Source organism: Camelus dromedarius, chromosome 29, assembly GCF_036321535.1.
Source record: "Camelus dromedarius isolate mCamDro1 chromosome 29, mCamDro1.pat, whole genome shotgun sequence".
NCBI lineage: Eukaryota > Metazoa > Chordata > Mammalia > Artiodactyla > Camelidae > Camelus > Camelus dromedarius.
The window spans coordinates 3,877,744-4,164,671 of NC_087464.1; the positions used below are offsets into that span (position 1 = coordinate 3,877,744).

At 45.9% G+C, this 286,928-nt stretch overlaps 1 protein-coding gene, 1 non-coding gene and 1 pseudogene across 8 annotated transcripts; 1 reads left to right on the forward strand and 2 right to left on the reverse strand.

The window, feature by feature from the left end:
- Window positions 1–22,028: 22,028 nt before the first annotated feature.
- Window positions 22,029–232,470, forward strand: OTUD7A (OTU deubiquitinase 7A). 7 transcript variants are annotated; one of them, XM_064480501.1, is made up of 15 exons: window positions 42,346–44,526; window positions 70,327–71,255; window positions 135,721–135,845; window positions 136,232–137,283; window positions 137,878–138,032; window positions 174,809–174,991; window positions 182,638–182,856; window positions 194,823–194,924; window positions 198,556–198,683; window positions 199,389–199,501; window positions 213,413–213,540; window positions 214,524–214,673; window positions 227,957–228,071; window positions 228,243–228,327; window positions 229,462–232,470. In XM_064480501.1, the coding sequence occupies exons 4-15, from the start codon at window positions 137,252–137,254 to the stop codon at window positions 230,905–230,907; spliced, it is 2,856 nt and encodes a 951-aa protein (XP_064336571.1). In that variant the 5' UTR covers window positions 42,346–44,526; window positions 70,327–71,255; window positions 135,721–135,845; window positions 136,232–137,251; the 3' UTR covers window positions 230,908–232,470. The 7 variants fall into 7 exon arrangements, with proteins under 7 accessions (XP_064336570.1, XP_064336572.1, XP_064336575.1 ...); XM_064480500.1 differs by lacking the exons at window positions 42,346–44,526; window positions 70,327–71,255 and adding an exon at window positions 22,029–22,216; XM_064480502.1 differs by lacking the exons at window positions 42,346–44,526; window positions 70,327–71,255 and adding an exon at window positions 22,444–23,028.
- On the reverse strand, window positions 137,647–137,719 carry TRNAV-CAC (transfer RNA valine (anticodon CAC)). Its single transcript has one exon. It is a non-coding gene; the product is annotated as a tRNA-Val (tRNA).
- Window positions 232,471–265,412: 32,942 nt separating the features above from the next.
- LOC105093483 (phosphatidylinositol-glycan biosynthesis class F protein-like) lies at window positions 265,413–266,076 on the reverse strand (annotated as a pseudogene).
- Window positions 266,077–286,928: the final 20,852 nt, after the last annotated feature.

Consider the following 286,928-nt stretch of genomic DNA (forward strand, 5'->3'; position numbering starts at 1 on the left):
AAAAATTTAGGTTTAGATTTATTATCCTTCCAAATAAAAACTACAATTCTGAGTGGCTTTACCCACAAGTGTTAACAAACATTTATGGGGAAAAAAAATAACACTAATCTTACACTTCTTCAGAGCATATAGGAAGTTATTCGGGGGAGGGTACAGCTCAGTGGTAGAGTGTGGGCTTAGCAGGTACAAGGTCCTGGGTTCAACCCAGATCCTTCCATTAAACAAACAAACAAACAAACCTAATTAACTCCCCCACCACAACCAACAAAACCACAAACCATAATGTAATAAAATAAAATAAAAATTTAAAAAATAAATCGTATAGGTGTACCTTGTTTTATTTGGCTTCACTTTGTTGTGCTTTGCAAATATTGCATGTTTTCCAAGTTAAGGTCTGTGGCAACCCTCCTCCGAGCAAGTCTATGAGTGCCATTTTTCCAACACTATTTGCTCACTGGGTGTCTCTGTGTCACATTTCAGTAATTCTAGCAATATTTCAAACCTTTGCATGATTATTACATGTGTTATGGTGATATGCGATCAGTGATCTTTACTGTCACAATTGTTTGGGGGAAACACAAGTCGCATAAAACTGTGAACTGAATGTTGTGTGTATTCTGACTGCTCTACCAACTGGCCATTCCCCATCTCTTTCCTTGTGCCTCCCTGTTCCCTGAGACACAACAATACTGAAATTAGGCCAATTAATAACCCTACAGTGGTCTCAAAGTGTTCAAGTGAAAGGAAGAGTTGCATATCTCTCATTTTAAACCAAAAGCTAGAAATTATTAAGCCGAGTGATGAAGGCATGTCGAAAGCCAACAGGCCAAGAGCTAGACCTCTTATGCCAAACAGGGAGCCAAGCTATGAATGCAAAGGAAAAGTTCTTGTAAGAAGTTGAAAGTGCCACTCCAGTGAACTCATAAATGATAAGAAAGCAAAAAAGCCTTATTACTGGTATGGAGAAAGTTTTAGTGGTCTAGAGAGATTAAACCAGCCACAGCATTCCCTTAAGCAAACACCTAGTCCAGAGCAAGGTCCTAGCTCTCTTCGATTCTATGAAGGCTGAGAGAGGTGAGGAAGCTGCAGAAGAAAATTTGAAGCTAGAAGAGGTTGGTTCATGAGGTTTAATGAAAGAAGCCATCTCTAGAACATCAAAGTGCAATGTGAAGCAGCAAGTGCTGATGTAGAAGCTACAGCAAGTTCCCCGGAAGATGCAGCTGAGATAATGAAGGTGGCTACACTGAACAACAGATGTTCAGTGCAGATGAAACAGCCTTCTATTGGAAGAAGATGCCATCTAGGGCTTTCATAGCCAGAGAGGAGAAGTCAATGCCTGGCTTCCAAGCTTCAAAGCACAGGCTGACTCTCTTGTTAGCAAATAATGCAGCTGGTGACTTCAAGGTGAAGCCAATGCTCACTTACCATTCTGCAAATCCCAGGGCCCTTAAGAATTATGCTAAACCTACTCTGCCTGTGCTCTCTAAATGGAGCAACAAAGCCTGGATGATAGCACATCTGTTGACAACATGATTGACTGGATATTTTAAGCTAACTGTTGAGACCTACTGCTCAGGAAAAAAAAAAAAAGTCTCCTTACAAAATATTACTTCTCATTGACAATGTACCTGGTCATCCAAGAGCTCGGATGGATATGTACAACGAGATAAATGTTTTTCTCAAGCCTGCTAACACAGCATCCATCCTACAGCCTGTGGGTCAAGGAGTCATTCTGATTTCAAGTCTTATTATTTAAGGAATACATTTCATAAGTCTATAGTTGCCAGAGACAGTGATTCCTCTGGTGGATCTGGACAAGGTAAATTGAAAACCTTCTGGAAAGGATTCACTGTTCTAGCTGTCATTAAGAACATTCATAATTCATGCGAAGAGGTCAAAATAAAAACATTAAGAGGAGTTTGGAAGAAGTGGATTCTAACCCTCAGAGATAACGTTGGGTGATTCAAGACTTCAATAGAGAAAGTCATTGCAAATGTGGTGGGAACAGCAAGAGAACTAGAATTAGGGGTGGAGCCTGAAGATGTGACTGAATTGCTGCAGCCTCATGGTAACCTTTCCTCACTGTCTTCTGAGCCCTCAGAAGCATCGTTCTCTGAGTCCAGCCTGAGAGCTTAACCAGCAGTGACCGTCAAGTCCAAATTCTTACCAACAGTCTGTGTCTGGAGACTTAGGTGTTCCCTTAAGGAATTTAGGATTTTTCTGCGATGCTCTTCACTCCAAGTCCTCACTCCCAGAATCCTTCACACCTGTATCTCTAATAACAGTCTGTTCAAGGCAGTCTAGGCTTTTACCATCATACTCTTCAAGGTTCTTCCAGCTTTTGGCCATTGCCTAATTCCAAAGCCTTAGTCACAATTTTGTTGTTGTTGTTGTTGTTATTTGTTACAGCAAGTACTGAAATCTGTTCCAGATGCTAAAATCTGTATTTGTATTTTTTGTCACAGGTGGCACCATCAGATGTATGTTGGGGACTGGGGGAGATGATGGGAACCAAGACCCTACTTCCCACAACATCTCTCCTACTGGGACCCAAGTCAGAATTCTGAACACCCAATTATAATTAATAAAAGCCTAATCTGAGACCATAGGGGAAGGAGAAAGCAATGTAGAACTTCCTATCTGCTGTTCCTGGAGGAGCCCACAGAGCCTGGACTAGACTTACTCAGCAGATCTCAAACTGGAACATTAGAGGAGAGGTGGAGAAACCCTTTCAACAATCATCCCAGAGAGAGGGTGAATGACACTGGGTGTGTGTGTCTTCATTCCACAGGGGGACTGAAGGTGGTGAAAGAATGAATTACAACCTGCTTTCTCCCCCACCCCAACTGCTCCCTCCAAATCACATGTTCACACACACACACACACACACACACACACACACACCCCTCTGTGAACCACTGCATTTACAGGAATTTAACACTTCAGGTGGGTCTATTAGTCTCCAATAAACATACTTGGCATCTATTTTTGCATCTCATCACCCTAATGAAAGGATTGGAGAATGCTTCGCAGCCAATTACTGCATACGAAATAAATGCATGTATTTATTCCTTCTCGATAGTGATGATTAAAAGGGAGTTCATTTCACCATCGTCTAGCAGATGTTTAAAATCTAAATGAATGGACTGCAGCAAGGAGCACCCTCTTTCCAGCCTGACCTGAGGATGATGCAGCTTTAGACAGTGCTGTCCTGTCCAGTCCTCCAAGCATGAAATTGTTCTTCTGTCCTCCCACATCTCACTGTGAGGATGAGATAAAGCAGGCGGCAGGCAGATACCGCTCAGGGCAGGCGGAGCTGAGAAATCCTCCCTTCTCATCTGAGAAACCCAGACCCTGAATCTGTTCTCCATTTTGGGTTCCCTTTTCCCTGATGATTTGTTTTCCTACTGCAGTTCCATTAAGTGGCATTTGGTAATTATCCCTCCCCAGCAGAAGAAATATATTCATACAGAAAAGCTATCTCTAAATAAACCTACAGTTGAAGTTCTCTCCAGGGAGATAGTTTAAGCAGGGATGGGTAGCTATGGAAATACACTTCGGTAAACTTATCTTTGTTGAAGACCATTGACAATTCCCAGTGCACTTACCATCAAAAATTCCTCCTTTTGTAAAGGAGTCATTATACTGGAAATGAGCATCCTTGCCTGCTGTGTGGCATCCAGGTGATCGGTTTACTGGACCAGGTCAGCACAGGTGCCTCACATGGCAGAATCAGTGTATGCAGGTGTCAGAATTTAAATTCCATTTTACATGGAAATATAAACCATGCTCCCACTCTGCCGTGGTTGTCAGTGTTTTGAGGAGAGAGGATTTCAGCAGTTCTCAAAGGCTCAAGGACCAGTGAGGTCATCACAGATCCCAGAGGATCCAGTTCATATTATAGATATAGATACTATATAGTTGAAATACGGCCCAATATTTTGGCCATGGGAGGTGGCCTTCTCACCTCTCTGCAAAACATAGTGAATGATGGTCTTCACCATCACCTCCACCAATGAGGAGAACATAGCAGGGGAGTATGGTCACAAGGCAACTGATGAATGCTATTTTTTTTCTTCTTTTGCTTTATGACTGTATGATAGAGTATTTTATGACCCAAATATAAAATATCTATCTTGAATGCCTACAAATGATATGTACATATTACATAGCATTTATTTAAATTACATGCCATTCCTTTTAGATTTCAACACAAAATAGTTAAGAAACCAGTTACACTCAACTAATGAATTCTAAGACCAACATTCTGGTTTCTTCCTGGGTAAATTCAAGGAATTATCTGGCCCTTTCTGCAAGCTAGCACTTGAAGTGGCTGCCAGGGAAACAGAGGCATCCTGGAAGACGGGTAAACCTACAGGACCTCAAATGTCTCATTTCAACACAGGGACTGCAGGATCCGTGCTAAAAGCAACACCTGAAACAGCCCCGTCAGTGCCTTCTCCACACAGCCCTCAACCGGAGCTCGGGGGCTATTGATTATCTTACCAATAGAATCCCTGAATATACTAGTGGGAACCTCTTGCATGGTTTTACTTTTTCAGAGATCTCCATTCTGACAGCCTTCCAGGGTAAGCCCTATTTTCTCCATTTCTATTCTGCATTATAAATTAACTGCTCTCACAGGTGGCGAGTGGACACATTACATCTTCTGTTGAAACTTGCTCAGGGAGGAGGAGGGTCAGGCTTGTAAGCACTTGCCGTGGGAGCAGCTGAAGAATTACCAACTCTCGCTAAGAGTGTCTGCTAACCCATTCCCTCCCGCTCTGTTTTTTTCTTTTTTCTTTTTTCTTTTTTCTTTTTTTTTTTTTTTTTTTTTGTCTTTACAAAGCTCAAGCTTCTAATTTCGTAAACAAAACTACCTGGGGTCATTGGCTTCACTGTGGCATGAGTGTTGACTGGACCTCTACCGATGAACAGTCAAACCAAATGTAAGATAATTGACATGATTTAAGAGTCATGGGGCAAGATGAGGTCTTCGTAAACCCAATCTAAATTGAACTATCACTTTTTTAATTTTTTTTCAGTTTCTGTGCTATCTGCGAGTCTCACCTACTGTGATTCATCATAACAAATGGAGCCGTGATTCTGCAGCGAGAGAGCCCTGGTGTGGGTAGGAAACTATCTGTATCATGTGACTTGCACTTTATAGATGACAACCCTGTGTCCCACCCAGTGCCTTGGTGCTCCTCTTAACAGGCAGACAACATTGTCCCATCTTGAAAACATGCAAGCTGAGGCTAAGTGCCTTGCCCAGGGCCAAATCTATGTCCATAGTTAACACAGTGACACTCAAGGACACGGAGTCAGTGTTTAAAGGCCCAAATATACAATTAATAAATAGCATTATGTAGAATATATAATGTATGTATTATATATGAATATATAGTAATTATATATTGTACACTAATATATGCAAATGTGTTAATATATTAAGTATATTATAGTAATTTTCAACATATATAATATGTAAATATATAATGATCTATTCATATATTAATATTAAATATATGTTAAAATACAATATAGATTAACAAATACATTTAATATGTGAAATATGAAATATCTTAATATAATATATTAAAATATTAAATATGAAAAACTTAAATATTAAAATATTAAAAACTTAAAAGACACATTACTAAATGAAAAAGCCAGTCTGAAAAGGCTACAAACTGTACGATTCCAACCAAATGACATTCTGGAAAAGGCACAGCCACAGAAACAATAAAAAGATTGCAGTTTCCAGGGGTTTGGGGAGGAGGAGGGAAGGAGGAATGAATAGATGGAGCACAAGGGATTTTTAGGGCAATGAAATTATTCTGTATTGTGTTATAGTGGTGGTTACATGTCATTATGCATTTGTCAAAACCCATCAAGAGTGAAACCCAATGTAAGCTATGGACTTTGGTTCATAATAATGTGTCCATGTTGGTTCATTGATTGTACCAAATATGCCACACTGATGAGGGATGTTGAGGGTAGGGGAGTATACATGTGTGGGTGGGGAGGGCTATGTGGGAACTCTGTATTTTCTGCACAATTCTGCTGTAAACCTGAAACTGCTCTAAAAAAACAGTCTATTAAAAAATACATATATATTAATTATTTTATATATAATATGATTACTACATATTAAATAATATTATTAATTATATATTACTATAATAGCAGAACATAACATGTTAATACAATATAATATGTAATTATTATAACTGTTAATTAATAATTATGGCAATGGATTATATACTATTAATGCATTAAATATAAATTATAATTCATGTAATTTTAGCATACTATATTATGTGTTAATTATTGATTGTGTTAATACAGAGTCTATTGGTATAATACATACACTCATTAATATATACATTACCATTCCCTCGACAATAAAACCACGTGTCAGGAGATGAGGGGCCTTGCCTGCCCCATGGGCTGTCTGGTTTCAGCAACGTGATGCTGGCGGTTTTCCTGTGCTCCTGGGTGCCTGTGAGTGGTGGTGCTGAGCTCCGTGCTGACGGCAGGCAGGATCTGAGCATCTGTAAGATGAAAGGTTTAGGTTGGGTGGGGGAGGGTGATTTCTGTGTGCAGAGGTCAAATCCGGCCCCACATGGTCCCAACGTGAGGTCTCCTCTACTTCTCCCCTTTAATTTGGAGTCTTTTCTTCTCATGATGCTTAATATTCTTTTGTTTCTTTTTTATGTCATTTTGAGATTTTAAAATGAGTATTATGAACTGAACTATGACCCCCAAAATCTGTATGTTGAAGTCCTAACCCCCAGTACCTCAAAATGTGGCTGTATTTTAGAGATAGAGTCTTTAAATGAGGCATTTAAGTTAAAATCAGGTCATTAGATGAGCCGTGAGCCATTATGACTGGGGTTCTTATAGGAAGAGACTGGGACACAGGCTCACACAGAGAGAAGAACACATGAGGACACAGGGAGAAGGAGGCCGTCTTCAAGCCAAGGAGAGAGGCTTCAGAAAAAGTGAATCCTGCCAGCACCCTGATCTCAGGTTTCCAGTCCCCAGAACTGTGAAAAAATTAACTTCTGCTATCTAAGCCCCCCTAGTGTGTGGTTCTTTGTTATGGTAACCCCAGCAGACTAATACAATGACTATAATCAAATGAATGTACTGCAAATTCGTAATGTAGAGACTGGAATTGATTTGCATAATTTAGCACTGAATAACTATTTGAGGAGGAGGAGGATGTTAATCACAAATATAAAAGTTCAGCAATGTTTTGATCACTTGTATAGCTAGATACCTATGCTGGGGGACTTGGATTATATATCCGAACAACTAAAATATAAGCCTAAAGCAAACCAAGGCGGCACCTCACTCTACTGGACATAGACAGCAAGGGCTGAGTCCTAGATCTGCTAACAATTCACAGTGGACCTCCCCCGGGTCATTTTAGCCCCTGAACCTCAGTTTCCCCTGCAGAAAACTGAGGGTGTTTAAGTTTCTCCTACCTCTGGATATTTTATGGTTCTCAACAAGAACTCTAAGGGAAAAACGACCTTCAACTCTATTTTCTGGAACTTGCCATTTTTATTCTCCTAAAACCCAACAAGTAAGGGGATGGGAAGAGATAAATTTGGGAGTTTGAGATTTGCAAATATTAACCACTATATGTAAAAATAGATAAAAAACAAATTTCTTTTGTATAGCACAGGGAATTTTATTCAATATCTTGTAATAACCTTTAATGAAAAAGAATATGAAAATTAACATATGTATATACATGCATGACTGGGACATTGTGCTATACACCAGGAATTGACACATTGTAACGGACTGTACTTCAATTAAAAAAAATCCCAACAAGAAAAGACCACCTCTTGAAGATTTGTGCTCTGGCACTGGCCACCTCTTCTGGATGATCTCTTATTTGAACCTCCTATTGTCTTGCCTCACCAACAAGAACATAAACTTATTTGAGAGGAATGGAGGGAACTTATATTAGGTTGCGTCTCCTCCTGCACCTGGTATTGTTCTGTAATCACACTAGAAGTCTGACTAATGTGGGCATGATTAATTAGCAGGATAATCCATGTGTGTGTCGTAGTCTGATTCTTTCCTGAAATGAAACGTTCTGGAGTCAGGAAGGGAATAACAAACAGGCTAGTAGATCTGAGCGGTCTGGGGCCAGAGAGTCTCCAGGGAGGCTGTTGGGCTCCATCCCACCTTCACAGTGTTGTCTCCCCTCTTTTGGCTTTATCTTTCGAAGGTCACCCACAAGCATGTGAACATGTGCCCCACAGACTGGAAATAATGCAAAGAGAATTCCAGCAGAAGAAAGAAACAGAAGAAAACATTGCAAGATAGAAAGAACAAGGAAAGAGAAACAAATGGATGTGGTCCAGCAGGTGAGCTTACAGTCTTGGGGAGCCTCCCAGGCTGCTTACCCAGGCCCTGCTGGTCCCCCAGCCTGGTCTTGGACCCCAGGACACAGGTCAGAGAAAGGAGCAGGAGAACCTGGCAGAGCCAGGCCTCTGTGGAGTCTCCTCACTGACACAGGGAAGGGTACAATCAGCAAAACCCCACTTCTCAGAAACACCGAATGAAAAGCAACTGGCCCACGATTTCGCGGAGGGCAGGCAACACCCACAACTGCTGAGGTTTGGCCTTAAACAGACACAAAACCCACTGGAGCCTCTTGAGTTGGAAGCCTGGGGACAAGTTTGCCTCTTTGCCCCTGGAGAGGTTCGAAGAGTGGTGAAGGCATGGGAGCGGCCCAACTAGCGTGACAGCACATCTAAGACCCACACGCCGGCGGGAATTAAAGCAGCCTCTGGTGTTTCCTGGGCTTCAGCCAAAGAACGTGGGTTTGCAAGTCAATGCCTCCCAAAGGTGACAGCAATGGCCCAGAAATGGCACAGGGCGGAGGCCAGCATCTTTGGAGAGAGTCCACAGGGACAGCCAGAGCTTGGCCTGCATCTCCCCATCTCCCGGGGCTGAGGGCCACCCTGCTCCCAGGAAGACGGAGAGGCAGAACTCAGGGCAGCGGGCAGAGCAGCAGCCTCCAGGACCACCGGGAGCAAGAACTTTGTGCTGCAGAAGGGCTGGGGTGGGCGGAGTTTGGCTCAGAAGAGAGTGCACTGTGTCCCGGTCCTCGGGATGGGGTGCTGCTCCCGACTCTCCCCCTGCGTCACCCTCTTGGCCACAGTCCTGTCCTAGCCCTCGGTGTCTTCCCCACATGGTAACATTGGAGCAATGGCCCCAAAGTCCCCTCTAATCATATCAAAGCCACCCCAACTCCTAAAGCCCCAGTGATCTCAAGTACCAACCTCACTTGTTCCAATCCATCTCTCCAGCTGCACCTGGCACTCTCCTGGTCCCACTGGTCCTCCATAGCCCACCACCCCAGACACCAGCAGGCCAAGACAAGAGGTCTGTTCCCAGAGTCCCTCAGCGGGGTCCTCGGGCTTTTCCTCTTGGACAAAGAAGAGCTCCCACTTTCCTTCTCACTGCCTGCCCACCCCCAGCCTTCCAGATGCCTGACTTCCTCATTGCTGCCAGTGCTCAGCCCAGATCAGCCTTGCTGTTCTTGTACCCTTAGTCCCGACTCAAGGTGGTGGGGGTGCCGGTCATCTGCTCCAGGAGCCCCTTTGATTGTGGCATCTCCCCAGCCTCAAGGAGATAGCTGTGAGGACCAGAACCCCTTTAAGCACTGGAGGAGCCTCTCAAGGGTGGTTACCCCAGCTTCTCTCCCTGAGAAGGGGGATACAGACAGCCCTGGCTAACTCTGCTCCCTCTGCAACTCTGCCCATGCTGTTCCTGTGCCCCAAACACCATTGGCCGGTCCCTCTGCCCCTTCATCCCTGTGGCAACACTTCAGAAGTGCCTTGTCCTGTAGGGAGGATCTAGCTCAGTGGAAGACTGTGTGCTTAGCATGCACAAGGTCCTGAGTTCAATCCCCAGTATCTCCATTAAAAAATAAATAAGCCTAATAACTTCCACTGCCAAGAAAATTAAATTTTTTTAAAATTAAAAAAAATTAAGTGCCTTATCCAAGGACCCAGCCTCTGATCCCAAGGAATGTTCCTCTCTCCCTCTCTGGACCACATCTACTGCACGTCAGAGCCTGCTACACTGCTGCGTGTGTGTATGTGTGCACACTCGTGTGTGTGTCCCGCTCCCTTTACCTGAAAGCACAGCCATTGTGGTCCACACCATCGCCACCTCTACGTGTCCTTCCACATGGAGTAAAATACCTCAGCAGGAACCTCAGAGCTGAGTAAATGCTGACTGAGCTGAGTGATGAGCCTGTTCGATGTATGTCCCAGGAGAAACATGGGACAGCACTGCAGGATGTCCTGGGATGTCCCTTCCTCTGGGAAATGCAGCCTTTCCCTCTGGGGCTGTGTTTAAACTCAAGGGAAAAAAGGGTTCCCAGCCTAAATCACAGGTCAGTCTCCACCCCTCACCAAGTGACAAGGCACCTGTGGTCCAAACCAGGCCAGGTTGCACTTAGAGCTGCTCACATAGCCCTTGGACTCCTCTGATTTATGCAAATGAATTTTTCTTCCCGATTACAAGTGCAGGAAGGACCAAAACTTAGATGACTATATTCATATTTTATCAATATCTGGTGATTCAATTCTTGATTTTTTTTTCATGGGATGTCTCTCTGAATGACCTGTCACAAGAGCAAGCAGCAAAATTCTCTTTTTAAGGATAGAAGGGAGAGAGTAGAGCTCAGTGGTAGAGTGCATGCCTAGCATGCATGAGGTCCTGGGTTCAATTTCCAAATACCTCCATTAAAAATAAATAATTAAACCTAATCACCTCCCCCCCAAAACAAAAATAAAAACAAAACAAAACAAAACAAAAGAACTGAAAACTAAGGGGCGCACAGGGAAACAGCAAAGGCCGGTCCCCTGTGCCTACGGTTTTCTGTTTCATGTGCTCTGCGCCATGGGAATTAACCATTTCATCACCAGCCAACTTCATGGACAAGCTACCATCACCAGCCCCAGCTGGCATAGGAGTCAACTGAGGCATGGAGAGGCTAAATCACTTCTCCAAAGTCAAGCCAGCACCACGTTCTCAGGCACTTGGCATTGTGGACTGCTCAGTGATCGGCTGTGTTCCAGGCTCAGCCAGGACAGGGTGCCAGGAGGGCTCCTCCCTGGCTCTCGAACTTCCCCAGGAAGTGAGGGGTCCATGCCTCTCACTTTCTGTTCCGTGTGTGCAGGGAATTTTTAACCTCCCAGGTAGTGGTCAGCCCAGGAAAGATGTGGAATGCTGCTTGCTGAACTCAAAGTGCCAAAAGGGTGACCCAGCAAAGCTGAGAGCCAAGAGAACCATTGTCTTTCCTTGAAACTAAGGGACAGAGCCTCCTTTGAACAGCCAGCACCAACTTGCCAGCTGTGTGAGTGGCCGCCATGGAAGTGGCTGCCCCGGCCCCACTCAAGCCTTCGGATGATGCATTCCCAGCTGCAACCCTACAGGGTCCCTGAACTAGGGCACCCCCTCAAACCTACCTAGGTCCTGATCCAGAGAAACTGTGTAAGGTGATAAATGTTTGTTGTTTTAAGCTGCTGAATGGGGGAAGGGGAGGTTTGTTGCACTGAAATAGGTACTTATTAAGATTATATATTTGCATGCATATATTATCTCCTGTATTAGACTATAGTTTCCTTACAATGATTATTCAGATGTATCATGTTGTATCTAGCACAGTGCCCAAAGCCTAACAGGTCCTCCTGAAATGTTTATTGCATACGTGAATGAATCAATGAATGTCTGATCAACTTCAAGGACTGATTTTATTTGTCACACGTTTATTAAGAACCTAACTGGGAGTTTGGGATTTGCAGATAACACTACTATATACAAAATAGATAAACAACAAGATCCTATTGTACAGTACAGGGAACTACATTCAATTTCTTGTGATAGCATATAGTGGAAAAGAATCTGAAAAAAAAGTATGTATATCTATAACTGAATCACTAAGCTGTGCACCAGAAATGAACACAACCCGGCACACTGACTCCATTTCAATAAAATAATAATAATAATAATAATAATAATAATAATAATAATAATAATAATAATAATAATAAATAAAAAGGAAAAAAAAGAACTTAATAAGTCAGGCGTTGAGCAGGGCTCAGGTACACGTCTGAGCTGGGGCCCCAGAGGGCAAGTCTGAGATGAGCTACGCACATGCTCAAAGTCAGCCAGCCAAGGCTGGGGGCTGGGTGTTCATGCCTCTCTCCCCACTGACCACTCTGGTTGAGGCTGCCTCAGGGTATTCACGTTCTGCCGTTTCTGGCTTGTCCCGTGAGTGGGTCCAAGCACACTCCCAACGTGGAAACCCAAGTGCTCAGGAGGAGAACCTCAGGCATGTGCAGCAAGCAGGTTCTGGCACAAGGCAGGGCACCAGCAGCGTCTGCCATGGGATGAAGTGTAAAGGGAATGCCCAGCTCTAAGGGGCTCAGATTAGTGTTTAAACCAAAGAACCATGATTATAATAAAATATCAGGGGGAAATAATAAAAGTAAGTTGCTAGAGCTATGAATCCTCTCACTGCCTAGGGGGTTATGGAAGACTTCACAGGGAGGTGACGGATGAACTGAACCAGTGCTGCAGAGTGATTGAGAATTTGCCAGGAGGACAAAGCAGGGTGGGTGAGCTGGGAGGAGGGGGCAGCGTGCACAAGGGTGTGGAAGCGTGAAACACACTGTGTCAAGGATGGAAATGCCCATTTGTACCCTGGGTCTCAGCTGTGAGGGAGCCAGCAAGACAGGGGAAAGCCTGCAACCAAGGCACTTCAGCTCTGGAGGTATTTCCTGGAGGCACAAGTGCCACCACTACCTGGCCACCTGAACCTTGTGGGTCAGGACTCTAGGACTGGAGTCTATATTCCTGACCTTCCCAATATTCTCAACATTACTAGACTACCCAACACTCCCAACAGTACCCAAATTTCCAACATTATCAACATGCCAAACATTCCAACACTCTCAATAGTCCCTAAATTTCAAACATTCCTATCACCACCAACATTCCCAACACCCAAACATTCCCAACACCCCAACATTCCCAACACCCAAACATTCCCAACACCCCCAACACTCCCAACACTCCCAACACTCCCAACATTCCCAACACTCCCAACATCCAAACATTCCCAACACCCCAACATTCCCAACACTCCCAAATTTCCTAACACCCCAACATTCCCAACACTCCCAACATTCCCAACACCTCCAACATTTCCAACACTCCCAACACTCCCAACACCCTCAACATTCCCAACACCCAAACATTCCCAACACCCCAACATTCCCAACACTCTCAACATTCCCAACACCCTCAACATTCCCAACACCCAAACATTCCCAACACCCCCAACATTCCCAACACTCCCAACATTCCCAACACTACCAACATTTCCAACACCCCAACATTCCCAACACTCCCAACATTCCCAACACCCCAACATTCCCAACACCCCAACATTCCCAACACCCAACATTCCCAACACCCAAACGTTCCCAACACCCCAACGTTCCCAACACCCCCAACATTCCCAACACCCCCAACATTCCCAACACTCCCAACATTCCCAATACCTCAACATTCCCAACACTCCAAACATTCCCAGCATTCCCAATATAACTCGAATTCCCAACAAGCTCAACACCAACTTTCACAACATTCACAGCATCCCTAACACCTCCAACATTCCCCAAATCCCCAGTAAACATCCCCAACATTCCTAACCATCTCAACCCTCCCAGGAAGCATCATGTACCAGATGAGATCCTGGCCTCTGAAGCTGAGCAAACCAAAGGCCTGTCCTTGCTGTGATGAGTGAGGACTGGGGTCTTTCCTGTGTGTTTTTGTGATTGTAGGGCAACTAAAACTCTTGCCTATATTTGGAGGTTGTTATAGACTGAATATTTGCATCCCAGAAAAATTTATATATTGAAGCCCTAACCCTCAATGTGATGGTGCTAGGAGATGTGGTCTTTGGGAGGTGATTGGGTTTAGAGGAGGTCATGAGGGGGGAGCCCCCTGATGTATTAGTGCCCCAATAAGAAGAGACTTCTTGTTCTCTCTCTGCCACGTGAGGACACAGTGAGAAGGGGGCTTTGTACAAGCCAGGAAGCAGGTCCTCACCAGAACCTGACCCCACTGGCACCCTGGCCCTGGTCTTCTAGCCTCCAGAGTGTGAGAAATAAATGTCTGTTACTTAAGCCACTCAGCATATCACATTTTGTTATGTAAGCCGAGCTGACTGAGACAGAGACTGCTTGGAGAGGCTGGGACTTGCCTTCAATTGCAGAAGCCAGGACGTTTCCAATACTCTGGTTCTATAACCCCCAGAAGCTGGAGCATAGGCTGGGGCCTGCACCAGGCCCTGGGATGTGGGTCTGCAGAGAACATAAGGGTGTTGACACTGACACCTGGGGACTTGAAGCATCCTCATGGCCCTCCTGCTAGGGCGGGGACCCTGGAGGTCAGATAATAAATGGGGGTCTACATAAAATATAATAAAATAATACCATTTGCAGCAACGTGGATGGACCTGGAGACTGCCATTCTATGTGAAGCAGCCAGAAAGAGAAAGAAAAATACCGTATGATATCAGTTACATGTGGAATCTAAAAAAAAAAAAAAAAAAAGATGAACTTATTTACAAAACAGAAATAGACTCACAGACATAGAAAACAAACTATGGTTACCGGTGGGGTGAAGGATGTGGGAAGGGATAAACTGGGAGTTCAAGATTTGTAGATACTAATATATATAGAATAGATAAACAAGTGTATGTTGTATAGCACAGGGAACTACATTCAGTATCTTACAGTAATGTATGGTGAAAAAGAGTATGAAAACGAATATATGTATGTGTATGTATGGCTGAAGTATTGTGCTGTACACCAGAAACTGACGTAACATTGTAAACTGACTACACTTCAATAAAAAATATATATATACACAAAAAAATGGGGGCCTAGTCCAGGCCCCTCAGGGTTGGGGGGTTGTGTGGGAGTTATGGGAGGAAGATATGCAAGGAACACAGTCATCTCTCAATCCATGCCCAGTATTGGTTTTTGGTTTTTTGGTTTTTTTTTTTTGTTTTGTTTTGGTTTTTTTTTTCAGAATTTGTTAGTGTTTTGTGGGCTCCTTCAAAAGGATCCTTTCTCATACAGGGTGAGTGGTTTTGCTCTAACCCAGCTCTCCTATTAACTAAAGATGGACTTTCACAGAACTTTCTTTCTATGCCTCCACATCCTCCATCCTGGGGGACCCATCCTCCTGTTTCCCTGAGTCCTGCAAAGTGCACACCAAAGGGAGGTGAACTGCCGCCATCAGTTCCTCTAGATGAGATCATCCCTTCTCTGGAGTTTTACTGCTGCAGAGGAAGAAAATTGTTCTCAACATTATTATTGTGATTTGAGAGTCTCCGGTTTTATGATTTTCGTTTGTGTTTTTGTCCTAGGAATAAAGAAATTTGGCAATTTTATGTGCCTTTGGTTTCTTTTGGGGGGGTGAGGAAGGTGGGGCGGTTTCCATAGCAGTAAAAGATTCACTCCATAGTGACATTTACAATGTCTCAACTACAGGTAGGAGTCTATTTGTACTTTTAAGCTTTGGCAAAGATTTCACCCAACTATATCTCTCTATTCTACCTGCTTAAAATTTGCTCTAAAAAATTAAAAAAAAAAAAAAAAAGAGTAGCAGGGCATGAATCTCTAAGTTTTCAAGAAACGTAACTTTTTTGTTTATGCCACATAATTTATTTTGTAAGCCTCCTTCCGCTGGTGGGAGAAATGAAATTTCAGGCAACTCAGGCCTCCCCCCGCAACACACACACACACACACACACACACACACACCCCTCCTTCCTTCTTCCTGCCAGTGGCAACTGTTGTTTTGGATAGTTTCTTGGTGTCGTGGCCTCAGGGGTGACGGCGATGGGTGTCTATTCTTGTTGAGTCATCCTCTGCCTGCTGTCCCCTGAAGGGTGCATCTGCACAGGGATCACTGTCACCACCATGCACAAGTTTCTGCTCCATCACCCTCACTTCTGGTTGCAGGGTCCCTTCAACCTAGCTACTTGGGTCTCCTCTTAAAGACCTCAAAGTAGCCCACTTCAGTCTATGCCACTGAAGGGCCGCGGTGGGACAGAGGTGGCCTTCTCCTGACACTTGGGGAATTGTTTCACTGCTTTCTAGGCTACCTGGGAGTGCAAGGGAGCTCTGTGATCAGGATGAATCTTTTTGCTTCCAAGACCCACATGCCTAGGGCCACATCTGCGCTCAGGTGGGGTGGGGCACTCAGGGGACTTCACGAGCCAGTGGGGGCCCCATCCTCCTGCTTCCCTGAGTCCCCTGGATTCTGCCCCACCCTCTGGCCATCTCCACCTCCACCTCCCTTCCAGGGCTTTCCAGGCGGCTTGCCCTGGGCCTCCAGCTCTGAGTCCCACAACTCCACAGTTGCCCTTTTCTTCTCTGATATCCTCCCATTCCACCCCCTGCCCAGGAAAACTTCACCTACTATTAAGGTTGGGAGAAGCTGACTCAAAATGAGCACGAATTTTTCTTTTACCCTTTTCAGATAACTTTTATTACAGCATATTGTTATGATTGTTCTAATTTATTAATCATTTTTTTAATTTTTTAAATCGAAGTATAGCTGATTTACAGTGTTGTGCTAGTTTCAGGTGCACAGCATTGTGAGTCAGATATATGGCTATATCTATATATATCTATATATCTATATATCAATACATATATTCTTTTGCAGACTCTTTCAGATCCATTAAGGGTTATTACAAGCTATAAATATAGTTTCCTGTGCTACACAGTAGGAATAAATGAAAGTAAAATACAATCTTTAACTTTTCTTATTCTTGATTGATCTAAAAGAGAACTGCGTGTTTAAAGCAGTACTAGTGATGAGGTATTAGGAAATTATGCATGTGGATGAGTAAGTGAATGACAGCAGCATCACAAAGAATGAGAGAAAGGATTGGGAACATGTGGTTATAAGATGTCTGTACTGCATGTGAAGCTGAATAGTGTTATTTGGAGGTGTACACAAATCAGTGAAAAATGTATATTGTAAATGTATACTGAACCACTAAAAGTTCTTAAAAGAAGTACAGCTGAGGGTTAAGAGAGCAGATAAAATGTAATCATATAAAATGCTCAGTTAAAACCAGAGAGGGCAGAAAAATGAGTCACAGGCAACCAGTAGAAAATAGTTATAAACATGGTTGATATTAATCCAAATATATCAATGATTAGTGGGGAGGGTATAGCTCAGTGGTAGATCACATACTTAGCGTGCACAAGGTCCTGGGTTCAATCCCCAGTACCTCCATTAAAAATAAATAAATAAAAACCTAATTAGTCCCCCACAAAAATTAAAAACAAACACAAATATATCAATCATCATGTTCAACATGAATGGTTTAAACACATCAATTAAAAGACAGATGTTGCCAGAGTGGATAACAACACAAGACCCAACCATATGGTGTCTACAAGGAGCCTACCTTAAACCAAAGTCTGTTTGGTTAAAAGTAAAGGTGTGAAGAAAGATTTACCATGCTAGCCCTAATCAAAAGAAAACTGGAATAGCTAAAACGGTTTCAGACAAACAGACTTGAGAACAAGGGACCTTATTAGGAATAAAAGTGGGGGAAACTACACAATCATAAAGAGGCCAATTCTCCAAGAAGACAAAATAATTCTAAATTGTTTGCACCTAACAAAAGAGCATCAAAATAGGTGAGGCAAAAATTGATAACCATAAAAAAGGAAATTGAACAATCTACTGTTAGAGTTAGACACTTCGGGAATCCTCTTTGGATAGTTCAAACAGGCAGAAAATCAGTAAGGACACAGGTGACCTGAACAGCACAATCAGTCACCTTTATCTAACTGACATTTATAACTACTCTACCTAAGGACAGCAAAATATGCATTATCCCCAAGCTCACATGGAATATTCATCAACAAAGACCACATTCTAGGCCACAAAACAAACCTTACACATTATAGAAAAGTATAAATTACACAGTGTGTTCTTAGATTGCAATTGAATTAATCTAGAAATCAAGAACAGAAAAGTAGCTGAAAATCCCCAGTTAGTTGGAAACTAAACAAATGCATTTCTAAAAATACTTGGGTCAAAGAAGAACTCTCAAGTGTAATCAAAATATATTTAATTAAACCGAAGTAGACATATAACCTATCAAGCGAGGATGTGCTGTTTGCAGCAAAAGCAGTGCTTAGAGCAAAAATTATGGCATTAAAGGGAAAAGAAGAAAGCAAAAAATCAACAATTTAAGCTCCAGTAAAACTTATATTGAGCAATTTAAGCCTAAGCAAACAGGGAAAAAAGAGAAATAATAAAAACTAGAGAAGAAATAAATGAAATTGAGAAACAGAAAAACAATAGAGAAAGTTTACAAAACACAAAACTGATTCTTTGACAAGATCACTAAAATTTATAAAACTGAAAAAAAAAACTGTATACCAAAAATTGACACAACATTGTAAACTGCCTATACTTCAATAAAAAAAGAAATTTATAAAACTGTCCCAGGCTAACTAAGAAAAAAAGATATTGGACACAGTTTACCAATATCAGAAATGGAAAAGGATTCATCCCTTCTGACTTCATGAATTTGAGAAAAAATTACCCACCAATTTGAATATTTAGAATAAATGGACCAATTCTTTGAAAGACACAGCTATCAAAATGTATGCAAGAACAAACAAAATGTATGCAAGAACAAACAAACAGGTAAAATGCCCATATCAATAAAAATAAACTCATTCTATGAAGCCAGCATTGCCCCAGTATCAGAACAAGATAAAGGTTTACCAGGAAAGGAAAACTACAAACCAATATCTCTCATAAACATAAATGTAAAACTCTTCAACACTATATTAGCAAACTGAATCCAGCAACATATAAAAGCAAATATAAACCACGACCAAGCGTAATTTATCCTGGGTATGCAAGAATGCTCAACGTTCTAAAATCAAACAAGTAATCCGTCATACCAACAGGCCAAAGAAGAATCACACAGTCATATCAATAGATGCAGAGAAAGCATCTGACAAAATTCACATCCATTCATTTAAAAAAGAAAACTCTCAGTAAACTAGGAATAGAGAGGGACTTGCTCAATTTAATGAAGAATAGGCACCAAATCCTAGAGCTGACATCATACCTGATGGTGACAAGCTTCCTCCTATAATGAGGAACGAGGCAAGGACATCCTCTCTTATGACTCCTAGTCCACGCAATACTGGAATTCCTAGCTAGTTCAATAAGATAAAATAAGAAAACATATACAGATTGCAAAGAAAGAAATAAAACTGTCTCTATTAGTAGATGGCAATATTCTAGTAGGAAATTCCGAAGAATCCTCAAAAACATTCCTGAAGCAAGTACAGCAAGGTTGCAAGATACGTGGTTAATATAAATAAAATAAAATAAAATAAAAGCCAACTGCTTTCCTATATTCCAGCAGTGAACCACTGAAATTAGAAATTAAAAACAGTATCATTTATAGTAGCTCCATAAAATAAAATACTTACATGTAATTCTAATAAAATATATATGGGACTTCTATAGAAAATTACAAAATATTGCTGAAAAATTCAAAGCAGATTTAATTAAATGGAGAGTTATTTCATATTCACAGATTGGATGACTCAATATTGTTAATATGTAAATTCTTCCAAATTTGATCTACAGATTCAGTGGAATCCCAATCAAAATCCATACAAGCTATTTTGTAGCTATCTATAAATTGATTCTGAAGTTTATATGAAAAGACAGAAAAATTCAAATAGCAAACACGGTACTACAATGAACAGACGGAAGAATGACATTACCCAACATGAAGACTCACTCAAAGCTATAGCACTCAACACAGTGTGATATTATTGGTCAAAGAATGGACATGGGGATCAGTGCAACAGAACAGACCAACACAAATACGGTCAATTGGTCTTTGACAAAGGACCAAAGGCAATTCAATGGGGAAAGGATTTTTTTTTCCCAAAAAGTAATGATGGAACACTGAACATTTACATGTCAAAAAAAAAAAAAAAAAAAGAATCTTGACATACACCAAAATTTAAAAATGAATCATAGACCTAAATGTAAAATATAAAACTATAAAACTTCAAGAAGAAAAGGTAGATTTAAATCTATATAATATTGGGTTTGGTGATGTTTTCAATATAATATCAAAATCATGATCCCTAAAAGAAAAAATATGCCAAGGTAGACTTAACTCAGGTTAAATACTTCTGCTCTGCAAAAGACTGTCAAGAGAATGAAAAGACAAGCCTCATACCGACAGTAAATAGTTGCAAAACACATATCATATAAAGTACTTCTATCTAAAATATACAAAGAACTCTTAATACTCAACAAGACCCAATTTAAAAATGGGCAAAAAAATGTGTACAAACATCTCGCCAGAAAAGATACACAGATAGCTAATAAGCAAATGAAGTGATGCCAGACATTATTTTTCATTAGGGAACTGAAAATTAGAGCAACAATTAAATCTCTCCACACCAATGAGAATGTCTAATATATAGCAAATATCAAGTTCTGGCAAGGATTCAGGAGAGTGGGACTCTCATACACTGCTGGTGGTTATGAAAATGGTGTCGACACCTGGAAAACTGTTTTTAGGGTTCCTATAACGTGAAACAAATTTACCAAAAGATCTACCACTGGCATTCCAACGTATTGACCCAACTAATTTGAAAACTTGTTCATCCAAAGTTCTGCATGCAACTGTTTGTAGAACACCTATTCACAATCGCCTCTAAATGGAAATCTTCAATGGATGAATAAACTAAATACAGTACAAATAATGGGATAGTATCCAATAATAAAAACAACCATTAATACCAACAACATTGGTGAATCTCAAAGGCATAATGGTGAATGAACAAAGTCAGTTTCATCATGCTGCATAGTGCCTAATTCTAGGTAGACAACATTACGAAAAAGACAACTACAGCGATGGAGAATCTATCGGTGGTTGCCATATGTCAGAACATACTAGGATTTGGGGAAGGTGTGGCTATGAAAGGGCAACAAGAGGGAGTTCTTTGGGTGATGCATCCTAGCTGTGCTGATGGTTACATAGATACAAACAAATGTTTGAAAATTCACAGGACTGTATATCCAAGAAAATAAAAACTCAGTTTTACCGGATATTAATTTAAGAAGTCAAATAAATTACTAACCATAGTGTATATACACATACAATGTTTAAAACCAATCAGAAGTCCTAAACTAAGAGTGTAACAACGATTGCCAAGAAACGCATGAGAAGAGTATTAGTAATCTGCAATATAACCTGTTATTTGGGAAAGTGGGGCGCTGTTACACCAAGAGGGTAATGTGAGAGGAGGCAGAAAGCAGTGAGCAGGCCTGGGTATCAGCGAGAAGTGGTGGCACGCAAAAGTTTTCAGAGGAAGGCAAGAAATGGGGAAAGGTCAGAGAACCCGTTTAAGAGGTAAAAGGACCTACTTCGGATTAGGTGTGATGCCCTGGCCCGGAAGCAGGGCTTGGAAATGGAGCCGAGACAGAATGGGTCGGAAAAGTTTGGGGTGCTTAGGAAGAAAGAGTGAGCAGGAAGGAAGAAATGGTAAAGGTGTGAGGCAGGCAGACGAGCAAAGGCAGGTTATTTAAGCAGCACTTCCTGCGGTCCGGGAGGCAGGTGCCAACAGGCACCTGAAAGGGCGAGCGCGGGAGCCTGGGAGCGCGGGTGCGGAGACGCGCGCGAGGGCTGCCCCGCGCTCTCTACCGGGATCGGGTCGGCGGGGCGGGGGCGGGGCGCGCGCACGTCCCCGCGAGGCGGGTGCGGGGCGCAGCTGCTGCCGGTGACGTCAGGGGCCGCGCGCGCTGGGCGGCTGCGGGCGGAGCCGGGAGGCGGGCGCTGCGCGCGGCCGCGGGCGGAGCGGAGGGTCGCGAGGGGCGGAGCGGAGCGCGGGAGGAGGCGGGGGAGGAGAGGCCCCCGGACCGCGAGCGGCAGCTGGGGAGGGGGCCGCGGAGCCGGAGCGACAGCAACAGCTGATCTGGTTTTCCTGTAAAGCGAGAGAAAATGGAAGTCGGGTAGCGGCGACTGCGGCGCTGCGGGCTGGCCGAGCGGAGCGGCGCGGCGGCGCGGCAGGTGAGACGGCGCTGGCCGCGGTGCTGCCGGCGGCGGTGGGGCCGGGGCCGGGGCCGGGGACCCGGCAGGTGCGCCGTCCGAGCGCGGCGCCAGATCCCTCCGCGGCTTCGCGGCGAAGCAGGTGGGCGCAGAGGCCGGGCAGCCCCGGGCCCGGGGCCCGGGGGCGCAGGGGTCGCGGGCCCGGCGCGGGGCTCGCCGGCGCTTCTGCATTGCGGGCTCCTCTCTGGACCCCGCGGGCGCCGCGGCCACCGGCTCCGGCTTGGCGCCCGGCGCGTCTCCGGGGCAGGGCGCGGCGCTCCCGCTGGGTCGCGGACGCTGTCTTCGCCGGGCCCCTGAGCTGTCTGCACTGGAGCGTGATGACAGGCGTGGGGGCACCGGCCCCTCGGTCCGTGTGGGCGCGCAGGGGGTCCCGGGCCGCCGACAGACTCCCAGGCACGGCCCAGAAGCAGCGCGTGAGGCCGCCGGCCGGGTGCCTGGGCTGTGGCTGCGTGGGCCAGAGCGGCCCGGTGCACCGCTCGCTCGTTCCACTGGGTCTGGCTGGACAGCAGGAGAACCGTTAATGCAATTTGGCTGTGAACCCGGAGGCCTTCCCTAGTATCTTCTCACAGAGGGAGGAAAAAAATTGCATCTGCTGTGCTTTCGGTGCTCCTTTAAATTCGGGAGATGTCAGTGATGTCATCATTAACAAAAACTTTCCTTCATTGGACACGACCGCTCAAGTGCACCCTCCTCCCCGTGCAGCTTTCGCAGCCCTTGGAGAATCTTTGCAACAGAACGGATTTGCCTTTGCTCTCTGAACTCGACAGCCTTACGTAGGTGAAAACGTTTTTTATGTTGATTTCTTGGCTTAGGAGTTAATAGATTTGAGAGTGGCGGTCGGGAAACTTGTTAGATCCCCACGGATCTGGGAATCACTTCATGCACATCACAAGGATCCAGGGGAGAGTCATACCTGACACTTACAGGGTGGTTTCCTGGTTTTATCTTTACAAAGGAGCATGAGCTGGGAGACGAAAAATGTAAAAAGATACTATATTTGAGGTGGCAGATGCTGTGTTCAGGGAAAGGTAGATGGTGTGGCCTAAATCTTTACAAGCCTTGATTGCTTCCGGAAAATCTATAGGTCTCTTTCCTCTCCATTACCACCACCACTAGGATGGGTCTGAGAGCAGCCTGTCCCGGAGGTGACAGCTTCTCTGGGGACCCCCTGTCTTTCCTTTCTATAGCAGCTGTGCTGCCCACCAGCCTCCACGGCCAAGTCCAACACCTGAAAAGGGTTGGAAACGTGCAGAGGCCAAGACCTACCTGGACAGCCCACAAAGTTCTGGGGGATTTTCCCCCCTTAGTATGAGCACTTTGCCATCACTATTGCATGTGTGAGTTCCATATGACCGACTGTTACGGGAACAAAAGTAAGCAAGTTCCCAAGACAGTGTGCACATCTATTTAAGCCTATCATATCGAAAGGATATTCAATAAGGGACCAAAATATTGACATCTTTGTATTTAACAATGAATGACTACTCTGGATTGGTTCAGATAAGCATGTCTTAAATTATTAGTGTGGTCCTATTGGGTCTGTAAGGAATTTAATAGCATATGCCATGCAGAAGTTTGAGTCTGATCAGGAAGGGGATGCTCTGGAACCCTGAATTTGTATAGAGAAAATGGAGATACAGTGCTTCACCTTAAGCCATAGTAACATCCTGGGTGGCAGGGGATGGAAACCATTGCATTGTGGAGGCTTGCCACATGTAGGTCTCAGCGTGGATCCTGGGTGGCAGGTGTCCCCTTCAGAAGTAGTTGCAGAGGCCCTCAGCCTGGGTGGAGGCCAGCAGTAGCGTCGCGGAAAAGCCGAACTGTCTGTTCTCACCTTGTGGAGAGGGGGAGGGGCACGTCCCTCTGAAGCCAGCGTTATGTTCATGGCTGAAGGTGCCGTATTTATTCATCGTGGCAAAGCTGGATGATACAGGAAGCCTTGTAGCAGAATTGCCTCCAAATGTGTGTCTTTTTGGTGACTCTGCCCTGGCTGCTTTAGAACTTGACCTTTTAAGTCATGGCTGTGATTTTCTATAATTGAAGTGGTCTCAATAGAATGAAAATTGGTTTTTAAGGCTCTGGGCTATGAACTCTTTAGAAATTGGGTCTGTGAAACCACTCTGGCCACATATCCATTTTTTTTTCACCTGTAGACCTGTGAAAGTATTCACTATCAGGTTTTTGATTTAACTCACGGTAGGACTTGCGAAAATACAAATGCAAGTGTTTCCACCAAAGCCGTAGGTATTAGCCACTTGTTTCCTAAAACATTTCTAAAACAGTCACTTTAAAGCCCCTTCATCCCCCTTTTTATCTCCCATTCTAAGATGCCAAAATTGCCTTGGCTTCTCTTTTTGTTCGCTTTGGATCTTGAGGTCATTTAGTTCGCGTCTTCGGCCCAGAGAATAAAGGCTGAGTCAGCTCCCGCGGGGCCAGCAGGGGGCGTGCTAATCGCATCTTGGTGGGGCCTCTACCTGAGCCACCTTGGGAAAGGATGGAGGACCGCCAGATTGAGGGTGTGTGCTTGTAGTGTGTGCGCAGTGCCTCGGTGTGCTCAATCGCCCAGGGATGGAAACTGAAGGAAGGGCTTACTTTGAATAGCCAGAGGTTGTGGCTTCCAGAATGTGGGCCTCCCTCCAGGGGCAGGGAGATTGCTCTCATGGCTCCAAGTCTTTGGAGAGTGATGCTTGGTCCTGGTCTGAAGATTCAGTGCCCCCTCGGACTGCAGAAGGGAGAGTGCTTGTTTGGGGAGGAGCAACTTGGCATCCTGGAACTCCCTACCTGCATCTTGGTCCTGGGAAGGGCAGGACGGTGCCAGCCAGGGCAGCCAGTGGAAATGCCACCCACCCCCATCAATGTTTTCTCTTGGGTTTGACAACTATTGACTTAAACCCCGGGACTCTGTGTCCATGGCATATCCCAGGGGGTTGATTTGCCTGCCTTGCCAGGTTTATTGGCCTCAGGGATTCTCTGATGGAGAAAAGCAAATGTTTAATCACTGTACGTTTCTTGGCCCGAAGAAAATGAAAGCAGGAGAACAGAGCTTTTCACTTCAAGGTGCTGAATCTGACTTTACGTGTGGGCCATGTTATTCATCAGCAAGTTCCCAGTGAGTCTAGAGAGGCATGGAAGGTCATCTTGCCAAGCTGGCAGGGGGATGTCCCAGGGCTTGGATGACCGTTGAAGCATCTGGTTGGGGTACTGAAAGCCAGAGACTCTTCTGTCCTCCCCAGGCCCCTCGTGGCGCCCACATGCTGTTCAGTACAGCACACCTTGAAGCAAATAGGTTCTAACAGACTGCTGTCAAATGCTGTGATTGGATGTTTCTTTATACTTCCTTCTTAGTCTGTCAACAGTGCGTGTAAAATCCAACTATTGATGTCAAAGGGGCAAACGGAAATGATATTTCAGCTTCATGCCTCACTCGGGGCATGGACGATGGGGGATGGGCCCTTCGATTGAAAAGCAGGTGACACCTGATCCTTTTGGAAGCTGTCCATCCCTGAGGACGATCACGGGATCTCCTCCTCAGAGGGAACCCTGAGAACCACAGGCATTTATTTAAAAGGAAGCAGAACAGGCTGGTTCCTTGTTACAGGATAGCTTATTTGGAAATATTTTACCCTTGAAACTTGGAAGAAGCGTTTCATTTGCCCTTGGTAGACTGCTGCTCCCCCTAAGCAGCCTGCATGTCAGACCAAGAATAAGATGATTTAATACAGATGTGACAGCGCAGGGGAGGGGCTGTTTTCTCCATTCTTGGGGGATGGACTTCTTTATCATTCATAGTAACAGACAGAATAAATAGGTTGAAGGAAAATTCTGAAAATGAGAGAGTGCCTGACACTGCCGTATTACCTGTGGAGGTGTGTTTATCTGACTGGTTTGCGCACAGTATCTCTTTGGCATGGGGAGCAGTGGTAAAAACTGGATTTCGGATGGAGTAGACCCTAAATATCCCCCTGCATCCATGACAGCCAGCTGCCCTGGACAAGGCGTGGCTCCATCAAACCCTAGTGCTTGGTGTTACAGAGTTCTGCTGCCCACCACCTCACGTTCTGAGAAGTCACACGTACAGTGATGCTAACCCAAGTTCTAAATACATCTCTCTTGGTTTAAGCAGATAAGTCTAAAGTAAATGCATTTTCTGAGCTTGAGTTTCTCCTCCCAAAGAAGTATTTCCCGTTTGAGCTCCTGTTTATTCTTACAGTTTTCTTTCTCAGCAGTAATAATTTTATGAACTATAAAAGAAGGCCTCTGAAATCCATTTTTCATTCTGTTGTTTGATTAGATCACCACAGGGTTTCACATGGGGCTGGGTCTAGGGCTGGGGATGGGTGTGAACAGACCACCCACCCATCCTGCAGTGAGATCAAGTCTCTCAGTTACTGAGGTGAGTTTAGGAGCTCACCCCAGAGAAGGCGGCTGCGTGGAGCCGGAGCAGATATCCCAGTGCTGTCCCTGTCTGCTTGGGCCTTGTCACTCCTGTGGAGACCCCAGCTCCACTGCCCCTGGGGCTGATACACCCATGATTCACCCAGATCACCTCTGTGGTTCAATTTTAGAAACTATTTATGACATGGGCTCTGGCACATGAAGGCTATGGAGGAGACCACACAATGGACTACATTCCTGGGACACGATGTGTCTCTTGTCCCACAGGCAACCCTACCCCAGAGGTTGAGTTGATACCCTTTTGTCTTCGAGATCCAAAAACTATGGTTCCAATCCATTTCTCCCATAGTTCCTCTAATGATGATTTGAGGCTTGGAGAATACATGTATTATTGAAGTAGGGGGCAACACATTTGCATGTGTAACTTTTTGTGTGTTGAAAAAAAATTGTTCAGCATCAAGATATACATTGTTAACTTTTTCTTTTTGGGGGGCAGGGGAGAGGAGGTAATTAGATTGATTTATTTATTTAATGGAGGTGCTGGGGATTGAACCCAGGACCTTGGGCATGCTAAGCACTTGTTCTACCAACTAGCTATATCCTCCTCCTTAACTTCTTCTTTTTAAAATACATTGGTTGTAATATTTGTTGTGCCAGTCTGTCTCTTGAAAGCCTCATCCCTGAACAGGGAAAAAAAAATGGATGAATAGCCAGCCAACTTGAACAGGGTGACCAGCTGTGTGACCTCGGGTGCAGTCCAAGAAGAGGTATCTTCTGTGGTCTTCCTGTAGGTTTTGGGGGAGGAGCAGGTGAGAGAGGGTGAAGTGAATTCTTAAATTCTAAAGAGATTCATCGTGCCAGCCACAGGAACTGGAGGCAGGGTGTGCCCATCTCACTCACCACCAGCCCAATTTCTCTCCCTTGTCAATTGTTGCATTTACAGTTTTCACCTGCAACTCAAGGCGTAGCTTAGATGGATTTGCTGTAACTTTTTTTTGTAGAGGAAGCAGGAGGCCTGGGTCAGCAGGATGAAGGGCCTTCTCTGGCTTGGTGATTCTTGTAGTTTATCCAGAATGGTCAGGCAGCTCTGTTAAAACACGCTAAAGGAAGTTCCTCCAAATCAGGGTAGACATTAGACCCCTGAGAATCAGGCTGTGTCTCCCACGTCTTGGGTGCTGCTGGGCATGTGACTAGCAGGCCCCCAAGGGCTCATGGGATGGGATCGTTACAGAATACATTTTCTTACTCTTGGAGTTGATGAAAAACTAGTCTCTTTCATGGACAACAGGGAAGGGGAAGTGGGGGATGAAGGAGAGGAAAGGAAAAAACATTCCGAAGGTGGGGTCCCACCAGTCCCATGTCAGTGAGGGTCCTACCAGCATAGGTGGTCCAGGCATTGACCCCAGGGGGAGGTGTGTGTTTGGCCCAGGGAGTCTACACTGCTCTCCCCACCCTGAAAGGGCCGCCTTGCAGAGCCAGCTGCTGTTCCCAGAGCGAGTCTTTGGGCCCTGAGACCCTGGGGCATACCTTTGTCATCGGCATCGGCGTTGACTGTGGTGAAGGGCACAGGCGTCTCTGTGCCTCCTCGAGTACGCTGCAGGCCCTTGTGAGAGGAAGTGGCTCTTTTGCAAGCCCTGTTGCTTAAGAGGTTGTGTGAAAGCTCCGTGGCTGCCTGTTTCACTTGGCACCATGTGTGCACGGTTATCAGTAGACAAATCGAAAAGCGGAACCGGATCTCTTGGGAGCCTGTGGCCAGGAATTGCGAGAATGGGTTGTACTTCATGTCAACATGTCTCTCTTTGTTTTTATTGAAGTATAATTGGTTTACAATGTTGTGTTAATTTCTGGTGTATGGCATAGTGATTCAGTTATATATATATTCTTTTTCAGATTTTTTTTCATTATAGGTTACTACAAGATAATGACTGTAGTTCCCTATGCTGTAGAGTAGGACCTTGTTGTTTATCTATTTTATATATAGTAGTTAGTATCTGCTAATCCCAAACATTTAATTCATCCCTACCCCATCCCCTTCCCCCGCTGGTAACCACAGGTTTGTTTTCTATGTCTATGAGTCTGTTTCTGTTTTGTAAATAAGTTAATTCGTCTCATTTTTTAAGACTCCACATGTAAGTGATATCCTATGGTATTTGTCTTTCTCTTTCTGGCTTACTTCACTTAGAATGACAATCTCTGGGTCCATCCATGTTTGAGCTAATGGCATTATTTCACACTTTTTTATGGCTAAGTAGTATTCCATTATATATATACACCACACCTTCTTTATCCAAACATCTAATCATCTGTGGCATGTCCACATCTCTTGATTATTCCATTGGTGAAGTGTTTCTTGTCTGAGGTGCTGACAGTGAACTGGCTCTTCAGAGCCATCTGGTGTGAAGTGGCTGACAGACTCTGGGTTGTCAGGCCTGCCGTGTACAGTCCGCGAGCCGCCGCCCCAAGGTTGTCTGCCTGCGCTGGCCAAGGTCAGCAGCATTTCTTCAGGTTTCTTCCACCAAAGTTGACTCACCCCGCAGTCTGGAGGGCCCTGTGTACAGCAACGCATTATCACATAGGGTGCTGAAGGCCTTGGGGACTCGAGAGGAGGGGGTGATACAAGCAAGAAATTCCACTGCTTCTCATTTGGGGTTTGTTAGAAGAAGACAGTGTGTTGTTACATTTAAATTAGGAGCTATTGTGGAGGTTCCAGACCATCACAATACAGTGAGTCATGTGAATTTTGGGGTTTCCCAGTGCACATAAAAGTTATGTTGACACTATACTGTAGCCTATTAAGTGTGCAATAGCATTACGTCTAAAAATACATATGCTTTAGTTTAAATGTACTTTATTGCAGGGGGGAGGGTATAGCTCTGTGGTAGAGCATGTGTCTAGCCAAGCACAAGGTCCTGGGTTCAATCCCCAGTACCCTCATTTTTAAATAAATAAATAAAACCTAATTACCCTTCCCCAAAGAAATATACAATGCTGTATGTTAATTACACCTAAATAAAACTAGAAGGAAAAATTAATTAATTTAATTAAATTAAAATAAATGATGTTATTTTTAAAAGGAAGAAAAAAACTAGACATAAACAAAGTAAAATTTTAAAAAAAGAAAAATATATACTTTATTCCTACAAAGTGCTAATTTTCATCTGACAGTGCAGGGCTGTCTCAAACCTTCAGTTTATAAAACACGCAGAATCTAGGAAGCACAATAATAAAGCAAAGGTCACTAAAACAAGGTCTGCCTGCACCAGGCTGTGGAGTGACTGGAGGGCCAGGCTGCAAATGTGGCCACAGAGGACATGTGTGTGTGGCTCCTGCCATCCGTGGGGTAAAGCCTACTTGAGGGGAGGGCTCCCAGCCTTTGACCCAGGCCCCCACCTCAGGTACAATCCTCTAGTTCTTTGTTTCACAGGTGAAATGCAGAAATGTGGCTGCCTGTTCCCTGATATCCCATCCAACTCCATGATTCTGTCCGCAGTAATCCCCTCCTCTCTCCCAGTGCTGACTAATCAGGGGAAGGAGAGCCCCATTCGTTGCTGTGAGACAACAGCCAGGACGAAGCAGGTGTCTCCCAGAAAGGACTGTACCCTCTCAGGCCGAGGAGGAGATGGAGCACTGTGAGAAGTATTTCTAACCAGAAGTGGGTCTCGTGGCCAGCATCCCTCCTGCTGTTGCAAAGCCCTGCCGAGTGGGCTGTGCTGAGGTCCTTCTGACATGGGAGTCACCTTGTTCAGAACAGGCTCTCCTTGCGTGTCTGTGAAATGCATTTACTAGTCCTGTGGGAGTTAAAAGTGGAAACTGAATTATTCTTTCTAGAATCGTTTGGCCCTTGCAGGTTCAAATGCGTTACTATGGAAAACGTGGTTTGCATAAAATTGGACAAATTTTCAAACCTTCATCCCCCCTCCCCAGTTTGGTAGTGTGCCAAATAAGCAAAACCTGGATTATTTACTGATGCACCCTGATGTGACACACAGCAAAGTGTCCATTCTGTGGGGAGGTCAAGCTTCGTGTTGTCCGTTATACATACATCAGAGGGACTGTGTGCTGTCTCGGAGTGTCAGCTACATCTGTTTGTTAAGGCAAATTCGTGCACTCCAGCTCTTTAAAAACCCTCCTCCCCACCTCCCTTTCCCCATCTGGGGATGCAGAGGGGCCTTGAGGAATGAAGCGTTGGACATTATCCACGCGGCACAGCCCGGGGCATGGCACCTCTGGGCCAGCGCTTCCTTTGCCCCTCCCCCCACATCCTGAAGACTGTGCTGCCCACTCTGGTCCCCTGAACAGCATTGCCCTCTGGCTCCCTGTCACGCCTCTCATGGGCTCATCTCCCTGGTCCTGGGTCCCTCAGACCTCAGCACTGAGCAAGACTCCTTATCACCTGCTTCACTGTTTGGCAGGAGAATAAGCTCCCCCAACTCCCCATACAGAACAGAACGATGACACGGTGATTGACGTGCAGGTCTGTCCCCACGGTACTGAGTGGGAAGAGATGCCTTCTTGATAAAGTACTGCTAGGTAGTTTTTTCTTTTAAGTAATTAGCCTCCCCCATCAATGCCCCCTTTCAGTGTTCTCTCTCCTGTGAAAGTTGCCCAAGACCAAACCACTGTCCCTGTGATGAGAAAGTGGGGGTTCAAAGTTGCTAACTCAGTGTGACAGCTCTTTATGAGACTGGAGGGTCTGTGGACCTCCCCCTCCCCCTCCCATGCTCTGGGTGCACCGGGGGTGCACTCTGGAGGCCAGGGATGGGACCCTGGAGGGAGAAGAGGGTGGGCATTCCTAAGAAAAGACTTGAGATCAAGTATTAACCCTTGTGGTAAGGCAATACCCAGGGCACCAGAGAGAGGGAAAGTCGAATGTTTGAGGATGTGGTGGGGCAGTCTGGAGTCAGACCCAGACCCCCTCCCCCCGAAGTGTGTCTCCTTCACGTCACATTCTTCCTAACAGAGGGAGAGAGGCAGAGACATTTTCTGAGCAGGGAGGTGCGCGGACCATCTACTCCCCAGTATGACGGGATGACTGGTCCACATTCACATTGCTGCGCAGCCCACAGCAGGGAGGGCCAGACTCCCAACATCCTTTCCCATCATTTCCTCACGCTGCCCAAGAGACAGGCTGTGACGTTTTGCCCCAGATTCCTGGTGGCGTTCCATGGGCCAGTGGAGAGAGGCATGAGAAAGCATCTTTAGAAGGCACCGAGGGTCTGGGGTGGGGGCCCAGGCTGAGCATGCGTATTGTAAGGAAAACAGGGGTGCTGTGTGATCTTGGGAGGCCATCCAGGAAGTCATCATATTGGCGGAGCATGGCCAGGCGGAGCTGTGGCTTCCTCCCTGTGGCCTGGCCGGGTAGGGGGCTCTGTGGCCAGGCACATTCTTGGGGTGGAGGCTGGGGCAGAGCCCTTCATACACTCAGTTTTTGTTTCTTCATCTAGACATGAGGCCGTACTTTGTAAATTGTTTAAGACTATACAGATGTAAGAAATTTGCTGGGGTTTTTTTTTTTTTTCAAACACTGTTATTTTAGTTCCTTTTCAGAAGCAAGAATGAAAACCTGGAGGAAATGTGGAAAGAACATCAGTCACTTGGAGACATGTAGGCTTTTGCATGAAGCTATTTGATGGCTCTGAACAGCTCATGGAGGAAAATGTCCCAGGGATATTTGCTGTGGGCCTGGGAGGCTCATGCCAGACTGATAGGCAGAAAGCAGGCAGGGGTCACCCATCACCAGGCTGTGGGAATTTTCTGTAGGACCCAGTAGGCATGAGGCCATGGCTCCACATCCTCCCCATGGGCTTCTGTTGTCCCCAAATCCCTGAGTGTTTCTGGGCACGTGGCCCAGGTCAGCCCCGTGAGTTTCTGCTGGATGGACCCCCACTCACAGGGCACTGAGTGCAACAGGCGCAGGTCAGGCTTCTGCTCTCACCACCCGGTGGCCTTGCACTCACTCTGTTCAGTCACTCCCAGGGGGTCCTGTGTCCCCACATGCTCTGCTTTCCAGAGAGTCCAAACGGGAGGTTGAGGGCACCCAAGTGCCCGCAGAGGCGCCCCTGAGTACCCAGGCCAGCCGGAATGAGACACCGCCATCCCCGGGCCCCCTGGGGCAGAGGTGTGGGAGAAGCTGTGCTTTGGGGCAGACATGGCTGGGTCTTGTTTCCATGATGCTGCCCCCTGCCACGTGTCCCTGCTGAGTCAGGCCATCTCGCAGCTTCCGTGTCCCTGTAGGGGACAGCAGGTCCAGGGGCATCAGTCAGGACCAAGCCTAACCAACTGGGCATTGATTCCTTTCCAACAGGGTTGGGAAAAGATCTGCCCCATGGCTGGGGGTCTGGGGGACCTGGGTGAGGGGTCCCACTGCTCTAAGCCTCTGTTTCCACATCTGGAACGAGGGTGAGCCCAGGCACCTCGAGGGGTTGTTGCGAGGACCACAGAGGCTGGTCGCCAGGTTGAAATCAGAGAGAGGTAGCCCCGGAAACAGAAGGGACCCTCCAGGGTCTTTCTGGACTCACGCGATGCTTTAGGACAGAGAGTAGCCTGGAGTGGGAGGGGGCTGATGGGGCACTCAGCAAAATTCACTGTGTGCTTTCCACTTTTAGAGGATCCTTCAAACCTTTGTCCTGTGTACGACATCAACATTCACTTTTTAATAAACTATTGATGAGTTTAATTAACACGGGGGAGGGGGAGTTAAGAAGGAGGAGGCCCTGTTTGACTCCACTTTGCTCTTGGTGTTTTGAGGATCAGTCATTTGTTTTGGGGAAACTTTTTATAAAACATGTGCCTTAAGGCATACTGAAGTCTAGAAAGACAAAACTAATACAGAGCTGGCCAAATCCCGTCCGCAGCCCCCACTGTCTTTCCTGTGCCTGCAGGAAGGTGGGAGGGCAGGGATGTCTCCATGGAAATCCATGGAAACAGGACCTTATTATGTTTTTTACTCTTTTTCCTTTGCTTATTCAGTTTTTAAGTGAAATCCAGTGTTTGCACAGGTTAAAAGAACTCAAACAAAATGCGAGTATGTAGTAAAATATGAGTCATTTTCTTACCCCAGCCCCTGTCCCTCTCAAGAGGCACCGCTGCTGATCGCTCCTGTGTATCTTTCTAGAAATATTCTCTGGATGCTGTGTTTGCTCACTGCCTTGAGTGGTGTCAGCTCAGTTCTGCCTTGAAAGATGATGAAATTCATGCACACCCTTCTCTCCAGCCCCCTCCCACTTCTCCTGTCTTGTTTATGTTACCCTCCCTTACACTGGACACATGTCTCTCTCATGGGTAACCTCAGTTTCCACAGTTACATGGTCTCAGTGCTGCCAAATGCAAACTAACGTGTGAGGCCAAAGAAACTGAACGAAGCATCGGAGTCTGAAGCAGAGAAAGGTTTACTGCAGGGCTGAGCAAGAAGGACCGGGTGGCTTTTGCCCAAGAAAACCCCAAACTCCCCGAAAGGTTTCACCATTGGGTGATGGTTTTTAGCATCTGAAAAAGTTGGGAAATGTGCATGAGATTCTATGATCTGGTACTTCAGGGAGGAGCTGCAGCAGAGGATGCAGGGAGGGGTCTGACCCTGGAAGGCCCCACGGGGTCCTGCCTGGTTGTACCAGGACTACACTGAGGTGGATTCCAGCATCACACAGTACTAATCCTTTATCTGTAATTCTAGAAGAATTAATTCCCAAGGCCTTTCTTTCCCTTCCTCTCCCAGTCGTTGGAGCTCACTGTAGAAACCCCGCTTCCTTCCTGGATGGCTTACAACACCCAGCTGGAGAGTTTCTGCAAGCTTCAAAATCTCTCTGGCATGAAGAGAAAACTCTTGAGTCACGTTGTTTCCTTTAAAACTTGACAGAAATAGTTCTGCCGCGTAGCACTGAGCATCACGGTGGAGAAATTTGAACTCAAGCCTGCTTTCTGCCTGGCTGTTCATAGGATTCTTTGAGTTCAGAGACATCACGGGGCTGTTTCTGGAGGCTGAGCTGACTGGATCACTTGCTTTTACGCTGAGCGCGGTATTCCCTAGCAACTGACAGAGACACGTAGCTCTGTGTGTGCAGTGCTTCTTCTGTGTCTTCTCTCTGTCGTCTCTTGGATAAACTTCCTGTTTTCGCATCCTTTGCCACTTCATTTTCTTGTCTCTTTGTTCAGTTGACTGTGTCTGTTCTATTTCTTCATGGCTTCTCATGTGGTCATTACCCTACCCCATTTATTTGCTTTTTCTCCATTTCTTTCCCAAGCTCTCTCTGTTGCTTTGTAATCTCTTCTTTGATTTTTAAAAATCTTACTCAGAGACTATGGTCAGTAGGATAATGGCCCCTCAAGGATATCAATATTGTAACAGAGCAGGACCCCGTGGGGCCTTCCCTGGACAGACCTCTCCCCCATGTCCTCTGCTGTAGCTCCTCTCTGAAGTACCCAGATAATAGTATCACATGCAGATTTCCTGAGTTTTTCAGATGCTAAAAGCTATCACCCAATGGAAGAAATTAACTACTTGATGATCATGAGCACATGGCCCCCAGACCTTCCGGTATCTAAGGATGGATCACCATCAACCCATCAGAGAGCTGTGCACAGCTGATCACAGACCCTGGGACTCACCCCCCTCCCCAACCTGGCCTTTAAAAATGCTTTGCTGAAACCCTTTGGAGAGTTTGAGGGTTTTTTTTTTTTTTAGCATGAGCCACTCAATCTCCTTGCTTGGCCCTGCAATAAACCTTTCTCTGCTCCAAACTCTGACGTTTCAGTTTGTTTGGCCTCACGTGCGTCAGGCACAGGAACTTGCATTCGGTAACAATTTCCTGATCTCCAGAACCCGTGAGTATGTTCCCTGACATGGAAGAGGAGAATTGGAAGTGGAAAAAAATAAAATTGAGTATGGAGGTAAGGTTGCTACCCAGAAGGATCTTTAAAAGTAGAAGAAGGAAAACCAGGAGGGAGGGTATAGCTCAGTGGTAGAGCGTGTGCTTAGCATGCATGAGGTCCTGGGTTCAGTCTCCAGTAACTCCACTAAGAAATCAATAAATCTAATTACCTCCCCCGAAAACGATTTTTTCTTAATTAAAAAAATAGAAAAACATCACTTATTTGGAACAAAATTAAAAAAAAAAAAAAAAGAAAAAAGAAAACCAGAGCAGTGTCAGAATGAGAAAAACTGGTCCTGATGTTGTTGGAGGTGAAAGACCATGAAATGCACGTGTGTGGCCTCCAGCCTGGATACGGCAAGGAAAAAGGTGGATGGAAAGCTAACCCCCAAACTTGTTCCTGCCCCAACCCTTAGAACCTTAGAATAGTTACTTTATATGGTAAAGGGGACTTGGCAGATGTGATTAAATTAATAATCTTAAAATGGAGAGATTAGCCTGAATTATCCAAGTGGGTCTTCTGTGACCCCAAGGGAGGCCAGAGGGGCACAGACAAACTGGATGTGACCATGGAAACGGCAGTCAGGTCATATGGCTCCCAGAAGGGGACCAGCAGCCCTGAGAAACTGTAAAAGATGGGGAGCAGAATCTTCCCTGGAGCCTCCAGAAGGAACACCATCCTGCACTAGCTTGATTTTAGCCCAAGGAGACCCATGTCAGATGTCTGACCTCCAGAACTATAGGGCAAATACATTTCTGTGGTTTTGTAACCGAACAGGACCCTGGGGGGCCTTCCAGGGTCAGACCCCTCTTCCTGTATCCTCTGCTGCAGCTCCTCTCTGAAGCACCCAGATAATAGTATCTCATGTGTATTTCCTGAGTTTTTCATATGCTTAAAGCCACCACCAAAGGGAAGAAATTAACTACTTGATCGAGGGCGCATTGCCCCAAGACCTTCTGGAGCCTGGGGGGTTGATGGTGTTGACCGCCATGTTCCCTCCACCCGAACTTGCCTTTGGTAACAGTTTTAAGCCAACACGGTTGTGGTGATTTGTTTCAGCAGTAATAGGAAACTTCCTGAGGCTATGCGGAATATGTTACTAAAAAGGCTCTTCCTCTGTTTTCCTTATGAGGCTTTCCTGGTGGGTCTGCATTGGCTGACCCTCACACCCGCCCCCATCATTTCTCTGCCTGATTTCCCAGCTGGTTACTACGCAATTTTAGTCAGTTCTTTTGTTGAAGGATGGGGGTCGGGGTGCAGGGCATTTCAAATTCATGGTCTGAAATACAATTTCTCCAGATGTATTCCCTTTGCCCAGCAAGGGCTGTGTTCCCCAGATTTCCATGTTTAAACTGAGTGTTGCTGCCACGTTTAACGGATGTTTCTGTCTCGTACTTCTTGCGCGCCTTTCTGTGTGAGGCCAAGCCCACAGGCCATGGCCTGCTCAGTGGCTGCACTTGCACGCCCACGTGATCCTTTATGACCAGCCACAACGGGGTCTGCGTCTCCCCCAGGGGGCCGAGGCAGGTGCTGGCTTGCTGTGTCCATTCCTGACTCGACTGGGCTGGTTTACCCAGGACTGTGTGCTCTCCACTAGTGTTACCGAAGGCAAGTTCATTTGCCTGCCACACCACGAGGCCAAACAAACTGAAACATTGAAGTTTGGAGCAGAGAAAGTTTTATTTCAGGGCTGAGCAAGGAGGATGGGGCTGCTCATGCCTAAGAAAGCCCCAAGCTCTCTGAAGGATTTCAGCAAAGCATATTTAAAGGCCAGGTAAGGGAGAGGGAGTCGCAGGGTATGTGATCAGCTCATGCACAGTCCTCTGGTTGGTTGATGTGGAGGGAACCAGGGCATCAACACCATCAACCCCCAGGCGCCAGAAGGTCTGAGGGCAATGTGCCCTCAATCATCAAGTAGTTAATTTCTTCCCTTTGGTGGTGGTTGTAAGCCTTTGAAAAACTCAGGAAATACACCTGAGATACTGTTATCTGGGCACTTCAGAGAGGAGCTGCAGCAGAGAACAGGGAAAGGGGTCTGACCCTGGAAGGCCCCCCCAGGATCCTACTCGGTTACACTAGTGTCTGTTCTCTTTCCTTTTTTTTTTTTTAATTTCATTTTTTATTGAAGTGTAGTTGATTACAATGTTAGTTTCAGGCATACAGCAAAGTGATGCAGTTATACACACAAACATATACATGTATTTTCAGATTTTTTTCCATTATAGTTTATTACAAGAAATCAAATATAGTTCCCGGTGCTGTGCAGTTGGTCCTTGTTGATTATCCATTTTACATACGGTAGTTTGTATCTGCTAATCCCAGACTCCTAATTTATCCCTCTCCCCGACTTTCCTCTTTGGTAACCATAGTTTGTTTTCTGTGTCCATGAGTCTTTTCTGGTTTGTAAATAAAATTTGTATCTCTTTTTAGATTCCACATACAAGTGATGTCATATGGTATTTACCTTTTTCTAGTGTCTGTCTCCTTGATTTGTTGAAAATGGACTGTATTTCTCTTTCTAGTTCTCTCTCTCCCTTCTCCCTTCTGAGTGCTTTTAAAGAAAGTGTGGAGGAGTGAACTAGTCACTGGAAGCTGCTGTCTGGTGGACAGTTGTGTAGATGCTGAGGGGTTTTGCTTATAATCTTTGGGGAACCCCTTGTGGTTTGAGGAAGAGAATGGGTCACCGTTCCTCATGGGGGCTGGGCGTTGTTTAGCATTTTTTACTCTGGGGGTCTTTTTCCAAGAAGAGTTTTTGTTTTACTCCAGAACACTTTTTGATAAAAGTCCTTCTGTTAGATTCAACAAGCTATTGTATTAATGATTTGGCGTCCCCAAGGGCCCCCAGGCTTCACCTGCACAGCAGGTGGGGGACGGAGGCAGACAGGTTTCTCCCTGGACATCTGGCCCAAGCCTGCCCCACCTCCAAGGCCTGAGCCTGCACCTGCCACATCCCAGCAACTCGGGACACAACTTCCTGTATCTCTGAAATCTGCGCGGCTCTTTGGACATTAATCCGTAAGGCCTTGAATGAGCACTTGCTGCTTGAATCACTAATGAATATTAAATTAATGGTGTAATCCCTAAGCAGTGAGAATAGCCATTGATGATTGCCACGTGCTTTTCCGACATGATCAAGGTTAAATTTCACAGCCATCCTGGAAGGTGGGTGTCACTGCTCATCCCCACTCGACCAAGGAGCCGAGCACAGGATGCCTGTTGTCTCTCTTATGAAGCACAAGCTGCCTTCACAAACATCAGACCTACTGCTTTGCACCCAGGAGGTGTGCACTTAACTTTGTTGGATCAGGTTGGCGCTTACGAACTTCTTGCCTTCTTTTACGAGCTCTTAGTGCATGCAAATCTGTTGTCCCCAAAAATGTTTTGAAACAGCTTGCTTGAAGTAATCTAAGATACGTGTGTTTTAAATGTTCAGTTTTAGATGGACTATGTTAGCAACCGTCCATTTTGCACCCTCTGTCTTCCAAAGGCAGCTTGAAAGTGGGAAGTCCTAAATCTTGAGGAATGAGAATCCATGCAGACTTCACCCCAGCCAGGCCCACTCTGGGCTGCCCTGCGCACGCCCGGCCGCCGCGTTTCGTTGCCCCTGTGATGCCTGCCAAAAAGGGGTGTCGAAGGAAGAGGGCGCCCGCACTCTCTGTCTTCAGTTGCTGGGAGAGTAACCCACCACGCACTAAAAAGATAGTAAACTGAAGTCTCTAAGTACTTTTCTTCTTCTCTGCCTGCCTTCCGGTTTGTAGGGTACACGGGATGTCATCTTGGGGATGAGTAACTGGCAGACGGTGGCTTCAGAGAGGCCAGCGGGGCCAAGCCCTGCATCCCTGCTGATGAGAGGCCAGCAGTGCCTGAGAATCAGGTGAAATGCCTGTTGTGCTGTTGCCAGTGTGGAGGAAGGACAGGCTGTCCCTGGCGTCTGAGAAGGACCAGGTCCTGGGGTCACCTGTACAACCAGAATGTGTGAGCCCTGCAGAAAGTAGCCTTCCTGAAGCTTTTTTGGACACTGGGAAGATGAGAACCATCCACCTGTCAGCTCCTCTTGGCCTCCCCAAGCCTGACTCATGTCTGGGATCAGCTCTGTGACATTAGCTCTTCAAAGATCGCCGGCTTCCACTTCCCTCTCTTCTTTCCTCTTCCAGTTTGTCATGTCTTGGTCTCTTTTGTTCCATCATCCAGATTTTTCAGCGATTGTCTCGCATTATGCCTGCATCCAGCCCCCTCTGTGCACTCAGGGTACTTTCCTCAGTGCTGACTTCCACTTTCCTAATCTGTCCTCTACCCAGCCCACATCACATCCACTGTAAAGACCAGCCATTGCTTTTTGATTTCTGTGATTGGTACTCATTTCCATAAATTCTCTTAATTTGGTCTTTTGAAAAGGTATCTGGTTGTTTACTTAGGGTTTTCGTCATTTTAAAAAAATGCTTTGAATCCATCATTGAAAATAGTATGTTATGGTCTGTGAGTAATAATTTGTTACCTGAACTTCTTGGTGGTGTGAGTTGGGGGTTTTTGTCTGGTCTCATTGTTTGCTGGATCTGCTGGCCTGTTCCTGAGTTGCTTCGTCTTGTGTTTTCTCACTGGATTGCAGCCTCATCTTCACTTGGCTTCAGGGTACGCACATCTGAGCAATGAGATTGTGTTTGCTTCTGTCAGATCCCCAGGGGGACTATGAGTGCAGGGTCACCTTGCATGTAACTCCTGGTGGTTTTGGAGATGGTGACTGTGCCAGCCGAAGGCCCTCTGAGCCTTTGTCCTTTATGCCATGCAGCTTGCAGCGAGGACTGTGGAAGTGCTTTTTGTATGATGGGGATGCAGTCAGGACAGGGATAGCCACACCACACAGGTCCCGGCTCCCCCTGATGTCGGAAATAGCTTGGAGCATGGAGCCACTAAAGGACAGGGCGGTGACCAGTACACCTCTGTGACAAGGCCTCAGGATGCCTGGAGAATGGTTTTCTGACAGCATTCAGTCTTGGCTAGAACAGCATTGACCCCACTAGAGGGCTCTCGGCTATGCAGAGGCACAGGCCTGGCAGCCCCTTCCCAGCTGGGTGTGCAGCATTTTCTGGAAGCTTGCTTGTTTGCTTCTGTTTATCATATCAACAAAACGCAAAGCAGTGGGTGTCGGGGAGCCCAGGACATCTCAGGTGTGAGTGCTGAGTCAGTGCAGAGGAGGAAGGCAGTCTGTACCCTGATAGCCGGAATGTTCTGGGGCCTGTTGTGCGGATGGTATCTGTGGTTTCAACTATAGAAAACTTTTTAAAAAGCACAACACATTTTAGAGTGTTGTCTACGACTGGGAACCATTACTTGAAGCTCAGGGTTAGATGCTGCCCCCAGGCAGACTGTTCCTTCCCCACCCCTGGTCCAGGTACGCTGCAGTACCCAGCTGTGTGGCCACATCTCAGCTGCTGGCTTCCCCACCCTCCCCGAAATGCTGAACAGAGCCGTCCCTTTAAGCACCAACCCCTGCCTGCCCCATGACACCTTTCACGGTTTCCCCGCTCGGGGCACCTGTAAGCCGTGCCCTACGTCACTGAGTCTGTGCTCTCCCCGGAGCTCTGCAGTTAGAGTCCTGGCCCCTGAGGGCAGGTTGCAGGTCTTCACGTGCTGGTGAATCTCACCCACAAGACGCCTGCTTGTGGTGGCTGTGCTTCTCACAGTCATGACATTGGAGGAGCTCCTTAGATTTTCCAGAGAAGGTGCTTACCTGTGTTGTAAGCCCTTGCACCATTCGTGCCCCCATAAAGCCTTGCAGAACCACCCCCACCACACACACGCATAGTAGATTTGGGAGTCTGAGGACATTTGGTTGCTTCCCTCGAGTGTAGTTCTCATCACCGAGTCACTGTGACCTGGGGTCCTGACCTGGGGTCTTCACAGATGACCCTCTCCTCCTGGTGTGAAGTGTGGGGACGTGGCTAGTTGGTGGAGGGTGGCGCCGTAGTCCCGTCCTCTTTGTTCATTTCCATCATCCACTCAGCGGTGGGCAAGTGCAGGCATGTCTTCCGCATGTTGGGAATGAGGGGGCACTGTCTTAGGAGCACACAGCACCGATCGCCTGTACAGCTGACCCTCTGTATCGTGGGTTCTGCATCCCTGCAGTCAACCAACCACAATCTAAAATATTCTTTTAAATATTGCCGAAAGTAAAACTTGAACTTACGGTAGGTACTCCAGCAACTATTTGCATAACATGTACATTGGTATTTACCACTATTTACAAAGCATTTACATTGTATTAGGTATTATAAGTAATCTAAGGATGGTTTAAAGAAGACAGGAGGAAGTGCAGTAGATTGTATGCAAATACTACACCATTTTACATAAGGGACTAGGGAGCATCCATGGGTTTTGGTATCCTCAGGAGTCCTAGAAGCAATCCCCCACAGATACTGAGGGGCGACTGTATTTACTCTTGGAAGATTTGAAAGGGTCATGCATCAGTGTAAAATGTCCCCAGGTGTCCCCATTACAACTTGAACTTTCTCTGAGTCTGATCACCTCTGCAGACCCAACACATGTGCAGCCCAGTCCACCCAGAAGGGATGTCAGACCTGCTAGGCCTCCTGCTTCCTCATCGTAGCCTGAGGGGAGGGCAGGGGCAGGCTCTGCGGTGTCCCCTCCCAGCTAGGAACAGTGGGGCGACCTCAGCATTTTATTGACGCTGTCTCTGCATTTAATTTTTTGCAAAGTTGTGCTGCCCGTGGCTTTGTGTCATCTCATTCATTCAGCAGACGTTTTGTCTCGATATTCTCTTTCTCATGAAAGTAGCAAATACCCTTTGGAAGAATACCCATTGGAGAAGTCACCGTGTGCAAAGAACGGTTCTTCAGGTTTGCTTTCCTCTCTGCCTGATGGCATTATTTCTTGAACCTTTTCCATGTACATTACTAGACATCATTAAACTGAGGTTTCTGTGGCCACATGGCGCTGCGTTGGCTGAACGTGCTGTAGTCGGGGAACCGATCATCGATCGAGGGCTCCCTGTGGGCTGGGCGCCGGCTCTGCAGTGGACAGGCTCCAGGTGGAGCGATGGGTTGTGGCAGGTCACCGCACACAAGAGAGCCCGTTCTTGGTCCTGACAGAGTTCTCCTTTTAGTCCCGTTTTTCTGGGGTTCGAGGGCCTCTTGCTGATTTTACTCAGATCTCTGTCATCCACGATCATTCCAGCTTTCTGAACTTAGTCGCTAGCAGTAAACCCAAGGAACTGGTGATTCCACATCCTTCCCCCACGAGCCTCCACCAAAATAAAAGACCTTTTGGGCCACAGACAGAACAGCGGCCACCCGGTGGGGCCAACTCAGCCCACCCAGAGAGGTGGAGTGGCTCAGATTCCTAAGATGAGGATTCCTGGGGATTTGAATTGTGAAATATGGAAGAAGTCAGACACCTGGGGCTGAGAGGAGAGGCTGAGAAGATGGGAGCTAGAGAGAGTCTGGAGGGACTGCGACCAATCCCTGGAGGGCTGCAGGGAAGAATGGACCAGAGCAGCAGCGCTGCAGGGGCAAGAGGCAGGAGAGTCAGTCCCGCAGAGGCAGAGCCGGGGCTGGGAATGAGGAGCAGGAGGGAGCACTCTCCCCTCCCTCCCCCAGCTCCTCCCTCTCTCCTCCTCCCTCCGCTCAGGAGCCTCTTCTGTTCCACCCCACCCTCGAGTGGAGAGGTCCAGGGCAGGTGGGGCAGGTTATGTGCAGACCTCAGGGCAGCAGATGTATGCTTGCTGTCCAGGGTGGTGGAGAAGGATGACCTATCCAAAAGCCCTGCTTTGTGAAATTATTATTGTTTGAAAGCAGGCAGGAAGATGGAAATGGGAGGGATATTGTGGGCTGTCTCAGGAGCCCAGCACTGAGCCCTCCTGCAGGCCGTGAAGGGAGAGAGTGTGTGCAGGAGACTGGACGCCTGGCTTGCAGTGGGAAAGCGGGGTCTCTGGGCTTCACATGTGCTGCTCTGTAAGTGGTGGCCCCGTCCAGTGAGGCAACAGTGAGACCACGGATGGCACCCTAGTCGGTGAGCAAGGGCCCCTAGTGCACCTGCAGGACATGTGGGGGATGAGCAGGTGGTCCCTGCCCCTGGCCTCCTTCCACGGGGCTCGCCTGTCTACCTGTTACTAGCTCTATCCTTCGTGCAAGGCTGGGAGGGTTTAATTTGGAATTTAATATTTCTTACTTAGCAAAGCAAACTCTGTATGAATCTTTAACCCTTGGGGGGGACCCTCTGTGGTCCCATAAGTTCTGGGAGTCCCCAGGCTGTGTGTCAGGACCCCAGGAAACAGGCAGATGCGGCTGTATCAGGTTGGAGAGGCCCCAGAAAGTCACTGGGAAGGGGGGCTGTGGAACTGTTTGTGGCTCCTGGTTTCCTTTTCTGTTGCATTTTGTGCTGTGGGATGGGGGCCTGGACCACCAAAGGTCAGAGGGTTCAGACAGAGGGGTCTCTACCTCAGGGGTCCAGACAGGGAGAGGCCTCGCAGGAGGCAGGGGTGGGCCCTTCTCCCTGTCCACGTGGCCCCGGCTCAGGGCCTGAGGGTAAAGGAGAACTCGGGTCCTTGTGAAAGATGTTTCCAGGGGACGAGCTGGTGACGGAGGGTCAGCACCGAGGGGATTAACTGGCTCTGATTTGGAAGCTCCGGGGTGTGTCCCGCTCACCGCTGGGCTGGGCTGTCATCAGGCCATGTGTCAGCTGGAGCTCTGTGACCCCAGGACCTCCCAGCCCGTAGAGCAGCCTTGGTGTGAGCTCGGACCACCCACCCCCTCTGCCCTGGGGTGGAGGATGCTCCCGGGCCTCACACTGCATGGGACGGGCTGGCCCTGCCCATCCTTAAACTGTTTTGTTTGAGTCACAGGACAGAAATAAATAAACAGGCCAAAAAGGATGACTGTGACACAGCCAGGGTTTGTGCACTGTCGCGAAGCCCAGCAAGGGCCCATCTGCAACGCTGGGCAGATGTTTGCAGAAAACGCGGTCTTTGCCTGCCCGAAGCCTGTCAAGTGGACACGGTACCGACTTTCGTTTTCAGTTGTAAATTTTTTTTCACATTCTTTTTTTTTCTCTTTATTTCTTTTTGAAGTATAGTTGATTTACAATGTGTTAGTTTCTGGTGTACAGCAAAGTGATTTAGTTATATGTGTGTGTGTGTGTGTGTGTGTGTGTGTAAATATATATATATATATATTCCTTTTCACATTCTTTTTCATTATAGGCTATTACAAGGTATTGAATATAGTTCCCTGTGCTGTACAGTAGGACCTTGCTGTTTATCTATTTTATATATACTTGTCAGTATTTGCAAACCCCAAACTCCCAATTTATTCCTGCACCCCTGTTCTGGTTTGGTAACCATAAGTTTGTTTTCTATGCCTGTGAGTCTGTTTCTTTTTTGTAAATAAGTTCATTTGTATCATAGTTCAGATTCCACACATAAGTGATATCATATGGTATTTCTCTTTCTCTAACCTTGAAGTTGTACATTTTTAAAGGAAGAGCTGGACACCTAGCACAGGCAGAAAGAAATCCCCATCAGAACATGTTTTGAAGAGAGCAGATTGATGAAGGCCCCATTGTAGTTTTTATTTTCAAGGAAAATGTTTTGAAAATTCCCACGGAGGCTGGAAACTTCCAAGAGAAATCGCCCCAGGAGATGGTGAGATTTGATTCCATGGCCCTTGGGCATTTTTCTAGGATATTATCCCCCTCAGCCGTCTGGTGGGTGGTCCTGGGGGACGGGGGGCAGGGCGGCCAGGCATGGATGGCCTCTCTTTCCTTATTTCCCTGGTTGCACGAGGCCTGAGGTCTGCACAGCCATGGTGTGAGGTTGGACATGTACCCAGGGCTCCAGGTTAGACATCCTTAGCGCCCTCCTTCAGGTACCAGAAGCATTAATTGCAATGCATGTCACGTTAGCGTTTGGGATCTTTGGGTGCAGGTAGCAAAGGTAAACCCCTCTTTGGGAACGCAGTGAGTTTGGGGTTCTCTTCTGTTCCACTGTTGCTTAAGTCATGAGAGACCTGTTTTAAGTAGGGAAGCAACGATGTCATCTACAGGCATGCTCCCGGCACTAAGTAGGTCAGGGTTTTGTCACAGTTTTGACGAGATCACAGGTGAGTCATTGCAAATTTGGAGAGTCATGAATCTTGTCAGAATCTGAAGTGCATTTGCAAACAGCCTGCCTGAGTTCCTGGCCTGTGGAGTGTCCTCTCATTCCCCGCTACCTCCACCCAGTGAGGCACAGTCTCGGCTGAAACCAGCCTCAGAGGGCAGGGTGCCTGGTGCACCCCCCGGGACTTGCCCTCACTGCTGGTGGAGAACAGTCCATCCTCTTCCCTGCTGGGCTGGCAGGAAAAACCAAGTCCTGGGAGCAGACGAGAGCATCACCCCCGCTCCCTGACTTACAGGTTTTCCTACAAGCACAGCCTCACTCAGGCAGGTGCACAGCACGAGCACACAGTCTGACCAATGTTCACAAACTGAGCGCACCCCTGTAACCACGCCCAGATCCAGACACAGATCACACCGCCACCTGGGAACTGCTGTCCTCAGGCCACAGACTCACAGGATGGCTGCCCTGGAATGTGGCTTCTGCTGGACCCTCGGTTGCATTTCTCTGGGGGCCTACCTGGGAGGGAAGGTGCTGGGTCCCAGGGATGCTGAGCTTCTGTTGAGGAGACACTCTGGCTTTCTGAGAAGGCACTCTCCCCAGCAGGCAGAAGCCAGGATGTGGTTTTCCAGGTAGAGCGAGTCACGTGACGATGGCAGTAGAGTTCATTTGGGTTGATATGGGTTCAGGTGAGGATCTAAAGGCACTTCAGGAATCAGTTATTCTTCCTCATCTGGGAGGAGAGGGTTGGTCTTTGTAGAGGTGACTTCTGCATTGAAAGGAGAAATTTGCATTCCAGCGTCTGCATGTGCGGGTTTTTCTCCCTACACTCAGATTACGTCGTCCACCTGCCCTGACAAGCCCACTCCGTGCGGGGGATGGAGCACGACTGAAGCCCGGCTTTGGTCAGCTTTGCCTCTCACAGCCCCTGAGGTGAGGCGAGCAGGGAGCGTTACCTCTTGCCACAGATGATGCAACTGAAGGTCAAGTACTTGGTCCCAGGTCTCAACATAAGAAAAGGGGGCCTGGCCTCTAACTTCTGGCTACAAACCCCATGATACTCTGCCTCACGCCAGCCCCTTCCTCTGGTAGCAGAGAATTTAAAGGTGTGCTTTATTTTACAGCAATTATTAGTTGATTTAGTAAGCATCTGGCTCCTTTGGGCTGGGCCAGGTTGTGCCTACGACCTTGATCCTGCACACGTGATGGTAAACCTCGTGGTGGTGGCGGCAGGACAGACTCGTCCATCAGGTGGTCCCATCAGTGTGAAGCCGTCGCAAGCCTGTCATTTTGGGTGTCCCTTGATGTGCTAGTTCGTACAGATGCTAAAAAGTTATTTTAGGAAATTCAGGTAATGGGCTGTAGTCAGTCAAGTAATGTGGAAGCTAAATGTTCGAGGACATTTTGGCAGTGGTACAGATTCTTTTAAAATTGAAGTATAGCTGATTTACGGTGTTGTGTTAGTTTCTGGTGTACAGCATAGCGATTCAATCATATAAATATATATATATATATATTTCTTCTTCTTATTCTTTTTCATTATAGGTTATTACCAGCTATTGAATATAGTTCCCTGTGCTATACAGTAGGACCTTGTTGTTTATCTATTTTATATATATGGTAGTTTGTATCTGTTAATCCTCAGTTCCCAATTTATCCCTTCCCCCCTTTCCCCATTGATAACCATGTTTATTTTCTATGTCTGTGAGTCTGCTTCTGTTTTATAAATAAGTTCATATGTGTCATATTTTTAGATTCCACATATAAGCAATATCATGTGATATTTGTCTGTCTCTGTCTGACTTACTTCACTTAGTATGATAATCTCTGGGTCCATCCATGTTGTTACAAATGGCATTATTTCATCATTTTTTGTGGCTGAGTAGTATTGCATTGTATAAATGTACCACAGCTTCTTTACCCAGTCATCTGTTGATGGACATTTAGGTTGTTTCCATATCTTGGCTATTGTAAATAGTGCTACTGTGAATATTGGGGTGGATGTATCTTTTCGAATTAGAGTTTATCCTCTGGGTATATGCCCAGGAGTGGGATTGCTGGATCATATGGTAACTCTATTTTTAGTGTTTTAAGAAACCTCCATCTCCATACTGTTTTCCTTAGTGGCTGCATGGCAGCGGTGTAGATTTTAGTATCTCCTTTTCATGTATAATATTCTCTTAAACCTAAGAGTTAACCTTGAAAGTGTATTTTCCAAAGCTACTGATGTCTATTAAAGGAAGGAATAAATAGACTGAGGAATAGTCTAGTTAACCTCTCAGTATGTCTACCAATCAAGAAGCTTGATCACCTCCAAAATATTAACTACCTTTGATAGTTCTGCTGGAAAACAGACTTCTGTTGTTTACAGGGTGAGCTTTGAGCTATAATTGCTTAATATTCTGTAAAATTATTTCAGAAACTGCTACGTGTATCTTGAAATCTTTAACGGGGAAATACCGGTTAAACTTAGTTAGGTTTATTATCAAAAGAGATTTTCTTTCCTGAAAACAGTTGAGTTCAGATCTGACCAGGTTAAAGAGCTAAAAACATAAAACAACAACAATAAAATAACCTCCAAATTTGTTTTTTTTAACTCAGTAAAACAACTTCCTGTGTCATTTATCATTTTGTATCTGTGTTTAACTGATACAAATCATATCACTCCCAGGTAAGCAAATTAAGACTCTGTTTAAGGATCCCAGCCTTGATGTGAGAGTTGATTTCCTGTGTCAGCCCCAAGCTGTTTGTCTCTTTTTTTCAAAAAATGTGGATGCTTTATTTAGTACCTAAGAATCCTACAGGAGACACACTAGTTCCTCACCCTGGTGGCAAGAAACCAGGTGTCAGTGACCAGGGCTCCAGAGACATTGGGCTTGGTTTCTTCCTTGGCCTTTACGTCCAACCACGTGCACTGAATTTCAAATTTCTCTGCTGTCACAGTTTTAAAACACCATCCTGTTGACTGGTTATGGTAAGTTCCTCTGGCACGTGGCGTCTGTGAAGGGGTGTCAGCCCCGTGTGTATGCCTGCAACCCACCTCCCCAGGCCTCCTGTCACCCTCCTTGGTTCTGTGCCGAGCAGATGCCAGTGCAGCTTCAGGAAGGGCTGTGTCTCTAGGAGGGTGTTTGGCTCCACTGTCTTAAAGCCTCAGATCAGGGTGTATCCCCTTCAGAGTTCAAATTAAAATCCCTTTGAGCCCTCATCCCGTTGGTCACCCTGTTTCATCTGGTCCAAGGACCCTCAGTGTACTGACAGTCCTTCCTCCCTTGAGCTGTTTTTTCACTTTCAGCAGAATCAGTTGCCTGTACTTATATGGGTCTATTTCTGTTTGTTTTGTTCTGATTTCTGTCCCACTTATCTCGGTGTCTGTCCTTCTGCTAATGATTCACTGCAGCATCGTAGTAAGCCTTAGTCTCAAGTACAGCGATGCCTCTCATTGCATTCTTCTTTTTCAAAATTGTTTTAGCTATTCCAGTCCCTTTGCCTTTCCATAAACATTTTAGAATAAGCCTGTCTATATCTATTAAAAACAGGTTGCAGGGATTTCAGTGGGAATTTGGACATAATTGACATCTTTACCACACTGAGTCTTCTAACCCATGAACACGGTCTGTCTGTCCATTTATTTAGATCTTCTTTGATTTGTTTCATCATCACTTCACAGTCTTCAGTGTATGCCTCGTACATGTTTTCTTCAATGTAGACCCAAGCGTTTTATTTTATCTGGTTGTAAATCATCTTGTGTTTTTCAGTTTCCCCAAGTGCCTCGCTAGGATATAGGAATGCTGTTGATTTTTGTATATTGAGCTCATGTCCTGTGACCTTGCTGAATTTATTTAGTTCTAGGAGGTTTTCTGTAGATTCCTTAGGATGTTCCATGTAGACCACTTCATTATCTGCAAATAGCTTTATTTCTTCTTTTTCAACCTATATGCCTTTTATTTTACTTTCATGCCTTATTGCTTGTGCTGGAACCATGACTGTGTTGAATAGCAATGGTCAGAGGAGACATCCTTTCTTGTTCCTGATCTTAAGGAGAAAGCATTTAGTTTTTGGCCATTAATTATAACAGAAGCTGGGGGTTTTTCTTAGATGCCTCTTCCTCAGTCTGAGACAGTCCCTTTGTATTCCTAGTTTGCTGAGTATTTTATTGTGATTGTACATTGGATTTTGTCAAATGTTTTTTCAGAGGCAATTGATGTGACCCTGTGGTTTTACATTTAGCCTGTTAAAGTGGGGAGGGGGGGTATGTTGCTTGGTTTTTGAATATTGAACTAGGCTTGCATCCCTGGAATAAAGTTCGCTTGTCATGGTGTGTGATGTTTTTAGACATTGCTAGATTTTGTTTGCTAATATCTTGTGGAGGTTTGTTCTATCTCTGTTCCTGAGGGATGTTGGTACTTTTTTGTATAGACTTTGGCTGATTTGGGTCTCGTGGTAGTACTGGCCTCAGAAAATCAGTTGAGATAATATTATTCTTAGTAAGCCTTTTTATGAAAGGAATCGTGAGTTAAATGTTGCACTGCAGTTTTTTAGATATGCTCAATCTAAAATGGTATACGTTCATGAGAAGTACAAAAAAGAAAAACAAAGTACTTCAGAAGACCTGAAAAGTGATTAAGTTATACAAGTAACCTCTTCTAGGTTCTGAAATATCCTGTTCCAGAGAGAATTGGGAAAGACAACATCTGTACTGTAATTCTGCACTAGGGAAAGTATTTAAACATTTCAGCGCCAGATACCTCCTTTGGAGTTTGCCTGAAATATGTGTCTTGAATAAGAGGAAAATTATAAAACAATGCTGAGTTTCGGGGAAAAAAAGGAGGATTTTGGTTTTGGTTTTGCAGTACAGTAATGCCATCATGAGGAGAATGTCTACTTGGCCACCTGAACTCATATATGTAATATTTAAATCTAGGTCCAAAAATAATAGGTCAGTTTGGAAAACAAAGAGGAAAATATAATTTAAAAAAATAATGAAACAGTAACCACATTTCTTGTCAATCACAACCAGCCCTGGGGGCACTGGACTAACCATTTACAGTGAAAACCGGGTGACTTTTTCCCTTGTTCTGTGTTGCTTTTATTACCATTGTAGCTAGTGGCCAGCGGGAAGGGTTTTAGGAAGGTCAGACAAGTTTGTGCTTCCTCTGCAGTTGCCAGATGTAGCAAATAGAAATGCAGGCTGCCTGTTAAATTTGAATTTCAGATAAATAATGGATGTTTTTGTAGAAGTTTGTCCCAGCTAGTGCATGGGACGTACTTATGGAAAACATTCATTGCTTATCTGAAATGCCTGTCTAACCAGACACCCTGTTTTTCATCTGGCAGCCCAAGTTTTTTCCACATTTTTTCTGTACTTTGAACCTCACTTATTTTCAGTCAAGGCAGGAGCGCAAGAAGTTATGGACAATGTCACGATTCTGTAGTGGTGGTTTTATTTAGTGTCAGACAGGTGTCTTTTCCTGACAGGTGAACCTGATGGCGGACCTCGTGTGAGATTTAGTGTTTTTTTCTGTTCTGGGTGCTCATGTCAGGGTGGTCAGCCCTGGGCAAGGGTCCAGCCCTCTGAGTACCAGTTTGTGCCCTGCGCCCCCTAGGCCCCCGCACCCTCTCCCCGATCTGCATGATCTCACTTTGTTCTCTTGGCAGCATCTAATGTTTCAAAAAGATTCTTACTCATCCACATGTTCCCAGTTCAGTCCTGTTTGCAGTTACACTCAGGATGCTGCCTAAATCAGTGTCTGTGCATTGCAGATTCACACTGTGTTTTACATGCTCCTGGGTCAGACAAGCAGAAATAGAGCTGAGCTGTTGCGTGCTTTGCTTGAATGGGCCACCGTGGTAAGCTTTGTCCTGACATACCTGTAGTCCCTTTGTGGTAAATGGTTGGTCTGCAAAGCTCTAAAGAACTTCTGTCGACACCCTGAGGTTTCAGATACCAACAGGAGGAGGCCTCCTAGGGAGAGAGCTCTTAGCAGCCGTCCTGCTGTCTCTCTTTACAGCAGCACTGGTCCCTGGAGTCCCCTGTCCGGCCTTCTCCTGCTTTCACTCTGTTATAGGCAGCTGGCAGAACCATGCTGCAAACTTGAACCTCTTTGCTGTGGACAGAGTTCTTGTATCTGTTAGAATTCGTTTCAACCCGGAGGAAGGAAATGCCCTGACTCTTGTTTGTATTTTTGGCTGGTTTTAGGACATGTGAAGTTGTTAGAACCTCAACTCTGCTAGAGACAAAGCTAAAGAGAATTACTCTTGTAAGGGCCAAATAATGTCAAATCAGGAAAAAAAAAAAAAAAAAAGCATTATAGGCATTATAGCCCCCATGCCCTGCCATGGTCTTCCTGTTTCATTTATAAGATATCAAAGAACATGGGATCTGGAGGGGAATGAGTTGGGGTGTTACCGAGTCCAAGCTCACATTGCTCACAGCACAACAGGCCAATAAATTGGGAGATGAGGTGTTGGGGCCAGGAATAGCAACTTTATTCAGAAAGCCGGTAGACCAAGAAGGTGGGGGACTAATGTCCTGGAGAACCATCTTCTCCAAGTCAGAATTTAGGCTCCTTTATACTAAAAAGGGGAGGGGGTGTATTGGTTGTTGCAAACTTTTTGGTGTCAGAATCCTTTGTTTTTGCAGCTGTCCACATGGGTCAGGTCATGGTGTCCCTGTAAACCTCCAACAAGACAAATGTCGTTCTCTCTTCTGCAAGTTTTTATCTTTATGTGAATGGGAAGGTGTTATGCCCTTAAAGGTCACAGCCTTGAGAATGGGCTTTCCTGTATATTTCAGGCTCTAGGCAACATTGTTTTACAAAAGGTCCAGAACCAGCAAGACTAACCCCAGGAAGCAGAGCACAGAGTTAGAGCTAAAGGAACAGCTCTAATGTGGAGTCAGATTTGTTCTCCCCTATTACAGGGGTAGCCCCAATAGCAAGGCAACATAGGGTCATTTTCTTCGTGCCTTGTGAAAACTGAGCTTGCTGCTCAAGTTTGTAATTGATTCTCAGATTTCTGCAGTTTCCAACTAAATTCACTTAGAATACAGGTTAAAATATTCTCTGTGATGGGCTATTTTATTCACTCAAAATACAGCAGTGAGAAATTCAATCATTGCTAATATCTCTGGAATTCTCAGGATATTTAAATCTGGCCAAGTTCTAAAAATGTCAAGAAATTGTAAGTATAACAATTTTGTATTGACTTAAATATGTTTTATAGGTAATTTGCATAAACATGTATTTCCTAAGAATTGATCTTTCAATGCTCAGAACGTATATTTTCCTACAATTCTGGAGTTATAATAGGAAGGAAGAAATTTGCCGCAATTCTCTTCCCATTTAGGGGAATGTTTCTGCAGCCGTTAAACCTGAATAAAGATTCTTCCAAATGGAAATTGCTTCTTCTGTAAATACTTTCTGTTTATCAACTTCAACACTTAAACCTAAAGAAACCACTCTGGTTTCTAATAACTAGGAGTTATACACACACTTGCATTAAATACATGTTGGCCAAACTTCGTGTGCACATGTGCAGGGGCCTCCTAGGGTCAGGCGTTCTGTTGGCACGGCCCCCTTGGTTCCCCAGGTCTTCTACTCTGCCTCAGACCCCAACTGTGAGGCAGGGAAATCATGCTGTAAATAAGCCCTCTTTGTCTTCCCATGGGAAATAAGCTCAGAACTGCTTCCTTTCTAGGCAACATTAGGATATAATCTCACCTCTAGTAGGGTGGCTACCAACCCCCACCCAAAAAAGAACACCCCAGAAAGTAACGCCTGTTGAGGCCAAGGTAGGGACAAATTGTAACCCTTGTGCACTGCTGGTGGGAGTATAAAATGGTACAGCTGCTGTGGAGGAATGGTGGTTCCTCAAAAAAATTAAAGTAGATTTACTGTATGATCCAGTAATCCTCCTTCCAGGTATGTACCCAAAGGAAGTAAAGGCAAGGACTCTAAAAGATATTTGTCCACCCATAATCATAGCAGCAGCTTTCACGGTAGCCAAAAGGTGGACACATCCCAAGTGCCATTGACAGACGAACAGATTTTTAAACTATGGTATTTGCATCAAACGGAGTATCAACCTTAAAAAGGAAGGAAATTTGGACACGTGTTACAGCACAGACGAACTCAGTGAAGTAAGGCAGTCACAACGGGACAAATGCTGTCTGATCGCACTTATAGGAGGTCCCTAGAGGGGTCACATTCATAGGGACAGAAAGTAGGATGGTGGCGGCCAGGGGCTGGGGAGGGGAGGGGGGGCAGTCAGTGTTTTTTAGTAGGTATCGAGTTTCAGTTTGGGAAGATGAAAAAGTCCTGGAGATGAAAGGTGATGGTGGTCACACAACAGTATTAACATACTTAATACCACAAGACTGTACACTTAGAAGTGGTTAAAATGGGAAAGTGTTATATGTGTTCTACCAAAAATTTTAAAAAGCATTATGGATGTGTGCCCGTCTGGCGATCAAGGAACCGCTTACTCCTTCCTGTGGGTCACTTACGACGCCCTCGGGCACTTCAGGCTCTGTCTCAGGTTACTGTGCCCTGAGCCCCCAGACGTTTGTGGGGCTCCCCACCACTCAACAGTGGTGTGGCTGAGGGGCCCCCGGCGCAGGGGGCAGGACGCCTGGAGTACCTCTGGTTCACGCTGGAGGGAGGGGGCAGTGTAGAGTCTGAGCCTATTGGCGCAACTTTTTCTTTTCCTTTTTTTTGGAAGTGAAATGCACAGATTGTGAGTGTGCTTTTAGATGAGTCTTGACAAAGGCATGCGTCGGTGTAATTCACACCCTTATCAAGATACGGAAGATGAACATTAACATCACATTAACATCAGAAAGTGCTCTCCTGCCCTGAGAGCCCCCTGGCCCCAGGCAGCTGCTTGTCTGGTTTCTCCTTCATTGATTGATCTTGCCTGCTCTGGAAGGTTCTGTGAAAGGAATCAGCGGTAGGTGCTCACCTCCACTGGGTGTCCTGTTTGTGCGGCCCGTCCGTGTGGCTGCTTTGTCGTGGTGTCTTCCTTCCCCTGCTGCCCCTGCCCTGTGGCCTCACTCTGCCAGGGGTAGTTTGGCTGCTTTCTGGTTGCTGAGCTGCTGGGCTGTTCCCAGTTCGGGGCTCTTATGAGTAAGGCTGCTGTGAAGGTTTTACACAAGGCGTTTTGTGGACAGATGCTTTGTTTCTCTTAGGTTAATACCTAGGAATGGAACTCTTGGCAGGGTCATCGGGCAGCTCGTCAAAGCCCACCAGACCGTTTTGTACCTGCAGCCACAAGGCACCAGGGTCCTGGGGGCTGCGCATCCTTGCCAGCATTTGGGACTGTCAGCTTTATTTCCTTTAAGGTGTCGGGGGGGGGGGGGTTGTCATCGGAGTGTTAATTTGCATTTCCCTGGTGACTAATGATACCCATGTTCCAACTCTTTTCGTTCACTTTTTACTAGGTGGCTTGTCTTTATATTATTGAATTGTAGCCATGACTTTGGTAAGCAGAATTTTTAAATGTTTATGTTCTGAATTTATGAAGTGTTATGTTCATTTATGGTTATTGCTTTCTGTGTCCTAAAAAAGCTTTTCGGTGGGAAGTGTATACCTCAGCGGTAGAGCACGTGCTTAGCACGCACAAGGTCCTGGGTTCAATCCCCAGTACTTCCATAAAAAATTTCAAAAAATAAAAAAAAATTAAAACCTAATTACCTCCCCCCTCCAAAAATAAGTAAATAAACTTTTGCCTACTGCAAATCATGAAGGTAGTCTCCTGTATTTCTTCTTGAAGTTCTGTCCCTCAGCTTTTACGTTTGATGCAGGAAAACGGGTGTGGGGCGTGAGGAGGGCCGCGTCCCAGGCTTCGGTTGAGCCCCTGAGACGTGCCCGCCAAAGTGTGGGTCCTTGGCTTTGCATAGGAAAGACTTCAAGAGCTAGTGACAGTTGAGTAAAGGTAGACTTATTTAGAGAGATACAAGAGAAAGGCAAGGAAAGAGGTGTGGGAACTGGGTGCTCGGGTTAAAGTAAAAGCAGGTATGTACTCCATAGATAGAGGGCTGTCTCCAAAGAGGAGGGAGCGAAAAGGACCACTAGGCATGGTGTTGTCAGTTTTCATGGGCTCAGTAGCTTCACACACCTTCCAACTGCCCTGGGGAAGGGGCGGGGATTCCCAGGAACTGGGCCCCCACCCATTCTCTGGCAGTTTGCAGTTAGCCTTGGGGCTGTCATGGCACCTGCGGGCATATTATTGATCACACTGTTACAATGAGCGTATAATGAAGCTCAAGGTCCACTAGAAGTCAAACCTCTTAATTCTCAAGGCCACCTAGGAGGTGAATCTTCCACCATTTTGGTGAATCTTCCACCATTTTGGTGTTAAATTGCTGTCATTCCTTGAGTGGCTGTGCCCTGCCCCCTTCCCTCCTGTCTCACATTGAGGTTTGTGATTCACTGTCAGTGAACCTTTTTGGATGGGGTGAGGTAGGGATTGAGGTTCATTTTTTTTTTCTACTTGGATATCCAGTTTTTCCAGCTCCATTTGTGGAAAAGACCATGCTGAATTACAGTGGTGCCTTTGTCAAAACTCCAGTGGCCGTGTAAGTGAGGGCTGTTTCTGGGCTTTTTGTTCTGTCCCGTTGTCCCCCGGCCCGTCATCAGGCCAGCACCGCACCGCCTTGACTCCTGCACGCCCATCACACTCTCCTGGCTCTGCTCCGGTGTGACCAGTAGATGGTACTCACATTGTTTGCTCACACTCACGTCCCTCACAGATAAAATGGTGATGCCACTGCTAAGTGACGGTGATGACTGTGAATGGCCTGTGGTGATGTCTGGCGTGGTACTGCACGTAGGGCACGTCCAGTCTTTGTCTTCCTCTTTGATTCTGTAAGTGGCTCACATCTTTGTGTGCCTTCACCGTACCTCTGGCGTGGCTGGCAAGTCAGGAGAGGAACAACAGGATGGAATAATTTTAACTACGATCCTCGGTTTCGCGTCAGAGGACGAAAACCAAGACACTGTCTGCTGAGTTCCTGTGTTGACCTTGGCTGTTTTATTGGGCAGCCTCCTCTAATCTTTTGAAGTTTACTTCTCTGGGCCTCAGTTTTCTCACATGTAAAATGAAGATAATCCCCTTAAGGCCATTGTCAGACACATTTGCATTAAGGCATGGGAAGGTGCTTTCTTGCCTCTGAATATTGTAATAGCACAAACCACCATCTTCTGCATCTCTCCCCATTGAGACTGCAGACACTCAGAGGGCAGGGGATATATTTTTTCCCCATTTTTTTTTGTGTTGACTCAGATATGAAGGTTCACATCATTGATTTAGCACCTACTTCATTTTTTTCATTGTCATTAAAGTGATTGCTTCTCTCAGGGTTTTCTCAAGGACCAGAGATAACAGAGCATCTTTGAGTCCCTGCAAGTATTTGTTATCACACTTTATGAACAGCACTTTTAGAATCATTTACTAGAAGTGTTTACAGACTCAAAGAGCCAGCTCCTGCCTTCTTGAAGTTCTGGATTTAAGACACAGAGCAAGGCAGGTGTGAACACCAGGCAGCTGCTGTGGAAGGCGGGCACCCAGACAATGGTGATGGCACTGACCATCCACTCTTGAGCCCTCCGTGCCTCACGGGGTGTGTCTGGAACATCCTTAGTCCCTTAACCCAGAAGAAAGGTGAGAGCCTGAGGCAAGGGGCGAGGTGGGCTGTGAGGTCGCAGGAAGGGCAGGAAGTGGTCCCTGGAGGCAGCGATGGCCGGGGTCACACTGAGCCCCGAGCAATGGCTTTGAGGACTGTTGACGACTGTTTCAGGTTAAATGTGACTGAATCTCAGGCAGCAAACTTAGGTATTGCGGAAGAGCCCTTTCCCTTTCCTGACTGCTTACATTCTGATTCTGAGCCTCCACTTCCGGTGCCACCGTCATTTGGGGTGACTCCTGCCGCCCCGCATTGTGCTGGAGGTAGGATCCCAGAACCGAAAGGAGGTGATCCGTGAAGGGAATGGCCACCCTCCAGCCGGGGGGCCAGGCAGATGGACCCCTGGTGTCTGTGCTCCCACTTGCCTGATGGAGACAGGTGTGTGGACCCGGGGAAGGTCAGGCACAGCTGGCCCCATTATGGTGACATCCTGACTGCTAGTGTCCTGACATCACTCCACAGTGGCCTCTGCTCCCTGGCACTGGCCCCCTACAGAGCCATGAGCAAAGACTGCTGTCGCTTCCAGGACAAAACTGGCATGAACAAGGCATCAAGTGTGGGAAGTCTTCCCTTCCTGTACTGATATGTCTGAGCCAGAGGTTTGCTGGAGCAGCAGGAAGTGCTGACTCAGATCCCAGACCACGCGTGCTGGGGGAGAGGGCGTGGGCTTCATGCCTCTAGCCCCGACTTGCAAGCCCTCCTGCTCCTCCTCCGGTGTGCTGTGCTTGCTGACCGTGCCCTGCTCTCCACTGTCTGTCTCTTTGGTTTCCTTCAGCTTCTTCATTGGTTGACTCAGCCTTTGTTTATTGAGCATGTATGGTGGATCGAGGCACCAAATGCAGAAATAAACAAGCATTTCCCTGCTCAGATAAAGCCAGGTTAGTGCCACTGGACGTGCAGAGGTGTGGCCATGGAGAAGGGATCCCGCCCTCCTCCGTGTGACTTGGCTTCTTGCTTAGGGACCCCGTCCAAGGTGAGTAGGGAGAGAGAGGTGTGGGAGGCAGCAGTGACAGATCTCCACCCAGAGGGTGTGTGGCAGTGAATGCTTTGTTGACAGCCAGCCCTACACTTGAAGTCAAAGGGCAGAAGACAGTACTGATGGGTGAGAAAATGCTCCAGACAATTTGGAATTAAGGCCTTACGCTGTCTCAGCTTAATCCCACTGTCTGCTCCACACTCTTCCTCGATAAATAGCTGGTCTCAGTCAAAGATGCCCAGGGACTGCAAAAGAATTACAAGAGAAACCTTCAAATATAGAAAGAGAAAGAAAAACACACGCCAGAGACCGAGGGAAGATGTGGATCATTCAGAGACCAGCTTAAGAGTTCAGGAAAGTAAGTTTCCAGGCCCTCAAAGAAAATGCTGGCAACGTGATTTCTAAGCAGAATTTGAGCACAGAAGAAAGATTCAGAGGGGTGAGTGAGACAGAACAGAACAAAGCCCACGCTGGCAGAATTCAGAGGGAAGAAGTCAGAAGGGACAAAAGTAAAAATGATACCGACACAAAGGCTAATTGAGAAGCCGCAAAATAGGAGGCCTCATTGAAAGAGCAGTCACCGTGGACAGGGCAGCGGGAGCTACACAAAAGGAACCGAGTGTCACCAGGGTCTGATTTCCGAACAAAGAGTTTCAGAATAGCAGAGAAAAAATTAAGTATATGATCAAGGGAAACCGTGTAAATATCCAGGCTGAACTTGACTCTGTCCTTCATAAGGATTTGTTGCATTTTGTTAAGCTTTAAAGGGAATAGCCAAAGCTGGACCCCTCTCTTACACCATACCAAAAGCTCAACTCAAAATGGATTAAAGACTTGAAAGTAAGACCTAAAACCATAAAACTCCTACACACACACACACACACAAAAATCAAGGTGCAAACTCCTTGACATTGGTCTTGGCAATGAATTTCGGAGATGACACCTAAAGAAAAGACAACAAAAGTCGGAATAGACAAGTGAGACTACATCAAACTAAAAACTTCTGCCTCATAAAGGAAACCATCAACAAAATGGAAAGGCACCCAGTGGGATGGGAGAAAATATTTGCAAATCACGTATCTGCTAAGGGGTTAATATCCAAAATATCTAATACATACAAATCAACAGCAAAAACAAACCCAAAAAACACAAACAATCCGATTAAAAAATGGGCTGAGACCCTGAATAGACATTTTTCCAAAGAAGACATACAGACGGGCCAACAGGTACATGAAAAGATGCTCAACATCACTAATCATCTGGGAAATGCAAATCAAAACCTCAGTGAGATATCACTTCACACCTGTTAGAATGACCATCATCAAAAAGACAAGAGATAATAAGGGTTGGGGATGATGTGAAGAAACTGGAATCTTTGTGCACTGCTGGTGGGAATGTAAATTGGTGCGACCACTCTGGAAAATAGTATGGAAGTTTCTCAAAACATTTAAAAATAGAACTGCCATATGATCCAGCAATCCCACTCCTGGGTATTTATCTAAAGGAAATAAAAACAGGAACTCGAAGAGATAGCTGCACCCCCATGGTCATTGCAGCATTATTTACTATATGTATATAATACTATTTGTATATGAACACAGAGACACAATGGAATATTATTCAGCCCTGAAAAAGAAGCAGATCTTGCCATTTGTGACCACATGGATGAACCCAGAGCACATTATTATGCTAAGTGAAATAAGCCAGGCACAGAAAGATAAATACAGCATGGTACCACTTACATATGGAATCTTAAAAAAAAGAAAAGTGAAACTCAAAAACAGAGTAGAAAAGTGCTTGCCAGGGTCTGCAAGTGGAGGCAATGGGGGAGCAGTTGGTGAAAGGGAAAACTAACCAAGAAATAAAAAAGAATGACTGAGTCATGGCGACTTTCTTGATTTCCTTGGTGCCCCTCACCTGGCATCAAGGCAGAAAAGGCAGGAACATGGGGTAGGGGGAGGATATGCCTGGCCAGCCACTGCCCAGCTCCGCTCTCTGAAAGGATGCTGATAGATTCTGAGTGGAACAATGGATGTCCCAGTAGTTTCTTAATTTAGCCAAACTGACCTAAGTGTTTAGACCAAGACAATGGACAGATATTCTCAGGCGTGCCAGAAATCAGAGCACTGAGCTGCTGTGAGCCTTTTTGAATAAGGGTTTTGAATAAAACCATTGAACACTGAGATCCGGCCCAAATTGAAGTGCATAAAAGTTCAGAGCTAAGATGGGTGGCAAAGCTCAAATATGTTTAAACATAAAAATAAGAAAGGTTGGCCCTCTGTGTGAATGACAGTGGTGGCACACAGAAACAGGTGAGGTAAACCTTACAAATAGTCATATAACGTAGGAAAACCCCTGGGAGGGGAAAAAGGAGGGTCGTGCAAGTATATATGTCTTCATCCTTCTTAGCAGAGCAGTCAGTAGTCTCTAAGTTGGAAATGCTTTTTTTGAAAACTGGGGGCTATACCTTCCAGATTTCTCATATTTTTGGTACCTGGAGAGCAATCTTTTAGGGAACTCTCTCCTATTGCAAAGAAACACTTCTCTGAAATGTAGCAATCCTTTCTGTGTTACTGTCACATCCTTGCTCCCCTTTCTTTTTCCTTAATGAAAAATGCTCCTGGCCAGTGCTCGGCATGCTCTTAGGGACTAGGAATAGCTGGTGAGCTGGCATAAGGGTTGCTGTGGAAATGGAGCAGGTGAAGTGATGGAGAGCAGAGGTGAGATGCGGCTAAGGAAGGCCTCTGGAAGGAGATGCTTAGATAAGGCCTGGATGCCTGATGATCTGGAGCCCGGCAGGTTGGGGGCACGCAGCAGAGCAGCAGAGCCCTGAGCAGGAAAGGGGCAGAAACAGAACAAGAGCCTTGTGTTCGGGGCCCTGCTTTGTTGGAAATTCAGCAGGTGCTCTGCCTATTGGGCAATCCCATCCCTACTATACTCTTCATACCTTGGACCTTGTCTTCATTTTTTTCACCTCCTTAACCATCTTTTAGGTCTGCTGGATGCCCAGGGGAAGTAGAAATGTCAATGAATGAATGAACAAATGAATGAGTGAATGGATGGATTTTTGAGGGTTTGAGATTAATGACAGATTCCAGTTAATGCCATTAGCTGCTTTTGATGCTTCAGTGTAGTATTTTTAAACGAGACTCCTTTAACAGAGGGACTAGGGATTGAACCCAGGACCTCGTGCATGCTAAGCACGCACTCTACCACTGAGCTACACCCTCCCACTAAGTCCATGTTTTACAGCATGTGACTGAGGTGGCTGACGAGACCCCCCTGACCAGCTGGTTTGAGATTCTAGCCTCCCATGAACCACATGAATTTGTCTTCTAAGAATTTTAGTTCTAAGGTGCATGTGCAGTCAGAGACATGGAATGCATGGCCAAGACCCTCATCTGTGTTTATCTGAGAAGAAGGGGAGTTGAGATATTTCCTATCAGGTTCGGGAGGCCTCTGCGCCCTTCTGGAGGCACGCTTTGGCATACTTCACCCGTATTCTTTGCTAGATGTTGAAATCCAGATGTGGGGACTCCTGGAAGCAGGGGAGTAAGCCATGTTAGTTACTTTAGGATAAATGTGTCCTCTCTGTTGGCGAGACTGCTTGGTAGGAATCTGCATTTTGATGATCACATACGAAGATTCACTGTTTTGTCTGGGGTGGCTGTGATTTACTGCTGTGTATGTGGGAAACGTTGAGTCTAAAGCCCGCGGGGTGAGACAAAGGTGGTCTCCACCCTCGAAGCCCAGGTTAGTGCGGTTGGAGGGAGACTGCTGTTGTCCAGAGGGATAAGGAGAGGTCCCAGGAGCCACGCTTTACATTTTGTCTTTGAAACAGAGCTAGAGCATCCTTCAAACCCACGTTTCTCAGCACTGAAGTCCTAGCGCCATCCATCCAGCTTTTTGTCCCATTTCCCTCTGCAGGGAACAGTAACTGTTTTAGAGTTTTCCACCCAGAAAATGTACCAAGTTGAGTTTTGTTGTTTCGTTTTGACCAGTCACGGTCTGTGGAGGCGTTGGCAGCTTCCTGTAGAGTTCCAGCCCTTGGCCTGCCTCGAGGTTCTGGCTGCACCCAGGTATTTCCCGGACACTGGTGTTACTGCGTGCCCTTCAGGGTTTGCCCCCTTGGTCCCGCAGGCCTGCTCTTCCTTGCTGAGCGATTGCACGGGACCAGCCGGCACAGCCGTGGGCGCTGCCCCTTGCAGGGCCACTGGCTGCCTGGATGGACGATGCCGTCTCCTCTCATTCCTGGTCTCTCTTAGGCTCGAAAGTCCGGGCACCTGGCGCTGTGCTGTTCAAAGGGAGTTCTCTGTGGGCCTCTGTGTGAGGAAAGAGGCCTGTTGGCTTACTTGTGAGGTTCTCACCCTGCCCAGAGGGAGGCTGGGGGGCCAGGCTGGGGCGTGGGCCAGCAGTGGAATCCCAGCCCCTCGGTGGGACTGCTCTGTGACCTGCTCCCCTCGGAGCCTCTGTTTTCTCGTCTCTCAGCTGGGTGCCCTGGTCAGATTTCTTGTTTCCTTTGCTGCTGTTTCTCCTCCTTGTCCTTTTGCTGGCAAACAGCTGAAAGTGGACAGAGCTGGGAAGCAAATCCCCGGGGCCCCGCGGAGTCCCCATCAGATGCAGTGGAGGCTCAGGTGCACCGGCCCTTTCTTGTCTTTCTGGGACCTCTGTAATGCAAATGTCAGTACGCCTGATGTCGCAGGAGAGGCTTCTTAAACTGTGTTCATTTTTAAATTTGCTATTCTTTTTGTTGTTCTGATTGGATGACTTCCATCATTCCATCTTCCAGACAATTTCTGCATTCTTCTGTGTTACCTAGCCTCCTGTTAATTTCTTCTAATGTGTTTACATTTCTGTTACTGTGTTCTTTAGCTCTGACTGGTTCTTTTTTATATTTTGTAGTTCCTTGTCAAAATTCTCACTGTGCTCATCTGTCCTCTTCCCAAGTTAGAAGTCTGTTAATAGTTCTTTGAACTCCTTATCTGGTAAATTATTTATCTCTATCTTACTAGTTGTTTCTTCAGGGTTTTTTCTTGTTCTTTCATTTGTAACAAATTCCTCTGTCTTCTCATTTTGCTTAACTTTCTCTGTCTCTGTGAAGTTAGTTGAAACAGTCACCTGTCGTGACCTTGAAGGGATATCCTTGTGTGGGAGCGTCCCTGTGCAGCCTGCCTGTGCCCAGTGGCTATGGTGGGAGAGCTGGATCTGACATGAGCACGGGTCATGTCTCCCCCCAGCATGTGCTGGTAGCTATCACCTTGATGGGAGGTGGGGCTGGAGATGGAGGGGCTAGGGCCAGAACCAGGTGCGAACCAAACTTCTCCTATGTTCAGTGACCATCATCATCCTATCCCGGCAGGTTGTCAGGTACCAAAGTGCTGGAGCAGAAACCCTGAGTGTCTGGTCTGAGCTGGTTCCTTACCCTCTAAGTATGTGCTCTCCCACCTCCCAGTAACAGCACCTTCATCCCAGAGGCGAGCAGTGCTGAAGCAGGAGGGGCAGGAGCAGACACCCAGTGTGGGCCAGGGCGCACATGGAGCAGTCTCAGGAAGCTGGCCAGAGTCTTGTTCCTGGAGTGAGTTAGCATCTGGGTGCCCTTCACTGGCACCCTGTAAGTCCCACTGGTTTTCAAACCAGCTGAGCCGACTCACCTTCCTGGTGTCAGACCCCATGGCTGTGGTGCCTGGTATGTGTTCGAACCCCTCACTCCCCAGGGAGGGTTCCTGAGCCCATGTAACCCCCCTTCTCCTCTGTGTCCCCTCCCAGGGGTGCTGGTCCCCGACTGATCACCTCTCTTCCCTTCCTGCCCAACTTCATGTGGCTCTTTTAGAGTCTGGATTCCAGAAGCATCTTTCTGCCAGTCTCCAGGCTGTTTTCAGTGAGCATTGCTCCACAGGTAGATTTATTTTTGAGGTGTTTTTTTGGGGAGGTGAACTCACTGTCCTCCTCTCCACCATCTTGCTCTCCAACCCAATCAGTGATCTTTGATATTACTATTGCAAAAGAATTACAGCTTGCTGAAGGCTCACAGGATGGTTAGCATTTTAAGTTAGTAAATCATTCTTAGACACAATGCTGTTGCACATTTAATAGACTGCAGTATAGTGTGTACCTAACTTTTATGCGTCCTGGAAAACCAAAACTTTGTGCAACTCACCACTTTATTATGATATTGGCTTTCTAACAGTAGTCTGGGACCAAACCTCTCCAGGGTCTGCCTGTATACTGTATAAATAATATGAATTAATATGGAAATTAAAGTTTTTTGAATTATGCACATACTATATGATCACCTTTTTAAAAAGACTATGCAAATAAACAGAAGAAAAATAAATTGAAATCTCCAAATTGCACATTTCCAAACAGCCACTATTAATATCTATCTGGAAAGATTTGATTTATTTATTTCTATATGAATATGTGGATTACACTAGCTGTATTTTTCTCTTCCCTGAACATTTACTAAATATCCTTGTGCTAACAAATGCAGATTTATAACATCATTTTGAGGGTTTTTTTTTTTTTACTTTTTATTTTCAAGTGATTTTAGATTTATGGGAAGGTTGCAGATACAGCACTGAGTTACCTTTGTCTCAGACTCAGCTTAGTGGCAGCTTCCTTGGCTCTATCAGGCATCCGCAGAAGTGCCTTACCCTTCGTTTTTAGGTTTTATTATTTTCCCTAAGCCATTTTGCTCACCTAAAAACAATTCCTGGACTTTTAATCGATCCACGATTTAACAGTAGAGCAAGGGCTCTGTCCTTCATGAGATCCTTGCCTTTAAACTTTAGTTTTGAAGCTCAGATCCCACTCTTGGCTTAATCTTCTCGTGTTTGGAGATCAGAAGTTGTTTCATCTTACACTTGGTAAATCCCTAAATTGATGGGCTCTCTCCATCTCCTTTCATTACCACTCCCAAACCAGCCGGTTCTTTTCTGAGCTCAGCCTTCTTGGTTTACCTTCCCAAATGCAGCCAATAGTGGACCCCGCGCGCACCTGACACTGCGTCCTCCACCCTGTATTAAGTGTGGGATCTGCCCTCCAGGTGCTCACCAGAAATAGTTTTAGTGAACCTTTCATCATCCTCCCAGCCTCAGAGAAGAGGGTGCTTCCTGCTCTCTGCCCAACTCCTGAGGCCAAGTCTGCATAAATTAATATTTTTACAACAGCAGCTCGCTCTCTGTATCAGTCACCGTCAGCTCTGCTGTGCTTGGGTAACAAACAGCTTCAGAATCGCAGCAGCTTACACAAGTGAAGTGCCCACTCCCATTTCGTGTCCATCCTCAGTCAGCAGGGACCTTTGGGACACAGCTCGAGGCATAGGCCCTGCAGGGAAACTCGCGGGGGCGGGGAAGGGGAGGGGGAGACTCGGTGGTGGCTGGGCGGTGGCCATCAGGCTCCACCAGGAAGTGGCAGGACACCTGTGCCTGCTCTTTATCAGCCAAAGCAAGGCCAGGGAAGCCACTGTCACCCTCCACCTGGGAAGAGGGGGGGCAGATTGCTCCACCAGCGATACCAGTGCCCCCCATAACACCCTTGTGCTCAGATATTCAACTGCCACCTTTCTCCTTCTAAATCGAAAAGCCAGGAACATCTTATCTTCTCCATACTTCTGTGTGCTTCTGCCAAGCACTGAAGAACTTGGAGTTTTAGTTCGGAAGTTTATAGACACAGAATTACTGTGCCAAGGCTGATGCTCGCCTACCTGGTGCGTCTCTGTGTAGGGAATGGATGCAGGCAGGCCAGCTTAGGGTAAACGAGAAGGTAGTACCCTCTGCTGCCCAGGCCAGGGGTGTGGCTTGGCTGGTGGCCTGAGGCTTGATTTTGGACACCACTTTGCCCCCTTCCCATCATGGGGGAAGGATTTACCAAAAACCCAGAAAGTACTGGTTGCCATCCAGAACCAGTTCATGCTTTCAGAAACTGCTAACATGTCCTGACTTGTGAGGCCCCCAGGAGAACCAAAACCCCAAGTTCTTCCATGCTCAGTCAAAGAAAGGCCCGGAGTAGAGACATTCACGGTGCAGAATTCCTTCTAATCTGTACATGATATTAAGTTTCTGGACAGAGCACGAACAGCAGGAAAGCAGGACTGAAATGCAGCAAACCTCCCGGTGTCTGGTGTCTGCTTTGTGAAAGGGAGCTGCCTTGCTTCAAATTCCGTTGTTCCAGCAATCCCGACAGCGGGGAACTTCTCCAGACTTGTGGCATGACTTAGGCCTTGGAGGATAAGGCCCTCAGCAACCTGAGTGACCTCGAAAGAGGTGGGGCTTGGAAACTGCCTCCCTTAGGCCGGAGACCCAGGGAGACCCGGGTCACAGACAGAAGCCGCAGTGTGCGCAGCCTCAGCCTGAAACACACCCAAGAGCGGCGTCGCTTTGTTACTTATTTCTCGTTTGGGTTCCCGAGAATGCAGGTCTGCAGTTTTACTGTGAGCTCGACTATAGAAGGCAGTGATGATGATGATGATGATTTGTTTATTAAATTGCCTTTTTAAATGCGTTGTCACATGGCAGGTTCAGGTCCCTCTATGGCACCCTTTTCAGAGCGGGTGGTGGGCGGGCCCGGCTGGCTGTCACCCACCTGCCTCCATGCGGGTGGGGCCTCGTCTCGCCGCTGTGCACCCTCCCCCGGGCCTCTCAGCACCTGTCTCAGATCTTATTTGTTGTTTTGAACTTTTACATTTCACTTATATGCTGCCTTGTCTTTTTCTAATGCACCTAAGGAAGTTATAAATCTACTATATATAAATTAAATTCTGGCAGGCCTACTGTTTGCCAAAGGGTTGGGATTTACTCTAGGATTCTTTCAAGTAACAAGCATCTCCATGTACATGTAATGTGTGGTTCTAATTTTAAAAATAAGTTTTCATAATATAATAGGATCAATTGTAAAGAGAAAAAAAACCGGTGTTTCAGGCAGCTTTTTTCCTTCTTCTCTTTTCTGGCCTTATGAGGAAAGAATAAAGTATCTTTGTGCATTCCAGGAAAGGCCGCTTGGGACTGGGTGTCTGTGCCTGGCCCGTCACCCACCCTGCGATGCTGCCTTGGGTTAGTTTGGCTGCACATTTACACAGCAAGCTGCTTGTGATCTTCCACTTCTGACCCAAGCTAGGAAGGCAGCTGGCGTACTCAGAGCAACATCGTTGCCTCAGCCAGGAGCGGCTTCTGTGCTAGAGCTCCAGTGGGGCAGCCACCCCTGGTCTATCACTGTCACCAGGGGCGGGGGCAGGATTAAGGGCATAAGATACCTGCCCTGCAGTCTGGGGATGTGGGAAGTGTCATTCTCCCTCAAGGGGCCCTGGTTCGGTGGGCAGAGAGCGAGGCTGCAGCTGGATGTGCATGTAAGAGGGGCTGCCCAGTCCCTGGGGAAGCTTCCTGCCCGTTATCCTCATGGGGTGCTGTGAGCGCCCACCCGCGGGAGTGTGCGGAGGGAATGCTGTCAGCCTGTTTGCCTGCCTTTTCACATCCTGGTGCTGTTTCCAGAATGAACCGCCCAGGTTCTTTCCAAGATTGGCAGATCTAGTCTGAGGCTCTTCTCAAAATGAACTCCCACGGAACAGAAAGTTCCAGCCCCTCACAGGCCTCGGTGGAGGGTCCGTGGCAGAGGGGCCAGACGCCCCCGGACGCCTGATAAACCAGGATGTCGATTATCCAGCTGATCCCGAGCTGGTCCCTTGCTGAGTAGTTCTGTTCACCTGTAAGAGAAGATGCTGGTACATCACCCCAGCTGCCCTGGGGGGAGGCTGTGCTGACGAGACAGAGGACAGAGGTGAAAGATCACCCACATTTTGGGCCAAAGCACTAATGGGGGCTCCTGGATGCCCCAGCTGGGTGGTTGCCCTGGGAGCTGTCTGGTTCATAGCTCTTTGCTTTTCCTGTGAAAACTGGGTGCCTGTAAAGAACTGCTTCCAAAAGTGCTGCCACAGCAGCACAGACGTCCTGGCAGAGGGGTTCGCAGGGACGTTTGGGCGATTGCAAACATAGGTATGGCTTCCCGAGGCCCTGGGAGGCCACAGAAGGGCTGCTGGGGACTCCAGAGTCGGGGCACGTGGCTCCAAGGTTATAGGAGTTCGTTCCCGTCTTGGCAACCTGCGTTGGTCACCCGGAGCGGTTGTGTGACAAATCCTTGGCCAATATGTGCACAATTCCTACCTGTGCAAATATTAACCATGCAGTAAACTTATGCATGATTTTCTTTTAATTGAAGTATAGTCAGTTTACAGTGTGTCAATTTCTGGTGTACAGCATCATGTTTCAGTCATACATGTACATAACATATATTCATTCTCTTTTGGAGGGCGAGGTAATTAGGCTTATTTATTTTTAGGGGAGGTACTAAGGATTGAACGCAGGACCTCATGCACGCTAAGCACTCGCTCTACCACTTGAGCTATACCCTCCCCCCCATATTCTTTTTCATTATAGGTTACTACAAGATATTGAGTAGAGTTCCCTGTGCTGTACAGTAGAAACTTGCTGTTTATCTATTTTATATATAGTAGTTAGTATCTGCAAATTTTGAACCTCCAATTTATCCCTTCCCACCCCCATTCCCTCCTGATAACCATGTTTGTTTTCTGTGTCTGAGCTTACTTCACTAGTATGATGATCTCTTGGTCCATCCATGTTGCTGTAAATGACATTATTTCATTCTTTTTATGGCTGAGTAGTATTCCATTGTATAAATATACCACATCTTCTTTATCCAGTCATCTGTCAATGGACATTTAGGTTATTTCCAATCATGATTTTTTAAATTCCACTTTCTTAAGTGTTAGGGGTCCATCTTTACATCTTTATGTCTTCATGGTGCTGAAGTTAGAATGAGCCAGTTGGTTGGGGGTCCCAGGTAAGCTCACCCCCCACATCCAGGGTTGATGGTGTTTCCAGCTTTCTGTGTCTGGGGCACCTGGCAGGGTGGCCTCTCCAGCATTGGAGGTGGAGCAGGCCCAGGGACTAGGGGACTGTTCCGTCTCACAATTTGTGAGCAGGAGTGATGTGCATCCCTCCCAGGGTGGAGCATTGGAGCAAAGGCGTGTGGCCCTCAGAGCTGTGGGAGGTATGAGCTTCCAGGGTATCAGCTGGAATAGATGCTCTGGTTGCCTTTTTTTTTTTTTTTTTTTTTTTTCGTTTTTCCCTACAAGCTGTTATCAGACTGATCCTGTGTCTTAGAAGCAAGACCATATGATAATTCATCTGGTCGCTTTCCAGATTTCCTGGTTAAGGAAACTTCGGACATTCTCAGCACAACAGGAATGAATCCGCTTGCTGCGGAGGCAGGAATTGGGCCCACATGGATTTTCCAGGAGATTCATACTTACAGAAGCATTTTGAAAACTAGGAAACTCTGCGGAAGGGTGAAATTGGAGATTTCCCCACTTGGGGTTCCTGATGCTAAAAGAGATTCCCCTAAAATACAAGGTTCTTCATGGATGGACCTAGAGATCATCATTCTACGTGAAGTTAGCCAGAAAGAGGAAGAGAAATACCATATGACATCACTCATATGTGGAACCTAAAAAGAACAAAAACAAAAACAAAAACAAAAAACACTATGAACTCATCTACAAAACAGAAACAGACTTGCAGACTTAGTAAACAGTCTTATGATTACCAGGGAAAGGGGTGGGAAGGGACAAATCTGGGAGCTTGAGGTTTACAAATGTTAACCACTAGTTACAAAAGTAAACTTTAAAAAATTTTCTTCTGTATAGCACAGGGAACTATGTTCAATATCTTGTAATACTCTTTAACAAAAAAAATATGAAAACAAATATATGTATGTTTATACATGACTGGGACATTGGTACTATGCACCAGAAATTGACACATTGTAATAGACTGTACTTCAATTTAAAAAAAACAAGTTTCTTTGATTCAGTTTGGGGAATGTTATATACACTTGCAATTTGTCCTTGAAAGGGTGCAGCTCCCATTAGCATAGCAAACTCTCTGAGAAGGCCCGCTGTAAATAGACTGTTAAGTCAAATGGAATCCAGTGTTTCTCAAACTTGTTTTACTGAAAAATGTCTTCCCTTACCCCAGCCCCACACATCTTTCCCTCCCAGTGTGGAATTTGCCAAACCTTGGTGCAGGAGAAGAGTCCTTCCCGTCTGAAGCTGCACAACGCGTCACGCAGGAAGTCATTGTGATATACAGCATGTTAATTACAGAGTCGCTTCCTTTTCTGTTCTTTTTGAAGCAGCAATTCTTTTTTGTTTTATTTTGTTTTTAATCTCTGGGGTTTTTTTAATTTCTTTAAAAAAAATTTTTTTATCTTTTATTTTGAGGGGAGGTAATTGGGTTTATTTATTTATTTATTTACTTACTTACTTACTTACTAACTTAATGGAGGTGCTGGCGATTGAACCCAGGACTTCATGCAGGCTAAGCACGCACTTTACTGCTGAGCTATACCCTCCCCTGAAGCAGCAATTTCTTGAGCTCCACTCGTGTACAAGGCTGGCTGTGCTGGATGGTGTCCAGCCCACGACCCCACGCATCAGCACGGGGAGGGCACTCAGAAACCCACACATCTGCCCGGAGGACTGTCTCCGCACGGGGCCTGGGACTCTGCATTGAGAACACTCTCCATGTGATTCTCATGTTCCCTGACATTTGAAAGGCCCCGCCCCAGATGCCTTGCTTCTGCCTTCTCTCTGGGGTTGGGTTCTAGAAGTGGCCAAGGAGGTCCTGGCCTCGAAGACCTCGGCTCAGGATCCCAAGGGAGCCCACGTGATGAGTCAGGACCTCACAGCTGTATGTGCGCCCTTCAAAAGTGACAGCTAGACTTTTGCATCTTAGAAGAGGCTGTCACTCATTCGGGTTAAGGACACCGAGGACCAAGCGGACAGTGTGCCATGGTGGCCACCAGGGGGCTAGGGGCTGTGCCCCTGGACAGGGCTATGCGCACCACCCACGGTCTGTGTCAGACCTGCGAGGCTCAGCTTGTGGCTGAGGCACCTGCACCCCAGGTGGGGACGCAGTGAAGGGAGGAGGCACGTGGGGACAGCGGGTGTGGGGGCAGGGCGGGGGCTGGGCAGCCTTCTTCCCTGTGGACTGCTTTCCTTTCGGCTGTCATGGGAGGGATCCTTGATGAGGCAGTTCTTCCAAAATCTGTGCAGGCTCAAAAGACAGAAATCCAGCTCTTTAATCGGGGCCTTGACATGGCTTCGGGGCCCACGTTTTACCCATCACGTGAAGTCTCTCCCAAGGCTGCTGCTTCTCTCCTGCAGCAGGGGCAGCTGGAAATGAGGCAGAACAATTTAAATCCTGTCCCTTTTCCGTGCACATGACCTCACAATGTGGCTGGTGTGGCCCTTTGGAAGGTGCTGCCTTCAGCTTGTGTATGCTGTAACTTCCCGATTCTGCAGGTCAATGTCCTAGGCTCTGGGCCCCCAGGGAGAGTGCTCAGCCACAGCTGGGCCTCCCTGGGGACAGTGGGAACATTCTGGTTCAATAAGGTGTTGGGTCTGGTAGTTCAGGGATGCTTAAAATAATATGGAAACCAAGGTCCCACCCCTGGGCATCTTCTTTAACGCTCCCTGAGTCAGCCGGCCATGCAGCCTGGGTTGTGAGCCACCCCGGCTGACGACTACTGCACGATGTATGTCATTACAGGTGATACAGACAAGCCTGGTGTCCAGCTCTGTAGAGGAGGCACCTGGGCTCAGGGCAGGGAGGTGGTCTGCCCAGGAGACATGGCTAAGGAGGGAGAAAGAAGCCAGTCACATCTGTAGGCAGCTGGACTCTAGCTCCGTGGACACAACCCTGCCCTCAGGGCTGCAGGAGGAGGGCCCAGGTGAACGGCCTCCCCATCCATAGACTTGCTGATGCAGGGGACACACACAGACAGGACCCTAGGAGAGCGTGCTAGGCAGGGACAGAGGCAGGTGTTGGGAAGGACCTCCTGGGATGTCCACAATGGCCAAGACCCTATGGACGGCTCTGTGCTGCCTGGGAGAGGGGGTCCTGCCCAGGGAGCAGCCCTGTTCATAAGCTGCCCCTGTGTCCTGGTTTTCACCCATCCCTGGGGCCCTCCCCCTCCCACAGCACTTGGAGACGGCAGCTGTCACATACTCTGAGGACGCTGGTCACCCGCCACGTCTCTCTCTGGCTCGGGAAGACAGGAACACCCTTCTCCTGTCTTCCCAGTGCCGGGACCCAGTGGGGACAGCCTGCTGTCACTGATCAGAGGAATATAGGATCTGCTCTCTGTTTTCCCAGCATCCAGCCTCCCAGGCAGGACACACTCCTGGTTTCTCACCATCCAAGTCTCAGAGGCCTGTGGGGCAGCCCTGCTCTCCCCCCGGGCCTGCCCTGGGTTCCACCTGGGACCTGCCACAGCCCCTGCTCACCCTCTGCCCACAGTGTGTGCATTTGCTGCCACTGAGGTCAGAGTGTCTTCCTTGTTTGTTTTTTGGCCAGTCCCCTCCCCACAACACTGGAACCCTGGCTCCGTGGAGGTGCTGTTGCCCAGCACCTGCTGAGATCTGAGCGGCTGGTGTGGATAGAATGAGTGAATGAGTAAGGGAGTAAATGAATGAATGAATGGGAACTCTACAGCCCCAGAAGGACAGCTGGAGGAAAGAAGCTCGTGGCCTGAGTCCAGGGAACATCATGTTGTGGATGGAGCAGGCTGCCTGCGGGTGGCACCAGGACAGTGGAGGGAGGGCGGTGAGGCCATTGTGGAGAGGGTAGATGGGCCACTGTGTGCAGCCCTGCAGGTCTGCAATGTGGATGGTGTAGAGATTCTTGCTGTTTCCACTGTCCCCTCCCCAAGACACACACAACCATGTGTGCATGCACCACAGACACCCCATGTACCACACATCACACACATACACCCCTCTTCCACCACATAACACACGTACAGGTCAGATCAATTAGACAGTCCCCACCATTCATTCACTCACTCCTCCTGCCTCTTTCCATTCCTGCAGTCCTGGATGCAGACATCACCGTCTCTCCCTGACCTGAAAAACCATTATCTTTTCCACCAAATGTAATTTAAATTTCTCTTAATGGCACGGACTGAGACAGGAGGTTAAATCCATGCACGCCACCCTAAAGTGCCTGATCTGTGTTCAGTGTGTTTTCGACTGGCCCTGGCCCTCCCTCCTCAGCAGGAAACACTCAGACCCTGCTCCAAAGGCCTGCAGATGCCAGGCACACTCCATCCACAGGCACCCAGTGGGGGCTGGAGCAGCATGGTATGAACCTGATTGGATCGGGGGCTTCCTCATCTGAAGGAGCCCTGCTTTGCCCTGCCCAGCGTCCTTTAGGGTCCAGAACCTCCTGAGTACAAATATCTGAGCTGGCCAACACTGCAGAGCGGAGAGGCTGGAGTCCATGAGCAATTCTAGGAGGGACCGAGTTGGTCCTTGGAGTGCCCATCCTCCAAAGGCTAGTGCAGAACCGTTGGAAATGTGGCTTATTTCAACAGAACTCAGAGGCTGCTATTCCCAGTTGAGGCAGTAGTTGTGTTAATCAGCTCAGGTTGTCATCAGGGAATTCCACTGATTAGGGAGCTTGAACAACAGACGTTTATTTTCTCACAGTTCTGGAGACTGGAAGTCCGAGATCTAGGTACCGGCACACTGGTTTGCAGGGAGGCCTCTCTCCTTGGCTGAAGTTGGCCACCTTCTTGCTGTGTCTGCACACGGCCTCTTCTCTGTTCACGCACAAAGACAGAGAGAGCTCTGGCGTCTCTTCCTTTTCTTATAAGGACACTAATTTTATTAGATCAGGGTTCCACCCTTTAGACCTCATTTAAGCCTAATTACCTCCCAAGGTTTCCTGTCTCCAAATATACACACATGGTGGGGGGGGGGGGGGCAGTGGTTGGGGCTTCAGCAAATGAATTTTGGGGGCACAGTGGTAAGTCCATAACAGTGGTGGAGTTTTCAGCCAGGCTCTGCCACCTGCTCCTGCCTACCTCAGCTGCCCTCCGTTGTCTCACGTGCACCCTTCGTGTAAGAAGCTCCCAGAAGCTCTGTGTGAGCTCATAGCCAGCCCGGCGTGCTCATTTAAACCAGGTATGTGTTAGAAATGTTACCAGAGAGTAAGTTCTTGTCTCTTCAGAGAAAGAATTCAGAGATGAAGCACCGAGGTTAAGAAAGTAAAGTGAGGGTTTATTAAGGGATAGGATGCTTTCAAAGGGAGAGCGGGCAGACTCAGGTGAGCAGCTGTGCTGAGTTTCTTTGGCAAATTGATTACACAGAGTGTAAAAATGAGTAGGTGGAATATTCATTGGGGAAGGAGGTGTTTGGGGTCATATTCCCTGATTTCCATCCCAGCTCCACCTTCCTGAGGGGAGGAGGGATTTTTGTCCTTATTTAGTCTGGATCGGAAGTGTCATGGTGTTGGTGCAGGATGGGTACTTCTAATCTGCAAGGCTAATTGTATTGTAATGAGGGCGTAATGAGAAGAAGGTTACATTAGGACTCCACCAGTGATTCCTGCCTTTTCCCACCTCTCTTTGTCGGCCTCCAGGACACTTGTCACCCCAAAATGTGTGTGATCTCCTGTCAGTCCAGAGGTTCCTTCTTTTCTCTGTCTGACCAGGGACCCCTGTTGTTTACATGATGTACGGTTTCCTGCATTTGACCCGTGCCTCCCTTCCTCTGCTCATATCCAGCTCCTTGCCTGCTCTAACGGGGGAAGGTGGCCTGTGGATGCTTGACTGTGTTTCAAGGAATGTGTGCTTCACCTTGGGGCTCTGGTAGCCAGGAGGCAGAGATTTGTACAGTTAGAAGCTTGCTTTGCTTTGAAAGTTTATCTCAGCACCTAGCTGATGGGTTGGCCATTGTTGAGTCATGTTCTAATTGAAATGTTGTCAAGGATATGTGAGATTTTTTTTTCTCTTTTGGTATCAAACTTTTATCTGATCATACAGAGGCATTTATCAGCTCAGTTGTGGAACAAAACAGTATGCGTTTGGATTTTCTCTCTTCTGACTCTGTCTTAGCCCATTCAGGCTGCTGTAACCAAAAAAACCACAGACTGGGCAGCTTGTAAATGACAGAAATGTTATTCTCATGGGTCTGGGGGCTGTAAGCCCAAGTACCTGGCATGGCTGTGGTCTGGTGGGGCCTGTCCCTGGCTGCAGATGGCCTGCTTCTCCCTGTGTCCTCACATAATGGGGGGCGAGGGAGCTCTCTGGGGTCCCTTTTATAAGGGCTCCACCCGTGTGACCTAAGTACTTCCTAGAGTCCCCGCCTCCTTAATGCTATCATTTTGGGGGTTTAGGATTTCAACGTGTGAATTTAGGGGGAGCATAAACATTCAGACCAGAGAAGACCCCTTCTCAACTGCTTCAATGGACAGATTAAAAGGACACCTATTACTAGTTAAAAAAAAACAAACTGATTCAAAAATTGGTAACTCTAGGCAGGGAAGCTTCCTTTAGATCATTAAATATAAAAACAACATCACTGGGAGAGGGTAGAGCTCAGTGGTAGAGCACGTGCTTAGCATGCATGAGGTCCTGAGTTCAATCCCCAGTCCCTCCATTAAAACAAATCAATAAACCTAATTATCCCCCCAATAAATAAATAAAATGAAAATTCATGAAAAAAGAAATTTTTAAAAAAGTGAAACCTTTAAAAAAGAAAAAAACTATCTTGGTAGCAGAGCCTCTCGGAGCTGGATGGTTTCGCCTCAGTTCTTGGGAGGGTTCAGAGAACGTGAAGTGGGTGGGATCCCAGGAGGTTCCTCTCACTTTCTCTGGGGTGCTGTTTGCTCGTTTAGTTTTTGCTCTGTGACTTCAGATCCAATTCACTTCTGTGAGAGTACAAGAATCTCATCAAATCCGGCACGTCCATTACTTGGAGGCTGGCTCCAGTGGGCTCTGCTGGCCGGGCCCACGTTACTCAGCACAGCTGTCCTGTGGGGGTGCCTCCCAGCGTCACTGAGCCACTGCGGCGTGTCCAGACTCTTCCTCCAGAATCTGTCAAAACTCGAGCTATTGCTCGTTCTGGTCCACCCTCCAGTCATTTTAAGCCCAGATTAAGAGATTGGATATATGTTTGCTTTTTTTTTTTTTTTTTTTGCTGCATCTCTGGGGCCTAATTCCAGTGCAATTTGGAGACAGTCAGCAGAAATAATATGTAAGAGCTTAGAATAGGAACATAGAATTCAAAACAGAAATTAAGCACGTTCATAAACCACAAGGACTTGTCGTAAATCGTAGTATCTCACACAGACTGAGTCACACACCTTTCTGTGGACTTGTGTGTGTGCGTGTGTGAGTGTGTGAGTGAGTGCATGTGTGTGTGTATGTATGATAGTGTGCAGACTCTCATTTCCCTGCTGGACCATGTGTCTGGGGTGACAGCCGTGAAGAGCCCAGGATTCAGCTGTGGGGAGGCCCTGTCTGGACCGTAGCTACTGTGGGCAAGTTACTTGGTCTCTCTAGGACCCCCCTGCACCTGTGGTGTGGGGTGATGTCACTGACCCTCCCCCCCGCTACACCTGTGTGGGGATTAAATGAGGCAATGCTATTAAAAGACTAGCACACTGCCTGGCACGCGGAAACTGGTCAGTAAAGATCAATTGAATTGAACTGTCCCAGAGTCTTACTAGTATCTACAAGAAACAGAGTGGGGTGAGGGGTTGGGTATCACATAAGGCCAAAGGCCCACCTCACTTCTGGAAAAGTGGGAGAGCCCGCATCCCGTGATGCTGGGCAGCAGTGTCCACATGCGCCATGGACCCCGACGTCCTGACCTCTGTGGGTTGTGGACAGTGTGCATGCTGGCTTCCCAGGCAGGGCTAGGATGACAGCAACACCTTTCCAGTGAGACACTCACTCGCCCTGGTTTACCATTCATGCTGGACGGTAAAGTTCTCCGTGGTCACTTTTATTGTTTACATATTTTGACACACTGTCTCTCTTTTTAATAAAAGGAATTGATTTCTCTACATGATCCTAGGACGCAAGACATAGGTACTGGTACTGATGGAGAGACAGGTGGGTTACTGGCCTTTGGACCCAGGGCTGGCAGTGGTCACTGTGGGTGTCCTGTGGGTACACAGCTCCTCACTGGGCTGCGAGGAGGTCTGAATGGAGGCTGGAGCACCAGTAAGCATTTGAACAGGATTTTTTCATCACAGAAGCCTTGAACACTTGCTGCAGTGTATTGAACAGACTAAAGCGACCTTTGACTCATTTGCCAGCAGGTTTAAGAGGTTGGCTTCGATGGTCTCTTCTTAAATGCATCGCTGAAAGAAATGATTTACTGACTCACGAGAAAATCTCCCCTGGGTGCACGTGTGTCTCTTTGAACTCCCGAAGGCTCATCAGTGAGAGTCCAGGGGAAGTTCCTGTCCAGAGATGCCCCGATTATTGCCAGAGGAGTTACATGCTACTGGGATTGAATGAGACTCAGAAAACGGCGCTGACATAAGCAAAAGTCTTGTACGAACTCTTAGCAGAAAATGATCGTAGTTCTCTGGACAGGATAAACCTCAATGGATGTAGGGATTGGAAGCCAACAACAGTTTTGAATCAAACAATTTATGTTTTTATGGCCATGATCCCAATAAATTGGGTGGAATGCAATTCCTGAACTTGTAGAAAATGTCCAAATCTCTAAACTGCAGTTTGGTGCACTGCCACATAGAAACCTTCGTAAAATGTATTCTAAATCATATTATGGAAGTTTGGGAGAAATCCTTGAAAATGCTCATCTCCAGCCTCCCGCCTTTTCTCTTGCTTGTTAGCGGAGGGTCTATTTTAATTGGTGTGAATTCATTGATTACATAGAGCTATTTGTTGTTCACTTTGTCAGGTTTTGGAGGAGGGAGATCTTGAGAGGCTGCACTCGTCTCTTAGCCGTCAGCTGTCCGGGGGACACCTGTGGGGATCGGGCCGTCCCTCACACGGGGGGCGTTGAGCTGAGATCCGGCCCCCTCTTCCCGCTCCGGAGAGGAGCACAGCTGTTCTCAAGTAAAAGCGCTGAGTGTGATGCAATCGGGTCTTGGATTTTTGCCAAATACAAATCTGTTCGTTCTGGCCTGTGCCTCTGTTCAGTGGCCTTTGGGTAAGTCACAGGCCACCCTTTGGAGGCCATGCTGCCCTGTTCCCTGCCCGTGTGCCTGCACGAACTGAAGCAGTTCTCACCTCCCATCCTGGAGGGAAAGGAGACGGTGGGGGGACATGCACACATGCTGAGCGCCAGTCGGCCTGATACCCACATCAGGCTCTTCCTCCACACAGGGCCCTGTGGGTGGGCCAGCATCTCTGGCCTTCTGTGGGGATGCTGGGCCCTTGGGCAAGGCAGGAGGAACCCGTGGTGGCCCGGCCTGCCAGCGCAGGCCCACTGCTAAGCTGTCTGGTCCCTCCAGGTTTTGGGATGGCCTGCACTCGTGTGGCCTTCTCCAGATTGTTAAAAACCAGGCTTCCTTCTGCCCCTAGCACCCTCAGGGCTGGCGGGGCCTCGGAGGGGCTGACCTCCTGCTTCACACTAATCCTGAACCCTACTCTTCCCCAGGGGCTGGGGTGCAGAGCCACGGGCCCTCCAGCTGGTGGTTCTAAAAAGCATTTCCCCCTTTTCAGCCCAGTTTAGGGGGAGGGAAAATTCAAGTGCAGGTCACGGGCAGTCCCTGAGAGGCCTTGGCCTGCCTGCTGAGGTGCCTTCACCCACAGCTGCTTTCTGGTGCCTGTCTTCATCCCAGGCTTCCCAGCACGTGCTCGGGGCGATTCTGTTTCTCGTGCCCATGGTTCCTTCAGCAGTCAGTCACTTCTGCACATTTTGGGAGCAGTTGTCCTAGAGTTCAACAGAAATAGCTAGTCAGGGCTTAAACCACAGTCATCTGCATGGGTACGGGCTGACCTTCTCCCAAGTAGGTTGGGTTGAAATGTCTCATACTCATCCGTTTAGTTGCATGGTGGCGGGAAGGGTGGGAGGTGGGCGCAGTGTGCAAGCACCATCAGCCTGGGGCCCGGGTTCTCAGAGCCCCCGTGATGGCTCCTGTGTAGGTGTGGGGTCCACCAGCTCCCTCTGGTCCAGCAGGATTGGGCCTCCCTCCACCCCAGCTTCACCCCAGGACCCTTGCAGACAGAGCTAGGTTTCTGAAATCAGGCCCTGAGGATTCTTGTGAAGTGGAGGGGAGGCCAGTGGAGGACCGGGTGGAAATGACATCTGGCAGAGCAACATCCTGAGGTCCTGTCCCGGGTGGATGGGAAGGAGAGCAGGGGACCGTCCCTGGGAGGGAGCTGGACAAGGCAATGGGGGAGCAGCCCTGAGGTTTGGAAGGGACAGGTTTCTCGGGAGATTCTAATTCAGAGAGTAGGTGGGACCAAAGTATGTCCTATAAACCGTAAAAGGGCCCCATGGTCCTTAAAAAACTAAAAATAGACTTACCAAATGATCCAGCAGTCCCACTCCTGGGCATATATCCAGAGGGAACTCTAATTCGAAAAGATACATGTACCCCAATGTTCACAGTAGCAGTATTTACAATAGCCAAGACATGGAAACAACCTAAATGTCCATTGACAGATGACTGGGTAAAGAAGATGTGGTGTATTTGTACAATGGAATACTACTCAGCCATAAGAAAGAATGAAACAATGCCATCTGCGGCAACATGGATGGTCCTGGAGATCACCATACTTAGTGAACTAAGTCAGAAAGAGAAAGACAAATATGATATCACTTATATGTGGAATCTGAAAAAATGACACAAATGAACTTATTTACAAAACAGAAAAAGACTCACAGAAATAGAAAACAAACTTATGGTTACCAGGGGGAAAGAGGGTGGGAAGGATAAATTAGCAGTTTGGGATTAGCAAACTATTATATAAAGTAGATGAACAACAAGGTCCCACTGTATAGCACAGGGAGCTCTATTCAATATCTTGTTAATAGCCTATAAGGAAAAAGAATCTGAAAAAGAATGTATATGTATAACTGAATCACTATGCTGTACACCAGAAATTAACACAACATTGTAAATCAACTATACTTAAAAAAAAATCTTGCTACAAGCTAAACAAAAAGGATGGGGCTGTGGGACCTGTGCTTTTTAGGGCTGTGTCTCAGGGCCTTTCTCCAACAGGCTTTGGGGGAAGTGCAGGGGCGTGTGGGGAGAGGGGCACCTCCCCGATCCTGGGCACCACCCTACTCTCCCTTTCACTTTCAAGTCTTTGAGCAATTCTGTTCCAAAGAAGTGCTGCCCCTGAAAGGGTCTGGGAGCCCCTGCAGAGCTGAGGAGAGAAGGGTGGGCGAAGGCCAGGACAGTACCAGGACTTTATTAGATGGGCTGCATTCACTTCACTTCGTGCAGGATGGAGGTGTGTGTCTCCTGCCTGTGTGCGATACTCTGCTCTGTCTATCCTGGTCAGGGCAGCATCCATCTCACCCGCCAGTGAGACACTGAGCTGTCAACCACTGCGGAGCCACGTCAGTGCCCCAGGCGTGCCTCTTCCATCAGGCACCTTGGAGGATCCCCTGGTGGGTGTAGTTTCCAGGGCTTTCCGCCAGGCCTGGCCTTGCAGGGCGGGCACGCGCTGCATGTCACCTGCAGGAGGACGTTACTCTCAGGTGGTCACTGTGGAGGGCACTTGTGTGACTCATTGCAGCTGCAGAAGTGGCCTGAGAACAGGGTGACAGGCCTCAGAGGTCTTTCAAGATGTGATCAAAATTCCATGATCAGCCATGGGTGCAGCAGCATTTATGGAAAAGACCCAGAGTCTGTGCTCCTGATGGAGCCTGGGCAGTCGAGAACAGGACGGCTTAAGGCAGCATGCCAGCCTCCCCTAGTGTCCTCTGGAGGACCAGCACAGTAGTGGCCCCCAGCCTCCCTGGGTGGCCTGGTCACTGAGCTCAGAAACGGGGAGTCAGTGGTGTATCCAGTGAGGAATCTGAGCCTTCAGTGTCTTACGGGCAATAAAGAACAAGCTTAAAATACATGATTTTCAAGAAATATTTTGTGAATGGGGAAGACATAAAAGGAAAATGACATTTCGCAAAGGATTTTTTTTTTTTTTACCAGTTCTACTTAAGGATTTTGAAGTAATTTTAAAATCTGATGTGGAAGGATATTTTTGTCCCTGAGCCCTAAGCAGAGAGGCACAGAGGCAGGCGTTTCTGGTCTGCAAATTCGAAAATGCCAGTCCCGATGGATCTGGGGTTTGCTGCTGTGGGACCTGGTGACTTGGGCCACTCTGAGCCTCTGTCTTCTTCTCTAGAATATGATTATTATTGGTTGTGGGTATCAGTGCCTTTCAGCTGTTATTCTTTTCACTGGCCTTGGAGTGCCCTGCTCAAGTAAAGTCCTACCCACGAAAGTAAACAGGCCCCCCCCATCAATCCTCCTGCCCTCCGTTAGCCAAAAGGGCACCTAGAGGCCCCAGAGGTTTCTGGGGATCCCTGTCACTCCTCGACATTTCAGAACCTGACAGCCCAGCTGTGTTTGCACCAAGCCCCGGTCGGGGTTCAATTCAGGATGGAAAGGTTTTGACCTGAAAGAGTCCATGTTGTATTTTTGTGTCACAGCAGTGGTGACTGCCTCCCAGAGACCAAGTCAAAAAACAAAAACAAAGACAAAACAAAATACTACGACTTCATTTCTTTTTCTTTCTTATAAAATAAGTCAGGCCATTAGAAATGATGTGAGATGTTAATGTGCCTCGAGCCTGATTATTCCCACAGATCAAATGTGCTCCAGCAGGACTGAATTTTAATAACGTCAGATTTACTTGATGGTTACTTCTGCTGTGCATATTGGCAGAATTAAGTAGAGTGCGAGGCTGAGCACTACCATACTTTTTGTGATTTCACGTAACAGCCGTAGACAAATGGAAGGCAACTACACTGTTGTGACCTGGAGGCTATAATGACACTACAGTAGTCTTACCTTTATGTGATCTGTAGACACATACGTGTAAATGCCAAATCTATGCTGTCTGGCTGGTTGTTTCATAGATACATACCACGCAGAGCATATATATTATTATATTCATTATCATATTCTAATATAAACATGAATAATGTATTATTTCATTCTATTTTTACATATTTCTATAAAGAGCCATCAGTCACACGGCGTAAGTTCAGGATTTAAGACCATCTCCTGATTTCTCTTGGCTTTTCTTCATGGATTGAAAGCAACCAGTAGTAAACCTCATATTCCTGTACACACACACACACACCCCCACACACAACACAATTTAGCCACAGAAAATTTTAGTATCCACAAAGTAAATGATATTTCCTCTAATTTGTTTGATTAAAAAAAATACTTTGTGAGGGGAGAGTATAGCTCAGTGGTAGAACACATGCTTAGCATGCCCAAGGTCCTGGGTTCAATCCCCAGTACCTCCATTAAAAATTAGTAATAATAATAATAGTAATAATAATAATAATAATATAATCATTTAAAAATAACTATAAAAATTATATAAAAATGAAATTTTAAAAAATATTTTAAAATGTTAGTGTTGTTTCAAAAATGCCAATTTATGTACTTTGAGAAAGTGTCTTATGTAGCCGTGCTGATGTGTCCCTGCATGTTCCAGGAAGGCAGTAGCGTGGAACCAGGCCCGGGGACTGTCCTGATGGGCCCCGCCTGGAGTGCTGGGCTCCCAGAAGGGCTGGGTTTTCCCAGGAGCCTGGAGCTGGGGCAGGGACAGTGTGTCAGGCCATCACGCAGGCCTGGCCCCTGGAGCGGAGAGGGGCGCCTGTCTCTGCTGAGAGTAGGACTTGTCCTCACACCCGGCCTCCCTGTCACCTGCAGCTCCAGGCAGCCTGGCCCCGTCTTGCCTGCCTACCACATGGGGACCGCTCCAGCCATTGTTCCCTGGGAAAGCTGATTGCACAGTGGAGTTTCCGGCCGTATCTGCTTTCCAGAACACTTTCTGGAAACCTGATTCCATTCTTTTTAACAATGGGCTAATGGAGTGGGTGTGTGTGTGTTTTCATTTGATGGTGGTTGTTTCCTGGTCTCTGGCTCAGTGTTGGGAGCCCTGAGGGTGCACCACAGGCACCTGTGGAGGGGCCTGAGGCTGCCTGTGCACCTGGGGGTGGGGGGGCTCCCGGTGACCCACAGGGAGGGTGGGGTATCGGAGGACGCGTGGGGGGCCCCTGTCAGCAGGACTCAGCAAAGGGCTCAGCCAACCACTTGCCAGGGATCTTAGAACAAATCAATCAATCAATCAATCAATTAATTAAAAAAAAAAAAACAAAAACGCAACAGCCCTGGGCCTGGTTTCTCTCCGCTGTGAACCAGGCGTAGCATGACCTCCCCAGTTTCTCGCTCTAAAGGGCAGGAGGAGCTTGAAGTTCCGACAGCAGGAGGCTTCTGTGACCTGGAGGGCCCTGTGCATGGGGCAGCAGGACTCAGCCCCTGACTCAGCTCTGTGCAGCCGGAATGTGGGATCTCAGGGAGGCCCCGGGAGAGCCCAAGCTACCACCAGGGGTGACTGGGACCAGCCGTGGGGGCTGTGGGGTCAGCTGGCTGCTCTGTCCCTGCTGGTTTCATCACTGTGACTCTAAGCACACTGGGACCCGATGGCCCCACAGGGCCCTGGAGAAGATGGGAGCCTAAGGCCTGGCATCCTTGATCTGCCCCAGCATGGGGTATGTTGGGGGTGAGACCCTGGGGCACCAAGACCCTCTCCTCAGCCCGATCAAGGTACGCTAGGGTAGCTGAGCCTCAGGTGCAACCGTGTAGGGCTCAAGGGGCTTTTTGTCTTGAAACAGACTGTATGCTGAGCCACAGCATGAGCCCACATTAGTTCCAGGCCCCATTGCTTGTGTTCAGGGCATACCCAACCCTTACCTGCCCCACCTGCCCTCAGACACCAAGACACAGCTGACCAAAGGCGGAGCTGCTTCAAGGAATAGCTGTCTGCCAGTCTAGCCAGTCTAGCCATCCAGCCTTCCACCCAGCCCCAGGGTGTAGGACACACTGATGAACAAAACACACAAGTGTCTGCCACCTGGTGAGCCCACCTGGTGAGCTGTGTGAAACAGTGACTGTGGGAGCAGCAGGATGGGACAGACAGGGCTATCTCAGAAGGCTTCCTTAGGGAAGTGACTGCTACTTTCAAGTCCGAAGGATGAGTAGGTGCTAAAGAGATGAGAAAAGAGCACTGGGACAACGGGAGCAGTCTTCAGAGGCCTGGAGGCTGGAGTGGAGGGTGTGGCTGGTGCTGGTCTACATGGGGCAAGTCTGGGTGTTCAAGGCAGGAGCCAATGAGGAATGTTGATGGTTTTGTGAGTTCCTGCAAAGAGCAAGGTCCCCTTTAAGAAGGGTCCTCTTGCTATGATTGGAAAGCTGCCTGGCTTTGGGAGGGAGTAAAGTGGGCCTGGCCCCAGGCTGTCATCCTGATGAGAGGCAGTGCTTGGCTCAGAGATTGAATTAGGGTCTGTTCCTTCCTCCTCCCCCTTGAATGTCCATCTCCATCCCTCAGGTCCTTCCAGCTCTTCTAGAAGGCTCCTGAGATCTTAGCTGGTGTGTCCCTAGATCTCAGTCCTCTGAACACATGGACATGCCATGTCTCCTGGTGAGCTCCTTGAAGGAGGTGCCATGCAGCTGAGCTGCCCAAACCCATTCCCCCAAGCACATGGTAGATGTGTAGTAGGATCAATGGGTGGATGGTAGACAGATGAGTGGGTGGATAGATGGATGGATGAATGAGTGGGCTGGTGGGTGGATGGATGAGTGGGTAGATGGGTGGATGGATGAGTGGATGGATGGATGAGTGAGTGGGTGATGGGTGGAAGGATGGATGACTGAGTGGGTAGATGGGCAGATGGATGGATGAGTGAGTGGGTGGTTGGGTGGGTGGATGCGTAGAGGTTCTGTGGGGAACAGGGAGGACACTGGATCAGTCAGACCTGGATCCGAGTCACTTTTATACCACTTCCTGTCTGTTTTCCTATTGGGCAAATTATTCAATGACTCTCAGTCTCAGATTTTTTTAATCTGTAAAATGAGGACTGAACATATCTGCCTCTGAGTGTCGTGAGGCTCATAGGGCAGTGTGTTGTGAAGTTGCACGTGAGTGCAAACGGAGTGCAAACAGGTCTTGTTACTGTGCTCAGCAGACCCTGAGAGTCCTGCTAGGTAGCAGAAGACCGCTCCCCAAGACACTCAGCACCAAGAAGAGGCCAGGCCCCTGGGAGTGGGGGTGCTCCCCGAAGCTCCCATCTGGTCATGAGCACTCATGGGAGGACTTCTGTGTTCATGTGCAGGGGGAACCTCCAATGCACATTGCATCCCTTAGGTCATGAATAACCATCTAGCCACAAAAGGGACATGTGCTTCTAATATCAGAGCCGGATTTCTGCCCAGGGAACAGCCTCCTGCCAGCCTACTCACTCCCTGCAGTTTCTGATGTAATAAACACCCTCCTGGCTTCTGCATCTAAGGTGTGGTTTCTGTGATTAGACTGGAACACGGGTGCCAGGGTTGACCTGAAGGAAGGCTTGGATGCATGTGGGGAGATCCTTGACTTGGTGGCTCTCTGCCCATATCTTCAGGCCACTGGCCTCCTTAGGCCTGTGACCCCTTGGCTGAAGGGAAGCCCCACATTCCAAGTCAAATAGCAGCAAAACATTGGGAGAGACTGAGTGAGAGCTGGGAGGGCCTGGACCTCAGCCCCAAGCCCACCGCTCAGGAGCAGTTGAAGGAGCACCTCACTTCCGTGTCTGGTAGTGTGTCCTCATCTGCCAGTGGAGAAGGGAAGTATAGCTCTGGGACTGCCGTCTGGATCTTAAGAGACAGATTGTGCCAGTCACTGACATGGGCCCTGGATGGTCACCTGGCAGGCAGCGGCCGACTCACCTTTGGTCTCCATCATCACATGCCCCCATCGATGAGCTCTGACCCCTTCACTGCCTACACCCAACACCAGCCCAAACACACCACCTTTTGCATCTCCCTGAACTGACGCAGTGCTCTGTAAAGACAGGGCCTGCTGTCCATGATGAGGCACGTGTGGCCGGGACCTGCCGGGGAGGACACGGGAAATGAACAGGAATCCCAGGCCACTGTTTTACCAGAAATACCAGACGTCATCCAGTCCAAAACTGCATGTTTCAGAGTTCCTCATCCTCTACCCTGGTCCTCCCTTGCTCCAAATCTCTGCGGAGGATAGCCAGCCCACCTCCCCCAGGTCAACTCTCCAGCATGAACCCATGGGAGTGTCCAAGCTGGGTGTTATGTTCTGAGCAAACAGAGTGAAACCACCATAGTGCTCGAGACTCTAATCAGCCTTCGTTCAGATGAGCGTCTGGTAGAATGAAAACCTTGGGCATCTTGTGATGACCCACTGGCTGGGAGAGAACCACCGCAGGGAGATGCTCCATAGAAAGATCTGTGCTTCCCCATTCAGGAGCCCAGAGTGAACTGCGCCCCCCCCCGTGTTGCCCCTCACCCTCGGACTAGAAGGAGGGGCGACGTGAATTTGTCTAGATTTCCCTTAGTCCCCAGGTGCTGTTTTCATAGATAGTCTCACTTTCAATATTAAAAAACATAATGACGTGTGGAGAGGGTAGAGCTCAGGGGTAGAGCACCTGCTTAGCATGCACAACGTCCTGGGTTCAATCCCCAGCAACTCCATTAAAAATATAAATAGACAAACAAATAAAAACCTAATTACCCACCCTCAAAAATAGTGAAAATAACTAGGCTGTTATAATTGAAAAGATTCGTAACAGCCGTATTTTTTGTTTTCATTTTAACCGTGTTTTTGTCTTCACTTTTACAGATCTTTATTCGCTATCAGAGCAATGACTAACCTCTGGGGAGAAAAGAAATTACCTGTTATTTCACTTAACCTAAATACATTGACTTTTATTTTTAAATTAAATATGTAGGAAATGAGTTCATCTGTCTCGGTTGCCTATAAACCCTAGGAGAAACAAATACATTTTATTTATTTGCGGGTTAAGATGGTCTCTCTTCTCATGAAACGCTCACTCACGAAGCCAGAGGAGGCTCTCTCCCAGTGCCCCGCGGAGGAGGCACCCGAGACAGCGGGCTCGGGGTGGGGAAGCTGATGAAATGGTTGCCTGACATCCTTCACTCGGATGTAAGTTCCATGAAGGCAGGATGTCTTTTTGGGGTTTTGTTCACTGCTCTATCCCCAAGCCTTTAGAACAATGCCAGCTAGCACTTAGTAGGTGTTTAATAAATCCTTGTGGAATAAGTAAATCAATCATTTATCAATTTATAGTCTTCTCCCATCTCCTCATTGTGTACCAATAACATGGGAAGTGACCACTTTATATTGGAATATGTGTATATATCATTGGGATGATTGCATTGTTCTCTGAGTGGTGAGATAGCATTATTAAATAATCTTTTTAGAGATCTAGCTGTCAGTGTCAAGTTAACCTTGCCAGAAATTAAGGCATACCACAAATCTATAGCGATTAAAAATTGTGGTCCTGGGGCAAGGACAGACAAATGGACCCTTAGCACAGAATATAGGGAGCTCTGAAACAGACTTGCCTGTAATGAGAGCTTAATCTCTGTTAAGGTGGAGCCACAGATCAATAGGGAAAGTTTCTATATAGAAATTCTCCATACAGGGAAGATTTCAATAGAGAGAAAAATGAAACTGGATTCGTACCAAGCACAACATACAGAGGTTCAAAAACATAGAGACTTAAATGTGAAAGATAAAATTACAAAGTTAATTGAAGAAGGTTTAGGTGTAGGAAGGACTTCATAAATAAACCTCAAGAGCACAAATTATGAGACAAAAAAAAAAGAATCTGATCCCATCGAAATTAAGAATTTCTGTTCAATGAAGGCTGCGTTGGATAGCAGCGTCAGTCAGATGACATTTGGTGGGTAAATCCCAGCAATATCAAGTAACAATACGCAGGGGGCTCTTCCAGAAAAATGGGCAAAGTATCTGATCAGGCATTTTACAGACCAGAAAAATCACAGGGTTACAAAGCAAACGAAAAGATGCTCCATTTTTTTTTTTTCTTTTTTTAATGGAAGTACTGGGGATCGAACCCAGGACCTCCTGCATGCTGAGCATGCGCTCTGCCAGGGAGCTATTACCTTTCCCCGCCCCAAATCGCTTTTAATCAGAGAAGCGTGCTGTCCTTCCTGCTCCATCTTTCAGTTTCAGAGAGTTCATGTCAGTCATTGCCTGGCAGTATTTTTTATTTCCAAAATTCACGCTCTGTGCCGGAAACATTTACAGTGTTGACACTTGGGTGGGGATGACTTTCAGACACCTTGGGGACAATGGCGTCTCTCAGGGAACCCGACAGCAGGTGAGGAAATGGAAATGTTCCCATTTATTTGGACTTGGGGATGAATGTGATTCTGATTACAGATAAAACCCCCAGCAGATTCGCCTAGTTTCTATCCAGCGGGAGGAGAGACGTGGCTTGGAGATGTTCAGTGTTGTTTACAGCGAACACCGGTAGATGTTCTGTGTAACCATTACTCAGTGTCTAATGGGTGCATTAAAAGTCTCGCAATTTTGAAATTTATTTCCAGCATCTTCAAGACTGTAATGATGCCAGAGATCTAACTGGGTGTAAGATATGGTAACAGCTATCTGACAACAGCCAGAGAGTTTGGAGTTTGTGTTCCTGGATTTAGTTATTGTATGACCTGGGAAAAGTCACTGAAGCTCCTTGAGCCTCAATCTGTTCATGTGTAAAATGTATGTAAAAAAGAAACCCTGACTGTTGAGACGGAGCAGGAGATAATATGACCAAGATCTGTGTGAACTGCAAAGGGCCCCTGCACATGTTGGCTCTATGCTTGTGGGTGACTTTGGGGTTCTCAGCACCTGTGTTCTAAGGATGCCTTTCCCTTCAGCTCTCATTGGCACATGTGTGTAGAAACAGCCCTGCCCCTGCACCCTGATACCACTACTCTAGTTGACTGGTGGGTGCCTTACCCGCGCTGGGGCCAACACAGTCCCAGCTGTGGGCTGTGGCTGACCGACCCAAGGAGGGTCCCTGAAGGACACGGTGTTCCTTCCTGGTGCCCGTGATCATGTGGTGATGCACCTTCTTTGGAGCAGGGTCCAGACAGCCCCACAGCCACACCTCTCTGCATGTCACTGATCTATATGCCATGATTTCCCACCTATGAGGTCTGATCAGTCCCTCTTGGGTTTGTCCACCAGAGAAGCATCTCTAGAGCCAAATATCGATGTTTAAGCATAAAACGACATTTTCCCTTCTCCTTGAAGTCATCATTCTTTTGGAGCACAGCATGCCTCATACACGTAATGAGATGGGATGAGGAGGGAGGCTAGACCATCTCTGATACCACTGCAGAGTCCCGGGTCAGAGCTCTGGCAGTGCTGTGGCTCTGTGCCACGTAGCTGCCCACTCCGAGCTCCCGACAGGGATCTCTTCCAGACCTCCCCATCACAGAGAGAGCTGGCTCTACCTTCTTGCTAGAAACTGTCATTCTCAGACCCACTCTCTGACTCTTCTTCCTTGGGGACGGTCTCTACAGCCACCCAGGTGGCTATGAGATGAGATGTTAGAGAAAGCAACAGGGCACAGTCCACAGCAGTGCACTCACACCAGCATCACCTGTCACCTGTCTCACAAGCGCCATCCACAGCTCACCACTGCACCCAGAGCTGAGGCGACACCCCCCAGTCTCACGACAAAATCCCTTCCACTCGCTCACCCACCCTCTGTCTGGAGAACGCATGCAAGAGGAGTTTTTTGTAACAAGTTATCCTGTCCAAATTCCAGACCTCTTTGCCCTAAGTGCCCGGGCAAGCTTAGAAAGAAGTATTGTTGGGGAATAGAGGACTTCCTGAACTAGATAAAAACATTTGTTTTAAATAGTAATAGTAGGTAGTGGGTGGGTGTATTTCAGTGGTAGAGCACATGCTTAGCATGCATGAGGTCCTGGGTTCAATCCCCAGTCCCTCCATTAAAAACAAAAAACAAACAAAAAAGCTGGCAGAGACCAAGACCATGGTTTGGAAAAATAAATTACTGATAAAAATGAAATAATTCTAAGCCTTCCAATCTGGGAGGGAAAAAAAGCAGACTATATGAAAATTAGAGCAGTTTTGTATTTTACACCAGAAATTGACACAACATTGTAAACTGACTGTACTTCAATAAAAATAAAATTACAAAAACAATAATAGTAGCTAATATTCACTGAATGCTTATTTTATACCTAGCTCTATTTTGTGTGATCTACAAGGTGTATGATTTAATCTTCTGATTTGCGTTTCTAGGAAGGGGCTCCATGCCCCATTTTATAGGTGCGGAAACAGGCACAGTGCAATGATGCTGTTAGTTCGAAGTCACACAGCTAGAATGTGGCTTAAATAGGACTGGCTTTGGAGGTGGGGAGGGTATAGCTCAGTGGTAGAGTGTGTTCCTAGCATGCACAAGGTCCTGGGCTCAATCCCCATTCCCTCCATTAAAAATAAATAAATAAAAACCTAATTACTTCCTTTCTCCAAATGTAAAAAATTAAAAAACTGTGAAATTATTTTTAAAAAAAGCTCAAAGAAGAAAAAAAAAACGGAAGAGTATAGCTCAGTGGTAGAGGGTGTGCTTAGCATGCATGAGGTCGTGGATTCAATCCCTAGTGCCTCCATTATAATAAATAAATAAATGAACCTAATTACTTCTCCCCTCAAAAAAAATAAAGTAAAATAGGGGCTATCAATATATATGTAAAGTGGGAGCTAGTCTGAATATTAAGTACCTACGTGTACATTATTAGAAGTGGAGAAAACAGCAGGAAATCTCATGGGGCCAGCTAAATTGATGTCTAAATTGCTTTTTTATTTTTTTATTTTAATTATTTTCTTATTTTTTAATTGAAGTATAGTTGATTTATAATGTTTGTGTTCTTTGGACCAAGAGATTTTTACTCTAAGTGAAGGAAGCCAGAAAGAGAAAGAAAAATACCATGTAATATCACGCATATGTGAAATCTAAAAAAAAAAGAAAATGACACAAATCAACTTATTTACAAAACAGAAACAGTCTCACACACATAGAAAACAAACCTATGGTTACCTGGGGGAAGCGGGTGGGGAGGGATAAATCGGGAGTTTGGGATTTGCAGATACTCACTACTGTGTATAAAATATATAAACAACATGGTTGCTCTATTTTTAAGTGAATCCACGTAGCAGAGGGGCAGTTAATGCAGAGTCTTTTAATTACAGCTGCAGTGATCTGCCTGCTTCTTCCACTGTCATTATTTAATCGAGCCAGTCTGTCTCTTTCCCATCTGACAATGGGACTCTCCCCGAAGGAGAGGTAGATCACGGCATGTTATGTGCTCCGTCCCAGGCCTCTGGGCTGCACTCGGAGTACATCAGAGGCCTTTCCTGGAAGTGGGCAGGCATGTGACTCCCCGTCTCTGGCAGGTTCCCTTAGTAACTCTCTTGCAGGGTTGGCAGGAACCTTGGAGAAAATGAATCCCAAACTCCCTTTGACCGGAAGACAGACCTGGAGTGGCCAGGCCCTTCTCACTTGTGTCACTGTGCTGTAGTCCCTCCCCTCCACTGCCCCCGCCCTCTGCGTCCGTCTCACTCACTCGCGTGGGCCTCCACTGTGTCTAGGAAGAGGGCTCTGGTGACCAGGGATTGACAGTGGCAATCCAGTTTCATGTTCAGGAAGTTTCACCAGGCCCCCACATGGGTGCTGAAAAAGATGTGACACTATGTGTATGTTGTTTCAGACCCAGGCAAACATCTGTGTCAACACACAGGGTCAGGGCAAGGAACAGATTTCTTCCTCTCCCTGCTTCTTAATGGTAAGTGATGGGATGCAGAAACCACATTTTTTTTCCTGTGTGACAAGTGCTATTCATATGAAGTGATTTGCTTTATTACACCCATGAGATTATTCTAATACCAGGTTTGCTTTCCAGGCAGCCTCTCAGAACGTGGCTCGAATGCATAGGTTGTCCTGCTGCCTTGGAAGGAAAGTTTAAATCAGTGAAGCAGACTTTGCAGGTTGCAGCAATGCCCTGTGACAACCCCTGATGGGAGTTTCAATTCCGAGATCCCGGCCAGTTTGGGTTCAAGGTCACAGGTCCCCAAAAGAAAGAGACATAGAACCTCCGGGGGATGAAGCTCTGGCCTCTGGGCTCAGCTGTGCCTGTGGGTCCAGAAGGCACAGTGTTAGACCTCGGCAGTGAATGTGGGGGAGATTTACAAAGGGAGGACAGACTTACTTTCAAAATGACTCAGACTCCCCTGTGGAAATGAACTGTTTAGATGTAATCAAAGTTCTTAAGGAGGGAAGGTATAGCTCAGTGGTAGAGTGTGTGCTTAGCTTAGTTCAATCCCCAGTCCCTCTGTTAAAAAATAAATAAATAAACCTAGTTACCAACCCCCCCCAAAAAAGATAAACAATCAGTTGCAAAAGAAAAAAATTGAATTTTCTTTTTATTCTCACCATGGAAAATATTACAAAATTGCTTTCAAATGAAGCAATCTGACAGTATTCAGTCAAGAAATTTAGAAGAAAAAGTATCAAAGGTGTATGTCTGGCAGTTAATTAAACAAAAATATTGTGTTATTTTTCTGGACTATTTTTACGTCTGTGGTGTTTTTCAGCTTTTTAAAATTTATCATTTCTTGGGATTTCTTTTTCAGTCTAAACAAATGTCCTCTTGCACATCTAAAACAAAAGTTCCTAAAATATATATTTTTAAAATTTTCACCAAGTAGATTTTACCCGTTTGATACAGCTATTTTCCCAAGTGTCCCTGTCCGTGTCCTATGGTGCTGAAATGTTGCTTTTTTACTGCAAAAACTCATGACGACAGTGATCTACATCTCAAAGGTCATTTTTAAAATTACGAGACTGAATAGTGAAGTTTGGGGGATGGGGTGGGGAGGGGAAGGGCAGGGAAAGAAAGGAGCACGCCACCCCCACATTTATGTGTGTGGGATGTACGTATGTACATCTTTTTTCTTTGTTTTTTCAAAGAACTTGTTTCCTCTTCCCCTCACGACGCCCCACTCCCCGCCTGCTGCGGAGAGGGATCCTCCTGGGGTGGGGGGTAGACCCAGCGTCTGGCTGCCTCCTAGCAGGTGGAACGCTGCCCCTTGGTTGGGGTGCGCTGTGTGTGGTTCTGTGGCACTTTCAACTGGAACATGCACATATTTTGTCAGGTGTAAGAAATGTTGCCCTTTGGTCCCATTTTTCTTTCTTTTTGAAATGTCATTTGCAGCAAGCGAGTTTGGTATTCCTGGTCCTTCCCATCACCCTGGAGGGTCTGTGAACAGAACTCCTGGAGCTCCGCCCAGGAGCCTTAGCAGACAGGGCCCAGACTGTCCCCCAGCTCCTGTGATGTAGACCTCGGACCACAGCCCTTCTCTCTCTGCACATTCTTGGGCTGCTGTCTTTGGACTTAATGTCTAATCCTTCTGCTGTTTCCATGGTGCCGATGACTCAGCCAGGTCCATCCCTCCAGTCCAGGCCTTGTCCTGAGATGGAGACCCCTGCATCCCACCGTCCCAGGCTTGACCGGCCACCAGAAACTCTGCATCTAGAGCTACTCCCTTTCCTCCCAACCTGCCCCTCCTGGGGAGCCTCTCCCAGCACACAGCTCCCCCAGGCACTCTGCCCTCTACCCCACACCTCACCCCAGGACCCAATCCGCAGACTGGGGAGGGCTTTCTTTTCTCTTTCCCCTGCCCCCTTCCCTTCCTGCTTCTCACTCCTACCGGCTTCACCCTCCTGTGTCCATCCCTCTTCTCACCTCCCTCTGCTGGCAGAGCCCTGGCTCTGAACCCTGCAGCATCCTCTGACCAGGCTCCTGCCTTTGCCTTCTTTGCATAGCATGGTGCTCTGTACACAGAGTGGCCCTGAGCCAGTCTGCTTAACCCCCTTTATGAGGAACTCATCCCCCTACCTGCCCTCCAGCCCGCCTACTCCAGGGCCCACTGTGAGGTCTTGCTCAGTGTGCATCGGGGGTGGAGGTCCCTGCCTGGCTGCCCACTGACCCCAGCCTGGTGGCACTAGGGCACTCACCCTGGAACCCAGTTTCCAGGCACGGTCTCCACGTGTGCTGCCCTGCCTTGTGCAGTGCTCCCAGCCCGGCCTCCTGCATGGAGGGCAGGTTAGGGGGCCTCCCTCCAACACCTGGCCATGCTGGCTGCCAGCTTGAGCCTGGACCCTGACAACCCTGCAGTGCCTCCAGGGTCCACAGGAGTGTCCTGACACCCCAGTAGGCAGGGGTCACCTTTAATCTGGTTCAGCCTTAACCTTTTGAGTCACCTTGAACCCATGGGAATACCAGCCAGTGGGAGGATGCATAGACTGTGATTAGAACTTGGACCACAACCTCTCTCTCTCTGCACATTCTTGGGCTGCTGTCCTTAGGCTGAGTGTCTGCTCCTTCTGTCACTTCCATGGTGCTGATGACTCAGCCAGGGGACATGTCAGTGTCCCCCACAAATTCATATACTGAAAACCTACCCTGCAGTGGTATGGTATGGGGGGGGGGGGCTTTAGGAGATAAAGTAGGTCATGAGGGTGGAGCCCTCATGAATGGGGTTAGTGCCCTTACAAAAGGGACCCCAGGAAAGCTCCCTCCCCACTTCCACCATGTGAAAACACAGAGAGATGCCACAGTCCATGAACCAGGGAGCTCTCGCCAGACACCAGATCTGACAGCACCTTGACCTCGGACTTCCCAGCCTCCAGAACGGTGAGAAGTGAACGGATGCTGTTTCTAAGCCACCCAGTTGATAGTGTTGTTACAACAGCCCAGATGGACTGAGACAAGGGGTCAGGTGGCTTTAATAACAAGATGCTTCATTTCACAAAAGGATTCGTGGCAGGAACCTATTAAGCAGCAAGCTTCCCCAATATACACGTAAAGCCCAATTTCATTTACTAGAAAATTAAATGATCGCTTTTAAGGACAGTATGATATTAAGGGCTCAGCTCTGGGATCACACGTCCTCTGAAGGACTCTTCAGTGCCCGCAGACCTTGGCAGACACATCACTTTGCAAAGCTATTCGGTGCACAAGGGATGCAATGCTTTTTTCCCCTCGGTGGTCCTAGGTTTTATGGGCGTTTGATTTTAATCTGGTTGTCATTTTGGTAGAGCAAAGCAGGTCTCCACTGATAATGGCACTCCCACTGTCCTCACCCCATGTGGCGGGAGGACATCCACGCTCGAGAATCAGGAACGTTCTGTACTTCGACAAGAGACTTTTCCTACATTCCAGCAAGGATCAGTCTCTAAAGGTCTTCCCCTTTTTTGGCCAATTTCTCCCTGTGAGGTTGAACCAGATTTTATCTGAAGCTCCCTCCATTGGATTCTTGCTTCTCCAGATCAGATGGGCTGTGACTGCGGAGTTCTGGCAGTGACCTCCCAGAGTCAGCCCAGACCTCACAAGTTCAGAGCATGGCCTCAAGCATCCTGTCTCACTTCCGGCACCCAGCACAAATTCCACAGTCCCCAGGCCACCTGGACTTCTGACCAACTGCCGCAAATTACAGTTTCATTATAAAGGTACAGATCAGGACTAGCCAAAGAATGGGACACACGAGGTGGGATCTGGAAGCCTCCTGGTCCTCTCCCTATGGAGTCAGGGCATCGAACCCACCTGGTACAGATTTGGTCACCTACCAGGGAGCTTGCCCAAACCGTGGGGTCCAGGGTTTTTATTAGGGTTTCATGATGGAAGCAGGATTGGTTGAATCACTGGCCATGTGGAACTCAGTCTGCAGCCCCAGTTCCCTCCCTGGATGTTGGGAGGTTAGGCTGATAACACTTGGCTCAAAGCCCCAACCCTCTAATCACTAATCAATGGCTGGTCCTTGTGGCCCTGCCAGCCCCTATCCTGAGTCATCTCATTAGCATAAATGCAGGTGTGACCGAAGGGACCCCCCATGCCTGACAAAGGCACTCCTGTCACTCAGGAAATCCCACGGATTTGTAGGTTACCTCCCAGGAACCAGGTACAAAGACCAGAAAGATTTTTTACTACACAACAAGTTCATTAGAAGTTAGCAAATATGCTGTGGTTACTGGTTTAGATTCTAGAATCAGACTGGAAGATTCGAAACCCAGTTTCACACCAGCTGTGCGACCTTGGGCAAGTCACTGAACCTCACCTTCCTCATCTGTAAAATGGGGATGATGATACTTCACTTACCTCATAGGATGGTAGAGGCAATGAAATAAAATAATGTGTGTTAAGTGTTTTTAACAGTTTTTCACAAATAATACACCTTCAATTGTTACTTGTCACTCTGTTTATAAAGAAATGCCATCAGGGTCATAAAATATTATCTAGACACAAAACCTAACTTTAAAATGTTGATTTTCTTAAGCTGTGGCTTTATACATCAAAAATCAATTGATGATTTATCCCTAGTCAGCAAAGTTCAAGTGAGTCAAAATGATATTAAATGCATGATATACTTCCCTGCCTTGAAAGTATTCATTTGTCTGTCCACTTAAGTTTTACTGGACCTGCTGCTCACTGGCAGCTGTGACCAGAGGTGGGGCCGTTGCTGTGGGCAGTCTCGCCCCTGCCCTCAGGAGAACCTTCTCAGCCCCAGGACAGAAGTAAGCCATAGGAACGTCTTAGTTCTGGTTGTTATAACAAAGTGCCATCAACTGGGTGGCTTACAACAACAGAAATCTATTTCTCACGGTTCTGGAGGCTAGAAGCTCAAGATCAGGATCCAGCAGGGTCAGGTTCTGGTGAGGGCTCTCTTCCTGGGTTGCAGATGGCCATCTTCGCATATCCTCACGTGATGGAAGGGACAGGGGAGCTCCCTGGGGTCTCTTATACGGTCACTAACCCCACTCAAAGCCCCCACCTCCTGGTACCATCCCATCGGGGGTAGGATTTCAGTATATGAATTTAGGGGGGACATAAGCACCCAGACCATAATAAGGAGCAAGGGACTGTGGGGAACAGAGGTAGCTGGTCATTCATCCTTGTTCCTGGATGCTGTCTCTGCCCATCAGCAAGGTCAGTGGATCCCTGACATCAGCTCAAGGCAGGTGGTTCCGGGCAACCCCCTGGGGCCTGGAATCCATTCAGTAGATCCTAGCCAGCCTTTTTTTTAATGACATAGAATGAAAAATTGATGTACCTTAAAGGGTATCTAGGGTAATTTGGGGTTCATACGTAAATGCCCTGGCCCTGATGTAAAATGCATGTCTTTCAGTTGTGTGAACTGAAAAGTGTGAAAAGCCCTGAGCTCCAAGGCAAATGGCTGCCACTTCTCACCAGGTGGCTGTGGGGGCCTCGGGGGAAGGACAGGGCTCTGAGAGAGGCCTCGGGTCCTGAGCCGAGGGGGGCGGGAGGCCAGCACTGCTCACAGCCTGGTGCTCTCCCAGAAGCTCAGAAGGCTGGCTCGTGTGACCAGAGCCAGCCTCAGCTAGGTGGCCGGGGCAGCCCTACCCATGGGAGCAGCTGGGGCATCAGAATCCCCAGACACACAGCTGGCTCCCAGGCCCCCAACCCCCAGACTCTGACAGCCACCAGCCAGGAGGCCCGGGTTGGGGTTTCAGGGGCTCGGGTGTCCTCCCCACTGGCCTGGACACCAATGCCTAGGAGCTGCCAGCCATCGGCGGGGAAGGGGAGCAGAGCGAGAGCTGTGTGTGTGCAGGGGCATGGTTCCGGCACATTCCAGAGCCATGAGAGAGAGGGAGAGAGAGAGAGAGAGTGAGATCTGATGTGTGCCTCTCTGTGTACGTACAGGTGTGCATCTTGGTCTTTAAATTTCCAAACCTGCCCAGTTTTCCGGGACACTTATCCCATGTGAAGTCTGCATCCTGTGGGTGATGTTGATGAAAATAATCCATGAACAATCAACAGGAAGAAGAGAAAAGAGTTTTATTTGAGCCAAATGGAGGACTAGCCCAGAAGCCCGCTTCCCAGATGTCTCTGAGAAACTGCTTGGGAGAAGCAGGGTTCCAGCCCAGTTTTATATCTTGTCAGAACAGAGAACATTAAACAAGTCAGGGATACATTTCTTCAAGGTTGTAAAAAACAAAAAAGCCCAGCACGTACACGTCCAGTACATACAGTACGGCCCTGGCCCCTGGGACAGGAGACATCATCCAAGGAGGACTAGCACTGGTGTCCCGGGAAGAGGGGCATTTAATCTTTATTTTTAACATTTTTACTTCTGGTCAGTGTGCCCTTTTCTTTAATATTGAAAGCAGGTGTACAATGTATGTTTGATAAGCCACAAACAGGCCATTGTAGTAAGCATCAAATTCAAGTTAACTCATGTATAAGCCAGAATGACTTCTCTGTATCCTAAGGTGTGAAAATTACTTTTATTGGTGACTTTACCCCTAAAGTTCTACGCTGCACTCAGCCCTTCTGCAGCACTCCCTACAAAGCCCAAGGGGTTAGGAAGAAGGTTCATGGCCACCCACCCACACTCCTAGGAGGTGCTGTCGGGAAGAAGCTGGAGCCACGCCAGGCGGGTGCAGGCTGGAGCTCCAAGGTGGTGCATGTCTGTGAGCACTCAGGTGTGCATTTTCTCTGGAATAATCTTCCGTTGATTTTTTTAAAATTTATCTTTACCTCAGGTATGAATTGTGTGACTTCCAGACTGCAATTAAGCTTTTCCTTCACTGCAGCTGGAATCAGACAACTCGATTGCAGAATCAAGGCACTCTCAGGAGTGCAGCTTGGGTTTCTGAGACCCAGACATCCTTGTTCAGCCCCAGCTTCAGCTAGTTCTGACACTGACCTTCGGAGGGACACACTGACATTCTTCTCTTTCTCGCTCCCTGTCCCTAGCACATTGCCCATTTCTAAGCAAGTCTTTGTCTCCCTGCCCTAAAAGCCCACTCATTAGGATGGAGTTTTTTTTTAAAAAAAAATGGTGTATTCTCTGCAAAAGATTGTTACCAAGTCCAAACTCATTCTGCCCACTGCACAACAGGCCAATAAATCAGGAGAGGAGATGTTGGGGCAAGGAATAATGACTTTTTTTGGAAAGCCAGCAGACCGAGAAGATGGGGGAATAATGTCCTGGAAAACCATCTCCCCAAGTCAGAATTCAGGCTCCTTTTATACTAAAAAAAAAGGGAGGAAGTGTGCTTGGTTGTTGCAAACTTCTTGGTGTCGTAATTCTTTGTTCTTGGAATGCTTTGTTCTTGCCGCTGTCCACGTGGGTCAGTTCATGGTGTCCCTGTAAACCTCCAACAAAGCAAATTTTATTTTCTATTCTGCAATTTGTTATCTTTATATGTATGGAAAAGTGTTAATATCCTTAAAGATCAGGGCCTTGAGAACAGGCTACAGGCAACATTCTTTTACAAAAGGTGCAGAGCTGGCAAGACTAAGCACAGGAAACAGGGCGCAGGGTTAGAGCCAGAGCAACAGATCTAATATGGAGTCAGATTTGTTCTTTTCTGTTACAAGATCACATTTCATTGCTTTAAAAAAAAAAATCCATTTTCAAATAAAAGTTCCTCCTCCCAGATATCTGCACAGCTAACCCCTCATCTTCTCCAAGCATTTGCACACTTTTGTCACCTTCTCAGTGAGGCTGTTTGATTTTACACCCTCCTCTCCCATGCCACCCCCTCTGCCCGAGCACCCCAGGTCCTCTGTTTTATTCACAGCCATTACAGACTCATAATCACTTGTTTTATGGACTTACTATTTTTTGTAACAAACTCATAATCTCTTCTTCAGTTGACATTTTTGATACCAATTGTTCATTCTTTGTCTGTCTCACCTACTGGAATGTAACACCCCCAGGGCAGGGATTTTTGTCCGTTCATTCATGTGCCCTGAGCACCTAAAGTAATTCCTGTTACATGATTATTTGTGGAATGAATGAAATAACAGGATCTTTGTTATTTTCTTTTTTTTATTGAAGTCTAGTCAGTTTACAATGCTGTCAATTTCTGGTGTACAGCATCATGTTTCAGTCATACATATACATGTGTGTATATATATATATACATATATATATTCCTTTTCATATTTTGCATTATAGGTGACTACAAGATACTGAATACTGTTCCCTGTGCTATACAGAAGCAACTTGTTGTTTAACTGTTTTATATATAGTAGTTAGTGTCTGCAAATCTTGAACTCCCAATTTATCCTTTCCCACCTCCTTCCCCCCGGTAACCTTGAGTTTGTTTTCTATGTCTGTGAGTCTGTTTCTGTTTTGTAAGTAAGTTCATTTGTGTCCTTTTTTTTTTTTTTTTAGATTCCACTTATGAGTGATGTCATATGGTATTTTTTTAAATCTTTCTGTCTTACTTCACTTAGAATAACGACTTCCAGGTGCACAGAATCTTTGTTGTTTTAACGAATCCACCTTGTTGATCTTAAAAAATGCACACGTGTCCATATATTTTGGCATTTTATTTCTTCAGCAGCTGAGTCTTTAAGTAAATATGGGTGAGGATTAATGTCATCAAACGCTCCAGAACTTTGAAATTGCTCAGTGTTGAGAGGGGAGGAGTGTGTTTGTGTGTGTGTGTGTGTGTGTGTGTGTGCATGTGCACAATCCCCTAAACTGATACAGATAGTAAAAAGGGCAACCTAGAATTCGAACTAGATTGGGTGGAGAAGGTGCTGCTACACTGGGCATTGAGCTCTGCCAGATAACATATCCCTCATCATTTTAGCAAACTGCCAACACGTAAAAGTTTCATATAAATAAAACTCCCATCTTCAATTTCCTGCCCTCTGTAACGCTGAGCAGAATACCTGCCAAATAAGAGTTGTTCATTAAATGTTTGTGGAATTATGTATTCACATATATGTAATTATAATAGCCAGATGATATCAACGTTGATCAAGAAAATCAGCTAAAAATTGAAAATATACACTAAAAACACCACTTTCAACATTGTTCATGTTGAAACAAGTGCTTAAATCACAGTACTTGATAGCATTTACAGACTTCTTGATTACATTGAAAATTAACAAATAAAAGTGGGTGTCCCTATTAACCATAGTAAGAATTTTAGCATAGCACATCTTTATGTGTTTGAGCTTAGAAAGTACATTGCAGGAGCCATTTTAACTTTATACATATATGATGTAAATACGGAATAAGTTTTTCTTTTGAAGACTTTATTATATGCTCTTATTTTAAAGGTATATATCAGTGTTGCCCAACTTTGCCACATATCAGAATCACCCAGGAACCCTTAAAAAGTACTGCTGTCTGGCTTTTGGCCCCAGCCGTTATGATATGATGGGCATAGAATTTAATCTGTACATTGGGATTTTTCTTTTTCTTTTTTAATTGAGGTATAGTTGATTTACAATGTTGTGCTATAATAGGATTTTTAAAAGTTACCCAGATGATTCTGATACAGGAAAATGGTGCACAAAGAGGTTGGCCATGTCCCAGGTCTCAGATGAGTCCCTGGGTTGAGCTCCATTTAGTGAGGGTCCTTGGCTTCACATGAGAAGGAATTCAAGAGTGAGCCATAGTTGAGTAAAAGTAGATTTATTCAGAGAGACGTGCACTCCATAGACAGAGTGTGGGCCGTTTGGGAAGGCGAGGGAGTGGGAGGCCACAAGGCATGAGGGTGGGTGTTTGATTTAAAGTGAAAGCAGATACACACGCCATAGACAGAGGCTGGCCATCTCAGCTGGAAGGGAGAGCATCCACGAGGTGTGCAGTGCTGCTAGTTTTCATGGGCTGGGTAACTTCATATGCTAACAACTGGGAGGACCATCCCAACTTCTTTGGGGAAGGGGCTGGGATTCCCAGGAATTGGGCCACCGCCCACTTTTGGACCTTTTGTGGTCAGCCTCAGAACTGTCATGGCGCCTGTGGGAGTGCCATTTACCATGCTAATATATTACAATGAGTGAGTGTATAATTAAGCTCAAGGTCTACTGGAAATTGGATCTCCCACAATCTTGGGCCTCAGTGTCTACTGGGAGTTGAATTTTCCACCATCTTGGTGCTAATTACGTATTATTCCTTTAATGACTGTGCCTGCCCCCTTCCTTCCTGTCTCAATTCTGTTACACAACAAAGTTTAGGAACCCCTGGTACATGCAACGTGTAAACAATCATCAGATGTAGCACCTTAGCCAACCCCAGTACTCCTTGATTCCTGGATTTATCCCTTTACTCACTGTGCATTTGCATGAATAAACACTGTACCAACTACCTGTCAGGCATTGCGCCAATGCCGGGCACGTAGTGGTGAATGAAAAAGACATAGCCTTACCCTCAAGCAATGTTAGTGTGGCAGAGGAAGGCACACAATATACCAGTAAATACATCAACACTTAAAAATGTTATTAAAGATGGTGGAAAGTGAAGGTAAAGATGGGAAGTTGTTATGGAGGAGGAACGGGGTCCAGGAAGCAAGACAGCATGGCTGAGTCCTCCAAGGTAGGATAGACTATGGCAAGGTCTAAAGACAAACACAGGGCTGACATGGACCAAGGGAGAGGCCCAAGAGGAGATCAGAGGGGATCATCTGGCACAAGGCTTTGGGGGCCATGCCAGCGACTTTTGCCTTGGACTTGGAACCTTGCAAAATGGTTGGTTACTTTGAATTGAGCAAGGGAGTAGGGAGAGGGGGAGACAAGGTACCAATGAACCATTTTAAAAGTTCTTGGTGGAGGCTGTGCATACATTAAATCAAGAAATGCTAGTAGGTGGAGAAGAACAGTGCTGTGAGAGAGACTGAGGGAAGTGGTTGAATCTACCATGTATTTTGAGGGAGAACCCACTGGAGTAACTGATGAATTACACAAGTGCTGCAAGGAAAAGGAAGGAATCAAAGATAAGTCCAATTCGTACTGAGAAGGTGGGTGAATCTTGATGTCATTTACTGGGAAGGGAGTTAGTTGGTGGGCAATTGGGAATGGATGTGGATTTGGGAGTAAAATCAATCATTGATTTAACATATTAAGTTTGAGATGCCTTTTAGACATCTTTGGAGATGGCATATACCCAGTTAAATAAACCAAGACCAAGACAGAGAAACAGAACATTATCAGCTCCCCCAGAAATTTCCTTGTTCACCCTTCTAGAAACTAACCTCCTGAAACTTTTCTGAACTCAAGAATTAGTTCTGATCATTTTTTTCTGTGAACTTCTTTGGATTTTTCTACATGTAAGCTTATGTCAGGTGTGAATACAGTTAGTTTAGATTTACTCCTGTTAATGTATCACAGTTTTTCTTGTTTCATTGGCTAAAGCCTCCAGGACATTGCTGATTACAAGGGGCAAGAATGGGACGTCCTTCATTATATGTAGATGACTTAGTGCTATATGTAGAAAACCCTACATAAAGACTATGTAAACCCTATGTAAAGACTCCACACAAAAACTACTAGAACTGATAAATAACTCAGCAAGATAGCGAGTACAAGATTAACATATGGAAATCTGTTGCATTTCTTTACACTAACAATGAAATATCAGAAAGGGAAAGTAAAAAAAAAATTCTCTTAAAATCACATCAAAAAAATACTTAGGAATAAACCAAAAAGATACATGCACCCCAATGTTCATAGCAGCACCATCTACAACAGCCAAGACATGAAAACAACCTAAATGCTCATCGACAGATGACTGGTATATATATAAAATGGAATACTACTCAGTTGTAAAAAGGATTGAAATTATGTCATTTGCAGCAACATGGATGGACCTAGATATTATCATACTAAGTGAGGTAAGTCAGATAAAGACAGATACCATATGATATCACTTATATGTGGAATCTAAAAATAGTACAAATGAAATTATTTACAAAACAGAAACAGACTTACCTAGGAAAAAAAAAAATGGTTACCAAAGGGGAATGGGATGGGGAAAGGGATGGGGAAGGAGTAAATTAGGAATTTGGGATTAGTAGATACAATATAAAATAGATAAACAATAAGTTTATACTGTATAGCACAGGGAACTATATTCAACAGTTTGTAATGACCTGTATTGAAAAACAATATGAAAAAGAATGTATATGTATAACTGAATCACTATGCTGTACACCAAAAACTAACAACATTGGAAATCAACTATACTTCAGCTTTTTAAAAAAGTGGGACATCCCTGCTTTGTTCTTGATCTTAGGTGCAAAGCATTCAGTCTTTCCTCATTAAATATATTAGCTGTCAGCTTTTCAGAGATGCCCTTTATCAGGTTGAGAAAGTCCCCTTCTATTCCTAATTTGTTGAGAATTTTTATCATGAATGGATGTTGGATTTTTTTTAATTACTTTCTCTGCATTTTCAGCATCTTCTGAGATTATTATATGGTTTTTGTCCTTTATTCTCAACATACTACATTACACAGATTTATTTTCAGATATTAAAACAAACCTGAATTGTTGAGATAGGTCCAAATTGATCACAACATATAATCTTTTGTTGTTGCTGAATCTGGTTTTTTCATATTCTCTTAAGGATTTTTTAAGTCATGTTCATGAAGTATATTGGTCTGTAGTTTCTTTTCTTGTGGTATCTTTATCTGGTTCTGATATCAGAATGGTACTGACTTCATAGAATGAGTTGAGAAGTGGTCACTCCTGTACTTTCTGAAAGCACTTTTTAAGGATTAGTGTTATTTTTTTATTTAAATATTTGGTAGAATGCACCAGTGAAGCCATTTTAGATTAGGCTTAATCTTTTTTATTATCAATTCCAGTTCTTTACTTGTTATTGGTCTATTCAGATTTTCTGTTTTCTTCTCATGTAATCTTTGGTAATTTGTGTACATCTAAAAATTTCTCCATAACATGTGAGTTTTCTGATTATTTTGCGTGAAGTTGTTCACTATATCCCTATGTAATACTTTGGATATATGTGGATTTGGTACTGTTGTCTCCTCTTTCATTTGTGATTTTGGTAATTTGTGTCTCTTCTGTTGAATTCTTGGTCAGTCTGGCTAATGATTTGTCAGTTTTGTTAATATTTTCAAAGAACCAACTTTGACGTTTCCCTTTGTTTTTCTGTTTTCTATTTTCTGTTTTCTATGTCATTGATTTATATTCTGATCTTCACTTTGTCCTTTGTTCTGCTTGTTTTATGTTGAGTTTGCTCTTTTTTCTAGTTTCTCAAAATGGAAGCTTAGTTTATTTGTTTGATTATCTTCATTTTTGGACACAGCCTTTAGACTTTTTTAGTCCCATTTTTTTAAATTAGCATGTTGTATAGTTGACTTTTTTGTGCACAGTGATGAGTTTAACACATGAATAGATTTGTTAAACCATGACTACAGGGTAGTTTCATCACCTCATGAGACTCCCTCAAGCTGCCCCTTTGCAGTCAGCTCTTCCTCCATTCCTAACCACTGACCATATTGGTCTGTTCTCTTACCCTACAGTTTTGCTTTTTCCAGATTATCATAGAATTGGTGTCATACAATATGTAGTATTTGGGGGCTGGCTTCTTTCATTCAGCATAGCACAATTGAGATTTACCCCTGTTTTGTGAATTAATAGTTAATTCCTTGTTATTTCTGAATGGCGTGTCATTGTATGGGTGTACTGCAGTGTCTTCATTCACCCTTTGAGGGATGTCCCCATTTTTGGCTCTCAGAGGTAAAGTGGCTGTGACCATCGATGTACAAGGTTTTTAGGGAACTAAGTTTTCATCTCTCTAGAATAAATACCTAGGAGTGAGACCACTGGACTATGTATAAGTGTATGTTTCGCTGCCAAGCTATATTCAAAGTGGTTTTTGCTTCGTGGATTTTGAAGCTCTGTTGTTTGGTCCATATATATTTTGGATTGTTATGTCTACTCGGTGAGTTGAACTTTCTATCATTACATAACATCTGTCTTAATTCTTGGTAATTCCTCCTGCTCTGAAGTCAACTGTATCTGATGTTAATATGAACACTCCAACTTTCTTTCAGTTAATGTTTTCACGGTATATTTTTGCCATCATTTACTTTTGACCTGCCTTTGTCATTGTATTTAAAGTGGGTTTCATGGAGAGAGCGTATCATTGAGTCTTATTTTTTTAACCCATTCTAGTAATCTCTGTCTTTTAATTGGTATATGTCAACCATTTGCATTTAATGGATTTATTGATAGGTTTGGGTTCAGGTTGACAAAGTTATTATTTGTTCTCTCTTTTTTGTATTTCTCCTTTCCTGTCTTTCTTTGGAATACTTGAATATTTTTTAGCACTTCATTTTAATTTATTTCTTGTTCTTTCTCTTTGTACAATTTTAGTTGATTTCTCTAGAGATTACAGTATTCATGCTTATCTTTTCACAGTCTGTGTAGAATTAGTATTTTATCACTTCACATGGAATGTGGAAACCTTACAACCACTTAGGTCCCTGACTTTCCCTCTTTGTTTGTAAGTTTCTTATGTTTTACATGCACATACACTGAAAACCCCATCAGACAGTGTTACCATTTCTGCTTTTAATCATTATATATACGTATAATAGAAATGACCCCCAAAAAACAGTCTTTTATATTTACCCACACAGTTGTCATTTCTATTGCTCCTCGTTCTTGATGCTTCAAGTTCCCCTTTCATATCATTTCCCTCCTGTCTGAGGAACTTCCTTTAGCATTTCTTAGAGCCATTCCAGTGACTAATTTTCTTTATTTCCCCTCATCTGAGACTATCTGTATTTCACCTTCATTCTTGAAGATTATTTATGCTGGATAGAGAATTCTGAGTTAACTGTTCTTTTATGACATCCTTTAGAAATGTTGTGCCTCTGTGATTTCCGAGAAGAAATCTATAGTCATTCAAATCATTGTTCTTCTAGTCAGAAATGCAGTGATTTTTTCCAGGCTGCTGTCAAGATTTTTGCCTTGTATTTGGTTTTCAGCTGTTTGATTATAATATGTCTGGGATTGGATTGCTTTGATTTTTTTTCCTTCATTTGGAATTAGTTTGAGTTTCTTGAATCTGTAAGTTTGTCTTTCACTAAATTTGGGGAGATTTCAGCTACTATTTCTTCAAAATGTTTTTTTCTGCTCTAGACTCTTTCTCTTGGAACTCTGATGACTCAAATGATCAACATTTTGGGACTTTTTTTACAGGTCTCTGAGTCTCTTAATTTTTTTCTCAATATTTTTCTCTCTGATGTTCAAATTAGACAATTTCTATTGATTTCTCTTGCAAGTCAGTGACTCTTTTCTTGTGTTATGTCCATTCTGTGATTGAGCCTGTCCAGTGAATATTTTAGTTTCAGTTATTATATTTTTATTTCTAAAATCTTCATCTGATTCTTCTGTATATCTTTTATTTCTTTGCTGAGACTTTCTACATTTTTAATTGTTTGGTCTTACTTCTAGGAGCATGGTGATAACAGCAGCTAGTGTCTGGTAATTCCAACATTCTTGTCTTCTCAGAGTTGGCATATGCTGATTCTCTTTTTCTCTTACCAGTTGAGATTTTCCTGGTCATTCATATAACCATGTAATTTGGATTGCATGCTGGACATTTTGAATATTATGGTATGAAAATCTGGCCTTGCTTAATTCTAAGGAAGAAGTCAGTTTTTTGTTTTTTGATTTATTTTAGCAGGCAGTTGATCTGGTTAAGTTCCAACTTCAGGTTCTGGCCTTTCTACTTTGGGATGTGGTTCTAATGTCAAGTCTGTTTTCAGAGTCTTTACAATGTTACTTGGATCTTCCCAGCTATGTACCACTCAGTGTCAACTCTGGGACCTGGATAGTAGTTAATCTTGTAGTTCTATTATCAAAGTCTTTACTGTATTAGTTAGGCTTACCCATGCATGCCCAGCCTGGAATTGAGCCAGAAGTCCTATATCACTTTATAGGGTCACTCTCTTGAGAGCCTCCTCTTTGCAATCTTCCTGACACTTTTTGGCTCTCTTAGCTTCTTCCAGGGTCCTCTAATAAGAAAACTGGGGCTTTAGTATTTCTGCACTGTTTTGTGCTTCCCATGACTTTACCTGTGTCTGAGGTCAAGTGATGAGAAGACAAAGAGAAAAAGAAGCAATGAGCATTTGCACCAAACCCCTGAGACCACAGCTCTTGTGGTCAGAAAGAAGGGTTTTCCTCCTTGAGCATTTTAGCTACATGCCTGGAAGCCACTGCCACCACTCCTGCCGCTGCCAAGTTACAACCTCTCCACTGGGTTTTTAACTTTCATTTTCTAAAGATCAATTTCTGTTCAGGTATAATTAACATATCATAAAATTCACTTATTTAAAGTGTATGTTATTGAGTCCAAACTCGTTCTGCTTGCTGCACGACAGACCAATAAATCAGGAGATGAGGTGTTGTGACAAGGAATAGCGACTTTATTTGGAAAGTCAGCAGACCAAGAAGATGGCACACTAATGTCCTGGAGAACCATCCTCCCCAGGTCAGAATCCAGGCTTCTTTTATACTAAAAAGGGGAAGGGGTGTGGTTGGTTGTTGCAGACTTTCTGGTGTAGGAATTCTTTGCTGTTGGAATCCTTTCTTCTTGCAGCTGTCCAGATGGGTCAGGTCATGGTGCCCCTGTGAAACCTCCCACAAGACAAATTTTATTTTCTGTTCTGCAATTTGTTATCTTTGTATAAGTGCAAAAGTGTTAATATCCTTAAAGGTCAGAGCCTTGAGAATAGGCTCTCCTGTATATTTCAGGCTAAAGGCAACATTCTTTTACAAAAGGTGCAGAGCTAGCAAGACTAAGCCTAGAAAACAGGGCACAGGGTTAAAGCCAAAGGAACAGATCTAATAGGGAGTCAGATTTGTTCTTTTCTATTACATGTACAGTTAATTGGTTTTTAGTTATGCACAGATTTGTGCAACCATCAACAGCTTAATTTTAGAACATTTTATCACCCCAAAAAGAATTCCCATACCCTTAATGGTAAGTCCCAATTGCCTCCCCCCCAGTTCCAGGTGACTATTGATCTATTTTCTGTTTTTATAAATTTACCTATTCTGAACATTGCGTAGAAACTGAATCACATAATGTATTATCTTTTGCGATTAGCTTTTTTCACTTAGAATAATGTTTTCAAGGTCCATTCGATGTTGTAGCATGTATCAATATTTTATTCTTTTTATTGCTAATAATATTCCATTGTATGGATATACTACATATTTATCTATTCATCAATTGATGAACATTTGGATGTTTCTACTTTTGGCTATTATGAATAATACTGCTGTGAAAATTGATATACAAGTATGTTTTCATTTCTCTTGGGCATATATGTAAGAGCAGAATTACTTGTTCATTTGGTAGCTCTGCATTTAACCTTCTGAGGAATCACTCAATTTTTTTTTCCAAAGTGGGTGTATCATGTTACATTCCCACCAACAGTGTATTGAAGGGTCCAGTTTCACTACATCCTTGTCAGCACTTGTTATCATCTGTCTTTTTGAGTATAGACATCCTAATAAGTGTGAAGTGTCTCATTGTGGCTTTGATCTGTATTTCCCTCATGATGCCATTGGGCATCTTTCCATGTAATTATTGACCATTTGTATATGTTCTTTCAGAAACTGTCTATTCAAATCCTTTGCTATCTTTTTTTGTTTATTTGTCTTTTGATTATTGAGTTGCAAGGACTGTTTATATATCTAGATATAAGTACCTTATCAGATACAGGATTTGCAACTATTTTTTTCCAGTTCTGTGGATTGGCTTGTCACATTCTTTATGGTGTCCTTTGAACCAAAACGATTTTTAGTTTTGATGAAGTCCAATTTATTTATTTTTCTTTAGTTGCTTTGGCTTTTCTATCATACCTAAAAAAAACCATTGCCTAACCCAAGATCACAAATATTTACTTCTGTGTTTTCTTTGAAAACTTTTATAGTATTAGCTTTTACTTTTAGGAAATATGTGGTTCATTTTGAGTTAATTTTTGTGTACATTGTGAGGTAGGAATCCAACTTTATTCTTTTGGATGTTGATATCCAGTTGTCTAAGCATCATTTGTTGAAAATAACTTTTTCTCTCCACTGAATTGTCTTAACACCTTTGTCAAAAGGCAGTTCACTATAAATGTTAAGAGTTTATGCAAATACCACAGCACCTTAATTATTTTAGATTTGTAATAAATTTTGAAACTAGTAAATGTGAGACCTCTCTTTTTCAAGGTAGTTTTGACTATTCTTGGTCCCTTGATAATCTTATTACCAGTTTATCAATTTCTGCAAAAAGTCCAACAGGGATTGTAATAAGAATGCACTTAATTTTTACATCAGTTTGAGGAGTATTACCATCTTAGTAATATTAAGTCTTCTGAGCCATGAACATGGTATGTCTTTCAACAGCAGTATTGGAAGCTAGGAGACAATGTATTAATAACTCCAGTGTGCTCAGTGCAAATACTTGCAAATCTAAAATTCTATTCCCAGTGCAAATATCTTTACAAAACGAAAGAGAACGAAGTGAGTATTTAGAGACAGTATAGATAAATCTTCAAAGATTATGGCTGCCAAGGAGAGCAGAAAAAGGAATGGCAGCTGGAGGGAGATATTAAGTCCATTTTTAGGATGAGAAGTTTGAAAGCACAATCAGGTAAAGAAGGAGAAATTGATAATACGGTACAAACTGGGGATAATTGGAGGGACTGGCCCTTAGTAAACCTTTAGTAGGTGAAGAGGGTAGTATACAAAGGAAGATAATGTGAGAGAAATATGAAGGATAAGGGTACAGAAGCTGAAGAATTGCTGATGGGGAGATCGTGAGGTTCTCCGCAGACCACTGCATGGAGCAGGCAGCAAAGTTGCCAGATGAGACTGAAGAGACTGTTAGAGATTAACAGGAAATGGGCTGTTGGATATGACTGGAAAGTAAAATTTCTAAGGAAATATGACAGTTTGGCAGCTTTGAGGGCTTATTGGAGGGATATGGTATAAATCTGGAAAAAGTCCAATCATCAGAGTTTTAAGATTTTTTCCAGCAGTGATGCTGCTGGTAGAGTGCAGAGTAAGTGGAAGGGAGGAGTAGGAAGATGAGCACGGTGTTATTTGTAAACACATGGCTGTGAGTTGAACCACAGTCTGTTAGTCTGGGCAAGGAAGAGGCTGAAGTATGAGAAGTGACACAATTGACAAGAATGGAGTTCCAGAGAAGTGGCAGCCTGGCGGACGCACAAAGGATACCTCACAGAAATTAGAGATTCTCTTTGGAATACTAAGTGACCTACTGAATAAGTTGGTATTAACTCTGTCTGCACATCCTAATCTCCTGGGGGACTTTAAAAAACGTATCAGTGGGCTCCAACCCCATTGATTCAGAATCCCTGAGCATCTACGGCTTTGAAAAGAGCACAGGCGATTCGCATATGCAGACAGAGCTGATCATCAGTACAGCCAAGCCTGGAGCATTGGGGGACCTTGGGGCTGGAAGGCAGAGATGCCACTTTGTACCACCCCCGATGGCACCACATCCATACAGACCACAGTGACCCTATTTGGAAGGTTGTAGTGGTTGAGCACATTCTACGATCAAAGACCCACTGGAGGAGAAGTAGACACATGAGAGTATTGGGGATTTAAAATATCTAGAGCAGTAATTCTCAGCCCTGGGGAGAGTCAGCTTTGAAAAACATCTCAGTGCCGAGACAGCACCCCAGACTAATTACAGCAAAATCAGTGAAGCTCAGGCTAAGCCAAGACTTAAAAAAACTCCCATGATATTTCCATTGTTCTTCTAGAAGCCTTGTGTAGAGGGCTGTGCCTTTTTTTTTTTTTTTCAAGATGGGGAACACTGGTTGGAGTGCAGGTTTGGAAGGAGATTTGATCATTTCTGTTGGGGTCATGTGGGGATTGAGGTATCTGTGCTTCATCCAGGTGGAACTGTCGAAGAGACCATTAGCGCTGGCTCTGGTGCTCAGGAGAGAAGGCTTAAGCTGAAGTGAGAAAGCTCCCCCCACACTGGGGGAATTGTTGATTGCTGTGTATTTTTAGAACATATTAGTTGGGGGATGTTCCATTGAAAGCCTTAGTCTTTATAAATAACCACATGTATGCATTCTGCTTTGAGTGGCACTCACTTAACCAGAGAGGGGAACAGATAGTTCTGGTCCAGATGCAAGATGCTTGTAAAACACAATCACAGGAGAGAGTGTCAAGGAAGGATAGGTTCTGAGTTTTCTGTAGAGTCTATCTGATCGTACATATTGATTTCACAGAGTCAGAGGCCCAAACTGGTAAAAGACTCGGGTCCTGCAGAAATCTGTGCAGAGTCAGACCAGCTGAGCCTCCTGGCCTGCGTGGCAGCATCATCCTTGGCCACATGCCCAGAGGCACACTTGGGCAGGAAAGGAGCTGCTGTTTCCTGTTTCTGTGGGGCTTTTTGGTATGAGAAGCAGGCTGTTATTTTTCTTTATTCGAAAATGTACTCCGCCATTCCCACATTTCTAGATAAATTGAAGAGGAAGTTGCTATCTTGAAGTAGTTTTTGAATTTTGCAGCATCACCTTTTAGATTGATAATTTACCAACATTAAAATTAAGCAAAAACCTGAATTTTTGGATCTGTATAAGACAAAAAATCTAAGGCATTACCTTTTGCATGTTCCATTAAAATTCTTCAGGTATACTTCCCACTTCTCGGCACAGTGTGTATGTTTGCAGTTGTGTCGGGTGAGAATCTGACCATTGTTTTGAGGTCAGGCACGCTGCTTGCCTTGCTGTCCGAAGGGTCATCAGTGGGTCAGCTGCATTTGTGGAAACTGCTCTACATCCTCATATTTATTTTCATGAGAGATGTCTTTACTTTATAAAGGCTCAAAGCATTCTACAGAATTAGCTTAAAGGTCTTCCTCATTAAAGTCTAATTTATCACGTAAAATATTTTGCCCAGAATACAGTGAGCTGTAAGTACATTTAGAAACTGAACTGACATTTTTATAGTGACTTTGAGTTTACACCTTGGGGAAGAGACTGTCTATTCAGAGCCAGGGTACATGGTACAATTCTGGGGAAAATGTTGCACCAGACCAGAAATGACCAGGAGGCTGGTTCCCCAAACTCCATTTTGCATTTTTGTTAGTCTGTCTCTGTCTCATCTGCCTGCATCCCTGGGGTTACTTGAAATTATATCCAAGCATTCCTTGGACCGTTGTGTTCCAGTGGCAGCAAGGGCAGTAACACCAGGAGTTATGCAGTAAGATCTAACCTTTGTCACATCCTGTCTCTGCCAGCCACCCTTGGCATCTTTACATATATTATCTTATTTTATATCCTCAGTAACCCTATAAAGAAGGTGTCATTTCCATCCTCAATTTGCAGAAGTAGGAGTTAAGTAACTTGCCCAAGTTTTAGGGCAAAAGAATAATTTTGGAATGTTTGTTCCAATTTAAGAGTCTCAGAGATTCAGCACCTGGGACAGTGCCTGGAGATGCGGCATTAACGCGATCTGCTTCTGTTCTGGACAGGAGCAGGAGATAGGGTGTGGAGGTGAATATGATACCACAGGGAGGTGGGGTTGGTATTGACAGGCACAGAGATTAAAGAGCCCCCGGGCGATGCAGACCTCTGTCTTCTACATCTGCTCAGTCTCCCCCTGTTCTGGTGTTACAGTTGCCCCTTGAGGTGAGCTGGAGAAGTCTGCTTTGAGGACAAGAATGGTTCCTTGCCATCATTTCTGTGACATGGAACAACGATGACACCCGCTGTGTATCCAGCACACAGTCTATTGCTCTCTTGGTCATGTGCTTCTTAGAAGCAAGAGGGATGCTAAATAATCGTTAGGCTTGCAGGTTTCACCAGGATCTCAGATATCGGTGACCTTTACCCAATCTTAAGGGATTCATTTATCTTATAGGCTATCCCAGGTTATACTTGAACACGAGTTGGTTCAGAATTAATACAAATGGAATGTGCATGTGTGTTGGGGAGAGTGGGGTTCGATGCAGTCCCGTTCTCAGAAGGGTCCAAATGAAGGAAATGCGGCATCGCTCGCTCATAGGGTGTTTATGTGTCTTAAATTTCAATCTAAGCAATTTAAATTTAATTAGGTAATTTAATTTAATTTGAATTAGGTAATGCCAAACTGTTTCACAAAGAGAAATCTCTTTGCTCCACATCTTCACCAAAACTTGGTTTAACAAACTTTAAAATTGATGCTCACGTAGTGGGTATTTGAGTATCTTTTTCCCTTGTTAACTGATAAAGTTCAGCACCTTTTCATACTATTTGTAATAGCCCCACACTGGACGCAGTCCAAATGTCCTTCAAGGGTAGAATGCATAAATAAACTGTGACATACTGATGTGAAACAGCAGCATGCTGCATGGTGTTATGAATATTTTTATGCATGCTTTTCCAATGATTGCATCTGTGAATTTCCATTCAGTAAATACCTAGGAATGGAATTGCTGGTGCACAGGATATTTGTATGTTTAGCTTTGGCAGATACTGCCAAATGGTTTTCTATGCTATGGTCCTAATTTACAGCCTCATTAGCACAATTAACTTTTTCATAAATTTTATTTTGATATAAGTCCACACATACAGAAAAGTTGCAAGAATAGTATAAGAACTCCCATATGTATTTTACCATACAAATCAGTTACAACTGTATATATTTTACCTTATTTGTGCATTTCTCTCACACTCCTCCCTTCCTCCCTTTTTCTGTGTGATATTGTATTATGTCATATGTGTACATGTAGGTACCTGTGTCTGTATATGAATATATATGTTTATGTATGTATTTGTCTATCTATTGATAGTTTTTCTGAACTGTTGAAGACTTAGAACTATCAAGCCCATTTACCATGAAAACCTTAAGTGTATATTTCCTAAAAGAAGGCCATTATCTTACATAACCACAGGACCATTATTAAAATAAAAAAATTTAACATTGATATAATTCCATTATCTAATCTACGGTCCATATTCAATTTTATAGATTCTCCCAGTAGTGTCCTTGGTAACTGTTTATTTTCCAGGTCCAGGGTTTAATCCAGGGTCTTATGTTACTCTTAATTGTATTTTTTTTTAAATTTAAAACAATTCCTTTCTTGATCTTGATATTTTCAAGAGTATGGTCCAGTTAATTTGCAGAATATCCCCCAGTTTGGGTGTGCTGATGTTTCTTGATTATTGGTCAAGTTATGCATTTTTTTGGAATAATACCACAGAAGGGGTCTTAGCTGCTTCCTAGTCCTTTAATCAAAAGACAGAGGGTGGTGATTTCTCATCTTACTGGTTATATTGACTTTGATCACTTGGTTAAGGTTGTGTAACTAGGTTCTTCCCCTATAAAAATTACTGTTTTCCCTTTGTAATTATTAGGATTTTTCTCCTCAAAGTTTTATCTCCCAGTTTTAGAACACTTTGATGGGTTTTTTTAAATTTATTTTTGATTTTTTAAAATTTGGGGGGACAGGTCATTAGGTTTACTTATTCATTTTTAGAGAGGGTACTAGGGATTGAACCCAGGACCCTGTGTATGCTAAGCACATGCTCTATTATTTGAGCTATACCCTCCCCAACCTCTGATGAATTTCTAAGTCTGTCACTTGTCCTATATTCCTGTTCTCTTGTATGGAAGAGCTGTACCTTATCCATTTATTTATTCATCTATATATATGGACTTATGGATCTTATTTTATCTAGTGAGTTTTATTCTGTTAAATCATTATTTATTTTAAAGCTCAAATTGCCCCAGGTTTGGCTGATGGGGAAGCCCTCAACTGAGCCCTCTGTCCTTTTGATTTGTGCCCATCATTGTTTTAATGCTTCCTTCCTTTCCTATATGACAAGGTATTCCAGGATCATCATTTCACGATGTTCCAGCTCTGAAATCAGCCCTTTTTTTTTTTTTTTTGGAAGCCCTATTTCCATTTATTAGAGAATGTTATTCATAAATCAAGATATGTGTGCTGGATGTGCTCATTGCTTCTAATCCTTGTCAGAATTAGAAAATGTATAGTTCTGTGTGAACTATTTATCTATCTATCAGAAAAACAAGATTTTATCTTGATACTTTCAACTCCAGTCAGCATTACCTTTTCCATATTTGTAACTCCTTTGACCAGAAGTGATACCTTTCTTTCAACACCCTTAATACATTGATTTATTTGCCCAAATCTAGAATATACAGAAAGTGGCATCAGAATTGCCATTGAACACCAAAGGGAAAAAAAAAATTAACTGACAACTATAGCTCAGTATTTGTATGGGAGTATTTTTGAGGTAAAATTTACATAAGTGAAATGAACATTTTAATTCCCCAAGTTAGTAAATTCTGACAAATGCATATACTCATGTAAATGACACCTCTCTCAAGATACTGAAATTTTCCATCACTCCAGAAAGTTTCACTGTGACCTACCCCAGTCAACACCCTCTCAAGGCAGCCATTTTTCCAATGTTTTTGTGTGTGTGTAGATTTGCTTTGCCAAATCTAAAACTTCATATAAAAGGAACTATGAGGGGGGGAAGGTATAGCTCAGTGGTGGAGTGTGTGCTTGGTATACCCAAGGTCCCCCAGTACCTCCATTAAAAAAAGTACATAAATAAAAACCTAATTACCCTCTCCCCCCAAAAAATATAAATAAAAATTAATTAATTTAAAAAGCAGCTTGGTTCTCTTGTCTCCAGCTTCTGTGAGATTCATCCATGTGACTTCATGTAGCCATAGTCTGTTGCTTTTTATTGTTGAGTAATAAGTATTTCATTGCAAAAATATACCAAATCTGATAACCCATTCTCTTGTTGATGGGCATCACGTTGTGATACTGTGAATAATGCTGCTTTGATCATTCTTGTCCACAACTTTGTGTGGATACGTGTTTTCATTTCTCTTGAATAAGTACCTAAAAGTGGAGCTGCTGGGTCATGGGGTTTGTATGTGCTTAGTTTTATAGAAAGCTATCACATATTTGCCAAATTAGTTGCATCATCTTTATGCTCCCTCCAGCATTATAAGAGAGTTCTGGGTGATCCACATCCTTGCCAACATTTGATGTTGTCAGACTTTAAAAATTTTAACCATTCCAGTGGGTATCAGGTGATATCTCTTGGTGGTTGTAACTACCATTTTTCCGATAACTAATGATACTGAGCACTTTTTCATGCACTCGTTGGCCATATCTGTATATTCTTTTGAAGTTCTTTTTCCAGTCTTTTGTCCATTTTTAAAATTGGGTTGTTTGTCTTTTCATTATTGTCACAGAAGTTTTTTTAAAGATTCTGCAAATAATTATCAGGTATATGTCTTCTAAATATTTTTCTTAGTTTGTGATTTGTCTGTTTTCTAAATAGTGCCTTTTGAGAAGTTGACTTTTGAATGTTGATAAAGTCTAACATACTGATTTTTTTCTTTTATGGTTATTGCTCTCTGTGTTCTAAGAAATCTTTGCCTTACCCTAGGTTACAAATATATAATCCTACATTTTATTCTAAAAGTTTTATAGTTTTAGCTTTAATGTTTAGTTTTGTGATCCATCTTGAATTAATTTTTATGTGTGGTTTTAGGCACATTGAGGCACATTTTTTTTCCATGTGAAAATGTAACTCTTCCCAGCACCATCTGTTGAAGTCTTGCCTTTCACCATTGAGTTGCTTTGGCAAATTTGTGGGTCTGTTCTGGACCCTCTGTTTGGTCCCATTGATCTATGTGTCTATCTTCATGTCCATATCAAACTGTTTCTATTACTATAGCCTTATAGTACTCTGGAAGTTCTATAAGACTTCCATCTTTATTCTTTATCAAGATAATTTTAGCTATTCTCAGTCCATTGAATTGTCACTTAATTTTTTAGACTCAATAATGCCTGCTGGGATTTTTTAATAGAATTGCATTGAAGCTACAGATCACTTTTGGGAGAACGGACCATGATACTGACTTTCTGAATTCACAAATGTGGTACATCTCTCTGTTTAGGGGTTCTCTACTTTCTCTCAGCAAAGTTTTATGTTTCACTGTAGAAAGTGTTGGCATATTTTATTAAATTTATTCCTAATTATTTTATGTTTTTAAAGCCATTGTAAATTGATTTAGTTTAATTGTACTTTCTGTTTGCTGCTGATATATATAAATACAAATTTTTTTGTATATCAGCCTTGTAACTTGCAGTCTTGCTAAATGCATTTATTAGTTATAGAGCTCTTAGACTTTTCTAAGACTGGCACTCGTGTCATCTGCAAAAAGAGGAACTTTTCCTTTTTCCTTCAACCTTTTCCCCTTATTGCACTGCTACAATCTCCTATCCAAGTGTTAAGACTAAAGATGCTCACCTTTTTCCTAGTCTTAGGGGAAAACAATTCAACATTTTACCATAAAGTATGATGGTAGGTGTAGGATTTTTTGCTGTAAATGTACTGTATCCAATGAGGAAATTCCTTTTTATTCCAAGATTTCAGGATTTTTTTCTTTAAAAATCATAAATACCTGCTGAATTTAGTCAAATGTTTTTTCTTTTTCTGTTAGTATACCGAGTAATATTGATTGCTTCTTGAATGTTAACCCAACCCTGCATTCTTGGAATACACTCTCCCTGTCATGATTCTTTTTTATCTATTGTAGGATTCAACTAGTATTTTGTTATGAAGCTTATGCCTGTGTCCACAATGGTTATTGATCTGTACTTTTCTTTTAATATTCTTCTCTAATTTTGGCTGGCCTTATATAACAAGTTTGGGACTCTTTCCTTCTCTTCTGTGTTTAGAGTTTGTGTAAGTTTGGTTTTATTTCTCCTTTCAATGTTTGGTACAATTTATAAGTGAGATCATCTATATCTTTTTTTTTAAGCGAGAATTTTCATAATGAACACAATTTCCATAGCAGATACAGATTCAGAATAAAATATGCTGTTGAAATGTTCTATTTCATCTTTTTTTTTAGTATAATTTTTTTGAAAAGGGAGAGAAAGAGAGAGAAAAGGAGGATTTATTTCATCTCATTCACATTTAATTGAGTTGTGTTTTTAAGTAAATTTGTCCATTTCATCTAAATCATCCAATTTATTATAATAATTATATATAATATCCTTTTATTATCCTTTGTATGCCTGTAGAACCTGAGGTTCTATCCCCTCTTTTATGTCCTCTCCTCTCTCTCTCACTCTCACTCTTCCTCTTGCTCTTTCTCATCAGTCTTGCTGGATGTTTATTAATCTTACTCACCTTTCCAAGGAACTAAAGTTTAGTTTCTTTAATTCTCTCTTTTATGTTTTCCTTTATTTTCTTTTTCACTGATTTCAGCTCTTTGTGGTTTCCTTCTACTTATTTTGGTTTTGATTTGCTTATCTTTTACAAAAGATACTTAAGGTGAAAAGCTAGGTCATTAATATTAAGCATTTGTTCTTTTCTTACCCATGTTTAATGCTATAAATTTTACTCAAAGCACAGTTGAGCTGTATCACCAACATTTTAATATGTGTTTTGTGTCTTTGAGTTTAAAGTATTTCTGACTTCCCTGTGATTTCTCCATTGTCCCATCTTGATATGTTATGTTTTCATTATCTTCCAGTTTGAAATACTAATTTTCCTGTGATTCCCTCTTTGACATATGGATTGTTTACATGTGTGTTAGTTTCCAAATATCTGAGAATGTTTTAACATTGCATTGGTAATGATTGCCAGTTTAGTTCCATTGTTGTCACAGAATATACTCTGTAGTATTTCACCATTTTGAATTTTGCTGAGACATTTTGTGACTTACCATATGGCCTGTTCACCAAGAGATGAATGTTCTTTTCTGTACTTGAAAAGAATTTATATTCCACAGTTTTTGAGGTGGAGTGTTGTATAAAAGACAACTGAGTCATTTCTTGATGATGTGGTTTAGATCTTCTATATGCTTACTAAATTCCTTTTTACCTAGTTATCCTAGCAATTCCCCACAAAAATAAAAAAGAGAGATATTAAAATAATCCACTATGGTTGTGGATTTGCCTACACCTGTTTTTAGTCTAATATGTTACTTTACATATTTTGAAGTTGTATATTTATATATATATATATTTATCACTGTCACATCTTCCTGGTGAATTGATGTTTTCATCATAATGAAATGTTTATCTCTTGTAATATTTTTTTTTCTTAAAGTCTACTTTGCCTGATATTAACACAGCCATTCCAGCTTTCTTGTGCTCATAATTGGTATATATTTTTCCATCCTTTTACCTTCAAGCTACCTGTGTCTTTATATTTAAAATGACTCTCCTATAGACAGCATAGAGTATGGTCTTGCTTTTTTATAAAGTATGACAATCTCTGACTTCTAACTGAAACGAATGATCTATGAGCAACTTGAGTTTAGACCATTAACATTTAATTTAATTATTTATATATTTGGATTTTGTTCTATTTTGCTGTGGTAGGAAAAGCTTTTGGCATCTTACAAATATGAATAGTATTTGTACTATTTATTCTTTCAAAAGAACCTTTCATTCAGTTAAAGAAATGTCTTCTATTTCTAATGTTTAAGTTTTATAAAATCTTAAATGAATGTCAAATGCTTGAAATACTTTTTCTGCATACATGTATTATGATTATTTGATTTAGTTTTTCCTTTAATCCATTGATGTGGTCATTTTTTATACTGTTAAACCATCCTTGCATTCCTGTGACAAAAGCCAAGTTTGTCATGCTGTATTATATAATAAATGCATATCATCAATACTTGTGACTCTGATTGCCCTGTAATGTTTTTCCCTCTTACTACCATTGTCACATTTTCATACCAAGATCATGTGCCAGTTTCATAACATGGTTTGAGGATTGTACCATCTTACTCTTCCACCCTGGATTAGAATTTGTAAGTCTGAACTGTTCCTTCATTTGTTGAGGAAACCATATGGGCCTGGAGGTCCTTTTTTAGAAAAAGAATAATATTTATCTATTAATTTAGTTTTTAACAGGTATAGGACTATTCAGGCTTTGTATTATTTAAAGTAAATTTTGGCAATTTTTTTTATTTTTTGGATTTTGTCCACTTTGTCTACATTTGACAATCTGTTTTCATAGTATTCTTATTAGAAGTTTATCAATAGTATTATTCTTTTTATAAAATTAATAGTTGATTTTGTTGATCCTATCTACCATCTATTTGGTTTTTTTTTTCATTCATTTCTGATCTTTATTATTGTCTTCATTCTAATTTTTTGTGTTTATTTTCTAATTTGTTCTAATTTATTGAAAGGATTGCCTGGCTCACAAATTTTTGGTCCTTTTTATTTTCTTTTGAAAGCAGTAAAGCTCCCTCTTACTACTGCTTTTACTATATCCCACAAATTTTGATAGGAAGTGTTTTATTTGATTCATTTCATTCAAAGTATTTTATTATTTCAGTTGTGATTTCTTCTTTCACTCAGGTTATTTATTGCATTTTATTTTTCATAGTGATTTTTTTCTATTTGCTTTATTTTATTTTACTTACACTTTTGAACACAACTATGGAAAACATAAAATATCTATAAATATATACAGAATAGTATAATGAATCCCCATGCACCCATCACCCAGCTTTTATAATTACCCATTTGTGGCCACTCTTGTCTTTTCTATACTCTTGCCTACTGCTACCCCAACCTCCTATTGTTTTGAAGCAAATCCTATGTATATGTTAAATTTTCTAACTATATGGGAATTTGCTAGTTTTCTGTCTGACTTAATTGTATGTTTAGAGAACATGGGGTGAGTTCATCCTTTGAAATATCTTGTGATTTGCTTCAAGTCCGAAAATATAATAAATATTTTGTAACTGTTGCATGTGTTCTAAAAACATTTTATTCTGCAGCTCTTGGGAGTATAATTTTGTGTGTCCTTTAGGTAAAGTTTGTCAAAAGTACATTCACATTTTTTATGTCCCTACTGTTACTATGTTTGACTTGATCATTAGGAAGTAATTCTCTTTATCACCAGCAAATGCTTTTATCTCAGATATTAGCATAGCTACACCAGTTTTCTGGTGATGATAATTTGCATAGAGTATTTCTTACCTGCCTTTTAAATTTGATCTTTTCCACATCTTTACACTTTAGGAGTCTTTTATAAATAGCGTATTGTTGAATTTTTGTGTTCCGTCTGCCAATTTATTGCTTTTAACTGGAGCATCTGGTGTCTTTACATTTAATTTAATTAGTGACACATTTAGGTTCAGATCTACTCATCTCATCTTGTGCTTTCAACTTACTCGACATCTGCTCCCCCCACCCCCCGCCCCCTGCTTTGTTTATTGCCTTCTTTTGGCTTCTTTTAAAAATCGATTTTTCAAAATATATCAAGAATCCAACCCCTTCTCACCACCCCCACTGCCGCCGTTCCCCACCCAGACTATCTCCTTCCTCTGGATAAGGCGGTGGCCTCCTGACTCATCTCCCTGCTTCTGTCCTCCCTCCCACTCTCCACCCTCCCCCGGCCATCTGCTTGCTAAGCAGCAGCCAGAGCGAGCCTCTTAGCGTGTCAGCACATCGTGCTTCCCCGGTGCTGCAAAGCCTGTCTGCGGTGATGCTTGGGGACCCTGCAGGGCCTGCTCCCCGACGGTGAGGGGGCTTCAGCTCTGCCCACTGCCCTTCCTCCGAGTGCTCCAGACACCCACCCACCTGCAGATCCCCAATCAGGACAGGGCACCTCCAGCCTCTCCCAGGGCCAGGCGTTCTCACCCTGCCACACACACATGGCTCTCCTCTTCCACGCCCTTGTTCCAGAATCACTTTCTCAGTCAGCCCTGCCTTGCCCTCCCCTCCCCTGGCCCTCCTCCTACCCTTGACCCTGTTCTAGTCTCTCATAGTGGTTAGTCACCTTCTGTCACCCTACACAACAGCCCATTATAGTGTCACGTGCTTGTTGTGTCTCTGCCTGTATTAGAAAAGAAGCCCCAGGGATCAACAGACATACATTACTGTATATAAAATAGATAAATAACAGGGTCCTACTGTAGAGCACAGGGAACTATATTCAATACCTTGTAATAACATATAATGGGGAAAATATAGAAAGGAATACATATATGTATATTTTTGTATAACTGAATCATTTTGCTGTACAACTGAAACTAACACTTTGAATCAACTACACTTCAATAAAAAATTTTTTAAAAAGATATGATACAGAACAGTAAAAGAAAGAAAGAAAGGAAAGAAGAAAGGAAGGAAGGCAGGAAGGCAGGCAGGCAGGCACGCATGTGATAACCCCAGGACGGAAGGAAGGAAGGAAGGAAGGAAGGAAGGAAGGAAGGAAGGAAGGAAGGAAGGGAGGAAGGGAGGGAGGGAGGGAGGGAGGGAGAAAGGGAAAAAGAAGCCCCAGGAGGGGTTTCTGGCTGTTTTGTTCTGAGACACATCTCAAGTCCCTCAAACAGGACCTGGCCCAGGGTAGGGACCCAAAAGATATTGGTGAATAAATATGGGAATTGCATTTTTTCCCCTTTTCATTGTTTGCAGGTTATATACGCTTATGTCTCTTACTTAAATGTTACCATGGAAGTGACAGCGTGCATATTTATCGAATCAAAGTCTAAAGTTCGCCAAGGGGGTTTTCTTTCTCCTGGACTTCACAATGACCTGTGAACACTTTCAAGATTCTCTATTTACTGTAAATTCTGTTTTGTGTGTGTGTGTGTGTTTCCGTTTGGGGGGCGGTGTTGGTTGTTTTTGAGGAGGGGAATGGGCAAAGATGAAAACTGACTTGTTTTGTGGGAAACTGAATTTAGGATTTGAAGTGTGTGTGTGTGAGACGAAAGACACAGGACCTGGAATTCTCCTTTTTGTAGAAAGCAGCCAGTGTCCGGTTATTTGTCGGTTCCTGCGCTGGCTTAACACCCTCAGCAGTTTGATGAGGGCCTTCAGTGGCTTCCAAGGACAGTTGCTCCCGGGTGACCGGCGTACCTCTGGTCCTTGTGAAAACACACATTCCTAGACCCCACACTCAAGTTTCCCTTTGATAAGTCTGGGCAGCTCCTCGGGAGTGAGTAAGTTTTTCCAAGTCCCTGGTCTTTCTGAAGCCTCTCCGCCCCCTGTGGAGAGCGCCCCTCTCCAGCGGTCCTCAGCTTCCCCAAAGACTCCTGCACGCAGCCTCGGATCACAGTCAATGTGGCATTTTGTGGGAGCCTGGCATGCGCGTGGGCGTGATCTAAGCGAGCCTGGGAAGTGTAAATGTAAGTTTCAAATCCTCATCTGAGGAACAATTGCAATAGTGTTAAAACTAGGAAGGTCTCTTGGCTTTTCCACGCTCAGACTGTCAGAGCACAGAGGTGTAAAGGATGCGGGTGCGAGGCCTGCCCTGATGCCCACGCGTCGCGTCGCGTCTGCGCCTGTCTGGACCAGGGTCCGGCTGGGGTGATCACATGCCACAGGCAGGCAGCAGTCAGCCTCTGCGTCCTGTCGCAGGAAACATCATCGTGTGGGGTTACGCTTCCTCTTGGGGTCAGTTTCAAGGTGCGCGCGCGCACACACACACACACACACACACACACACGGCACAAGGCTAAGCTACTCTGAGGACAGCGGATAAGTGCCCCACAGTCAGGGGCTCGACAGTGGACCTGCGCTGGTCCTTTCCTCCCAGGAGAATTGTTGGCATCTTCTGGCTGAGCAGATAATCCACCTGGATTGTCCAGGTTATAGGGTCACTGTGTTGCTCTATCAGGATGCCTCTGGGACCCTGTGAAATTGTGATGGACTATTGGGCTGGTCCAGGGACCTAGAGGAGGCGTGGTATTACCCCTCCCCTCGCCTCCGCCCCACTCCACTCTGTCTAGGTCCCAGTTCAGCCAAATTCCTCACCTCTCCGCCTTACGCTTGGGATGCTAGATACAGAGCTGGAAGATAATGGCTACAGCAGCGCGTCTGACACTACGAAATCCTCATTACTTGCCGCAAGCCCTGCCCCCCCTCCTCCTTCTGTGCCTATTCTGGGTACCAGTCTTGCCCACCTTTTCCTGAGGCTCCATTTTTATTGGCTTTCACGTAACCAATTATCCCCTCCTTGAAATACTCCTTTTACTTGGCATTTCTGGCTCCACTGAATCTACAAGCGCTTATGTTTTGAATTTGAGTTGCCGTTTTCAGATTACTTTCCAAAAAGGGGCTTAGAAATTGAACATTCCCACCAGAAATGCAAATGCCTGTGGTCTAGGTTACTGGGTCCTTTGCCAGTCGGTCTGAGAATGATACGACATTGGCAATTTGCATTGTTTTTTCATGACTACTACTTAGAGCGAACATCATTTTTATGCATTCTTGGCCTTCTGGATTTTTTTTTTTTCTGTAAATGGCCTGTTTGTGTCTTTTGCCTGAGTTTCTGTTGGGTCGTTTATCTTTATCTTGATAAAGTTTGTTTAGAGGGGTATCAGCACTTTACTGAAATATGTGTTACCACCGTTTGTCTGTAGATATCTTTGTATGTTGTTTATTTTTCCCATATTTTAAAATATTGCTAAGTATTTTTATTATTTTCTTTATAATTTCTGGCTATTTTGTGTTGTGAAAGGTCTTCTTCTTGCCAAAGTTGTACAAATATTAAATATCCAATACATTTTCTTGTAGTATGTTTATAGTTACCTTTTTAACATTTATGTCTTTAATTTACCTGCAATTTATTTCTGTGTGTGGGTGGGATGGGATATAAGTTTTTATCTGCCAGCTTCATTTACTAAATGGACCACTGTTTTCCCTGGGAACTGAAGTCCATGTGGGCCTACATTGTTTTCATCATGCGTTGATCAGTACAGATTTATGGTAAAAGCAAACCCTCCCTGGCTCTTATACTATGCTTCAGTTTTCTTTGTCTGCTCTTAGAAGTGTATAAATAAAAAAAAAGAGCTTAGGACAGTGCCTCTTTTTTGGTTTTCTGTGGACTTTATTTTACTTAAAAATTCACCATTTGCCTGTGGAAAATATTAGACATCTATAAATGTATACAGAATAGTAGTACCCTAGATTCCCATATACCCATCTCCCAGTGTCTATAATTATCAAGTTGTGTGCAGTCTTGATTTTGTTTTCTTTTAATTTCATTTTATTTTTCAAAATAATTTTTGGAGGGAGAGGTAATTAGATTCATTCATTCATTCAAATGGAAGTACTGGGGATTGAGCCCAGGACCAGGTGTGCTCTACCACTGAGCTATACCCTCCCCCAGACTTGATATTTTTATACCCTCAACCACTGCCACTACAGCTACAAATATAAAAATGTTCACCATTTTTATTAATGTTACTACTTTCTTATCAGTTCTTTCCTTCCTACTTCAAAGTAATTGCATCTAATTCTCAAAAATACAACACTGGAACTCTGATTGACTTCCAACTCCCAAGAGTCTGCTCAGCTGTGAACATTTTAATGGGAAAAAGGGAAGGTGGAGGATGTGGCTCAGTGGTAGAGTGTGTGCTTAGCATGTATGAGGTCCTGGGTTTAATCCCCAGTACCTCTGTTACCTCCAATAAATAAATAAATAAATAAATAAATAAATAAATAAATAAATAAATAAATAAATAAATAAATAAATAAATAAATAAATAAATAAATAAATAAATAAATAAATAAACGAATGAATGAATGAATGAATGAATGAATGAATGAATGAATGAATAAAGAGACATAATCTCAGGTGATCACTGAAATGGGAGTCAGAGTCATCACCCCACCCCCCACAGCATGCAGGCTTGTTGACTTGTGATCTTTCCTTAGATGCTGTGTTGTTCAGAGTTTGTTCACAAGATGACTGAAAGAAGCCGGGAAGAGATCTGGCCATCTGTTAATTACTTATTCTTCTTTTCTACTCTTTGATCTAGGAAAGAACTATCAAGTCAGGCAAGGCATTGTGTGATCAGAAGATTGGAAAGGTGTATTTGGGCCAGAGATGAGTAGGGTATGGGGGCACCTGGTTTAAGGTTAGTGACAATATAGCTTAAGGTTAGTGACAAGACAAAAGGGGCCTCCTGCAAAGAACCCCTTCCTGCCAAAAGCTGCTTACAAATATTTAAAGAATATACAATGGAGAAAATACAGTCTCTTCAGCAAATGGTGTTCGGAAAACTGGACAGCCACATGTAAATTAGTGAAGTTGGAACACTCCCTCAACCATACACAAAAATAAACTCAAAATGGCTTAAAGACTTAAACATAAGACAAGACACTATAAACCTCCTAGAAGAAAACATAGGCAAAATATTCTATGACATAAATTGTAGCAACATTCTCCTAGGGCAATCTACCCAGGCAATGGAAATAAAAGTGAAAATAAACAAATGGGACCTAATGAAATTTATAAGCTTTTGCAAAGGAAACTGTAAGTAAAACAAAAAGACAACCTATAGAATGGGATAAAATATTTGCAAATGATGCAACTGACAAAGGCTTAATTTACAGGATATATAAACAGCTCATACAACTTAAAAACAATAACAACAACAAAAAAACCCCACCCAATCCAAAAATGGGCAGAAGACCTAAACAAGCAGTTCTCCAATGAAGACATTCAAATGGCAAAATGCTCAATATCGCTAATTATCAGAGAAATGCAAATCAAAACTACAATGAGGTGTCACCTCACACCACTCAGAATGGCCATCATTCAAAAGTCCATGAACGATAAATGCTGGAGAGAGTGTGGAGAAAAGGGAGCCCTCCCACACTGTTGGTGGGAATGCAGTTTGGTGCAACCATTATGGAAAACAGTATGGAGATTCCTCAAAAAACTAAAAATAGACTTACCATATGATCCAGCAATCCCACTACTGGGCATATATCTGAAGGGAACTCTAATTTGAAAAGGTATATGCACTCCAATGTTCATAGCAGCACTATTTACAATAGCCAAGACATGGAAGCAACCTAAATGTCCATCGACAGATGACTGGATAAAGAAGTTGTGGTATATTTATACAATGGACTATTACTCAGCCATAAGAAAAGAATAAAATGTCATTTGCAGCAACATGGATGGACCTGGAGACTGTCAATTTAAGTGAAGTAAGCCAGAAAAAGAAAGCAAAATACCATATGATACCACTCGTATGTTAAATCTAAAAAAAAAAAAAAAAAGAAAGAAAAGACACTAATGAACTTATCTGCAAAACAGAAATAGACTCCCAGACATGGTAAACAATTGTATGGTTACCAGGGAGAAAGAGGGTGAGAAGGGATAAGTTGGGAGTTCAAGATTTGCAAATATTAACTACTATATATAAAATAAAAAACAAATTTCTACTGTACAGCACAGGGAACTATATTCAATGTCTTGTAGTAACCTATAATGAAAAAGAATATGAAAAGGCATATATGTATGTACATGTATGAATGAAACACTATGTTGTACACTAGAAATCAATGTATTATAACCGACTATACTTCAATAAATAAATAAATAAATAAATTTTTTAAAAGAGGCAATTGTAAAATAATAACAATAAAAAAGATTTTTTTAAAAATTATATTCCCACAAGTCACATTCAATCAGTTTCCTGGAGTGTTTACCTGGACAGGTAACTCCCTACTCAGCACTGCCTGAGACGGAGGTTCCTGACTGCAGGGCCTGTCACCCGGGGTGGGATGAGCTTTCAAAGGCAGGACCCCACCTTGTACCCTGGGGCATAGCCGTGCTTCTTTGCCACACAGCTTACTTGCCTTTGTAGGTGATCTCAAGCAGACTTTGCCAAAGTGGAGAGAGAACCACAGAGCCATCTGTTGAAGAAGAAAGGAAAAATCCCTTTTCAGGCCACTGTCCTGGTAGGCGGCCTCCCAGCCGATCACCGCTTACCCACAGGGAGAGCCTTCAAGGATGCAAGTGATGCACCGCCATCGGAGATGACACCAACAAAACACATTACTTCTCCCTTATTTCCCGCTCTCTCAGAAGCGCCTGGTTCCCTCCCATGTGCTTTGAACCTCAGTGCACACCACAGCATCAGCTCTCGGGCTTAAAACCAGTGGCATTTTGCAGGTTTGCTAGGGAGAAAAGTGTCTTGCTCTAAGAGTCATTAAGGAGGTAAAACCTTTCTCATTCTTGAGTGTGGTTTCCACCCCACCCCACCCCCATTTTTTCAAGACTGTAGGTATTACAGATAATCATCGTTCAATTTAGAATTTATTCCCCCTGGAGAGGCAGGTGGCTTCACAGTGATTTATAGCAAGTGAGGTTTGCAGAATTATGAAGAGTGGAGATAAGAATGAATGTAGGGCAAGAGAGAGGGGGAAAGAAAAGGAAAACAATTTTGAGCAGGGATTTAGGGCCAGGTGATATGGTTTAAAGCATAGGGGAGAAAATGAGATATTTGGACACAACATGTTGTAGCCAGAGGCACTGCACTGGCGCCCTGTGAGCCGGGAGTGTGAAAGAAAACCCGCGACATCATTCCTGGGCTACACGGAGCAGGAGTAACTAAGAGCCTGCCCCCGACTTCACACCCCCTTTTAGTCCAGGGCCTGATGGGTAATCCACCTTCTTCATCCCTGGCACCTTCTTAGGATGTAATGTTTCCCATTACTGATTTGGGACATCAGACTTTCATTAGTTTGTGAATCAGCCAGTTAATGTTAGCATATGGCCCATTCTAATGTTGTGGGCAGTTAGGTTCTGGTCTCTTTGCAGAAAGAATTCAGAGGTGAGACATGGAGGTTGAGAAGGTAAAGTGGGGATTTATTAAGGGATAGACAGTACACCCTTAAGGAGAGAGCGAGCAGAGTCAGGTGAGCAGCTGCACCGAGTTTCTTTGACAAGCTGGTTACGTAGGGTGTAAAAATGAATGGGCGGAATGTTCGTTGAGGAAGAAGGGGTTTGGAGTTGTATTCCCTGACTTCCATCCCAGCTCCACCTTCCGGAGGGGAGGAGGGATTTTTGTCTTTATTTAGTCTGGATCAGAAATGTCATGGCATCGGTACATGATGGGTGCTTCTAATCTGCAAGGCTAATTTTATTGAAATGAGGGTGTAATGAGCAAAGATTGCATTCAGATGGTGGAGATTCCTTTATCTCTCTTTTTTCATTATAAGCTATACCATATGAACAAAAAAGTGCATTGAAAATTCTGAATGACCTAAAGAATAAAATACACAGCCATGTACCCATCACACAGGCAGGGACATGATCATACCTCAGAATTTACTGATGTACCCCCTCCCTCACCCACAGAGGTCACCACTGTCCTAAATCACCTACATTTATACAGATCTTCCTCAATTTATGCTGAGGTTACATCCTGATAAATCCATTATCAAGTGAAAATATCCTAAGTCAAAAATGCTTTGGGGTTGGGGGTGCATAGCTCAGTGGTAGAGCATGTGCTTAGCATACACAAAGAAAAAAAGTCTCTTGAAAAATCTTTTAAAAATGCATTTAATATACTTAACCTAACAAACATCATAGTTTAGCCTAGCTGACCTCAAACATGCTCAAAACACTTATATTAGCCTATAGTTTGGGCAAAATCATCTAACACAATGGCTATTTTATAATAGAGTGTTGACTATCTCATGTAACCTATTGAATACGACACTGAAGGCGAAAAACAGAATGGATGTGTGGGTACAGGGTGGCTGTAAGTGTATCAGTGGTTTGCCATGGAGATCACATGACTGACTGGGAGCCTCCGTCACTCCCACTGCCCGGCATTACAAGAGCGCATCATACCACTTACCGCTAGCCTGGGGAAAGATCAAAATTCAAAATTTGAGGTACAGTTTCTCCTGAATGCATATCAATTTTGTACCATCATAAGTCAAACAAAAGTGTCAGGGGAACCACTGTTAAGTCTGGGACCACCTATATTGCCAGGCGTGCAGTATTGTTCTTGGATCTGCCTGCTGCTTGCACTTTCTGTAAATGGGTTGTGTGTAGTCTTCTGTGACTTGCTTCTTTCCCTTCCTGTGGTTTATATATCCAGCCGTGTTCATGCCTGGAGCCGTTGTGCACTCATTTTCTCTGAAATTTGGATTCCACTCTGTGGCTGGGTCTGACTCATGCGCCCGCTCTGCAGTGGAAGGGCGTCTCGTGGGCTCTGTGTGAGTAGGACCAGTATGGCTGCTGGCTTGTGCCTGCTCCCTGGTGCACATGTGTGAGGACCAGAGGAAGTGGTTTGGTCACCGGAACGCAGGTGCATTTCATCTTTACTGGGTCAGGACATGCGGTTTTTCCAAACAGTTGCGCCACATTTGACCTTCACCAGCAACAAAAGTTCCTAACCTATAATGAAAAAGATTATGAAAACGTAGATATATATGTATGACTGAAACATTATACTGTACACCAGACATTGACACATTGTAACTGACTATACTTCAATTTTAAAAAAGTTCCATTTTCTCCATATCTTGTCCTTGTATGGCATTGTTCATTTCAAATATTTTTGCCAGCCTGGTAGATATAAAATAGTATCCCTTTGTGGTCTTATTTTTCATTTATTTTCATAAAAATTTGATTGTGAGAATTTTTTCCATGTCTATCACTTTTTGTTCTTCCATTTCTGAAAAATTTCTGCTTATGTCAATGACCCATTTTGCCATAGGATTGTTTGTCTTTTCTTATTAAATCTTAGGAATGCTTTAAATAATCTGAGTACCATTTCTTAATCAGTGACATGTTTGGTAAATAGCTCCTCACAGTATGTGATCTGTCCACTCAGTTTCTTAATAGTTTTAATACTTTTTACGTGAAGCGGTTTATAATTCATTTTAGTCATGTTCATCAATCACTTCCTTTATGGTGCTCATAGTTTTTCTGATTTAAGAAATTCTTCCTCAGTTCAGAGTCATAAAATATTTTCTATATTCTCATCTAGAATTTGTATAGTTTAGCCTTAACTTAGGAAGTTATTTTTGGCATGGTGGGGGTCCAGTTTCACTCTTTGGATTTGCATAAGCACTTGTCTTCCCATCGTATCGTGCAGTCTGTTCTTTTCCAACTGATATGTAAAATCATCTGTCGTATATCAAATGTCCATATATATGTGATCCTTTTTTTAGGTTTTCTATTCTGGACCACTTCTCTGTGTGTCTTTCCCTGTACCAGAGACACAGTGTCTTATCCTGTCCTTGTTTGATGAGTCTGGTTATTTCTGGAGGGCCTGTCCTCCACTTTTGCTCTTTTTCTTCAGTGTGCATTGGACTTTATGCTTCCAAATAAATTTTGCATTAATTTGTATTAACTTGTGTGTGTCTTCAAACATACATCACCTTTTTTCTTGAAAGATAACTTGGCTGTCCATGAAGTCCCAGGTTCCAAGTTTTACCCCCTCTACCCCCATCTTAAAATATATTTCTCCTTGAATGCTGTATGGCCAATGGAAAAATCTTTAATTTGATTTTCATTCTTTTGTGTTTGTTTATTTTGAAAATAGTTTACTGTGGAAAAATGTATATAACATGAAATGTACGATTTTAACCATTTTTAGGTGTACATTCAGTCACATTGCGTACACACACGTTGTTGTGCAACCATCACCACCATTCCTCTCTTGAACTTTTTTATCTTCTCCAATGAAAACTCTGTATCCATTAACTACTAACTCACAATTCCCTACCTAATTCCATTCTCCTTTCTGCCTCTAGGAATTTGACTATTCTAGACACTTCATATAAATGGAATCATATAATATTTGTCTTTTTATTACTAGCTAATTTCATTCATTATAGTGTCCTAAGTTTTATCCATTTTGTAATGTGTCAGAATTTCCTTCCTTTTTAAGACTATTTGAATAATATTTCATAGTATTGATACAACTTAGTTTGCTTATCCATTCATTTATTGATGGACATTTGAGTTACTTCCACTTTTTGGCTCTTGTGAATGATTCTGCTATCCACAAGGCTGTCCAAATATCTGTCCAAGTGCCTGCTTGAACAGATATACCCAGAAGTAGAATCGCTGGGTCATATAGTAATTCTCTGTTTAATTTTTTGAGGAACCACTGTATTGTTTTCTACAGATGTTCTACCATTTTACATTCCCAGCAGCAATGAAAAAGGGCTCTAATTTCCCTACATTCTAACCACACTTGAGATTTTCTGGCTTTTTGATGACAGCCATCCTAATGGCCGCAAAGCAGCATCTCATTGTGGCTTTGGTTTGCATTTCTCTAGTGATTACTGGTGTTGAGCATCCTGCCATGTGTTTATCAGCCATCTGTATATCTTCTTTGGAGAAATGGCTGTTTAAGTCCTTTACTCACTTTTGAATTGGGTTGCTTGGGTTTTCGGTTTAGTTGTAGGAGTTCTTTATATATTCTATTTATATATATTCTATTAGTTGCTTATCAGATGTATGATTTGCAATATTCTATCCCATCCCATAGGTTGCCGTTTCATTCTGTTGATGGTGTCGTTTGATGTACGGAAGGTTTTAATTTTGATGAAGTCCAGTTTTTTTGTTGTCGTTGCCTGTGCTTTTGGTGTCATACTGAAGAAACCATTGCCAAATCCAAGATCACGATAATGTTCCTCTGTGTTTTCTTCTAAGTTTTATACTTTCATCCCTTACATATAGGTCTTTGATCCACTTTGAGGTAATTTTTATATACGGTGTAAGGTAAGGACCCAAGTTCATTCTTTGTGTGTGAATATCCAGTTGAAAAGACTATCCTTTCCATGCTGAATGGTCTTGACACCCTTGTTCAAAATTACTGGACCGTATATGCAAGGGTTAACTTCTGGACTCTATTTTATGCCATTGGTCTGTCTATACGTCTGTCCTTATGCCCATACCACACTGTTTTGATTACTGTAGCTTTGTAGTAAGTTTCAAAATCAGGAAGTGCGAGACCTCCAACTTTGTTCTTTATCAAGAATGTTTTGGCTACTGATTCTTATTCTTTGGCATTTAGTTTCTTCCCATTTCTATTTCAGAATTCAGTTAGGCTTACAAAGATGTCTAATTTATCCATGTGGGTGGGAGAGGTCAAAGGAGAAGCCAGCTCAGGGTCTGGAGCTCCAGGTTGTTCAGGACCTGTAGGGACAGGACAGGCCATCGCCAGCCTCTGGGCACACCACCCAACAGGGGCACTCCATATATGCAGGACGGATCCTCAGACTTCACCCAGTGCCAGGTGTCAACATGCAGGAACACGGAATTCCTGTAGCCCGATGTGGTGTAGTCTGTGTAGGGTGCACCCAAAGCCTTCCCCTCCCCTGTGCTAGTCATGGCCCTCCTAGCTTACAAGCTTCCTGGGATTCTGATGCCTGCAAGAAAACCCTGAATTACAGATAAGCAAGTGGGTCTCAGGAGTCAAGATGCTGTTTGTAACACTTGACCCCACCCCACCGTGGAGCACAGTGCACTCGCCTGGGCTAGGTTTTGGTCCACAGGAACCCTCCAGACTCAGGATGCTGACATCCTGAGTGGTGACACTGTGACCCCACATTGGAGCATGGGACACCCCACCAGGAAGGAAAAGTGGTTATCAGCCTGACCTCTCAAATTCCCTGAGGAGCACATCATGATGCAGGCGAGGATTATGAACAGCCTCCTAACTTTGAGATTCCCTGTGGGCTGCACCACCTGAGATTCTCATGGAACGTCAGAAGGCAGAGTTCTGTTTGTGAGCTCCTCTCCTGGGACATCAGCGTAGTGCATGAACTTCTCATGGCTCTGACCCCACACTCACTTCTCTGAGTCCATACCCAGAAAGGAGAATTTTTCATTTATCCTGACCTACCTCTGAATGCCTGCATTTATTTAAAAGTGAAAGGGTGACCTACACTGTTGGTGAGAAAGTAAATTGGTGCAGCCACTGTGGAGGACAGTATGAAGGTTCCTTAAAAACCGAAACATAGGCTTACCATATGATCCAGCCATCCCACTCTTGAGCATATATCCAGAGGAGCTTTAATTTAAAAAGACACATGCACCCCAGTGCTCATAGAAGCACTATTTACAATAGCAAGACACAGAAACTACCTAAATGCCATTGACAGATGACTGGATAAAGAAGGTGTGTGTGTGTGTGTGTGTGTGTGTGTGTGTGTGTGTGTGTAATGGAATACTATTCAGCCATAAAAAAGAATGAAATAACGCTATTTGCAGCTACATGGATGGGCCTAGAGATTATCATATTAAGTGAAGAAAGTCAGACAGAGAAAGACAGATGCCATATGATATCACTTATATGTGGAATCTAAAAAAAAAAATTCTATTTACAAACCAAAAACAGACTCATGGACATAGAAAACAAACCATGGTAACCAAAGAAGAAAATGTGGGAAGGGTAAATTAGTGATTGAGGATTAACAGACACACACTACTGTATATAAAATAGATAAACAGCAAAGACCTACTGTGTAGCACAGGGAACTGTATTCAATTCCTTATGATAACACATAAAGGAAAATAATCTGAAAAGAAAATATATATGTACATATATATATAACTGAATCACTTTGCTGTACACCTGAAACTAACACTGTAGATCAACTACACTTCAATAATAAATAAAACTGAAAAAAAATTAAAGGATGGGATGGTGTGTGAAGCAGGGAGATTTGGGGGCCTGGGATTTACTCTCAAGACTGTTTCAAGTTCATATCAAATATTTAAATCATTTTAACATTTGAAATGTGTACATTTTAAAACAAAAAATAAATCTTAAAACTTAAATTTGAAATTCTCAATTTTAGTGAAATGTGAATATTCTCTCTTATTCTTGTCTTTTCCAGAGTTCTCAGGGGCTGTGGTCTCACGCCATCTACTGGGGCAACCATGGGCCATTTCCAGCAGGGACGGTGCAGTGTTGCCCTGGGTGCCTGACTACCACCACCTCCAGAGAATCAGTGTCTAAAAGGTAAGTCCCATGTTCGTGGGTTCCCTAATGACCGTACCAGAGGGGCAGGTGCAGTCAACATCTCCAGCAACAGCGCTTGGAGTGGTCCTGGGAACAGAGTACCTGAGAATCAGGCTTAAAGCCAAGGAGGAATAGACTGTTAATTTATCCACTAATGCCCATGGAGAGCATCCACTAATGTCCCTTGCAGAACACCCCCCACCGCCCTGGGCGTGGATGCTGATGGCCGACTGGTAAGCAGTTCCTGTAGGTTCCAAGGAAGACAGCAGGCTAGATGTGGGCATTTGGCTAAACCCCAGGTGCCGGTTCCTGTGACAAGAAGCAAAGCCTCCAGCCTCTGTTTATCAGGAGAGTAACAGGCTCTTACTTTCTGATTTGTCCCGCAGGTGACAGTGACTAGGAAGAGGCTCTCCTGGCCGAGGCCCCGGTGCACGGAGAGGCGGAACCAGAAATCTCCTAATTGGTACCACATACATCAGGTCAGATAAGTTTCTTATTTTCCAGCCTCACCAACCAAAAAATTACACCCAAGTCGGAACCATGTGCAAGCTGGCACTGCATCCATGCATGTCTCCAGGTTCACAGACCTCACTGCCTCACTCCTCCGTCCTCGTGGTCTGGACCTTAGATGAGCTTATCTCCCCAGGTCTCATAGGGGCTCAGGGAGGATACACAGCATGTCACAGCTCATCACAGTGGCAGCACTGGGGCTGGGATTAGACCAGATTTCTGACTCTGAAGCAGCAGCAGTCAGCACAGACCCAGCCCTGTGTGCAGAGGGAGCCCCTCCAAGTGCTCGTCTTGAAGAAAGGAACGGGAGACATGCGTGGGATTCTAACTCACCCTACCACCTGTAAAATTAACTCCACACATGCTAGTATAAAGGTTCCCATCATTCTCTACTTAGCTCACTTTCTGTAAAGGTCCAGACAGTAAATATGATCTCCATTTTAACTGCTCAGCTCAGCTGCTTGGGAAAGTGACCACCCACCAGACAACCGTGATGGATGTGGCTGGGTTCCAGGACAGCGTCATTCACGATGTCAGGTGGTGGACCCACACGTGGCCCACGGGCCATCATCTGGGAGCCCCAAATGATGGAGGCAGAAGGATGCACTTGTGTTTCATCAGGCATGACCAGGTTACCACCAGTGGCCCAGCGCTGGTTCACTGGTGGGAGTCACCCTCACTTGCCACGTGCTGGGTGCTTCTCCCCAGCAATTGGCTGGCACAGCCCACCTGTGCTTAGGCTGTAAGATGCCCTTTTATCCCTCTAGCTGGGATTATTCTGCCTCGGAAATCAGAAGTCTTTATGGATTTTGTTGGACTGTTGTTGGGAGTATGACAGCTCTGGGAAAGACGGCATTGTCTTCAGCAAGTATAGTTGCTCAGCCAACTCTGGATGGATGTGGAGTCTTTCTGAAGAGCCCAGTGAGCGGTGAGGGCTGAGGTGGGCGGCATATGCCTCCCTGATAAAGGCATAGGTGGGATTGGCAACAACACAGTTACATTGTAGGAGTGTTACACGTCTGTATCACTTGAAAGAAGATTCAAAATCTTGCAACTCCAAATTAACCTCGCTGAGATTAATTAGGATCAGGCATTTGATTTTTTAACAACCTAGTCTGTCTTCTCTTCAATCTGTTGCCACTGGAATTGACAGAAAGCGGGATGACATCACAGTCTTTTATTACTGTTTTTAAAGTATTTTTTCCTTACAAGTTGATTTAGGTGTAACTGACATGCAGCACTGTATAATTCTTTTGGGGGGGGGTGAAATTAGGTTTTATTTATATTTTAATGGAGGTACTGGGGATTGAACCCAGGCCCTTGTGCTTGTGAGGCCCATGCCCTACCACTGAGCTACACCCTCCCTACCCCAGACTTTTATTACCTGGTGTCTCACTTGAGCCATCAGGCAGCATCCCAGACCGGCTCCAGCATACGTCACGGCAGGCGGGGCTGGTCTCTCCTCTCCACTGGGGCTCCACGTGCTTCCTCACGGACACCGGCTCTCTGTTCTCTCCTGCAGATGGATGGTTTCTAGCCTGCTCCCAAACCCCACCTCAGCGGAGTGCTGGGCGGCCCTTCTACATGATCCTATGATTCTTGATATGGACGCGGTCCTGTCAGACTTTGTTCGGTCCACGGGGGCAGAACCTGGTCTGGCCAGAGACCTGCTGGAAGGTAGGTCAGCCTCCCCCGGATCCCCCAACCACCCTCTTGGGCATAACTGCCCTTCAACCCAGAGGTCTTGGAGATTTCTGTTACCTGATGCTTGGATTCCTTAAAAAGTAAAAGAGGTTTCTGTTACCTGGTACTTGGATTCCTTAAAAAGTAAAAGAAGGTGTTGATGATGAAATGACATTTGTTACTCTTTTTTTATATCAGTTTAATTATGACCTTTTTTTTTTTTTTAAATGGAGGCACTGGGGATTGAACCCAGAACCTCATGCATGCTAAGCATGTGCTCTCCCACTGAGCTATACCCACTTCCCACTTGTGTTACTCTAGATTTTATTTGGGGAATGGAATGGACCACACAACTCTCTACAGTAAAAGAGCAGAAGGTATTAGCTAGGCTTTGCTTTGCATTAAAGCTTATAGATGTTGAGTCAAAAATCCAGGGGTCGTGGGTATAGCTCAGTGGGAGAGCATATGCTTAGATGCACAGGGTCCTAGGTTCAATCCCCAGTACTTCCATTAAAAAATGATAATAAAATAAATTTAAAACAAGATAACAAAAATCTATCACTGGTTATTTTTTTAAAGAAAACATATTCAGTAAAACAGACATTATAGAACATTCAAGAAAAACACTTTTATTGGAGACCTTAGCTTCTTATCTTTGTCTTAGCTGAGACAAAATACTTTAGGCCGAAATTTTTGATGAAAAGAAAAAAGGCACCTAATACCCAATAAAATAGTCGAGAATAATTCACAAGCAAGAAAGCAATTCACCCTCAAGCCTTTAATGTAGATACCATTCACTCGGTGACAGTGTGCACAGTCCAGAGTTAGAACGTTTTCAGGTAGTTCTTCAGCTATCATCATCATGAAATAAAATCAGTGTTTCATTTTGGTCTCTAGAATGGATTTACTTTGTGTACTTTTGAAATTGCTTTTTTTTATAGTGGGGTGAAAAGAAGAGGTGGGAAGAATCAATTTCAGCTTCTCAGGACAGTCTTGTGTGTGAAAGGAGAGAATTTTTAAATGATTACTCTTTGCTTCAAACGTATAAACTCCTCCTTGTGAAATTAGCAAATACTCAGTCCAGTAGTGTAAGTCCGAATGAGTCCTTAATTCACTGAGGGGGAAAATAAGAATTACTGTACATTTGTATGAATGGAGGTAACTACTTAGTCCTATTGAAAATTAAGAACCACCTGCTAGACGATTCTGATAAAACAACAATACCATAGCATAGTTTTTCAATTTCCCTGAACCTCCCAGAATTTCTAACAAACTCAGGGTTTAGAATAAACTATGCCAAGAGAATGTTTGTGATGTATGTGAATTAAAGTGTGATTCTCACTTCTTGGTAGTCACATTATATAATATCTCCCTGAGAGTTTTCACTGCTTTTCTGAATTTCAATGAGCAGTAGTGTGGGGAAGTGGATTATTAATGAGGTTGGCAGTGAGGGCTGGGTCAAGTCCAGACTCAATATTTGCTGCCTATTAGATGTAGGGCAAATGATCTTATTTCCCTTAGCCTCAGTTTTTTTTTTTTCTATACATTGACCCTAACCCACCTTCTAGAGTGATGATGGGCATTAAAGTTGTGACGTAAATGTTGTGATGTGGGTGGCGTGACCAGCATATAGCTAATGCTCAAACAATAGTGGGAGAAGATCTTGTTAGTTGTTGCCTTCTTTGCAACTAGTTACTAACTTTGCCATTGCTATCTGGTTAACCTTCAATAAGAAACAAGAGTTGTCAGCTCTTTTCTTTTTTAATTTTATTTTTGCAGGTAAAATACAGGGATGCCTTTGCACATCATTTCTTTGGGACTTCAGTCTTCCCAGACCTTTTCTCAGTTTTAGCTCCGCCTCCTGCCCTGTTTCCAATATTAAGGATTGGGGGTGGGGCTAGTTTGTCAGTCGAAGAACAGAATTTTCAGAACTTGGAAGGGCAGCTTTCTCGTTTCCAGGACACTGTCCAGAGGAGTTAAACCAATTTAGACATTTCTTCCTTTAACGTCCTCTTGCCCTGACGGTGTGAGGAAGTGAGAGTTCAGGAGCTAGCAGAATGCTTTATCCATCTGCATGACCTTATTCACTGATCCGTCTGCAATGGGTGACTCCTCTGAACATCCCCACAGCTTTCCAATTCTCCTGTGTGTGCAATGGTCATTTAGGGGAGACAGTCTGAGCTACAGCAAAGGGTGGAATTGAGATGTATATTAAATACACTGAAACTAAAACCAATTTGCCTCAATTACCTGGTATTTTAAAATAATTTTTTAATAGGGGGGAAAGTTGAGTTAAAAGTTATCAATAGTTTTTTTTAAAGAAAATTTCTGTGGGCAGTTCTGAGAATTTGAACACCTTGTAGATCTGTTTGAGTACCGCCCCTCTTAGAACTGTCACATCAACCCGGTACTCCCTCCTGTTCTCTCTCTCTCTTTTTTTTTTTTTTTGACTTGCAGTATTGTCAGGTACAATGTGTCAGTTTCTGGTGTACAGCATCATGTCCCAGTCATGCATATACATACTCATATTCATTTTCATATTCCCTGCTGGTCTCTTTTACTGCCACAGCTTCCCCAACCCTGTCCACTGGCAACCGTTGCTCCGTTTTTTATCACTTTGATTTTGTCTCTTTCAAGAATGTCATATACATAGAGTCACATGGAACCTAATCTTTTTAAACTGGCTTCTTTTCACTCGGCATAATCATTTCGAGATTCATCTGAACTGTTGTGTTTGAGTCAAGAGTTTCTTCCTTCGTACCGCTGAGTGGTACCCCTGGTGAGGGTGGACCACACCTTGTGTAGCCATTCACCTGCAGGGGGCACTGTTGTTTCCAGTTTTTGCAATTACAGCTAGAGCTGTGACCCACTTGAGAACACAGGTGTTTGTGAACATAGCAGCTTTCATTTTTCCAGGGTAAACACAGGGGTGGGATGGCTGGTTCATATCGTAAGTGTATGTTTAACTTTATCAGAACTTTATCTCTGTTTTCTGGACTGCAGTACCATTTTGCATTTCCACTCGAAATGTGTGAGGGGTCTAGCTGTTTCCCATCCTCACCAACACTTGGCTTTTTTATTTTATTCTTTTTAATATTAGCCATTCTAGTAGGTTTGGAATGGTATCGCCTCATCGTCTTCGTGTTCATTTACCTAATGTCCAATGCCACTGAATTTTTTTTCACGTTATTATTTTCCGTCTGTAGATTTTCCCTGGTGAAATATCTGTTCCAGCCTTTTGCTTGCTGATCAGCAAAATTAGGTTGCTAGAGGTTCTTTATAGCTGAATTTTGAGAGTTCATTATATATTCTGAGTATAAATCCTTTGTCAGATATGTGATTTGCAAATATTTTCTTCCAGTCTGTGCTTGACTTCTCATGCTCTTAAGAGTGCCCTTTGCAGAGCAGAAGTTTTTGTTTGCTTGTTATCTTTATTTTGAAGAATAGTTGATTTACAGTGTTGTGTTAGTTACTGATGTACAGCATAGTGATTCAGTTATAGATATAAGTATATATACTTTTTCATATTCTTTTTCATTATAGGTTATTACAAGCTATTGAATATAGTTCCCTGTGCTTTACAGTAGGACCTTGTTGTTTATCTGTCCTGTGCATAGTAGTTTGAATCTGCTAATCCCAAGAAGTTTTTAATTTTGATGAAGTCCAGTGTCATTTTTTTTCTTTCCTGGATCATGCTTTCGGTGACATGTCTAAGAACCTTTGCATAACCAGGTCATGAAGATTTTCTCTTATGTAAACTCTTAAAAGTTTTATACTTTCATGTTTTCATTTAGATCACTGACTCTTTTTGAGTTGATTTTTATAAAATAGGTGAGATTCAGGGCAGGGTTCATTTTTATGCATATAGATGTCCAGTTGTTCAAACCATTTTTGGAGATAATCTTTCCCCCATTGAATTGCCTTTGCAAATTCATCCCAAGTTGACTGAGCATATCTGTGGGAAACTATGGATGCTGGTTCTGTTCCATGGATCAGTGTGTCCCTTCCTTTGCCAATACTACACTGTCTTGATTACTGTAGCTTTGTAGTGAGTCTTAAAATCAGCATTGGATGCTTCCAACTTTATTCTTCTTTCTCAAAATTGTTTCAAGTATCCTTTTTTTTTTTTTTGCTTTTCCATTTAAACTTGAGGAAAGACTTACTTGTACCTTTAAAGTTTCCTGCTGGAATTTTTATTGGAATTATGTTAAATCTGTAATTCTGTGCTAACTCTGTTATATCTTCCAGTCCATGAAGTCAGTATAGCCATATTTCCCATTTATTTAGAGCTTCTTTGAGTTCTTTCATGAAGGTTTTCTAGTTTGTAGCATATCAGATCCTACACATATTTTGTTAGATTTATATCTGGGGAGGGGTTGAACTGCTGTAAATGGTATTTTTTAAGTTCAGTTTCTAATTGTCCGTTACTAGTATATAACAACATAATTGATTTTTGCACATTGTCCTTATATCCTGCAGTCTTACTAAACTTAATTATTTGTTCAAGAGTGTGTGTGTGTGTGAATGTACGTGTGCACCTGAGTACATGCGTGTGTGTGTCTGTGTGTGTGTTCCTTGAAATTTTCTGCATAGACTATTGTTTCCCTTCCAGTGTATGCCTTTTATTTCTTTTTCTTGACTTACTCCACATTTATTCTTACTTATTGCACTGACGAGGACTTCTTGTAAAAGGTTGAATAAGAGTGGGGAAGGGAGCATCCTTGCCTTGTTCTTGCCCTTAGGGGGAAAGCGTCCAGTCTTTCACTGTGATGTGGAACTGAGTTTGCTAATGCTCTTTGTCAGGTGCGGGAAAGACCCTTCTACTCCGAGTTTGCTGAGAGTTTTATCGTTGTTAGGTTTTGTTTTTTTTTTCAAATACATCTTCTACCTCAATGGATATGATTGTTTCTCTACTTTAACCTGCTCATAGAATGTATTGCATTGACTGCCTTCTAGTAGCAAACCAGCCTTTTGGCCATTATTTCTTTAAAGATTTTTCTGCTGCGTACTTTTCTCCTCTCTTTAATAGGACTTGGAGAATGTAAGGTTAGACCTTTGGTTATTGTTCCACAGGTCCCTACAGTCCTACTCATTTTCTTTTCCAATCTTTTCTCTGTCAGTTATTCAGATTGGATAAGTTCTATTGAACTACTTATAAATTTACTGGCTCCTCTGTCATCTGCAGTCTGTAACTGAGCCCATCCAGTTGAATTTTTTCACTTCCAACATTTCCACTTGATTCTTCTTTGTATCTTCCATCTCTTTGCTGAGACTTTATATATTTTTCAAGAGTGTTCTCTCTTACTTGTTGGAAAATGTTTATACTAACTGCTTTAAAGTCTTGGTCAGATAATTACAATATCTACTTCATCCCCGTGTTACTGTTGAGATTTCCCTCATCTTGTGCATGGTGAGTAAATTTGGATTGTATCCTAGACATTTTGAGTACTATGTTTTGAGACTTTGTCTTTTAAATCTTATGGCAAATATTGTTATTTTTGTTTCAGAAAGTAAGTAACCCAGTCGGGCTCAGACCACACGTTCTAAGCTCCCCAGGACTTCTGTGAATGGCGGTTTCAGCGTCGCATCTTTGAGAAGTGGTTTGGATCCGCCTCGTGTGTGGGCCACCTAGTGGCCAGTCTGGGGCTTAGCCGTAGCCTGTCCCGTATTTTACTACTCCAGGTCTCTGCAAGCTCTTTAGGGCCAGATTCACACATGTGCAGCTCAGGGGAAGCCCAAGAGTTGGTCAACAACTTGAAGGGGTAGCTTTCCCAAGCTCCTGCTTTACCGGGGTCTCAGTAGTTCTGAGTCTCTGGGGCTCCCCTCTCCAGGCCTCCAGCCGGCACCCTGGGGCGTTGTTTGCGCTGCACTCCTGCGCACGTGGTCTGACTGCGCGCATCTCAGAGCTGAGCAGCCCCAGGCCAGAGAGGGAACCACAGCGGTGGGGTTCACCCCGCGCACTGGACCCGCAGCTCCTCTGATTGGAGGGGAAGGTTCCCCCGCCATCAGTTCTGATTTCTCGCAGCCTGGTCTGGGGTCCGAGAGAACTGAGAAAAAATTTTTTTCTTTTTCTTTTTGTTATTATTTTTTAAACCTGGAAGGGTCAGGAATATACTATTTTTTTAAATTTTTAATTAATTAACTAATTTATTTATTTTATTGAAGTATAGTCAGCTTACAATGAATTTATTTACAAAACAGAAACAGACTTACAGACTGAAATTTTTTTTCAATTTATTTCATTTTTTATTATTATTTTTTAAATCTGGAAGGGTCAGCAATATACTTTAATTTTAAATTAATTAATTATTTTATTTATGTATGGTCAGTTTACAATAAACTTATTTACAAAATAGAAACAGACTCACACACTAAGAAATTTATTTTATTATTATTTTTTAAACCTGGAAGGATCAGTAATATATCTACCTTAATTATTTATTCATCTATTTATTTATTTACTTTTATTGAAGTATAGTCAGTTTACAGTGAACTTATTTACAAAACAGAAACAGACTGAGAAAAAAAATTTAAGGGAAAAAAAAGATAAATAAAGGGTTTCTACATGCTTTTGGAACATTGGAGACCTCCTTCTTTCTTCTTGAGCCAGAACTTGAAGACTTCTCTTGGAGCCAGTGCGCACTTCTGGGTTTGGGGATGCAGTGAGTTCACATCGGGGAGACTGGACTTAGAAAGTGATCAACTCACCCGCAGTTCTGTGATGCTCTGAATCGTGGTCTTCTCCCTCGGTCTGCCTGCTCTCACTTGCTTCTCTGAATTCTCACTTGCTGACCCACGCGTACTGTTCAGGTGTGTCGCTGCTTTCAGTGGGAGAGATGCCGTGGCGTGTCCTCTCTCCATCTGGACCTCTGTTTTTATAGGCGGGACAGCCATGGTTACCTACATATGGTGGGTTCTTTAAGTTGTCCAAGTTATTTGGGTCAAGATTTTTCTAAAAGCCAGTGTTTCAGAGAATAAACTCTTTTCATTGTGAGGTCTCAGATTTTTGCAATGGTTCCTGGGTTAAAAAAAAAATTGCAATTGTGGCAGAAGCGTTAGCGGGTAGAGAGACCCTCCCCCCCAAACTGGAAGGCCCAAAAAAGTGTAGGTTCTTGCCTGCCAGTTGAGAAAGAATTACCAGCAGATACAAAGGGACAAAGTGCAAGTCTGCTTCTTTGCTCAAAAGAGGAAAAGGCACTTGAGCAGGGGAAGCCGTAAGACCAGGTGGCCTGATGTGAGAACTCCCACTTTTGGGGTCTCAGCTGGGTCCCTTTACCCGTCTTCTTTGGGGCTCCTTGTTCTCTTTCCACTGGCTGCTCTTTCCCTGCTGGCTTTCCAGTTCATTCTGCTCTGTGGAATGGACACTCTGGAAAAACAAGATCAGGTGCCTAGAGATCCTCAGTGTGGTCAGACTATCGGGACCCTTAAACAATGTGGTCCTGTAGATTAGATCCAGTCAGGGCTTCCTGTTCCTTCAGGGTGGCTTTTCCCATTACTCAAGCATCCTCCCAAGTCAGTCAATTTTAAACTTTGAAAGACGTTTCTAGTTTAATGGATCGGCTCCCAGCTCCCTGCCTCCCTCAGAACCCAGGTGAAAGGTATACAGCCTTGCCCATAGTATTTTTTAAACTGTGTCTGTATGTTTAATTAATTTACTTATTTCCAAATAAAAAGTCAAAAATACACACACAATAATGGGAATCAGAGGACAGCAGAGGGAAGCCCATGAGAAGCGTAGGCAGATGAATATCGGGCAGAAAAGGCAGGACAGGGACAGTGGGATAAAAAGAGACGAAGACAGAGGACACGAACACGGATCAGCCCCCCAGGTGAAAGACGTGTCCTTACATGGCTGCCTGCTTCCTTCTCACCTGCCCTTGCCCATCCGTAAAGTGATCCTTCCGAAACAGAGGTCGGGTCTGTGACTGTTTCCCAGATTCCTTTGACCTCCCCAACTACCTGCAGAATAAACTCCTCCATGAGGTACCCAAGCCCCTTTAGGATCTAGCCCCATTCCATCCCTTCCAACTAATCTTCCACTGCATCCCTTTCCCATCCTGCTCCCCAGACACACTGTCCACCTCTGTGCTTGTGCTTAAGCTCATGTCTCGTGATGCCCATTCCCCCCAGCACCCACACTCGCGCAAGTGCGTGCACGCACACACACACACATACACACACACACACACTGTCTCACTCTTGAATTCTGCTCCTCTTGCACCTCTTCCAGCTTAGACCATGAGCTCCAAGGCAGCGAGGACCACTCCAGCTTTTGCTCACTGTGTCCTCCAAACACCTGGCACATGCTAGCCCTTCAATAGTGACTAATTCACTTTTCAAATAAAATGCTACTTCAATAGACCACAAAGACTTTCCAAAAAAAAAAAATAGAGCTAATAGCTAATATTCACGTGCCAGACACTGTCTGGCCACTTTACATATATTAAAAGTTGGTTAAAAAGATTTTCGAGTGGGAGACCAAACACATGAGGTGTTTATAAGGTCTCAGTTCCTGACTTAAAGAGAAAGCAGCTTTCACACTTTTACAATAACTGTGATTCAGATCTTGCGGTTTTACCAAGATATTCTTTCAGTGTACCCATGCCTCGTTTATGCTGCTGTCTATGGGGGAAAAAAATCCTTGAATAAAGAAGCTAGGTTGCATTTTGAAGAAACATTAACTGGAGATTAACATCCCACATGTCCCCAGTTTAATTTTTCAGAATCTTTGTGAAATTTGCAAAATTAAGGAAAATGGTGAAAACTAAGTTAAACCGTCTTCTCAAAAATACTACACACCTAGAGAAGCCATCCACATATTTTAAGATGCATGTATGTTTGCCAGTTGAGTTGCTCATTTAATAACTAAAATTTCTAGATTTGTTTATGAGGAAATATACCTTTTCCAATCCTGGTCCCTGGGGTTTGAAGTATATATTGTTTGGAAATTTGCAAATGGTGGTCCAACTCCCAACCCCTTGCCAGTCATACTGACAGGTAATTCCATTAACCTTTACATTTGACCTTTGGTAACATCCCTGCGAACAACAGCTGCTGACTCAGATAAATGCAGTAATGCTCCGAGGAATACACCCAAGAGATGGGGGTGGAGGTGGAGGAAACCAAGGGGAGCATGTGTTTAGTAGAATTCTCTTCTTAACCTAACAGCTGGTCATGGGGTCCACCCACAGGAGACCCACAAGGCTGCCCCAGAGCATTTTACAGATGGACAGATGGAGTCAGAGGGGTGGTACAGATGTGGGAGGAGCCAAGGAAACTGGGCTGTTCGCGGTGGCTGACCCAGGATGCTTTGGCTCGCGGATTACACTTACTTGTCACCCAGGAAACTGGAGTGGGCTCCAGGTTGGGCACTCTTTTCATTACAGTGAGAAATAAAAGTGTCTCAAGGCCAGACATACCACATGTATGTACCCAGAGCATTTTTCCTCTGCAGTCAAGCTAGATCAGAAATTCAGTCTTTTTAAAGTTTTATTTTATTTTTTTTAATTGAAGCATAGTTGATTTACAATGTTGTGTTCGTTTCTGGTGTACAGCATAGTGATTCAGTTCTATATTATATGAATAATATATATATATATATATTCTTTTTCAGATTCTTTTTCATTTTAGGTTATTACAAGACATTGAATAGAGTTCCCTTTGCTCTACAGTAGGTCCTTGTTGTTTATCTGTTATATATATAGTAGTTTGTATCTGCTAATCCCAAACTCCTGATTTATCCCTCCCCCCCAACCCATTTCCCTTTTGGTAACCATAGCTTGCTTTCTATGTCTGTGAGTCTATTTCTGATTTGTAAATAAGTTCATTTGTGTCATTTTTTTAGATTCCACATGTAAGTGATATCATATGATATTTGCCTTTCTCTGTCTGACTTACTTCACTTAGTTTGATAATTTCTAGGTCCATCCATGTTGCTGCAATGGCATTATTTCATTCATCTTATGGCTGAGTAGTATTCATATATATATGTGTGTGTGTGTTTGTGTGTGTGTGTGTGTGTGTGTGTATCTCACATCTTCTTTATCCAGTCATTGGTTAATGGACACTTAGGTTGCTTCCATGACTTTGCTATTGTAAATAGTGCTTCTGTGAACATTGGGGTGCATGTCTCCTTTTGAATTAGAGTTTTCTCCAGATATATGCCCAGAAGTTGGATTGCTGGGTCATATGGTAAGTCTTAATTTTAAGTTTTAGTTTTTTAAGGAACCTCCATACTGTTCTCCATAATGACTCCACCAAGCTAAGTTCCCACCAGGAGTGTAGGAGGGTTCCCTTTTCTCGATACTCTCTCAGCATTTACCAGTTGTGGACTTTTTAATGATGGCCATTCTGACCTGTGTGTTGCAGTCTTGATTTGCATTTCTCTAATAATTAGCGATGTTGAGCATCTTTCCATGTGCCTGTTGGCCCTCTGGATATCTGAAGCCCAGTCCTGAGCCCATGCCACTTGATTTATTAGGAGAATTCATTGTTCTAACTTTTTTTCAAATTTGGGTGATTAGAGGGCTGCTGTGAGCAAGTCCCATGTCCCCAGGTGGAGACAAAAAAGTGGCCTGGTGACTATGAATGCCGAGTAGGACTTAGAGAAGAAGGCCTGATGGCCTCTGGCCAGAGCTGGATTACCTGTGGATCTAGAAAGACTGCCTCAATGAAACCACCGGCTGCCCCCCCTACTGTCCTGTCCCCAGTTGGGACAGTTCTGCCATTAGACTACACATATTTGAAATAAAATAACCACAAAAAAAATTCCTGTCCAGGATCAGACTTCCAAGTTGCCTCCTCTGGCCTGGCCCCATCCGGGAGGACACATTTTCTCCTTAGATAGGTGAGTACATCTAAATACTTGTGAAAACGAAGCATTAGGACCATTTGTGGTGAGTTTCGCTTGGCCTGCTAATCAATTAAGTAGATCCCTCATTTCCTTTCCATTAGGGAAGATCGTAATCCCAGGTACTAATCCTGGCTGCTTGGAATTAAATGCTTCCTCTCTGGGAAGCCAGCCACATCCACCGTGGTCTTTCTTGGGGATGTCTCCACGTGGGCTACGCCACCTTTTTGTGTTCATTCACCTTACCTCCCTGATACACACATTCTTCCAGGGCTCCCAGCCCAGTGTCGTCAATAATGAGGACTAAACTGATTTGCGTTGAAGAGGCATCCCCAGCAGCTTGTGGGTGGACTTCTTGATGGAGTATGTGATGCACTTACTAGGATCTGTGTCCCTTTAACACCATCCACGAGTCCTAGCTGCCACTCTCCCAGCCTCATCCTGCCCCTGAGTCATGCAGCTCACTGCTCGGCATTTGATGATATTAAAGAATTATTGCTAATTAGTTTTAGGTGTGATAATGCTACTGAAGTTATTGTAAGAAATACATGCACACTACGATATTGATGGGTGATCTTAGCCGTGAACTTCCTCACTGCCTTTGTACTCTTGGATGCCGTCAAACATCCTTCTTTCTTTTATTTTGCCATGTGTTCTAACTGTTCTAGGGTGAGTGTTGGTCTGAAACCACCTAGTCTAGCCTTTCTACTTTCTAGGGATGGAATGGGAAACTAATTTGGAACATATTTTGAAAGATTCTGAATAACTAAGAGGTGTGTTTGAGTCACTTGGGTCCTTGGTTACTGGAGGAGGACCACTGCCAGAAATGAAACTCTGGAGTATGGTTTGAATTTGTTTGCTGTGATATCACTGGCAAATGCTTCAGTATCAGAACAAGCACACAGTAGTTTTGTGTATGAGTATTTTTTAATCAGAGAATCCCAAACTGGCTGATGTCAGCATGATATACCTATTCTTAAAATAAAATAATTATTACTTAACTCACATGCGCAAAAAGGTGGTTGTAAATATTATCTATTTAGTCCCCGGATGGACTGCTACCTTCCAAAACAGAAGTTGTACCTCAGGCAGTTAATGTGACTGACATCGACATCATCTGTGTAGCTTTGTGTTGTAATTTACACAGATGAATTATGTTCAGGATGTATATAACTCCATCGCTGTTAGACATCGTACATTTTTGCAGTGAAGGGAACTTTTCAAAACCATGAACACAGATTGTCTGCCATTGTTGATATTCTACAAGTCATGTTAGAATATTCAGTTAACTCCGTTAGCCATCTGCATCCTGACCGATTTATTTTAAACAAGCCCGTGTACCAGCAGTACTGAGAAGTGACTTCCCATAATGAGAGGAACTTGATGTTTCTGGCTCTCCACTTTTGTGTGTGCTCTTGTGTGTGTTTACAATGGACAGCTCTAAAAGCCTGCCCTAGCTCTGCCATACTTTGTGTCTCCCTGAGGCGAAAGTAAACTTGCCAGGGCTTTGCAAGTGAAAATTGTAAAACAGTAGAGCAAAGTTTCACAATGACCTTGTAGATCTAGAAGAGATGTTTATGTGAAATCTAGGCTATTCTGTGTTTGATGGAGCCAAACATTGTAAGCAAAGAGCAGGTCTGACTGGTGTATTAGGATATATGAAGATCAGTAGATTCAAACCAGTGACTCTGGTTGAGGGTCATCTAGATGTCTAGACAGACTTTCTGCCCTGGTCCATTGATCTGTGTGTTTGTTTTTGTGCTAGTGCCATACTGTTTTGATTACTCTAGCTTTGTAGTATAGTCTGAAGTCAGGGCACATAATTCCTCCAGCTCCACTATTCTTTCTCAAGATTGTTTTGGCTATTTGAGGTCTTTTGTGTTTCCATACAAATTTTTAAATTTTTTGTTCCAGTTCTGTGAAAAATGTCATTGGCAATTTGATAGGGATTGCAGTGAATCTGTATGTTGCCTTGGGTAGTATGACCATTTTAACAGTATTGAGTCTTTCAGTCCAGGAGCATGGTATATCTTTCCATCTGAGTTATTTGGTTGAGGTAAATGGGCTTTATTCTTTTTAAACATTTTTTATTTATTTAAATTCTATTTATTTATTTAAATGGAGGGACCCGGAATTGAACCCAGGACCTCGTGCATGCTAAGCCTGTGCTATACCCTCCCCCACAATGAGCTTTGTTCTTAATAATGTTCTCCTGTAACAGAGCCTAGACTCTAGGAGTGCCCAGAAAAGCCTGTTGGTGTTGATACTGGTGTTGCTCCCACAGCCTCAGCAGAGAGACTTCAGTCCTTATCCTTCATCGCTGCCTGCCCGTTTGCAGCTGGTACCATCTCCCTGGTAGCTGGAGAAAGGAGATGGGGTGGGAGGATGGCCCTACTCCAGAGTCAAGGCTTTTCTGCACACTGTGGCAACGTCACGGGAGCATAGCTATTGGAGTTCCTTACATAATTAATGGGAAGTTCAGCCTGAGGCAGAGATTAAGCCATTTTCAGAAAATGAGTCTGAAAAATAATAATTGATTGTTCTCTGCTGTAATCAATTTGTTCCATGATTTCAGGCCGCAGCCCCTAGCAGATCAGTGATGCGGGCGAGTGAGCCTGAAGGTGCCCCCAGTGGCTGTCCCCACCGGGAGACCCCCAGCCCCGCCACCAGGGCCGTCTGCATGCTGCTGATGCACGTGCACGTTTGGCATGGCCCCAGCCCCACCCAGTCAGGATGCAGGTACAGATACTACGGAGGGGACTCAGGCATCTGTCTGGTCGCCCTGCGTCTGGGTCCAGCTCTCAGAGGAGAGCAGTTTGGGTCTCAAGTACAGGAAGCCCCATGCGACTGAATGCACGAATGATCACTGTGTATCCCCCACGTTGCTCACGATTCAGGGATCCTTGATGTCTGTGGCTTCCCTAGAAGGAGACTTGTGTGCACATACAACACTACACACATACACACACACCACCCACTCACCCTGCACACTCCCTGTACAACCCCTGACAGACAGCACACACACTAGTCACATAATACACATCGCACATACACATACATGGCATGGGCACACATCTCACATGCACACGAGTATCTCACACGCATGCATACTTTACCTGTGTGCACATGCCCCTTATGCACACATACCCTGCACCGGGACACCTCACACCCATGCCCTGAACCCCGTGTGCACACCACACACAACACACATACCACATGCCACTCACATAGCAACACACATGTTGGGCAACACAGCACACAACACAACACACACAGCATCCAAGCTGTATATACTGTACATGCCAAACGTCACCCCCACACAACACAGCACACATACCACAACCCCTACCAGTGCATGCAGAATCTGCACACGGACCCCACACATGCCACGCAGCACAACACACCACACATGGTCACTGCACATTCACATACCATAGACAGAACCCATACCCCCTACCCCCACCCCATGTGTAAGCCACACGTACCAACATACCCCGTGCACACAGTGTATTTGCACACAACTCACAGATTTGCTCCACCTCACAGGTCCGTCAGCCACTGCCCCTGCCCAGGCCTCCAATCCCATGTCCTGGCCCCTCCTTGTCCTCTCTGGCCACTCCCTGGGGGCCCTTATGAATAAGAGCAATGGCCTCATCTGGACACAAAGAAAAAAGGAATAAGTTGTCAGTGTTTCAGTTGGGATTGAAAACACTGAAAACCAGTGTGTGTGTGTGTGTGTGTGTGTATTTTTTTTTGTAATAGTACACACATAACGTTTGTGCTTATATACCATTTGCTGTTTATGGGAGTTACGAATTCAATTTTTCTCTCTCTACCATGCTGGCAGGTAATTTGGGAAATACCCAAAACACAGAATGTACAATCTGCATGTAATATATGCATAAGACTCTTCCACAGTGACTCCTGTTCTTTGGGCCCCTGGGGTCCTATTCGTCCTCCTCACCTCCCAGGCCTAGGAAGAGGTGGCCCCATGGTTCTTGGCGGCATTAGGAGGTCGTGGGTCAGAGAGTGAGGGCCCTTGTAGATGTCCGGTGTAAAGGAGCAAGTTCCTGCCACAGCAGGTTCTCCCGGCACATAGTGGGTCCTCTGATAGTGAATGAATGAATCAATCACTGAAAAAGTGGATGCACGAGAGGATGAGTTCTACCGAGCCCCTGATGTGCAAGTCCCTCCCATTAAAACAAACTCAAAGACAAAAGCAAAGAAACAGACAGCACAGAAGACTCGGCCTTCTCCTGACCTGACCATGCATTGGAGCCACACTGAACCCCGAGGCTGGAGCCCCATCCTCAGCCCTCCTCAGCCCTGCATCCCTTCTGTGTTGCCCTGCTTCTCCTCATGGCCCTGCTTACAGAAGCTTCTGGCTGCTACAAAGGCTCACTCAAGCCTGGTAGTCTCATGCAGGACCTGCCTTCCAGGCCACCAGCCTGTCCAGAGCCCAAAGCAGAGATGAGGGGTGTGGCTTCATCTTGCTGGGCTTTGCATCTGGCCCTGAGCATCCTCCCCTGTATCCTGAGCCCGACCTGGCCCCGAGCAGCCTTCCCTGTATCCTGAGCCCGACCTGGCCCCGAGCAGCCTTCCCTGGATTCCCAAGTGGGAAACACACATGGTCCTCCCGCCCACATTTCTGGCCACCTGCATGAGCCAGTGCCTGACTCTGAGTTCCTGAGCTAAAGCTCTCATTTCCATGCACTCTGGTAGTTGTTTGCAAGCTTTCTTCTGAATGTGGTTCTCAATTAAAATCTTAGGGGACCCGCACAGGTCAAATGGACAGGGCTGCTTAGGGTCAAGAGCCAGAGCCTTCCTTAAGGACAGCATCACCGCTGTGGAACCACAGGCTCACTGGGCTCCCGTGCCAGCTGCATCCTGGGTAAACCTGGCCTGGCTCCCTTGGAACCTCCATGGTCTACCCAACCCATCTGAGCTCAGGCCATGGGGAGCAGGAAATCACCATGCTTTTCTGAAAGCCTGAGAGCCTCACTGCTTTTACTGACCCTTCCAGAGTCAATCCGTCAGGAAATCCCACTGACTTCCCTTCAAGAAGCCCCAGCGCTTCCACTAGGACCCAAGTCCAAGCGCTGCAAGCCTCTGCTTCCTGTTCTCTGCTCTGCTCTTCAGGGTCAAATTTAAATACAAATTATTTCCATAAAAATTTCAGAAACTTGTCAGTTTCTCAAAAAAAAAAAAAAGTGCTGGCACTTGATTGGGGTGGCACTGACTCTGTGAGGATGCAGAGTAGGACAGCCCTGTGGCGGGAGCAGAGTGGGGGGACTTACAATGCATGCTTCCAGCTGCAGGAATGGGGACAGTGCAGCATTCATGTAAGGACAGATGAGCAGTGCATCCCGAGACAGGATGGAGTCCGGAAGGGGACCCACAGCAATTGTCAACTGACGTGTTTTTAGAAAAGTCACCAAGGGAAAGAAGAAGAAAGTCTTTTCAGCAAAAGGTGCAGGAACACTTGTAAAATACTGTTTTAAAGAAAGAAAAAAGGACCTTGACCCTCTGCTCACGCCATACACACAAACTACTTTGAGAAGGGTCATAGACTAAACACAAAGCAAAAACTCTGAAGCCTCCAGAAGAAGGCCTGGGAGGAGATCTTCATGACCCTGGAGTTAGTGAACACGTTGTAGAGAGGCCCAAGAAAGGACTGATTATGAAAACAAATGATAAACTGAATTCCATCAAACTCAAAAATCTGTTCATCAGAAGACACAAAAGTACAATAGGTAAGTCCCAAACTGGGAAATAATATTCATGAAACACATATCTGATCAAGCACTTGTATATATAGAAATAATAACTGCAAATTCATAATGTATAAATATATAAACTGATATATAATGTATAAGTAATATATAAATAACAACTGAAGATTAATTATAAAATTTACCCAATTAAAAAGTGAGGCAAAGACTTTTTTAAAAAGATGTATGTGTGTGTGTATATATATGTATGTATATGTATAAATGAATTACTTTGCTGTACACCTGAAACTAACACAACAGTATAAATCAACTATACTTCAATAAAAGTTTTTTAAATGTTTAATTAAAAAGAAAGATATATGAATGATCAGTAAGCATATGGAAAGATTTTGAAATCAGTCATCAGGGAAATAGAAATTAAAACCACAATGAGATATCACTACAGACCCCCAAACTAGCTAAAATTAAGAAGACCAAGAATACCAGGTGGTTAGGATGTGGGGTGCATAGAACTGTCTGGTATTGCTGGTAGGAGAGCAAAGTAGTAAAACCACTTTGGAAAACAATTTTCTTATAAAATGAAGCCTACACCTTTCCTGTGAGCCCGCCTTCCTACTCTGGGGTATTTACTGTAGAAAAATGGAAACATGAGTCCACAAAACAGCTCACACTTGAACGTCACAGCAGCTTTGTTCATCATCACTTAAATCTAGAAGCCGCTAAATACCCCTCAAAAGGTGAATGGATGAACCAAGCATGATTTATGCATACGATGGAATACTGCTGAGCGGTGACGAAGAAATAATTGTGGATGCACGCTACAGCAGAAATGAATCTCAGAGACCTTAATCTGAGCCAAGAGGCCAGGCACAGAAGAGTGAGCTTATATTGCATGATTCCACTTATATGAAGTTCAAAACAGCGGTGGTGTGGTAGACACAACTCTGAAGATGCCCCCAAGGCTCCCGTTCCTCGCCACACAGTCAGACACTGATTCAGGTGCTGCTGCCTGTGGACTTTGCAGATACAATTCTGGATACTAATCAGCTGACTTTAAAATAGAGAGATTTTCCTGGATTTTCTGGGAGAGCTCCAGGTCATCTCAAAGGCGTTTGAAAGCAGAATAGGGGAGGTGCCAAGATGGTAGAGTAGAGAGACTCACAGATTGCCCTCTCCCACAAATACACTAAGAATTACATCTACAAACCCAATGAATCGCACAGAACACCTGCTGACCTCTCACAGAGTGTCTCTCGCTTTGAAATACAGGAAGATTCTCACAAAATCCAGTAAAGGAAAAAACATTTTTAAGAAAAAGAATTGGTGCAAGACTTGCCCTGTAGGGAGGGAGTGGCATAGGAAGAAAGGCACCCTCACACTGGGACACCCCCTCCAGCCGGGAGGTCAACAGGGACAGAAGCAGAGCTTCCGAGGCTCAGAGGAGAAAGTGGTGACCACTGGTAGACAGAACTAAGAGATACTGGCACGGAGGGTCCCTGTGATCCCCAGCCCTAGATGTGAGCCAGCAGGGACAAGCCAGGGCTGGCTGCTGGAGATTGATGACAAGCCCAGGCAGAGGGCTGGGGCCACTGCACAGACAGCCTCAGGGGACTGGAGGGCCGTATGAACTCTGGCTGGGGATGTGTGTGGACCAGAACAGCCTGGAACCCCTGTAAGAAAGCACCAATGCTGGTGTGTCTGTGGGGGAGGGGCACAAACGCAGTCATGGCATGGTCCTTGTCTCCACTTGGCTCCATTGTTGGTATGTTCTCGTGAGAAGAGAGGTGGGCTTGGTCATAGCCGTAGCTGCTGCATGGAGGTGGGGCTGAAAACTGAATCCATACCCAGCGGCCCTGCAACTTCCCAGGCAGGACTGAGATTTCTTTACAGCCCTAGGCAGAGGATGGACTTGCTTTCTCTGGATCCTATGTGGCCCCGTGCCTCTGGGACAAACAAGCAGTGAGCAGAGTTCTGGTGCATGGCTGGGGTGAATTCGGGTATTTACAACAGGCCGGCTTACCATACTGTATGCAGAGGTGGGGCTGGGGACTGCGCTGACCCTGTGGTGCACCACAGATTCAGGTGTGTGACTGCATGCTCACTATGGTGGGCCCTAGCACCTGACATTGGTGGATCTGCCCAGGCGGTTCCTGGGGCCCAGAACCAGGGGGACACCAGAGTGGGTGGCCAGCATTCCCACAGCTAATGCAGGGACAAAGCCAGCATCAACAAAGAGGACTTTCTAAGCTCACATAACAAGTGACAGATGACACCACAGAGGGCACTGCCCTGGGGACATCTCCTGTGGAGGCACACTCAGCAACTCTTCTTCCCAGCTGAAGTGCTCCAACCCTGCCTACCACACACCACAGCTCAGAAACAGGTCTAGAAGCCTCTATTCCAGCAACAGGGGAGTAGACCCAGCTGCCATCAAGGCTGTGACAACCACAGAACAAAAAACGAGGCCCCGCTCAACAACAACAATCAGGGCAGGCTCTGATCACCACACCACCCACACCCCATCAAAGGGATGACAGCCAACACACACAGAAGAAAGACGTGGCAACCATCCATACTAAGAACAGCCCTCGCAACAAAAATATGAGATGCACACAGTCTACACAGGAATGTTCCCGCTTTAAATAAAAACAAACAAACAAAAAAACAGCCCTTCAAAACCACAGTAGACAACTGATACTCCTAAATGCAAAAGCCAGAGAAATGTAAATATAGTGAAGAAGCAGAGGAACCACTCCCAATTAAAAGAACAAGAGAAATCCCCTGAAAGAATGAACAATGAGATAGACCTCGACAGTCTACTAGATCATGACTTCGAAAGGGGGGGTGATAAAAGCACTGAAGGAAATAAGAGAGACTATGAATAGAGACAGAGAATATTATAAAAAGGAAATAGAAACTAGAAAGAGGGGCCAATTAAAAACAGAAAACTCAATGGCTGAGATGAGAGCTGAGCTAAAGGCAGTCAAAAGCAGACTAGATAACACAGAGGAACAAGTAAGTGACTTAAAAGACAGGGTAACAGAAATCACCCAATCAGAACTGCAGACAGAAAAGCAAGTAAAAAGCAGTGAAAGCAGTATAAGGGACCCAAGGGATAATATAAAGTGTGCCAACCTACACATAAGAGGAGTCCCAGAAGGAGAAGAAAGAGAAAAGGGGATTGAAAAGGTATTTGAAGAAATCATGACTGAAAACTTTCCGAACCTAAAGAAGGAAACAGATATCCAAGTACAGGAAGCACAGAGGGTCCCGAACAAGAACCCAAACAGACCTATTATAATTAAGATGGCCAAGGTTAAAAATAAATAAATGATTCTAAAGGCAGCAAGAGAAAAAAAAGAGTTAGTTACAAGGGAACCCCCATAAGACTCTCAGCTGATTTCTCTGCACAGACACTGCTGGCCAGAAGGGAGCTGCAAGATGTATTCAAAGTCCTGAATTAGAAAAGGCTGCAACCTAGGATACTCTATCCAGTGAGACTATCCTTTAGAGTAGAAGGAAAGAGAAAGAATTTCACAGATAAGCAAAAACTTAAAGAGTTCAGCAATACTAAACTTGTCCTAAAAGAAATATTGAAAGTTCTACTTTAAATAGAAAAGAAGCAGGAAGCCACAGAAAAGAGAAAACCATAATTGGAAATGCGATAACTACAATGAGTTGCAAGAGAATAAACAAAGATGGAGGGAAAAAGAAGGACATCAAAATCATAAAAGGTGGGAGAGGGGAGCAAGAAAATACAGATTTTTTTCTCTCTCTCTCTCTTTTTTTTCCTTTTTTCTTTCTTTTTTTTTTCTCTTTATTCTTTTTAGGGATGTGTTTGAGCCTACATGACCACCAGTCTAAAGCAAACAGATATAGTAAGGAGTTAACATACTTGAAAGACAAGGTAACCACAAATCAAAAGCATACAGTAGAGTCACAAAAACCAAAAAGAAACCAGGCTAATACAAAAGGAAATTATCAAGCCAGAAAAATGCCATATGATATCACTTATATGTAGAATCTTAAAAAAAAAAAAAAAAGACAAATGAGCTTATTTACATACAAAACAGAAACAGATTCACAGACATAGAAAATAAACTTATGGTTACCAGCACGGAAAGAGGGTGAGAAGGGATAAATTGGGAGTTTGAGGTTTGCATATACTAACATATGTAAGATAGACAGACAACAAGTTCATGCTGTGGAGCACAGGGAACTATATTCAATACCTTATGGTAACCTACGGTGAGAAAGAATATGACAACGAATATATGTATGTTCATGTGTGACTGAAGCATTATCCTGTACACTAGAAATTGACACAACATTTTAATAAAAACATATGTTAAAAAAAAAAGCAGAAAAGGGAGGTAGAGGAGTTAGATGAAGAAAGGGTCAGAGAGACGGAAGTGTGAAGGGGAATCAACCTGCCATCACTGGCTTGATGATGGATGAAGGGGCCACGAGTTGGGGAACAAGATCACCTCTGGGAGCTGACAGTGACCTCCTGCTGGGGACTCTGTGCTCCCTCTGTGCAGAACTGAATCCCGCCACAGCCAGGAGCCTGGAAGCAGATGCAGCCCTGCCAACACCTTGACTGAGATCATAGATATATGCTGAAAGCTGGTGAAGCTGGTGCCTGGTGCTGGCGATTAAGTTCTTGTCTCTTTGCAGAATGAATTCAGAGATGAGAAACGGAGGTTAAGAAAGTAAAGTGAGGACTTATTAAGGGATAGTACACTCTCAAGGGGAGACCAGGCAGACTCAGGTGAGCAGCTGTGCTGAGTTTCTTTGGCAAATTGATTACACAGAGTGTGAAAATGAATGGGCAGAATATTCATTGGGGAGGGAAGGGTTTGGGATCATAGTCATTGATTTTCATCCCAACTCTACCTTCCCAAGGGGAGGAGGGATTTTTGTCTTATTTAGTCTGGATCGGAAGTGTCATGGCGTCAGTTCATGATGGGTACTTCTAATCTGCAAGGCTAATTTTATTGCAGTGAAGGCATAATGAGCAAAAGGTTACATTCAGACACTGGAAATTCCTGCCTTTTCCCACCTCTCTTCGTTGGCCTCCAGGACCCTTGTTACCTAAAAACGTGTGGTTTCTTATCAGTCCCAAGGGACTTTTCTTTCTCTGCCCACGAACCCCTGGTGCGTACGTGATGTAGGGTTTCCTGCATTTGACCCTGTGCCCCTCCTTTCAGCCCAATTCCTGCCATTAGGTCTGGGTCCTCCTTTCTCTGCTCATATCTAGCTATCTGCCTGCTCGAACAAAGCCACAATGTATGATGATTTGTTATGAAGTGATAGGAAACCACCACAGAGGGATGGAGAAAGGTCTCACCCTCCTCTTCCTGGCATGATGGACAAGGTCTAGGTCATGACTGGCCGTGGTTACAAGCAGGTGGGCATTTAATAAAATCATCGAACTCAGCATGGGTCCCGGCTTCCATTCTGTTGTGTATAAATGATACTACAATTTTAAAGAGTCAAGAATGGTGGGAGGGTATAGCTCAGTGCTAGACCAAGTACTTAGCATGCGTGAGGTCCTGGGTTCAATCCCCAGCACTTACATTAAAATAAATAAATAAATAAAATTCGACCAAAAAAAAGTGTTTTTAAAAAAGAGTAAAAGACTAACAGAACATTCTTTCTGCAGCTACGAATCTTTCAATGATCTCGTCTCTCCCAAAACAAAACCCTACAGTTCTGCAGTGTCCCACATGCACACACCATGCACAGGCCGCCTCCCTCTTCCGTGGACACACTACAGCCGCACAGACCCGTGGCGGGGGCTAACCTTGCTGTTCTAATGACCAAGAATGCTGTCGTCCAAAGGGTCAGGGCTCCTTCCTTATTTCTTTGCATCTGTCACTCTATTAGGCAACTATTTGGTGCCAGAGTGCTACAGCAGAACAGAGTAGGTGCCTCCTGAATCCCTGATGAGTGCGAGGGCAGTGTCCTGGCCCGCAGGCCTTCCACTGTCCGTGGGTCCTGAGCCTGCCCCCAACTGTAGCACCGCCCTCACCTGCTTCTCCTGGGCACTCTGCCTGCTCCACCAGGGAGCCCAGGAAGGGTGCAGGCACAGCTCTCCCGAGTCCCAGCCCCTCTGTGGTTATAACCTGACTATTTTGTACATAGAGGGTCCCAACAGGACTCTGTTGAATCTGAAAAAGCCAGAAATATCCTCGAAGGCCAAGCAGCCTTCCTCTCTCAGCTGTGTGGACAGCCGACTGCCTAGGGCAATTGTTTAAATGTGCTCTGGGCTCCATGACTCACTTTGGGGGCCAGACCTCCTCCAGGGCCCTGGCTCCCCAGGGAAGAACTGTGTGGCTGGGGGGGTGACACACAGACCCTGGTGGCTACGGTAGACTCCATTCTTAGCCTTGGGGTATGTGTACACTGTGGAAGGGACGCTCGGGGGCTTCCTGGGAGAATTGGATGGAAGGAGCTGGAAGACTTTCTTTAGAAGCAACAAATTAAGACTCCTCCTGGAGGCTAGCTTGGCAAACATCAGAGAGACATGAAGTGATTTATTAGCGCTCCAGGATTCGGTTTGATTTCAGTTTTCAAAAGCTACCTCGGGAATTTTTAACCGAAGCAATGAAACTGAAAGGAGTAAATCTCTTTCTCAGCTACCGTGTGGCTCCAGGGCACAGGATGCAGAGCTAGGGCCACACTCGGCAGTGGGAGGGGACAGTCATTGACATTAGACAGCCAGCAAAGCAGACTGAATTGTCAGGACAGAATCTTCCCTTTGGACAGCTGGCTCGCCTCTCTTTGATTTTATGAAACTCGGGATCCAGATTCTTTTCAAAACCTGATTTCAAGGTCGAAGGCCAGGAGACCTTACTTTAGTTGCTGAAGCTGCTGGAGATGGTGGTGATTTCAGTCAGTAGTCAACAGATTTGTCTCAGTGAGAAGACTGAGCCACAAGTATGCTGTCTACAGCATGAGGTTTTATCCAGACAGATGTCGACCTTCACTGAAGCAACAGTAGGGACATGTCACTTAGACACCAGGGAGAATGCAGGCAGGGTGTGTGACTTGGTATGAAATGGCCACTGAATTCATTTATTTGTCTTCTAAATCAAGTGATTTAAAAAAATCCATCTGAGACTGAAGTCAAATTATATCTTTGGAGGGGAGCATAATTAGGTTTATTTATTTATTTTTCTTATTTTTTGTTGAAGTGTAGTTGATTTACAATGTTAGTTTCAGGTGTGCAGCAAAGTGATTCAATTATACATATACATACATATATGTATTTTTTTTCAGTTTCTTTTCCATTATAGTTCTTTTCAGAAACTGAATACAGTTCCCTGTGCTACATAGTAGGTCCTTGTTGTTTATCTGTTTTATGTACAGTAATGTTATCTGTTGTTAATCCCAAACTCCTAAACTATTTTTAATGGAGGGACTGGGAATTGAACCCAGGATCTCGTGCATGCTAAGCATGCGCTCTACCACTGAGCTATGCCCTCCCCCTGACTATGTCTTTTTTAAACTCCACCTGGAAGCTGGCATTTCAGTCATCTCTGGCCACAAGCTGCAGCCCAGCCCCACTGACCTCTTTATAAATAAGCCAAAGACAGCCTCTGAGTAGTGGCTCTGAGGTTGTTTCTTCACTGAAGGCTGAGACCCCCTTAACCCCAAAGCCTGCCAGCCCAAACTCACATTTTTACACATCCAGTTGTTTTAAACATAGCCCAGGTAAGCAGACTGTTTGCCATGGAGAGTCTTTCTGCTTTATGTTCCCTGCACATCTTCCCTGAGCATCTGCTGATGGAGATGCTGTGGCTTGTAGGACCCTGAGCCACTGCTGCCCTCAAACCTCCCTGACCCTGAGACTCCCCGGGAGGCTGAGTGACATCCCCTGACACAGAAGCCTCCTCTCCATCCCAGTCTCCCGGGAGCTCCCTTACCCTCCTCCCCTTCTGAGTAGAGATCCCCAGGTTGCCTCTGGACAGTCCCCTGCTGGGAGGACTTCCCTCCAGGCACACCTGTCAAGACATGGCCCAGTGAAGCTTGTCTGTCCATCGCCATCTTTGTCCCTTGATCTGCCCCCACAACCCTGGAATCCCCAACACTTCTGTGTAATTCACTGGGCAGAGGGTGATGTTACAAGCCTCTGAGCCACCGCGTAGGTCATTCCTCTTCCTCTTCTTGGAAGCCGCCACTCCTCGCTAGTGAATAATGGAGCATGTCGGGCCCCATGCAGACCCGCCCGGCTCTCCGTACACACCTCTCAGCATCTCAGCCGACAGCATCTGCTTCCATGTCTGTCTTACCTCTGGCCCCGTTGGCCTCTTATAAGCACACCTGGGTCCGTATTCGTGTTTATAGCATCAGTGTCCCGGGGAGGGATGGCTCAGGAATGGGTGTTTGCTGAATGACTCCACGTGATGCAGCGTCGGGGCACTTCCTGTCCTGAGCTTCTGGCTGTTTGGTTTAGATATCACTTCAGTGGCTGCAAAGCCATTTCATCATGTATTTGCATCTTAGTTTGGATTAATCGAGTCCTGAGTATAGGAAGAGAGCCCAAGCACCTGGAAATACTAGGAAGTTGCTTTGTGTATAAGCTCTGGAGTTGTGAGACCCCAAGATAGAATGTCTCAGACTGCAAGGACATATTCATATAGTCACACAACAATGTCATAATTTTGGTTGTGGAATAGTTCAACAAATGAGTTAGTATGTGCTATATATAGAAATTGCTTTTCTTCATTTGATTGAATTAGATAAATAGATAGATAGATAGATAGATAGATAGATAGATAGATATAAAATGCATGACCAAATTGGAAGTTTTCTTTTCAGAATTATTTTATTATTTAAAAATATACTAATGAGGTTATATTTCACATCACTGTGATGTTGTTAGTCTCAATACTTCCTTTGCAGAGTAACAAAATACTCATCACTCAATGCTAAAATTGACTGTTTTGACTTTTTTCTTTGTTTGCATTCTTTTTTATTGACATATAGTCAATTTACAAGGTTGTGTCAATTTCTGGTGTACAGCATAATAGTTCAGTTATACATGTACATGCATATATTCATTTTTATATTCTTTTTCATTATAGGTAATTCAAGATATTGAATATAATTCCCTGTGCTATACAGTGGAAACTTGTTTTTTTACCTATTTTATACAAAGTAGTATCTGCAAATCTTGAACTCCCAATTTATCCCTTCCCACACCCTCTACCCCCTGGTAACCATAAGTTTGTTCTCTATATCTGTGAGTCTGTTTCGGTTTTGTGGGTAAGTTCATCTGTTTGACTTACTTTTCTATAGTATTGCACCCATTGTCTGAAGAATCTGTTCCCGTTTTTGAATGGCTGCATATTTGTTCAAGACAAAACCAAAAGGGAGTCAATTAGTTACTGAGACCAACAAGTCATGTTTACGCAGCATTCAGGGAAACTGAAGTCAGCATTTTAATGCTAATTAAATTAATGCAAACATTCATATGAATTTATCCAAGAAAATGAAGACAATACAGCAAAGTGAGGACGTGAAAGTCACCGGTGAGCCTGCCCTTGAAAGAAGATCCCAAGATGTGTTGCTGTCTCTCCTTTCGGTTCTCCTGGCTCATATGTACGTGTCTGTTTCTAGAAAGCCTTCTTCTCTGCTTGGCTTGCCCATACCCTCTTCTTCTTAAGTACTAGAAACCTATATTAGCAACCTTATATATATACGTTCGTTTTTTCCTCCAAGCGCCAATAATTATCTATAGATGTATATGTAATATCCATAGTATATACCTACACACACACAAATACAGCCAGAGAGCTCTTGGGAACACAGAAGACACTTCAGCTTTGCGGGCACGAAGGAATTTGATACAGGCACCTAGAGGCTTGTACCACCACCAGAAGGGTTGGGAGAGCGGAGGGCAGGAAACCACGGAGAGAAGCAGGTGGGGAGGTCGTCATCCTCAGCCTCAGGGATGGCAGCGGGGCCAGGCTGCGCCTGTACCAAAGCACCGAAGCCCTTTGTGGGGAGCGCTCCTCTGGAAGCAGCTGTGGCTCCCGGGACTGAGGACCGGCCTCCCCAGGGCGGCACCCCGCACCCCGCCCCGGGAGCCGTGCGTTCCGTATTCCTGCGCGCAGCTGACGGTGGAGTGCCAGGGCTGCTCCTTCTGCAGCCTTCCAAACCCTGCATGAGCGATTCTCGTTTGGGAACCTGGAAGCCATCAGGAAGGCAATCTGGGACATGTCATTGCTGGCTTCTCCCCCGTTCTCACAGGAGGATGTAAAAGAGGGCTCTTCTTCCTTGGTTTTCGAAATGAACATTAATTAAACTTGCTTAGTTTTCCGAATGAATGCTAAACGCAGCTTGTCTGATTCCAAGAAGGAAAAAACGTGCTTATATTTCTTCTTGGGATCATATTACATTTACAAACTAGCTTGGGTAGAAACGATATCGAGTCTCCCAACTAAGAACACAGTGTATGCAGTTCTGCTTTTGTGCCTTTCAGGGATAATATAACTTTTCCACGTACATGTTTTACACATCCCTTTTACGTTTATTCCTTGGTACTTATTCTTTTACTTACAATTATAAATAGAATATTCTCTGCCATAATGTCTTCTCACTCGTTTTGGTTTATATACGAAGGTCATTAATGCCGTTCAGACTGTGTCCGACTCTCTGCCTCCCTCTAGTGGGTACATGGGTGCATCTCCCGTCCTGGCCCCTGTGGGTGGACGGGTCCTTTGACTCGCTCTGGCCACGGGCTGTGAACACAAATGAGACGTCACTTGTGAGCCAGAGTGTTTGATCGTTAGTGGGAGGTACTCCAGGGCTCTTTGTCCCTCTTCCACATTGCTGGGCAGTTCTTAAGACCAGCTGCTGTGTCAGCCTGAATCCTGAAGTGGGAAGGTGGGTGGGACACAGCTCAGCCAACCCACACCAAAGGCGGTCCCTGAGCAAAAAGCAATCCTTCTGTGGGGGGCTTGCCATTCTGGGGCTGTTGCTACAAATAGGAGCTGTTCTTTTGTTAACAGTACATGTCACTGTGTTTATCTTAGCATCTCGTGGTAATTTCTGCTTTATAAACTTTTTACCTTTTTTTTTAATCAACCCATATTCATACTTCTTATGTCTTGTTTTAATGTGAGCCTGGGATTTGTTTCCACCAGGTATGATAAGACACACACAGACACAGACACAGACCCGATCTTCGTGAAGCAAGCTGTGTGGGTCTGGAGGCAGAGGTAGGGCAAGGGGAAGACTTGGGCACAAGGTTTATTGGGGTTTCTGCAGGAAGGAACGGGCCAGGCTAGGGGAGCAGGCGGAGAATCGGCTGGGTGGAACGATTTCAGGCCCCAGGGTGGAGGGGCTGCCCAGAGCCGTCTCTAGGCGTGGGTGACTAGCAAGAAGAATATTGGCCCAGAGTGAGCGTGAGAGCCTGACCAAGGAGGTGACGAGAGGTGTGGGCTCTGGACTGGCTGGTTTTGTCATAGGAAAGGCATGCTTGCAAGGAGCAGTCTGCTATCACTGGGAATTAGAGAGTTCTGAGCAGGGCGATCTCTGCCAGGTCATCAAGCCCTCAAAAACCCAGAAAATAAAAAGCATGATTAATGCATCTCCATTGTGGACTGAACCCTTTAGCATCATAAAGTAATATGTATTATACATAAGAAAATGGCCTTCCCCCTCTTACTCAGTGCTTTTTTGGCCCAAATTCTGCTTTGCTGGGTAGAAGATCAGGACCCCTGTATTGTTCTCTTGGTGGTGGTGTCATCATTGTTCTATCACTGCCTGGTAGACCTGACAATCCGTGCTTCTTCCTCATTAATGACAACCTTTCTGAGTCACTTTGCTCTCAATATGTCTTCCATCTACAAAAAAAAAGTTGGTTTTTGAGGTGTCAACTGAAATAAAATGCACAGCATAAAAGTTGAGAGTTGTGTTTTATTCGGCAGACTTTCTGAGGACTCGAGCCCAGGAGGTAGCCTCTCAGATGGCTCTAAGAAACTGTTCTGCCCAGGCAAGAAAGGACCCAGGATATATAGGAGTTTTTGCAACAAAGATCAAGTGATTGGAACATCAAAAGATTATTGTTAATTAAAGAAAACCAAATATCACAAGTTAAGGAATTTAGTGCTTTCTGTGTATGGGAAGGTGCAATGGTCTGGGCTCATTGAAATCATTCCTTTGAGACGCACCTGGCTGTCTCCGGCCAGTGCCCTGTTCCTCCACATCCTGAGTCCCCTCAGGGGGCACCGTTGGGGGTGGCAGCAGAGGCCACACTGCCTGCTTGTCTGCATCCTGAGTTCCCTCTACTCACTGTCAGTGGTGGCAGTAACCGCTGATGACTTGATGGCCACAGCATCCTTTGTTTACTGATATGGCTGGCAATATTTTTCATTCACAGAGGTAATGTGAAAATCCTTTTCTTTAAGCAGCTACATTAAACCTGTTTAAATCCATAGATATGACAAACATGGTTGATCTTAGTTCTGCCATATTTTCTATTTATATATAAATATTTAAATGACTTTCACTCTATTTTTAATATATCCTTATTGAAGGATAGTCAGTTTACAATGTTGTGTCAATTTCTGGTGTACAGCACAATACTTCAGTCATATAGGAACATACATATATTCGTTTGCATATTCTTTTTAACCATAAGTTACAAGATATTGAATATAATTCCCTGTGCTATACAATATAAACTTGTAGTTTATCTATTTTATATATAGTAGTTAATATCTCCAAATCTAGAACTCCCAATTTGCCCCTTCCCACCCTCTTCCCCCTTGGTAACCATAAGTTTGTTTTCTATGTCTATGAGTCTGTTTCTGTCTTATAAATAAGTTTGTCCTTTTTTTTAGATTCCACATACAAATGATATCATATGTCTTTATCTTTCTGCCTTACTTCACTTAGAATGCCATTCTCCAGGTCCATTCATGTTGCTGCAAATGGCATTATTTTATTCTTTTTTATGGCTGAGTAGTATTCCATTGTATAAATATACCACAATTTCTTTATCCAGTCATCTGTTGATGGACATTTAGTTTGCTTCCATGTCTTGATTATTGTAAATAGTGCTGCTGTGAACATTGGGGTACAGGTGTCTTTTTGAACTAAGGTTCCCTCTGGATATGAGGAGTGAGGCTGCTGGATCATATGGTAAGTCCATTTTACTCTGTTATTAGCTTTTTATTTTTAGATGCATTTCTGATAATTAGAAGAGTTATGTTTTTAATCTAGTGGTTACTTTTTAAAATTCTGCCTTTAGGTACTAGTGTCTTTCCCTTTTTCTTAAAATGTGTTCCAAGGATCTACTTCAATATCACTAGTTTATATCTTCTTCCTCCTCCCTCACTCCTGTACCTTCCAAGTTAGTAGTATGTTGTTCATACATTTTTAGTGTTTCCCCTTGTACTATTATGTATGTTCACACATTTATATTTGATCTGTCAACTTTAAATATCATGTTATACTCCCATGTAGTGCAGCTGAAGCCACTGTAAGTTGATTCTACTTCCTCCCTTCTGTCAGTTTGGTGGATGGTCCCATTTTGGTTTTGGCAGAACATTGACGTTCTCCTCTGTCATTTGTGTTGGTGCCTTTGCTTTTACTTAGATGTACAGTTACACACATTTACTTACTGCTGCCTGAATTTCCCTTTGCTAAGCCTCCATTCATTCTCGATTAGCTGGAACTCATCTTCCAGGAGTTTCCTCAAGAAAGACCCATTTGAGTCATATTTCCTGAACTCATACATGTGTCAGATGGTTTGTCTGTGGCCTTTATCCATGAGGGAATAGCCTGGATGAGTACAAACATTCTTAGCTCACACTTCTTTCTTTCAGTATCTTGTAAATGTGGCCCCATCATCTTCAGGCACTGAATGTGGCTGCCAAGAAGTGTGTTACCAGCCTGATGGTCTTGCCTTTTTGCTGAAATATTCAAATCATTCTCCTTATCTTTAAAACACAGTAATGTGATAAGATGATGCCATGTTGATTACATTAGGACAGTTTCCTTATGTACAATCTGCTGTTTCAATGTGTAGGGTCAAGTATTTAATCAGAAGTTCTCTCTTTTGAAAATTTAAAAAATTTTAAATCTATGATTGCTGGTCTTAGATTCCTGTCCTAAAACTACCGTCTCCCCTGTTCCTGATTTGCCTTCACTTTTCCATGATTGGAGACCCAAGATCATTCTTTGATGGCTGTCCACTTTGTTTCTTCTGAATTAGTGAAAGGGTATTGAAGAGATTATACTTTGTAATTGTTTTCATATTTACATTTGTGTGTAAATTATTTTTTCTGAACTTATGAGATAGAATATATGTGCATGGTCCTGTGTATATTTTAATTTCTTTTTTGTTTTGGTTTTTGGCGTTTTTTTGAAAATCAAAAGGAGAGACCACAAGCACCTAGAATGTGAACTACAGTGCCTGTTCAATGTGATGTGATTTCACATGACAAGCCGTTTGCTTTAAAATTGCATGAAATTTTATTACGAAGGTATTTTACAAATTTAAGTAACATATCATTTTGTTGAGCTGGCCTGATTATAAGGAAATAATACAATCTCTCCATATGGTAAAAAAAAAAAAAGTTTTCTCTTTTAATCATAGTTGTTAAAGTCTTCTTTCTTTTCCACTGTCTTAGATTTCTCGTTTTGGGCTCCAACGATATGCACGTGGTATTTCTTTAACCGATAGTCTACATCCACCATTTCTCTTTAACCCTGTGTTTTTCTACAACTCTTTCATGGTGTTCACTTTACTAATTTTCACTGTTGGGGTCCTTACTATGCTCTCAGTGCCTGTTTCCTCTCTGCTCCCTCATAACTTGACTTCTTTTTCTTTCTTCCCCTGAGTTTAATCAGCTCCTGTCTCACTTTTTCCTATGAGTTCCTGTATCTCTGCTTCATCGTTTTCCTGCATAGATGCCATGCTTTAGTGCTCAATTAAGGCACCACATACCCTTCGAGAGACAAAACAAAATATGCTGTTTCACATGAGATCTAACCTCCCTTGATGTTCCTCTTAAGACAATAAAAAAAAAATGCAGCTACATGGATGGATCTGGAGATCATCATTCTAAGTGAAGTAAGCCAGAAAGAGAAAGAAAAATACCATATGATATCACTTATGTGGAATCTAAAAAAAAAAAAAAAGACACAAATGAACTTATTTACAAAACAGAAACAGACTCACAGACATAGAAAACAAACTTATGGTTACCAGTGCGGGAAAGGGGGTGGGAAAGGATAAATTGGGAGTTTGAGATTTGCAGATACAAACTACTATGTATAAAATAGATAAACAAGTTTCTACCGTACAGCACAGGGACCTATATTCAATACCTTGTAGTAACCTATAATGAAAAAGAATATGAAAACGAATATATGTATGTATGTGTATGACTGAAACATGATGTTGTACATCAGAAATTGATACCACATTATAAACTGACTATACTTCAATAAAAAATAAGTAAAAATTAAATAAATAAAATACAATGAATAGAAGCTTAAAGCACAAACACTCCATCAGCCAGCTGTGCTGGAAGTGTGGGTACCGACCGTGAAACCTGTCCTGCTGGTACCCCAGTCACCTGTACGTGCCAATCACAAGCCAAGGCAGCACCTAGAAGGAAGCTTTTATCAGGCAACTGCCTCCCTCTCTCAAGGCTTTGGGCTGACGAATTCTTCCAGATAGTGATGCTGTTCTGCTGCTTGGAGGAAATACTGCTGGAAGAAGGAACAGAGGAAGCAAATACAGAAAGGGAGGGGGACAGGAACATCACTTGAAGACCTCAGGTCAGCGGCAGGAGAAAAAGAAGTCTTTCCTGCTGTGTAGATTCCTCTTGCAAATAAATCAGCATTCCGTGCATGGAGAATTAGAGGAGGGTAGAAACCGGGTCGTCAGTTAGTATCTGCTAGAGTTGAATATTTGGCCTTGAAGCTTAGGATACAAACTGTAACCAGATTTATGATGAGATGGGATTCATCTTCAAAAGAGGATGTGAATTAAGAGAATAAGGACAAGAAGAAGGAAAATGGGGGAAACTCTGTGCTTTAAGGTCAGAGAGAAAGCAAAGGAGGCAGAAAATGGGGCATGGAGCGTTCAGAGTCATAGGTTAGGGGCTGTTAAAATGTCTGTGTTGAAGTGAGGTATTCTAGTGTCCTCACAGTGGCCTGGTGGCCCGCCGGGGTTCTGGAGATGGCATGAGGGACACCAGAATGAGAATTTCACATAGTACAAGTGAGTCTCTGGGGAAGAGAGTAAGGACCCAGCAGGTGAGAACTCTGCAAAGGGGGGAATGAAGGGATCTGGGTGAAGGAGGGCAAGTCCCGTTACAGAGTGTTGACAGACAGGCACCGAGAGGGAGGTTATAAGGGTGGTCAGCAGCCCCAAACAAGGTCAAGTCCAAGGGAACTGGAGCCCCAGAAGCTTGGGTTTTCATCAAGACAAACCTGGATTTGAATCTCAGTTCTATCACTTACTGGCTGGATGTCAACCATAAGTGACGGAAGTTAGACATAAGCAAAAACCGATCACGAAGGGTCATGATACTGAGAGCTTTCCGCTTACTGAGATCTTTACAGATGCAATCTCCTCATCTCACTTAACCCTGCTAAGGCTTTTCATTTGGGGGATTTTACTATCCCAGTTGTACAGGAAAGGAACATGAGGTTCCTCAGGGTGATGCATTTGCTGTCCTCACCGTCAGGGAAGTAGCTGGGAGGCAGGGCCAAGCCCAAAGCCTGTGCTTCTCACTGCTCTGAGGGACTGATTCCTCCCTCAAGCGGAGTGTTCTGGCTTCGGGGCCCACAGCCTGGGGATTCCATCTGGCCTCAGCCCGTTCCCTCATTGTGATGGTGTCACCATGGGACCTCTGTGCCTTTCCATCGCATCCTCCCTCCATGTGACATCTGCTGGGACTCTCCAAGACTTAAAGTGGAGAAGATGAAAAGGGAGCTGGAAACTTCTGCTCTCTGAGCACCAAGCCCTGCTTCCAGGCCACCAGGGACCCACGCCTGTCCCTCGCCCCTAGACTTCCTGTTTTTAGCTACAACGTCTGCAGTCTACCAGCGTCAAGCTCATCCCTGGGGCATCCCCCAACTGCAAGTCACCACTTGTGCTCCTGGTTGTCCTGAGTTGCCATCTTCAGAATTGTTCAGAGTAAGAAGCCCATCTCAAGGGGCTCTGACCCCCTAAATGTCTGATGAGTGTGTCTGTCGACCACCCTGTTTCCTTCCCACTCAGTGGCCTCTTGGACCCTTTCCACGTGCACGGACACTGGAGTATTGGATCCTTGAGGAGTTCTTTAAAATCTCAGAAGCCAGCATTTGGGAGCTAGGCTTTGTGGACTGTGCCACCCCCTCCTCCCCTCCATGTTTGCTCTCACCTGACACTTACTGGATCTCCGTTTGCTATGAGGTGCAGCATAGGTTAGAGCCAGGATGCTCACCGGTTAAGGATACAGGCAGGTGTGTAGCAAAGTGAGCAGGAGTGCAGGACAGTGATGGGAGGACACGGAGGCATGAGCCAGTCAGAAAATCAGGGTGAGAGGTCACAGGGTGGGAAAGCAGAATGGACGGGCTTTTGCTGGTGGCTGGACGCTTGCCTCCCGGCATTGCCCCAGGCAATCCTCTAACAGAGAGATGCAGTGGGGGCACACGCCCCCCACCCCGTAGCTGTGGTCCACAGAGGCAACGCGTGATCACCGCCTTGTGGTGGGAATGTAAATGGGCAGTTCTGGAAGGGTCTCCTCTGGACAGGCTCTTTTCCTGTGGGTGGGAGAAGCATGGTGGGTCAGGAGTGGGCTGGCTCCTGGGAGCAGGAGCTGGGGGGCGGCAGGGATGGGGGTGGGGGGGCTGCAGCTGTGCCAGGACCAGGTCTTGTGCCCGGGGCAGCCGTGCAGGGTGAGATTGCAGCTCGGGGGATGCATCCAGATTGGAGGGTTCTCATGCAACACTGCAGTGTAGCAAGTGAAGGACTGTGGTTCGAGGCTGTAACCCTCTAAGCCTCACTTTCTGTTCGTGAGAAGCTAGAATGGTGCCTGCTCCCGGTGGGGCTTGGGGACGATGACCTGGTGTGGCTTCCGGCCACACCAGGTGCTCCACGTGGGCTGTGTCCCTCCTCTCCCGTCGCCAGGATTCGTCGTGCTGGTGTCACCACTAATATACACTCCCATGATACCGTGTCTGCATTTCATTATAGAACCTCAGTCGTCCATGACCTTCCCTCTCCCCGACCTTCCTTCCACACACAGGTTCGACCCTCCCTTGGGCACTTGCCACCGTCAGCCCTGCTGTAGAGCAAGGCAGCCACCCAGGTCATCACCCCTGCTAAGGAATCACGTCCCTAAAGGCAGGGTCTTGTCCTGCCCTTCCTGGAACCTGCACTCTGGAACGTGACTGCCCGTTGGATAGACACCACCACTTAGACTCAAAAGTGCGTTTGTGATCACACGGGCAGGATTCTCTCCTGTGACCGGCAGTCACGTGGAAGAGTGACAGCACGTGCTGGAATTTCTGCTTCAACTGCTTCCCCTAAACCAGCTCCGTCTTTGCCACCACCCTCCACTACTGCTGCCACACAACTACAAACAGTGACAGGGCCGTGTAACACCAGAACCTCCACCTGTCGTCACTGACTGGTTTTTTTGTTAAATAGCCCAGATGACTTAGTTTGGTTTCCTGACCCCAAAATGTACAAAGATGCTCCTACTGTGTCTTTGTGAGCTGACTGTGGAGTTAAAAAATACGATTACATTGTAAAAGACCGTGTTGATAGAATTTAAACATGATGACTGATAGCATCGTCTGCACCAGAAAAAAAAAAAAAGTAGAAAGACCAAGGGAAGATATTCAAATCCTATTTTATACAGGCAACGCCTCGTGCTGTGTGTATACAACATAATTCCACATAGAGTTTGTCAATATAGTTAATACCTGGAATTTGAAGTTAATCAGGAGGGGATAAGATTTTATTTGCTCTTTAACATTAAAGCTAAAAATTAAAGCTAAGCTTTTAATTCTTTGCCTTTAAAAAGCTTGTGATGCCTGGTGGGATCAGGTGCAGCGGGTGATGCCTCCTTCCTGCCATGAGAAGTCCACCAGCTCTCAGGGCTGGGAACTGAAGCCCCCATGCTGAGTCCAGCTCCCTGCAGTTAGCACCACCCCCCTCCCCGAGTGCTGTGAAGAGTCTGCCTCAGCACCCAGCACCCAGCCCCCAGCCCAGTGTCAGGGGGCCTGCTGAGCGCTGCCCGGGCCAGGCACACCTGTCCTGCCCAGCATCTCACCTGATTCAGCACCTGAAGTCTCCTCTCGCCCCCTCCCCCAGGCTCTCACCCAGCCGTCCCTCTGGAGCCCCCACCTTTCCCAAACTGAGCTTAAAGGAAGAAGTGAAATAGTGAACCAAAGCCAAGAATGTGGGGATTCTTTTCATTCGCTTTTTTCCTCTCGCTTTTGCTCCCCTTGGAGCGTAAGCTCTAGGACTTGATTTTCAGGGAGGGGTGGGTAATTAGGGATGGAATGTTCTGCAGTGTGTGTGTGTGAATCTAAGGTGTCACAGTAGATAGTCACAGACTTCAGGAGACATCGTGGGTGTAGAACACTGGCTCCTCTGGTTCATTCTGGGCACATAAGAAGTCAGTACTGCAGGGCCTCTGTATTAGTGGTAACTGGTTTAAAAAAATGACAGACTATAAACCTGTGTTTGCCACTCTGCTTCCACCATGTATCCTACCAACAAGCCTCACCTACCGAATCCAGTGAGTTTTAACTCCACATCTGATTCCTTTCCTCTTTCCCTACCTTTTTTGTCTTTTTTCCTTTTCTTTAAAAAAAGAATATTTTGTGTGTTATTAACAGGAATTCCTATTTGGTGTGGCTTAACTATTTCAGAAGGTCATCAGATTGTGAGACTGCTTCCATGAAACATTTTTGTGCCACTGTTTAAAAAAATTTTTTTAAACAGTTGACATTAATAAAAATGTGAATGTGGGGTTGGGGGGGTACTCTTAGAGAGTAGACATCAGGCCATTTATCCCTTAGAAAAATGAGAACTGCTGGTGGGAAGCTCCTGAGTTAACCCGTGCTAAAAGAAACCCTTCTTTGCCTGGTTATTTCCTACCATGTGACCGTTATTCATGCATCAGTATTGTGATCTCTTGTCAATTTCTCATCTCCAGGCAAAAACTGGGACCTGACGGCCGCTCTGAGTGACTATGAGCAGCTCCGACAGGTGCACACAGCCAACCTGCCACCTGTTTTCAATGAGGGCAGGTGCCCCAAGCAGCCGGAGCGAGAGCCGCCCCCTCCCGGGCACACGGCGGACCGGCCCTGCCTGCCCCGGCAGGAGGACATCGCCCAAGGTACCGGCTAAGGGACCCCACCCCGCCAGGCACCAGCTCCCTGGCCAGCACACCATGGCTCACAAGGGGACTGGGGTAGGGGAGCAGAGAACGGCCAGGTCACAGCCTCCCACCTGCAGACAGAGCAGTGTCTCCATGCACCATGCCTCTTACTAAGCAGAACTGTCCTCTGCAGCTTCCATTCCTGGTTCAGAAAAACAGGAGAGTGAGTCCACTTCCCTAGGCCCCCATGTGCCTCCTGGATGCCTGGTTTTTCCAGACCGAACCTCTCTGGTCCCTTCAATTATTCCCCAAGTGGCACAGCCTCCAAACCTGTTTCACACTGGTGTTCATCATTTCCATAACCTCTGTTTTCTCTATCCCTTTTCTTAATTACAGAAGTAAGAAAAGCTCATTGTAACACAGGAAGCAATACAAAGATATATAAAGAAAACGTAAGGGGGTGGAGGTATAGCTTAGTCATAGAGCTCTTGTGGCAGGAGGTCCTGGGTTCAATCCTCAGTGCCTCCATTAAGGGAAAAACAAAAATAAAAATAAATCATGAAATGCATATTTATCTTTAAAAAAAAAAGTGAGAGTTTTCTTCTCCACAACTCCCAGGTCACAGGGAGACCAGCCAGTGTTTGCATCCTGTTCCGTCTCTTCCTACTTTGCTTGTTCAAAATGCAAACACGTCAGAGCCCATTGCACATAATGCCCTTTGCAAAGTGCTTGTTTCCTTCAGCAATAAATCACAAACGTACTCTCCTAATATTTTATTCCACAGCATGTGATCATTTTTAAACCATGCCTATATTCACAGTGATTCTGTTTTTTCTTGGATTTTGTTGGTGGTGGTGGTTTTGACACTACAAGCGATGCTAAAATGAACTCTATGCCTGCAGTTCATACATACTAGGGCTTTTATTTCTATAGGTTAGCTTTTCCAAAGTGGATTTTCTGTGCCAGCATGTGAATTTTTAATTTAATAACTTCAGGATTTCTTTCCCAAGCACATATCTGTTCACCATGTGTGAAACGGGGTGTTCCCCCTCATTCTTGCCAGGACTGGATATTCTCACAATGATTTTACATTGTTTTTCTACTCAGAAGGTTAAAAAGAAAATAGTGTATTTTTAACTTTCATCTTGTCATTTGCTTGTTAGCCAGTTAGATCTCCCCTTGTGATGTGCCTGTTCACATACTTTGCCCATTTTTCTATTGATTTGTTTGCATTTTTCTTATCAATTTGTAGCATTCTTAATAATGAAGACAAACATATATTATCTTTGTATATGAGGTATATTAATATAAAGTATATTAATATCTCCCATTGCATTAGATCAAACCTCCCAACCTGTATCTCCCGCTATATCATTTGCCTTACAACTGTTCACAGAATATTCTGCCACACAAAATGTTTACATTCCTATGCATTCATGGCTAAGAGTGGCCTCTCTTGGCTCTCCAGGATCTCCTGAAATTCAAAGTTATCGACATACTTTCCTACATTTTGGGGCTATATTGTTAGTTGCATATGTAGTCATGTTTGTTAAGTCATCTGGCTCTAATGTGCTTTGTTACCAATATATAGAGAGTCTCTGTCCCACATAATTGTTTATCTTTAAATCTGTTTTAGTTGATGTTAAACCTCTACCCTGCCTTTCTGTTGGTTCATACTTGCCTGGAATAGCATTTTCATCTGTTATTTCAATGCTTCTTTATCCTTCTGTATCTAATGTGATTCCTGTAAGTAGTTTATCATCAGATATTATTTTATTGTCCAATCCAAGAGTCTCTGTCTTTTAAGCAGTGAATTTAATCCACTTATTTTACTTTTATGATAGTCCTGTCTGTGCTTCATGTTATGTGATTTCTTTGCCACACTTTTTTGTATGTGTCTTTCTCCTATTCTATCTTTTCTGCCTATTTAATTTTTCAATTGGTTTGAAAGTTATCCATTCTATTTATGTTATAGTTACCCCCGTTCTATTACAACCTATATTTAGGTTTTCTCTCTGTTAATTTTTAAAACTTATCCACAACTATATTTTATCCTGAAAAAAAAAAAAAAGACATGTGTCTCTGTTTTCATCTTCTCCCTTCCTGCCTCCTGGGCTCTCAATCATATTTAGGCTCTTTTTGCTTGTTTAGACAACAGTTAACTTTATTTACTCACATTTATCTTTTGCTGAAAGACTGCTTCCTCAAAGACTATTTTCTAAAAGAATTATTGCATGATCAGTCTCCTAAGACCTCAAGTAACTAAAGGTGTTTACATGACATACTTAAATTTCTGTTTGGTGGCATGAGAATTCTAGGTTCAGATTACCTTCCTTGAATGTTCTGAAACCATTCCATCCCCCCATTGGCTTCCTGCATCTCATTTTCATGCCTTCTAAGAGGATTCCTTGACTTGATCTTCTAACATTCTAATTTATTTTTCACATGAATCCATTCTGTTAATCAGCATTCACATTTTTCATTCCAAATAAGCTCCTTCTCATTATTATTATTTCACATTCTGGCATTCGCTTTATCTCTTTGAACACATTTGCTAGGCTTATTTTAAAAGCTTGTCCTCCTGGTGCATTCCAGCACAAGTACTTTGTGGACTTTCTGTAACAGTGTTTGCCTTGCTCAGACATTTCCTAAGTTTTCCCCTGAGCACACAGCACCTTGCAGTCAGCAGCCATCTCAGCTTATGGTATCAGAGGAAAGGGACAAAGGCATGAGCTCTGGTTGGCATGGAGCTTGGGGAGATGTGCACTCAAGTTGGTGAGCGTTGAATGCTTTGATTTGGGCTCAGAATGCTCCCCACTTGCTCTCTTCCCCATGGTTGCTTTTCTCCTTAGGGGACCTCCCAGACCCTCTGTTCTAGAAATTTTTCATTTCCAGGGGCTGCCACCTTCTGTTGTGACTGGCAAGCTCACAGGGGGTGTAAGAAAGAAGAGGAGAGGCGGGCCTGGCCAGCCCACCTGTTCCTGTGTGGTTGGTACCTGTCCCTGCTGAGCACCAGCATTGCCCTGACACTCTTCCAGCTGGCATCAGCCAACACAGTATCTGGCCCACACTGCAGTGGGGATGGCGTAGGCAGTGACCTGCCCAGGGCTGGGCTGGGGAGGAGAGAGGCACAGCCAGAACAGCCTCCCTCAGCCCCTCCCCGTGGAACCCAGCCCACTCCCACTCTCCGGCTCCAGTGGGCCTCCTGGGTGGGCTAGGAAGAGCTGCTGAGGCATGTCCATTGTCTTGTCCTCCTCCTTCATGTCTGCCACCAGATCTGAATCTGGAGGAACCACCTCTTCTAATCGTTTAGTTCGGTCTTCCCTTCTGGGTCTTCCGTGACTGTGTCTTCCTTCAGCACCACCAAGGACAGCCTCCTGGCATCTCCCGCACAGTGGAAATCCAGACAGTTGGCAACATGGCCGTTCCTGCCCTTTGGAGTGGCAAACAATCCAAACCCTTATCTCATCCTCCCATGGAAGGGCCTAGAAGGAGCCTCCTTTCCGTTTTCAGAGAGGTTGACAGAACCAGAACCTAAAAAGTGTAACTGATACCTGCTGCCATCTGATCTTTATCAGATATTATTCAGAAAAAAAACAGAGGTATATCATAACATAATTCCATTAATTGAGCCTTGTGAACATGTATTTTTAATAAAATAGAAATTGTAGGGGGTCGGGGTAGAACTCAGTGGTAGAGCATGTACTTAGCCTGTACAGCTTCCTGGGTTCAATCCCCAGTACCTCCATTAAAAAATAAATAAATATCAAATAAATAAACCTAATACACCCCCCAAAAAAGATTTTTTAAAAAATTTTTAAAAAGACATTGTAGTTTCTGAATTAGATCTATATCTCCTTTAATTGGATTCTTCCTGAAATCATAATGCACTAAAATGGAAAATAAAGCCCTCCTGATTCTAAATCAGAGGTCAGCAATGGCTCATGAGCCAAATCTGGCCACTTCCTGTTTGTCAATAAAGTTTTATTAGAGCACGCTCAAGCCCATCATTTACACACCGTCTATGGCTGCTTTAGAGCTACAGAGACAGTTGAGTAATTGTGGCTGAGATTGTATGGCCCACAAAGCCTGAAAAATTTATATCTGCCCCTTTTAGAAAAGTTTTGTCCACCTATTTTAATGCGGACCCAGGGTTTGCTTTAATCAGACACGGTAAGACACGCAGACAGAGAAATGACTGTCGTAGAGGGAGAGATCCTTATGCTCACAGCTCCCTAGAAGCTGGAGGCATGGCATGCCATGCAGGGCCACACAGAGAAGTGCCAGGGCTGGTCGGGAGGGGACAGAGAGGAAGACCAGGGGCAGGAGCCTTTATTGTGTTTCTGTGGCAAAGGCAAGGCAGGGCAGGCAGACTTAGGATTGGCCAGTTTGGATAGTTTCAGCTGGCTCTCTGGGGCCTACGGGCCATCTGCAGTTCTGTGGTACCTGGCCCTGGGGTAATCAGGGTAGGCATATGGGCTGCTGTTGTGAGAGCCAGCTGGAGGAGGTGGTTAGGAGTACATACAGGCCCTGAATTGGTTGCTTTGCACCAGAAAGATGCACTCCTGGATGAGTCCTTCAGTAGCTCTAAGAATTGGCTAATCCTGTAGGAAAATCCTCTGCCTGGTCAGGGAGGCCCCAGATGCCAGACCATCAAGGATACAGAAAATAGAATTAATACACATCCCATGGCCTAAATCATAGGTATCTGAGTTGGCTTTGTCAGTGGTTGGGAAATTCTGTCCAGCCTCTCACTGTTTTAAAATCCCTCTTATTTCTCTGGGGGCATAACTTTGAACATTGTAATTCTTGCTTTATTTATTTAATTTATACTTCCAAAAGAAGGACTGCTGAGTTCATGTTTAAAGAACCAGTTTGCGAGTGTGTGTGTATGAGTGTGTGTGTGCGTGTGTGTGGTTACATATGTGCGTTCATGGAGGGGATGGTTAGGACATATTAGAATTAGGAACACATGTTTCTCATTACGTGACCTTTAACATCATTTACTTTTAGTTCAAAGGCTTTTCCCCTCAGACTCCTAATATTTACTATTTGAAACTGTCTAATCACATCTTATCACACTATGAGTCAATGTTTCCAAGGTCCTCTTCCATCAGCAATAGGTGCTGATTGATGAGCCAAGAAGGCATATAGATGGCCCACCCAGCATGTTCCCACTGTTGAGGGCAGTGTGGGTTCACATCACCTCGGGTGTTAGAGCAAACTGATGTCCATCTCCATCTGGTCCTGAAAGATGGGGCAGTCCCTCCTCTCCCAGATTCCCAAAAGGTAGCTAGTAGCAAGAAGGGGTAGCTTGTAAGGGGTAGAAAGGCATGGGTTCTCCTCTGCTCCTGCTCTTAGGGAACAGGATCAAGGAAGCAGAAGCGAGGGGGTGACTCCCAGGGACACAAGCCAGCCCACGTGCTCCATCTCCTCTTCCTCATGGCCTGGGTGGTCTGACCTCTCCTCTCACTCTTCTGCAAAATATACCATACTCAATTGTCTTGGTCTCAGAATGAAACTGAAGATGAATCAAAATTATCCATTTTGGAATACTCTGTCCCTGGGGCTCACCATTCATTTTGATGTGCAAATATATGAGGCTTCTGAGAATTAATTTTTTTTATTGAAATTGGTTTACAAGGTATTAATTTCTGGTGTACAGAATAGTGATTCATATATATATATATATACACATACACACATATACACACACACATATATACACATACACATATATATATTCATTTTCAGATTCTTTTCCATTATTATAAGGTATTGAATTACAAGATACTGAATTTTCCACTATTACAAGGTATTGAATATAGTTCCCTGTGCTTTACAGTAAGGAACTTGTTGTTTATCTATTTTACATACAGTAGTTAGTATCTACAAATCTCGAACTCCCAATTCATCCCTTCCTCACCCCTTTCCCCTAGTAACCTTAAGTTTGTTTTCTATGTCTGTGAGTTTGTTTCTGTTTTGTAAGTAAGTTCATTGTTGTCATTTTTTTAGATTCTGCATATAAGTGATATCATAGGATATTTGTCTTTCTCTGTCTGGCTTACTTCACTGAGTATGACAGTCTCCAAAGTTAATTCAATTAACTTTGAATTTAAAACCAACCAAATTACCCCAGGATCCGAAGCCTCTTGGTTTTAACCTAATTTAGCAAAATGACTTTAATAGCATTTCTGTGCACTACTCTCACATGTGTGGAAGCAGAGTTCTTGTTCTGGACGAAGGCAGGGGCATAGGTCTTCCATCGGCACACAAGACCAGAAGTGAGTCTCAGGAAGGCCTCAGAAAGGCAAAGCACAGAACCCGACCGGTGAGCAGGCTAATGGGAGTGGGAATCCTTATGGCCTGAGTGAGCACACGTACTAATGAACTTGCCATTCTGTGTAGACAATACTCGTTCAAATGCCAGTTTGAATTCTGTTTTCCTGAGGACTACTGCTTTGCTAAAAGAATTCTTCATTATTACAAATATTGACGTAAAAAAGAAAACCTATTCCTAACATCACATATTTAAGAATACTTTACCTCTTAAGCACAGGACTTTTTTAAAAAAAAAAGTATGTTTTCAAATATATCTACTTTCTTTGCTGTGGCATTTAGATTGGATGATTGACTTCCTAGGAAAGTAACACGTTGTCCTTTAGAGAAATTCTGCACTGCATTTCTCACCCCTTGGTCGGAAAGCCAAGGTAGAGTAAGACCCAAGTAGACCATCAGTTTTTAAATGTATTTATTTTTGATGAAATATAGTTGCTTTACAGCAGAATTGTGTTTAGACCATCATTTTCTGAGAGTGCTGTGACAACAGAAACATTCAGACAGAAGAGAAGCCACAAATGGCTCACTATTTCTTAATTTTGTTTATTTTTTGATGGGGGAGGTAATTTGATTGATTGATTGATTGGTTGGTTGGTTGATCTGAGGAGGTACTGGGGATTGAACCCAGGACCTCATGCTTGGGCTCCACCACTTAAGCTATACCCTCCCCCACTCACTGTCTGTGTCCTGGGACCCTTCACTTGAGTGGGATGTATGTGCTTATCAGAGTAACTTTAGTAAAGGTAACTTATCTTAAAATCCAAACAGCAGTGGAGGAAGGCGAATGTGTTGCTTCTCACTTGAAAGATGTAAATGCATAAAAACAAAGGCAGTTGCCCTGGTAGAATTTGGTGCTGGGAGAGGGCAGCTCTGCTGAGCTGAGTCCGATGTAACTTAAGACCCAGAAAGCAAGGCTGATGATCTTTAAGGATGCTGAAGGGCACTTGTGTGATGGACTTGCCCTTCGCCTCCTAAGTGGTTTCAAGACTCCCTGATCACGTGCCATATGCCAAGTGGTGGGGGTGTTAGCCCAGCATTAGGGAGGCTGCGGGAAACACTGGCAGGATGGCAGGGCTAGTGGGGAGTAATGGGTGTGCAGGTGTACGTGGGTATGCCTGTGTGTGTGTGTGTGTGTGTACATGGACATGTGTTCCTGTGTGCATACGTATGCGTGTGCACCACGTGTGTGCCACGCATGTTTATACGTGCACCTGTGTCATGCGCACGTGCACGTGTGTGCGCGCGCGCGCACATGTGGGATGTGTGTCGTGTGCGCGCCCCGCCCCGCAGCTCTCAGCCCCGGGTGGTCTCTCCCTCCCCTGCAGAGAAGCGGCTGTCCCGCGGCATTTCCCACGCCAGCTCGGCCATCGTCTCTCTGGCCCGGTCGCACGTGGCGAGCGAATGCAACAACGAGCAGTTCCCCCTGGAGATGCCCATCTACACGTTCCAGCTGCCGGACCTAAGCGTGTACAGTGAGGATTTCCGGAGCTTTATCGAGCGGGACTTGATCGAGCAGGCGACGATGGTGGCTCTGGAGCAGGCCGGTGAGTTCCCCGCAGGCAGGCCGCCCAGGATCTCCGGGAGTGGGGAGGGGGAGGCGGCACAACTCACGTTACCCCGCGAGCCAGGGGGGCGCGCAGTCCGGCTCTGGGTGCCTGCATCACACGCCTGCTGGATGTGGGGCCCAGAACGCATGGTACCCAGACTTCTTGAGTGTTCCCTTTGTTCCTGTATCCACACTGGCCAGGCCAGTCCCCCTAGAGAGAACTCCAGGCTGCTTTGTAATTCTCTCCTTTCTTGTACAATCCCTACTCCCCAAGTGGGTGCTGAAGAGAAAATAAGAAAGACCATGGGCTTGGGGGGAAATAGGAGAACTGTCACTTCCTATAAACGCGGGCAAGGTAGATGACCTCCTTGAGCCTCGGTTTCCCATCTGTTAAGAAAAGGAGGTGGATGCAACAGGGTGAAACTCAGTGTTCAGTGGCCCGTGCCCCTAAGAGCTTCTAGTCTCCTCCTCCACCCAACCCTCCACCCCACTTTCCCCACCCTGCCCCACCCCCGTAAAACCTGACTTGGCTCTCCCTGGTACAGGAAAAACGGATGTGGGGCGTAAGGAGGGTTAGGGTTAGGAGTGGAGCCCCTAGGATCTGCCCCGCCAGGCGTGGGTCCTTGGCTTTGCGCAGGAAGCAATTTAAGAGCGAGCCACAGTTAAGTAAAGGTAGATTTATTCAGAGAGAGACACACTGCATAGAGTGTAGTCTGTTTCAGAAGGCAAGAGAAAGGCCACAAGGTGTGGGGATTGGGTGCTCAGGTTAAAGTAAAAGTAGACACACCTCCATAGACAGAGTGCTGACCGCCTCGGAAGAGGAGGGAGTGAGAGAGGCGGCCACAAGGCCCCCCGAGGCCTGTGGTGTTGGAACAGAATCCGCGTTCTCGGTAACTGTGCTGGAGCTGGTGTTGTGATCCCGGACAAATTGTTTTCTCTGCTGCTGCACAGCTACCAAAGGCAACCCAAAGACCAATACCCACAGCCTGGCTCTGTCTTTGACTTGATCAACGGAGGTAAAACAATCCCTCTGGATTGACAACAGCCTTAAACCTCTCCCGCTTCCCTAACCTGGGAAGGGAAACCGTCACCCAAGTCCATGAAGCGCAGAGCATCCCAACAGGATTAACCCGAAGAGGAACACACCAAGGCACATGGTAATTAAATGGACAGAAATTAAAGATAAGGAGAAAATACCAAAAGCAACAAGAGAAAAATAGCAAATAACGTGCAAGGGGACTCCCAGAAGGCTCTCAGCTGACTTTTCAGCAGAAACTCTGCTGGTCGGAAGGGAGGGGCACGATGTGTTTAAAGTGCTGAAAAGGAAGAATCCTGCAACCAAGTGTACGCCACCCAGCAAGGCTCTCGTTCAGATCTGACACTGAAATCAAAAGCTTTACAGACAAGCAAAAGTTTAAAGCAGTCAGCATCACCAAACCAGCTTTACAGCAAGTGTAGAGGGACTTCTCTAGGTGGAAAAGAAGAGGCCACAACTAGAAAGAAGGAAATTATGAAGTGTAAGAGCTTACCAGTAACAGCAAACAGACAGTAAAGGGAGGAAATCATATACACACAAACTAATAGGGAATTAAAAGACAAAAGTAGTAAAAATCATCCGTATACACAATAAGCAGTTAGAGGACACACAGAACAATTCGATGTAAAATATGATACTAAACCCCTTCCTGTGGAGGCTGGCTATTTTAAAGATGCCTCTTTTGTGAGTAATTCAGATGAGATGTTTTAAACCAAAGATATGCTATTCATAGAGAAGGGGAAATTGGTATAGGTCAAGAAAGAAAAAATTTCCTGAGCTAATTTCTCTTGAATGTCACAGCAGCTGAGACCTTTACAAAGTTCAGTCCTGAGCATCACGCAAAGCACTGGTAATTGCTGCTGCGTCATTTAAAGCTGGAGTCATGGCAAAGGGCGCAGAGTCCACTGTGACAGCTCCCCCTTCTGCCTTGGCCTGCTCAGCAAAAGGGCCTCTGCACATTCAGAATGTCTGTTCTGTTATTTTTTTCCCCCGTAAGTCACATATTAATTGTCATCACTTACATTTTACCTTCTAGACCAGCAATTTGAAAGGGTACTCTTGGGCGGGGCAGGGTATAGCTCAGTAGAGCACATGCTTAGCATGCACAAGGTCCTGGGTTCAAGCCCCAGCACCTCCATTTAAAAATAAATAAGTAAATAAATAAACCTAATTACCTCCCTCCCCCAAAAAAGTTTTTTTAAAAAAGGAAAAAAAGGAAGGATGCTCTTTCCCTCCAGCATCCAATTTTGGAAAACGCCTTTGAAAAACGCGAACTTAATGGGTTAAGATGCCAGATTCACCCACAGCGCCTCATTTCTGCCCAAGGGATGGAGAGAACTGACAGCAGGGTTGGCACCCGGGACTGTGGACGGCACCCCATCAGTGCTGTGGAAAGCCTCGAGGAAGTCACCCGGCACCCCGACTTTCAGGAGCGTGCTCCTGGGCTGGGAGAGTCCGAACATCAGAGTCCCGCCTAGGAAGGAGAGGTGAGGACCAGAAGATAATGAAAGGCAGAGCACGCATGTGTTCCTTTCCTCCCCACACTGTCCATTGGCTTCTCTGAACTGCTTTCTCCTACTCTCAAGCAACAGACCCGATCATCCCTCAGGCCCTTTCTGTGCCCAGATCCTGGGGGGACCACCCCCCACCGATGCACAGGAGTCCCACGCAGCCCCCTACCCTGGCTGAGTGAGGAGCCCAGGTGCTGGGAGTTGTCCCTGGCTGCGCCCCTCGGGCCCTGCGGTCACTCTTGGTCGGCAAGACAGGGCTCAACCGTGGAACTGTGAGTGAGAAAGCTCTCGGTATGGCCAGGTGCAGAGTGTCAGCTCCTCCTCCCAGTAATCTAGTGCTCAGGAGCACTGGGAATCAACTATTGATCAGCGATATTATTTACTGTGTAGGCAGGAGTGGAAATATGAATGTGAAAAAAATTTTAGTGAAGGGGGCAGGTATAGCTCAGTGGTAGTGTGCTTAGCATGGAGGCGGTCCTGGGTTCAATCCCTAGTCCCTTCATTAAAATAAATAAACCTAATTTCCCCAAAAAATTTTTTTTCGATTTTTAGTGAAAAAAATCTACTTGTTCAAGGCATAATTCTCGTTGTGTTTTGAAGGAAATACAGACTCTGTAACTGGACTCCCCTCTCTCTCGGGGCTGGACAGGAACCCAGGGCTCATGTGGTCCAGAAAATCAGCAAAAAAATGACCTTTACTCAGTTCATGTTGCCTGTGGTCCAGCCGTCCATCCTGGGTGCCCAGCTCCACTCTCCCAGGGCCTGGAGCAGAGCAGGCGTCCACAGTGGACCCCCAGATCCCTGAGGCCCATGGACAGTCGCATCTGCTTGAGGGACCTCTGTATTCAGCCTCCCGCAGAAGCCACGGGAGCTGGAGTGCTATTCTCCCCAGGCCTTAAAACCCTGGAGGACCCAAGCTCCTCCCACCCCGTGACAGTCAGGGACACAAGGGGGGCCAGATCTTCAGGACAGAAAACTGTTGACCTCCCAAGAGAGGAAGGAAAACGTCTTTCAAGCTCCAGCGTTTAGAATGCAAGAAACCGATTCATTTCTCAGTCAGGTTATCCTGCTGCGTTCACACGTAAGAAGACTCAGAGATCAGGGTCTGTAGGTTTGGGAAGGAACACCTGGCACCCCTTTCAGACGCCCACCACAGCATGGAGGAGATGGTGTGGCACATCAGCGGGACCACAGGTCCCAAGGGCAGGGTCATGTTTGTGTGATTAAGCAGTTAATGCACACACGGGACTCTGGTCAACATGTCAGAAGTATGTGAGGATGGATGCCTTTGAGCTGTGATGTTGAGTCTTATCTCCACGGGAGGGCATTTAGATTGGAGCGAATCTAGCAGAGAAGCCCCAGGATGCGCAGGTTTGGAAGCTTCCAGAGCGGCCCGCCCGGCCGCATCCTAGATCAGCTGGGAGGCCCACAGGAGCCTGGCTTCATTCTGTCTTAAAGTCAGAGCTGTGTGACAGCTGCCGAGACAGATTCACCCCAGGAAAGCCTGAGCAGCACTCCCATGAACGCCCCATCCAGGTGCTGGACCACCAGCCCATCACTGCGAATCCCGCAGGTGAAATCGTGGCCCCGTGGAGAGGAAGTTCTACTCAGGAAGAAAGACAAAGGTAGACCATGAATATAGCACGAGGGGCTTTGAGGGGGAGGGGGATTAGGGCAGGGAGGAATGAGCCCTGAGACCCGCTTCTGGCACAGTTTCAAAGACATGGCGTATTTAAGGAAGGCAGGGTCACAGGAGCAGATGGAGTGAGGGCTGGAGGAATTGGAAAGGAAGGCGAGAGAAGAGTAGCCAGGGAGCCCTCATGAGCCCTGAGGGTACCTGCAGGGAGAATGTGCAGCCCCTGCAGGGCTTCAAGAAAAGGAGGGGAGTAACATATATGGATTCACAGTGACACGTTCTGGCTGCTCTGTTGAGAACAGACTCTTCGGAGACAAGAGAGGAAGCTGGGGGAGCAGGGGGAGGCGGCTGCTGTAGCCCAGTGCCTTGGGGGTAACAGTGGAAATGATGCGAAGTGGCTAGATATTAAGGCAGTGTCTGTTTGGGAAAAGGACATACAGGTCTTGCCGCTGGAGTGGATGGGGGCTGAGGCGGAAAGAGGACAGTCAAGCACGACCTCAGGATTGTTGCCTTTAGCACATGGGTAGATGGTGGTGCCCTATGGAGATGCAGGCCCTGGAGAAGGGGCTGGGGGTTAGTGTCGATGGAGAAGACAGTAGCTGCAGGTGAATTCTGAGATCCTGGTGAGATGTGTCAAGCTGCTATTCTGTTGAACAAGTGGGTCTGGAAATTGGGAGCGGTCTGGGCTAAGGATACAGATGTGGGAGTTAGCAGTGTAGGGTTAAATCCGAGGGAGGGAATGTGCTCATGGGAAGGACCTCCCACAGTGCCCCTCCCAACACAGCCCTGTACAATGCTGGGTACCAGTTGGATGCGGGAGTCTGGAGCATGGATGTAAGGGAGACAGACCTGGAACAAATCATCGCAGTCCATTGGAGGAACTCTCAGAGGCACAGGCACAGCACAGTGATGCCTGGAGAAGGGGGTCAGTGGCCCTGGGTGGGTGGGGTCCCTGCAGAAGGTCAGGGACGTTGGAAGGAATCATGGAATCACGTTTAGGGCCAGAATATGCTTGCCTTTCTCACAGAGAACTGTCACGTTGTGTTTTCTTGCATCTAAGTGCCTTAGTGGGTGACTAGCAAAACGACATCTTATTTTAAACTGTGTGGTAACCATCTGTCACAAAGCCCAAATTAAGTGGTCTCATGATCATGTATGAATCAGAGGAATGTTACTTGGAAAAGGCAGAATAAGTGACTAATAATTCCACACCCAAATGTAATGCCACCAGCCTTCCCTTGATGGTGGAAGCCATCATCTCATTTTCTTCTTTGCAGGACCTCAAGATTTTGTCTTCGTTTTGTTCTGTTTTGTTTTGTTTTGTTTTTTAACATCGACAGTAGCAGTTCCCATGTTTTTTTCTGTTAAGTCAAGTTATTGCATGGGGAGACGGTAGTGACCCCTCTGTCAAAGCTAGGATTAGGAACTCTGAACCACATCCTCAATCATGCTGTTCCTGCGAAGAATCCTTTAGCTTTGGCGTTGCATCCTGGGTCCAGCGGGAGATGTTAGAATAGCACTGGGCCATTTGGTGACCTCCAGAGGCTGTGTTGACATTCACCATATGGTCACACCTGATTAATGGCCCCAGGAATGCTCTCAGCTGGGTAAGAATCTTGACTTCTGGGACCCCGCTTCAATCAAACCACTAAAACCTCACCTTTCATTCCCCTCAGCCACATAATTAAGTTTTACCGTGACTCAGTCACCTGCAAAGCGACTCAGTAGGTAGGCTGGATTGATACTTAGAAGATGATTGATTTCCCATAAGAAATTTGAATGAAAGAAAGGTGACATGTTTAGGGAAGATGCCTTGTTGAAGATGGCATGGATTCTCAGAAAGATTAATTCTAGGGGTACAAGATTCCTTCTAGATGAAAGGTCATGTCTAGATGTGCAGGATGCTGTGCCGGTGAATTCACACCCCCGTGCTTCCTCTCCTGTGTCCCAAGTCCTGGACAAAGGGGGAAAACAGTGCCTGCTGGAGGAGGGGAGCTGCTGGGGGTCTGATGGGCGCTGGATTCTGTCCTGTGAGGCATGGCTTCATGTTGTGCCTTATTTGAGATAAGTGAGCAGTTAACATGCTCTGTGTTTAAGTTTTTGAGGATTATTAGATGTCATCTGACACACATGCTGGCTTCCAAGGTGTCCTTTCCCTGGTCTGGGAGCATGTGAGTGAACAAGCCCATGGCATATTTCTAGAAAGTGAGCACGGTGGTGTGCAGGAAAAGGAGGGGGACATAGGAATGAGAACTGGGGCAAGAACATTCTCTGAATTGTATAAAAGGAGCACCTTTTCGGGTAGCATCCCCCCTGCCACATAGGAGCTTTCCCTGATTTCTGAGAAGCACCAGGGAAACTTGGAATAATTAGGGGGGAGTCATCACTTTTTACGTTGGATTCATAAGGCAAATAGGAAGGAAAAGAAATCCGTCTTCTAGAGGATGAGAGTAGAATCACACAAAGGGGCCCCTGAAAGTTGTGGAGTCTGTCCTATGGCTCCACACCTGACCTGGTGCAACAGGCACAATGTGTGCCCTGAAGGCAACGCCTCTGTCCCCTTCAAGATCAGGTCACACTTTCCTGCCGTCCTCCCCCCTCCCTCTCCCAGCAGCACAGGGGAGCCTTGAGGTCCACCAATATCCGTCTTCCAGGCAGATCCAGTGCTTTGCAAGGCTTATTTGGCCAGAGGGGAGACACACCTGCAGAGAGCCAGTGGAGGATACAATGCAATGTACACATACGGCGACACATGGGCAAGGATCAAGCATGCTTGGGACACCGCTGGGAAGTCACTAGGGAAAGGGTGGCAGGTGGTCCCTGCACAAGGGTCCCACATCTCCAGGAGTGAGAAGCAGTGACCAAAAGTTGGTGCAGCTGCACAAAGTATGCACAGCACGTGGCTGGTGTGGGTTCCCAGACGCTGCAAGTCTAGAGGGAGAAGAGATGATTTAGAAGTGATGATGGGGGAAAACAGCATGGAGATTCCTTCAAAAACTGAAAATTGAGTTACCATATGATCCAGCAATCCCACTCCTGGCCATACATCCAGAGGTAACTCTAATTTAAAAATATACATGCACCCCAGTGTTCATAGCAGCACTGTATACAATAGCCAAGACATGGAAGCAACCTAAATTTCCATCGACAGATGACTGGGTAAAGAAGTTGTAGTATATTTATACAATGGAATACTACTCAGCCATAAAAAAGAATAAAATAATACCATTTGCAGCAACATAGATGGACCTAGAGATTATCATATTCAGTGAAGTAAGTCACAAAGAGAAAGACAAGTATCATATGATATCGCTTACATGTGGAATCTAAAAAAATGATACAAAGGAACTTACAAAACAGAAACAGATTCACAGACATAGGAAAAAAACTTATGGTTACCAAAGGGGGAAGGGGATGGGAGGGATAAATTAGGAGTTTGGGATTAGTAGATACAAAGTACTGTATATAAAAGAGATAAACAGAAAAACAACAACAGGCCAGAATATAATAGTAATTTATGATTTTGCTGGTGTATTATCATCCAGTAATAAGTGCAACTTGAAACTGCCAAAAAAAAAAATTAAAAAAAAAATAAAAGAGATAAACAACAAGGACCTACTAGCACAGGGAACTATATTCAATATCTTGTAATAACCTATAATGAAAAAGAATATGAAAAAAATACATATGTATATATAACTGAATCACTGTGCTGTATACCACAAACTAACACAACATTGTAAATTAACTATACCTTCGATTGAAAAAAAAGGAAGTGGCAATGGGGAGCAGGCACACTCTGGACCCCAGGCAATGAGGGGTATGAGAGGTTCATCCATATTGCTGAGTATAGTTATAGTTTATTTATTCTTGTATATAGTGTTGCAGTGTATAGGCAGACCTCAAAGAGATTGTGGGTTTGATTTCCGACACCACAATGAAATGAGTAATACAACAAAACAAGTCACATGCATTGTTTGATTTTCCAGTGCATGTAAAAACTATGTTTACACTCTGTCATAGCCTATTAAGTGTGCAATAGCATTGTGTCTAAAAAACAATGTACACACCTTAATTTAAGAAATACTTATTGCTAACAAAATGCTAACCTTTATCTGAGCCTTCAGTGAGTTGTAGTAGTAACATCAAAGATCACTGATCACAAATCCCCATAACAATACAATAATAACGAAAAAGTTTGAAATATTGTGAGAATCACCAAAATGTGACACAGAGACACGAAGTGAGCAAATACTGTTGAAAAATGGTGCTGATAGACTTACTTGACGTAGGGTCGCTAAGAATTTTCAGTTTGTGAAAAACAATAAAGCCAAGCACAACATAACAAGGTCTGCCTGTGGGCACGTACTACAAATTATCCACTGTATTACAGTGGACATTTGGTGTCGGAGTCAATCTGGGCTGCCGTAACAAATCACCACAGGCTCAGGGCTTAAACAACAGAAATGTATTTTCTCTCAAGTCTGGAGGCTGGACGTCCCAGATCGAGGTGCCAGCTGATTCTGTTTCTGGAGAGGGGTCTCCTCCCAGCTTGTAGACAAGCACCTTCTCTCTGTCCTCACATGGTCTTTCCTGTGAAAGACCCTCAGGGGAGGGGGGAGGCAGAATGAGCTCTCTGGCATCTCTTGTAAGAACAGTCATCCTGGAAGATCCAGACCCCACCCTTCTGACCTCATGTAACGTTAACTGCATCCTTAGAAGCCCCACTTTCAATACAACCATGCTGGGGTTAGGGCTTCAACATATGAATATGGGGGGGATACAAACATTTGGTCCACAACAGTTGAGTGGTTTCCAATTTTTGATTATTATAAAAAGTGCCACTGTGGATCTTGTACATGTTTTCAAAGAACAGATGAATATGTTTCTGAAGTTCTATTCTTAGGAGTGAATTTGCTGGGTTACAGGATTTGCATGTGTTCAGATTTATAACAGCTTTCCAAATGGTCTTCCGAAATGGATGTACTGGTTGGCTTTTCCACTCTTGAGAGTTCCATATTTTTTTTAATTTTTCCATTTTAGTCATTGTGTTGGAAGTGGCATGGTATTCACACGGTGGCTTTAATTTTTATTTTCTGATGGCTAATGAAGTTGAGTACTTTTTCATATTACTGGCCATTTGGATATCCTCTTTTGTTGGGTTCCTTTTGGGGTTGAGTTTTTTTTGCCCATTTTTGCATTCATTTTTTGATTGATTTGTGGGAGTTCCTTATACATTCTGAATGTGAGTCCTTTATTAGATATGTATGACAAATACCTTCACCCACTCGTTGCGTTGACCTTTCATTCTCTGACTGGTATACTTCAATGAGCAGATGATCTTACTACTCAAGAAGTTCAATTTGCCTTTTTTTCTTTATTTTGAGACCTTCTATTTTGGTTTAAGGAATCTTTGCCTCACCCAGGTTTCTGAAAGTAAAAGCTCCTGCCTTTCACATTTAAATCTACAACCCACCTAAAAATGATCTTTATGTATGGTGGGACATGTGATGGAAGCCCATTTTCCTATATGTTTTTCCACCTGTTCTGGTACCGTTCATTGAAACCATTCTTTTTCTATTATACGGCAGTGTAACCTTTGAGATAAAGCAGGTAATTGTATATGTGTGGGTCTGATTCTGGTCTATGTTATGTTCCATTGGTTTGTCTGTCCTTAAAACAAAGTGACCAGAGTTTTATACATCTCACCACGCACTGCGAGTCCTCCAGCTTTGTGTTCCTTCTTCTGATTTGTCTCTGCTATCCTCAGCCTTTGCATTTCAGTGTAAACTAATTTGTATAGAATCCATATAGAATAATTATATATTTAATATAGAATCTATGTAAGTTAACTCCATATCAATTACTCTGTAGATCAGTTGAGAGAAAATTGATACATTTGCAATATGAAATCTCCTAATCAATGGACATGGTATATATTCCTTAATTTCACTCACAAATAGTTTGTAGTTTTCAAAGCAAAGGTCTCAAATGCTATTCATTAGATTATCTCTATACATTTTATGCATATTTTTGTATTTTAAAAAAAATCTCTAGAATGTCAGCAACAGCTGAAATATAGAAATACAACTTATTTTTATTATTGATCTTGTATTCTGGAACCTTTCTAAATTTGCTTATAAATTGCTAGTAGTTTTGGACTTTCTAGGTTCATAATCTATAAACTGCAAAGAATGATTATTTTATTTCTTATCTTATTGCATTGGGCAGGCCCTCCAGGAAATTTTTGAATCGGAGAGGTATCTTTGACTGGTTTCCAGTCTCAGAGGGAAACCTGTACTGTTTCGCCATTAAATGTGATGTTAGCTGTGGCATTTTGTAGATACTTCATGCCAGCGTAAGGCAGCTACCTTTCATGGGTATCTATGAGCAGCTGATCTCGTGTCCATGATTCTTACTCACGATGTTTGTTTCCCACTAGCTTTGTAACTTGCAATTGTGAGCAGGACATTTATCTGGGGGATTCTTGTGTGGCCTGTGTTGAGGGTTTACTCAACTATATTGAGTGATATATTTGTTTGTTTGTTTTTGCCAGATTCCCAAGGGAAATTACCCTCCTATACCCAACTTTTATGGTAATTTCTTGGCTTAGGGGTTCCAAGCCACAAATCAATTTTAGCTCAAATCAGAGCCAAGTCAATAGTGACGACATTTCTGGGAGAAGCTGTTTTGGGCTTTGTTTTTCCCCTGTGCTAATCCCAGTCTAGAAGAGACAAATTTACTCCTCAGCTCCTCATAATTTTCATATGATATCACTTATATGTGGAATCTAAAAAAGAATAATACAAATGAACTTATTTATAAAACAGAAACAGACTCACAGATACAGAAAACAAACTTACAGTTACCAAAGGGAAAGGTGGGAGATAAATTAGGAATTTGGGACAAACAGATAAACACTACTATATATAAAATAGATAAACAACAAGGACCTACTGTATAGCACAGGGAACTATATTCAATACCTTGCAATAACCTATAATGGAAAAGAATACATACGTGTGAAAACTGAATCACTTTGCTGTATCCTGGTAACTAACATTGTAAATCAACTATATGTCAATAAAAAAAATTTTTTAAAAGGGTGGGGGAACTGAAGCTGGTTGTTATGGTCCGCTCAAAGCCACATGTCTTGAAGGTACAATAGTACATATGCAACATTTATAAGACTCCTCAATACACAACTTCTAGTCAAGCAGCATTATAATATGCAGGCTATTAAAGAAAATATTTTGATGTCAATAAAATTTGTTTAAATCATGAAAAAAGGATATATGCATATGTATACATATGTACGTGGGTATAACTGGACCACTTGGCTGTATACCTGAAACATCTCAAATCAACTATACTTCAGTAAAAAAGTTAAATGTAAACCATATTCTGAAAGGTATGTATGCATCAGTAAAGGATTTTTTTAAATAACTTTTGGGAGGGGACACTGTGTTCAAGGAAATTACACAAAGAAAAATTTTGTATTTTGTGTAAAATACGCTCCCAGATTCAAGGAGAGGACGCTTTAGTCTTAAGTTTCTTAATCCTCTTGCTAATTGCTGGGAGGATTTGGCCATTTTTTATCTAAGAGGGGAAAATAATCTATATTTTATTTGAGAAGAACTAGTCAAAACATTCCACCTTACCACAGAAGTTCTCTAGAATCCTCTAGAAAATCATCCGCTGATGTCTAGGCTTCCTTAGTAAACACTCACAATTGCCCCTGCTGCCTGTCCTGGGAGTCTAAACATGAGCTTCTGTTCCAGGTCGCCTGAATTGGTGGTCCACTGTGTGCACAAGCTGTAAACGGCTTCTTCCCTTGGCCACGACGGGGGATGGGAACTGCCTTCTACACGCTGCCTCACTGGGTAAGCCCCATGGTGTAGACAGAGGGTGCTAGTGCCCCCGGCCTGCTCTGAATGTTGTTAAGGGACAGTCATATACAAACTAGAGCCACATGCTTCACTGTCACCTGGAGGAGTTCGTAAGGGATGGAGTCACCAATCCCAGCCCTTCTTTTCAAGTGCCTGGCAGGCTTGGTGGGGACAGAGAGCACACACAAGGAAAGGAGGTCTGAGCAGACCTTCAGGGATGGCCATTACAGATCATGATCTAGAGCAACCAAAGAGGACTTCCTGGAGGAGGTGGGATTTTTCCTGAGACCTGAAGAACTTGAAAGAGTATTTTAAAGAGGACATTCCAGGCAGGGAGACCATGTAGATGAAGCATAAAGGCAAGAATTGACAGGGTGTTTGGAGTCAGGGCTGAGCTCTGTTAGGTTCGAGCAGGACATGGGGAGTAGTGTATGAGGTTGGGCAGGTCTGGGGCCACCACATTGATTGTAGCTGATGCACTTAGACTAACAAAAAGACAGACGTAGGTACCGCTTGGGTAAATACCACGGGGACTGGCACGGTCTGCATGTACAGCGGAGAGATCAGCATCTTCCTCCAGTGGGGATGCGAGCTTCTTGGTTGCAAAAAGCGACACCAGCAGATGCACAGGTGTGGGTGGCAATATTTGGATGCCTGAGAGTCACAGTAGACTTTCTGGAAGCTCAGTTAACCCTCCTGGACCCAGGCAGGACTGGATTTGTGCCAGGGACCCCAGCACCAGGACTGGGTGCACCTGAAGTTTAAGGTCCCACTCCACGGATGGGATCCCAAGACAAGAACATGGTCCTTGTTGGCGAGACTCGCCTCCCCAGCTATACATGACCTTAACCTGATGCTGTGACCAAGAGCAAGGGCCACGCCCCAGACCTCGCTTCAGACCTGCAGTGAGGCCTGTTCAGTAAGAGGTGGCCTGAGATGAGACTGAAAAGGCTTAGAGGGAAATGTACGCAGTCGGGGAAGGACCTGGAGATGCCCAGAGGAGACTGGAGCCTGGGAACATTCCACATTCCGTGGGCCTGACAAGGGTGATGGGGAAGACAAGTGCACCCACCTGCCTGCTGTCTTTCTGTGTCAAAACTGATGTGTTTCTGTCAGCTGACCTGATAAAAGTATTCCACGTTCATCATAGTAAAATAAAAATCAACAAGCACACTGCCTCGGGAGGGCCATTTTTCACGTTGATCTATCATTTTCCACTCTTTTGTCTATTCTTCCAGTGAAATTGTGCTCTCTCTCACTATGTACAGTTTGGAATGCAACCTTTTTCCCCTGAAAATTTTATCGAAACTTTTCCATGCCAATCTTCAAAACCCTGACTTTGCTAGTTGTGTCCTGTTTCATCATAACGTAGGAACTCTCTCCCCATCCTGGAACTTATTTCACCCTGATCTGTATAAAACCTGGAGGAAGAATATGAAGAAAGAGATGCCTCATCTGTGTCACCCAGCAGCCTCTTGGCAAAGAGGCTTTGCCCTGGACACGCCTTTGCCCTTCGGAAACTCAGTGGGCAGAGACACAGTCCCCATCACCACCGCAGATGGGCAAGGCCACAAGCTAGATGGCCACACGCCCCTGGTGCCCTGTCTGCTGGCAGGTGTCTCCCTGTGAGCCCGGCAGGCCTCCCGAGTCTGCCTGGGATGAGAACACCTCCCCTGGGTGGGCCTCGCTCCAGCAGCAAGAGAGGCTGGGTCGTGACTGAGCCTGGGCTCTCGGACGGTTGGTCCTTTTCTCCCGGTGGTACTTTGTTTCCCTGTTGTACTCAAATTGCTGGACCCCAGAGGACCAGGACTGCCCAAGAGGCCATGAGACCATCACTGGAAATGCTTATCAGACCTGCCGACCAGTCCTGGCACTGACCTAGGGTCCAGGGCCCACATAGAAATGATGGTGATCCGGGGGTCAGGCTTGTGGGCAGACATTTATGGGACAAAGAGACCCTCTCTACAAGAGAGACCCAAACAAGGAGCCATGAAGCTTAGACTGGACGAGGCACTGGCCCTGTTCAGGAGAGCCCAGGAAGGAGGCTGCAGGCAGGTCTGATGGACAAGAAAGCTCAGCTTGACCTGTTCTCAACAGGAACATTGATGGCCTCCTCCCTCCCTCTGTACCATAGAAAAGGACCAAAATCTCACTGGATGGGGAGCCCACAGCAGTCCCCTGGTTGTCACATACCTTTGCACTAATGGATGCATGGTGAGGAGGGCAGGGTACAGCTCAGTGATAGAGTGTATGCCTAGCATGCACGAGGTCCTGGGTTTAATCCCCAGTTCCCCCATTAAATAAACAAACAAACAAACAAACCTAATTATCCCCTCCCCACAAAAATTTTTAAAAATAAGAAATAAAGGATGCATGGCTAGATGGAGCCTCTGATTATCAGTCAGTGCAGGTCACTGCTCTCTGAAAGCTCTCAGAAGGTCCCAGCTCATTTAAAAGCCCGCCTTTTCTACTCTCCACCTCGTCCTCTCCATCCCAGCTCCAGCCACCTTTCCCTCCTTAGTATGGCTCGTAGGGCCCCCTCAGGACTGGCCCAGGGCCTTTCCCTCTGCCCGGGTCGGCGACTCACTTCCATCCTTCACCACACAAGTCCTTGCTCCAATGTCTCCACTCACACCACAACCAAATCACCCGCCACTCTGTCCTCTTAGCCTGCTTCTCCCCTTATGGTGCTGCTACCCCTGACATGGTATGTTTCATGCTGATCCCATGGTTCCCCTCCCCCAGATGTGAGCTCCGCGAGATTTTAGGAATGTAGTTGGTCCTGGTTGCTTCTGTGGTTATTCCTCATCCCTATATTGAAATAAGTATGAAATTCAGTGGAATTAGTGGTATTCAATCAAATAAGTGAATGAATGAATGAATGAATGAATGAATGAATGAATGAATTCCTCCATTCTTTCCCTGAAACCAGAGCTGCACTTTCATGCTGCTTCTCCCACTGATTGGGTTTCTTGGCCATTTCTGAGCTTCCCGGAGGGCGTACTCAGACATGCTGGTTTGTCTGCATAACCCCTGGGCACCCAGCACACGCCAGGAGGGGGCAGTAGTGGGAGCCTCTCCCTCGGAAGCCGGCAGTCTCCCTGGGGCCCGGATGTGTGCACGCTGTCCTCTGACGCTCTGCTTCTCCGGAGGCTGAGATGCCTTAGGCTACAGACGTCAGATGCAGCAGACCCCCAGTGAAGCCAGTGTCTGACTGCCATCCTGGCTTGGAGCCCTGCGTGAGGACACATCACCAGCTGGTCCCTACAGGTCTCTCCCACTCAAACCCCAGACCTGGACAGTGAACATTACATCCCCCAGAGCAAAGCTGAGAGGTTGAGGGTGGCCCCAGAGACAGGCAGCACTTAATGAAACTGCAGTTGAACTAAAGGGGGCGGTGCTCCTTCATCTGCTGCTGCATCCCCGGGAAGCATCAGACGGAACAGGGGGAGGTGCCTGCTAGTCGTGAGAAGTGCTCAGCTGAGTAATGAGAGGTCTCTGTTCACACAGCCGAGGGGACCAGGCTGGGTCAGTGGTGGCATTTCTGTCACCTCATGGCTTACTCCCCTTCCTTCCTTCCTCACATCCTTTTTCTCTTCTCTGTTCACGGGCCTTCTGGCTGCAGGAATGTGGGGTTTTCATGACCGGGACCTAGTTTTGCGGAAAGCTCTCTACACCATGATGAGGACAGGGGCCGAAAGGGAAGCCCTGAAGCGGAGGTGGAGGTGGCAGCAGACGCAGCAGAACAAGGAGGTAGGTACTCGCCAGCGTGGCGGAGCTGGGTACCACACCGGGCAGGGCCAAGGGCCATGTTGGGTCTGGATCTGAGCCCCAAGCCAAGTCTGTCTTGTGAAGTCAGGAAGAAATGGCCCCTTCCCCCATTTAAAACCACTGAAGAGGAGCCTGTTACAGGAGCTCAGCCCCTGCCCGCAGTGGCCAGACGTCCACTCACACCATCTGTCCTGGTGTAGCAAGGAAAACCAACTCCCTTCACTGGCAAAGCTGTCCCGACCTGTCAGGTGAGGGCTGCTGGGGACACGAGGTGGTCCTGGCCCTGCGCACGGCCCCAGCCCCAGTGTGTGTGCTAGGTCCAAGGAGAACTCTGATCTCTGACCCTTGGTGAGCATGGCCCTTTGCTGGCCTGCAAGTCCTTGGAGCTGGGTTGCCTGTGGTCCTTTTAAGTTTCAGTGGTTTGCATGCAGGTTAACATTTGGTTATTCCCACCCCAGAGGATGACCCTTGCTGCTGACTGGACTTCCAACAGCACTGAAGATGGAAATTAGGGGTTCTGAAAAAATACTGCCCATAGCAAATGCGGACAGTCCTTGGCCACCAACAGGTGTGCCTGCCCCAGGGGCTGACAAGCCAGAGGATAAGCGCGGGGGCCCCACTCCCCTGGGGCCGGGGTGGTAGTGTGGAGGCCCCGGCCGCCTCCTGAGCCCCGTCCCTCTGTGCCAGTCAGGGCTGGTGTACACCGAGGAGGAGTGGGAGCGGGAGTGGACGGAGCTGCTGAAACTGGCCTCCAGCGAGCCGCGCACGCACTTCAGCAAGAACGGCGGCACCGGCGGCGGGTAAGTGCTGCCCCGGCCCCTCCAGGCTCTCCCCAACGAGGAAGGCGGCGTGGGAAGTGTGCGGGGGAGCCTGCGGGACCTCCAAGCTGGGGGCAACACAAGGACCCCCAATTTCAGACTTGAGAATTCTACCGAGGACGCAGCGCGGGGTGGTGCGGGACGGCGGGACCCTGCCGGATGTTTGGGGACGCGCACGCAGCCCCTTTGTGTATTCCCCCCTGCAGAGGCGTGAGCTCACGCGTGCCCCCCCACCCCGCCTCCATTTCGGGCAGCGGCGGGGAGGGCCTCAGCCTGGGCGGGAGGCATGGGGGGTGTCCCACACTGCCCATATACTCTCCAGGCTCTGAAGCAGCAGGCTGCTGGTTTGGATTTTTTCATCTAAATATCTCATTTCTGGCTTCAAGAGGTCACAGTGAAACCAAAGATCGTTAGGCGAGCCCAGCATCTCCCAGCCGGTCTCCGTGGACGTCATGCGTGGTCCCGGCCCAAAGGCTCTGCGGCTGCGCACACGCGGGGAGTAGCTGTCCCCGCAGACACAGCTAGAACGTCCCGGTCCCGGTCCCGGTCCCGGTCGCAGTCCCGGTCCCGGTCCCGGTCCCAGTCCCAGTCCCAGTCCCACTCCCAGTGTGGGAATGAAGGGCGGGCCAACGGCAACCACAGCGCCTTTGGCCCCGGAGTGCAAAAGACACGTTCGTACTTTTTCAAGCTGAGGGCCAGGTGGTCACCCCCAGAAAAAGCCTCAGGCAAACACAGGACCTGTAGGCGGTGCGTCCTGGCCGCCCCCTCTGGGCATCCGGGGGACCTCAGCCTCCGCCGCAGCAGGGTGGGCATTTCCCCCACAGTGCTGGACCGAGGCCCGTCAAAGACGAGATACTAAGGAAGCCCGTGAACACTCTTCCTACGGGGCTGTTTTGTCGCTTTGTTTTAATCATAAGGCGTGTCTGCACCGGAAGTCTATCTTGTTTAGGACATTTGGGGACAAATATTGTACAGACTCAATCCGTCCCTGAAAACACCGCTCTGTACTTTCCCACAGTGCTGAGTCATGCCTGGGATGTGTCTAAAGTGTTCCTGGCCATCCTTGTCCCCACTGCCCCTCTGGCCTCTGCCGCAGGTGCTGGTGGCCTGGATGCAGCCGGAGTCACTTACGGGGTGAGAGAAGGGTGGGGAGCAACAGCGGTAATGATATGAATGGCAAGTGACCGTCGCCGCATATTGTGTACCCCGAGTCCTCTCATCCAGGAGGCACTTGGCAGGCAGTCACGTGGCTGGTCCAGGCCATCTGACTCCTAAGGCCATGGCCTCCTCCCCGGGACCAAGGGGACTCAGAGCAGGAGAGCTGAGGGTGCAGCATCCGATGCCTCTTTATCCCTGTCTCCCTTCACTGGGACTCAGGTGTGCTGAGGTCAAGGCAGGACCACCCCATAGCGGCCCCTAGGTGATGGTGATGGGCAGTGGCAGTGTTCCCTGCTACCCACTTCTTTCTCCCATCTCTTAAGCCTTGAAGATTATAGGGTGAGGGGAGAGGATGTAGGACCAGCTGACTCCTCACCCAGCCCACAGGCAGGGCGCTCGGGTGTTGCTGAGACCTGCCAGACCCGATGGTGCTGCCCTGGGCCTCCAGATGTCCCCCTCCTCCAGGACCCCTTCACCATCTGTTTGGTTTCAGCTGTACAGATGAAAGTGTGTCTCGTCAGTAGGGATGAATGTCAAATGGGAGATGTTACTTTTCCCCCAACACATCCCCTGATCTTTTGGAGTCCGGTCCATGCAACTTGGACTAGCAGGTTCTGGGGACAGGCGAGCATTACACTGGCCACTGGCGTCCTCTTCCATCATGCGGCGCAGAAGTGCTGGGGAAGGTGGGCAACACCAATGCTGGCAGGATTCTGATGGGTGCCGTGGGAGCACCCTCTTCCCCGTCCCTCTGCCGGACCGTGGCTCAGAAACGCTCTGCAGAGTGGTGTCCAAGCCCCGTGGCTGGTTTCTCCTGGATTTCAAATGGCCCCAGGGGCTCAAATCCTCCCCCACCTCATTGCCCTCTCGAGCCAGGGCACAGAGTTTGCTGGCCAGATTGACTGCAGCCCGCAGGATGGGCCCCTGGCCCACAGCAACAGGTAAATCCCAGAAGCAGGCGGGGAGCTGCTAGAATCAAGGCTATTTTGGTTCTGACACGTGGCTTTTGTAAACACGTGAGCTCTGTGAGAGACACCAGCCTTTAGTCACTGTCATGCGATCCCCACACATTTTCCTCCCCTCTGGTTGGCTGTCATGTGGTCATGCCAACCGAGAACAGAACTGTTTCCTCCCTCCAGGAGAGGCTCCCCGGCTGGGGGATCTACCTTCCTTTGGGGTTCAAAAGTCCAAAAAAGAGACTTTCCCTGAGCAGGTTTTCAGCGTCTGCGTTTTGCCTCTGTCTTCTCTGGAAGAGGTTAGGAGGGGTCCCTCCTCGAGTTGAGCTGAGGGATGTGAAGCATCCCTGAGGCTCAAGGGCTGTGGAGATGGGTGCCCAGCGCCTGCCCCAAGGCTCTGAAAGTGGAGGCTGGATGCCCCCGGGGGTCATGCATACTTCCCAAGCTCCAGGCATGAATCCTGGGAGGTGGCCCAGGACAAGCTCTCTTCAGGACTCTGCCTATGATGAGGGTGAAGCCCAGAGGCCAGGCCTGAAGGGCAGGCCGGCCGTACCCCTGGGTACTAGCCCTGTGTCCAGGGGACAGAGGGCAGAAACCCTCAGTTGGGGGGAGGTCTGAAGACCTGCAAATGCACATCCTTGGAAGTGGGGTCAGCACTGGGGCCTCCCCCAAGCCCAGCGGGCACCCGAAGCAGGAGAGCCCTGAAGGACTTGGCTGCCCTCTAGCCTGTGCTGGCCCCGCAGGGGACATGGGTCCTGCCAGAGGACAGGATGGAGATGAAGGGAGAACCAGAGAAAAACCGGGTGGGCTGCAGTGGGCTTGGCTCAGGACTGAGATAACCCCCAGAACAGAACAAGGAAAAGTGATCAGAGAGGTCATGCAGATTTTCCAGAGTGCATTCTGGGGAGAGGAGGGCTCTAGTCAAGAGAGCATATTTGCAGGGACAATGGTGAGAAACACGAAAATGGCTTTCCTTGTGTTGGCTCCCACACCAGGCTCCCTCAGACCCTGGCTCCCGGGGGTGAGGGATGGTGCTGGCTGGTCCTTCCCTCTGTCCGGCTCCTGCCAGCTCCTGGCCTGCTGTCACCAGCACAGATGGGACAGAGCACACTCTGCTACTCCCTGCATGGACACTGGCCCTGCATCACTGTTTAAACCCACTACTTTCCCAGAAAGCAACCAGGTTAAACATCTGAAGAGTCCGAAGGGACCGAGGGTCAGACCTGGGGATGCACTTGTCCGCTTCCTGCCTTCCTCCTGCCCAACTCGCAGTGGCCCTTCCCCAGGCTCACTGGCTGAGCTCTATCAGGAGACTCCGGAGGCAGGGATGCATGTCCACAGCTGGCTCAAAGAGAAGGGCAGGGACCAGGCTGGGGTCTGGGCAGAAACCACCATGGACAGGCTGCTTAGGACTGGTGACCACAGAGCAAGGCGCCCTGTGAGACCCCAGGAAGACTAGGATGGTGTGGGCTTCCTGCTGAGCTCAGATGTGGGAGAAAGATGGGATGGTACCTGCAGATGCAGATGCGGCGAGCACAGTGAGATCCAGGACCAGGCAGAGGCGGGTGCTTCCGAGCGGGGTGCAGCTCAGAACTGCAGGACCAGTTCTCTCTGACACTCCTACTTACAAATCAAAATGTGTCCTTTTCTCCATGGCTAAAATAAAAGAAATTAGACGTTCTGGGCTGCGGCTCCTCCAGGGACCCTCTGAGGCGCCGCATGTGAAAGCCTGACCTCCAAGGGGCTGCTGGGTGTGTGACCGCCCCACAGCCAAAAGTGAACTCAGCTTGCCTTTTGCCAGAGCCGCCATCCCTGGCGCTCCAACCCACGTGGGGACCGTGAGGAGAGGGCTGTTCCCCAGAAGGCAAAGGAAGGCTAGGAGGAGAGAAGGAAATAACTCCACCCTAAGTTTGCACAGAAACCAGTGCTGGAGGGAGATTATCCATCACCGCCCCCCTCGCCATACACTCTGAGAATGGAGAGCGTGTGCAGCAGGAGGAACCCATGCTTGTTCTAAAACTGCTAAAATCTCTGAACGTCAGTTAGTGACAGCCTCTGGGTGCTTCATCCGGCTTCAAGGCAGCTGAGAAGTAGGAAGAAGGGCTGCCTGGTGGACCCCAACCAGACACCCAGACGACCTGGGTTAGCATCTCAGGCTGGGTGTGTGATCTCGAACACATCTCCCAAGCTCTCTGAGCCTCCGTGTTGCTCAGATGTACAATGCACTTGGTGACACCCTCCCTGCTAGGCTGTATCCATTTTTGATGGTTGTGTAGTAAACAGCGCCAAAACTGAGTGGCTTATATAGCAAAGCCTCCAGATATGTTCATATTCTGGGCATCAGCAATCTGAGCTGGAATTGCCTGGGGCCACTCAGATAGTCCAGGATAGCCTCACCCACATGCTCTGACTCTTGCTGGACCTCTGTCCAGGTGCGTTTTTATCCTTGAGAAGCTTCAGGCTCCTTTCAGTCAGGGCAGGAAGAGGGGCAGCCCTCACTGTGAAGGTGCTTCTCAAGCCCCTGCTTGCATCGGGTTTCCTGACGTCCCACTGGTCAAATCAAGTCTCATGGCTGAGCCAGACTCTGGGAAGAGAGAAAGAGACTCCATCCTTAATGGGAGGAGGGGCAGTCACATTGCAAAGGAACACGTACCCACGAATAGGAAGGATACGTGTCCATCTTTTTGACAATATCACCCTTTTGACTACTGTCACTTTATAATAGATCTTAAAATTCAGTAGCATTATTCCTCCAACTTTATTCTTCCTTTTTAATATTTCTGGTCTTTTTTTTTTTTTTTTTTTTTTTTTTTTGCTTTCCCATATAAATGTATGGAATCATCTTACCTATATCTGGAAAATATCCTGCTGGAATTTTTATTGATATTGCATTAAATCTATACATGAATTTGGAGAGGATTGAAATATATGAAATGTTGAATCTACTTACACATCTTTTTCCATGTATCAGGGAGTCACAGTATGTCTCTTCATTTATTTGGGTCTTCTTTGATTTGTTTCATTAGCATTTTACAATTTTCAGCATCAAGTTCTATACCTGTTTTATTAGATTTATACCTGAGTGTTTCATCTGGAGCTATTGTAAAAAGCCGTGTGCATGTGCATGCACACGTGTATGCACATGCACATGTGTCTGTGTTTTCATCTGGGTCAGCAGTCGTACATTGCTAGTTATAGAAATGTGATTGATGTTTGTGTTGACTTTGTTCTGTGATGTTACTAAACTCATTTGTCAGTTTTAGGAGGCTTTTTAGATTCCTTGGAATTTTCTACATAGACATTCATATCATCTGTGAGTAGGGATAGTTTTATTTCTCCCTTTCCAGTCTCTTCTTCCAAGCCTTTCATTTCTTTTTCTTGACTTATTGCACTAGCTAGGACTTCTAGTACAATGTTGAGTAGGCGTGGTGAGAAAGGACACCCTTCCGTGGTTACCAGTCTTAGAACTCTTTCATCAATGTGATATTTGCTGTAGGTTTTTAGTAGGTATTTTTTATCAGGTTGAGGAAATTTCCTTCTATTCTTTTTGTTGAGAATTTCTATCATTAATGAATGTTGACTTTCATCAAATAAACTTCTACACCAATTACTATGATGTGTGGATTTTTCTCCTTCTTCTTGAGACCATTAATATGATCAGTTACATTGAATGATATTTGAATATTGAACCAGCCTTGCATTCCAAGGATGAATTCCACTTTCTCTTTTGTTCATTCAGTTGGGCAATATTGTGTTGAGGATTTTTGCATCTGTGGCCATGGAGGTTACTGGAACGTAGTTTTCTTTTTACATACTACTGCCTTTGTCTAGTTTTGGTATCATAGTTATGTTAGTATTATAAAGCAATTTGGGAACTATTACTCCCTCTTCTATTTTCTAGAAGAGATTGTATGGAACTGGTGATACTTCTTTAAATATTTGGTAGAATTCACCAAATCTACAAATTCATCTGCAACCAGATTTTCCTTTTCAGGAAGTTATTAGCTATAAATTCAATTTATTTAATAGTTAAGGAAAATAGAAATAAGTGGGTTTGAGTACCTTGTTGTTCTTGAGAAATTGTCCCATTTCATCTAAGATGTTGAATTTATGTGCATAATATTACTTGTAATTTTCCTTTTTTTAACCTAATATATGGAGGGTACTTTGGTGATATTCCCTCTTTCTTTTTAGATTCAGCAGTTAGTGTCCTTCTCTTTTTTCTTTGTCAGCCTTTCTAAAATTTTATTAATGTACTGCTCTTTTAAAAGAACCAATTTTTTGTTTAATTATCTCTATTAGTTTCTAGGTTTTAATTTCATTGATTTCTGCTCCTACCTTTAGAATTTCCCTCCTTCTACTTGTTTTGTGTTTATTTTGTGCTAGTTTCTCTACTTTGTTCAGGTGAAAGCAGAGATTATTGATTTGATACCTTTCTTTTTTGTATCATATGCATTTGGGGGCTATAAATTTCCCTCTAAGAACTGCTTAGCTGCATAGAACCAATTTTGATATGTTGCATTTTTATTTTCATTCTGTTTAAAATATTTCTAATTTCCCTTAAGATCTTCTCTTTGACCACTGAATTATTTAAAATTGTATTATGTAATGGATTTTTGTTGTCTTTCTGTACTAATTCTAGTTTAATTGCAGTGTGGTCTGAGAACATAATTGGTATGATTTTAAATTATTTGAAATTTGTTAAGGTTTGCTAAGAAGTGAATGTATTTTCTATCTTTGTGAATATTTCATGTGCATTTTAAAAAGATGTGTATTCTGTACTTGTTGAATGGAATGTTCTGTTGATGTCAGTTAAATCCAATTGATTGATGGTTTTGTTCAATTTTTATATATCCTTGCTGATTTTCTGTCTACTTGTTCTTCAAATTACCAAGAGAGAAGTTTGGAACCCTACAATTATACTTGGGTTGTTTCTATTTCTCCTTTCAGTTTTGTCAATTTTTTCTTCTAAGTATTTTGAAGTCTTATTGTAAAATCCATGTTCATTTAGGACTGTTCTGTCTTCTTAGCGAATGTATCCTTTTATCATTATATAATATGTCTCTTTATCCCTGACCATTTTCTTTGCTCTGAAGTCTACTTTGCTTGGTATAGATAAAGCTTCTTTTGATTAAAATTTTCATGATCTGCAATTTCCCATCCTTTTACTTATAACCTACCTGTATCATTATATTTGAAGTGAGTTTCTTCAACACAGTGAATAGTTGTTATCATTTCTAACAATTTCTATCTTTTAACTGCTGCATTTAGACAATATATATTTAATGTAATTATTGACATGTTTGGATTTAGATCTTCCATTTTATTGTTTGTTTTCTCTTTCCCTCTGTATTTTTTTGTTTCTCTGTTCCCCTTCCCATGTTTCAGTTATTTGAATATTTTACAATTCTATTTTAATTTAATTTTTGTAATCCTTGATATCTCTTTTTATAGTTTTTAAGTGGTGACTCTAGTAATTACAATATGCATACTTTAAACAGTCCTTTTTGGAATTCAAGTGAAATTCAAAATCCATTACCACCATATAGGTCCCTTATCCTCTCCCATGTGTTATAATTTTAAGTATTACATCTACATCCTTTAAATACCATATCAGCTGATGTTGTAATTTTAATGTGAATCTTCAAATATATAGTAAAGAACTCAAGAGAAAAAGGATAGTCTATTATATGTATGCAGATCATGACCATTTTCTGATGTTTCAGCATTTCTTGTGGTATCATTTTCTATCAGTCTGAACATTTTCCTTTAATTCTTTTAGAGGTTTGCTGGCCATGAATTCCTTTACCTTTCCTTTATTTGAAACTGTCTTTATTTCACCTTTATACCTGAAGGATATTCTACTGGGTATAGAATTCTAGTTTAACACCTTTTTCTTGCTGTACTTCAAAAATTTTGTTCCTCCTTCTTCTGGCCACCATGGTTCTGGATAAGAAATCTATAGTCATTCAAATTAGTGTTCCCCTGTTGAATGTGTCACTTTGATCTAGCTGCTTTCAACATGTTTTCTCTGTCCTTGGGTTTTGACCATTTGATTTTGTTGTGTCTGGTCATGGATTTCTTTAAGTTTCTTGTCTTTATTTCTTTCAGCTTCTTAAATCTATAGATTTGTGTCTTTTGCCCAGCTTAGAAAATTTTCAGTCATGATATCTTCAAATATTTTTTTCTTTTTAGGAGCACTGTGCTCTCTTGGGACTCTGGTAACATGAGCATTACACCTTTGGCATTGTCTGACAAGTCATTGAAATTCTCATTTTGTCAGTCCTTTCTTCTCCTCTTCTACAGATTGGAATCATCTACTGATCTGTCTTCAGACTGACTGACTCTTTTCCTCTCTCACCTGCAATCTACTACTGAGTCCTTTCAGTGAAGTTTTTCTTCCAATCATTGTATTTTTCGGTTCTAAAATGTCCATCACTTAATGGAGCATCTTAATAATAACATCTTCAAAATCTTTGTCAGATAATTCCAACACCTGCCAACTCAGAGTTGGTGTCTTTTGATTGTTCTCTTCCTTGGACATCGAGATTTCGGTGGTCCTTCATCCGTCAAGTACATTTGATTGCATCTGCAGCATTTTTGATCTTATGTTATGAGACTCTAAGTCTTATTTATAATCTATGGAAGATGTTGACATTTTTATGTTAGCAGGCATTCAGCCTGGTTAGGTTCATACTGCAAGTTTCCACCTGCCTTCTCTGGACTGTGGTTCCAACTTCTTCAGTTTTTAAAGCCTTTGTTGTTGTTTTTGGCTAAGCCACACATCACTCAGCCTGTGACCTGGGTGGTGGTCTCTTCAGTCAGTCCTTGGAGCGTTTTGGGTACTGATGAGGACCAGATCCAGGCATGGGCAGCTCAGGGTTGGGGAGAGGGGAGTCCAGGAGTTCATAAACCACCTTATGGGATTGTCTTGTGAAGCTCTGCCTTTTTATAACCTTCCAGTTACTTAATCCCCTTTCTGTCCTGTGCACATAGCCCTGTCCTGAGCCCCTGCTCATGCAGGGCTCATGAATGGGTTATATCATACCCTCCTCAGACTGCAATATCCTTTGGTGCATCCAATCCAATGCATCTTTAGGATTCTCTTCCAAACCCTAGCTCAGTGCTGGCCACATGTGGCTGTGTGTTCATACAGACCATGATCCAGGACCAGCAGGCATGGAGCTGACCACTTGTGCCTCCACACACACCCTGGGGAGGCATTCCTGCCCGGGGCTGTGACACCAGTGCCCAGACCTGACCTGTTAGGAGGCAGAGAGCACAGGTCATCCCTGATGGGATGAGTGCTCACACTGTTTTCCTGCACAACCTTTGACTGGGAGCTGGAACAGGAAGGGATGGCCCTCTTAGAGGATCAGGATTCTCTAGAGATTGGTAAGGACAGCATTGTCAGGCAGGAATTAGAGCTGTGCCATCTAGCAAGCACACTCATGTGTTATGTTACGCGTCAAGCATGGCTGTGAGGCTGTCAGTATCATCACCAATGACAGATCTGAAACCTGAGATTCAGAAAATGAAATCAGTTCCCAATGTCCCACAACCCGAAAGAGACAGGGCCGGAATCTGAACTTGGGACTGACCGCAAATGTAAACCCATGCTCTTAACCAATGTGAAACAGGCATGGAGAGTCAGAATCAGCAAGTTATCCTGAGGTTTGTGATGAAAATAACCAACTTTGCTTTCTAACATTTTATAGAAGACAAGGTTATTTGTTCTTTTGATGGGGTGGATCATGGAGGCTGAGAGGCTGTTAGAAGAAAGAGAGAAAAAGACTGAGAAAAGGGAGTCCTCTCAAGGACTCTTGGGCAGCCCCAGGGAGCACTTACACTCTGGTTCCCCACTTCTCTTGTGTGTTTCTCCTTCTGTGACTGAGTTTCTATAATTTCATTGTCATGTCTACGTAAGTTTATAGTGTGTTTGCTGCCTTTCTCTTTAATTGGACTTTTTCAGAAATAACTAGAATCCTAAATGCTTTCACAATGCACAGTCTCAGGGATGTGAACATAAGTCAGTCTTCTAAGGACAAGTGAGTGGCTTTCCGCTGCTGGAAGGTGCCTGCACTGTGGGCTGGCACTCCAGGGTCAGAGGTTGGTCCCTTGTGGGAAACAAGGCATTCTTAGGAAGAGTCCTCAAGGTTCTGTGCCTCCCACCAGACAACCAAGCAGAAGGAACGTTCGTTCACCTTATGAGGTCTCACATTTGCCAATGTGGAACCCAGGTCAAATTTTTAAAGACTTTGCTAATTGAAAATACAATCAAAGCCAGCAAGGCAGCACCCCAGGCAGCAGCGGAAGGGCACAGTGTGGATTTGGGGGCGTCCTGGCTTAAATGGCAGCCTTAAAGCTCACCCCAGCAAGAGTCACAGACCAGGAAACCCGCCTGGGCAGCTTCAGGGTCCTGCCCAAGGGCAGTCAGCCAGCCATGCAGAGGGGCAGGTTGTACGTCCAAGCTGTCTCCTCTCTGCTGCTAATTGTCTGGTTCAACTGTCCACCTGCTTGACCCCACACACCCTCTGAGCTATGACTGGACAGGATGATCACCTGGGATGTTTTCAGATGCACACCCAGGGGCATTGTGTTAGCCTCGGCTTGAATGTATGTCTTCAACACACTCCTCTTCCACTTCCCTTCCCTTCTTAAAAAATTCCAGTCCTAAAGCCTTAAGGTTCATCAAAGCAAGGTGGGCATCTGCAGTGGGTGGCGAGGGAGTAGGGGGTTGGCAGGACACAGAGGACCGAGGCCAGGGAGTCAGAGCCAGACAGAGTGAGAAGGGCAGCTCAGGGGAGGGGCAGCAGCACTGGGGGATTGTTTCCATAAAAGGAGATGTGTCAAACAAGGAAATAGAATCCTGGTGCCTCACTGTTGGAGGAAGGCGTTACAAGTAGAATGAACTTGTCCCATTGGAAATGAAAGAATTAGGGGACTCAAAGTTCCAGAGAGATAGTAGAGAGATGATAGATAGATAGATAGATAGATAGATAGATAGATAGATAGATAGATAGGTAATAGATGACAGATGAAACTATCTGTGTACATTTGTGGGTGTACACACACACACACACACACACACGTCCCCTACCTCTATTTACTGAGTCTAAGAGCAATGACATTAGCAAAAATCATATTTTGGCTTCTAAACACCATTGTCCACTATTTAAAAAAAAAAAAAAACCAGGAGAAATGGCTGAATCCAGGGCTGAGGCAGAAGATGAACTTGGACCACCTTCTTGTGCTGGAAAGCAAGAATGTGCTCTAAAAAACAATGCAAATATTAACTAGTATATATAAAATAGATTAAAAACACAAATTTCTTTGTATAGCACAGGGAACTATAATGGAAAAGAACATGAAAATGAATATATGTATTATATGTATGACTGAAATGTTACACTGAATGCCAGAAATGGACACATTGTAACTGACTAGACTAATAAAAAAAAAATGCAGGCTGTCACATGAGCTTGAATGAGCCCCATTGACCAAATTAAGGAGTATCTGAGCATCAAAATAATCACACTAATGAATTATAACCCATTGGATAAAATAGAAGCCGGGAATCCATCATGATAATAATGTAGCAGGGTTTGGTGAGGAATGGGATATGGGTGTGGGTTCACAGTTCCTCCCCATAAAATGCTTATTAATTATGGAGAGGAAGTGAGCAGCTGTGCAGAGGGGAGCCTGGCAGATGGCCCTGAGGGAGACCCGGTCACCGCCAGGCCACCCAATGGGATGCCACGAGAAGGATGCAGCGGAACCCAGTCTGCTCTGATTGTGAGCAAACACAAACCTGGACTGTAGACATTCTAGACAGAACCAGGCCTGCAGCCTTCAAAACTGCCCAGGTCACGAATGTCAAGTATCCTGACGAATGTTCCAGACAGTGGGAGGGTAAGAGACAGCACGGCCCGATGCAACATGTCACCTGGCATTAGAGCCTCTGTTCAGGGGCCCTGCTGGGACAGCAGGCAGATGGTGACTGGGGTCTGTCCTGGGGACCAGACCCGGTCCCAGTGAGGATCCTGTTGTGATTCCAGAGGCGAACGCCCCGTTCACAGGAAATGCACGCTGACTCCACCAGGGGGATGGGATTTCAGGTGGGCAGTTTGCTTTCAAGTGGTTCAAGGAAAAAAGTTATACTTTATGTGCAACTGTTTTGTGAGTTTTTGGGTGCTGCCAAACTTTTTAAGGTACTAAAATAAGATATATTGAGGCACTAGAAAAGTGAACAAGAAAAACTTGTGCAATCACAAGTAGGTACAATCACAACAAAATCCCCAGGTGACTGCCACGTGTTCCCAAGGGTTCACAGCCTTCGTTCAAGAAGCAATTGTAGCAGGTGGCTGCAGGCTGTGTATGCAGCACTGTTTGTCCAGGCCATCCCACCCCAGGGTTCTCAAGAGGGGCCACACTTGCTGGCTCTGAACCCTACCTGCTCCAATCCTCACAGATCCCCCTCGGTTAATTCTGGGGGCCCTGGATCAACGCAAAAAAAAAAAAAAGCATAACGTAAAAATTGAGAATTATGTTTTATTTGGCAGACATTCTGAGGACTTAAGCCCTAAAGGCAGCCTCTCAGATTGCTCTAAGGGACTGCTCCAAAGAGGTGGGGAGGAGCCAGTATATATATATATATCTATAGGAGTTTTTGCATCAAAGACCAGGTAGTCAGAACATCAAAAGATGATTGTTAATTAGAGAAAACCAGACATCTCAAGTTAAGGAATTTAGTACCTTTCTATATATGAGAAGATGTGAGAGTCTGGGCTCATGGAGAGCATTCCTTTGCTATGCACCTAGCTGTCGAGGGCCAGTGTCCTGTTCTTTCCCATCCCGAGTTCCCTCAGGAGGCACTGCTGTGGGTGGCTGCAGTGGCTGATGGCTACTGGTGGCTGCAGCATCCTTGGTTTACTGATACGGTGGGAATATTTTTCATTCACAGCCCCCATTCGAGTGCCCAAGAGGCAAACCTGGCTGGCACCAGGGATGCCACAGAGGTCCCACTGAGCTGGGGACAGGGGCTCTCCCCTCTCCCATGTTTCTTCTTTTGGGGGTAACCTGGTTGCTGAGAGACTTCAAGGCTACAGTCCTCTGCCCAGGTTCTACTGTCCCAAGTGGAAGCAATTCTTAGACCTGCTGTTTCCCTAAGCCGGGGACAAGAGTCAGGGGACAGGCTGGAGAGGGTCCAAGTGGCCAGAATTGGGCATCTGTCACTTCCTCCCTCCCACTAAGGCAGCCTTCTCCCCACCCTCTTCTGTTGGGAATTCCCAGGAAAGCCCCTCAGAGCTTGGAAGCCACAGACCACCCCGGCCCATCAGATGTTTCCAGGCACGCCTGCCAACCTGAGGGTGAAGCTTCAGCCTAAGCTGCTGGATGTAGGAGTGAACCCAAAGGGAAGCATCCATCCCCCCTGCTCCCACCGCACCCTTGTTACCCACCCTCCCCGGAGAACCGGCCCCACGTGCTTGGGGTGGGCTGCCTCTGTCACCAGGGAGACCACATCTTCAAGGTGGCCACCAGCCCACTCCACTGGGTTCTCTGTACCTCAGGCTCTCCCCTGAGACCACCCTACCCAGGGTGGGGGTGGAGAGCTGGGGCCGCTGTGTCTGCCATCGCTGGGTGGTGTGGAGAGAGGCGGCCTCAGATGGCCGCGACGGCTGGGGTCCGGGGAGGTGAGGTCCAGAGGGGAGCTGCTCTGTCCTCCACTCCCCCGTCCTGACTCAGTCCAGTGACAGGCTTGCTTTGCCATGTCTCCCAGCGTGGACAACTCCGAGGACCCCGTGTATGAGAGTCTGGAGGAGTTCCATGTCTTCGTCCTGGCCCACATATTAAGAAGACCCATTGTCGTGGTAGCAGATACGATGCTGAGGGACTCGGGCGGAGAAGGTAAGTCTACATGTAATAAAACATGTATTTTAAATTTTTAATTTTTTGGGGTGTAGTTAGGTTTTTTTTTTAATGGAGGCACTGGGGATTGAACCCAGGACCTCGTGCGCGCTAAGCACATGCTGTACCGCTGAGCTGTACCAACACCCCTGCAAAACAGATGAGCTTTCTTCCTCAGCCAGAAAGCATACATCCCAGTTAAGGAAGACACAACCAAACATCACGGCTGGGCCCCTAGAAGGACACAGAGCCTTACTCTGCCTGGACAAAGATCCTATTATTTCTCCGCATGTGTTTTTTTTCCTCCTAGAGGAAGGAGGGATTGCTTTCGGCCAAGCATCCACCCTGGGTGTCAACGGTGGGCAGCCAGCAGAAATCTGGCTAAGTCGGGGTGGGAACCAACCCCGAGGGGCTCCCGGTGCCCACACCCTCCAGCAGTGCGGGCCTCATCCCAGGTCCCCTCCTGCCTTTCTGCACATGCGTTACAGAGGAGAAAGGAAAGGAGAGACCACAGAGTCCCTCGCCAGGCTGTGGTGGAGTCGGGACGCGGGGAGGAGGAGTTGAGGATGCAGGCCATTCCTCCGGGGTGGACACTGCCCCTTGATTTACCGACAAGGAGCCCAAAGCCCAGGGGGGCCACACGATGTGCCTCCAACCTCAGCTGAGGCCTTGGAGGGACTGGGCCCAGGCAGGGAGGGCTCCAGGCATCTCCTCCCTCCTGCCTTGCTGGAGCCCACTGGGAGGCCGCACTCTCTGAACAGGAGGAACAGAGGAGGGTCTGGGATGCTAGATAGACCCAGGCGGTCACCCCTTCCCCGCCCTCTTGTGGCCGTGGTTATCACAGTGGGCAGGGGGTGGGAGTACGTTGGTCACTCCCAGGGCCGCCTCTAGGGACACGGGAGCAGAGACAGGCCTCCCATAGGGATCCCTGTGCCCTTGCCCCCTCCTGCTCCCCGTGCCCTCACCCTTGTTTGTGTCTGCAGCGTTTGCTCCGATCCCATTTGGAGGGATTTACCTGCCCTTGGAGGTGCCTCCCAACAGATGCCACTGCTCACCTCTGGTTCTTGCCTATGACCAAGCGCATTTCTCTGCCCTGGTGTCCATGGAGCAGAGAGATCAGCAGAGAGAACAAGGTACGCCCGCCACCACCTGATGGTGCCCGGGGTGGGGGACAGAGAGGGGAGGGATAGGCCTGGTGGGGCAGGAGGCAGAATGTGCAGCCCTCCCTGGGAAGCACACTCAGTGGTGATGGGTTTGCAGAAAACTGCCATATGCATGCAAAAAAATATTATCATTGAGAATAATGCCAAAAATAACTTTTAAAATATGAAGCAATAATTAATAATTAATAACTAATAATCCTGCCACCCTTAGACAGCCCTTTCGGGGGTGCCCTTTCACATGGGTGCATATTTTATGTGTATGTAATTAATCTTCGGTGGAAATTTTAAAAGTTCCCCTAATGCAGAGTCGACAAACTGCAGCCCACCACCTGTTTATAATAGTTTTATTAGAACCCAGCCAAACTCGTTCAAAGGCGTCTTGTCTGTGGCCACTGCTTTTGTGCCCCAGCTGCAGAGTTGAGACGCAGCCACAGAGATTGTGTGACCTGCAAAGACTAGAATATCTACTAACTAGTGCTTTGTGGGAAATGTTTCCCAGCCTCTGCTCTAGAGTAGGCTTTTGGATCAAAAGATGGAAATTTGCATTCAAACCGTTACATGGGAGTTTCCTGCCAGAAGCTATTTCAGGGCTGCAGAAAGTCTCACCGGGCTAGCCCCACAGGCTGCGCATTGCACACTTCCAGCCACCAGTAAGATGGACCCGTATGGAGCTTGTCTTCAGTCCATGCGTTATGTGTCTGCTGTAGAAATGGTGGGGGTTTTATTTGGAATGTTAACTGCTGATGGATGTGTGACCAGCTCTGCAAAGAAGGGGAAGACCCTCCTTCTGTCACTTCTGTCTCTGGTTACACGGAGATTTCCCAGGAGACTAAGGAAGGAAAGACAGATGAATTTCAGGGTCGCCGGCATCCCTGAGTGTGGTCCCAGGAAATACATGGTGGCTCATCACATGGCGATGTGAGTCCAGAAGGAAGGGGAGCAGGGTGGCAGCCGACTGTAACAGACCATCGCATCACTCTCCTGTACTATTTCCAGACATCTTGCCTTGGCCACAGGGAAACATATTTCATCATGAAGCTTTTGGCCAGTGAGTGCTGGCCCCTCCCTCGTGGCTTCTGGCTCTCCTCAAAGCTCCCTGCTGCTCTTGGGAGGCAAGAGGGCCCTTTCTCAGGGCCTTGGATCCACGCCAGGGGCAGGACTTCTGGTCCAATCTCCCAGAGACTCTCTGTGGTCAGGGGAAGATCAAGGTCCCACGTTGAACTGTCCACTTCTCACGACCACTGCGGGGCAGATGCTCCAGGGCCCCCTTCTGCACAAGCAGAAGCAAAGCACGTGTAAGCAGCTCCCGCTGGCTGGGTAACTTCTGCACAGTGTGTCAGGGCCTCACACGTTTTTGGAGAGAACACAAATGCTCTGCAGAATTTGAGGCTTTAAGCATTGCTACCCACCTTCACGGAGCTGATGGGTGCTAAAGTCCAGTAGTCCTGCACTATTTGTTTGGTGGGGGGCCAAGGGTCCATTCAGTGAATGCATCCAGATTTCAGGGACCCAAAGACAACAGTGCCTCTGCCTTGGGATCCTCACTACCTTGTAGGGGAGACAGTCCAGCCCACCACGCTACATCCTACCAGGCAGGGTATGCCCGGAGCAGCCACAAGCTCCATTCAGCCGGGGAGCAATTATTCTAACAGAGGAGAACGGACAGATGGGCAGACAGAAGAGAGAGGTGGGCTAGAACAAGTCTTGGAGGCGGCTTGTGATGACAAGAGTCCAGTACCAGGGGACAGAACAGGCCTGAGCCAAGGTGCTGGGCTGTTGAAGGGGTGTTGCTAGTGGGTTGCTGGCATGTTGCTGGCATGGAAGTGAGCAGATGTTGTAGGAGGGTGGTGGTGCTATTCACTGCGTGGCCTAGGGGGTACCACATGACCTTCCAGCCTGTCCCCTTGTCTGTCACCAGTACCAGAGCACCCACATCCCTGGGGGGTGAACCCTTTTCTCCTTCCCTTCTCCACTCTCCTTCCCTTCTCCACTCTCCTTCCCTTCACCCCTCCCCAGTCCTCTGCCCTTTCTTCTTTCCCTTTCTCTTCCTTTCCACCCACTATCCATATTTGGTCTGTTTTCATTGGACATGTTTAAGTTCATCACCACTTAATTATGGACATCACAGGACAGTCCCTCCAGACACTGAAGTCCTCAGTCACCTCTGGAAATCCTGCCTGTCCTGAAGCCAAACCTATACCCTGATCCTTAAACGTTGCTTCAGAGATAAACCTCGAAGCCTTGATTAGCTAGCTCCCTTCCTGGCCACAGTTAGTGCCCAACATCTCCCCCAAAAGGACCTGCCATAGGTGGGAAGAACAGCACAGATGCTGTCTGGGAAGTCGTCTCCAGAGGGAGCCTGCCCCAGGGTTCCTCCAGGGCATCATCCTTCTGTCCCACACTACAGCAGAGGCTGTAGGAGGCTTCCTGAAAATACTAGATCCCAGCAATTCAGCTTTTGTCATCCCAGTGGTTGTGGATGGTAAGGAGAAGCTAAGAAGGTGTCAGGAACTTGCCCAGGGAATAGACTCAGCCTCTCTTCTCAGCCTTTATGATGCCAAGGAAATGGTAGCAACCACAGAGAGCCATGATATAAGCCTCCAAAAGAAGATAGTTCAGAATAGTATTGGGCTGCAAGGGGCTCAAAGGAGAGGACTGCTGTTATTGCTTCTCTAACAGTGAGTCCTGAGGTCAGTGGTTCAGGGCTGATGCAGCAGCTTTACACGTTCTCAGGGAATCAGGCTCACAGCCTCTCCCTGCTCCACCATCCTTATGCAGCCTCATGGTCATAGAATAGGTGCTGCAGCTCCAGGCATCACATCCACATTCCAGGTATCACATCCACATTCCAGAGTGGGCCAAATGCTTCTCTTCTTGAAACTGTCTTTTCATTTGAGAAGAACAGCTTCCCCAGGAACTCGTGCTGGCATCTTACTCCCCAAGGCTGAGCTCCCCTCTTGCAGTTTCCTGACTGCAGAGCAGCCTGAGAAGTGAATGCCTTGGCTGAAGGAGGGGGTGAGGTGCTTGGTGGCGGTTCAGGGAGCCAGCTCTGAATCAGGTAGGGGATGTGATGTTTCCAGACAGTTTCATATGGACTTTGCTCTTTCTTTTGCCAGCAATGACCACTCATCCAGGGAAGGACAAAATGCAAAAAGGAGTTCTTTACCAACTTGGTTCTTTGTCTGGAAATAAACCACATTGGCGGTCAGGCTGTCAACCCCTTAAAAAGCAGTGGTGCGTGAGGCTGTCAGTGCCATGCTTCTGGGAGGAAAACTCATTCTTCTTTAAACGCAGACAGATAAGCAGTGTCCCCTTCCCCGCCAACCCCAGCACCATGCAGCCGCCTGCAGATCTCAGGTTCAGGGCTGCCTGCGTGAGGGGCAGCGCATGCGCAGTGGTGGCACCCTAGGAGGAGGATTGTGGGGGGAGGGTCCTGGCTGAGAGCTAGGCGGGGTGCGCCCTGGGCCTTTGCTTAAATGGAAGGTTTTTTATAGACACTGATGTTACCACCTCCTTAGCACTCTTGCCATCGCGGACCAAAGACCAGAAGCTGAGTGGGAGGAAAGTTGGTGGGGAAACCATCCTCCTCCAGAAAAGAGTCTCTTCAAGAAGTGGTGCTGGGAAAACTGGACAGCTACCTGTAAAAGAATGAAATTAGAGCATTTTCTAACACCATACACAAAAATAAACTCAAAATAGGTTAAAGACCTACATGTAAGACTGGATACTGCAGAACTCCTAGAGGAAAATATAGGCAGAACACTTCTTGACATAAATCACAGCAATGTTTTTTTCTAACCACGGGACCTAATTAAACGTAAAAGCTTTTGCACAGCTAAGGATACCATCAACAAAATGAAAAGACAGCCCACAGAATGGGAGAAAATATTTGCCAATGATGCGACCGACAAGGGACTAATTTCTAAAATATACAAACAGCTCATACAGCTTAATAGCAAAACAAACAAGCAACCCAATCAAAAAATGGGCAGAAGACCTAAATAGACATTTCTCCACAGACGACATCCAGATGGCTAGATGGCACATGAAAAAATGCTCAATATTGCTAAGTATTAGAGAAACGCAAATCAAAACTACAATCACATCAGTCAGAATGTCCATCGTTAAAAAATCCACAAATAATAAATACTGGAGAGAGTGTAGAGAAAAGGGAACCTTCCTACACTGTTGGTGGAAATATAATTTGGTGCAGCTATGATGGAGGACAATAAGGAGTTTCCTTAAAAAACTGAAAATAAACTTACCATATGATCCAGCAATCCCATTCCTGGGCATGTATCTGGAAGGAACTCTAATTCGAAAAGACACATTCACTCCAATGTGGATTTATAGCAGCACTATTTACAATAGCCAAGAGATGGAAACAACCTAAATGTCCATCAACAGATGACTGAATAGAGAAGATGTTGTATATATACAATGCAATACTACTCAGCTATAAAAAAAGAATAAAATAATGCCATTTGCAGCAAGATGGATGGACTTGGAGATCGTCATTCTAAGTGAAGTAAGCCAGAAATAGAAAGAAAAATACCATATGATATCACTCATATATGGAATCTTAAAAAAAAGAAAAGAAAAGAAAAAAGAGGACACTAATGAACTCATCTACAAAACAGAAACAGATTTGCAGACATAGTAAACAAACTAATTGTTACCAGTGGGGGAAGGGATGGGAAGGGATAAATTGAGAGCTTGAGATTTGCAGAGACTAACTATATAAAATAGATGAACAATAAGCTTATAGTATATAGCATAGGGAACTATATTCAACATCTTATGGTAACCTATAATGAAAGAGTATGAAAAGGAATATATGTATGTATATGTATGACTGAACTATTCTGATGTACACCAGAAATTGAGACAACATTGTAAATTGACTATACTTCCATTTAAAACATGGAGGGGAAAAGTAAAACAATAAAAGTTAAATTATAGACTTTGTAGTTACTTTAAATATAAAAATAAAATATACAAAGAACTCTCAAAACCCAGTAACATAAATCCCCAACAATCCAAATAAAAATGGGAAAAGACACAAACAACCATTTCACCAAAGAAGAGATACAGATGGCCAGTCAGCACATGCAGAGATGGTCAACATTAGAACTGCAATGAAACATCACTACACACCTGTCAGAATGACTAAAATCTTGAAAACTGACAACACCAAATGCTGGAGAGGAAATGGAGTAACCCAATCGCCCATACATTACTGGTGGAAATAAAAAATGGTTCGGCCACCCTAGAAGGCAGCTTGTTATAAAACTAAACATCACTTACAACCCAGCCATTGTACTCCCAGGCATTTTATCCCAGAGAAAGGAAAGGTTATGTTCACACAGAAGCCAATGCACGAGTGTTTATAGTCGCTTTATTTGTAATAGCTAAAAACCAGAAATGAACCCACATGTCTTTCCTGGGTGCATAATTCAACATGCTGTGGTACATCTAGACCACAAAATCGTACTCAGCAATAAAAATGAGTGAATATGACTCATGCAATTACGTGGGTAGATCTCAGGGGACTTATGCTGAAGGAAAAAACCAATCCCAGAAGACTTGCATTCTTGGCCAAGACACAAGATAAAATCCCACAAGAAGAAATAAGTGATGAGGAGATAGGCAATATATCCGAGAAAGAGTTTAGAGCAATGATGTGAAGGTGTTCAGAGAACTCAAGAGGAGTATAGATGCACAGGGTGAAGTTTTTAGCAGAGTTTGAAAATACAAAGAATACCCAAATAGAGCTGAAGAATAAAATTACTGAAACGAATAACACACTAGAAGGAACCAAAAATTGACTAAAGGAGGCAGAAGAATGGATCAGTGAGCTAGAAGACAGATTAGTGGAAATCTCTACTGTAGAACAGAAAAAAAGAAAAAAGAATGAAAAGAAATGAGGATAGCTTAAGAGAACTCAGGGACAACATGCAGCACACTAATATTCACATTATTGGGGTCCCAGAAAGAGACAAGTGAGAGAAAGGACCTGAGAAATTTTTTGAAAAGATAATAACTAAAAACTTCCCTAACCTAGGAAAAGAAACAGTCACCCAAGTCCAGGAAGTATAGAGAGTTCCACCCAGGACCAAAGGACTGCATTCTTAAAATGATTAAATTAACGAGATGGAGAACAAATGAGTGTTTCCGTTGACTCTGGGATCTCCGGAGAAACAGAACCAATAGGATCATATGGATAAATGTAATAGGAGATTTATCAGAGGAATTGATTCACATCATCATGGAGGCCAAGCCATAGTACCATGTGCCAACTGGGACCTAAAGAACCAGGAAAGCCAGTAGTGTAATCAGAGCCAAAACACCCAAGAAGCAGAAGCACCAATGTCTGCAGGCAGGAGAAGACAGGTGTCCCAGCTCAAGCAAAAAAGCGAATTCCTCCTACCTTGGCTTTTTTGTGCTATTTGCGCCCTCACTAGATTAGATGATGCCTGGATGATGGTGATGGTGGTTTTCTGTACTCTGTCTACCAATTCAAATGCTCATCTCTTGTGGAATCACCTCACAGACATACCCAGATGTAATTTACCAGCTTGCTGGACACCCCTTAGCCCAGGCAAGTCGATTCATAAAGTTAACCATCACAGCGGTGGACAGGGATTAGGGACACAGAGGATTATTTAGAAGCATGCTGTTTACATTCCAAACAGCTGAGGATTCTCCAAATATCTTTCTCTTATGGGTTCATAGTTTTATTCAATTATGGTCTGAGAACAAACTTTTTATGAGTTCCATACTTCTGAATTTACTAAGGCTAGCTAAGAATATGTTCTATCTTGGTGAACATTCCATGGGGTCTTGAAAAGAATATGTGTTCTGCTGTTTTGGGTTCTCTAAGTGTCACTTCAAGTTCTCTGATTAGCTCAGTCTACGCTATCCTTGCTGGTTTCTGTGTATTTGTGCTGTCTGTTGGCTAAGAGAAACGTGGCAGTCTCCAACCACAGTGAATTTGTCCTTCCTTCATTTTTGTTAGCATTTGCTTCATGTTCTCTGAAGCCCATATACACATGTAGGACTGTGACATCTGCATGGAGCGTTGACCCCCATATCGTTATATAATGTTCCTCTATATCTTTGGTAACAGTTCTTGCTCTGGAGTCACTCAGCTTTCTTTTCATTAGCATCTTTTAACCCATTTATGTCTTCATCTTTAAAATGGATTTCTCATAGTCCATATCTACTTGAGTTTTGCTTTTATATCCCACCTGACAAGCTTGTCTATTAATTGGTGTGTTTTGACCATTCACATTCAATGCTATCTCTTTTCTACTTGTTCCATCTGTTTTTTGTTCCTTTTTTTGTCTTTTGCTGTCTTCTTAGGGGTTAATTGAGCTTTTTTTTTTTTTGGTTTCATTTTATCTCTACTGTTGATTTACTATTGTACCACAATTTTTAAATTTTTTTAGTAAGGGTGATGACTTTTTTATCGAAGTATAGTTGATTTACAATGTTGTGTTAGTTTCTGGTGTACAGCGTAGTGATTCAGTTATACGTACATATATATTCTTTTTCATACTCTTTTTCATTATAGGTTATTACGAGCCGTTGAATGTAGTTCCCTGGGCTATACAGATCTTGTTTTTTTATTTAACATCTATCTGTGTTAGTGATTTCACTAAGGTTTACAATAGACATCTTTAATTAATGAGACTCTATTTTGAAATAACATTCTACTTCCTGTGTTGTATAAAGACCTTATGACAACAGATCCAAAACTCTCCATCCCATCCCTGTGCTACTAATATCACGCACTTTACTTTTGCTTATGCTATAAACACATCACACACAGCTGCTTTCTTTGCCTTAGTTCTCTCTCAGAGTTACTAAGAGGAAGAAAACATAATTTCATTTTCAAATTCATTTATTCTGAGTCTTTCACTTTTCATTTCTTTGCATAAATACAAGTTTCTACCAGTAGCATATGCCTTCTGCTTAAAGAATTTCCTTTAACAGTTTCCAGGGCAGGTATACAGAAGATGAGTTTTCTCATTTTTGTTTGAGAAAGTTTGTATGTCTCCTTCCTGCTTCAGAGATATTTTGGCTGGGTATAGAATTCTGGATTAGCAGGTTTTTTCTTTCAGTACTTGAAAGACGTCACTCCATTGTCTCCCTGTCCTACCTGTTTGATTGTGAAAAGTCTGCTGTGATTTTTACATCTGTTTCGCTTCTGTAATGTGACTTTTTCACTCTGGCTGCCTTCAAGATTTTCTTTGTCTTTGGTCTTTGGCAGTTTGAATATACTATATATATGGATTTGTTCTTGTTTTTCCTGCTTGGTTTTTTTTTTTTCCTTAGCTTCTTGGATCCATGGTAGAGTTTGTCATTCATTTGGGAAATATTTAAATAAATAATGTCACCCATTATTTATTTAAATATCTCTTCTGTTCTGTTTCTCTATCTCTTTTCCTTCTGGAGATTACACTTACACACATCTAGGGCTATCTGGCAGTGCCCCACTAATCTTGCATGTTCTGCTCAGCATCCCCACTACTCTTTTTTTCTCAAAGTTTCAATTTGGGTAATTTTTTTTTTAGTTGAAGTATAGTCAGTTACAATATGTCAGTTTCTGGTGTACAGCATAATGTCCCAGTCATACACATACACACACACACACACACACACACATATATATATATATACACACATATACATATATATATACACACACACATATATTTGTTTCCATATTCTTTTTCATTAATAATTTGGGTAATTTTTGTTGACCTGTCTTACTGCTCACAGATTCTTTCCTCAGCTGTGTAACGTCTACTGAACAGCCCCTCAGGGTCATTCTTTATCTCTATTATTGTGGCTTTTTTTTTAATTTCTAACATTTTGATTTGACTCTCATAGATTTTTTTTTCTCTCTGCTGAAATCAACCCTCAGCTCCTGGATTATGTCTACCTTTTCTACTAGAGTCTTTAACTTATTAGTGAGTTATTTTAAATTCTATGTCTAATAGCTTCGATACCTGTGTTGTCTCTCTGGTTCTGTCACCTGTCTTTTCTCTTGTCAATGTGTCGGTTTCCTCCTGTCTTTTCTTACACCAAAAATATTTTTGTTGAAAGCCAGCCATCTTGAGTAGGACAATATAGACTAAGGTACATCATTTTGATTCCGGAAACTAGGCAAGCTTTTTCTTTTGCTGTGGGGGGGTTTAGATCAGTCTAGTCAGGATCTGATGTTGCCATGGTTATCCTGCCTTCAGATTTCTCAAGTCATATCTTGTGTTTATGGTGGGGCTGGTATTTCTCACTGTCTGCTGCACCCTTTGTGCTGTGCCTCATGTCAGCAAGGTTCTCTCTCCAGGTTCTTGCCCCTTTTCTAGCAGTAGAGTGCAGTGTGAGAAGGGGAGCCCAGAATGGTAATGTTTCTGTTACTCTGATTAAGGTTTTATTTTAGGTGGGTGCTATGTCCTTGAATTCATTGAGGGGAGTGACCTCCCCCAGCTGTGGTTCTGGATTCAGCACATATACCTGCCCTTCCCCCTGAGAAAAAAATGGTTTATTACCTGTTTTCTGCCCCCACCTCAAACTTTACTGGGGAAAGGCCCAGTGCTCTAAGGCCAGCAATGAGTGTAGCCCTGCCCTCTACAGTTTCTTCCTTAGTACAGAAGGCAAAGGTCTGTGAAGGACACTTTTTCAGAATTCTAGCCTGCAGGTGACTGTGAATTCCCCTTATATCTGTGGCCCCCAGAGTTCTGTATTTTTTCCCTAGGCTACACCCTTCCTTTACCAACTTGTCAACAATCTTAGCTGAATTCTTCTTACTGGGGTCCAGCTGAGTCTGCCCCAATTAAGCGCACAGCCATCTCTCCTCAAAGGCACCTTAGACTTGGGGCTAGCCAGTTGCCTATGGCTTAGGTCTCTGATATGTTAAAGGAAAGTTGTGAATTTGTGGTTCGTCTGGCTGGTTGTGGTTCTGCCGGTGGGATGTGGCTCTTCCAGCTTTTTCCATCCCAAACAGGAACCAGAAGTCTCCATTCTTTTTTGGAAAATAAGTACTGAACGTATGTTGCTGCTGTGGCTCCCCTTTGTCCAGGCGAGTCTGAGAGGCTGCTTCTATGTTTCCAGGTTAAAAGGTAGGAGAGTTTTTTCAAAGGCAAAAACAAAGTCTGCAGGCTTATTGTGAGAAGCATGGCTATTTGCCACCGGAGGGCAAGCTACCGCATCCCTACCCCCTCTCTGGGGGCAGCCAGGTTTCCACCAGGGTGAAGTAAGTGTGTAAAGCGAGAGGCAGAAGCATCCAAAGGACTTGATGCTCACAGGGGGCCTGTTGGCGAGGTCTCCCTAGCCTAGACAGCTACAGGTGGGGCTCCCGGGCCCTGTGGCCCCGGCCCTGACCCGCAGGGCACTGCTCTGCCCTTGCAGAGAAGATGCCTCCTGACATCCGGGCTCAGGAGCCTGCTAGGTGGCCAGCCTCTAGCGTCTTCAGGTGATTCCAACTTTCTGCTTTGTGTGTTGTGGGGCAGGGGGAGGTTGGTGGGCAGGCAGTCAATTCCAGCCCAGCTATTGAGTGTAGGAATTCCTAGGAGCCCTTTGGTAGGAAGGTGAGGCCGAGGGAGCTGTTCAGCTGTACAACTTAATTTGGTTTGTCTAAAACAAAGAAACCAAAATCATAGTGCTTCAAGGCAACAGAAGTTTGGTTCTGATCCAAACAGAGTCTAAAACAGGTGTTCCTGATTGGCAGGCAGGTTCCCTCCAAAGGTCCACCTGTAGGTCCACCGTCTTCATAAGGCATCCTGGTGGGAAGGGGTGAGGGAGACAGCCCCCCCACTCCTAAACACATGCCCAGAACTTCCCACAGAGCTTCTGCTCCCGGCCCATGGGTGCAAGTAAGCACCAGCTCCTTCCTAATGCTGGCAGCTGGACAGACACCCCCAAGGCACCTGTCCCCTGGGTGGTGGACAGCCAGACCCCAAAGCGCCCACACTGCACCCACAGAAACTGCTCCTAACAGATTATTGTTCGAGAACAGTGTCTTCCAGATTTGCTTGCTTTCAAGAACCACAGAGGGTGCTTATTTAAAATAGAGTCCTAGGATCCTTTTCCTGGACACTCTGGTTTGGCCATCTGCCTGGGAGCCTGGAGTGGGCGCCTTTACCGAGCCTTCCAGGGAGTCACGCGGCCCTAAAAGGTGTCTGCGGAGGGAGCCTCTACCCCCTGTCCCCACCCATGGGTGGGAAGCCGGGCCAACCCTCTCTCTGTTGTTGTCGTGACTCATGGAAGTATGGGACTGGCTCTTGGGTGTGACTATCCTGAAGCTCAGCCCTGGGAAGGGTGGCCTGGGTATCGTGACCAAGTCAGGGCAGATCAAGCTGCCCCTGCTCTCCCAAACCAGAGCACCGCAGCCTAGTCTCTATCCAGATTAAATGGAAAATCCGGAGCCCAGCTGTGTTTCCCTCCTCTGGGGTGTAAGCCGGGGTGGGGCGGAAGAAGGGGATGCTCTGGGGTCACATTTTCTCCTTAGCAACACTGGAGGGCAGCAGTGAGTCAGTGTTGCCAATTTCCCATTCACAAATCAACTTAATGGGATTCAGGCTTAGATGTTACGTCTTTATTATTACTTATTTATTTGCCTTTGTGTTTTTGCCATGGCACCCTTGTGGTGAATCACAGGGAAATGACACGTGGTGGGTGTGGGGCAGAGGAGGAGGGAAGAAGAGGGAGGGTAAACCCTGGGCAGGAGGAGGGCCCCCCTGTGTGCTGGAGTGGTGCCCAGGCACTCACTGTCCCCAGAGATGAGGCCCTTGGTGCCAAAGGAAAGCAGCCTGTGGGAGGCACCATGTGTTCAATCAGGGCTGGGCAGCATCTGGCCACCAGCAGACGAGTGAAAGAGAGGCACTCCAGTGCTGGAATGGGTGAGGATACGCCGGAAACGGGAGCCCCCGTGCCCCACGAGCTGTCAGCTCCTAGCCCACTTCCCCACCTCTAAGGGGACCCGGCCACACCTGCCTCCTCAGCTGATGGGATGGCAGAGGTGAGAGCCCCTGGTGGAGAGGGGTCTGAGTGGCACATCTGAGGATGCACCAGCGCCCTGCTCTGCACCTCTGCATCCCTGCATCCCCCAGGTTTGGGCAGGCTGGCTCCCCAGGCACCAGCCAGCCACTGGCACGAAGCCAGGAGGCCTGGCTCCAGCAAACAAAGCAGTTGGCATGGTCAAGCCCAGGGGCCTGATTCGAAGCTGAGGGGTGGGACTTCCTACAGGGAGCCTTCACTCGGAAGCTGCCACTCAGAGAACAGAAGTGGAGAAGTGGGGTCGCCACCTTCCTGTTCCTCTGTCCCTGACAACAGGAGTCAGCCTGTCCCTAGGAAGCTGATCCCACTGGGCCCACCGCAGCTCACTCAGCTCTTAGCAGATCCCAGACACACCTGTAAACACTGCCTCCGACACAGCCTCCGGGAGGTGGGCCAGCATCTCGCCCACCGGGGCAGGGCGGTGGGGGGTGGGGAGCGAGCGGAGGCGGCTTTCAGTCAGGAATGGTTTTGATGAATCAACCCTTTGGTGCAGTGAGGGGCACCTCTCTCCTCACTGCCTTCTCCACCTACCTGTTCCCTCCCCGGAAGGCTGGCTGGCCTATCCTAGAAAGGCTTGTGACAGATCTCTCAGCCTGCTGTTTCCCCCCCTCAAGGGGCTTATCACCACCCGATGTCACCTGTTTATCCTTCCCTGGTACAGGATGTGAGCTCCCTGTGGCAAGGGCCACCGGGTCCCTGGGTCCCACACCAGCACAGACTTGCTGAATGAACTCAGAAATGAGCAGGTCAGCAGGCAGCCCTCACTCCCTGTCTCTGGAAGGAGATGGGTGGGCCTGGCCCCAAACTTCCTGGGAGGTGACCTTGCACAGTGCGCTATCTGGCCTGAGTCCCTCCTTATAAATAGCAAAAGGCTATTTTTTGTCAGCTGCCCAAGGAGGGCACCCGCCTGCCGACAGACCCACGTCAAGGCCAGGCAATGCCTTCAACTGCTATTAAGCGTCCACAAAAAATAGGGCATTTTTTAAAACCATTAGTAGAGGTTTGGAAACCCACGGCCTGAACGCTCCTGCTGGCAGAGACGTCCTGTGTATGCCTCTGTTCGGAGTGCTTAATCACAGAGACACCTGGTCTTGGTGGCCCTGGACTGTCCTCCCTGGCGGTTGCTGGGACTTCGAGCCTCTGGTCCCGCCCGTGGACCACCTGGCATTGGTCTCTCTTCTGCGTTCCAGCCGTGATCCCCCTGACGGATTCGGAGCACAAGCTGCTGCCTCTGCACTTTGCGGTGGACCCCGGGAAGGCCTGGGAGTGGGGAAGAGACGACAATGACAATGCCCGGCTGGCCCAGTAAGATCCGACCCTATGCCCCTGCCCCACCCCCGGGACCTCCGGGACGGGCTGTCGCTGGGTTTCCCGGGGGAGGGGCCGGGCAGCGGCGCCCCTGTTCCCACCGGCCGGCGGGCGGGGTGCGCCCCGGCGAGCTGGGGCAAGTTTCACTCTGTGTGCCTCTCTTGCTAGCCTGATCCTGTCGCTGGAAGCCAAGCTGAACCTTCTGCACAGCTACATGAATGTGACGTGGATCCGGATCCCCTCCGAGACCCGGGTGAGCCAGGCGAGGGAGCGCTGGGACCCAAGTGCAGGCGAGGCGGGGCGGGGCGGGGCGAGGCGGGGCGGGGCGGGAGCATCCTCTCCATCGCTGGGCGGGGCCGCGCCTGGTCCGCGCGGTGCCCGCGCTCCTGCCGCCTGGGCTCCTCCGGTTCGACCGCGTGCCTGGGCGCGCGTGTGCCTGCGGGTCTGGAGGTAGGCGCTTGCTCCGGCGGGGATGTTTTGTCCCCTTAATTTTTCCAGGAAGGGAATAAACACGCCCACTCAGAAAACAAATCGTAGGCAAGTCACAACACGGAACTCTCACTGATGAGATGGGAACACAGTGTGCTGTCACGGAACGGAATTAATTATAAAACCTGTGTGTGTGTCCTTGAAAAAGCCAGGGGACTGAGAGCACAATTCCTCAGCATCCCCTCCTCCTCTCCCCTCCGGGAGAGTGTGAAAGGGGCTGCCCGCCCCACTTGGCCCCCTCCCCCGGGGAGGACCCACGCTATCCCCGCTTCCAGATGCTGAGAGGGATTCGCCTCTAAGTATCCGACTGATGTTTTTGAGATCTCAGTACTTAAGTCCCAGGAAAAGGGATTGTTTTTCAAGGCGACGGTCGGGGGTGCTCACAAAGAATTGGTCCTCCCCTGACATCAGTTTATTTGGCCATAAAGTGGGGCTCGTAACGAATATTTTTTTCAGTGACACAAGAAAAGCAAGTGGGGTAGTGCCCAGCAGAGTTAGGAGCCACAACTTGTTGGCAAAGCTCAGACTTCATACTTAAGCCTTTACCTGTATGTAATCTTTGTGAGGCTCCCTGAGGCAGGTACTCGTACCCCATTTTACTGATGGCACAAGCGACAGTCAGTGGCAGTCTGGCTCTTAGTCCTGCCTCTTACTGACCTTCCAGTCAGCTGCCTGGAGGATGTCAGGACGTCGCTGTCCACGTTCTTTTCTAGCCCCCATGACGGGTGGGAAGGCAGCAGCTCGAGGTCGGGAATCAGGAGGCTGTTGGGCTGGGAAAGTGAGGCTGGAGGCAGCATGGCGGGGGCAGGGTCTGTTTTCATCGCCCAGGTGGGGACAGCTGGTCGCTAACCTCCTTCCTTCCCGGCCCTCCCACCCTCCCTCCCCGCCCCCTCCGCAGGCCCCTCTGGCGCAGCCTGAGTCCCCGACGGCCTCGGCGGGAGAGGACGTGCAGTCCCTGGCCGACTCGCTGGACTCGGACCGAGACTCGGTGTGCAGCAACTCCAACAGCAATAATGGCAAGAGCGGCAAGGACAAGGACAAGGAGAAGCAGCGCAAGGACAAGGACAAGACCCGCGCGGACTCCGTGGCCAACAAGCTGGGCAGCCTCAGCAAGACGCTGGGCATCAAGCTGAAGAAGAACATGGGCGGCCTAGGCGGCCTGGTGCACGGCAAGATGAGCCGCGCCAACTCCGCCAACGGCAAGCACGGCGACGCACCGGAGCGCGGCAAGGAGAGGAAGGCCAAGGCGCGCAAGGGCAGCAAGGAGGAGTCGGGCGCCTCGGCCAGCACGTCGCCATCGGAGAAGACCACGCCGTCGCCCACGGACAAGGCGGCCGGCGCGTCGCCCGCCGACAAGGGCGGCGGGCCCCGGGGCGACTCCTGGAAGTACAGCACGGACGTGAAGCTGAGCCTGAACATCCTGCGCGCCGCCATGCAGGGCGAACGCAAGTTCATCTTCGCCGGCCTGCTGCTCACCAGCCACCGGCACCAGTTCCACGAGGAGATGATCGGCTACTACCTGACCAGCGCGCAGGAGCGCTTCAGCGCGGAGCAGGAGCAGCGGCGCCGCGACGCCGCCGCCGCCGCCGCCGCCGCCTCCGCCTCCACGGTCAAGAGGCCGCCGCGCAGGCCGGACGCTGAAGTCGCGCCGGGCCCCGAGCGCGCCTCTCCGGGCCCGCCGGCCGGGCCGCCCACGCAGCTGGTGCTCAAGCTCAAGGAGCGCCCGAGCCCCGGGCCGGCGGCGGGCGCACGGGCGGCGCGGGCAGCGGCGGGCGGCGTGGCCTCCCCGGGCCCCGGCGGCGCGCGACGTGCGGGCGCCAGTGGACCGGCCCCCGGCCGGAGCCCGCCGGCGCCGGGGCGCCAGAGCATCATCCATGTTCAGGCGGCGGGCGCGCGGGACGAGGCGTGCGCCCCGGCGGTGGGCGCGCTGCGGCCGTGCGCCACGTATCCGCAGCAGAACCGCTCGCTGTCGTCGCAGAGCTATAGCCCGGCGCGCGCCGCCGCCCTGCGCACCGTCAATACGGTGGAGTCGCTGGCGCGCGCCGTCCCAGGGGCTCTGCCGGGGTCGGCGGGCGCGGCGGGCGCGGCCGAGCCCAAGTCGCAGACCTACACCAACGGCTTCGGCGCGGCGCGGGACAGCCTGGAGTTCGCCGACGCCGACGCGCCGGCCGCGCGCTCGAACGGTGAGGGCGGCCGGGGCGGCCCGGGCCCGGGGCCGGCGCAGCGGCGCTGCCAGCGCGAGAACTGCGCGTTCTACGGGCGCGCGGAGACCGAGCACTACTGCTCGTACTGCTACCGCGAGGAGCTGCGGCGGCGGCGCGAGGCGCGCGGGGCCCGGCCCTGAACGCGGCGCCGCGCGGCTACGGCCGTCGAGCGTCTCTTTCCCGTGCTGTCCGTGTCTCTTGGACGTGCCCTGGGCCACCGGAAGGCCGGCGACGCCGCTGTCCGTGCTGTGTACGTGTTTGGTCAAACGTTCCTAATGGTGCCTGAACCTACACTGACGCCACTCAGGTAGTAGACGGATAGGAAACAAGTCATACTGTTGGAAGTGGGTGTGCTAGCTAGCATCTGCCTCGTACCCGTGGAAACTCAATAGCCATTGCAAGAGTATTTTTGTTCCTCGATAAGAGAAATAAAGAAATTTGCAGCCCTTTGTTTTTAGAAGGGAGTGTTTTACATGCCTTTTTTTTTTTTTTTTTTTTTTTTTTTTTTTCCCTAACCCAGCGACTGACCTCTTCCATGTAGCGGTCACCTGCGTGCGATCGGTGCCACCCAGGGTCGAGAAGCGAACGCGCGGCCCCGGGACCGCGGTGGCGACTTTGCCTCAGGCTTCCACCTACCGCCCCTCCCTGGTCCTCGGAGGACAGGAGGCGCTCTGCCTCCCCGTTGACGCCCTGGGGGTCCCCGTGACCCTTTAGGAATCCGTGGCTCCATCTCATAAGCAAAACCTCCTCCCGCAGCCCCCGGCTCGAGCGACATTCACACTGCCATCCAAGCCGCGGGCGTCCGTAGGATGTGCACCGGACAACCTACCTCGCAGGGCGCGGTGAGGTGGAGTGATCGCTCCCGGTGCCGGGCAGCTCAGGTGACAGGAGTTTGTTCCAAAGACACCTGGGGTCCCAAAAGCAAGGTTCTGAACTCACAATTTGGAGTTGCCCGTGGAGGAGCAAAGATGACCGCCTGCGCGCATTTCTCCTTTGAAGACACTTCCACAGTGACCTGTCGCCGGAGGGCCCCTAGGCAGCGACCTTCGGTGCCCCAGGAGAGAGACGAGGAGTTGACCCTGTGGTCACTGTGTCAGCCCCCACTAGGCGGCTTTGGAACCTGGCTTGCACCTCTTTCCAGAGGGAGAGGGCTGGGGCGGGGGCGGAAGGAAGCCCATCCCCACCTCCACCCGCATCTGTCTGGGATCAGCCAGGTGAAGGGGCGCCACTCCATCGGGGTCCCCTCCTCAGGGTGGGGGAAACTCTGACTGGCTGCATAACACGTTAGGGGGCAGCCCCATCCTTGAGCGGTCCCTATTTTGGTGCCTCCTTACATTTCTTGAGGAAATTTTAAAAAATGTGTCCTTAGCTCCCCTGTTTTGAGCAGCAATATGCAGCCTCTTCCTTCCAAGATTACCTCTGGAGAAAACCATTCTTGGCCAAGGACACTGAGGAGTTAAATCTGCCTCACTAAGTGAAGATCTTGTTTCCAAGAAATACAGATAAGATGGATAAAATCCTCACTAGCAAAAGAATCCTTTAAAACCTGTGAGAGCCTTAGAATAGCCTCTAATAATCCCAAGAAAGAGGACAAAGCACCCAGCTTTGCTGCGGGTGTATCTTCAGAAAACACAGGAGGTAGACCATCTCTTCTTTGGAGCCAGCTTCCCCTTCTCCAGAAAGGATGCTTCCCCCCACCCCACCCCACCCCACGCCCCAACATAAAGAGCAGCAAAAAAAAAAACAAACAAAACAGGGAGGGGATTTTTTTTTACTTGTTTGAAGAATTATAATAAAGTAATTTGAGTATCTCCTGTGAGTAATTCCTTTTTGTTTTTAATTATCCACAGCAAGTGGAGTTTTCAGTAATTGATTCAAGTTTTGCATACGTGGTTCCTTAAAATTCTTTATGAAATAGGCTCTTACAGAGATTTTTGGAAAGTTTTCCTTTTCACGTTAAACGATACTTTCAACATGTAATTACTAATATCCGTGTCCCTCGTGTTACTGGGGTTTCTTTTGTTAAAACAAAGAAAGTTGTTTTTTAAACAATTTCCCATGGAGAGATTTTGTGGCAGCTTCTTGGACCAATTGTTCACGTCATGCTGAGCAAAAGCTTTGCCGTCCAAAGCTGGAAGGTCACAGGAAATACGGCTTCACCTGTAGACACCAGCTTCTGCTCTGCTCCTCACTCTTAGAAGGTGAAAAAGGCCAGCCTGGAAAATGCTTCCCTGCCCATTCAGAAGCCACACTCACACACACCAGAAGTCAAGGAGGCAGAAAGTAAACGCTTGTCTGTTTCTGAATTGTTTCACATTAAAACAGCCAACTGGAAATTTCCAACACTGGCTATGTGAATATTTTCTCTTTCTCATGCTCTCTGCCAGGTGGAAGGAAGGAAGGAAGGAAGAAAAGGCAAACTGAGAATAAAAATGGTCCATTTGTAGTACCAGGAGAAAAAAGGAAAGCCTTTAAAACCAGGCAGTGTCATTCATAGGTATTATCAAAAAGCTGTTCTAGCTCCTTGAATTTCAGTCACCTCCGTCCCACCCCTATCTGACTTAATGTGCCATGAAAAGGAGCCTGAGATCCTGCATCCGGGGGCCCACACCAAGCTTCTCCCGCCACGTAGAAGGCCCCAATTTCTCAGCATCACAGGTGATTCCATGTGCTAGGCCACCTATGGGGGCTCCCCCAGCTGACATGATGGCCTCCCGTGCACATTATTTACAGATAGCCATTTCCGCTTGTGAGCGATCTGGGTCCATCCTTCCTCTAAACAGTATTAAAACCATGACAGCCTACCACTCCATTACATTTCCTAGTCCAGGGTACCAACGGCACTCCGTTCAGCCCTGGTCCCTGGCCACACAGCTCTTAGACCCAATTAGTTCATCAGGCTGGACGGAAACTATTAGAAACTAACGTGTTTTTCACATGTGGGTCAAGAGGTCTCCTAAGGTCTTTCTATGAATTGGAGGCCCTTTGGGGAGCAGGGAAAAGGAAAGAAGATTTGGGGAGCTCCAGAAAACGGGAGCTGGCCACTCCTGATTCCAGAAAGGCCGGAGCCCCACCAGGGCTCAGGTCCTGGACACCAGGGTGCTGACCCTCTCTGTGAGCTGAGGTCTGGCCAAACTTCCCATTCTGGGAAGGTCAGATGGCTTGAAGTGGCAGCAAGTTTCCGGAAGGATCCCAGCTACTTCTAAACCCCAGGGGAGGTTATTTCAGTAATTTACTTCACACTTACTGCATATGCGTTACCTGGGTCTATGATTTTTTTTAAATAGTATATTGTTAAAGGAAGGTGTTTTTAAGTGTATTCCGTTTGTAGATTTTATGCTATGTTCTGTTGATATTTTACAAGCCAAGTTTAAAACTGTACTATAGAAATTATTTTTCTATTCTTTTCAGAATATGCCACAGAGCAATATTTTGCACCCGTCTGTTGTCACAGGGCGGTCCCCTTGGAGGGCTCACTTTAGGTGGGAAGTGGCTCCACTGGGGGTTAAATGCTTTCTGCTGTCTGTTCAAATCCCCTCTGAAAGTGGGACTGTGTAACTGTCTCTTCTCTTTCCATGGGAGGCTCAATGTTTCTGTTCCTGGATTTTGGTACTGCACCTTTCCTCTTGAATGAATACTTCATATTCACTAAGTTAACTGTGGACCGTTTCTTACTGATTACCACCCAGCAGCTCAGGTGGAGTTCTGAAAAGTTGGGATCTGTTCCTTTACAAATGTAATGTTTTCCAAAGCGATTTGGTTCATTAATTCTGGCAGCCGATGGTCAGGAATTTATTATTCAAGATAGCAAGACTCCATTCCTCTGGGGGCACAACCTGGGGTATCTAATCCTCCAGGCAAAGCTCCCACCAGTCTCTGGATGGTGACTCTGTGGCTCCCACCCCTCCCGTGGCGTCCACAAGCTTATTTTGCAAACTATTCTACTTTGCAGAAATCAGTTTAACCTATCAAAATATAGTTCACATTCATTAAGACAAAAGGGCTGTACCCATCAGTGGTGGGACATTTGTGCAAGAAAAAAAAAAAAAAGGCTTTGCCAAAACCAAGTGTGTAAGTTCTGTGTGAGTCCTTCGTGTTCCCTGAGAGACGTGGAGTAAACGCTAAAGACTTCGTGCATTTGGGAAGATTTCTTTTTTTACGACGTGACTCATTCTTCCTCGTTGTGGTGTGGACTTGACAAATTAAGTTCCTTGGGTGTTTTTTTTTTTTCTTTTTCTTCCTTCCAATGCTTCTAATAACTAAGAAAGAAACGTGTGTCGTGGCTAAGCCGGCCCTGCAGAGTCAGACCTTGACCTCAGTGACGTTGCCTCTGTCCAGAGTCTGGGTATGCTGTCACCTGGGCGGACACATCGGGGAAAGGACTATGCGGTGGCTGGCACCTTCCAAAAAGCTTTAAAGTTGTGATTCTTCGGAGTCCTCTGGGCATCACTTCCCCCGCCGTCCTAACTATAAATTCTCTTTTCTGCTGGAACTGGCCCGGTTCAGTGTGGGGCTCCAGGGTGGTGGGAGCATCCAGCTTCATCCTTGATTTAGACATCACCGGTCCCAATGGTCCAGAGCTTGATTCTGACAGTGGGTCTTGGGGGGCATGGCTAGAGCTCAGTGGTAGAGCACATGCTTAGTTTGCGTGAGGTTCTGGGTTCAATCCCCAGTACCTCCACTGGAGGAAAAATAAAAAGACTTATCCTGACAGTGGGTCTGCTGACACGGGGGTGGGTCTAGAGTGGTCCATCCCAGAGAGACCCACAGGGCACGCATGATGGCGAAGTGCCTCCACACTCACCCCAGGAGGCCCAGAGGCTACAGGGAGCACTTCCGGGCACCCCACTTTGGGAGTTTCACTACGGCTCCAAGCACTGTGCTAAATGGTCTGTTAGAAGTTTTGCAGGGAGCTTTGTTCCCCGAGCTCAGTCCTTCCTCCACATTCCCCGCACCGCCTCCCCCCCACCAACCACCACAGCAGAGAAGAGAGAGTGGACTGCCCTGCATGAACCCCTCGGGAATAAGTGTGTGTGTTGTCTGTGCAGCACCAAGATGCTGTGCCCTCCCCGGGGCTGACTTCATATACACATCACTGCAGGAAAAGCACAGAAACCAGAATCTCCAAATGAGGCCACCAATATTACAAGTTCCACGTATTTTGCAAAACAACTTGCTGAAATTGTCACTTTTGCTGTTTTACACTTGGCAAAAAAAAAAAAAAAGTCCAACCAACCCTAATTATGTATATACAAAATAATGCCCATTGCTTCTACTTTTGTTATTGCTTCTACTTGAGAGTATCTCAAGAACCTACAGACACATACATGCACACATCAGTTCTTTAACATAAGATGAGGAGCACCACTGGCTTCTTAAATATAGGCTGAATAGGCTTCAAGAAAAAAGCATCCCAGAGGGGAGGGTGTAGCTCAGTGGTAGAGCACATGCTTAGCATGCACAAGGTCCTGGTTTCAATCCCCAGTATCTCCATTTAAAATAAATAAATAAACCTCCCCCAAAATAAACAAACAAAAGTAATTAAATATTTTTTTAAAAAGACCAAAGCAACTCAATATATTTAAGAGGATAAATTAGTGGAGCCAGCTCTTTGAGAATGTTTCACAGATGCTGAAAGGTGAATTTAAATGAAAAACCAACCAACCTTACAGAGACCATTCCCACCCCAGTACTTTGCCCTCTACCCCAGCGACATAGTCTGCCTCAGGGCCTTTGCACATCCCCTTCTGCCTGGAGCGTTCTCCCCCAACACCCACCCTCAGCCACATGGCTCACCCTTCACTACCTGCCAGCCTTTGCTCCAACATCATCTCTCAAAGAGGCCTTCCCTGACTTCTTCATTTAACATGTCAATGCATCCCACCCTCCCGGCTGCCTCTCTCTGCATCTTTTTAGTGTGCATATGTTGCTACCTGAGGGCTACGTGTGAATTATTCATATTCATTAATTTTATGCCTCCTCCCAGCCCCCATAGAATGTACGCTCCACGCAGGCAGGAATTTTTGTATGTTTTGTTTGCCGCTTTATTCCTGGTGCCTATGATAGTGCCTGACACCTCTGAGGCACTGGATAAACCTTTGTTGAAAAGAGAAAGTGAGATCAATAACTTGACAACTCTTAAGAAATCTAAACATATCAGGGATAGACTTCATCAAACCCAGAGTCTACTAGTGCCCCTATGTGGAGAGAATTTTAGCTGATACAGGAGCCTGGCTGTGGGTCACAGTGTGGCCAGATGCGGCAGTGAGCACCGGACCTGATCATGGCAGGTGTCTCATGTCTCCGTAAATGCCCACCCCGTGGTCCACCCCCCTTACAGAGGAGAGACTCAGCTGTTCACAGGGGACCCTCGGGAACAGACTGAGGTGGGAACAGTGTCTTCCAGGGCGGCTCCCGTGATCATGCCCCCTCTGTGAGTCATCATGGGTCTGGACTGTCTCCAAGAAGACAGGGCTGCAGAGCCAAGGCCCCCGGGTCTCCCCCTCAGTCACAGGTGAGTGTGTGCTGGTGGGACAGAGCCTGGACATCACAGAGCCAGATAACACCGCTTCCTTGGCCCTGGAGCCCTGGTGCCCCCCCCCCCAGGTGGCACGTGGCCTCACCCACCAGTCGGGAGAGGGGGCTGCTTCCTCTTCTGAACATCCTGCCCCTGTGGGGTGATTCTCACAACTACCTAACCTTGATGTTTAATTCTAGGTCCAAATGTGTTTTTCTCTAAGATGAATTGGCAGAATACTGTTACAAGCATCTTACAGGACCCCCGTCCTACTGTGTTAAGACGCTTTGTCTTTCTCTTAATCCCCTCCCGTGGTTTTGCTGTCATTTCTCTGGGTGCCATATTTTAGGGTCCCCCACATCGAGGGGTGGCAGAAGAGCTCCCTTGTCACACTGCCTGTGCAGCCGCCTGGCAGACAGCAAGCAGGTGCATGCGTGTGTGTCCCTTTTGCTTGAATTGCCAGATCAGCAGTATCCCTTTCATTGCTGCCTTGACAGGTACTCAGAGAGGGTGAGCTTTCCAGGGCCACCCCCTCAGAATCTCGCAAACCCTTCTGCATGGCAGGAGCCCTGAGGCCCGTCCAGTGTTTCCCACACATCCTTCCCACTTACTTGGAACTGAATCCAAATGCCTGCCTTGGAATTCTGACCTGGCAGGTGAAAGTGGGGCAGCGTGTCTCCACTAACCTAGGACCAAAACCAGGAAAACCACCACGAGCGTGGTTGGAGGTGGACCTCGGCCCAGAGCCTCGGACACAAGGCAGAGTCCGCCTCACCGAGCTAGTCACCATCCCACACCAGAGGAAGCCCCAGGCTTCCGCCACCCACAAAGCTGTTAGAGCCACAGGGGCTCCCCTGAGTCTGTGCTCAGAGCCTGAACCCCATCACCAACCCTTTGGACAAGGTGGTCTCATTTGAACTGAGGGTAGTTGAAAGGTATTTGCGTGGTTCCTTTCGACATGCATTTGGCCTGTGGGTGTAAGTGAACGGAGTTCCTCTGTTTCTCCCCCCTTTTTTTCTTTTATGGGCTCATTTGACTGATTTAGGGGTGAAATGCATTACTTTGTCTCCCCAAGTTTACTTGTTACCACAGATGAAAGAAAACATTGAGGCAAAAAGGGTCAGAATCACCTGCTACTTTGCCCAAATTGCCCTTTTATTCCAGAGCCCGTGCAAGTGTTCGCTGGGATTCAGTGCCGGTATTCTTTTCCATTTGGTCCATCCTAGGAGAAGGAACCCATTGGAGAGCTGTCTTCGGTGGTTGGGTTGTTACTTTGTAAAATATGAAAGCATTAAACTGATTTTTGCAATATGTAGGGCATCTTGCTTTCATTTTAGGAAACTTCCAGTAAGGACAAATGCACTTTTTTTTAATAGAAGAACTGTATTTCATTTCTTTCTTTTATGAAAGATTATTTCGAGTAAAAATAGCTCTGTAATCTGTGTGACACGGCTTCTCCATTACCTGACACACAGAGAATCTTTGATGCCTACTCAATAAAATTAACATGTTTGTAAAGCATTGGCTGGTCCAATTATTTACCCATTCCTGTGTGCCTGGTGAAATACCAGCTCACAAAAATTTTAGGGCTCAGGGGAAGAGAATTCTAACAGGTGTTCATCCTCACTAGTTTTTTTTTTAAATTGAAGTGTAATTGATTTAAAATGTCATGTTAGTTTCACGTGTACATCATAGTGATTCAATTATACATGTATCTATTCTTTTTCATATTCTTTTTCATTATAGGTTATTACAAGCTAGAATATTGTTCCCTTTGCTATACAATAGAACTTGTCATTTATCTCCTCTGTATATAGTAGTCGGTATCTGCTAATCCCAAGCTCCTAATTTATCCCTCACCCATTTCTTTAAAAGTGGTCTTGCCATCAGATGAGATGTAAACCCAGTCATAGCAGTTTTATTACGTGAGCGAAACGGTTTCTTGCCTTTTAGGATGATCAGGACCCTTTCTGTCTGAATGGAAGCAACAGGATTTTCCTTAAGGTGTATTCACCAGAGGTTGCAATGCCAGCCAGAGGCCGACGGCGGGAGGGCGCAGAGAACGAAGGAGTTTATTGTGAATTTTTATTTGTGCATGTTTTTCTGTGGAGGAGAGGCATGTGTCTGTAAAAGAAAGTAAGTAGGCTTCCTCGGAGGGCTGGGCGGTGGGGGGTGGGCCGCAGGTGGGTCTCAAGCCTGTCATTAGCCACCCCCTCCCCCACAACCTAGAGGCCCCCTGCAGTGCATGTCCACCGCGTGCTCTGCCCTGAATCAGACACATCCTAGGCCTGGTGGGATTCGAGCCACACAACAACCCTGCGAGTTAGGTGTCAAAATCCCTGTTGTGTAGACAAGAAGTAAGGTTTGGCGAAGTAAGTGGTGAAACCCAGACTCCAGCTCTAATTTGCCCGTTGCAGGAAATCGCGCCCCCAGCTGCAGGGCCCTTGCGCTGTTCTGCTGTCGCCAGCTGCCCAAAAGCAGCTCCCAGCCTGTGCCCTGGGAGGACATAGGCATACAGGTCTTCTTGCTTGCGGGAGGTGGGGTGAGGCAGGGCAGGGTTGGGGTGTGGGTAGCACAGTTGGAGAAGGAGAGGAGAGATGCTCAGCTGGTCTGTGGGAGGCGCTGTGGCTTCCCTGCTCTCCTGGGGGCAGCGTCAGGCTTCCCCTTCCATTGCTGGCTCAGATGTTCTTCTACACCGGAACGCAGGTGACAGCACTTCGTTCTTGCAGGACAGGCAGAGAACACCACACGAAAGGCCCATTCGTCCACAGGAGGCTTTGAGAGGTGCTTAAAAGACTGTATGGGATGCTAGTGGGAGCCCTGCCTAGGGAGGCAGAAAGTCTGACCCCTACACTACAGGGACCTTGAGAAAGGCATCTCCCCTGTCCAGGCTTTCGTTTTCTGTAAAATTTCAGTATAATTCGGTAAAATGAGGGACTTGAGGGAAGAGTCTCTTAAGTCCCACGGAGTCATGGAATCCGAATTTAGGAAAACAGGAGTTACTGCGGGAGGGTATAGCTCAGTGGTAGAGTGCATGCTTAGCATGCATGAGGTCCTAGGTTCAATCCCCAGTACCTCCATTAAAAAATAAACAAACATAATTCCTCCCCACCCCACCAAGAAAAAAAAAAGGAAAACAGGAGTCATATCAGTTCTTTTAACAGAGAGAATTCAATGTGGGGACTTGGTTGAACAGGTGTCAAAAAATGAAAACTACTAAAAGGGCAAAGTCCAGAGACCAGGTGGTGTCCAGCTCCAAGCGTAAGGATAGGGACTCAGGGCTGGACACAGACCCCTGAGGAGGTGGGGGTGGCTGGTGTCTCTGATGAGGACACTGTTCTGCAGGACCTTCTGCGTAGGGAAAAATGTAATCGGAACAAACAGCAGCTGTCAAGTGGAGAGCTGTTGCCAGGACAACACTGACAGGGACTAGAAGCCAAAGGAAAGAACAAGTCCCGTGAGCACGTGCGCACCTGTAGGAACATGTGCTTGTATGTGCTATGCACGTATTGCCTGTGCGCGCACACACACACATGCATGCCAAGCACAGAGGAAAATAAGATGTGAACTCTCTGCCAAGTCGCAGTGTCTATAACTGGACCAAGGACCATGGTTGATATTCCTAACTTCCTTCTTCCAGAAATACCCTGCTTTCCTGTGCCCCCAGCCAGAACCTCAGCTTGTCGGGATCCTTCCCCTTCTGATGGAAGAGCCCACACTTACCCTCCTGAAGGGTCTGCATCATCACAAGCCCTCTGTTGGATGCTGTGGTTCACCGTTGACTTTGACTTGGGGGCATGGGTGTAATTAAAGGCACCCCAAAGAAGGAGAGGATGCCGCTCAGTGATAGGGTGCATGCTTACCATGTACGAGGTCCTGGGTTCAATCCCCAGTCCCTCCATTAAAAATAAATTAAAATGAATAAATAAGTGAATAAGTAAACCTAATTACCTCCCCCCAAAACAAACAAAAAGAACTACTTCTCCCCAAGACCAAATGTGGAAATAAAATACATTCAGATTTCAAGGAAAATAATTTTTTTAAAAAGGCACTCTAAAGAGTCCCCAGAATTTCACAGATCACTTACCCTAGCCGTGGAGCGTAGCTCAGGTTTTCTTTGATAAGTAAAGCTCGTCATCCAGCCAAACAGTGTCTCCCCTCTCTGCATGGATGCAGCGTCATAGAAGCCACCATGGCCGGGTCTCAGCCTCCTATCCAGTGCCCCCACAACCTGGTCCCTGGTGGAGGCTCTCCCTCCTCCTCAGGAACTGACCCACAAACCCAAAGAGGAGGGAGGAAGCATCAGTTCTTGGTTATAAGACAAAATGGTGAAAAGAGCCACTCCCACTCCCAGACCCTGTGTTCTGGCCACAGGACAGACACCGCCATATGGCCATTGCTGAGTCAGGTCGTGAACTCCATCTGTAAGACTGGACTCCCACATTTCCAGGGGCTGCCTCCCTGCAGCTCCATCACTCAGTCTTCAGCATGTGATTCCCCTGCTCTGTCAGGCCAGCTGCTTCTGGGTCAGTTGGATATGTGGTGGGTGAATAACCTGAGTGTGATCCCATCGCCATGAAGCTGAAACTTCACCAGACGCAACACTGTGTAGGGTCCCATAATGGTGAGCAAGGCATTCTCCGAACCCATGAATGGTAGATTTCGGCAGAAGAGTTGCAGGCAGGGAAGGTGCATCGGAATCCAGAACCCATCTATTCCAGGGAGGTTTTCCCTCCATTGTGGAAAGGGTCCAGTGTAAACAGCCAGCCTCATCTGACCGGCCCGTCCTCTCCAGCAAACTGGAAGGAGGCTCCACACTGATCTCCCCTGTCTGAGGTCACTTAAGCACAGCACAGCCTTGCAGAGGGGAAACCCGTGTGGTTGCCCTCACCCCAGCCTCCATCCCTGCCACTGGGTCCCTCTGGACACGGGCCCATGGTGCAAACCTCAGGATGGCTGGTGAGAGGCGGCTGGCGTCACGGAAACTGCCATCTAGTCCACAGAATTCTTACAGTCTCCTCTGCACCAAGGTACTTCCTTTTTTTCAATTTTTATTTTTTAAATTATTTTTTGGAGGGGGTTAGTAATTAAGTTTATTTATTTATTTATTTATTTTTAATGGAGGGACTGGGGTTTGAACCCAGGACCTCGTGCACGCTAGGCATGTGCTCTACCATTAAGCTATATGCTCTATCCCCTGCATTGGGTTTTTTGTTTGTTTGTTTGTTTTTAAGGATTTTTTGGTTGGTTGTGGCTTCATTATTGGTTTTATTTTTATTTTTCCCCCTTAATTGAGGTACTGGGGATTGAACCTAGGACCCTGTGCATGCCAAGCACACGCTCTACCACCTAGCTATAACCCCCAGCCCCCACACAGGGTACTTTTAATGAGCATAGACGTCTTCCCTTCGTCACCACACCTCCTTGTCACCAACCTTTGAACCCTGTTCTTTCCAAGTTCCCAACCATCCCATCCACTATTTGGCCCCATAAATTAGCACGGACTGGGATTTCTCGAAAGTGGCGCTAATGACACTTGGGGCCCGATCACTCTTTTTTGTAGGGGACTGTTTGTGTTCGAAGATGTTCAGCAAAATCCCTGGCTGACCTATGCCCACTAGCTTCCAGTAGCACCCTACACCTAGATGTGACAATCAGAAATGTCTCCTGACAATGCCAAATGTCCCCAAGGCAGTGGGGAGAGGGGGAGGCTCGCTGGTGCAGGTTAATTCCTCTGGCTGTCTTTCAGGCCGGGAAAGCGAGAACCATCTGTTCTGCTCAAGCTCTGTCCACCGGCATGACTTCCCTCCCCCGCCGTCTTCCAAGGACGTTTCAGATTGGGGCTGTGACGCCTTTGCGGCCCGCTCTCAGCTAGAGCCAGCATGTCCTGGAGAACCATCTGAGAGCCCGCTTCCTCCACCATCTGGTCATCGGGAACTTTCCAGGAGGTGTGGATTGAGGAAGAGGAGGCCACAAGCAAGAGTCCGTGTCACAAGGTCTGAGCTGCCTGCTTATGCAACTGACATGTGCCTTCCGAGTTTTTCTGCGGCCCAGGATCTCCTGCACCAGCTCCCTCAGATGACTGACTGCAGCTGCTTCAGCCAGACTTAATGGGAGGGCGGCTCAGATTACATCCGGTCCGTGATGGACTGAGCTCGACTGCAGTCAGCTGACGGCCTGTCAGCTGTTCAGTTCCCACCAGGACCCAGTAGCAGGCCAGGGGCTGTTTCTTGGAGAGAACAGTTACCTGCAGAAGAGGGCGTGGCTTTGTTCCAGAAACCCTGCACCGTGGTCCACCCACTGGGGCTCTCTGTGGCGCTGCTGTTGGGATGAATGCTTGAGGGCCATTAGGTCTGTTAGGAGATGAGGTCCGGGGGGGCCCCACTCATAACTGGTAGCCTTACAGGTTCCTTGGTAAAGGCTTTGGGATGGCACACCCAAATGGCTGATAGGTGGCCTTCGAAATCCAAAAAGTCTCTGCAAAGGTCATGCCTCTTTTTTTAGATATAACAAGGTCTTTTTCATTTTGCTGGGCTGTCCCAAAGGCTCCACAGTCTCCCCCACAGCTCTGCCAAGGTGAGGGGCCTCTGAATGTCTGCACTGATCTCCTCCCTCTTTTGTGTCTCACGAAGGCGGGTGCAACCCGCATAAGGATGTTAGTGGTATGGTCCATCCAGAGTGGCGTTCGGCGGGATCTCGGCAGGCTCTGCTACAGCAGAGGGCAGGAAACCAGAAGAACTCCAAGACAAGAGGGAAGACATGCTGTTGGCACTCCCAGGTACAAAGAAACTGTTCCTGGTGGTCGTTGCAAATGGACAGAGAGACCCAAAGCCACCCATCAATGCTGCACGCTTGCCTCCAGTAATAATGCTTCGTCCAGAACAGCAGCTGCGAGTGGGGTCACCAGCTGGTTAAGTGCCCCACGACCCACTGCCTCTCCCCAGTACACCCCTGACCTCTGGACCAATAGAGCACGTGGGACAAAGCTCTGTCTATCACCTGATCTCCACAAGCCCCCACTTTGACTGTGGGGCCACGGTGATACCTTTAAGTCACCAGAAATGAATGACAACTCAGAGCCAGTGCCAAGCAGAGTACCCTGAATTACTGAAGTACCCCTGTCCCCCGTGGTTACCTGAGAACAGGCATTTGTCAGAACACATCCAGGTCACAGTCACCATGAATGGCAGCGACTCTGCAGTGTGGCTGCCTGAGCCAGGAATTTTGCCTTCACATCGCAAGTGATTTTTAATAAGATTAATTTTATTGAGGCAGATTTTATGTATAGTCACTCACGCCGACTGGGACAATCATCACTGCAGTTTGCGGACAAAGAAAACATGGCTCAGAGAGAGTAACTACACCTGCCCCAGGTCCCACAGCAAGGAAACAGCAGATGGGATGCAGACGGCTCCACTGGGCGCCGAGATCTGGGCTTGTCCGGGATACGCCTGCAGAGAGACGGGGAGCCGGGGGTTTCAGAAAGGCCATGTGTCCAGCAGTTGGTGGGCAAAGAAGACCATCCTCTCTGGCTCTTCACCTCCACCTGTCGATCACACACATGCCACACACGCACGGGAAAAGGAAGTGGAGTGTGAGCACCGCAGCCCCCACCCCCGCCCCTAGGCTGACCCAACAGGAAGACAGCAGGGCCCTCCCTGCCCGGCACTCAGCAGTCCCTGCCCCGCCCATCAGAGCAGGACACTCCTGACATGCACCGTGCTGTCTGCACTTTTGCCCAAGGGCCGGCACCCACACCCATTCAGGCAGGACAGGTGCATGAGAACGGGCCCTGGGGTGGTGGCCAAGGCACCCTGGCAGTGGGGCACGGACAGTCCTGCCGTCCTGGGGCCCCATGTATCCTGGCAGAGCCCTGACATTCATCAGGTCCAAATTTGTCCTTTGAACATTTGGACTTTCCGATCTGAGGAAAGGCAGCAGCACCGGGGCTGGGATGAGAGCTCCCTGTGGAAATTGGGACAGGAGTGTACATACCATGTGTTCTCTGTCTCTGGAAAGCTCGGCAGCCTAGGAGGGGGGGCGGGGAGGAGAAGGCGGTGAAGCCCATGGGACAAGCGAGCATCTCAGAGGACAGCTGAAGTGTGAACAAACCAAGGGTCAGACTGCTTCCTGGCTGTCAGTCCAAGGGTCATCTTTCATCAGGGCTCTATTTTCTTTTGGAAAATAGGTGGCCACAATCAGTGACATGATAGGGAAAGACACCTGATGACCTCCACAGAAGGAAAGATCTTCAGGTGGGTGGTGCCGGCCAAGCCCCAGCCAGGGGTGATGAACGTAGGAGCTGGCAGCTCTGGCCACTAGCAGAGCAGACAGGGTCCCTCTGGAGGAGGGCTGGACCACAGTGCACAGCAGGAAGGGCAGAGGGGCTACTGCCTGCGATGGTGGTGTGAGGACCGGCTCGGGGAGCGCTGGACCCTCCCGGGGTGGACACATGCAGGGAGTGGCCAGTGGGCAAGCTTATCTACACCGCAGGCTCCAAGGGATTTTGGATTCACAAGGAAGGGGAAATCTTGGTGCTGGACCCAAGAGGGCTTTGGGTGCACAAAGAGAATGTGGGCCGAGGAGGCTGGTGCCCTGAGGAGCACCACCAGCAGTGATCTGTCACCCCTGGCTGGTAGCTGTCCCTCAAGGCCCCCAGCTGTGTCCCCCTTTCCCACTTGGAACCTTCTTCTACAGGCAGACCTTGGAGACGTTGCAGGCTCAGTTCCAGGCCACTGCAATAAAACAAAACAAGACAAATATCTCAATAAAACGGATACCACAATAAACCATCACACTAATTTTTTTTGGTTTCTCAGTGCATATAAAAGTTAATTTCCAGTTTACTGTGGTCTGTGAAGTGTACAGTAGTAGCATTATGTCTTTAAAACACAGTGTATAAAGGGGAGGGTATAGCTCAGTGGTAGGATGTGTGCTTAGCATGCATGAGGTCCTGGGTTCAATCCCCAGCACCTCAATTAAAAAAAAAAAAGAAAAAGAAACTCAAGGGAAAAAAAAGAAACAAGTTGAATATTCAAATCTTGGAAAGAAAGACAGTCATTGAAGTTTTAAAAATTACTTTACATATGGGATAAGCTTGATACTGGACAGACTCAAAGAGAAAATGAGTGAATTGAAAGAAAAAGAGAAATAAAAACCAATGTATATACCTTACTTTAAAAATACTTCATTGCTAAGAAATGGTCACCGTCTTCTGAGCCTTCAGCAGTAGCAGCATCAAAGGTCACTGATCACTGCTGTTAACAAATATACTGAGAACAAAAAAGTTTGAAATAGTGCCAGAAGTACCCAGATGTGACACAGACAGAAAGTGAGCAAATGCTATTGGAAAAATGGTGCCAATAGACTTGCTCGGCGTAGGGTGCCAGAAACCTTTAATTTGTTAAGGAAGAAAGGAAGGAAGGGAGGAAGGAAGGAAGGAAGGGAGGAAGGAAGGGAGGAAGGAAGGGAGGAAGGGAGGAAGGGAGGGAAAGAAAGAAAAGCAATAAAGTGAAGTGTACTCAAAGGGGGTCTGCCTGTCCTGTGATGGGTGTAATGCCTGTCCAGTCACCGTGTCCACCTGGTGAGATGGGCCAATGGCAGTGTTACTAACGGGATGTCAGAGCTGGGGGAGACCATACATTCTGGGCACTGCAGATACTAACACCAAGAAAACTGTGTCAGGAGACGTGCCTGGGTGTGTGGTTGGTATCTCCTCCACTTATAAATAAAAGGCTTTGCTGTGTTCACAGGACTCTTGGCTTTGTCTGTAGTTAAGGTCCACAAAGCTGCATGTTAAGTTATAAACAAAGACCCATATGATGCTAAGAAAAGCAGATAGTAATTTTTTTCCTTCCACTCAGTCTTAGAAGGTTTTTTTAACTGCTTTTTGTTTGCTTTTGTTAAGTCAGTAAAGAAAAAACACTAAGCATCCTGGGAAGTGTAAATTACACTGACACAAATGGGGGGCTAACCCGTCCTCTGGATCTGGTACTAATTCTAAATCTGTTGATTAATCATTTTAAACTTCAACAGCAGTGAATGTATTGAGTCTGTCCTTCACACACAAGCCAACCAGAAACTATGTATGATTTTTGTATTTGTCTTTTGGGAAGGAGGGAAGGTTAACAGCCTGCCTCACCGTGGACAGACCCAGCAGGGTGCAGTGGAGCCACAATCAGCCCAGCACTGCCCCCTGGTGGCTGGGGCCGCCATGCAGAGCCTGAGGCTCTCGGGAGGCTGTGAAGGGTGGTCCTGCAGGGTCTCCTCTCCTGAGATGTCAGGAGACCCAGAAAGTCCACAACAGGGTTTTCATCATTTTGTTTCCGCTACACAGGGGAGGGGAGACAAAATGCTCAGCAAATTGTCTTTAGCAAACCAATCATTTACTTCTCCTTTCAAATCAAATGTCTTGAACCATTGACTACGAAGTTCTAGATTTAATCTGAAATGTGTCACTTACTATGGGGCACTCAACAGTAACTAAATGAGAAATTTGGACTTCACATTGCACATTTTGTTTATGATCAAGTAAAGTTCAGTCTCTGCCACCAGCAACTGGTTTGGGGAAAATCCATCCATTTCTCTGCTGAAAACTAAAAATGAATAATGGTAGCAAACACGTCAACCTCAAAAACAAATTTTTATTTAAAAATGATCAAGTCCACTAGTTAACTTTTTTGATACCATGTGTTTAAAAAAAAAAAACCCTTTCCAGGGTGCCTCGGGACTGACACCATCAAGAGATTTCCACCAAAAAGAGATGCCATGGATAGAATTACAGACCACTGCTTCCAGAGGAAAAAATGCTTTAAAAGTAGTTTTAATGGTCTCAGGGTTAGGGTCCATTTGAATATTTTTTGAAGGCACGTCTCCACCACCACCATCCCCCTCCATAAAAAAAGCTCAGGTCCTTTCCCCCTTGGTGAATGTTTGTGGTTATTTCCTGCTGCAGGTACTGGGATGCTGGTGGCCACACAGCAGGTGCTTTGTGATCACAGATGAAAAGCCACCAGGCACCCACTCTTGCAGGTGTGCTGAGGCCCCCGGATGCTGAAGGGTGGACAGTGAACACAATGAGTAAAGAGGGGGCTCTGGGCCCCAGGGTAAAACCTAGCCGTGGAGAGCACTGGGCGATCCCTGATCCCCGCCAAAGCTGTCAGGTAACACTTTCACTGTTCCTTCTTCTTTGCCTTCTTTTTTTTTTTTAAGTTGGTATTTTGTATTCTTTTCTTTCATTGTTTTATTTGTAACGATTCTATTTTACTGTTTTATCTCACTAAAATTTTATTACAGTTGGGTGTTTAACAGTGATTTGTTTATTTTGTTTCTAGCTGGCGTATAGTCAGTTAACAATGTTGTGTCAGTTTCTGGTGCACCCTTTTTGCCATTTCGTAGAGGCAACTGCTATAGATGAAATGTTTGTGTCCCCCTCAAAACTCATGTGTTGAAGTCCCTACTCCTCCATACGATGGTGTTTGGAGGGGATATCTCTGGGAGGTGATTAGGTCATGAGGTGGGGAGCCCCCCGCCCATGTCATGTGAGGGCACAGCAGGAAGACAGCTGTCTGCAAACCTGGAAGCGAGTCCTCACCAGGAACCAGACTGGCTGGCACTTTGTCACCAGAGGCAGGGCACTGGAACCCCTTCCCAAACCCAGACCACCCTCTGGCCTTCGGGCGGGGGGCCATGTGGTCTGGCTCCCCACTCCCTACTACCCAGCCTGGACCACAGAGAGGGTGAAGGAGCCAGGGGCTGGGCCAGGGGCAGAAGGAGCACCTGGAGCACCTGGGGTGAGCCCCTTTCAAGAGGACTGGAGGCTGAGGGAAGGAGGGGATGGGAGGGCACCCTGAGCAGAATGAAGACCAGCAAGGCTGAGAGGACTGGTGCTCAGCAGAAGACCCGTCAGTAGGGCAGGACAGAGGGTGTGTGCAGCCGCACAGCCTTCCCCAGGCAGCTGCTTCATGGGGGGAAAAGGGAGCCTCAGACAGAAGGGGCTAGGTAAGCTTGCCAGATTTAGAAAGTAAAAAAGTGAAATGCGAGATGCCCAGTTAAATTTGAGTTTCTTTCATTTTCATAAGTTAATTTATTTTATTTTTAAGATATTTTTGGTGGGGGAGAGGAATTAGGTTCATTTATTTTTAATGGAGGTACTGGGGATTGAACCCAGGCCCTCGTGCATGCTAAGCACACACTGTACCACTGAGCTATACTCTCCTGCCCTGAATTTAAATTTCTGATAAACAAGGAAAACAATTCTTAGGCTAAGTATGTTCCATGTGATATTTGGGACACAGACTTACACTAAAAAAAAATTTCCCATTGACTTTCCACTCAAATTTAACTGTTGTAGGAGTCCATTCAGGCAGCTGGAACACACCACCACCAGTCTGGGCAGCTTGTAAACAACAGACAGTTCTTTCTCACGGTTCTGGATTCTGGGAAATCCCAGCATCAAGGCGCTGGCAGATGGGGTGTGTGGTAAGAGCCCACATCCTGAGTCACCGTGTCTTCACGTGGCAGAAGGGGCCAACTAGCCCTCTGGGTCTCTTATAAGGACATGAGTCACATCGATGTAGACCCCACCCTCATGACCTGATCCCCTCCTGAGGCCCCACCTCCTAGAATCATCACCTCAGGGAATAGGATTTACCGTAAGAATCAGGGGTGGGGGAGGGGTGTCACATTTAGTCCGTAGCTTGTGGGGATCCTAAATGCTCTCTGACAACCCCCGGCCTAGTGACTCCTGAGGGACAGCTGTCCCCTTTAACCATCCGGGCCCAGAGGTGGGAGAAGGGCCCTCCCCACTTATGTAGACCTTAAACCATTAGGAAAACTCCATCCCCAGAATTCATGACCCAGTTCTGACCCTCCGTGAGGCACAGGCCTTCTCTTGGGTAGGGAAGCAAATCTGGGAGACAGGGATGGACAGCCAGGAACACAGTCACCCGTCACCCAGAGGGCTTGGTGGGGCAGGGAGCGCAGGAGGCTGAGTGCCCCACAGCTCCCCGTTCAGAGGGACCACCAACTGCTCAGACCGCCCCAGCCCTGGAACTGCGGCTGCTCCCCTCGGCCGGGGGATTCATTTACTCAGGTCTGTGCCATGGGCCTCTGGTCAGAGCAGAACAGCCAGGTCTGAGGAAGGGCTCTGGGACCCTCTGCAGTGGGGGCGGCAGGTGGGGAAGGCGCTGCCCTCCCCACTCCAGGAGGGAGGGGGGCACAAGGCCCCCGAGGGGAAATGCTCCCTGGTCTGGGGCCTGGCTGGGTGGCCACAAGCCTGGCTCTGATGCAGCCGCCACGGAAGGAAGAGGAAGCCAAGTGTGCAGGAAGGCCTTGGCTGAGAGGGAGAGCGAGAGACTGTGTGTGTGTGTGTGTGTGTGTGTGTGTCTATGTGTGTGTGCGTCTCTGTATATATGTGTGTCCATCCACGCCTGGCCCTGTGTCGGCCGGGAACTGTCTGTCTGTGAGTCCCCTGTGCACACACTGTGCCCATGGGGGGGACATTTCTTCTGCCCAAGAGAGGCTAAGAGAGGAAATGGGCCTGCTCTGCCACAGGCAGAGGTCCAGTTGGCACCCCCTTTTGCCAGTAGGCACCCTGCAGAGTTTCCCTTTGGTCTGGGGACGCCTGGCGCATCTGCAGCAGCCCGGGGCCCACAGTGGGCGGGGGCCAGGAGGGGCTGGGAAGCCCTGGGGTGACTCCCTCTTCCCTTGGACCCAGATGGCTCCTGGGGCCAGAGCCACTGCTGGCCGTGCTGTGCAGGGCGGGTGGGAGTCGGGTTTGTCTGGAACCCCCAGTAAATAAACAGGAAATTCCCAAGCAGCTCAGGAAAATGACTTGCCTCCAGTGGGGTGAAAACAGAGAGCCTCTAGGAAATCCAGGACTCATCTTTCACACTTTCTTCCCAGGCTTACTTTCTCTCAAAGAGATGTTTTTATAAAGTGGTGAATGGATTTTAAACCTGCATGACAGAAGGACAAGGAAAGCAGACTGAAAAGGGATGGAACACTGATTTAAACAAAGAAAACAGTGAAGGAGGGAGCTGGGGGTCTGGACACCCACACCCTGAGGCAACGCAGTGCGCGTGCGTCTTCTGCGTGCACATCCCGCTCCACGTGATCTCAGAAAGCGTTTCCAGACACGTGGGAGCTCCCAGTGTGCACATCAAAATCAAAATCAAAAGCAGGATCCTGCTTTCCGGCGGCAGAGACGTGCCATCATGGGAGTGGACGGTTCTGTCCTCAAATTGTCCCATTTAGCGAGCATTCGGTGTTTCCCGACTTTGGTCACCAGCTCATCTGTGTCATCTGTCTCAATTTTGAGTACACTCGCAGGATAAAATCCTCCAGACAGAATCGCAGAGTCAAGTGTGTGCAAACACACGTCAAGTGATGCTGTTGGTGCCACTGGGGGCAGAGGGGGCAGAGCCAAGAGTGTTTGGACACCAGCCACACTGCCGCCAGCCACAGCCAGGGCCAGAGGAGCAGGGCCCGTGTGCCCGGAAGAGGGGACATGTCCTACTTGTACCCACACTGCCTTGGGGGCGGGAACAGCAGGTGGAAAGACACTCAGCGTCCAAGTGAGGCGGTGTTGATGTCCACCATCACTCTCCTCCCCAGAATCAAGCTGAGCGATCAGAAGGGGCACCGGCTCCCAATGCCCTGTTGACTGGCGGATTCGAGGAGCAGGAGGCAGCTGATGAGGGTGAGCCACTCCAGTACTAGGAGTGGCAAGGGATACATTTTCCTACACTTAGAAAAAGGGCCGAGAAGGGGGAAGGGTATAGCTCAAGTGCTAGAGCACATGCTTAGCATGCACTAGGTCCTGGGTTCAATCCCCAGTACCTCCTCTAAAAATGAATAAATAAACCTAATTACCTCCCCTCCCAGAGCTGGGGCCCAACTCCAGTGTGATTCTTCAACCTCCACCTCTTCCCGCTTCAAGCTGTAGTCCATCCCTACCAAAGTCAGCCCCAGACTGAGCCTGTCTTCTATGTCCCAAGTCCCATAACCCCACCTGGGTCAAGCCACCCTGGGATGCAAGGCTGCCATGAGTGGGCCATCAGGGTCTGGGCCCCACTTGCCCACCTAGAAGGAAGCTGAAGCCTCCAGCCAGGACCCAGAATGCCTTCTGCTGCCTCCCAGCCTGTGGGTGGGCCCCTCCCAACAACTCAAGACAAGGGACTCCCTCTGCTCCTCTATCCACTGCAGAGTGAGTGCTGGGGTTGCAGACCTTGCCAGAGTCCTGTGCACTCACTACGCTGGTAGAGCAGCCCTGTTCTGATACTGGTGGGTTCAGGTCCCACATGGATGATCAGACCCTTCATCTGGGCCCCGCTACCCAGGGTTCTGTCTTCTTCCAGCGCCATCTGAAGGCCACTCAGAGAGGACACAGTGCCAGCTCTTGAACACCGTGAAGACAATGCTGCTTCCTGCCCTATGGACCTGAAACTGCTCCTACAGGGCAGGGGTCTCTGTTCACATTTGAAGAGTTAGGGTGTTGGGCAGACAAACAATCTGCTCTTTTAAACCTCATGGACAGTCATGCAGAGTATGTCCTCTGACCAAGATGGACTTAAACTAGAACCCAGTTCCAAAAACACAACAGAAAAATCTAGAAACTGCAAATTAAACAACAAACTTCTAAATAATCCATGCATCCAAGAGGAAGTCTCACAGGAAATTTTGAAATACAAAGAAATCAATAAAAATTGTGATGGTTAATTTTATGCATCAGTGTGGCTGGGCTGCAGGATGCTCGTATCTCTGGCTCAGAGTTACTTCTGAGTATACCTGTGAGGGTGTTTTTGGAAGAGATTATTAGCATTAGAATTGAGAGACTGAGAGAAGCAGATGGTCCTGCCCAATTTGGGTGGGCGTCATCCAATCTGCTGAGGATCTGAGCAGAGCACAAAAGCAATAGAAGGTTGGGCTGGCTCTCTGCCTGATTGCATGATCTGGGACACTGATCTTTTCCGGCCTTCTGTGCTCCTGGTCCTCAGGCCTTCAGACTTGGCCTAGAGCTCTAAGTTCTTGGGCCTTCAAACTATATCACCAACTTTCCTGGGTGTCTAGCTTGCAGATGGCAGATCATAGAACTTCTTAGCCTCTGTAATTGCATTAATCAATACCTTACAATAAATCCATCTCTCATATATGTGTGTGTGTGTGTGTGTGTACATTTTATTTCAAAAATGAAAACACAACATATCTAAATAAGTGGGATGCAGCTAAAGCAGTGCTAGAAGGAAAATTTATAGCCCTAAATTCTTACATTAGAAAACAAATTAACCTATAATGGAAAAGAATCTAAAAAGAATATATATATATATCTATATATAATATAATATATAATATAGATACATATAATTGAATCACTTCTGTACACCTGAAACTAATACAACATTGTAAATCAACTATACTTCAATAAAGATCAATAAAAAAGAAAGAAAACAAGTGAGGAACTTCTAGCATGACAGCATGGGGAGCTCTATGGACTGCTGAAAATCATGAAGAGAAAAAAAAAACTTAAAGTATCTGATAATGGTCCTAAGAATATATAACAAATGAAAAAAAAAAACTATGTGTTCAGGAAAATCTACTATAATTCAGAAAGAATGGTGAGAGTTTATAGTATTCGTACCAAAACCTGTTATCTCCCTCTTTCCTCCTGACTCCACAAGGCAGAAATTCCACTCCAGGTGGGTGTAGCCAAGAACACAGTGCTCTCTCTCACTGGGGCTCCCAGTTGAAGAGCTACCGTGTCCCCCCAGGAGAGTCAGGTCAGCATTTTTTATCCTGCCTCCTGCTGCCTGGGGCTTAGATCTACATGATGTGGCTGAAAAGTGGGGGCTTCCTTTTGCCCAGCCACCACTCATGGGAGAAGGCTCTACTTTAGACACGGTGCCACTGAGAATAAAGGGACCCCAGTTGCCCTTGCCCCAGTTTATAAGCTTTCCACATCGGGAAAGTCAAGCTGAGAAAACCTGAAGCTATCATCCACCCTTCACTCAGCTCTCAATGTGAGATTATCACCTGAAGAAAAGTGTAACATTGTCTCCACCCCAGATCAATAGCCAAGGCTCAGAGATTTTGCCTGCAGCAAGGAATGGGGCGAGGGGAGGATGGTGGAGGGCAGATGCAGTAGAGAACCTTAGAAAGGGCGCCTAGGAGGATCCCACTGGGTGTCAGAACAAATATTAAACATTGGCTTCCAGAACCACTCCTTCAAAGGAGCCATAATTTGACTGGATTAGTCTGTAGAGTAATTTAGTCCCAAGAGCGTTGTTGAGAACAAAGTAGCAGTCAGCCAGCAGTCAGTGGAGCTGAGCATCTGGGTGTGGTCAGGGAAAGGGATGATCAAGGGGTGATGAAGCCCTGCCAAACCCTCAGTCATCAGAGAGTTAACTGCGAACATACCCAGACCGTGCCTCCTCTCCACACCTCTGTAAGGAGCAATATCAAAGGCTTAACACTTTGAGGGGGTGGAGAAACAGGAAATAGATTTCATGAAAATAATCTACTCATTCATTAAATAAGCAGGCAAATAATAATAATAAGCCATTTGGAGGACTTGGGGACCAGTACCCAGGGTGGCTACAATATAGTATCTAAAATATCCCAACAACAACAAAAAAAAACATTCAAAAAAATAGGAAAGCATAAACCATACACTGGGGAAAAAGCAAGCAACTAAAAACAGCCTGTGAAAGTGACTAGATGTCAGATTTAGCAGAGACTTCAAAGTAGCCACTAAAATAGATTCAAGGAACTAAAGGAAACCACAATTAAAGAAGTAAAATATAACAATGTGGCACCAAATAAAGAATATCAATAGATAGGCATTATTTAAAAAAAAAAAAAAAGGACAAATGGAAATACTGGAGGTTGGAAAGTGCAGTAACAGAAATAAAAGTTTCCCTAGAAGGGCTCAATAGCAGATCCAAACTGGCAGAAGAAAGAATTTTAGCTATACTTCAGATCAATAAAGAATATGCAGGTTGAAGAACAGAGAGAACGATAAGTGAAAAAAATGAACAGAGCTTCAGAGACATGTGGGATACCAGTAGGCACCAATTCACTCTAAACGGGGGAACTGGGAGGTGTGAAAGGGATTGAACAGGGGGCATGAGACTGAGGTGGCGCTCACGCCTAGGTAGCCTACATTAACACACCAAAACCTACACCAGGCAATTCCTATAAGTACGCTTGTATCCCAGAAAGCAAAATTTAAGAACAACCAATCACAAATAACTAACGAGGCTTTCCAAAATGAGGCAGTCACTTAAGCCACAGCCAACCAGATCATTCCCTTGCTTTGCTTCCACACTGACTCTATCAATGCTCTGCCCCCAGATCCTGCTGGCAGAACACCCCTAAAACTCTCAGCCCGGCACTGTCTGATTCAAACCAATGTTTGCAGAAAAGTTTAAAACACAAGGAGAAATTGGCCACAGTGCGATTGTACCATTTGGGATAGACATGGGGAAGTTTCACCACGTCTCTCCCATTTGACAGAGGCAGCATACCAGAAATTAACAAGATGGGGACATTGAACAACGGAATGACTGCTGCTGATTTAGCAGACACTGCTGGTGACACCAATGCCCGTTTCTTTTTATGGAACAAGAAAGTCTGGCTCAGAAACATCCGTTGTCATGTGAACTTTTCTCTTTCTAATGGAGGAGTTTATCTGGGGACCAAGAGCCTTTTGGAGGGACTGGTGGGTGGGTGAAGGAGAGGGGACACCGTGGCAGATGCTCCTTCCCAGGTGCCCTGGACTGGGTTTGAGTCCCTGGTGTTGAGAGTCGGGGCAGGAGCTGAGGAATAAAAGTTTCTGGAGCAATCCAGGAATTGTCTGGGCTGTGGGGTTACAGCCAGAGGTTACCTAACTTTTGAGGAGAAAGTCTTCAAGGTCAGAATAGGGCAAAAGGGGAGTTCTGCTTGGTCCAGGTGACAAAGAGTGGCTGAAAATAAGGGATCCCAGTCATCTTTCCACTGCTATGGGAAGACAAACAATTTTCTGGGGAGGCCTGTGTCCTTGGCAATGGGGGTGGGAGTGCATTGTACCTTCATAACTTGAGTATAACTTAGGTGTAAGAAGGACTTGCATATTATTTTGTGGTCATGGGCAAGTAACCCGTGAGCCATATCTTCATCAAATTTTATTTATTTATTTTTACTGAAGTCCAGTCAGTTTACAATGTTGTGTCAATTTCTGGTGTACGGCATCATGTTTCAGTCATACATATACATGCATATATTCCTTTTCAGATTCTTTTTCATTATAGGTGACTACAGGATGTTGAATACAGTTCCCTGTGCTGTACAGAAGAAACTTGTTTATTAAATTTTTTTTAAAAAGACCACTTTCTTTCCCAGCTTTCAAGAAATATTTATAAAAATCGTTACATCTTGGGCAACAGAGAAAATCTCAATAAATACCAAAAAGCAGAAAGCATACTGAAATTCTGAAATCTCAGGACAATAAGTGTACAAGTTAATAACTGCAATTTGATCTTTAGAACACACTGGGTACAAATCATACCCTAACCTTAAAAATCTACCCACTTGAAACTGAAAATAGAAACACTCTCCTAAATAAATGTTGGGTCATGTAAGACATGGAAGTTGCCATTACATGGACAGGAATGAGGAGAAAACTTCCCAGCCCAGCTTCCAAGATGTGGCCACAGCCGGCTGTCATCACTGAGCAAAGAGGAATGAATATAAATGAGATGTCTTCAACACAAGGTAGAAAAAGAGAAATCAGATGGGAGGACTGTGTTTTAAAAGACACACACAAGGACAAAAAAAAAAGTAAGTGAATTTGAAGAGGGAAAAAAAATATTGAGGCTTGATAAATAAAATTAAAGCCTATTCTCTGGAGACATTCATCCCACAGGCCAGTGGGTGGGGACTTGAATTCCCCTCCCAGCTGTTGGCCTCCAGCTGTCCAGCTGGGGCTCTCTGAGCTTCATCCCCTTCTGCATCTGCTCTCGCCCCCAACGATAGCCCAGGCAGTTGAGAGTAAATTAGAAAGCCCCAGATTGGACCCTGTGGGAGATGCTAAGGTCACTGGAGAGTCAATACTTCTGCTGTGAACCATGTTGTGATGACATCCGTGTACCGGGTACCAATTTGTCCCTTTTCTAAGTCAGCCTAATTAATTAAATTAATTAATTAAATTAGTCTTGTCTGCTCAGTAACTTTGGATAACCCGAATCACTTTCTGACCTCCGTTCCCTCTAGTATAAGGGCACAGAACAAGGGAACAGAGTGGGTCCACAGGCCCTGGCAGGCCCACCTGACATCCCTCCTTCTTCCCCTCCCCACCTCTGGCCAAAGGAAGCTTTTAATTTTTTCCTTGTAAGGGGAGGGGAGGTAATTAGGTTTGTTTATTTATTTATTTAAATAGAGGTACTGGGGATTGAACCTCGGACCTTGTGCATGCTGCGCACCTGCTCTGCCACTAAGCTATGCCCTCACTACAAGAAAGCTTTCTATCCCAGCAGAAGCCTCCTGGAGGCCGGTAGAGGGTCTTTAAAACAGCGCTCCCTGCTGAGCCCCCAGGGAATTGCAGATTCCTGAGCAATGTCATTGTTTAACCACTACGTCTGGGGGTGGTTTGCCACACAACCATAGTCACTGGAAAAGTGCATTGATGTTGAAATTGAAGATGAGTAAGTCTGGATCTCCTGCTGGGCAAAAATGTGTCTCGGACTCACGTGTGTGTTATACTTCAGTTTTTTTTTAAAAAAGTTGTCGTTGTGATAATAGTTTATACCTCTGAGGTGGCTGGCGACGTGCCGGGCACACAGTAGGTGCTCAAGCAGTAAACAGTAGTGGTATCGCTATCACCACCAGCGCCTCTCCCAGGACAGGTAGTTACTCAGCAAGTGGTGTTGGGTGGGAAATAGCTGCCCCAACCCTGGAGCCACTGAAAACTGACTGTCTGTGGCCACTGACTAGTCCCTACACGAATGGCCCTCACTTTTCCTTTGATTCATGCATCATTTTTTCTATTAGAGGTTTATCTTTGCAAACTGGTCTCCAGCCAGCTTCCAGTTTGAAAGATTGGTTCTGGGTGAAGCTGAGGCCGGGTGCCCTGCAGGCTGTGCACTCCTGCATCGGGCGCGGGGTCATGGGGGCCTGCGCAGGGGGGAGGGGGGACGCGAGGGGACACGGCTGCAGGCACGGGTGTCGGGGAGGGGCGGGGGCCTGCGGGCGTCTCCCTTCCCCCAACAGGCGCCGCCCTCCCTGGCAGGTCGCGGTGACCTCGCCCGCCACGCTCCCTCTGACTCCTGCTTTCCGCTCGCTCCCCGGGGCGTTTCCGGGACTGGAAAGGTCCGAAAGGTCGGTGGAGGCAGCGCGGGCCACCCGCTGCTTCTGCCTGCCTGCCGGGCGCCTGAGCGAGGGCGGGGTTCAGCGTGTCCCCAGGCATTCTGCACCCCATCCCCCGCCAAGACAGGAGCTGGGCGGAAGGAAGTGTCCTAGACCCTGGGACTTGCCCAGTGGCATAAAACGTCGACAGTTCTGCTAAAGTGGGATCGGTGAGCTGATGAATGTCCCCGGGCACCCGGGGGGAAGGCAGGACCCCACCTGCCCTCCAGGAGCCCCCAGTCTGTTGGGAAGCAGGCACAGAAGTGGTTCCAAGACGAAGCTGCAAGCGCAGCCTGCTTTAAGAGTCTGGCCTGGGGTCTCGATGATGGGAAAGTTTGTCCAGGAGCCGTGATCTGAGCTGGTGTGAAGGGCCTGGCATGGCTGCACCCATCCAAGTGGGCAGCCAGGCCCCATGGAAGGGAATAGGACAGAAAGGTCAGGGACAGTAAAGATCCAGGAGAGAGGACCCCGGAGGATGCTCAGTTTGGTTTGAGTTTAAAGGTGAGAGAATGTTGGGTGGGCAAGATAACCCACATCAGCCATTAAGACCTTAGCTCTGATTAGCACCCCCATCAGGCAGCCCAGGAATATTTGACAGAAAAGAAGGAAGACCAGGGTGTAGATCCCAAGGGACTGAAAGGATGAGCCCACTGGGGCCATCTCAGAGCAAAGCCAGGTCTCAAATTGGCCGATAGACTATCAAGGTATATTTGTCAGAAGAGGTCACCATATGCTGCAACAAATAGCCCCAGATCTTAAAGCTGAACCCGGAGGTTTATTTCTCTTCAGGATGCTTTTGCTAGCACACAGTACACCTCAGACCTGGGCAGCTCTCAGGGACACGATTAGCCTAGTGGCAGGTGGCTCTCCATGCAGCACCCATTCTGTGGCTCCGTCTCTCCTCGAGACCTCCTATCTGGTCATAGTGCATGGAAGAGGGAAATGGCCTGGAGAATCAGGCCTCCCCCCAGGATGTGACAGACAGCAGTCCACTGACAGTGCACGGCCAGACCCAGTCACATGACCCCTAACTGAGGGACTCAGACGTGTCACCTCCCAAGAGCCTGGAAGGAGAGGAGGACGAGATGGGTTTGGCATCAGAAGACTCCATCCAAAGGGCTTAAGTCCCGAGGACAGACTCTGCCTACATTCTGCTTTGGCAGGAGGACGGCTCGCTCCCCAGGCTGTGTCCAAGGCATCTGTCAACTGCATAAGTGCACAGCCTTCTGATTGGCTTGTTAGAAGTCACATTTACAAGGTTTTGTGTGCCGGACTTAGGATTAGCTAAATCCACCCCCTCCTCTCCCTGTGAGGTCCCTGCTGCTCTACAAAGGCAAGTAGAGAATTGAGCCAGGGAGTAGACTGCAGAAGTTCCCAGCTGTCTGCCCAACTTCCACTTCCCTCCTGCCCTCCAGGGAGTGGGCATGTGACCGCAGACTGGCTGGGGCTCTTCCTCCCTAGTGCAGTGGTCTGTCCCAGCTGGGCATACAATCAAGGGGGCCAATTAGAGTGGCCTCAAAGACTTGAGTTCTCTGCTGTGAGGGTCTGTCTTGTCTGACTGGAGCTGTTGATGGTCAGCTTGCCAGTCTGACTGTCAGGGGGAGCTAGTCTGAGGAAGAAGCGAAAAAGCAGGGGATGGGGGTGAGGGGATAAAAGTAGAATTATGGACAGAGAGAGAGAAGTTGACATATTGACTATGATGCAACTTGAGCTCCTGGATCCAGCTATGCCTGAAGCTAGTAATCCAGTTACACAGCCACTAACTTTCCTCTTTCTGTTTAAATTAGCTTGAACTGTCTCTTCAAGCAATTCTCAATTAAAAAAACAAAAAACAAACAAACAAAAGAGACTGAGTGATACAGTTACTAAATGGCTTTTGCCTGCAAACCCTAACACAAATTCTTCTCAGCTGGGCTGTATTGCTAGGATCCCTCCTTCTGCTGAAGCTCGGATTCTAGAGCTTTCCTTTCCCCTAAGGCCTGTGTGTGGGCACAGGAAAGACCAGGCCTCCCTACTGGGGCCGTGTTTATCCCTGGGACATCTCTCTCATGCCCCATCTTCCTGTTTCTCTTCTGTTCCAGGGTCAGGACCTGACAAAAATGAGGTGCCCCCAGGGCAGCTAGGGAGCCTTAGCAACCCAGATACAGGGTGCACACGGGCCAGCTGAGTGAGCCCCTCTGCTCCCCTAGAAAAAGACATCTGGTGACCAATACCCCACTGCAAGGTCAGGGGCTGGTGAGGGACAGGGCTTGGGGAGCAGAGACCATTTCCAGTGAGCTTGAGTGGAGGGGGTTTCCGAGAAGGTCACGGGAGATCACAGCCACCCACGTGAGGGCCTGTGGGCTTGGGGTGCACATAGCTTCTGTCTCCAGGCTCTGTTCAGGGCCTAGAGAATCTCGTTCCTCTCCCTGCACCTGCTCGCTACACAAGGGCTCTGCCGTCTGGTGGTCCATCCTGATTGCCTGCAGCCCCCGCCCCCAGGCCCTGCAAACTTCAGGTTCAAAGACCCAATTATGGAGCCCAAGGTCTAGGAGGTGGAGTTGCCAGATACAGGGCACTCATGCAACATTTGGGACATGCGGATACTCAAGATGTATTCACTTTATTGGAAATTCAAATATAATTGGACGTTCTGTATTTTTATTGGCTAAACCTGGCACCAGTTGTGGAAGGAGGGCGCAGTAGGGAGCAGGGCTGAGTGGAAAGGTTCCCAAGCTTGCCTTCTGCCAGCCCTGTGTCTGGGGCTGCACTGCCACCTGCCCCCACCCCACAGGTACTCAGACTCTGAAGCAGCCCCCTTACAAGGGGAACTGGTGATGGCTGCAGGGGTACCCAGAGCAAACCCCAACGTGAAGGGAGATGGCTGCCCCACCCACATCCCCCACCCGGGGGACCCTCCCTCTGACCAGCACTTCGAGACCCTCTCCCATGCCAGCAACCTTTCCGGGCAATGATCATGCGTGAAGCCTCACAGCAGTCCTGAGGGGCATTAAACTGCTGGGCATATCTCTCACCCGGACCAGTGACTGGACCGTCCAGGTGATACTTACCCTCTCTCGCCCCTGCCCACCCTCCATCTAAGAATCCAGGGGAGAACCCAGTGCACCGTGGGTGGCTGGGAACCAGGGCTGGTGACCCACACATCTGGGCAGTGCACACTGTGGCCCCCACATGGCCCCCCTACAAGATTGCAGAACCCCCAGGAGGCCGGCCTGCAGTAGGCTTGAAGCTGTGGTCCCCGCAACGTGGGTGGGCCCGAACTCCGGCTAGCTCCATCACTGCCCGCAGAACCCTGCAGGACTGTGCCCATCAGAAAGGGCTTCGTTGGAACCTTCCCAGACTAGTGACACTGTTATCTGGCATCGGATAAAGGGGCCCCACAGCCATCTGGAGCACACAGCAAACCTGGGCCACCGGCCCTTGGTCCCACAGCCCCTGCGGGGGAGGCGGGGGAGCATCTAGGTGAACCAACCCTGTGCCCACCTTCAACCCCTCCCACCTGGCTGCACCCCTACCCAGGCCCAGACCTGGTAATGAGAAGGACAAAAGCATCCTCCACCCTGAGCACCTCCTGCCACATGAGGTGTCGTGATCAATGCGCACTTTGGAGCTGTGAACAGAGCTGGTGGTGCTTTGGGTACTATCACCATCACCCACATTTAGAGGAAGCAGGGCCGTGCTCCAAGGAGCGGGGAGTGCTGTATGTGGCCATGTGGCCACCTTTCTTTGGAGACATGGCCTCGAGTTTGACTTACCTGGACTCCCCACACAAACACTTGGCCCCCCTAGGAAACCCCCAGTCCGGGGAAGCTCTCCCAGGCCTGCTCACGTGGGCAGAGACAGACCTTCTTGCCCTCAGGTGCAAAGTGCGCATGCGCCTGACTGCGCAGAGCACAGGTGCCCGGGCCTTAGGGCGGGACTGTGGGGGCCCCTGGGGGCCCCCCAAACGTAACTCCTTCCTTTTTGGTGCTTACCAAGCATCGATTGTGACCCACTAAGGTGCAGACAGAGCTCAGTGGGAGGTGATCAGCAGAAAATGGAGTGGATCACACATCGAATGCATCACACTTAGGGTGAGTTGATGCTGTTTTGTAAAAATTGTATCAGTTACAGATACATATATGTACGTGTACTTACATCTGTACAGCAGGTGTGCATGTATCACACGTAGGGTGAATGTGCGGCACGTGTATTTTTTATGAAAATTGTATCCATTACAGACAAATGCATGTGTTTTGTATACACATGTACATACATTATACATCCAAACATGTATACATGTGTACACCCGTGTGTGTGGGGTTGTCTCGTGAACTGTTTTATCTCCTGTGAGTCACAGCCAAGGAAGTTTGAGAAACCCTCTTCTATTCTGTTTACCTAAAGAGAAAGAAAAACAACAAACCAAAGGTCCCTCGGCTTCTCAGGAAACAGGCCACAGACGTTTCTAGGCGGGCTCTGAAGGTCAAGGGGCGGAGACTGGGTTCCCGGGCCTGCCACAGGCACAGGAGGGCGTGTTGACACGGGCTGCGGGTGTCCGGGAAAGAGCTTGGATTTGAAGAGTCCAAAAGAGCTCAGTGTGTACCCCAGCTTCCCTGGTCCTCCTCGGCCCTTACCTGTCTTACCCGCGTCTGGAGGCCGTTTTGAGGTTAAGCGCGGTATCATATGTGAAGGTTCTTACACGAGGCCCTAAGGAGACCCTTCTTCCTTCTTGTTCTCACAACCAGAGGTTTTTAACTTGCAGAGGAAACCCGAGTCATCCCCGACATCCTTTCCAGCGACAAAGGCCCCTTAGAACCAATCCCACCCCCAGCCTACAACTCACAAAGGAACAAAACACAGACAAAAACTTAAAACAAGCAACAACACCACACACTGAACCCGCCCCGTCCCTCGGTGTGCGTAAGATACACACAGGAAGGAAGTGGCTGGGTGATTCAAAGAGGCCGAGCGTTGATGTCTCAAGCAAAGGAATATTTTCCGACAAGCCCGCCCTGGCTGTGGTTTGGAACAAGGTTTCAGACGTAGCCTTGCCAGTGCCCCCTCCCCGACCCCCGCCAGCCCTTGTACCTGCTGTCTAGACACAGCAGCGAGGGTGGACCCCACACAGGAAGGCCCCCAGCAGCTGAGCAAACGCCGCTGGGCTGGCCCTCACGGCTGGCGCTGCGGTCCAGGGCGGGCAGGCGTGGGCGGCTGCCCGGTGCGCAGGGCCGAGGGAAGACCTCCAAGAAGCCTGTTTCTCCATGTGTTTCCAGCTCCTGACTCACCAACAAACCTGTTTTTGATTTCTCATCCTAACCAGCTTCAGGCCCCGGCAGGTCCAGCCTGATGGAAGGTGTCACTCCCTAACCCTTCCACACCCCTGCGACCCGCAAGGGCTTACCTGCCAGCCCCAGCTCGGAGCCGGTCAGCCCCCACATCCAGGCTCCTTGGGTGGCCAGCACCCTGACTGGTCTGTGCTCCTTGTTCTCTGCCCTTCCTCTCTCCTCCAACCATGAGCCCACATCCCCGTCCCTTCCCCAGAGCCTGGTGCCATGCCCCCTCTTCTGTGCACCTTCCCTGCCTCTCCCCTGCTGGGATGGATGCTGCGGTTTACCAGGTCGGCAGCTGCCTATCCAGCTATGTGAGCAAGTGGATTAACTCTCTTTATCCTTCCCTACCTGTAGAATGGAGATAATCAAGGTGTCTGCTGACACAACATCACAGCCCCAAGGCACTGAGCCCGGCCCGTGGTACCTTTGGCTCCATCCACGTCAGCTTCAGCGGTCATGATGATAACAGGCCTTTCATCCTCCTAGAGGTGTACTCTCTCTGCAGTAAGACTTACTAGTCCTCCCTCCATTTTCCCTTCTTGCCCATAGAATCTTCTCTGCATGCAGCAGGGGGGCTGCCTCTCCTAGCTGTCCAGGGCCTGGAGCCCCGGAGTGGTGGAAGGCAGCTGAGAGCCTGAGAGTGGCAAACAGCACCCCCTGCGGGAGGGGCAAGAGCAGCTCGGGAGGCCGCGCCTTAGCTGCCTCGGACGGGCCTGGGGCCAACGTCCACTGCACTGGCCGGAGACATCGGTCAGCATTGACCATCCTCCAGCCAAGCAGGGGTCGGGCTGTGCTCAGATCAAGGGCTCAGGAAGACCTTGCAGGCTGAGCGCCCCCTGTGGGAGTGTCTCTGAGTTGACGTTCCGCGGGGCCCTCGAAAGCTCTGGAGTCCAAGCCCCTAGGCCAGATAGTCATCTCCACGCCTGACCTTCAGCCAAGCACACTCATCCGCAGAGGCGGGGGCTAACCAGGCGACTGCGCCTGAGGGTACCAGGACCTAAGCCGACCACCCAGGCTATCCTTGGAGGGACTGGCACTGAGGCTTGAGAAATGGGTGCCTTTGAAAGATGTATGATGAAGGTGACTCTCAGCAGGGTGAACTCAGGGCATCATGTTTCCCTAGTGATCAAAAGTGCAGGATCTGGGCGCCCAGCCTGGGCACGCGCAGCTGTACTGGGGCTCGCCTGGCCCTCCCGTCCGGGGGCTTCTCAGCCTCTGTACCGCTGGACTTCACACAGGCTCCCCTGGTTTTTTTCTATTATAAATACTTTATTTCAACTAGAAGGTACAATCTCTCAGGGGGGTTAGAATTTGAAAAGCTCCAATCACATCCTGTATAACTCCATAAAAAAACAGCGGGACAGCCCGGCTTAGAGCATATACATTTCTGCACAGTCTTTATGGAATCTGCACAAAGAATTGTCTTCTCCCTTGGCTCCAATTACTTGTTCTTGGCTGTGGGGTTCTTTCTGTCCCAGTATATCCAGATTGGTGAAGTGACAAGGACAGCAATGTAGCCAAAGTTCTCTCCAAGCATGCAGGAAACGGGTCCTTCCTGCCATGGCCTTCCCCAATCAAGTGGAAAATTTAAGTCTCCAAGCCTTGTTCCTACAAAACTAGAAATCGTAATGATCAAGAGACTCTTCTCCCAAATGGATGTGACCCCATTTCTGCGGAAAACTCTTAGCCCTGCTTTGAAGTTTCGTCCTCACAAACGTGAACAAGATACAGTAGTAAAAGTAGACCAGCGAAATGCAAAGGAAAACGTTTCCAACACCAACTCGATTAGTGGTGCTCTGTACAGAACAAAAATTACCGGAAAGGGGAAACAAGACGTAAGAAAGTCAATACAGCTTTTCAAAAGGCTGGTGACCTTGTGATAATGAACTTCTTTGAGAAGATGCAGTTGGTTTCACTACTCAGTGTGATACTAAGGTGACAGCAGTTACCAAAACAGAACAGGTGCATGACTATGTTATGCACTGGACTGTTTCCAATATTGCGAAGTTCTCCAAGAGGAATGATGGAATGACGATGCTAAGGATCATTGAAAATATGCGTAAAAGATGGGCACACAGTAGTCTCTTGAAGTCAGCATCTTTCATGGCTCCCCACTCTCGGAAGGCTCATCTTCTAGGGCGTGAGCTCCTCCTAAGAGCAGAAAGAAATTCTGAGACCTCTGTCTGCCTGCCCTGTGCCCAGAGCGCCCCTCCTGTCTTGCCCAAGGTACAGCCCACCCTCCATTGGTGCCCCCACCCAGCACCCATCCCCCACCTTCTCCCCCATCTACTCAAGGACATCACTGGTTCTCTCTCCTTTCCTCCAAATCATCAACCTTTCACTTCTACCAGATTGCTCCCATCAGTGGACCACATTGTTGTTACTCCTGCTTTTAAACCCACCCGAGCTGCCTCCCCTCCTTCCTTCTTCCAGGGTGGAGTCCCAGGGGCCAGATTTACCCTCCCTCCAAAACTGCCAACGTGATCAGACAAGCTAGGTGAACAACAGGACATCAGGCAAGGAAGGACGGTGGTCCCTGGGAGACGGGAAATGGATGGGGTGAGGCCTGTGATGGCCCGCTCACTGCCTGAGAGATCTCTTCACTGCAGAGCAGACAGGGATTCCTGGATGAAGGGAGAGAGCCCCCAAGTTCAGGAGATGGAGCTGGACATCCAGGGAGATAAAGGCAGCTAGAGTTTTCAGGACAGAAGACCAAAAAGGAGACCGCTGCCAACAGAGAGCCCTGGTGATCTGCAGAAGGTTCCCTGGGGAACTCACACACCCCTGTGAAGAGCATGTAAGGGGAGATAGGCTTGTGCCCAGTGCCCACGTGGGGCTCCACTGGCCAGATCGGAACCTCAGATTCACTGGGTATCAGGTAGAGTGCCCAGGGTTATACCAGACTCTTACACCTGGACAGCACAGCTCCAAACTCAGCCAGCAAGTCCGAAAATTGAAACCAGGAAAGATCAAACAACTTTTAAGTCACTTCCTCGCACCTCAGGAAAAAAGCTCAAGACTATTTCTAAGAATATAAACGTATCGTGCAGCCCGCTTGGTCAAATCGCACTGCCTGGTATCCAGTTCAAATGGCCTTGAGCACGAAGAAGCTGGGGGAAAAAGAACTTGCTCAGCTGGCCGGCACAGAGCATCTCATATAGGTCAGAGGCCATGTCTGCCTGGGCAGCAGCTGTCAGGAGGGTAGGAGCGTCCTTGTCTTACACACGAGCTCCTCCTAAGAGCATGAGGACCATGACAGGGGGCGGACTGGGGAAGAGGTCATTCAATACACAAAAGAAGCAGGAAAAACAGCTCAAGTCCACATCCTCCTCCAGGAACCTTCCTGTCTCAGCCTCATTCCAAAACAGGGGTTTTTTTTCCTACTTGCTCTAATCTCTCTCCTCCTTTCTCTCCCTTTTTCCTCTTTATGGTGAATATAACATACATCCAGGAAAATGTTTCAAATAGAAATGTTCAACTTAGCGGATTATTGTAAAGCAAACCCCTATGTGGTCACCAGGCAGATGCATCCCAGTTACACCTCCTCCCTCCCTGCCCCCTCCCTGGATTCCTGCCCTCTGGCATCCCCAGGAAGCCCCTCCTTAAGTGGCTTTCTAGTTTACCTCCTAAGCCGGCATCCTTAAATGATGAGGGTGAGATGTGCATGTCTGTGTAACATTTATCAGTGGAATCAAGCAGTGTACGCAGTTTTAGATCCACCTTCTTTCTCTCCATATTATGTGCTTCTAAGATCTCACCATGTTAGGGAGGAGGGTATAGTTCAGTTGTAGAGCGTGTGCTTCGCATGCACGAGGTCCTGAGTTCAATCCCCAGAACCTCTGTTAAAATAAATAAACTTAATTACTCCCCCTGCTAAAAAATTTTTTAAAAAAGCAGTAGCACCAGAGTCCCCATCAGTGGATCCTACATCACCTGTCTGGAAAGAAAAAAAAAAGATTTCACCCTGCTGCTGTATGCATCTGTACATACTATATGCATGCTGTATGCATTGGGACTCCTGGAACCACTGGGGTTTTTTTGTTTGTTTGTTTGCTTGCTTTTGGCAGATGAGGCGGTACTGGGAATTGTTCCTTCTGTTCCAGCTGTACAGAATTCATTGTAGGAATATACATTTTTTTTCAGCCCATTACACTATGGATGAATATTTCCACTGTTTCCATCTGGGGACCGTCTTCGTCGGTTCAGACTGCTGTAACAAAAATACCACAGACTGATGGTTACAAACTATACTTACCAAAGGGGAAAGGGCGGGGAGGGATAAATTAGGGGTTGCGAATTAACAGACACACATCACTGTATATAAAATAGATAAACAACAAGGACCTAATACAGAGCACAGGGAACTGTATCCAATTTCTTGTAATAGCTTATCATGGAAAAGAATCTGAAAAGAAAATACATATGTATGTATGTGTATAACTAACTGAATCACTTAGCTGTACACCTGAAACTAAAGTTGTAAATCAATGACACATCAATAAAAAAAAAAATTTAATACAATTAAATAAAACCTCTTCCCTGAAAGCCATCAGGGAGTCCAGGTCTTTGGAGCACTTAAAAAAAAAAACCAAAAAACACAAAGACTGGGTGGCTACAACAAACACTTATTTCTCACAGTTCTGGAGGTGGGAAGTCCAAAATGTCTTTCCCTGTGTCCTCACACAGAAGAGAGAGAAAGAGAGACAGAGAGAAAGCTCTCTTGTGTCTCTTCAGGTAAGGTCACTAATCCCACATGAAGGCTCCACTCTCATGACCTAATCGCCTAATGACCTCGTGACCTAATTGCCTCCAAAGTCCCCACCTCCAAATGCCATCATGTTGAAGATTGAGTTTCAACATACGAATTCGGGGGACACAAACATTTGGTCCATAGCAGAGGCTGTGGTCAACATATTGCTAAGAATATACCTGCATAGGTATTTGGCTGCAAAACACACTCACACTAGTAGGTAAGTAGCTCCTAGAGGAATTGCAGGCTCACGGGTGTGCAAATCTCCAGCTTTAGAGGACACAGTCACATCCTTCTCCAAGGTGATTACAGCACCAGCGATGTTACGAGTTCCTGTGACTTCACACACGTGCCAACCCCTGGCGTTGTCAGTCTTGGTGATGTAGGCCACTAGTTTGTTGTGATTTTAATTTGCAGGGTTAAAGCATATATATATATACACATACATATGTCATCCATTTGGATACCCTCTCTCTGGAAATACCTGTTTCAACATTTTGCCCATTTTTCCATTTTAATCACTGTTCTATATTTTTCATTGATTTTTAGATGTACTTTATATATTCTGGATATAAGCCCCTTGCCAGTTACAAGTGTTGCAAACATCTTCTTCCACTTTGTGACTTACTGTTCCCTTCCATTAAGAGTATCATTGATAAAGAAAAGTTTCTTGATTCAAATGAATCAAAGTGATCATTTTATCATTAGTGCTTTTTGAATCTTGCTTCAGAGTCCTTTCTCTAGGTCAAGATCATGAAGTTATTCTTCTATATTTTCTCCTACAGCTATATTTTTTGCTTTACATCTTTTTTTTCATTGTTAAAATATATGTAACATAGTATTTACCAGATGAATCATTTTAAGCATACAGTTCAGTGGCATTCAGTTTGTTCACATTATTCTGTAATCATCAGCACCATTAATTTCCAGAATTTTTCATATTCCCAAACTGTAACTTTGTACCCATAAAATAATAATTACCCACTCCCCCTCTCCTCCCAGCCCCTGGTAGGAGCCATCCTCCATTCTGTCTCTATGAATTTGACGAGTCTAGGTACCTCATGTAAGTGCAATTATACTATATTTGTCCTTCTGTGTCTGGCTTATTTACTTAGCATACTGTCTTCCAGATTCATCCGTGTTATAGCACATGTCAGAATGTCCTTCCTTTTTTAAGGACTGTTTAATCTTTCCCAGTCTAAACTTTTTTGCACTTGGATATTTCTCTCCTCACCATCTACGGAAAAGACTGTCCTTTCCCTACTGCTCCTGCTGTGCCACCTTTTGTCACGAATCAAATGAGCTTACGTGCTTGGGCTCCCTGTTCTGATGCACTAGTTTATTTGATACCTTTGAGTCAAAAATCAGGCCAAATTGATGGGCTTGCTACCAATGCAGCTGCACAGGGGCCCTTGCTCAGAAGAGCCCTGCACTTGATTTAATATTCTCCTACTGCTGTCTTGGCACTCTTGCCAATTCTCGAACAAGAAGCCTTGCATCTTCACTTTGCACCGGGTCCTGCAAATTGCAGAGCCAGTCTTGCCAGTAACACATTGGCAGTATTATTTTAGGAAGTTTGATAACGTCTCACTTTCTTCCAATACTTCTTCAAGAACATTTTGGCTATGAATTTAGAATCAGTTTCTCAAGTTCCACCCGAAAAACCCCCCAAAACTGCTGCTATTTTGATTAAGGTTACATTAAATCTAAAGATCAAGTTATGGAGAATTGACTTTTAAGATACTGAGACTTCAGTGAAAAAACATGGTTAATTTTTCTAAATGCTTAGGTCTCTTAACATCAAAAAAAATTTTTTATACTTACCTCCCTATGCATGTTGTACAAATACCCAAAGAACTTGAGTATTTTTTTTATTATGGTAAAAACGTGACAAAATTGACTATTGTAAACATTTCTCAGTGTATAGTATGGTATGGTTAACTGTGCCCACATTATTGTACAGCAGATATCCAGGACTTTTTCATCTTACAATTCTATACGGCTCCTCCCATTCCCTCCCACTAACCCTGGAAATCAGCATTCCACCTTCTGTTTATAACAGTTCGACTACTTTAGATCTCTTATGTAAGTCGAGTGATACAGTGTTTGTCTTTCTGTGGCTGGCTTATTTCACTTAGCACAATGTCCCCAAGGTTCATCCATGTTGGAGTATATGACAGGATTTGCGATTTTTTAAGACTTAGTGACATTCCATTGTATGTATAGACCATATTTACTTTATCCATTTATCTGTCGCTAGACTTTTAGGTTGCTTCCAACCCTTGGATATTGTGAATAATGCTGCAATGAACATAGATGCACAAATATCTCTTTGAGATCCCATTTCCAATTCCTTGGGATGTGTATCCAGAAGTGAGATTGTTGGATCCTTTGGTAATTCTATCTTTAATTCTTTGAGGAACTGCAATACTGTTTTCCATAGAGGCTGCACCAACTTACATTCCCATCAACAGAGCACGAAGGTCTGATTTTGCCACATCCTCACCAGACACTTGCTATTTTGTGTTTGTTTTGTTTTGTTTTGTTTTTTGATAGTGACTCTCTTAACAGGTGTGAGGTGATATCTCTTTGTGGTTTTGATTTGCATTTCCCTGATAATTAGCTATGTTGAGCATCTTTTCCTATAATTATTGGCCATTTCTACATTTTCTTTGAGAACTGTTGTTATCAACTCCAAGCTCATACTGCTCACCACACAATAGGCCAGTAAATCAAGGGGCAAATTGTTTGGGCAAGGAATAATGACCTTACTCAGCCATCAGACTGAAAAGGTGGTGGACTAGCATCCCAAAGAAAGATCTTCCCTGAGTTAGAATTTATGCTTTTTTATACTAAAAAGGGAGTGTTAGGTCAAATATTTCCTGGTTCCGGTCAGCCTCAGGAGGAAATGTGTTAATTTCTTCCTTCCATCATTCACAGGTGGGTCTGGTCAGAATGTTGGCTGTGAGCTAAACAAAAGTATTTTAGATTAACACTCATTACCTGGGAGGCAGTGCTCCCAGAGATGGGCTATTATGTATAATTTAAGCTTATAGGCAACATCTCTTTAATGATTGATTTGTAGCAATAGCAATAGAATAATACAAAGGTTAAAGTAAAAGAAATGATACAACACGGAGTCAGATTTGTTCTTCCCTATTACACTGACTATTCAAATCCTTTGTCCAGTTTTAATCAAGTTATTTGTTTTTTGTTGTTGTTGAGTTGCTGAAGTTGTTTATATATTTTGGATATTAATCCCTTATCAGATATGGGGCTTGCAAATATTCTCTCCTGCCACATAGGTTGCCTTTTCATTCTGTTAATTGTTTCTTTAGGTATGCAAAAGTTTAAAATTTTGATGTAGTCCCATGTGTCTAATAGTTTTTCTTTTCTCTGCCTTTGATGTCATGTCTAAAAAATCATTGCCAAATCCAGTGTCATGAAGCTTTCCCCTTATGTTTTCATATAGTAGTTTTATAATGTTAGGTCTTGTGTTTAGGTCTTTAATCCATTTGGAGTTAATTTCTGAGTTAATTTTTGTATACCGTGTAAGGCAAAAGTCCAGCTTCATTCCTCTGCATGTGGTTATCTAGTTTTCCCAGCCTCATTTGTTGAAGAGATCATCCTGCCCCTTTGTGTAACTTTAGCACTGTTGTCAAAGATCACCTGACCATATACCTCAGAGTTTATTTCTGGGCTCTCTATTCTTTTCCATTGGTCTGTGTCTATCTGTATGCCAGTATCATGCTGTTTTGATTACTGTGACTTTGTAATATATTTTGAGATCAGGATGCAGGAGGTTTCCAGCTTTGCTTTTCTTCCTAAATAGTGTTTTTTGGCTCTTCAGGGCCTTCAGAGCTTCCAAATGAATTAAAGAATGGTTTTTGTTTTTTTTTTCCTATTTCTGAAAAAAAAAATACCATTAAGTTTTTGATAGTGATTGCTTTGAATGTGTAGATTACTGTCGATAACATGGACATTTTAGCAATATGAAGTCTTCTAATCCATGAACATATGATGTCTTTCCATTTATTTGTCTTTAATTTCTTTCAGCAATGTTTTATAGTTTTCAGTGCACAAGTCATTCATCTTCTTGGTTAACTTTATTCCTAAGTTTTTATCATTTTTGATGCTACCATAAATGGGATTATTTTCTTAATTTCCTTTTCAGATTTCTCACTGTTAGTGTATAGAAATGCGAATGATCTGTGTGTGTTGGTTTTGTATCCTGCCACTTTGATGAATTCATTTATTTTATTAGTTCTAAAAGGGTTGTTGTTGTTTCATTTGTTTGTTTGTTTGTTTTTTGGTAGTGTCTTTAGGGTTTTCTATATATAAGATCATGTCATCTGCAAACAGAGATCATTTAACTTCTTCCTTTCCAATTTGGATGCCTTTTATTTCTTTTTCTTGCCTAGTTTCCCTAGCTAGAGTCTCCAGCATAACACTGAATAAGTGTGGCCAAAGTAACTGTCCTTGTCACGTTCCTGATCTTAGGGGGAAGCGCCCAGTCTTTCCCTGTTAAGTGTGATGCTAGCTGTGGTGTTTCATAGATGCCTTTACCAAGTGGAGGAAGTTCTCTTCTGTTCCTCATTTGTGAGTATTTTTATCATGAAGGGGTTTTGGATTTTGGCAAATGATTTTTGAAATGTTCATGTAATCTTTGTTTTTTATTCAACTGACTTGTATTATATTAATTTTCAGATGTTAACCTTGCATCTCTGGGTAATCTCTCTTGGTCATGATATATAATTATTTTTATTTGTGGCTGGATTTGCTTTGCTCTTCTTGAGGATTTTTGCATCTGTATTCATAAAAGGTATTAGTCTGTCACTTTCTTTTCTTGTGATGTCTTGTTTGGTTTTGGTACAAGGATACTGAACTCATGTTGGAAAAGTGTTCCTGCCTCTTCTATTTTTTAAAGTTTGTGAAGAATTAGTATAAATTTTCCTTTAAATATTTGGAAGGTGCCCTGGTCTGAATGTGTGCCCCCCAAATTCACATGTTGGAATCCTTACTCCCAACATGATGATGTTAGAAAATGGGGACTTTGGGAGGTGCGTAGGTCATGAAAATGGAGCCCTAAGAAACAGGATGCCTTATTCAAGAATCTGCCAGAGCTCCCTGCCCCCTCCACCATGTGAATACACAATGGTAGTCTGCAACCTGGAAGAGGGCCCTCACCCTACCATGCTGCCACCCTCATCTCAGACTTCCAGCCCTGAGCTGTGATCAACAAATTCCTTTGTATACAAGCCACCCAGTCTCAGTGTTTTGTCACAGTAACCTGAACAGTCTGCGACAGTAAAATTCAATGCTGAAGCGATCTGGGCCTAGGTTTTTCTTTGTAGGTAGTTTTTTTTTTTTTTTTTTTTTTTTTAAACCACTAATTTAATCTCTTTGTTTGTTATAGGTCTATTCAGATGATCTATGCCTCCTTGAGTCAGTTTTGGTCATTGGTGTCTTTCTAGGAATTTGTCAATTTCACCTCCATTATCTAATTTGTTGACATACAACTGTCCATCGTATTCCTTTATAATCCTTTTCATTTCCGTAAAGTCAGTAGGAATGTCCCCTCTTTCATTTCTAATTCTATCATTTGAGTTTTTTTTTCTCTTAGTCCATCCAGCTAATGGTTTGTCAACTCTGTTGAGCTTCTGAAAGAACCAGCTTTTGGTTTCACTGAATTCCTCTATTGCTTTTACATTCTCTGCTTCACTAATTTCTGTTCTGATCTTTATTATTTTCTTCCTTCTGCCTGCTTTAGGTCTGTTTTGCTCTTCTTTTTTTCTGTGTTTTTAGGTGAAAGGTTATATTGTTGATTTTGAGGTCTTTCTTCTTTCTTAAAATAAGCATTAAAGCTATACACGTTCCTCTAAACACGGCTTAAGCAGAATCTTGTTAGTTTCTGAACTCCTGTCAGACATTTTGGACACCCTGGACTGATGCCACACAACTCTTAACTTTCTCTCATGTTTGTCATCTTTCTGTCTTTTTGACCTAGTCTGGGAAGTTTCTTGGACCCTAGTTTCCAAGTCGTCTCCTGATTTTTTGTGTTTTTTGACTATCATATTTTTAATCTCCCTGAAGTTTTCCTTGTTCCCTGACTTTCCCTTTCTCTAGCTTCCTGTTCTTGTTTTGTGAATGCAATTAACATCTCTGGAATGTTAATAAGATTTTTAAATTTCATTCATTGCTTTTATTATCTCTCTCTTCCTAGGACAACTGGGTCCTTGTCTTGCCAGGACTGTTTTCCTTGGCTGCCTGTTTGCATGTACAGATGAGAGATGGGACTGAGGCTTATGGGCAGTGGGCAAGGCTTCCCTCTGTGGTCTAGGGCTGTTTCCTCAGCTGGCCTCATCCCTTCTGGGGAAGTCTGGTTCCAGTTCTGTCCATAGGGTGACTCATCGTAATCAGCGGCCTTCAGTGGAGGGAACTGGACCTCCTCATCCCACAAAGACCCAAACTAACGAGGGTGGGTACTGAGCCTTCTCCCATGGTCACTTCCAAGTGCAAACACAGCACTGCCAGCCTTAAGGTGGATCCTGGATTAGAGGCAAACAGAGTGCTCACCCCGCTGTGTTTGTGAACAGTCTCTCCATTGACGCTCCCCTCCCTCCTCCTCCCCCAGCCAAGCCCCTGGCTGACCCTGTCCTTAGACTGCAGACTCTGAGCTTGCAGCCTTTCCAGGACCTGGGGAGGCCAACACCTCTACCCACACTGCCTCCTACACACACACTGGGCTGCAGGCTCTTCTACCTTGGTTTATAAATCAATACGATCATGCCTGTTTTTTTATTTTCTGGAAGTACATCCAAGTCAAGAGTCCACTGACACTCGCCTACACCCCCACCCTCTTCTTGGGTCCACTTTGGGTTGTGCTGTGTTGCCATTGCCAGGGGTTTGGAGAGGGGAGGAATATAAAAGGATGCCCAGTCTGCCCCTGGACACCTGAGCTGGCTCACTTCTCTTGTATGGCCATAACTCCCAAACATATGCCATTGTCACCATAGTTAGTAACAAGGCCATGTGTGGGAGGCCTCATCCCTGACAAAGCCAGGGTTATTCCACAGTAAACCTCCTGAGCTTAGCTATGATGCTCCAGCACAGTGAAATCACTCATAACCATTGGCTAATTTTTTGCATCAGAAACATAATTGACTCTTGTTGGGAGTGGAGGGGGTAGGTAATAGCACTGGTAGGGTGCATGCTTAGCATCACAAGGTCCTGGGTTCAATCCCTAGTACCTGCATTAAAAAATAAAAACAACAACCACCACAAAAAAAAAAAAAAACATAATTGATTCTCAACGCTCTGAGAGTGGTGTAGCGGTTAGGATTGTCTTTGGGTGTGGGTGAAAGATACCCTAAAACAACAGTGACTTCAGCAAGATGGCAGTTACTCCATGGGGGAGGTAGGAAGGTCTGCCGGGGAGGCTGCAGCATGTTGAGGCTCAGGCTCCACCTCTCCCAGGTTCAGCTGTGTGTGGCTTCCCTTCCAGAGATTACCTCATGGTCCAAGATGGCTGCTCCAGCTCCAGCCATCATGTCCACATTCCAGCCAGCAGAAGGAGAAAGAGGGAGGAAGAGCTTGCCCACTCCTTTTAAAACTACTTCCTGGGATGGAAGTTGCTCATGTGCTGCCACTCATATCCTATTGGCTAGAATCAGTCCAGAGAGCCATGTGCCATGCTCAAGACCGAGTGTTTCATCATTAAGGAAGGAGGAGAGATGGTGGAGCCTGCTTAGGGAGCCCAGGCAGGTGCCACATCCCCACCATGATCTTAGTCTCCCCAGTGGGCTGCAAGTCCTGGGCCCTCAGGAAGAGAGCCAGCCGACTGTCCATGACTCAGATGGCCTGGTCACTCCTCACCTCCTTTGCTGTTCTCTGAATATTGTATCCTCCCCAAATTCATATGTTGGAATCTGTATACCCAATGTGATGGTGTGTTCGTGGGTGCTTAGGTCATGAAGGTGGAGCTCTCGTAAATGGGATTAGAGATTATTAATGTGAATGAAAAATATTGCGAGCCATGTCAGTAAACAAAGGATGCTGTGGCCATCAAGTCATCAGCCACTACAGCCACCCCCATCAGTGAGCGGAGGGAACTCAAGATGCAGGCAAGCAGGCAGCCCAGCCTCTGCTGCCACCCTCAGTGGTGCCCCCTGAGGGAACTCAGGATGGAGAAGAGCAGGACACTGGCCCTTGATAGCTAGGTGCATCTCAAAGGAATGATTTCAATGACCCCAGACCTTTGCACCTTCCCATATAGAAAAGTGCTAAATTCCATAACTTGAGATGTCTGGTTTTCTTTAATTAACAATAATTTTTTGATGTTCCGACTACTTGTTTTTTGTTGTGAAAACTCATATATCCTGGCTTCTAACTTGCCACTTTGAAACAGCCTCTTAGAGTGATCTGAGATGCTGTGTCCTGAGCTCAAGTCATCAGAAGGTCCAACAAATAAAACAGAAGTCTCAACTTTTAGGCTGTGCATTTTATTTCAGTCGACATGAATGAGAGATTCTAATAGACCCAGAGCTCCTGAGACTCCCTTCTGCCTGGTGAGGACACAAGCAGAAGTCCGCCACCCAGGAGAGGGCTCTCACCCAACCCCACTGACACTCTGAGCTCAGACTTCCAGCCTCCAGATGAGAAATGTTTCTGTTGTTCATGAGCCACCCAGTCTGTTACTCTGTTGCAGCCGTGGGGATGCACTCAGGCATTCCTTCTGGGCCTTCAAGGTCTGTCTGTGCAACAGTTTCTCTGTCTGGAGATGGGAATTCTGGGGCCAGAGTTAATGTCCCTATACTTGCCAGACACCCAGTTGCATTGTAGCCTTGGTTTTGAATACATCACCCGGCATCACCCAGCCCAGAGGGAAAGCTCTTCCCCCGAGTGCTTCTGGGTGGAAGAGGAAAAAAATCAGGGACTTATCTGTCCCTAGATGTTGTGATGGTGGGGGGGCGCCTTCCTCCCTTCCCCTCAGGGTCTGCTGGACCAAGCTGGGCTTGCAATGCCCCTGGCAAGAAGGGACAATTCACAAGGATGCTCGCCCGACCCCCCCAGTGGAAACATTTTCCAGGGTAGTTTCCTAAATTTTTGTCTCCCACGTTTGGATAAGGCCCCAGGCACTGCTGTTAGCTAAGCCATATCAGCGTCCACCTCCCAAGGGAGGCCTGCCCCACACAGAGAATTTCAGACTGACCAGCTTGGGAAGCCATGTCTGGTGACCCACGGGAGAGCTCTGTGCCTGCCTTCCCAAGCTCCGCCCTGGGCTCCCGGCCATCCACGTGGGTAGTCGGGAAAGTGTGCTCACTGTCAGGGAACAGTGGGCGCCGGGTCCTGCTCCAGACCGGACTCTGGGCTCAGCCTCCTCTGCTCCCCTGACTAGAACCACCTCTCCATGGCCTCTGTTGCCTGGGGCAACCTGGGGCACCTGGGTCCAAAGTCTGGGCCCAGCCTCACCTCCATGGCAAGTGAGGTGTCCCAAGGCACTGATTTCCTCCCTCCATCCCTCTAATTTTTTTTTTATAATTCTTATTTTTTATTAAAGTGTAGTTGATTCACTACATTAGTTTCAGGTGTACAGCAAAGCGTTTTCAGGCATGTGTATATATACATTTTTTTTTCAGATTCTTTTCCATTATAGCTCATTACAAGACATCCCTTTAATTTTTTTAATTTCATTACAAGACATCCCTTTAATTTTTTTAATTTATTTTTTAAAGTATAGTTGATTTACAATGTTGTGTTAGTTTCTGATATAACATAGTGATTCAGTTATACATATATATATTCTTTTTCAGATTCTTTTTCATTGATTATAATGGTTATTAGAAGATATTGAATATAGTTCCCTGTGCTATACAAGTAGGACTTTGTTTACCTATTTTATATATAATAGTTAGTATCTGCAAATCCTGAACTCCCAATTTATCTCTCACCCCCATTCCCCAAGGCATAACCGTAAGTTTATTTTCTATGTCTGTGACTCTCTTTTGAAAATAAGTCATTTGTATCATATCTTATATTCCACATATAAGTGAGATCATATGATATTTGCCTTTCTCAGTCTGACTTACTTCACTTAGTATGATGATCTCTAGGTCCATCCATGTTGCTGTAAATAGCATTATTCCGTTCTTTTTTATGGCTGAGTAATACTCCATTGTATAAATATACCACAACTTCTTTATCTAGTCATCTGTCGGACATTTAGGTTGTTTCCATGTCTTGGCTATTGTAAATAGTGCTGCTATGAATACTGGGGTGCATGTATCTTTTCAAATTAGAGTTCCCTCTGGATATACACCCAGGAGTGGGGTGCCTCGAGGACACTGCCTGTGAAGAGTGGTCTGAGGCTGCATCTTGGATGCACTGTGTCATTCCCGCTATAGCAGATGTTAGTGCTGCTCTCCTGTCCCTCATCCCTCCTATGGGGCAGACTGCACTTTCTAAAGTCAGCAGACCTCCTACAGAGCAGCCTCCTGCAAAGAAGTGAGGCTGTGTTACCTGCTCCTGAATCCCAGCTGGGTACCACTCCAGGGTAAGTGATGGTGTTTGACTTCTTGATTCCAGTTCGCCAAAGATGAGATGGTCTCTGTCTGGCTCTCTCAGGAAAATCCCCTTTAAAAGGCAGCCCCAGGCGGTGAGGGAGCCCAAGCTGCACCAAGGCCACATGGAGGCTCCTCACAACCGTCTGAAATGCATGTGAGGCAGGGCCTCTTCAGATGACTCCAGCCCCAAGCCCAAGGTCCCCTCAGCCTTGGAGTCCCCCCACAGAGGCCCCTGACTCTGCAAGCAGACCCTAGCCCTCCGTGCTGACTTCTTTCCCACATCCTGACTGGTAACATCCAGGAGCACAACAAATGGTCCAGACTATTACGTTTGGGGATGACCCATCACCAGCATTGGCAGTGACACAAACAGCGCCCTTTCTTTTGTTTTGTTTTGTTTTGTTTTGTTTTGTTTTTTGTTTTTCTTCTTTTATTACCAAGATATTACCAAATGTTTATGGCCAAACATTTGTCTATTTTCTATATCTTTCATCTGAACCAACCCACTGCTAGCTCACGAATTTAATGAAAATAGTCAAACCAATAGTTCATGCTATGATAGCCAAGTACTGAATTGTAATAAAATTATTTATGGTTACCAAAGGGGAAAGGGGTAGGGGAGGATAGATCAGGAGTTCGGGATTAGCAGGTACAAAGTACTATATATAAACCAGATAAACAACAAGGTCTTCCTGTAGAGCACAAGGAACTGCATTCAATATCTTGTAATAAATCATAGTGGAAAAGAATACAAAAAGGAATATATACATGTATAACTGAATCACTTTGCTGTACACCAGGAAATAACACAATATTGTAAAGTGACTATACTTCGCTTTAAAAAAATAAATAAAATGACATTAAACAACACAAAAACCAAAGATTATTTCAATACTGTTTAGTCTGACTACCCAAAGACATATATATAAAACATCCCACCAAATATTCAATAGAAATATTTTGAATAAAAATAACCTAGTTTTCTTTAAGTAGTTTAGAAAAATTGAGACTACCCAAATCTCACAATTCAAGGGAAGTCATCTTTCATTTCAAAAACAGATGATTCAATTTTTTTTCACTTGCCGTAGTGCTTCGTCATGAGCGAAAACAAAGGAAATACACTTTTAGAACATGTGAAAGAAAATAATAACACATGCAATTGTATCTCACAATACAGAGAGAGAAGAAAGTTTTGGAAAGTTAGAATTCAAAATGTTATTTTAGAAATCAAGCTAGAAACAATGGAGTGTTGGGAGTGTCCAATTAGAATCATTTTGGGGAAGTTTTCAAAAGTACTGAGCCTTAGTTCATATCCTAGACCAATTAAACAAGAATTCCAGAAAGTTTTGCCTAGGTATCAGAATAAATATTCTCAAAAGAATTATGATATGCTAATTAGGTTCAGACTCATTATTTTTTTATTGAAGTCTAGTCAGTTTACAATGTGTCCATTTCTGATGTATAGCATTATGTTTCAGTCCTACATATACATACATATATTCCTTTTCATATTCTTTTTCATTGTAGGTTACTGCAAGATATTGAATATAGCTCCCTGTGCTACACAGAGGAAACTTGTTTTTTATCCATTTTATAAACTAGGTAATATTTGCAAATCTCCAACTCCCAATTTATCCCTTCCCACCCTCTTTCCCCCCAGACTCACTTCTTAATCTAGATCATACTGTCTTCAACAACTTAGAATGATATAGCCAAATAGACCTACTTTAATTTATCTTACAAATCTTATCTTTTATGCTTGCTTTTCTGGAACTTTTGTTACATTACACTGATTTTTTATATGTAACAGTTATCTACTTTCATGATGGGGATTTTGAGATATCACCTGACCTAACCTTTAAATGAAATGCTATGAGGCTGATGATATTTTTATGTGTTTAGTCTTTTTAAAATGTAACTTTAAATTAGATGACATTAACGGCAGTAATTCAGTTTTGTACAGCACCCTTTCTCTTACAGAAACATCACATCTCCTGCCCCCCCTGGGAATCACATGTGGCCATGTGACTAGCTTTGAGCAATCAACCTGAGAAATGATGTGTCACCATGTTTAATTGCTTGTCTCAACTCTCTGTCCCCTCTTCTGAAAGTACGGGTAGAAATGCCATCTCCATTGGTCACACTGGACACAAGGCGGGAGTAAAAACAAGCCTTTTATTTTCAACCACTGAGATTTGGGTGTTGTTTGTTACTATGCCCTATCATTTCCTGACCAATACACACTCTGTTCTGAACAGTTTGCCCAGTTCAGAGGAGCTCCTTGTTTATGGACTGAATGCCTGCAAGAGGACAGCAGTGTCCAGTGTCCTGTCCCCTACTTGTCCCCTCTCGTGGCTCTCACATCAGACTCAGGGAAGCCACTCTCAACTCAGAGCTCATCCATTTTCATTTTTTCAAAAGGTCTTCACTGACAGCAGAACATGCTGCTACCCAGACCTTAGGAAAAACTGGGCTCACCCCACCTCTAGCCTAGCACCTGGAGGCAGTGGTCTCAGGCACAGGGCCCTCTGGGTTCAGGGAGCAGAGCTGGCTAAGCAGCCAGAGGGAGATTAGAGATCTGGGAGCCAGACGGCTGAGTTCAGGTCCATGCATTGCTCTCAAGTGCTGGGGCCATGGGCAAGTCCTCCACCTCCAAGCCTCAGTTTCCTCATTTGTAAAATGGGCACAATAATGTCAGTGTCTCAACCTGTTCAAGCTGCTATAATGGAAGACCCCAGGATACCCAGTATGCACGTGGTGTTGTACAACACCACATTATACCTAGGGTGACATAAACATTGATTTCTCCCAGTTCTGGAGAATGGAAGTCCAAGATCAAGACACTGGCAGAGTCAGTGTCTGATGGAAGCCGTCTTTCTGGTTCACAGACAGGTGTCTTCCCTGGTGGAAGGGGCACTAATCCCATTCATGAGGGCTCCACCCTCATGACTTCCTCACCTCTCAAAGGCCCCACATCTTAATACCTTCATATTGAGGGTTAGGATTTCAACCTATGAATTTAGGGAGGACACAGGCTCTCAGCCTAGAGCATGGAGCCTTTCCCTTATGGGGTATAAGGAGGATCAAATTTCCCTGGGGAAGGGCCTGGCCCAGGCACGCCTGGGTGGCACCCAGTCAACGCTGGTCCTGCTCCCCAGGGAGAGGCTGCCTCTGAACTAACTCTTCCTATCTGCAGTCTAAAAGGCATGTCTCTTCAGCTTCCTTTTGTTTTCTTTTTTATGTGTGGGGGGAGGTAATTAGGCGTATTTATTATTTTCTCTTCATCTTCCTTTTGTTTTGTTTATTTCTGGAAGGAGGAGGTAATTAGATTTATTCATTTATTTATTTTTGAATGGGGGTACTGGGGATTGAACCCAGGACCTTGTGCATGCTAGGCACATGCTCTACCACTGAGCTACATCCTCCCCTTCTTCATCTTCCAAAGTCTGGCTCTGGACTTACTGCAGCACCTCCCTCAGGTCACCTGGAGTCATCAGTAAGATGATGGCAACTCCATGTTGTCAGGTGCTCAGCTCCAAATCTCGAAGCCAATGCATCTTCCCTCTTCCTCCCGTTGGCCACATCCACCAAACCCAGCAGTTGGTCACTTCGCAGCATGGTCAGCACCTGACCACTGTCACACGCTTGCGCACCTGCACACACATACACACACATACACACACAAAGCACGCACCACACACCCTGCTCCAGGACACCTCCGCCCCTCTCCAGGACCCACCTCCTGCCTTTCCCCCTGCTCCCCCGACATCCCCTCCATTCTGCACACAGCAAAGATGTTACCAGAGAGGAAGTTCTTATCTCTTTGCAGAAAGAATTCCGAGACAAGAAACAGAGGTCAGGAAAGTAAAGTGAGGATTTATTAAGGAATGGGACACTCTCAAGGGGAGAGCAGCCAGGCTCAGGTAAGCAACTGCTCTGAGTTTCTTGGACAAGCTGGTTACAGAGCATAAAAATGAATGGGTGGAATATTCACTGGGGACGGAGGGGTTTGGGGTCGTATTTCCTGATTTCCATCCCAGCTCCACCTTCCCGAGGGGAGAAGGGATTTTCATCATTATTTAGTCTGGATCGGAAGTGTCATGGTGTTGGTGCAGGATGGGTACTTCTAATCTGCAAGGCTAATTGTATTGAAATGAGGGCGTAATGAGGCTCAAGGTCTACTGGAAGGTGAATCTTCCACCATCTTGGGCCTGCTTGGTTCTAGCCAGTTTATAGCCTATCCTCAATGGCTGTGTTCTTCTTTTATTGGTTGTGCTGTGCTCCCTTCCCTTCTGTCTGTGATCCAGTAAAAACCCACATCCTGGGGGGAGGGTATAGCTCAGTGGTACAGTGTGCACTTAGCATGCATGGGGTCCTAGGTTCAATCCCCAGTACCTCCACCAAAATAAGTAGATAAACCTGATTACCTTCCCACCAACAAAATTTTTTTTAAACAGGCCTTCCTGATCAACCCATTTACAGCCGCAGAGCACCTTCCGTTTGTTATTGGTTTCCATTCATCGCCATCACGTCCTCCCTACATGTGTGCTTAGGTGTTTATTGCCCCTCCCTCCCATTAACACACAAGCGCGAAAGTGAAGGCAGGCTTGGGCTTCTGGTCCACTGCCCTCGCTCCAGTGATTCCTGGGAGAGAAGAAATGTGAGAATGCCCCTTTCCCACTGAGGGATGCTGGGCAGAGGAAGGGGAGGGTGAGGACGGTGGGAGAGTGGAGGGCTGTGCTATTGAGAACCACTTGCAGCGGCCTCTGTGGGCCCAGGCCACACTGATGGAAGCTTGGGGGTCTGAGTCACCCTCTCCACGGGCAGCCCAGTGGAATGAATGAAGCTGTGAAGGTCATCCAGGAAAGGGGCCTTGGAGAGAGGATGAGGTTCTGAGACACAGGGCACAGAGCCAGGCTCTGCGCTCCTTTCTGCCAGGCAGGCGGGGCAGGATGTGCATGGGACAGGACAAGCCTGAGGCCCAAAGTACCAAGAGCTCCTGGGCCACAGGGCCCTGCCTGACAGTGGCTGGTGCCCCTCGGCCATGTAGCGAGCCCCACCCCCCACCAAAGCATACCCACCCAAAGTGAGCCAGCTGTGACTCAGAGCTCACCCATGTCCTGCACCCAGTCCATGGATGGCGGTGAGTGCAGTTTTCAGCACTTTGGACCGCATCTGGGAATAAAGGGAGTAGGTCTGGGCCTGGACCTAGAGCAGTGGGTGTCCAGGACTCCCAGGGGGTTAGCCTACAACCTGCATGGGCCAGATTCTCTTGTGGTTTGGCTCCAGAAAATTCAGGGATGCATATACCCAGCCAGGTGAGTCTTCCTCCCAGGCCCATCTCCTCAGGAGCAGCTGGCTCAAGGGCCCGGTCTGTTTCCAGAGGGAGCCTGGCCGCCTCAGAGGAGGACTGGGTAGGCATGGCTGAGTGGTCTTTGCTCCACCTCTCCGCCAGGCACTGACCTCCTCACCCATCCAGGAAGGCAGAGACAGGGAGTGTGGACTCTGCCAGGGACATACAGGATGCTCAGGCCAGGGTGGGGCTGAGCCTCCCCCAGCACGGTCTGCAGGGAAAACCTCACTGGGGACGCAGCCCCACCCAGTGGGGCGGATCAAAGAAGTCTGAGTGAGTGAGCATTTTGTAGGCATCTGGGCTGGCTCTGGGCTTCCCAGGCCTGGCTGCAGGGGCCCTTCCATCCACTCGTCCTGATTCAAGACTTTCGACCCCTCAGGGCTGGGGGCCCTGGGCTACTGAGGCCCCAGCGCAAAAGTGGCTGGAAGGGGCCAGGGGACGAGCCTCAGGGATGTGGGCAGCTTCTGCCTGGTGTCCCTGCTGTCCATCCTGCCTCTGACCTCCACACACACAGGGGGCAGCTGGTTTCACTTCGGGAGCTTCTCCCCCTCCCCGTGTAACATGTCAGCCCAGCCCACATTTGGTCTTTCTGTCCCCAAACAGATCTGCCCCCAACGCTAGTTTGCTCAGGGAGGCGGCCGTGTCTTGGAGGGCTGGGCTCCCAGGGTCTGCGGGGCGGAGAAGCATGGAAAACAGCACCTGTACGGCCCCTCCCGAGCACAGCGTGCTTCGTGGTGGGGACCTGTCCAGGCAAAGGCCTTATCCGGGGGATCTGGCAAATTACCGGGTAGCCAGCAGAGCAGAGCCCAAGCACAGACGTGTGTGCATCAGGCTTCTTATTAGGCTAATTACGGTTCCAAGGCCCCCAATACACATAAAATGTCAGGCACTCTCGGCCTTGGCCCAGACAGCAGATCCAGGGTGGTGCCTACCTTGGGAGGAGTGAGTCTTGCCAAAAGTCCTCCCGCAGAGGCAGGAGGGAGAAAGATGGAAGAAGGGAGGGGGTTGGAGGGGACCCCGGGAAGAGCCAAGGAGTCTGCAGACCCCACACCAGCCCCCAAACCCTGCCCTGCCTTTCCTCATCTTTGAAGTGCATCCCTCCACGTGTATGACGTGCCCGGAACAGCTGGCCACACACGGGGTTTGGTCCATAATAATAATGTTACTAATAAAGTTGGCTTCAAGCTGTCCACAGAGTAGCTCACTTAATCCTGGCAATGAACCCATCCCTTTTTTCACAGATGGGGAAACTGAGGCCGGCCCGGGGATGGCAAGTGACTGTCTAGCTGGCAGAGCCAGGAACCAAGAAGCAGGCCCAAATAAATAAATAAATAAATAAATATTCAAATATTTACATTTATATTTTAAAAAGAGGAGTAAAAGAAAGAGTCCAGCCCTAAAGGGAAGCCAGGCCCAAGATCCTCCCAGAACAGGTAAGTGTATAGGATGTGGGCACAGAGAGGTGGGGGTCCCTGTCCCCCTCCCTGGAGTTTTGGCCCTGCAGGTTCCCAGGCTGCTTGACCTCTCAGCCGGCAGCCGCCCGGTCCCTGGGAGGGGAGGCGACACGCCCCAGGCCTCTGGCTTAGACCTGGCAGGCCCCTGGGCGTGGTCGGCTGCTTGCTTGGCTCCAGGCTGGTAATTAAGTAATTACAGGAGTGGCCTGGGCCCAGAGCCAGGTGGCCCACCTGCCCAGGAATCACACCTCTGCCCCACCTGACCTTCTGGGCCTGACCTTCTCCTCCCACTTGGCCTCTGGCACCTCCCTCAACCCCCTCCCCCATCCAGGGCCATTTGTCAGTTTCTAGCCCAGTGGGAAATGATCCCTGAGCTACCCTGGTGGCACTGTCAAAGGAAAAACCCGGACTGGAGGGAGGAGGATGTCCAGTGGACTCATGAGGGTGGGAAGAGGCCCCTGTACCACCCGCTTTCCCCAGCACAACCCAAGGCCTTTCCTGCCAGCCAAGATTCTGCCTGTCCCTCTGCACCTACAGTCACCTCCCTCATCTCCGAGCACATCCTGTCACCCTCAGAGGTCCAGCTGGCACAGACTCTCCAGGGCCCAGCTCCTCCCTTGAGGCCTCTGTGCTCCCCATGGGCTGGGAAACTTGAAGGACCCATCCATGCTTAGGAGGGCCCTGCCAGACTGTGACAGGGCCAAATGCAGGACAAGACAAGGGAATCCTCCCTTGGGGGCCACCAGGAGTCACTGAGAAACTCAGAGTCCTTCCCCAAGGTCCCTGAATGCCAGGCACCACCAGCCCGGGCCTAGGGTTTTGTAAGTAAAGAAAGGGG

What these genes read in the sequence shown, in the direction of transcription:
- OTUD7A (XM_064480500.1), top strand. Translation starts at nt 137,252, where the DNA reads ATGTGGAGTCTTTCTGAAGAGCCCAGTGAGCG. An exon ending in AACGGCGGCACCGGCGGCGG is followed by an intron (nt 199,502 to 213,412) that starts GTAAGTGCTGCC and finishes CATGTCTCCCAG; the next exon opens with CGTGGACAACTCCGAGGACC. An exon ending in GACAATGCCCGGCTGGCCCA is followed by an intron (nt 228,072 to 228,242) that starts GTAAGATCCGAC and finishes CTCTCTTGCTAG; the next exon opens with CCTGATCCTGTCGCTGGAAG.